The 260,164-nt window shown below is 41.2% G+C and overlaps 1 protein-coding gene across 2 annotated transcripts; it reads left to right on the top strand.

The window, feature by feature from the left end:
• The first annotated feature begins 42,060 nt into the window (after positions 1 to 42,060).
• TMEFF2 (transmembrane protein with EGF like and two follistatin like domains 2) lies at positions 42,061 to 215,876 on the top strand. Of its 2 annotated transcripts, XM_067548991.1 has the most exons (10): positions 42,061 to 42,607; positions 44,797 to 44,906; positions 51,056 to 51,185; positions 54,543 to 54,569; positions 146,270 to 146,366; positions 168,949 to 169,097; positions 170,420 to 170,479; positions 206,424 to 206,547; positions 209,447 to 209,605; positions 215,521 to 215,876. In XM_067548991.1, the coding sequence occupies exons 1-10, from the start codon at positions 42,427 to 42,429 to the stop codon at positions 215,615 to 215,617; spliced, it is 1,134 nt and encodes a 377-aa protein (XP_067405092.1). In that variant the 5' UTR covers positions 42,061 to 42,426; the 3' UTR covers positions 215,618 to 215,876. The 2 variants fall into 2 exon arrangements, with proteins under 2 accessions (XP_067405092.1, XP_067405094.1); XM_067548993.1 differs by lacking the exons at positions 206,424 to 206,547; positions 209,447 to 209,605; positions 215,521 to 215,876 and adding an exon at positions 171,273 to 171,449.
• The last annotated feature ends 44,288 nt before the right edge of the window (positions 215,877 to 260,164 follow it).

Here is a 260,164-nt window from a genome sequence, read left to right on the forward strand (position 1 = left end):
TCAATCAGAACAAACCAAATTTAAAAATATTTAAATCATCTGTGAAATGGAATTACCTTTCTCCATCCAGCTCTACGAGTCTGGTGCCCTAACCACTGGACCAGCCTTTGAGACCTGACATCTGACCCACTGCATTACTGGTGTGGGTGCTTTGGAATTTTTTTTGAATTGGACATTAGCGTTCTCTTTTCTATCTGTGAAAGATGTCACTGTTTCAGCTGCCTAGAGGAATGCAAAGCAAAGCAAAGTCTTGGCGCAGTCAATATTCCTTTCTCTTAATAAGAAAAAGTTCTTATGTTCAAGACTGAGCATGAGCAGTGGTTGATCATGTAGTTGGTACTACATCCTCATAGTAGTGCTAGTATTTAACTCATTACTTGCAAAGTCTATTGAAAGACCTTGAACAGGGCTTTTTAGATGTCTGTAGTTTCAGACCCCACCATAGTAATCTGTGACCTTGAGACTGAACTCATGCTGTGCGCTCTATTTGGTGCTACATGTTGAACATTTGGGTAGTCAGATCTTTAGCTGGTGTAAATTTGTATAGCTTTTAAGTTCTACACCAATTTACACCAGCTGAGGATCTGGCATGGAATATTTAGCTAGTGTGGAATGTGTCATTAAGGCAGCAAATTATATCCATGCCTCAAAATTTGCACTGGTTTACATCTAGGTTAATTTTAAGGTGTTGGTTTTGACCTATAAAATTCTAAAATGGTTCGGAGACATCTTGAAGGTCACCTCTCTCTTTGTCTGTTAGTTGTGATCATCTGAGGCAGTTAAGCTGACCACTTTCTGGTTTGAACAGGATTGGGCTGGGTGTTTTCAGTGAAGGGTGCTCAACACTGGAACTCAGATTTCCCCTTTGTTCTAATAGGGTGCAGACGTGTGCAATCCTCAGAGTATTCTGCAAGCCCCGTTTGTGGTCTGTCATTTTCAGATGGGTACACTGCGTAGGATGTAAATGGGTTGGGAAAGGGAGTCCTGAACTATGGTATTCTGGAAGTTCGTTGGAAATTGATTCATTAGAAGCTGAATGGATATTTTTCAATAAGTAATGTACAGGCATCTAGAGCTTGGGATAAGCTCTTTCAATAAATCAAAATAATTAAATTTTATTCATTAAATATTCATTACATACCTTAGAACTGCAATGAAATGCAAGACATCTATATTTTGGATTGCAGCAGATGTTCTGGTAATGTGCCAGAATACATATCCTGTCAATATATACATACATTTTACAATAAAAATAGGTATTTCTTAGAGCATGCCAAGTATTATACCATATTACTTTGGATTGATTAACAGCAGGTTGCACAAAATGACAAGTCAGCCTACTGATGTGCTGATATACTGTGTGGCAGAAACATCTATTAGCATGAATGGACAAAAATGTGGGTTTATATAAATTTCAAGCCAATAGCACAAAAAGCTTATGTAAGCATTAACCTCACATAGAGTATAGAGGCTATTCACATGCAGTTCAGTCCATCTGTGTCCTCCATTTAATTGGACACCAGTGATATTGTGGAGTATCAAACAGTATGATAGTTCTTGGTCACACAGATTTTTTTATAATCGATCACCAACTTTGAAGTCCAGGAGGAATTTTCCCCCACGCCCCAGAACATAGGGACACAGATTTTGGAGGGTTTTGCATTCTTCTGGTCACTCTCTGGAGCATGTCCCACCCAGAAAAGTCTCTGGGAAGAGCAGAGGCTTTGCTGGGTCTTAGTTCTTCCTGAGTTTTTGGTTTGGTCGGGTTGGTTTGTTTGTAGAAAAGTGGCATGTTGAGAAGCCTGAACAGGCTGCAGGACAATAGAAATCAAATTTTCTTCTGGTTCAGTCTGGTGACTCTGCAGTTTCTCTGGATTGAAATAGATCAGCCAGTGAATAGAGAGTTCAGAGGTTTGGGGAGGACCTTGCTACAGACATAAACCCAGTCATAAAATACAGACAATGTGTGGTAATAGGTCTTTGGAATCCTATTATGATCCTGCCTGCTAATTGAGCTTAAAGAACTAGTCTCAAATAAATGCCTGGCAATCATACAAACAGTAAAGAGGATGTTATTTGATTTTGTTCTACTTGATAAGCACCAAGCTTGCAAGGTTGTTCAAACTTGAAATTGGTGTCACTAATAGTGACCTATTTTTCCCTATGGGATCTACAGGCTCACAAGATAATTTGAGAATATGACTGAGCAATTAGCTTGTTCCATTGCCTGCTCTATTGAGCCCATTCAAACATGTACAGAGCAGTTTAATACATCTCTGTGACACCTTTTCCCATGCACAAGCAAAACCCAAGTTGAACCTGAATAACCCCGTGAAGGGTAGTTGCTACAATATGTATCTTAGACTTGCAGCTTGACAAAACCCTGGCTGGGATTATTTAGCTGAGGTTAGTCCTGCTTTGAGCCGGGGGGGGTTGGACTAGATGACCTCCTGAGGTCCCTTCCAATTCTATGATTCTAGTCTATGATTCTATGACATCTTTTACAAAATTCATGGCATCAGAATCACGAGCTGGCAGTCACTCAACTAACCTTCAAGTTAGTTACCTTAAAGTGAGGGACCAAGTTCTGCCTTTGCGCAGCTCCCCAGAAGTAACTGCAACTACATCGGGTGTCAATCAGATAATGATTTGACCCACAAAAATTTTGTTTAAAAAACTTTTTAAGTGAAAAAGTTAGTTTACCCACCTTGATCTCTTTTTTTAGAGGTTCATTTGTACTGAGGTTTGCCAGTTGCCTTCTGCCTGTTTTACCTCAGTTGCTTTCTGGCATCCTGCATGTGTGTTTCTTTCCCAGCGTGCATAACACACTGGAAATAATAATTTGTCTTGATGTTGTTCATACTGCCATTTCACACTGGGACTTGCCTGCTCTGTCAGGCAATATAGTATGCTAACCTAATCAAAAGCATGGTATTTTCTAGAATATCCTCATTGGGTGACTTTCGGAGGCACATATTGTAGTTAAGCACCTATCTCCCATTGATTTTTATGCCAAACTGCAAATTAGTGCCTTTGAAATCTCCTACTAGATATGCCATTGCCCAGCACTATAGTGATATCAGCATAGAATGTAGCCAGTTCTTTGATGGCTTTCACCACGCTAGAAAGACAACAAACAGAAAGGTGTTCATGAATATGAAATTCATGGGGCTTCCCCTTTGTCATCCCTGAACTCCCCATCACAACATCTGAGCTGCAGCATGAACAAATGGTTTTCTCTGGCACAGACATCAATGCCATTCCACTGGTTGACTCTCTGTGGATAGAAAGAGAAAATATTTAGCAACTCCAATTAGGAAGCAATACACATCACTGCTGAGTCATTTTGCCTCTGGCAATCTGGGACATTAAATCTCATATTTACTTCCAAACGAAGGTCAAAAAAGCTAACAAATAGTGGCATGATTTCCAAAGCAATTAATGGAAAGTGAACAGGTTTACACAGCATAGGGATTTCTTTGCTAGTACAGTTGAGTAAAACTACTGAGTTTAACTATACCTACCTGACAGTTTGAGGAAGAGTTATCATTGCACTAAATCACTCTTTAGACAGAGAAATTCCTCATTGTAGGCTGGGCCCGCTGTTCTTGATCTCCATTTGGCAAAACTCCCATAGACTTCAATGGGAGAATGATAAGGCTGGGTGTAGATTCTGTGTAGGAATACAGTTCTACCTTTAAAATCTCTAATTTCTCCCAGCTACGGACAGTAGATTTCATTTTTCCTGGCTGGCTCAGGGAGAACACACAAATGTCATCAATTCCGGGGGAAACAAATGTGTTTAAAATACTTTTGCTCATCTTCCTGACCACATGAACTAGCTGTAGCCAGTCAAAGAACTACCATCATCTCACGTTTTACCAGCCCATTTTAAAATTTGTCAAAGGAAAATGGGCCATTTGGCACAGCATTTATGCAATTTCTGAAGAGCAAAATAAAATCTACTACATGCTTTGATTTTACCAAAAACATTATGAACTTGAAAACAGGCAGTTTAAATGAACAACTGGATTTTCTATAACTATGTCAGTCACAACAAAAATACTGAGGCCAGCTTACATGCTCCCAAGAAAAGCACTGCAGAAGGGAGCAGGAGACGGACAATTTCTATGAAGTTTCCTTCACAAACCTTGTCCCAGGTGTTTCCATTGGGAGGAGAGGCATTTGCCTGAGCCAATAAAACAAGCAAAGTATTTGGTGACTCTAAGGCCCATGGAATCTCCCAGACACTGGGGCCCTTTACATGTTGACCCTGTGCTTCAACTTTGTTTTTAGGACTCCCTGGCCTTCCTGTCTCTTCCTTGTAGCATAGGTCCTCAGGAATCACCAAAGGGTTACAAAAAGAGCTATAAAAGGTCTCTGGGTTTTTTTTAAATGTATAAATTGTTCAATGCAAAAGCAAACTGCCATCCTTCTAAGGCACGTAATTTATGGATTTTAATTGGGCTGTACCTTGCAAAATAGTACTAAATGTTGATGCTAATATTTAGCACGTGGCTTATGTTTTAAAGCTGTACAATTTTTAATTGTAAACTATTCAAAATGGCTACCATTTACCAGGGGAAATTAGGTTCAAAGCATTACCGGAAGAGTTCTGTAGTGAAGTAGTGATCCAACAGTAGCTGTTAATATTTTGCTATACCTGATCTTAATGGATGGTAATGCATCTTATATGCCATATTCAGAGATAAATTTACAACACTAATGGGTCCATATGGCATAACAATAGACTACTGCTGAAAGAAGTTTACCTTTTTAATAAGAAAAATCACTTGTGAATTGAGATTAGGTTGAAAGGTAAATTGCTGGATGCTGCTGCCTTTGATCTAGTGATGAACTATAAACTGTCTTTAACAAAAATAATAACAACAATAAATCAAACTCTTACTTAATGAAAGTGTGATGGAGTGAGAGGGAGAGAGGAAATTAAGTAAGGCACAAAATCTACCTTACTTGTTTGAATATACATGCAGAGACAGAGATAGCTATACAAAGAATGTGTTCCTCAAAGATCCAGTACATCTCTACTGAAGTATGGAGCAGCAATAGGGTTTTAAAATCTTTTTTGAAAGGATAAAATCCATACACACACACACAGCGCACAAATGGTTTGAAAGCTGTCTCCAGTTTATTTTGATGATAGGCATCCCATAATCCTCTAGATGGCTTTACAATACATTAACATTCATAATAAAAGATATATAATCAATGTCCAAACAGATTGTCTTCCCCCTACTAAAAGTTACCGAGCAGAAATCAGTCATAATCACAAAACCACACAGCTGTCCCTCTAACCCTCCATCTTCGTCTGTTCCAAATAATTCGACCAATGGCCACTGCAGTATGTAAACGATCAAGAGCAAAGGGGGGAAACAAGTTCCAGAGCAGGAACATAGCAGTTGGTCCTTTCCTTTTTAAACCTCAGATCTAGACACCTCTCCATGTTTCACATGTACATTTTCCATGAAGCTATTGACTCAACCCTGAGGCTGAGCACAGTTAATTCTATTTATTTCTAGCTTCTGCAAAAATGTTTTTTTCTGATTAGAGCTACAGTGCCAAAGATCATTAAGTGTGCTCCAGAAAAGTTGCACAAGGCCATGATAGACCCAGGCTGAGTGGGACGATACATGATTTTAAGGGATGCTGGCTTGTTTTAAGTTCTTTAGCATAAGAAGAATGAGAAAAATGCTACTCTTCATTCGCATGCTTTTGTAAATTCAAGGATGGGGCTGTAGGAGAAATCAATGATAAATGGGGGACCCTGGTGAGCTGTGGGGAACAGATGTGTTGTGGCATGGAAGAGGAGCATAATACCGTGGAGAAGGAGAGGCATTGATAGAAGGAAAAGCAGAAAGTCTGGTGTTGTAGATAGGTAGGAAATCAGCTTCAGTGAAGGCCACTGGGCTTCCAAAGGAGGCCATGTGGAGCTCCTAGCTGGCTAACATGCAAATATCAGCTGCAGCCACAGTGAACTTTTTATGAGACAGAGCTGCAGAACCAGTCAAGAAGCTTTGGGCAGTGGTGTATCATGGGTCTCCGGCGCCCTGGAACCATACTTACACTGCCCACCTCAGCAGCGCCCCGCAGGGGGGTATGTGGGCCCGTGTCCCACTCTCCCTGACTCTCCCCCTCCCCGTCGGTGGCAGAACCCCCCAGGGGGGTAGATCTGAGGGCCCGTGTCCCACTCTCCCCCACACCCCTCTGTCGGTAGCAGTGCCCCATGGGGGGGATCTGCGGGCCCTTATCCCTCTCTCTCCCAGTCTCCCCAATCGGCAGGGGGCGGGTGTCTGTGGGCCTGTTTCCCACTCTCCCCCCACTGTGGGGGCAGCGGGGGGTTGCCCAGCAGCGGGTGGGGGCCGTGACAGGCTCAGGTCCCCATGGCTCCCTCCTGGCTGCCTGCGACAGGGGGCAGCTCCTCCAAGGAAGGCCTGGCTGGTGCCCCTCCCCAGGCCAGTGCCTGGGAGCATGTTCCCCCATTTCTCCCTCAGTACACCACTGGAATCAAAAGGGTTGTAGCTCAGTGGGAGCTTTGCATCCCTTTGATCTCTGATCCTGAGACCATACATTGGGACATAGAAGTTGAGGGTTCTGAGCATCTGAAGTTGAGTGCTCAGCACCTCTGATAACCATGCCCTAAATATTCAGAGGGCTGGACACCAGAAACTGAAGGGCCTATATGTATATTCTTTGTGATGATCCAGCCCTGAAAGTGCCGCTGTGCTGGGCAGCCTTGAACCCAGGAAGAGAAAAGGTTTAATATAGAACTAAACGTTTCCTGTGACTAATGGAGAAAACCAACCTAGGTCAATTTATGTCTGTGTGATGTTCTGCATGATGAGTCATTTCATGGTGATTGTACTTACTATTTTTTCAGCTGAAGGTTTACATACATGTGGTGAAATTTTCAATGTCACAAACAGACTGCATCTTAGAAAACAAGTTTAGATGCAAGTATTTTGAAATCTCTTGGTACTAATGGTGAGGGTGATACGATTGGGAGAGTGTATGTGAAGTGTTTTAAAATTATGCTTTTGAATGCATTTCTTTTTTTTATTACCTGCAAATCCCCTTATATTGGCAAATTGTCTGACTTTGCAATAATATGGCTGCTGCACTTTTATATAGTGTGTACATAGATATTTCTTCCAGCATATTCCCTTTATTTTTATTAAAATGGTGCAAAACTCCTTAGAGACTTTCAGGAATGAAATCAAATTTGGAAGCAGCAATATGGATGTTATCCTTGAGATTAATTGCTTCTTTCTTTAGCATCCTTAAGTACAAGGCACCCAGGAGCCTGGCATAAATAGAGCCATGTCTACAAGTTTGAAAGGAATATAACATACAACTTCTATCACTGCTAAGTATGACTTTTCCATTCCCCTTCTGAGGCACATTACTTTGTGAAAGATTAACCAGCACATCCCTGAAAACTACTATTTGCAATCTTCTTTGTGGATAGACTTCCTGTATAACAAGTGGCAAGTAGTTTGCATCTGTAGGTCAGAATTCTTGCATGCTGTTTTTCTTGTTGTTTTTATTATAGTATCACCTAAGACCCTAACCAATGTTAGAGGCCTATGATTTACATACACATAGTATGAGACAGTCTGTGTCCCAAAGAGCTTACAAGCTAAATAGACAAAATAGTTGAGAAGTGGAAGAAAGGAAGCATTATTAATCCCTTCTCACACATGAGGAACTGAGATACAAAGAGATTAAATGACTTGACTAAGATCACTCAGGACGTGTAGCAGAACAAGGATCTGAACCCACAGCTCTTGAGTTTCAGATCAATGTATTAACACCAGACCATCTTACTAACCTCTTGGTTTCGTGGTGCACTTTTTTTTTCATTCATACCTACCGTAACTTGTAACTGTGTGTGCACTCTAGCTTTTGGGTTAAGTTAGGTCAGTTAGATGACAGTCATTGCTGAAGCACAGATTTGAACTGAGATGGCAAGGATCTCCAAGGGAAAAAATGAAGGGGACCCTCTGATGGACTATTTGGGCTGGACAGGGGAGGGAGGGTTATGGAACTAGAGATAATTTCAAGGAAAGAGCCAACTGTAGAAAAATGAAGCATACTGGAATGGTGTCTTTGAAATTTCAAGTCACATTAACAGCTACTGTTGGATCTCTATTATACTGCTGTATCCTTTCAGCAATGTGTGTGATGACTATCATTTAGCAGAGAAGACATTCTGAACGATGTACAAATAAAAATGGACTCCAGTAGTAGCAAGATCAGGCATTTTATTGGCCATTATCATAGTGTTGGGGGACCTAAGCTCTCACCCATTTGAAGCTAGTTCCCAGGTCTTCACTCAGTAGGTTTTTAATAGACCATCCTTCTGCAGGGAGGTGGAGTTATAAATCATCAGCACCTTCTCTCTTGATTTTCCTTAGCTTGTTAATCAGTGTTAAAGATAGTGGATCCAATAGGAGTCTTGTTCTCAGCACCATAAGCAGCTATTGATTTTGTTGAGCAAAAGATGCTTTTCCCATTTTCAGCAGATATATAATGTTGTGCTGTGACACCTTATGTCACATGGCGCTCCACCAGCTCATCTTAATGTAGGGCATGACTCACACCATGCAATGAGACTGAAATAATATAGGGTAACATTTCTCCAGAAGCAAAAGTAAACAAAATTATTATCTTTGTCACAACCTAATCCTTTGCTACACTGAAGGATAACTGTGTCACAACCGAATTTTAACAGGCCTTTATTAGAACTAGATCCTTAAAATGTGTCATAATTCTGCCAACAGACTACTTAGTTGAAAGAAAAGAAGTTTTAAAAATAGATTTAAAACTTGGCTATTACATATGGAAAAAAAATCCCGAATGTACCTTATGTGCTTACAAGATGAGCAAAAAAATAAATGGTGGTAGGCCAAATTCTGTTCTTAGGGCCTGATCCAGCACCCATTGAAATCAATGGAGAGATTCCCATTGACTTCAATAGGTGCCAAAGCAAGCCTACATTAAGATTACTAAAGTTGCATGTGCCAAACTGTACTTTCAGTTAAGTCCATCATTTTTAAGAATATGCCCAAAATTCAGGAATGGAGAAAATTCTAAATGCAGCCTATGGGACTCATGCATACTTACAACAAGGCTGAGTTTGGTCACTTCTTCATTGGCATAAATACACACTACAACTTCACTGTATGCATGTATTATGCACGTAAGAATAATGTACAGTGAAGTCATTTGAACAATACACACCACTGCATCCCTTGACATTTTTTCCTATGTAGATAATAATCAACATAGGAAAAAAGTATATCTGTGTAACTTCATTACACAGTAGCAATAACTAAATATTAGCTTCAAAATGGTCACGTTCTTTTCCTTAACATCAATGAAAGACAGCCTGTAAATCAGATCCATGCTGTGGAAGCTTGTAACCCCGACGGTTTCACTGACTGAAACCGATGTCAGCCATGTGACTAGTTAATTTATTTTATTATTATTAATATTACTGTAGCACCTAGGGGCGCCAGCAGAGATTGAGGCTCTATTGTGCTAGATCCCATAAAACACATGGGAACAGTGAGACAGACGCTGTCCAAAGATTGTGCCATCTAAACTGATCGATAAAGATAATATTATCACCTTTTTACAGCTGAGGAGTGGAGGCCCAGATACATTAAGTCCCTTGGCCAAAGGTCACACATGAAATGTATGGAAGACCCAGGACTTTAACCCAGAACTCCCAAATCATAGTCCAGTGCCTTACCAAAAGACCAGTTATGAGGATAAGCAATTATTAAGGACATATTGCAAACATTGCTCTAGTGCCTGTAGTAAGTATGTGCCACACAATGTGCTGGTTAGAGAAACTGGCCTTGATTCTCTGTTGCCCAGTCATTTACCAGTCATTTACCAGTAATCCAAGGTGGGTTCTACCATTCTGACTTTTACAATCCAGTTGTGCTGACATAATGGCTACACAAGGTGCAGGGCAAGAAAGAATCAGAGCCTCAGTCACTATATATGGTCACAATTACTAAAGATCAATGCCACTGTCACGTGACGGGAGTCAGTCTTCACTCAGTGCACTGGCTACTGTTCCAGTACTTACTATGATTATTAAGTACACAGTCATTTTTCAGACATTTTTCCAGTTTTTTTCTCCAGACAACCGTAGATTACTCTCGAGAATCAAAAGCTTAATTAATTAAGTTGAACATTCAGACTAAGAATCCAAAATGCCACAATCGGGAGTTGTGAGGGTGGAGAATTTAAAGAAAAAGAAGTCTTGTCTTGCTCCCATTTATGCCAAAAAATGCAACATAATTGTTCTACTTTATTTGTAAATTAAAGGATGGAAGTTTTGTGGACATGATTATTTTCCCAAGGAAAATAGACATAAGAGAATATTTGTCAAGTATGAACAACTAATTCTGATGGGAAGTAAAGTCTCTAAATTGATTAAGGCATGGACATAAGATAGGAGTTATCAATAAATTGCAGGGGATTCTGTTTTAGCCAAGAGATGGAAATAATTAGCTTCAAATTATCATTGCCAGCTAGAACAAACTAGTGATTGAAAGAAACAAAAATAACCTCTTATATTGAGATGTCTTAGTAACGTTCCTCAGCTGTCTTGCTTTTGAGAAAAGGCTTCTTTGTTTGGTGTGGGCTTGCAGTTAGTGTCAGGCACTTTCACATGACAGCACTTTTAATGTTGTTTGTCTATGGTCTGCTGCTTCTGGAGCTGATATGCACCAATATTTAGTTTCAGAATTTATGTGCAACAGCCTAGAGCGAGTTCTCAAATTCAGACAGCCATTCTCCCTGCAATATTTCCATCAAAAGCCTGCTTTTCAGAGAAACAAAGAAGCACACTTTGTCTATTTCTTTGCAGTACACAGTGCCCCTTGCTAATACTACTTGTACAGAAATCAATTCAAATTTAAAAAAAAAGATGTTTAGGAAAATCATTAAACAAACAAAATTTAAGGTTATGCTTTAACTGATAACTAGATTAGAAAGGAATAGTGAATGGAAAGATAAATGGATATTTTCTTTGTATTAATGTAATTTACATTGTAATATATTCAACTGACCAAGACAAAGTTCATAGAGCTTTCAGGCTAAGTACCCTAGGAAAATCCTCAAATTTTGATATTTATGATAAATTCACAACCTTTGTAATGTACATGGCGATGGGAAATTCTACTCTAAGAGGTCTATGAATACATATAATGCCAGAACTGGGTCCTAAAGCTATAATGAGGTGCGTCTGGCATTTCAACTTTCTAAGGGCTCATATTAAATATATTAATAATAATTAAATACTTTTGCATTTCAAGAGCACCTTTCATTCCAGGATCTCAAAGCAGCTGTATCTTTTTACAACAATTTTTTTCACCTGGGGATGAATAAACCAAGTAAGAATTGACTTGAACCTTCATGCAAAATTTGAACTAAAACTTTTTGGAAGTTTGAAAGAAGTAGCTCACAATTTACAAATATATAAATATACATATTTATCTACTTTTCTCCACTGCCTGGTTTTGACCAGGAAATGGCTATACCACGATCCTGCAGAAAATTGAGAGAGAATTGTATTGTTAGATTTCTAGCCCATTCTCCAGACCAACAGCTTCCAAATTTTAGGATGTTTATCCAACCCTTTTGAAGCTGTTCCATCACTCCTTTCCACCCATACGTCTCCCCATGCATCAGAGCTTGCCTCTCTCAACTGAAGGTATCTGATTGCTTCAGCTTGATGTGAACAGAGACAGCTTGACATCATCAGTGAGTGCCCACCCAGGTGGAGTGCTCTGATCCGATCCATCCTTGAAATATTCAATTAAATTTGAGTCCCTACAAAAAGAGGCTGGTCTTTCCTCTGAAATTATTTCATCCAGCCGGGCTGCAGGGCGTGGGAATCTACATGGGAGAGCAAAGAGAAAAGGTCATTTTACATATAAAACTATGGAGGAATATCTTGGTTCAGCTGGCAGTTTAGGGATACAAATCTGAAGCTAGAAGGGGAAACCCACACTTTATTTCAACTTTAAACACCTGTGGATTATGAATCCTAGGTCAAAAAGAAATCAGATGCAGAATCTGCAGCTGGGATGGAAGAAAGAAACTGATTTTTACTTTGAAAAGCCTTATATTAAATCATGCCCCCCAAAACAAGAACAGAGGTGAGGATCTCCTGCTTGGCAAGTATGGACCTTAGGAGATCAGTACTTTTATTTTAAATAAATGCATTTGCAACTGGAGACAGAAAAGGCAAAAGAACAGTGGCTGTAATCATCTCCTCTGAGGGCTTATTTGGATTAAGAAAACTGGTCAGGTTAGCTAACATGTTTTAGCTACTCTTTACTTTATTTCTCTAATGTAGACACAGGTTGATACCTTTCATTTCTATTTGGCTGGTTGAGATCCATCCTAGAGGGATGCTGGGGTGGACATCAACTAGCTAAACTGAGGTAATATGTGTTAATTTATCTCTATGTTAGGGAATAGGTCAGGGTTACCTAACAGGTATTAGCTACCCCAGATCTAACCTCCAGTTCCTTTTCCTCGTCTCAATAAACCCTCACAGTAAAACCTTTATAAGGAGGCTTAGGAGAGGAAATCTCTGCATGGGTTCCCCTGTGGAGTTCCTCCCCAATTGTTCCATCAGGAAATGTTGCCTTCCCATTGGAAAAGGACATGGGACTGCCCCCAAACTTCCCCAGGGATCTATAGGAGGCCATGTCCGCTGTGCACCCATGCTTCTGCACTGGCTCTGGCCCCCCACAGCCCCAGATCTATGGCTGTCAGGTTTCATGGGGGCCATGCTACCAGGATGCTCTCACAATCTCTGGAGTAGAGTTCCATAGAAAAGATAATATGACTGCAGGCAGTGCAAAGGAGTCAGAAATTATCCAGATCTGGCCACCTGAGAATTTCTCCAGCACAGGGGGGGCTGGGGTGGGACTTGATAGCTGCATATAGGCTGTCTCCATGTGCTGGACAGCTCCCTGAGGCCATTACTAGCTGGCATAGTTGAGACCAGGACCCTGGCCTGGGAGATTAAAATTCCAGATTTCAAAGAATCTCATCCCTCTAAGGACGTTTGCCGGCACAATTCAGGAACCTGCATAAGTGAGTCAGAATTCATTTATGTGAGGAAAGTCTCCAGAGGATGCAGATTCACGTGACCCTAGCCTCACAGGCTTTGCATACAAGGGCATCTGTGAGGTTGGAGTGAAAATACACCTCTTCCTTCTGGCAGTAATTTCAGACTCCTTCAATTCCCTCCCACAAAGATAAGGCCCACACAAAAAAAGTATTTAATAACCAAGTGTCCCCTCATCCCCCAAAAAACTAAAGGCCTTTGGAGGACATGATCCCAATTTACTAAAACAGTATCAGTAATGAATTTAAAATCACCTTGGCATGTAAATGAAAAACCACAGTCTGCATTTCCTCTCATGGAAATCAGACAGAAATGGGATGTGGATTAAATGGAAATCTCAAGCCACTTGATTTTCCTGTGTCGTCCTTGAAATAATTATTAGTCAGTTATTCCCAGTTTGAGAGATCTTTAACACACGGTCTGGAAGGGGAGCGTGCAAATGGATATGAAGCGGGAATGAGGAAGGACTGAGGATTCGTGAACACTACTTGGAAATGTTTTGAAAGAACCTACAGCTGCACAGGGCACGTGCAACTTTAGCATGCACGTCTAGCACTCATGCAGTTGATAATCTAAACTGACATGGACTTTAGCAGCATTGCAGAGAAAATTTTCACAGAGATGGATAGTTTTCTTCATGGTATTTCTAAGATACCGAGCAAACACGTACCCCCTTCAGCATCACACATGCATGTTTGAAGTTCTCGTCTATAGGCTGTTATATGGAGAATGCCTCGCTTAACGTGTTTGTTTCCTTTTCTCCACTTTACTTTATGCACTCCTATCAACAACCCAGGGAAGTGAGATTTTTTTTTCTGACTAATTGCTTGCAGCCAGAATGCCTGCTCTGCTGTGCAGATGATTTGCAGGAATTTTTTGAAAATGACATGCACCCGTAAATCCTGAAAATGATTTCGACTCACGTTGGTTTGTGGGGGCCCATTCTTATGAATTTATAGTTTACAGGAAACGAAAGGTGCACCCTGATAGAAAATTACTGGAATAGAACATTAGTCTCATTTAACTGGAATAGGGAAAAACAGAACTTTTGCTACTGCTGCAGACTTTCTGAAAGAGTAAGAGAAAAATAACACTGCAATTCATTTTTTCCTTTTGCCCTGAATGCATGAACTGTTGTCCCTGTATGTTCAAAAGTCTGTGATTTCTCACTCTTTTCTGGGTGCACAAAGTGGGATTTTCTGGCTTTTAGTATTTTTTTAGCAGACTTGCATTTTGGAAGTCACGTATCTTTTGCTATAGGAAATCCTGCAATGGGAATCATGTAGATGGATCTTTGCACCCATCCTGGAGCCGCCAAAGAGGCTTTGATGGGTGCCCACTATGGGGTTCTCACTGCAGGTTGAGGGCTGTAACTGTTAAATCATGGCATAATTCCTTTGGAATTACTTGATAAATCCCCATTAGTATGAAAGAGTTCATGGTGGCTAATTGTATTATGATAAATACCTGAGAAAATAATCATAATTTGCCAAAACCTTCACCCCAGCCAGGCAAGGTGCCTGCAATACCATGGGAGATTTGCTTTAATTTCGGGCTGAAGTGGGAGGCAAGCTGGACTGAAGAAGGGCAAATCTAGCTTTTGGAAGCTATGATTCTTGCAGCTCTGTGTGTGGGGCTGTGGGGAATTTGCAGGACAGTTAAATTTAACCTACGTCCTTTGGGGCCACCCCGGTCTGGGTATGCTAGGTGTTCTTAGGCATAGCTAGCAGAGCAAAGATGAGTATATAATCTTCTGGCTCACTCTGGAAAAAGGCCCAGCCCTCCTGGCTTTCTCCCTCCTCCTCCTCCTCCTTACGATCACATGAGGGCAATAGTGAAGGGAAAGTCTGCTGCTCGCTCACCCCAAATGAGGAAAGAGACAAGGAAGGAGAACAGACAGAGGGGATGTGGAACAAAAAAATAAGGTCACTGTGGGAACTCCCAAGACCATCTCTGGAAAAGGCAATGGTCTGGAGTCTGGGAAGGGATGTTCTGTGCTGGACTGGAGAGAGAAGAGATAATGGAAAACACCTAGAAGGGAGGAAGTGTTGGGAGGGGCAGAAATTTTGATGGATCTTGACTCTCCGTTAGACTTAGTCCACCTTTATGTGCTCAGTGTGCATATCCTAAATATTCAGGTAATTGCACCCTCTCTTTAGATTACTGCTTCCTTTCTTCAAACCGCATTTACCATTTCACACTTGAAATATTTCCTTTTTAAAAAAAAATCCAAAAATAAAATCTTCATGCTATCTCTGCTGCATCTCTTCTGTGTCACCTCAGTAGTCTTTAGAATACTGCTGCCACTCAGCTGTGCTTCAAGGGTCTTAGAGCAAGAACATGCTATGCAACCCTCCTGATCTGCCAGGAGACACAGAAGAGATCTTAGAGTATTTATATATAGAAGCGGGTCTAGCTTCCTAGCTTCAGTTCTTTTGTATACTGTATGAAAAGACATCTTGTCTTCCAAGATATTTCAGAATAACGGTACTCTTTTTCTTGAGTCTCCAGTTAGGAGGGATAAATAAAAGAATTAATTTTATCCAGCTTTACCTTCAAAATGCTTTGTACCATCAGTATTAAGTAGCATTTTTCAAGCATGCATTCTGAATGGAAGGGGGTCTAGGATTCTGTTGAATGAGAAGTGAAGTCATCCTATACACGTTTTCTGGTATTTCAGCATCAGAAACAAACAGCATGAATCTGAGAACAAAATCTGTACAGTACCAGTATTGTCTCTTACAGCTCAGTGATGGAGTAGTCACTGCAGCTGTGGGGTCAGTATTTAGGCCTTTATTCTTCTTATGACAAATTGATAAAGGAGGGCATTCTAAAGATTGCGTTACAAGCTGACATAATGGGAAAAGAAGTTACGTTGTAGTCACTTATTTGGTTGTTAAAAGAGAAAGTTTTATACATCTTGGCTTGCTGTTTTCTTCAGACAGAGGGTAGGGGAGATGAAAGCTGACTACTGAAGTTCAAGATGCAATTTATTGGAGGCTTCTGTTTGTTAATGTCGCCATTTCTGTTGACAAGTATGTATGTCCTGAAAGTTATTTTTTATCACCTCTTCCCTCCCACAGAAATCTCAGAAAAGTCTCATGTATTATGATTATCACGTAACTTGGAGTCTCCAGGGTGCTTATGTGCCATGGGATTGTTTCACACAGTGAAATATATCTCATTGTTGCCTAAGAGATACTAGACCAGATCCTCAGATGGCATAAATTGGCATAGTTCCACTGAAGCCAATAGAATTATCCAGATAATCTGCTAAGGAACTGACTCCTAGACTACTAATCATGGGCCTGATCAAAATCTCATGTAAGTCAATGAGACAACTTCCAGCGACTTCAATGGGCTTTGGATCAGGCTCTATGTCTACAAAAACTCAGCTTGATAATGCACAATAACTTCCATAAAGATAGCTTTCTGGGCAATAAACATACTTTTCTTATCCGTACATCCACCATTTTTTTATATCTAGAAGCAAAATCGAATGGTCATTGAAGTATATTTGTTGTTAAACAACATCCCTCCTGTAGAAACAGAATAAAGTAATTTATCCGTGTCCACTGAGAGTCACTATGAACCATGGCTTTTAATGTGTGGAGTGAATAAAGGCATTAAAAACAAACTCTTTCATGTCCCACAAGCTTAGTTCTTGTGTACTTCTCATGACTGAAAAGAAGCCTTTGAATTAAATATAAAATACTTGTAAGAGCGTGTTTGATATTTGCGATCTTGCTGGTTCATTTTGCTAGCTTTTGATGTAATCCTATGTAACTTTGCCAGCCTTTTCTGTTGTGGTTTTACATGCAACTTCATGTGATCCAGCGAACGTAGAACTAATAAATGCCATCAGAACAATTTATGTATTATCAGCTCCAAAAGAGATCTCTAAATCTGAATGTTCCAAGTTGCCAATTTCATTTAATTTTCCTCTTACTTGTATCCCATCGGAAATTGGTTTACAAACTCTGTATCATTACTGAACTGTTTAAATTGCTGTTTTATAATACATATATCTAGAAGTGACAATGGAGAATTAAATAAACAATTACTGGTTCTACAAAATAAGTGCTTACCTCTGACTTGTCTATGAAATCCTTCTCCGTTGCATTCTGTTGGGCAAGCATTATGCCTACAATTACTTCAGGACACTACAAAACTCTCAGCATTCTCTTGCTTTTATGTGGGCTTTTATAAGCTTTATTTTTAAATGAATGTGTCGGATAGTGTGTAATCGTTTTAGGACATTGGTATTAGAGTAAAGCTATACATAACATTGGAAGATGCTTGTTATTTCCATATGAGTGCCCAAAAGTGCACCACGTACATCTCGCATGCACGCACAAAGTAAAAATACAGTCCCTGCTCTGGAGCTCTCACCATTCAAATTTAAATGTGGTATAAGTAGTGAAGGTGATAAACAAACATGGGGGGAAGGGACAAAGGTTAAGATAATGGAAAATTAAATGGTTACACACTAAGGTTTTGATGCTTCAGACATGAACAGTTAATAATTGGTTTGTTTTTTTTATTTGGTGGCTGACACAAAAATTTTAAAAAATTCATTACAGGTCAAACAAAATGTTCTGTCTGACCTGAAATGATTTTTTTTCCCAGTTTTTAAATTTTGTTTCTAATTGGCATTGTCCCCCTTTTGTTTCGTTTTGTGTTTTTTAATAAATTTAGCTAAATGTCAAAATGAAATATCAGTTTAAAATAAAAAATCAAAACATTTCATCTCTAAAATGTCAAAATGAAATATCTGGACTTTTTCAAGGAAAAAAATAATTTGTTTTCAATCAAAGTTATTCACCAAAATCAACCCAAATTTGTAGAGTTTTGGTCAGTCTGAAACTGCATTTTTCAGTACATAAACTGTCCAAAAACTTGTCAAATTCACATCTTTGTCATTCAGTCTTCTCCTCAGTGCCATTGTTTGATCTGAGCCCGGTCTGCAAGTCTGACACCTGAACATCCTCGCACTTTGGAGAAGTACATATTCTGATTCAAAATTTCAGTGTTGCCAGCTCACGCAATTTTATCAAGAGAATCATTATATTTATTGCTTTTTTTAAAGCTACAGCTCCGGGAATCCTGGGTTACATGACAATCAATCAGAGTTTCTTGTGAATGTGAAGAGATGGTTGGAAAAAATGACCTGAGTGTCCCCTAAAGGCTTAAAAAAAGCAGAAGGAAAATAAAAAGAATAAATTTTTGTATAGTCTCATGATGTGGTCCATCCACACGATGTGCGGATCTGTGGAGTATTACTCATGATTTTTGAACACTCGTCATTGGTAATATCAAACTTTGTGGCTGCTCTCTATAGCTACAGTGGGCTAAACCAAAATCCAAATCCACTGGATTAATTTTTACAGTGTGGATCCATCTCAACTCTTAGCACATACACTCTGCCTCTGGAGCCACCATGAAGGCTGGGGAGCTGCACTTTTCTGTCTGGAAGAAGCTCTAGGAAGGTTAAGTGATGTTCTTAGCATATGTGAGGAAGCTCCAGCTTGCACTGCTCTTGACCACATTTCAGTACTAGTCTCTGTAGAGCTCTGTATCTTTCCAGGTGTCCCCATCTCTTAGTGTGGTGAAGCACTTGAAGACAGCATATAGGGCAGTATTATAAGCGGGGAGAGCGGCTGATCTATATCAGGAATAAACAACTGATTGACAAGAAACGGGGTAGGAGACCAGGTCCTCCCTCATGTAAGCCTTGTCATGGCTAGATGAATGGAGTGGAGTATGCATGCTCATTTGTGTGTGCCCAGAACAAAACATATGCTTTAACTTCACACACAAAACAGTAATGTGTTAGCAGTGTAACAGCAGGGACCATAAGACAGTAATAATACCAACATAATAATTCCATTGTTCAGGTTGGAAAAGTCTGGTTGGCCAGTACAATGACATTTCTGTTACTATGAAAGCAGCTGGAATTATATTCATAATGTTGCATGTATTTGGGGACTTTTAAGACAAAATAAGAGATTCAAAATGTTTTATTTGTATAGCATGCAAGTTCTATATGAATGAAGAATTATATTCCACATTTAAATAGCATTTTCATATATAAATTTCATAAAGAGAGAGACAGCATCTAGAAATTAGTATCCTAACTGCTACATAACCCATAATGAGTGGTTATATGAAATTGTTCTAAAGCCCTCATCTATCTACCACTATGCAGATTGTGGGTGGGGAATGAAAATCTATGGGTAAAATTCAGCTTAGTGTAGGTCACTAGGTAGGGTTCAGAAGGAATGAACAATTCAGCCTTATCACTTCTTCTATGCCAATCAATAGACTGACATCATAACAACAGCCATTCTGTAATGCATAGAGCGACTGGTCCATGTAATTGCTCCCAAATCTTCCCAAACCACTGACCCATTGAGAGCCAGCACAGACCCTCCTACCATAGCATGTAAGGGACATAAATCCTAAATGTGCTATGTCAGGAAAGTCACTCTGAATGACTGGTTCACCTTCATGTCCTCCACCCATGTAGCCCCACAAGGGGGATAAGTAATGGAGAAGACCTTCCCTTGAGCCCCTCCTCCCCCACCCTCAGGTGGATTTCACCTTATACATAAGGTTCAGACTATAGGTATTTCATCTAATATTATGGAAGGTTTCAATTATGTTCTATGTAAGTTCTTATACCTCTCTCATCACTGTAGTATCTGAACACCTTCCAGTAATGCATTGAACAACGTGATTAATGTACTATATTCAAACAGTAAAACAAAATCTTTCCTGAGAGGCGGGGCCATGTCTTTGGATGTGTTTATATATGTGTATATGTGTTTGCAATGGGGCCCTGATCCTAACTAAGGCTTTTAGGCCCTTCTGTAATATAGATATTAAGTAATAAGAACAATTGTAAAAGTTAAATAATTCTTAGCCTTTTGGTTCATATTTTATCAAACCAAACACAATGTAGACTTCCAGGTGTGGTGGTAGTTCAGAGCTGGTGTTACAATCAATCACCAGCACCATCTCTGTCTGACTTGCTTAAAAGATTGTCTTCCAGACCTTTTCTAGAATATTCTCAGCTGTTGTTTCATTCCCCAAAGGGGCACCTGTTTTGGTGGGGTGGCAGAGCATTGGTGTTTGATGTGGAGAATACAGTCAAAATATGCCAAAGAGTAAAAACAAATCTGAAAGGACGACTATTTCTAAAACTATCGGCACCTGATGCACATGAGTTCATCAGTCCACAACACCAAGACTTCTCTGTCATTATGGAGGAAATACTATAGTTAAAAAAAACCTCCTCCTAGCAGAGGATTACTGGTTAGAATTCCTTTCCTCATGGCTGCTCTGACATGGAGCAGTAGGTATACATCAAGAAAACAACCAGAACCCTCCACACCTATCAATATGTTTCCACTGTCAGTGCCTTGCATGGTGCCTCCATTAGAGCGACACTGCCAGGCAGCTGGAGGGGAGGAGAAGGAATGGCAAAGGAAGGGAGGGGGCCTGGAGCCAGCATGGAATCAGTTTCAGTGCGGATGAATTTGACCTCCAGCACATTCCCCCAGGACTTGAAAATCTTGGGAGCCAAAGCCCTTGCCCATACTGTGGGGGCTAGAGGGGGAGGACAAACTCACCTTCTGATACATGGCCTGATTCACAGCCCATGTTTTGAATCAGAACCACAATATCCTAAAGAAATTCTACAAGTAAAACCTCCTGGAATGTTCCTTTCTTACCTGGCTCCCCCTCACACAGTTTTTTCTGTGGTTGGTTTATCTTTCTGTGGAAAGAGTTGATCTGGCCCTAGGAACTTTGTGATGGATATATATGTGCTGCTCTTGTCATATTATCTTAATTGCTGGTCCCATTTCTTAACACAGTGGGAGACTGAAACAGTACACGTGTTGGCTTCAGTGTATAGCAGCTTAATGCAATTAACAGTTTAAAATGTTTCCTGCTCCCTTGGTATAATGAATATTTAGATAACTTTTGTGATTATGGCTTTGCATACCGCCTGTAGCTCAGACTTTCAGGGATTTTTAAAAATTCCTCAATGCTAAGAAATCAGGGAAAACCAAGAGAGTCTGTAGGGTGTTGTATATTTCTGGAGGGATGCTATGTGCTGAAATAATTTTCACTTAGCATGCAGTACACAGTGTACTTTTGGTCTAATTCTTTCACATTTTCTGATCCTGTGCAGAGAGCCAACACACAAAGCCACACAGCACAGACTTTCTGAGCATAGACCATGGAACAGACCTTATAGACTCTTAGACTTTAAAGTCAGAAGGGACCATTATGATCATCTAATCTGACCTACTGCACAATGCAGGCCACAGAACCCCACCTACCCACTCCTGTAATAGACCCATAACCTATGACTGAGTTACTGAAGTCCTCAAATAATGGCTTAAAGACTTCAAGGTACGGAGAATCCACCAGCAAGTGACCCATGCCCCATGCTGCAGAGGAAGGTGAAAAAAACCCCAGGGTCTCTGCCAATCTGTCCTGGGAGAAAAATTCCTTCCCAACCCCAAATATGGCGATCATCTAAACCCTGAGCATGTGGTCAAAATTCACCAGCCAGACAACCAGAAAGAATTCTTTGTAGTAACTCATAATCCACCCCATCTAACATCCCATCACAAGCCATTAGGCATATTTACCGTTAGTAGTCAAAGATCAGTTAATTGCCAAATTAGGCTGTCCCATCATACCATCCCCTTCATAAACATATCAAGCTGAGTCTTGAAGCCAGTTAGGTTTTTTGCCCTGACTCCTGCCCTTGGAAGGCATCCCTTGATGGTTAGAAACCTTTGTCTTGTATAACGGTACTAACACCTCCCTATCTCTATTGGAAATTCCTTGCCTGATGTATCCTAGGACCGCATTGGCTTTTTTCATGGCCACATCACATTGGCAGCTCATAGTTATCCTGTGATCAAACAGTATGTTCAGGTCCTTTTCCTCCTATGTCACTTCATCTGATGCATCCCCAGTTTATAGGTCATCCAGATCTTCTTGTATGATCTTGTAAACTGGAGTAATAGAAATAGGATGAAATGTAATAGTGGAAAGTGCAAAGTTATGCATTTAGAGACTAATAACAAAAATTTTTGCTATAAACCAGTCCTTCTCTGTATTGGCAATACCTCCCAACTTTGAGTCATCTGCAAACTTTATTAACACGCTCCCACTTTTTGTGCCAAGGTCAGTAATAAAAAGGTTTAATAAGATTGGTCCCAAGACCAGTCCCTAAGGAACTCCACTAGTAACCTCACTCCAGCCTGACAGTTCACCTTTCAGTATGACCCATTGTAGTCTCCCCTTTAACCAGTTCCTTATCCAACTTTCAATTTTCATATTAATGCCCATCTTTTCCAATTCAACTAATAATTCCCCATGTGGAACCATATCAAATGCCTTACTGAAATCTAGGTAAATTAGATCCACTGCATTCCCTTTGTCTAAGAAATCTGTTATCTTCTCAAAGAAGGAAATCGGGTTGGTCTGGCACGATCTACCTTTTGTAAAACCATGTTGTATTTTGTCCCAACTACCATTAACCTCAATGTCCTTAACTACTTTCTCTTTCAAAATTTTTTTCAAGACCTTCCATACGACTGAGGTCAAACTAACAGGCCTGGACCGGATCCAAAATCAGCCATATCAGTTAGGAAAATTAATTCAATCAACTAGGAAATTAATAATATCATCCTCCAAATGGCCCATTCCAGCTGCTTGAAAAGGACCTTCTAGCTACTTCTTATGGAAACCCTATAACTGCACAGCAACCTCCTACAACCATACCTGTCTTACGAAGCCAAACTAGCTCTCGTGAGCACCCTTTGGACGAAGGGAAGGGCTCTAATGAGCAGGTGCTCTCCAGCTGAGTCACATAAAACAGCTGCTGCCAATGGCAGATGCAGGGCGCTCAAGACAACCATAGTCGGGTTTTTTTGAAGTACATTCCAGGTGTAAAGCCTGAACTTAGCAAGGGCGGTCATGGGATGTGGAACTGACAAAAAACACAGGTGCCATTAGCACGGCATATGGAAAGAAGAGAATTTTATCTGAGAAAGTGTGCTCTGAGATGGAGTTAAGCAAAATGCCACCTCTTCAGTTTGGGACGCATGTCACCATATCTAACAATTGTGCAGCGATTTGTTTAGAACATTTAGCCATTTTTCACAAAACAGCCTCTTACCTGCTTGCAAGATCGCATCAAAGAATGTACAATTCACAAGTGTGAATTAAACCATGTAAAAGTCTCTCTGAACAGGTAACTGATAGCTCTGTGTTCTGCATCTATACTACTAAACTATGTGGCTATGCCACATGGCACACACAGTCTTTTGCTGGTCATGGGCCAGATTCTCCATTGCAGCAGATGAGTTTGATGCTGATGTAAATGGAGCTATGTTGGTGTAACACAGTCGGGAATCTGTATTCATAAGTTTTTTTTCCCCAGGACCATTCTACTCCTTTAAGGTCTGCTGGACTGTCAGCATATTTTCTGTGAAGTACAGCTACTCAGATATGAATAATCATGAGTAATCATCTGATTACAACCTACTTTTTAAGAGGCAGAAGAGGGACTAATTGGGCAATATCACAGCACCATCATCATCATTGATGATCTCTGCACAATAGTACATTTGTCCATGGTTTGATTTGAAAGGGATCTGCAGTATATGTCCTCAAGATGCAATATATGTCCTTGAGATAAAATGATACAGTCATCCATTTAATAATCAATATGCAGCACAGGGAGAGAACAGAAATTAAGTGGAATTCTCCTTGTTAAATCATTGGCATTTAAGACCTCTTCTTCTTTGGAAGGAAGATGATTTTTGGAGGCACTGAGGGAGTGAAGGGTGATAAAGGGACAGTCCAGCCTGCAGGCAGAATTTATATCAATTAATAAATGCAAAACTTCTTTTTTAGAAAATCAGGAGTAAAAATATTAATGTGTCAGCATCAGCACTTGGAGCAGAATCAAGAATTTGTGTCTGTGGATCTGTGTGTGTCAGTGTGTGTGTGTGAGAGAGAGAGATGAGGAAAATCTTACTCATGGTAGCAGCACTCATGTGCTGCTTTTGCATCCCATCCCAGAAAAAGAGAGAGAGACACACACATTTGAGTGTCTGTAGCAGGGGGCGGGCTTTACAGCAGGGGTGAGATATGCAATCTGCCCACATTTGGTGCCCTCTGCTCCAGTCCTCAACATCCAGAATCAGTGTCCCTAGCCCTCTGTCTGTAGTTTTTAATACATGGTTGCCCACGCACAGAGCTTTTTCCTCCATATGATATTTTGTTTAGTGATTTGTGTGAACTTGTTAAATTCTGCAATTTTTTTCTCTAGCAAGTAAGACCCAAGACAAATACACATGCACAGTGTAACATCCTCCTTCGACTGAACGTAGATTAAAATTGCAGGACCAGAGAAAAATTGCAATGTTAAGAATATAGGTTGCTTTTGGAAATATATTGAATCTCTTGAAGACACCGTCTCTTTAAATGTTTCTCCTTTTCTGAGTAGACTTTGCAGCTAGGAGCTGTTCATCTAGTACTTCCCTGAGTGATAGCACACTTAGAATTAGTTGGAAGGAAGCAGTTAAGGAGAGAAGCTTTCTGGTCAGAACAGGCCTCTGAAATAAGACATGAGAAAATAAAATTGCCAGATGCTATAAAAGCTGGAGAAAAGGGAGACTGAAGCTGATCACCAGGGATCCTAGAAATCCGTTTGCCACAGAAAAATGCAAAATTTGCATTTTCACAGAGAATCTTTGTTTTTACATTTTATGGAAAAAAAAATATATATTAACTAAATTTTACTGAAAGTACCAGTGTCACTTATTCAAAGCACGCAACCTCCCCCTCTTGTGGTTGATTTTTGAGTGCACTTTAAATTTACAGTGCAACCCCGTTTATCCGAACTAATTGAGACCAGGGCCAGATCGGATAATCAAAAACTGGGATAAGCAGGAGAATTGGCAAAGAGTTTTCTATCCCTTATTTTAGGATGGGGGAGAGCTCGGGCTGTCAGCCCCAGCCGCCTAGGGAAACTGAAGTTCAGTGTTTTGTTTTAATCGCATAAAAATGTGGATTTTTATGGGTTTTCTTTATCAGAGAATTTTGGGGGTTTTATCATGGAAAACTAGGATCCCCACTGAACATCCAAAAGAGGAACAGTTCAGCCAGTGCCCCCCTAGCCTTGGCAAATGTGCATGCATAACATATATATTGTGTATATGCCCCATCTGATGTAAAACTGGTATAAAGCTATCATAGCCAGCTTTTATGTCAACTTCCCTGGAACCCCAGCATGGGGCACATTTGAGACATTCCTAGGGGCTGGGGAGTTGACATGACTGGAGCACTCTGGATCCTGCTAATCCCTAATTGGACATAGTTTAGAATAGTCCTGCTATCTGCTCCACAAACATCTCACACTTCTGTAGGTGTATGATGCTGGCAGACCAGGTGCCAGCTCTTGCCAAGGTTTTAGGCCTCAACCAAGCACTGACAAATTCATTGCTGGAAACCAGTCTGTTTCACTCTTGTATTAGAGTGGGTAAAATGGGTATTGGATTGATAACCATGTGTTTAGTGTTTAAATTTTATGAAATGCTTGTAAATTGCTGCATGCATTCATCTTACTTACAATATCTTTATCACATGCTAGGAGGTTCTTGCTTTATAACTGTACAAAATGTTTGCTCTGAAGCTGTGAACCTAATCAGCAGGTCCTGCCCATCAAGAAGGGCTATCAAAATGAAATGACCCACTGCGGATTATCACAATACAAAGACTTTAATTGCCCTCTCACACCACAATGAGACTACATGCAAAAGGGCTCATTCTGATGAAAGAAGGAAATAAAAATAGCAGTCAAGAAAATTTTTAATCTCTTTTGCTTTTTTGGGCTTTCACAGGGCTGGAGCTATGAAACAGAAGTAGAGATCCCCAGGGTCAACTTCGATTAGCCCTAAAAGACATTCAGAGCTCACAGACTACTGCACACTGTGTCACCTTTTAAAATAATAGACTGGTATGGTGAGTCCTTGGTGCCAAAGGAGTGAAGCCTCTGCCAGAACAGGAGGGCCCGGCCACACGACTTGCTACTGGATCTTATTACATATTTTACATCATTACATTTTTCTCTAAAGTTGTCACAATGCATCTTTACAAAATTCTTAAGTGTGTATGTACATTGAATATGTATATAATGTTATATATTATATGTACATAATCTAAGGCTGACCATTTACATGTCACATTTTGGGGTTACATTACTTTCTCTGTACAATTTAAAGTCTGCTTGTGGCTTTTCCTTCACTTGCCCACAAACCCATTGTGATTTCATTAATAGCCCACAGTTTGCAGTGTACTTACGGTAAACTAGCAGACCAGATTAGCTCAGTTTAGTTTTTCAAGCAATGTAGAGATGATCTCACTGAAATTCCATGCAACTTCTGTTGTTCTGTACTGTTCAGATTGATGGGACAATGATCGTAATGATTCTGAGAGCTACTAAGATTACTTTTTGGCAGTATGACCCAGGATGATTTTCTTCACATAAAATATCTTTTAGTATGTTAATATTAAATACCCTCGCTAATCTACACTTTGCCAAGATGTCACACTTTCTTGATTCTCAGCAAAGATCAAATAACTGAGATGTAGTGATTTCCTCTATATTACTATGGATTCATTATTTGTATAAAATATGACCTAGTCCATGATGAAGAATGATCATTACAATTTTCCTAAACAATATACTATATATATCTTCATCACATTTTTTTCTGTTTCTTCACTTACTTTCTAATTAACAAAATTTCGAAAACGGGTATCTCTAGGGTGAATTAGAGAGAGTCTGGTGTAACTACAGTGGAAAACCTTAACCGTCCCATTCACTTAATGCTGATGTATCTAATCTGCATGCTTCATCCCTATATATAGGATAGCTGTAATTTGTTTTAGTCTATGAATTTTCCAGAAATTGTACTTCTCATCTGTTTTGAGGATCTTTAATACACACATTTAAAAAAAAAAAAAGTAATAGCATGCCTGATCATGCAACAATTCCTCATGCATGTACTTTTATTGATACCAGTCTGAGTGGGCCCACTGTAGCCAGCAGTATTATTCAAATAAGGAAGAGTTGCAAGATCGGGTGTATATTGTGCAGTCGAATAACAGTTTTGTGAGATATGAAGATGTTTTCCAAAATGTTAAAGCAAGTCCAGTGCCACTCACCAAAGCAAAATAAAATTCCACAATAGTGGGCACAAGTTTGTCTTAAATGGCATGTAGAGTCCTAAGAATATAGAATTACCATTGTTTTTAAGAAAGTTCCTTTTTAATAATCAAATAATAAATAATTAATAATAATCAAAGCAGTGATGAATTAATTAAGGAAGGACATGAAGATAAAATAAGGGAACTATTAAGTTTTTAAGGACCTCCATTTTGTGATGGCTAAGCAACCCTAGACATAACTGCCATGATCCCAAATGGCAATTGCAGAATAGTTCAAAAGGCTCCCCAATATCCGTTGTCAAATTCTGCAGCATGTGAAAGTAAGTGGGAAAGGACAGTTCAGGAAATGTGAATGTGTTTGGAAAGGAGGTGCAAAGAGCTGAAGGAGTAGACCATTACACCAGGGATAGAGAGACCAATGCAAAACTCTCAGCAACAGTTAAGCAGAGAATATACAAGAAGCCTTATGGCTTGACATAAAAATAGAGTCACAAGAGAATGTTTCACTGTTGCATTGTCGTCCTCCTCCTCCTTTTGTTTGTTTCTGCCCACAGAATGTGTCTCATCATATGTGTAGACTGTAAGGGCAGAAACTGAACTTTCAGTGTATGTGTGAGCCCTAAGACTGGTCCATATTTTTGACAATTTTTTATTTTTGGCTAAATTTTTCAGTTTTCAAAATCATTTAAAACTGAAAAGTTTCAGAATATTTTTTTAACAAAAAAAAAAGTCCACTTTCAGGTGTTTAGTCTCCCCTCTATTCTTCTTTTAGCTACTGGAAATGGGGGGTTGGGAGGATTAAGTTGTGGCTTGCCTGCACATAAAAGTTACACTTGTGATGCTACCCTCATAGTGTGGATAATAAGGGGAATAAGTTATACACACTTTTATGCCATTATAACTGTGTCTGCAATAGGGGTGGTACCAGTATACATCTATTTAAAAAAAATCACTACTTCTAACCAGCATAGTTATACTGCTACCAAATTTGTGTGTAGACCAGCCATTAGAGAACGTAAGGGGGAAAAAAACTCCTTTGTCTCACTATTTTTTGGAGAAAAAAGTTAGTGACGGCAACTTTGGGAAGGAGGGGGGAGACTTACTTGCGCTTAACTTGTTTCTACTGCAAAAGCATAAAGAAAATTTTTTAAAATAGTGTTACTTTGTCACTTTTAAATTTTTTTCTAAAACTTTCCCTTATTTCCTCCGCCCCCTTTCTCCAAGGGAAAAAGGGACTAAGTAAAGTTAGAGAGAGGAGAAAAAACTAAACAAACCCTGACAATTCAAAATGAAAGAAGGGGGGCATTTCAGAAAACCAGGAAAATGAAATTGAAAATGAAACTCCTAGTTTTCTCTCCAAACTTCCTGTGGTGGTGGGGGGGAGGAGGGAAGGGAGAGGAGGGAGAGATCACCAGCAGTTTGATCAGCTACGTTGTACAGTGTCTACCACAATGGAGCCCTGATTATAAAAGAGAGGAATCAATCCGACTTGTGTTGGAGGGGAGGCACAAGGGATTGTCCAATGGTATTTAATGAGAGAAAGCATTGTTGTTGGTCTCTTAGGCAAATCCTGCTCACCATATTCAATTGATGTCAAAGTTACTTACGTGAATGAGGTGAGAAGACTACGGCATATTAGACAAAAGCCTAAATCAGGCTGTTTTGATAAGATCCATTATGACCCAAACCAATCCAAAGATATGAACCATTTATAACTAAAAATAGATTAGGATAATCTCCAAATCATTTCTTTGATGGTCACTCATTCCCTCTCCTACAAAAAATTACCTAGGTCCAAATGCTCTAGCAAATTGGTGCAATGGCAGTGCATTTACCAATGTAACTAAAGGACAATATTGCTGTTACCCAATATTACTCTCTTTCATAGATTGAAAAGCCTTGAATTTCTGATTGTTTTCCTTCATTTGCTAAAACTGCTGTGCTAACCACTAGTATAAGGACATATGACATTAAAGAACTTTTTATGCAATGGTAGTATCCAATCCAGATTGTTTTAGTTTATGATTATTTCAGTTCATGTAGAGCTTAGAAGGTGCTAATCACCTTTCTATCTTCCAAATAATGTTTCGTGTCAGCACACACCCTTAACAGACCTCTTATATTTGATTGTGCACAGTTTGAAAGCTTTATGTCTCCGTATCAAAGAACATTTCAGGCAGTAAGCTATTAAGGCAGCCATCATTTAAATTAAAAAAAAATGCTTTGGGTTAAGTGTAGTTAAGAGATGCTGTTCTCAAAACAAATGCTGGAATTTCCTGTTTTATGAAGCTGCAGTACCAATCCACAACTGAAGTGCAGTGTAAACATGAAACGACACTGGTGTTAATAAATTTGATTCACAACCAATTCCTACAATGTGTAATTAGCTCACCACATGTTTGGGTCAGACAAGCACTCAGAACTGGATATCTGGTGAGAAAAGTCTTCCTTGTAAGATTTCTGGTACTGTGTGAGAATAGTCTTGCTTGTAGGATTGCTGGTATCACTTTTGCCTTAGCTACGGCCACATACATTCCTTTGGTATTACATGCCTTGAGACAATAAGATTGTATGTACTTCTCTAATCACCCTGTAGAAACCCTGAGATTATGAGCATTTCTCTTTCCTCCCTTTATAATGGGAGGAGCAGATACACAACTCTACTTCTATAACTGCCTTTATCAGTCAAGACTGAGAGAAAAAGGTATCATTAGTCTAATGATGAGTGTGTGAGAGTTTAGCAATTACATTTTCTCACTGCTTTGCTCTCAGAATGTGCCAGGTGCCTATAGGGAAAGAGCCTATGAAAATAAGAGTTACATTTTCTCTCTAGTCTAATGGGTATGTATTCTTACACAGAGAGAGTTCCCTTGGTTAATTATCTAGTCATCAGTCACTTCAGCATTGCCTGTTATAAAACCAAGAGCCAGAAAGAAGTATAATAAATATAGACCGGGTTGCTGACCAAGAAAATATGGCACAGTTAGGAGACACAGGCCACAAGACATGCTATATTTTTAAAAAATTGGTATTTTTGATGCCTCTCCAGCAGCAAATTTAATTTAAAATAAAATTTTCAAGCAAAATTTCCAGTGAATCTCTATCACCATCTGTGAGTCAAAATAAATGCTGGAATGATCCTCTCTCATGCCTGAGAAGTGACTAACGCTGGAAGAATTTGATTGCTTTTACTATTGTTATCTTTCCTCAATTCACAGAATTTGGGACTGGGAAATAAATCACTGCCCAAATTGATGCTAAGATTTTTGCCTTTATGTTTTTGGCATGGCAGTAAGGACTGTATTTTAGTCAAATACAACCAAAAAATGCAGCATGCCATTATCTATTTGGCTAATATTCCACCGTAAAACATTTCAATCAGCATCAGATTTACTCAGTACAAACCCAAGGGGACACACTCATATGTTTGAAAAAATCAACTCTAAACAGAGACAGCTATAATGTTAGTTTTTAAGAAAATGTAAATTATTAACTACATAACCCTGCTGGAACTAGTAATACCCCTTCACACACAGAAACAGACAAGCTGCTGAAGTTTTCTCTGAGCTATTTCCATTCTGCTAAAAGTCCTTTCTCCCTTAGAGAATTATAAGGGAATTTCCAACATGCTTCACTGAAAGCATTTGCATTTTCTCCTTGACTTATCAGAGATCTCCTATCTAGGAGCTTTGACATTTCCAAGAGAGTCTGGATAGAGAATGTCCCTTTCTCTACTGATTTTTTTCCCCTCTCTCTTTGGGGGAAGGGAATCACTGCTCCAAAATGTATAGGACTGGATTCTCCATCTTGCTGAAGCACCATAGTGGAGAGGGAGGAGTTAAGAGCTCTGTGTAAAGAGCTACACTTCAAGAAGCCATTCGCAGAATACAACAAGAGATTGTATTGGTCCTACAAAACCCAGGAATTATGCTACATATTCTTGAGCACCATCTACTGGCACTTAATCTTCTAACTACCCTACCTATAGATAAATATCTCTCACTTAGATGCTGCAAGGATTTGGTTGCAGATCCTGCACTGGCATAAATTGAAGCTGTTGAGAACCAGCTTTAATTTATACCATCTGCATAAGGTCCCATAGAGACCTTACACCAGTAGAGATCAGGTATAGTGGAGCTCCATTCTGTTGTGCCCCGGCCCCCACCTGCCTACACTCTTATCCTGGGGGTGGTAGTGGCTGGTCTAGAAGATCATATAGCAGATAGATCCCTTGTGTAGTGGCCAATTTAAGTCCACTTTGCACCACTTGAGCTATGCAAAGTGGACTTAATAGATGAAGAATTGGGCCCATAGATCTAGGATACTGGGCATTTGTCCCACTGCACTGAGCAAACTTCTAATGTACATAGGTAAAGCTGCTATTTGCCATAGTGGTGCTTACATCTTCTTGAAACAAAAGTACATCACAGTTTACAGCAATTTACTCTATCTACACTAGGGGCTTGCACAGATAAAGCTATGCCAATGGCTGGCCAAAACAGGATAAATCTCCAGTATAGATAGACCCTTACCATTTATACTCATGGGAGTAATCCAGTTCAGCAATAAATATTGTCCTGATCCCGACCCTGCTCCCACATAGTAATAGATTGTGTGGAAAAAAGCACAGACATGGATATGGTAAAGATATAGCAAGGGCTGAGAAAAGTGTAAGTAGGCCATTTTGACTCTGTGCAGTAGGCTATGGCCATATCCTGTCTCTCTCTCTGTAGCAATAGAGGTCTGGCCCATCCCACTGACCTAGTTCCACTGCTGGAGATGGGGGAGGGGCAGTATCTAGGCCCTCTAAACAAAATCTGCATCCCCTGCATGGAATTCTGTGTCCTCCCAGTGCAGGGAGAAAACGTTGAGACAGAGAGTGATCAGATAGCATAGCAATGGGTGTCATCATAAGAACCTAGGTAGACTGTTAGGTTGGGGAAGGAGTGGGCCCAGTGTATCCGCAAAGACACAGTCCTGCTGGTCAATCTTCCTCAACAGAGGGAAACACATTGGTTGTGCTGGCTGAGAGGGGAATGATTCCTTCCTCATTAGCTTCTACAGGGATTCCCCAGCACCTGGCCTACCCACTCACTATTTTCTAGGATTTGGCCCTATGGATATCGATAGGTGTGAAAAAGTTGCTTTATTTTCAGATGTTGGGCAATTGGTGACCAGGATAGTGATGTATGGCTTATGCCCGGGCATATTTACTTGCACTCATGGATCTGTGGACAATTTTTGTGTATTGTAATCTTTAGAAAACATGAGCATTAATTTTTAGATAGGCACTCTAACTTTAATTGCTCTTTCTTTAAATGGAAATTATTACTCCCCCGCACCTTTTTTTGGTAGTGATTCAAGTTCTGGGCTTATCTGAATGTAGTTACTTTGTAAGTTAAATAAATGTTTTGTGGATTTTTTTCCCTCAAAGTTACCGTTTGGCTCACGTGTTTAGGGTGGTGAAGTTTTTTCTTTTGCATTTTTTAAAATACTGTTTTCAGTTTGCATGCCTTCAAATCACTCCTAAATAACAGTTACTGTTGCCTGACTGATCATAAAAAATATTCTTCCTATCACATACAAATGATGACATTTTGAATCAGAAATTAATTACATGCTTAAGGAGTGAAATGTTTTTCTGTTTTTACCAGTGCTTTTCTGGAGGTTTTTTCTTTTCATTTTGAAGGGAAGCCAAATATGTACATAGAGTCGGAGTAAAATCAATAGTTTCCAGCACAGATAAAAAATTAGCCAGGCTTAATAAAATGTATTTATGACTTGCTATTGCCGCTGTATGTTAAAAGGAAAACATGTATTAGTCTGTTTTCCTTTGAACATCACCTCTATGTTTCTGTACTTTGAAATAAGCCCATTGCATACAATGTTGGTATTGACAAAACATCCTGTTTCAATTCCTCTGATAAAAATTCAGAATAATTAGTTTGCCAGAACTATAGCTCTCCTAAACCTCTTTCTTCTGTGAGGTCCAAATTGGTTTTACAATACCTAAACTTTATATTTGTGTGCGTGTGTTTGTGTGGGTGGTTGTACATATATAAATATTCTAGGGATATTGCCATCTGATCCCTGCAAGCATCCTTATCAAGAATTTTAGCACCTCTTTGAGCAAAGACCAGAGATTTTTCTGGATTTAATTAATCTTCATAACTGATAAATTAGCAATAACAATCACAGTTAGCTTAGTGGCCCTTTCATTTTATAAATGGATCCAGGCAGAAGAGAGAGATTGGTCCATATCGCAAATGTTTGACTAAAGTGAAGCAACTATGTATTTTGGCATGAATAGATTTAAGCTGAACTGAAATGTGCATTTGTAAATGCCTTGCCTTCGCCCCAGTGCCAACGGCTAACACCATGCCCTTTATCCCAGTTAAACTCACATATGGCAGGTGCCAGTGTCTTTGTGGCTGTGCAATGGTGCCTGCATACACCCTGACTGCTGCAGGAAGGATCTCCATGTCCCCAAGGCATGTGTCAACACAGAAGGACATTTTGGGGATGGATGGATCAGAGTTAAGGGAATAGGTCAGAAGAGGGATTCTGGATTTGCTCTTACACAGATTCAGTAGCCCCATTACTCAGTGCAATTGGTGTTGAGTGGCTGTGGCTGCTATTCTAACCCACAGGCTGGGATATCTTTTGTTTGTTTATTTTCAATAAATGGTATTTACTTTCACCCATTCCATCCTTCCATCTGTTCTTTGCTCTAAGTGCTGCATTAAACAAATGAAATACTCTGCCTACCCAGTTCACAGGCCAGGTGAAACAAATGTGTCCTAAAAGTTAGCAAAATCAGATTATTTCAGACCAGAGGCAGAAAGGCAATTCAGCGCCCAATGGCCATTACAGTGAACACCCCCTCTCTGTTATATTGAGGAGACTCTAGCATCAGCTCACTTTGCTGATGGAAGTTGTGGCAGTGTCTCAGAGGAAGAGAGGCACACTTTCAGGTAGGCTAGTTCCAGGCCATTTAGAGCTTTATAGGTTAAAAGCAACACCTCTAAAATCTATCTAGAAATTCTCAAGTGTTAGCCAATACGTATATGTTAGGCATATAATAACATAGTTACATATATATATATATATATATATAAAATAGGCATGTTATAACATAGTATATGCCATGTTTAATAGGTAACAGGTTCAACGTACTAGTATAATATACATTTACATATATATATATAAAATACATAATACATTATGTTAACAAATTCACAACAGTTTTATTTATATATATATATATATATATATATATATATATATATATATGTTGGGAATTTATGTTAACTTAATGTACTATGCCTTTCCCACAATTCGGTTCACCCATGTCAAGTATCACACATTTTGCAAAGCTGAAGTCAGCTTTGGCATTAGAAAATAGGAAACTTGTCAAAGACAAAAATACATTAATGTTCTGCCCCCGTATAAGCTGAGGAGATACCTTCAAAGAGCAGTATCTGGAATGCTAGTATCCAAAACAAAGATAAGGAAGGTACAGAGCAACAAATTAAGCAACTGAGACAAAGTGGTGGGTTGGATTTTGGTCAAGTATAGGAAGTTTTGTAATGTGTAAAATCATACCATAAATTCTGCTAGCTGAAATTCATATATTTGAAACACACATGCTGTGTAAGGTGAATATGCTGTGAGAATTTGCTTCCCTGAAGGAGGGTATGTATTTCTCTTGTTTGTATTGTACTGCTTTCTCTTTGGACAATAAATTTGGTTAAGTTCAGTTATTTGGTCTCCTGAACATTATTAAGAATTAACTGTGAGTCAAACAATCAGCTACACTGTTGAGTCATTACAGGTGTAGATCCTGGAGCAAGGTGATCTCCCAGAGTCTTTGTACTCTCCCTCAGTTTTTTCTTGCAGTGTGCCCTGCAGGTTATAAACCTGGACTATTTCAGATCAAGGGGGGAATGAGTTCCAAAACTATGGAGCTATCTGTTATGGACCAGCATCTAGGTGGTCTGGCCCAGTAGTCAGAGCAGGAGTTAGGTCTGGTGGACGAAGCAAGCATCCAGGTTGAGAAACAAATCTAAGGGTCAGCACCAGAGTCAATTGCCAATTACCAGAACCAGGGTTTAAGCCAGAGTCAGAACGAGGAATTGAAGTCGAGGGTCAGAGCTGAGGTCGGATACTAAATGCCAGAGCCAAGGGTCTAGCCAGAGCAAGGGTCAGACGTTTGAGGCCGGGGCTGGAGCCGGGACTTGTAACTGATGATTGGAGGCAAGGTGTAAGGGGCAGAACTGGAGTAGAGACAAGGATCAAACATGGAGCAGGAGCATGGTAGGAAGAGGAGCGAAGGCAGGGGTGAGGCTGGAGCAGAGCAGGAATTGGGGATAAGGTTGGGTGCAGGAGGCAGCTCAAGCAGGGGCCAGTGGAGCCACAACAGGAAATCATCTTGTTGCTTGAATGAACTTTTTGTGCCTCCTTCTGGCTTAAATAGGACCAATGGGTGGAGCCAGGCGATTCTCCAGTCAGGGTTCCTGTGGGTGGTGCCTTGGCTGAGGACACAGTTCTACTAGCTCATCAGCCCACCAGGTTTCAGCAGACATTGTGTCAAGGCCAGGATACAGCAATTGTCTGGGGACTCCTAGACCTAGGTTCAAGACTTGGGACATTGCACTCTCATGGAAAATGACCTATCAGCTAACATCATGCTCTTACATGAATGGGTCTCCAGCTTAGGCACCTCTGCTGACCACAACTATGGAATTTTGTCACAAGGGGAGAAGGATGGCCTTTCAGGTAAGTAAGTCCCAGGCCATTTAAGGTTTCACAAGTCAAAAACCTTAAATTCTACCTGGTAGTTCATAGGAAACTCTATCTGAATAGTGGGGGCTGGCCTTGGTTCAGTGTGTGGAGGTTGAATTTCTCCTCCCTATTTCCCTCCCACAGAGAACCCAAATCCAAAGGGCTTTGGCTGATGGAATGAATTTTTCCCCCGCACCAGTGAAAATACCATTGACTGTGTCTGTTCTTTTGAGGGAATGTTTTGATTTCATGATAGAGGACAAAGAGTTCTAAAAATCCCAATAAAATAACAATAATAATAATAATTAATCATCAAAGGTAAGTACCAAATAAATCTATATTCAATATACTATACAATAATATTCTTACATTTCTTCTTGTGTTGCAAGAAAACGCCGAGAAAGGGAGCCAAAGCAGGAGGGGCGGGGTAGAATTCTACAGGAAATTAGGGAAAGATGACACACAGAACATAGTGTATCAGACAGAAGACACACCATGCAGAGCCAGGAAATTGACATCATAACAGCAATGACATCATTCTATAACTATCTGCAGAGCTGTCCTACCTGCAGCAATATAGTGCCATATACACATCACCAATCTGTAATTACCTGTCAGTCAAACAACTCTAAAAATAAAAGCCAAATGTCATCAAATTTGGAAAGTTTTCCTTTGTATATATAATTCTTTTAAGAGCTTCCATGTTACTTAATCCATTGTACTATTTTCTGTCCTGGGAGGAGAAAGTGATTTCCAGTGTTATTGTATGAGACATTTTGCTACCAGTAAGGCTTGTAGAAACTAAGTTTCTTGTGAATCAATCAAAAAAATGAGAACTTTTGAGTTGGTTAACCTTTGTAGGCAGAATTATGAATTTCTACCTGTCCTGAAGAAGTTTCCCTGCTCTTCAGGAATGAATGGCATTGAATAACATTGAGCTCCTATGAAAAAAAGATGCCCTACCCTGCCAGAAGGTAAAATTTTAAAACTCCAGAACTGTACTACATAAACTGTTAGCATCCGTACATTTTAGTCCACTTATGTATAACCAAAAACTAAAATGTCAATATTTGCAGAAGTTGGCCCAATAAAAGATATTACCCCACCCACCTTGTCTCTCTAATACCTTGGGACCAACATGGCCACAACACTTCATACTATAATATTCATCCTCACTTTTATTGCCTTATTTGTGATTGTTCCTATCATCAATTTCATATAGCCCAACCAGTGCTATATACTGTACCAGTACATACTATAACATTTTGCACTTAGGTTTGCGCTGTTTCCTAGCATCTGCCATAAAACTCAGTGAAATGAAAAGTAAATCAGAAAACTGTTTTTTGCCAGTGATGCTATGGAATGCTACAGTCAAAAAATCAAAGGCTGACACAATCTGCTGAGAAGGATGTCACATGCCAGAAAATGCTGAGCCTTCTCATGTTTATATAAAAAAAAAATTCATTTTTTTGTGCTCTTTCCCACTTCATGTTCTGAAACAGTTAATTACATGAAAAATTCTTTTAATTTATTTTAGTAACTGACAATGAAATATGCTTGGATTACTCACTACTTGAAATGAAGATTAAAATGTGTGTGATTTTGGTGGGGGGGAGGGGGAACATGCAGATGAATGTAACCTATTCATTGGATTAAAGCCCAAAGGAGCCTCTTTGAGCATGAAAAATCCATGTGATGTCCAAGTGTGCTATATTTTGCATTCAGATCTGTAAGTTAACTGAAAGCACTATAAATCTGTGAAATCAGATATAGACGAACAGTACCCTGTTGACTATGCATCAGAGTAGGCCCATGTGTACGGCATATTCCAGCAAGGATATGACATATATTGTGCTCATAAAATGTGCTCTAACACATCTGATAGGAGCATGGGAATTACAAAAGTGCAGGGCTAAAACCACTGGCTTTTTTGATTAAATTGTTCAAACCTGGGTTTTCTGTTCAAACTTGGGAATGCTGGATATGATTTGTGGTGGATGGCAATACCACAAGAGAACAAGCTACTGCTAGTGCTCCAAAGTGATAATTTATATCCGCATGATTTTATCCTGTGGTTAAAAATCAAGCTCTCTCTTTTTGTTGTACGGAAGTTAATATTTTAAACCATATTAAAAAGAGAAGCTAGAGAGAGAATAACACCACACAATTGTGGGTGCACTATCACCCACACTAAGATAGGTTCTCAGATCCAGCACAACTGTGCTCAGTGTAGGACTGGGGCAAGGAGTGGAGGATAAAAGATGGTTTTAGATCACTTGTGTTCCCTTCCTGCTGGGACTGGCCAGTGTCTATTCTATTTTATTCTATTCTACCTAGTTTCTTACACTGCACTCCTCACTGTAGTAGTAGAAATAATACCACCTACGTCATATTTAAGGAGGGAAGGCTGTACAGCCAATTGGTGGGTTGCAGCTAGGTACTATATGAGAAAATTATTGTACCTGTACATCTATAATTCATAAGAAATTCCTAAAGAGGAAAAAGAGAAAAAGACCTGTAAGCTCCTCAATGCATGGACTGTGTTTTTTCCATGTTCTACAACTGCAGTGACTGATAAACAATAAATACCAGAGGGAAAAACAAAGGAAGGGGGTGAAGGGGAAATGAAATGGAAAAAGAGAGAAGGAATAAAGAAATAAATAAGAGACAGAGAGAGAGAAAAAACAAGGGATTAAAAGAGAAAGGAAAAGCAACAAGAGATGCAGGGCCAGATTCTGACTCTAAGTCAAGTAGCTCCATTGAAGTTAAAGCATATGATCCCATCTGCTTTTCAACTCAACCACGTTAAAAATCACAACTGCCTTGTCTAAATCAGACTTTTAAATGTTAGAATGGGTGAGCTAATGTGTCCTAACCAGCACATCTTTTATCCTAGTCAGGACAATTGGACTCAGGTTGGATAGACAATGACAGTGCGACCGCAGGTGGGTTGGGAGCAAGAGAAGCAGAGGGCCAGTGTGGAGGAGTCCCTTCTCCCCAGGAATGGAATTTCCTTCCCTGTGGATAAACAGGGTTGAGAATCTGCAACCCCAGCCTTTTCTGCAGCCCCTAATTCCTTCTCCCTATGGGGAAGATTAGGAGGAAATTCCATGCTTTGAGTCTCTTGGAGCTCTCTGGCCCCCTCCACAGGTGTTCCCCTGTGAGAGTATTATATGTCATCTAAACAAATAACTTGAATTATTATTATTTAACAGGAACAGACCCTTTAAGCCATGGATTCATCAAATACACAGGCCAAGATGTTTTTTAAAAATAGGGACCTAAACTCCTTCCTTAAGTGCTGAAGTGCAGATTGTCAAAAGTGCTGGGCATGTAGTAGGTCTCATTAAAGTCAATGGGAGCTTCTGGGTACTTGGGATTCTTGAAAATCAGGCCAGTTATTTAGCTACTAAAGGCACCCGCTTTCGAAAATCTTGGCCATGGGCTTTGGTGGCTGGTTAAATTAAGGTTCAGGCTGAATGATGCAGCTCTGACCCTGCTTCGGAAGAGTGCAGAAATCATTCCACCTCTCCCCTCTTCAGAGGTGCCGGCTAGCTAAGGAGAAAACTTACGTGAATAATCTTTATTCATTTACTTCTTCAACAACGCAATATTCAGCGACTGATGTTCTCCTGCCACATGGTGGTGCTTGCCAGTTTCAGACTTTCTCCCCTTTGGTGGTATTGTTACTGCCCGTCCGTGTTTAAACGAAGCAACATAAAATCCCCAGCATTTGTACGTAAGGTGACATTTCTTGCAGTGTTTAATAATTTAGGGTGTGGGAGGGGGGAATGATGGATGTAACTGTAGTTGCTGACTCTTTAAGACCATTAACTCCGCTGGAGTTTCACTGTACAGCAAGGGGACTGTAAAGAAGGAATTTATGATTAGTGTGCATTTACTTAGCCTGAGAATTCGCTTTAAACCGTTAAAAGGTTGCAGGACGCGATGAGCTTTTATTTTGTGAGACTGGCGCTGAAGAGCAGCGAGGTCCTGTTTCATCACGGTAATTGTTGCATAAACACTTTGTAATGGCTTTCCTTTTATTTAGCTTAATGCATGGTTTATTTTCATAAGCCTGATTAGTTGACAGAGCGGCCCTTCTGCAGAGAGAAAACAAGCTTGTCCGGGACCGAGTTTCTAAATCTTTATCCACGTTCACAACATATTTATTTTATTACTTCTGTGAAAAGGGCTGCAGCAGAGAGCACGTGAAGCCCTTTGATTTCTTGTCCTCTGCGTTACTGGATGACAATTCTAGCTAATGGCTCTTCCTTTTCCTTAACGGATTCAGCTGCTGCGTCTAGAAAACGATTCTTTGATGCCGTCTGGGTAAATCGATCTGTGTTTTTATGGAGCCTTCTTCCCTGAACGAGGAGCGAGAGGCCACAGCCCAGCCCGTGAACAGCTGCACTTTCACTGTTGGGGGCGGGGATGCCTGTGAGCCTAGGCTCTTTACCTGGGAGGTTTAGGGGAAGACAGGTCTCTCGTCACGCCTATCCACCAGAGACCAGCTGCGCTTCCTTGGAGGGACCTTGCCTGCTGTGCGCTCACAGCTGGCAGGAGCCGGGCAAGAGCACGGCTGGGAAGGGTGGAGAGGCGAGGTTTCATTTTAAACCATCCTTGTCTGTCGCTCGGGTGCAGAGCCCTGGGCCCTGACCTCCCCTTTGCGGGGCTAGGAGCAGGCGCTGAGCGCGGCGCTACCCAAACACACGGGTCGGTTCTACGTGCAGCTCTCCACGGGCGCTGCACCGAGCCAGCAGAGTGCGGCGGGGTGTCGGTAACTCCCGCGTGGGATGCGGACGCCCTGGGGGGCGAGAGGAAGGCGAGTCCCCCGCGTCCCGCTCTGGCTCTCAGTGAGGAGATACGGCTGCGAAGGGCGCAAGGCGGATGCTGCCAGCCCTGCTGGGCAGACAGAGGCTCCTGCGGAGTTTCACAGTCTCCCAGCCAAGCGCTAGTTTGAGGCCACCAGAGCCCTGTGTATGCCCCCGTGAGCGAGCGGTTTTCCTCCGTCTGCTGCGCCGGGATGCTGCTGTAGCTACACCAGTCAGGATCTGCGGCTGCTGCCTTCTGGGCAGGGCTGGGGGAAATGTCTCCTTGTCCTTTGATCGCCTCGTCTTCACCCTTTTCACCGCGGTGGCTGTTTGGCCGCTTTAAATCCGTCCTGCCCCCTACACCCACCCACGGGGGAACAGAACAGATCAGCTTTTGGGGCAGTGGCTAAGAACTTCAGCCGAGGTCGGGCTGCCCCGTCTGCGTGCAGCGGCCGGGCCATCATCACGCGTGTGCATGGGCGCGTGCAATGCGCACACGCGAGTAAGCCCGCCATGCCTGGGTGGCTGCTACTGCAGCCGCGAGCACGCGTGTGTGAGACTGTGCGGGTAGGGCCCGTGCCTGCCTTCTCCGCGGCGGGGCGCCCAGGATGGAGCCCCCGGCGGGTCCCGTCGGAGACGCTCAGGGAAGCGTGCAAGGCGCGCCCAGGAGTCCGGAGAGCTGCTGCTCCAGCCCCGGGCGGCGTATCGCTCGCCTTGCCCACCCCGCCCCTGGTGGGCGGCTCCGGCTGGGACCCCCGATCCACAGCGGCGGCCGGGGGCTGTCCGCACAGCCCGTCCCCCGCGCCGAGCCTCCCCGTCCGGTCCGGAGCCGCCGCCGCCGCCGCAGCATCCTTCTGCCGCCGCCCACCTCCTCCCCGCCGCCAGCCCCGCCCTGTCGGGGGACCTGCATCCCGCTCCTCCAATCAGCGGCCGGGCTGCCTTCGCCACGTGACCCCGGCGGGCTGAGGGACCTGCTGCTGCTAGTTCCCCCGCGCCAGAGGGATGCGGGCGGCAGAGCGCGCGAGCAGGCGGCGGCCGCTGGGCTGCGGAGCGCCTTGACTCCCTCCCCGCCCCGAGCCCTATGGCAGCTGCCGCCGCCTCCTCCCTCCTCCCGCCCGGCCGTGCCCGCCGTCGCCGCCGCGCCTCGGGCTGAGCCCGGCCGCCGGATAACCGCCGGCTGACGCCGCTGCTACGGTGAAACTCTCAGGATCGTCATGCCGGGACGTGGCTGCCTCTTGCTGACCAGCTGCTGGCCGGCGCCCCCGGGATGCTAAGCAGCCCCGGCTCCCTTCTGTCCCCCCCGCCGCCCCGAGACCGTTCCGATTCGGGGAGCCCCGGGCTGCGGCTGCTGCAGCTGCAGAGTTGAGTTAAGAAGTCATGGTGCTTGGGGACGCCTCCCCCCCTCGGCAATGCAGCGGCGGCAGCTGGACACTTGGCGATTGCTGCTGCTGGCTGCTGCTACCGGTGATGTTACTCGTCATAGCCCGACCGGTGAAACTTGCAGCTTTCCCTACCTCCTTAAGTGACTGCCAAACGCCTACCGGCTGGAATTGCTCTGGTAAGCTGCAAACCAGATCCCCCCTCCCCTCCACTTTCCTCTGGGTCCTTTCCCAAAAGAGGGCTCGTCCTAAAACCTCCGAACCTGCAGATCGCGGCGCGGACTGCGAATGACAGAGCACTTCGCCCGTCTAAATGTGTGTGTGCGTTGGCCAAGGAGCGACTGGAGCGCAGGGCAGAAAGTGCATGGATGTTGCAAGTACTTCCCCACCCTGTGCTCTAATAGCACCTGCTTGAGGTTTCCTGCCAGCGGTGCAGTCCACAGAGTTTGCAGGCTGGACACAATATCATTTTGTGATCCCGCAAACGGGTCAATGCCATTTAACAATAAAAACGTATTAGACGTGAGAGCAGTGAGCGAGAGAGGAACAATTTTAGGCGAGAGAATGCAATAAATCACGTTGTGGCTGGCTGAGAAATGCTGATTCCTTGCAGAAAGTGCAAAAGTCAGTGCTAGGTCGCCTTTCCAAGTAACAGCAACTCCTGATAATCTTCAGGGCTAATCCTGTTGGGAGAAGTCCCTTTTTTTTTTTTTTTGGTCGCTGCTTCCAGGCATTTCGATTTTGAAGGCATGGGATTTTGTTTGCTTTTCTGTCTTTCTTATATTGTATTCACTTTGAAAACCCTATAGTTTCTGGAGAGAACTTAGCAGAGGAAACGTTTACAGTTGACATACTGGGCACTCACAGGACTAAAGGGCAGAGTGGCTAGCCGCAAGTGATCAAGAAGTAACGCCTCTTTCCTCGATTTCTTCTGCGGGCTGCTATTAAACAGGCTTTTCCTCTTTATCTGGTCAATTTTAGCCGCGCTGGAAGGTGCTTTCCAGGCACAGTGCGGGTAAAATGTATTAATTGAATAAGGAAGAGGCTGGATACCGGAGTTCTTGCCTTCTTAGGTCAGCTGGGAGCTGGCTTTGTGTCTGATCAGCATAGTCCTTAATACAATAATAATAGTGCATTGCATGGAGTGTGTTTTCCGTTTGTGCAGTGTTTTCAATATAACCACTGTTTGTCAGCGCCTGTGGGTGTGGGTTTTTGTTTCTAGCTGATCCTTCAGTCCTTCTTCTTGAAGCACTCTTTTATATAGAGAGAGGGAGAGAGATCTCCAGATCCATTAGGATGCTTCTGATGAAGCAAAATCGCTTGATCTCCTTCAGTGACAAAGTGATGTATGTTTAAATATGTCTGTGTGTGTGGGGGGGGGGGGGTGGTGTTGCAGGTTGGGAGATAAGTGCTGTGTATAGGTTAAAGTCAAATGCTTATGTAAAAAAAACCCCTGAAGGCTCAAAATAAGGTTATCCCATTTATTTATGATCCTTAAAGTCACTGACTTTACAGTGAGTATAATATTTGGGTCACCCGGCTATGCCTCTGCTATTTCAGGTGTTTCTGAAATTAGAGTTTATAATAGGATTCTGAGAAAATAGCAACCTTCAAGGTAATATATGTATCATATATAATAGGTTGGCAAAAAGCAATTTTCACTCTTTTCATTTTTAATAGTTGGTGATATGGTTAGAAGCACTAGAACCTTAAGAAAATCAATGGGATTAAATCTTAATGGATTTGGAGTGTAATATAGCTGTTTTGTTTAATGCCTCACTCACTACATACACTGTCAGAGTGGGATGGCAACTAGCGAAATCTGAAATTCATGCTGGCATTCATGAGCTAAATTTTCAGCCAGATCTGTTTGTCTGTGAAACTGAAGGGAAAGAGCTAGGTTCACTCAGAAGCTTGTGAAGAACCTGGCACCCCTTCTGCTAACGTAGAGTTGGTGATCAATCTTCATTGGAATCAGACAGACAATCACAGAAAACACACAGCCTGTTTATCTTTATTATTGGGGCTTTGTTACGGCATTGTGTGGAGAAATTCCAATTCAGACTTTAGACTCAAAGATCTGCTATTGCATAGGAATATGTTGAAACAACCAAAGAACATATAATACACCAGTTACTTGATAACTTTTGAGGCATTGGAGTCTGCTTAATAGAAAAAAGAGGGTGGAGGTGTGGAGAGTAAGGACAAAAAGTGTGGATGAAAAGTGAAAACAGGGAAGGACAGAATATCCAGACTGTATTATTTCATCAAGAAGATTATGATGCTGTGTGTGTTTAAAAAAACAATCACCCTGTATTGTATATCTTGCCAGACTGAAGCTGACAGTATTTTTCTGTTTACATTTGAGGTTATGATGACAGAGAAAATGATCTCTTTCTCTGTGATACCAATACCTGTAAATTTGATGGGGAGTGTTTAAGAATTGGAGACAGTGTGACTTGCGTCTGTCAGTTCAAGGTAAGAAAATTGCTATTTCATTCTTTAATTCACTAATGAGAATACAAATCAGGGATCTCCCTTTACAATCTATCACTTGGCAATTTATTTCTCTACATGCAGTGAAGTTAGAGGGAAAACCTGGCAGGAGAGCCAACTGATGTCAAAATGACATAAGTTTCTCTGGGAAAATGCAGATGCTGTCGTTATAAATGTCCCTTTGGGGTTTGCAGTTTCAGATTGTACATGTGTGATTTGGTGCTGTGCCCTTTTAACAAGGATTTTAAATCCTTTCCAAATTCACTAATGATACTGCTTTATACACTCAGTGTTCTGATCTAGTTAGAGAAATGGATCTGTAATGTGCTTATACAGTACAGTGGCAATGCTTCTGGTTGTTTATCAGATTAAAAAAAAATAAAAACCTCAGTGTTCCAAAATCACAAACTTTCATTAGGTGTTAGGTAGTGTTAGTTTTATTGTTGATTTTTCTTCCCCTCTCCCCCCACTTTCTCTCCTCCTTCTCCATTCAGATAAGTCTAAACCTCAGGCATCCTTAATGTCCACACAGTTTAATCATAAAGTATTCCTTCTAGTGTGTCTTAGCTAACCCAGAAAACAGCTATGCTTTGCGTAAATATCCAGATAAAAATTTTACAAATTACTGAGTTTTGAACATATGGCATATGCTTTATATACACCTATGCCACTGTGGCTTCTTGCATTTTAATAAACTTTAGAAAATTGTAGAAGTTTGAATATCTATTTATATAGTTATAATAGAACAGTCCAAATAGTGCAGTGTTCAGTATTGTGCTCCTCTGTAACGACTGATTAATTTATTATTGAGCATTGATAGACTATTTACTCTGAAGCATGACCAGTATAATTTATATTACCAGAGCCAAAAATATTGTATCTGAGGGGGAAAAAGCCAAAATTCATAATGCCTTAATTTTAAAAAATAATTGTTTTACTAAAATTATTTTATTTAACATTAAATTTTTCCATTGACAGAGATAATATATATGGACCCTATACAATTTATTCAGTTTACATATGGTCAAACATTTCAGATTTAAAAATAAATGTTAAAGTAGAGAGTTGAGTGATGCAATATTAACATTTGTAACATGCTTAGTTAGGCGTTTTCTTTCCGAAGGAAACCCTATAATGCAATCAACATTTGTGACTTGCACCATTGCCTAGTGCTGATACCTGTGCTATGCCCCTGACATTTCAATCATACAATGTCCACAGAGAACACTATGTTCTTGTGTTTGGTCACAGTTTGGCTCTGGCAGTTGGTTTAAAGCAATGGACCGATTGCACGGGAGGAGCAAACCAAGATTTTGCTATTGGCAGGGGACACAATGGAGGCTATGTTTTACGAAGGAAGCATGCCAATCTCCGGTGACTTAGAATAAAAGAAACCTTAGGAAAACTCAGCATTCTCTTGGATTTGGGAGATCAATTATATCTATACTGATGTTGGAAAATGAGAAGGGGGGTAGTTGAAATGTACGGGCTTGCTAGATTTCATCATCTGGGTAATGTTTATAACCTTAAATGAGATCAAAATAAAGTGACCAGGTGACTGCAGTCAGTGGGACTTTGGATCTGGCCCCATATGAATTCCAAATTCCGAATTCTTTCTTTTGACTTTGGCCATTCATGGAGCTACATCTTTGAATATGAACTCGTAATGCAAACGACCTAAGGTTGATGCTATACAGACAATGCAAATGCTTGTGCTGCTGGTGCTGTTGGTTTTCCAGAGTCAAAGTAATCCTTGTACTTCTGAAAATCCCTTATTTTAATAGAGTTAAAGCAGGCAGGAACTTGGCCCATCATGTAGCATCGGTAGGCAGTTTGGTACGCAGGAAAGGTGGTATGCCACTGTAGCAGAAAATGAATTCTAATACAGTATCAGGAATTGACTGAGAAACTCATAAAGTATCGTGTGTATCATGTGTAGGTATATGGAATACAGTCACAAAGCAATATTCACAAAGCTCGTGTTAGGGGGTTTGCTCAGTCAGATCTCAGGCTCCCTTTCCATCCACACTTCTCTATGGTGACAGTGAGCAAATCAACAGAGGAGAGCTCATCAGTTTAATTATTTTTTATGTTTTCTGTGGTACTTGCTAGGGGCTTTGACTGCAGTTGGAAAGCAAAGGTGTGGGTTGCCTCTACACTATTTAAAATTTCTGACCACCCCTTTGTCTGTTTTTTATAATACTTGTTCAGATAGTGTCCGGCCAAACTGGTTTAAAAAAAAAAAAAAAAACCCCAAAAAACGTATGTTGCTTGAAAGGTAAATTAAAACCAGACTGATTTGGATAATATGAGTGGGCTCCTGCCCCTAGGTAGAAGATAAATGGCCAGGCATTTTCCCCAATTGACTCATTTTTGCTTTTTTAACACTGCAAAAATGTAGACCACCCATTGATTTCACCTGCTGTGGGACTTGTATTTCACCAGAGAGTACCCCCTCCACATCTGTTTCAATAAGAACAGAAGTTCACTTCTTCTTGCGTTAGAGCACAACCCTATGCGTTCATTGGGTATTAATGTATCAGGCCATTACTCATTTCCAGCTCATTGTTAGCTGAAGATAATAACCTCAAGGATTTAGAATTAACCAACATTTCTTTTTGTAACATCATAATATCTGCATATTAGAAAGGCCTTTATCTGACTGCCCCTGAATGCACTAGTCCCTATTTTTTCCCTCTGTGATATCATGAAAATGTCTGAATAGGTACTTAGATATTTCAGTTGATGCTGAGTTTTTCCTCTACATTTAGGCTCTAATCTTGAACACGAACACACACACACACACACACACACACACACACACACACACACACACACACACACTCTCTGTCTGAATAGGTACTTAGATTCAGTTGATGCTGAGTTTTTCTCTACATTTAGGCTCTAATCCCATTTGCTTCAATGAGGCTACTTACATGAGTTAGTTACTCATGTGTTTAAGTGTTTTCAGGATCGGGGCCTTATTTACAGAGTTGTGAGTTGTATATTATTGAAATGCATCTTCATATTACTTTACTTGCTCAAAATATGTGAAGTGTGGTGACAGTATTTATCACGTCATGCTTAGGAGAGTAGGAAGTAATCAGTTTTGTAGTGCTAACTTGAGCAGGAGTTACACAAGTATGTCAACTTCCCTGGAAAATAAACCTTCTGTGCTAAATAAACCTTATAAACTCCCATAACCCAATATGTTTCCATGTCTATGATCACAGGCATATGAGGTTCCAAATGTTATGAAAGGTAGTCATTGGCCAGTGCATGGCTGTATTAGGGCATGCTTATTTTCTTCCTTGCTTGGGTTAAGCAAATATATGTTAAAAATACACATGTGAGAGGAAGAATTCCACAATATGGAACTTTGCCACTGCAGCTAATGGGAGTTTTCACATGAGTTTTAGTGAGTGCCAGATCAGGGCTTACGTCACAGGTTGAAAATCATTTTGAGGCCTAGGACTTAGTGTACTGAGTCCTGAGCCAATGCCCAGGATGTACTGCTGAATTGAGGAAACAGTGACAATCAAAATCCAATATCCCACCAACCTCTAGGACCAGAAAGAAATATTTTATACCAATGGACAGTTGTGAATGTCAGTTTTCCATTGGTATAAAACAGAAGAATCAGCTCTGGCAGATCATGAAATATCAGATTATTAAAATCACAATATTCTGATAAGCATGTGTTTTTTTTCTTCCCCACTTTAGCTCTGATATGATGTTTATCAGAGTCTTCAACACTACAGGAGCTCAGAACCATATTTAGTATCCTCTGAAAGCTTCACATACCCATGTTCACTGTTGCTGGGCAGCAGCTTTAATTTTTTATCTTTTTGTCAATGTAACAATTTTGTATAGATAATGACATAAAGAATAGATAATAGATGCATACTGCAATGAATACATTTTGCAAAGGAAAGGATGTCACCTGTATGCAGTGAGACATGGCTTGTTGAGTGTGTTACACAAAGCGGAGTTCCACCAGTGAGCCTGATTCTCGGTTGGAAAAGGTCAAGAGCCCTGGGTGAGGTGAAAGAGAGAGAAAGATTGTGAAAGCAGAACAGGGCTGCATCCACCACAGAATGCAATAGTTTCTCAAATACCTTGTGTACTTCTATATGTACAGAACTTTGGGTGAAATCCTGTCCCTGTTCTAGTCAATGGGAGTTTTGCCGTTGACTTCAGTGGTCCACGATTTCACTTGACCTTTTCCTTCATTACACCAAACTTGGCTCACTTTACGCACATGAATAGCCACATCAGAGGTAACGGGGTTACCCGCATACGTAAGAAGAGCAGGATTTGGTCCTTATTGTTTTGAAGCTGGTTGGCATAAAAATTATGGGTCTTATCCTGCTCTCACTGAAATTAATGGAAAATTTGCAACTACCTTTAATGGAAGCAGGATTCAACTCTGCATTTCTACTTGTAATGGTGAATGTTCTGATATTCTGGGTCAACTTCTGCACATCTTGTTCACATAAATAGTCACTATCGTGTCAATGGAACTATACATGTAAGGCAAGTAAGACTTGGTCCTTCATGCTTAAAAAAAGATCCAATTGATTGTGTTAATTGTCTTGGTAAACTATTCCAAATTGCCCTACTACCCTGTTCAAATCATTGCTTAGCCTCTGGGTGAAATCTGTCACTTCTATCTTTGATGTAAGTCAGATTTACAATGTAGTCTTCAGAATGGCAAACAGGCACCTTTTAATTAATCATTTAAAATCTTTGAATTGATAAGCTGTGGGCTAGGAGAAGAAAGTATTTGTTGGTATGTTTAGGGAAAAGAGGGTGGCATAACAAGCCTGAGAGTTTTAAGAAAATATCATACATAGGGAAAATGTCACTCATCTTGAACCAACCAAAATGTCACTCTGACCAAGTGTGAATAATTTCCTGGCTATATCCCTGTGTGGAGGCCTACAATTAATTCAGCTCACACAACAGTATGTGTTAATCATTTCTGTAGCCATTTGTATCTAGGCAGATTTCAAATTCATATTGACATAATTTCAGTTTCATACTGTATATCATGTGCATTAGCACAACATAAGACACTTCATGGCATAAGACAGCTAAATTGATACTGTGACTTCTTTTTAATTTTGATGTGGTTTTTAAACAGAAGTGATCATTTGTAAACAATAATCGTGATCATTACTTTTGTTATAATTAAACAATGAGGCATATCAGGAGTATAGTAATCATGAGATAATCACATCCCTGGCATAATTATCAGGTACAGGGCACATCCAAGTATCTCTAATACCTCAGAGTGTGATTATCTTATGATAACTACACCCTGTAGGTTGCCTAATTTCCATTATAAAATGGAATTATTTTTATTAAAATGAACAAGTGGGGAAAAAAATCATCCTTTTTGTGATGGAGGAAGATAAAATTGATAGTTAGCAATTCTGAGTAGAAATTTCAGCTGAATTGATAGTGTGTACATTCAATCTCTCTGTTCTTTAGAATTGTTGGCTCTACATGCCTTGTAGTTCTGGCGCAGAAGTGTTCACCATGAAATGGAGAGCTGTGAATGCTAGAAAATACTATAACAAGAGCTTGTTAAAAATTTGAAAATTTCAACACTTTTAATGAAAAAAGGGATGAATCTTTGGTGGCAATTTTCACAAAAAATTCCATCCTGTTTTCCAATCAGCTTTAATTATGACAGAGAGAGAACCGATGCCTATTATCCTCCAATGGAAGCGGGAATGCATGCATTCCCATACCAGATTAGACCAGTAGTACATCTTGTCTAGTATTCTGTCCCTGAATAGCCAGTACAAATTATTTTAAAAGTATATGAAAGCCCATAGTGGGCAGTTATGGAATAACTAGCCCATATGGGAAGCTTCTTCCTAACCCCTGACAGATAGAGGTCAGACTGTGCCCTGAAGCATGACCATATATATCCCTTCAATTTTTCTCCTATAGTCCTAATAATAACTATAGATTAGAAAAGAATGGGCAAGAATCAGGCACTTTCTAAGCTCCTGTTGTTTTCATGGTTTTTATTTTTTGATTGTGGGAGGGTACGACTTTGCACGGTACCATTTTGTGTTTATTACTAATTACATTCTTTCTTTTTCCATATTTATTAGTGTAACAATGACTATGTGCCGGTGTGTGGCTCCAATGGTGATACCTATCAGAACGAATGCTACTTGAGACAGGCTGCCTGCAAGCAGCAGAGTGAAATACTTGTCGTGTCAGAAGGATCATGTGCAACTGGTATGTATAATGCTCTCTTTGTAGACTATATCGAGAACTTGGTTTGAAACCAGATAAAATAGCTTGCTTATCATGATAAGGACTCTTTGGGTTCCTGGCATATTAACTCCAAATGAATAATTTACAGTATAGATCTTAAACAGCTACTGTCATCCATTCCTTTTTTTAAATAAAAGATTCTTGACATTATTTTGAGGAGCAGGACATAGAATACCATTTCTGTTTTAATATTTATCTTGCATTCCATCATGTGGTGTGCATTTTATACATTATATATATTTAGTGTGAATACAAGTAACTGGAAATAGAGATTAAATAGGTAGACATATGATAAACAGAAATCTAGAACACTTTTTTTTTGTGTCAGTGGCACTATGTAATCCGGAGAGGATAGCATATGAGTGTTATTGCATCTGGTAACCTTTTCATAGACTTTTTCTCATATATTTAGGACTAGATCCCCAGCTGGTATAAATTGGCATAGCTCCACTGACTGCCATGGAGTTATACCAGTTTATACCGGCTAAGGTTTTGGCCCTTAAACTTTAAGTTAAATTAATGAGACTGTGCAATGGTCTTCTCTGTACTTCATGGAAGAATTCATTGGCGAATGTGTATTATTTCTCAAGGCACCTTTCCTTAAATCTTGGCACTGTGATATTTGTAGCTCTCCTTTATGTAAGGTGAATGAGCACAATCTCATGAAACCTGACTTGCTCTGTGCCAGCATTCTCAATGTTTTCATTTTGGTGTTCTGTACTCATTAGAGGTGGGCAGTGAAGTTAACTTGAAAAGAAGAGAAGGAGCAAGCCTTTGCTCCTTGGGGAATTCTTTAAACATAAAGTGGAATTTTTCAGGTTCGGATAGAAGAGTCAATAAAAAGTGCATTAGAAAAACTTTGTGCACTGCAGTAATCTGTGTTTCTTGCACATAAGAGAAAATGAATTTTCTTCTTGTAAACTATGCTTCATCTGAGACTGTTATCTAAGACTTTTCAAGGGAAAAAGCACATGCTGTAATGTTCTTTGTCTACAAATTGGTATTAGCTGGAGTTCAGGCAGGCAAAGTCTATTTTGGCAGAAGAATTTCTTTAACTTACTGAACTCTTTAGGACAGATATTGAGCTTTTTTCATAAAAAGGTTTAATAGAATAATTCTGCTTCCTTGCGGCATCATTTCTTAATCTCTCCCATTATTTATAGTAGTCACTTTGGAGATGTCCTCTCTGATGCTAGAGGTGCTCAGGCAGAAAAGAAAACAGAGATTCCTGACGTTTTGGACATTCTGTCTCTTTCCCTCCTCACAAAGACAAGGCTTTTTACCAGTTATGCACCTGACCCAAAGCCCACTGAAGTCAATGAGAATTTTTCTATTGACCATGAGGGGCTTTAGATTGGGGCTTATCTGAGAGTACTCTTTGCTTTTCTCTGACCTGCTGGGGAATTATTGGATCTCTCTATGGATGTAGGCAGAGAGAGCAGAAAGGGGGACTCTTGTGATCAATAGTTCTATCATGCTGAGAGGAGAAAGCTAAACCAGCTGAAGTTTGGACTCCCCTGAGAGGCTGGTGTAGGAGGGAGCAGGGCAATCCCATGCTACAGTATGGAGAGTATGTCACTGAGAAAATCTGGTGAGAACGGGAGGATGGTGAAAAAGAAACCCCATAAGGATTTCTAGGTGAAATCTGGATATGAGTGTGTGGAAGGAGAAAGGAAAAACATGAAGTTTCTTTTCTCCAAGCAGCCGGAAAAGGCATGGAGTATATAAAGGGGAGAAAGGCCAGTGTTCATCTCTTTCCAGCCCCCGGGCAGGGGAGTTGGTGTGAAGCTTCTGCTTTCCAAAGACCAGTAGTGGTGGGAGACTGAAGAGACCTTCCTCTCACCTACCAGCTGACCTGGAGAGGGTGTGTAGTGGGGAGTAGGTTGGAGAGTCAGATTAGGAATATGGGTGTTGCAAAGGAAGCCAGTTAGGAGAGCACCATCGTATTTTATTCCCTTTTCCAACCACTCATTTCCCCTGCCGTTTATGATCATGCTGTGAAAAAGCCCACAGTTTCAAGTTTTGGCCAGGTAGAAAAACAACACAACTGAGTAATGCGGCTTATCTAATCATTTAGCTAGCTGCAAGATTTAATTGGCAACTCACTGCTGTTGCCAAAAAAAAAAAAAAAGGTGTCATGGTTTTGTTAATCTGAAGATATTTTTTATCTGAATAATGATGGAGTTTACAAAATGACTTAGATTAACAAGATCTGATCGTAAATAAATTGGATTTCAATTCTTGATATACAGACAGAATCACAATCTTGCCTTTGGAAGCTCTCCATTTGCCTTTCTAACTGCCTTTGACACTCAGCAGTGGTTGCAAGATGAGCTCTCCAGTAAAGAGAAGCTGTAGATAATGTAACTTTATCTTTTGCTTTCATCAATGCCTTTATTATATTAAACTGTTGAAAATGAACACAGAATTTAGATTTTCTTTTAGCCATACCCTTCTCCATTTGTGTGCATTTTTACATATTGATTTGTTAAGCATGCTTCTTAATGAAGTTCTTTGCATGACAATTTCATGTTGCTGCTCTTCCTAAAATTAGAAACCTGAACAGTCCATCTAAATGTATTCAAGTTAAGTTGGAGGATTTAAAGACAAAGCACGTGGTTCAGTAAGCAAATAACCATTATGAGAGTTTGTAATTCTGACCTTTTCCTTAAAGGGTTAAACTAATTATTTCAACTGACAGTGTTACTCTGAAAATGTGTGGGGGAGAGGAAGGAAAGATTAGCAATTTTTACAAAAGAGGATTTGCTTGCTAGGTATTCATTATAAATATTTCCTTTCTTTACTACATAGGCATTCAGTTTATGGTAGGAATACTGACTCAGTGTTTGTTGTCAAATATTTCTGGTATTCTTGCATCTGTAAAGCTCTTTGATTGTTATGACTGGGTGTGACATTCATTTATATATGTTCCAACACTGAATGAAAGTTGTTTTTCTTTTTTAAATATGGTGTGCGGGGGGGGGGGGGGGGGGGCGAAATGAAATTGCACGGTAAAGTAACTTTGCAGCACAAAGCTCTTGAAGGTGGTCAACAAATGACACAGAGGCTTAGGAAAACGTTACTGTACTTCTGTGCTTAGGCTATTTCTGTCTTTTATGGAGACTTTAAAAAAGAAAATTCAGGCATCGGAAAGATGGCTTGAGTGAAACACATACAGATTAAATCTCTGTAATTTACCAATGGATGACATCAAACATAAGATACATCATGATACATTTAACTGAGCAATGTTGCCTTACATATTCATAGGTCATATCGTCGCATGTGAATCTAAATTTCATTCTGTTCTCTCTTCAGATGCAGGCTCTGGATCTGGGGATGGAGGTAAGAATCCTCTTTCATATTACTGTGCCTGTCTAGACACACAAGGTCTTTCCCCATTTCATAGTGTAAGTGGATGTGCTTTGCAGTTTTATTGTAACACTATGTATTGTCTTTCATTTAGGTTTTTCTGAAGTGACATTTTGCATTTTAGTCAAGCTGGAACCTCATAAAGTCATGCCGTTTTCTAGGGAAATTCAGAAATGGTATTACTTCAGTACAACTTATAAATAATACAAAATCCTCTATCTCCATCCACTGTTTCTAGGGCACTCATTTGTTTTATATTTAAAATAATATTTCTCCTGTTTTTAAAATGTGAACCAAACCCTTGTGTCTCCAGTCTTTTCACTGGAGGATTCAAACCAAATTGCAGTACTAGAGAGTATTTTTGTAGATGTTATGAAGAAGAAATGTTTGTTCCTTGGTAGGAAAATGTTGTGGTTTTAAGCGAAAATACAACAAAATTCCAGAGCCCCAACAGGCACAATGTCAAAAATTTTAGGCCTTTAATTTAGGTTTTGTTTAAAGAAATGTGTGTGGCGATTTGTTAATTAAACATTTTGAGTTAGGTCATAGATCTTGTACACAGATCTCCTGAGCAAGAGGCAGTGCATATCTGCACAAGGGGCTCTGGGAGGCATTGTGCCTAAGGGGGTGTCTGTGCTGCAATCAGAGGTGTGACTGCAACACATGGAGACATGCCCAATCTAGCTTTGATCTAACTAGCTCAAATAACAATAGCAGTGAAGCCAGTGCAACATGGGAAGTTACACGGGTTGTACAAGCCCACCCAGAACCCTGGGTATGTACTTGAGCAACTAGCCCAAGCTGTCATGGCTTCACTGCTGCTATTCTTTGAACGAGCCTGGGTGTGCGGCAGTTGCACTTTGGCGCGCAGTGTAGACATTAATGCAGAGAGAAAGACAATGCCTCCCAAGCACCCTGGCTGTGGTAGGGCAGGGGAGTACGTTTTCTGAGTGCAGGACCATTACTTGACCAGATTGTGACTAGTCATAACACAGCCTCATTGGTTAGTGCATGGAGAATGGGGCCATGACTTGGTCTGTTCCCCGCCTACTTGCTCCTTAGGGGAGCATCGGGTACAAAGCACCTGTATTCCTTCCCCACTGCCACCCACCTCAGCACCCAGAACAAATTTCTGAATATCTAATGTGACCGTGCAAGGACAGAAAACATGGCTCCCCTCTAGTCCCCTGCATGGTTACATCAGGGCTAGTCCTAACTTCTCCCTAAAACAGTCCCCTATGGTGTTGGAAACTTTACAGTATTGTGCTAGTACAGGGACTCTAACAGGGTGGCTTGTCCCTTTAAAGGCTGGAGGCCTGGGATCAGCCAACCATGATTATTGAAGGAGCTGTGCTGTGTTGTGTTAACAGCCTTGATGGGGCCTGATGGAGGACAGCTGATTCCCTACAAAGGGCAGCAGGAAGCTGTGGCAGAGAATGAGGAAAGGCTCTTATAGGGAAGATTTTGGGACCTGGGGAGGTTGCCTCAGTGAGGAACACTGGGAGTAGCCTTTTAAGGCAGGAGGAAGACCCTGGTATGAGGGGTGTTTGCAAGTCAGAACCTGAAAGCTGAGCTCCAGCCTGGAAGTGGTGATTGTACTGGGACCCAGCTCTGAGAAGGAGGGCTGGGGATTTCTTATCTAAGAGAAAAGACACCAAGTGGGAGGGGGGCCTGGAGGGCCAGAATGTGTAATGACTAAATCAGTTGGCCACCAAGAGGGGAATGTTTTTTACCTTTGGATGGATGGTATGTAGTTCTTAAGGGGCCCTGAAGAGAGGGAAACAGAGGCAGGGTGCTGCAAAGTGACCTCTGGACATGAAGGGGTGCTCTGGAGGCAGCTTCCCCATTACAGAAACCCTCCACATTCATAAATGATGTGGATCACAACTTAACAGTGAGATTGTCTCATGGACCAACCAGGCTGCATTCATGACTGCAGGGATGTTATGTGCAAGAGTATTTGATGGGATTTTAGGTAATTTATCAGGGGGCTAATAAGGAGCTCAGCTAACACCATAGGACCAGCCTATGTGGATCACCAGTCTAATTTCACTGTCCATTCCATGTGAAATACAAAACAAATAAGACGTCACCTAAGGCAAAAAGTAAGCTAGAGGTTCCTCCACTGATTTCAACAGGGCCAGGGTTTCAGCCTAGATAATTGTAATAATAATACTTTGCACTTACAGGTTTTGATTCTCTTCCCACACCAGTTTTATAGTGCAACTACATTAACTTCAGTGATCTTACACTGGTGTAAATCAGGGATAAGTGAGGTGGAATCAGACTCATATGCTTCTTTTCATCCAGAGGTGCATATGTAAAACATTCAAACCCTACACACAGTAGTTAAGCCTAACCATGCCGTTCCATGTTATTGCTTCATACAGTCTGAAATGTATTTGTAACTACAGAAAGCCAACTGAGCCATGGACATTAAGTGGCTGGTTTAACTTATAGTGAATTAATTTTTTTCTCAGCCATTGATTGCCGTATCACAAGAAAATCAGCACTTTTTTCTTGTAGTCTAAGTTCTCTTCTTCCATTGCCCAACTTCTCAAGGAAAAAAAAAATCTGAATTTTAAAATTTTAATTTAATTTCACTTTCAATCAGCTAAAGTTTTTATTTAAAAATATAGGTAAGTAATGATATTTATCTATGAATGTTCATGGTTTTAGAAAGTGACTACCGATTTTTAGGTGCCTCTGTTTTTTCATAGTCAGCTTGAGGCACCTTATAAAGGGGCCTGAGTTTCAGATATCAGGTTATCAGCATTTTCTAGAAATCAGGCCTTTTTTAAGGTGTCTCAGAGTGGGCACCCAAAAGAACCTGAAACTCTCAAAATCATTAGTCACGTCTGAAAATGTTGCCGATATATTTCTGTCTTGGCAGTATCTTTTTACAATTGGCTACAGAATGTGGATGAAGTCTTCAAAAGGGCATAAAAAATAACAGTAATCACAAAACCTAGTTAAGCTTAAAGAAGGATTTCTGATTCATACGTGTATTCAGCAAATGGTTTGTAAGTGATTTTCAGATGAAAATTCAAATAAAATTCATGTTGTATAAACCAAAGAAAACAGATAAGATTTGAAGATTGTTTTTAAAAAATATAGAGGGAATAAACATGGCCATGCTCCTGAGGTAGTAAATTCCGACTCAAAGAGCAGAAAAATCAAAAGCATAACTTCAAACAATTTGAGTTAAAAAGCAGATATTGACAAAAAACAAGTAGAACAGGACTTGAGGGTCTGGGTAGGCAGATAGTAGGGAAATAGATCTGTGAAGTAGACGGGATCAAGTTGGAGCATCCATTTAAAGTTCTACAAAGTTGCCTTTGTATAATAAAAGATTTAATAGACAGCTAATGAAGCTCCCAGAGTACAGAAGTATATTAATGTGCTGTGAGAAGCCATACCTAGGTCAAGTAAACTGTTTCACTGCATCGTTCTTTACTAGGCAGGGTCCTGTCATAAAGGCTGTAACAAGTTCTAGATTTCATTAGAGCAGAACTTGTGAAATATCCACTCAACAGTGATGAGTGGGAAGTTTTCCTTAGCAAGTGTGAGGAGTCTAGTCATCAACGTCTGCATAATACGAGCTCTCTTTATTTTACTTGAACGTTTTTTTTTTCTCTTATAGTTTTGAAAATAACCTTCCAAATGTAAACTGATGCAGTTAATTGTCTTCCCAAGTCTGTGGACTAGGAGCTCCAGTGACTTGCCAGCTGCTCTATAGACTTGCCAATCAGCATCAGAGTGCAATTAACAAAGGATGCACTGCTGCTACTCTAAGGCTGTAGGCAACAGCAGATCTGTCAAGATTTGTTAGTATTGTGCCGTTGCTGCCTGTGACTTGGGCAAAAGCTGTGAGCAGCAAGAGAGGCAGGTTCTGATGATATTCTGAAGATGTTTATGGGGAGATTGAATTTTTTAAAAAGTGCTGGAGACTGAAAAGAGTGGTGGCGATATCTCCCTCATATGGTAGCCAGCAGTGGGCTGACTAGATAGAAAGTGTCTGCTCCCTTCTAGCAAATGGGGAATGGGGAGCCACAAACTTACCTGACACCTTCTACCCAAAGGCTAATACAAAAGATGGAGCCGCCACACTGGGGCCAGGGAAAAGAGCTTAATGGAAATCTCAGCACCCACTCCCTCTCTTCTGAGCAACAGGAGGTGGCAGGGCAGAGTGTTTCTTACTAGGACTTTGCTGCTTGCGTTCCCCAACCCCTTCATATCTACCGCCGGTTCCTAAGTTCAGTCCAGATGTTAGGATATCTGGTAAGTTTTCCAACCCCTGCATTAATATGCAATACAGACACAAGGCTAGACTCAACTGTAGGAGGCACAATCACACATCATTCCTAAGATGTTACTGCCTGGTTAACAGGAGGTTGCACTCTCCTTCCCACTTCTGAGAGTGGAGAGGAACCAACGTAGTTGCAACACACCCAAGGCAGCACAGAAAAAGAGAAGCACTGGGTCCCCCACAGAAGTCCCTCCACTAGAACTCTAAAGGTGGGCTTCTGTTTGTGGGGTTTTTACTTTTTGTTTTCCCCTGAGTGGAAGATGGAATCAGTGAGCTCCCCACTGCCTAGTCCTTTAATGACATTCATAGATTTCCCATTTGGAAGTTAGGGCTGCTTCATGCAACATTAACATTGCTCAAGTCCTCTCCTGACTCACTGCTAGTGTGAACGTGAGGGGTGGCAGCTCCTGCCAATGCCATGTCCCAGGAGGCATGGAGAGAAAAAGATGGGCATAGACACAAGGCCTCTGCCAGTATTCTGAGAGCCAGGTGATTCTTATGCCATTTGAGGTGTAGGGCACCAAGTCCCGGACCATTCATGGGTTGGGGAATCTGATGAAATGATGAACACACCACATGATGAAACTCCGTTTCCTGCCCTTATGGGAAAAGCTCCCTAAAAGGAAACATAAAAGTATAGAATCAAAAAGCCACCTCTAAATTATGATCATGGAATAGGGTATGGAATTATTTTCCTTTAAAATAAAAATGCTGTACTGCAGAAGGTGCAGTGCCAATCAAATGCAGGGGTCTAATCAATAAAAAAATAACAAAAAAAAATCTTGCTTTGATGTGAAAAACTTCATATGCAGAATTCTGACGATGAATAATTTAAAGAGATCCCACTCACTTTCAATCTACATTATTCTTTAGATGACTAACGCTTTTTAGAACCTAAAGTAATCCCATTCCTTTGTCTTGAACTGCTTCATAATGAAGTCTTGCTTGTTTCCTTCCTTCCTTAAAACAGCAACAAACTCATGAGGCAATGTTCTTATTACTGTCCTTAATATACTTGGAACAGTCTCTACTTGGTTACTTATTTCACTGAAATTTATTTTTCCTTGCCTTACCTGTATTTATAGTTCTCACTGTTGTTTTGCTTTCCTTCATAATGCGATAGATGTATTAGGGATAACTAGCTAGCTAGGAACTTGTATGCCCCTCATGACTGCAGTATCTGAGCGTCTACATAGAACTAATTTCAGGGCCCAGTTCAATTTCTGTCAAAGTCCTATTGACTTCAGTGGGTGTTAGATAGGACCCTTTGATCCACAACTCTCATCCTAGCATGACTTTATGTTCATTATGGTTTAGGATAAAGCCGAATGAAGAAACCAAGTCACATAGCTGATCAATATCCCCATTATTTGTGTTCCAGTAGCATCTAAAGGCTCTAACAGAACTGAGGGCTCCATTCTATTATGAAGCATATAGATGCAATCCCTGCCCCATACAGATGCGACTGACAAAGGCTAGAAGGAGAAACAGACACAGAGAGGTGAAGTGACTTGCCTAAAATCATACAACAGCTCAATAGCTGAGCTGGGAATAAAACCCAGGTCTCCTGAATCCCAGTCCAGTGCCATATCAGTTGAACCCTGCTGGCTCTCAATAGGCCATGGGATTGTTCAAATGCAACTGATCAAATAATTGGACCTACATATCATTCTTCTGCTAGTTACTACTTTGTCACTCTAAGACACCCCATTATGATTAATCATGAGTGCACTCTCTCTCTCTCCTCTGTCATGTAGTTAGTTAGTTTATTTTTCTTGCTTGCTTCCTTGGGCCCCTATTCTGCAAACTGAAGTCTTTGGGACTCTTTGTGGGCAGAGGATCCACTCACACAAATCCAGCTGCAGAACTGGGGTCCTGACCTCCTTTTCCCACAGGTTTTGGAGGTCTGTATGTTATAAACCTGTTCAGAAGAGCAGGTAATCCCTATGCACGAACCCAGGCTTCTTTTCTCAAGCAAAATAGAGAATGAGATTAACCCTTTAAAGCCTGCATATCTGACTTATTTTAAGGCCAGTTTTCATGCAGCAAGTTATGGTAACAAGCAGTTACACTTAGCCACACGTATCATCTTTTTTTCCCAAAAGCGGAACAGTTACTTTGACCTGATTACATTTGTACTTGTCGGTGTGCTATTTTGGTATGAATAACTGTTAAACACTCTACCAATTTTTTCCCCACTCTGCTTTATTGCAAGGTAGATTGATAGGCAGGGCTATGCAGAACATAATGAATATTGTTGTAAACACCTTCCTCACAGTATAACTTGAGCCACAATACTCTGTAAGAGCTTGAGTGTACATTGACTTGCATGAAGCAGTGTATAAATGTGATACTAACACATACACATAATATATATGTGAAAGTAATGTGAGTGGTCTGATTTAAACTACAAAAGCAAGGGAATTCAAATTTAAGACTGAAACACCCTCCTTTTGTGCTCGGGTATTGCAGATAATATGGCACACTGTTGTGTGGCCTGAGAATGTTTGCTGATTTTGCATGTTATATTAAACTGCAGTGCATCAAACAGGGAGTTTTGTGGTCTAATTTCATGCGACATATATTTTTAGGGCAATATCATAAAGGTAAGAAAAAGGTAGCGCATGTAATTCAAGAGTGAAACTCTGTATTTGAATCCAAAGTGATGTGATTGGGAATGTTTAAATCTAAAGTGCCCAATCTGTATGGTCAACTGCATGTTTACATTGTCTAATACTTTTTTTTTTTTTTTTTTTTTTTTTTTTGCTGTGTTAACCTCTTTGTAATATATGTGTCAGATCTTGGGGTATAATTTTCAAAGGCATTAAAGTCCCCATTTTCAGAAGTGACTTGGGCACTTAAGACCATAAGGGCTTGTCTACAGGAACAATTAGACCACAACAAGCTGGGGAGTGAATCTACCCCACACTAGCCTGCCGTGGTCTAGCTGTCTGCATGCACACTGCTGATGTGCAGTTACCAGTTTGTTAGAGCGCTTTGAGCTGGATCAGAGGCTGCATACAGATAGTTAAAGCAGAGCAGGCTAGTGTGGGATAGATTCACGTCCCAGTTTGTGGAAGTCTAAGTGATTTACAGTGAGATTAAGAGCTTGTCTACAGGAACAATGGGATTTCAGCTCCTAAATGCCTAAATTGCTTCTGAAAATGAGATTGAGGTTCCTAAATCATTGAGACGCTTTAGTAAATTTTAACCTTGAATCTCTCCTGCTTTCCCCTCCCCTCCATGTCATGGTCCAAAACTCTAACACGTCCTAACTCTCTCCTTGACTTAAATGTGTAAAACCCATTCTATTTGAACTTGGGAAAGTGCCAATCACATAGTCTTTGGACACTGGAAAATATTCTTTAAAATATACAATATGTTTCCCTAATTGCTGACCAGTCTCAGCAGTGAAAGATTATCATTGCCCCTTTTTAGCCACTCATGCAAAAGCCTGGGAAAAGAAATAGACCACTCACAGTGCTCTGACCTTTAACACATTTTTGCAGATTAGAGGTGGAAGTGAATTTCAGAAGTGAGGGCCATCCAGGGAGAATATCCTGCCCTATCACTCAGTCACATACGTTTATGGATAGCTATCTTAAGTGGTTGAACCGCCAGGAACAATGGCATGCAAAGAAAGCATGTAAGGAAGTTACTCTCTTACATCAAAAGAATATGACCTCCTGCGGTGTACATAGTGCTCATTTCAAATGGCCTATTTTTAGTTTAAAAATCAGAAATTCTTCTCCACACCAAAATCGAGATGAAAGTCAAAAATATGTTTTTAATGATGTGGTGTATGCAAAAACCATAAACCACTCTAAACCATCAAACGTCAAACAAATCCTAAGATAGTCCAGCAAACAAATCAGAGAAAGAGCATCCTAGCTCATACAACATACATAGTGGTGTGCCATTATAAACAGAGTGGGGTAGAAATACAGTGAGCCAAATTTGGCTGTTTAATCTACATTTACACCAATGTATGTCTCTCAACTACAGTATAGTTATAGCACAGGAGAATCTAGCCCATAATTTTGGCTACCTGCATCCTTCCTAAAGGAGTGAAACTGCTTCTCTAAAGCTTTAAAATGGGTACTTCACACTGAAGTACCACAGGAGGCCCTGATTCAGGAAACCACTCAAACATATGTATAACTTCAAACATGTGCTTAAGACCCATTAATTTTGTGGCCTTAAGTGCTATCCTTAAGAGAGATGATGCTTTCCTGAACTGGGGCCTGAGGAAATCTGCAGGTGACCAAATGTTGCTTAGTTTCCTGTATGCCTCCTGCTTATACATTTTGCAATTTAATAATGTAAGTACTTGATTGAGTATGCCCCTTCCTGGAGTTATTTGCTGGCGTGCTGTATGATTGGTTAAAAGTTCCAATGAGATCTAAAAGCACAAATAAGATGAAAACATCTCTCAAAGTTCACATGCTATTTCAGATTTAACTCTTGCACTAGTTTCAGGCAGATTCTTTAATGTTAGTTTAATATAGTCTGTTTTTTGAATATTTAAATTCCCTTTTGTCTTAGAGGCTTTTTTTCCTTACAGTGAATTTGGAAATAAAGCAACCAAGGACCTAATCCTACTGGCTTTGGAGTCAATGGGAAATGTCATATTCAAGAAAAGTAGAATTGGATCCCAAATATTTAACAGACTATAGATTGACTGGCTTTGTTTCAGAACACATGCAGAGAATTTTTAATGCATGTACTGTGGATCTGAGATACCACAACAGTTCGCATAGCTGTCCAGATACACTAAAAATTGTAGGCTGAAGTGTTGCTAGGACTCACAATTTTATCATGAGTCTTGTGATGTTGGTCTTAAAGCCCTGAGTTCTGAGTCATGTTATCACGAGTCTCACTTAAAACAAAAACAAAAAAACAAAACAAAACAAAACAAAAAAAGTTTCTAGGCCTGATAGTTGGGAGTGGGAGCTAGAAAATGCACCCAAAAGGCTCAACCACCAGAAGGCAAATAAAAGAGCCCAAAATTCTCATGTGAAAATGTCATGACTCTTTGATTGTTGAATGCTTGGGGTTGGCAGTCCTGACGTTGTTGAATCTAGGTATGGTATACAGTAGGTAATAACAGTATAAATGCAGGCTATGTACTGTAGATTATACATCCAAGAGAATGAGATGGCTCTTGCATACAAATTTCTGTTGTATAGAATCTGGAGAAGTAGTTACTGTGCTGGTGTACTTGCATCTTACAAAGAAACAAAATATTTTTTCCCAGCTTAAATTTTTGCCAAAACTTATGTACACGGATGACAGAAGGAATACCGACATGCATAGAAGATGAAAAAGCGTCACTAACATTTAAACCCACTTTAAGGCTGCTATCCACTTCTGGCCTCTGTGAGAACAGCCTTCAGCTACTATAATTTAGACAGTCCTGGGTCCTGTCTACCCTGTGTTGTAGCGCTGCTTGGAATCCACTGATGGTGCCCTCAGCCCCACCCCCTGTAACATCCTACCAGTGCTTTCAAGGGGGTCCTCAAATGTACCCTTAAAGCTGTCTTTGCAGTGTCTATGGTAGGGGAATCCTCCCTTGACCATAACTGGACTTTAAGGGCCTCTTACACCAGTCTTCCCTCTTACCTGGTTTCAAGGTGCCAGAGTAGGGGGGAGGATCTTGCTTAAAGTGCTTTTGAAGTTGAAAAGCACTTTGGTAGTGCTTTTACATTAGATTTTATTAGATATTACTGCCAGTTCCAGAGTAAGATAAGTTAAATTATGCATGTGATGGGGCGGAGGGCTAGGGAGAGTCTCAGAGATGGTTATGGATATATTCTGTAACTTGTTCAACTCACGCGCATGTCCCACTAGTATTAGTCAGAGAGAGATGCACATCAATATTATAATAGGGTCCTTAATAAAGAATCAGGACATTCTCTGCTCTCCTCAAGTACCTCAAATTTTCATCAAAATAGGAGTGAACCTGTTTTATGACTTATGGGGCTCAAGGCCCGACGAGCCTATGTTTGTAATGCATGTAGACAAATAGTAGCAAAGTAAATTGATGGGCTTAAGTTTATTTAGATTAGTGGCCTTTTGAAAAATAAATTGTCTTGTGTGCACAATTTTCAAATCTGTTTACGTATAATTAGCTGTTTGGCTAAAACTAGGTGATGTCACTTGTAATCCATGCAAAGGTGAAGATATGATAAAATAGACTCTTCTATAATCTCTTCTGTGAGCCTTGTCGCACTGACATTGAGCATATTAAGAACATACAGCATTTCAGTGTGTAATATAAAATCAAATATAATAGCATAAAATAGCTTTATTATACTGATTCAAATAGTGGAAGTCCTATTTCCTCCTTCATATATCCTTTGGCTCCTTATCACTACAGTTTAGAGCTATACCTTTGTAGCAGGCTCTGCTGTTTTGCTGGGTGGGTATCCCCACAATGGCATTTTTACCCATGTTTGCCATTGATTTCCTCACACTGGATTTTTCTCCCTGGAGACAACTAATTTGAGCGGCTTGAAATCTAAAAACCTACTGCTGTAAGCTTTGGTTTCTAATTCCACAGCTCAGCTGACAGCACTGAGAAGTCACTTTCAAAAGCAGAAAATCTAACACCCTACAACAGACTTTGTTCAGCCATCATGCTGGCTCCCAATTTTATTTACCACTCCAAAGCCTACAGGCTTCACATGTTACTGTCGGGGAAAAATCTGTTACCAACATGTAAGCTTCTCTAAAATTAAGCTGTGTTTATTGCTGCGCCAGTGCATTTAAACCGTGGCCAGAAAGGAACTTCTTCTTTCATGCTTAGTCATGGATGCATGCTTAAAGAGATCTGTAAAAGATTTGCTAAAATAGTAGGGGAAAGTTAGTTGTTTCTCTTTGGCTGTCTCAGGACTTGTTCCTGCAATGTGCTGAGCTCTTATGCACTGATTCAATAATCAATCCCTTTCCAGCAAAGACTTTGAGATTCAAGCACATGCTCAACTTGAAGCACGTACGTAAATGCTCTGTTAAATTGGAACAGTTTAGTTAGTGGAAGCTGATGGCATTCAGCACCTTATCCTTGCCCCAGCCCCCATTATGCCTTGTACAAGGGCTAGACTCACAAAAATAGGCCTTAAAATTCCCATGGCCAGCTCAGGGAGGCTTCCCCTGGGACAGGTGCTGCAGGAAACAGCTGTAGGCTTGTTTTCCAAGGACCCTTTTGTAAGCCCCAATGTAGAGGGCATGCTGGGGGATGGAGCAGGGCTGTAGTAAGCAGCACTGTGAAGATTATCGGTCCTGCTGCAGCCCATAGGGTTGCCTGAATGGAAGCTGCTGTAATGTGCTCAGGCAATCCAGGCCTGGCTGAGTTATACTGTAGGCCTCTCCAGCCCCTGGAGCACCTCAAAGGTATCTTAAAACCTCTATAGTCACCTCCTAGGCAGCAAGTTCTGTGCTGTAACACTCAGCCGGCTCACAGAATCTCACGCTACGTCCTTTGGGCCTGATTCTGTCGGATGCTGTGCACCTTCAAGTCTTGACTTATGTGTTTTCCAGTATTTTTCTATGGGAGTTGAAGGCACTCAGCACCTTACAGGATTGGGTCCTTAGAATCCTGAAATTGTTTTCCATGCCAAATCCTGACATTGCTTCTTTCTTTTGAGTGGCAGTGCATGTTTCTTTTCTTCCTTGTCCGTGCAGCAGCAGCAATTCATAAATTCACAGATTTTTAAGGCCAGAAGAGACCACTGTGATCATCTAGTCCAGGGGTGGGGAACCTTTTTTCTGTCAAGGGCCTGATGGTGGCCCTGGCGGCGGGGGGGAATTTGGCGGCGGCGCGGTTTCACGGCGGCGGCGGGGTTCCGTGGGGGGCGGGGGGCAGTGCCCGCCGCCGAAGTCCCCCCGCCGCAGAAAAGGGGCAAACGGTGGCAGGGTTTCGGCGGCGGGCACTGCCCCCCCCACGAAACCCCGCCGCCGCCGTGAAACCACGCCCCTGCCGAATTCCCCCCCGCCGCCAGGGCCAGACCTAATGATTTCGCGGGCCTTATACGGCCCGTGGGCCAGACGTTCCCCACCCCTGATCTAGTCTGTATAACACTGGCCATAAACTTCCCCAAAACAATTCCTATAGTATATCTTTTTAGAAAAATACCCCACTGGATTTAAAAATTGCCGGTGATGTAGAATCCACCATGACCTTTGGCAAACTGCTCCAATGGGTTAAGCCCTCTCACTTTAAAAATTCACGCTTTATCTCTACTCTGAATTTGTCTAGCTTCAGCTTCCAGCCACTGGATCAGGTTACGTCTTTCTCTGAAGCCAGCAATATTTTAGGAATAATGTTCTTTTGCTAAGTATTGGGGTTTTTGCCAGCAGGGGGAGCTCACAACTTGCTTCTGTTGTGGGTCCTGGAAAAATGTTTGAGACTATTATTTTTTTTTGTTTGTTTTTCTTTGATTTTTGTTATCAAATATTTAAAATCCAGAGAGTATGCGCCACCATATTATGATAGTAAGGTTCAGGTCAAATTTGATGGCTTAAACCACAATACTTGAGTGCTCCTTTAAATTTAAGGGCACCACATGCCCAAACAACTATCTCTAGGCAGCAGCAATAACGTTCTTTTCAAAATGGAAGCATTTTATACATAGAAAAGCTTTACTAACTAGCAAAGTAAATCCATGTCTGGATCGCTTAATGTTACTTATGGCTAATGGCTGAAAGACAGCGGGATATTGTAGAGGTTCTTTGCAGCACTGCTAGCAATCCCAATAGCTGCTATTTTCAGGAGGTTTTTAGCTGGATGATAAATAAATAAATAGCTCTCAGGTTATTATATGGAAAATGTTGGCCGAAATGCATATATTTATCTGCAACATGTGAAAAGCAACCCCTTCTGCCATTTTTGAATTCATAAAAGTATTTTTTAATGAAGTGTTGTGAGGCTGGGTTGTGGTTTTGTGCTGCTTTTCACCTGGGAGTTTTTCAGGTGAGAACCACTGTTTGCGAATCTCTGACCTATGCCTTCAGATGTTTTTTAGATTGTCTTTGTGCTTGCCCAATCTCTCTCTCCCTAAGGTTTCAGTTAGCTCCTTCCCTTCTCCTGGAGAGCAGGACTAATAGAGAGACTCCCATTGACTACACTGTGCACTGGAGGAGGCGTATTGAGGAGGCTAAGCTTGCTCCCACTGGGTTCAATGGGCGTAAGAATGGTCTCCATATAGTTACAGTTGTAATATCCATTTAATACCAGTAGTGGGGCGAACTTATTACACTGGAGTTGGGGCTGGGAAAACATATAATGTGTTTGGAGGTTTTTTTTTATTTGTTTGTTTGTTTTAACTTAGAAGAATGTTGTAGTTATCTAGAAACAAGTGTAAGAAACTAAGGATGTCCAGAGGTAAGAGAAAAATTAAAAGAAACCCAAATATTTGATAGGATGGAAACTCTACTTGTTCCCTTGTGATGACACCATCTTTTCTCTTTTGTTCCTTTCCTACTTCGTTAAAAGTAGGAATTTTGTTGGGGTTTGTCTTGTTTTTAATTAAATTTAAAAAAAAAAGACTTAAATTTGGAAAATGACTGTACCGCCCTAAATTGTGAGGGCTTCTAGAACTCTGCTGCTGCTTAGGTCTGTGCTTTTCTGAAGCTTGCAGAAGGCACTGGATTCATACAGCTTGCAGTATTGGAAATGTGCAGCAGCATACGTCTGTGGGGGGGCCACGGCACCCAGCTCACATCTTCTCTTTTCATATAGGTGCTGTGATTTCATGATTAGGGCCTAGGAGGCTTGTATACACTAACTGGATGTTTAACAACACTTGTATAATTGGTGTCTCGTTATCATTTGGAGGGCTGTCGGATCCCCTAGGCTGGGGAAGTGTAAGTCGCTGTGTGCAGGCATTCTGAATTAGAGGTAGGTGAACAGCTCTGAGAGCTTAGGGCATTAGGACTATAGGAGTTGCCAGAACCAGGGAAAGCTGCAGTCCAGCAGCTTATACAGTCCTCTGCTGGTGGTAGTGATGGCTGCTGCCCCCCACTATTCACTGGTACACATGGTAGCATACTGTAAATCCCAAAGCACCTTAGTCTCGCATTTCACAGTTTGCAAGAAAGACACTTTATAATTGGATTTACAAAAATCATTAAAGTTCCAGGAATCCTCTGTTTCTTCCCCATGAAAAAAAATGGGGATCAAAGTGCCATCACCATGTAGCAAGACACCACATCTGGTGTATGTGTGAACGTTTCACAAAGCTACACGACTGACGCTCAGGCTTTTTGCTATGAGTAGCAGTAGAATGGCTTACACCACAACGGAGTTTCACTTAACTCTAGGAACATGTTTTGGATATTGCTGAACAATGAAGCTGGGGAGTTAAAGAATAAACTGGAGAACAAAAAAACAGAGCAGGTAGGGAAGGAAAAAAAAATTCCCACCTTCCTGTTAGCTCAACCTCCTGGGCTGTGGTTGGCTTGAAAAGATTTGGTGCCTGAGGATGGCATGCTGCCGAACAATTCTAAAAATACATTGGAGGAAGTCCTTGTGTAACAGAATTTCTCTTCCTTTAAGGTAATCTGTTACACAAGGCTGCTGTAATTTGGCTTTCAGCAGTAATGACTAGTTATGCCAAAAATGGATAATAAATAAAGTCTAGACAAATGGAGTGTGTTACCAGAGGCAGCCAGCAGATGCTTTGTGTAAACCTCAGTCTATTGCTAGTCAGATTAATTTTCAGTATGCTTTTAATTTGCAACGCCTTTAAACAAATACATTTAAAATAAAAATCCTTTGCCAATTTGGGCTTCTTCAAAGCGTGTAACAAATAACATTGGATTCCCCTCCGTTCTAAAGAAGGGTGAAACTTGTGCCTCTTAAGAGCCCCTGTTGTGATCCCTGAATCACCATGTAGTTTACACACATTGAAGAGCATCTCTGGAGTACTCCATAGTTAATCCTCTTCAATTATCATAGTACAGCAGATAATGTCAATTGAGGGAGAAGAGAATGGGGATAAAATGCAGATAGACCTAAGGGAATGGAAATAGAGTTCTCCCTGGATTCTCTATTGAGAATATGGTTATAATTTGATTTAAAAGAAAGCCCCTTCTTTTTATAACAGGCAGGGATGCTGTGAAATGTGGATCCTAATATCATCTACTTAGAATGCATGCGGTATACGAAGAGCTGCACCATTGCTTTTATACTTGGAATAGTAATAGAATCTTAAAAATCAAGCTTTTCCTTTCAAGTAAAGCAAAATATCCTCGCTGATGAAAGAACAGAAAGGTCAGCAAAGCTTGTCCTTGACTGAAAAACAGCCCAACTGATACTTCTGTGAAACCTGAATGGTAAGCTAAGCTGGCCTTGATTTGTGGGAGACGTGATTGAGCTTTTCACTCATTACAGCTGCCGACGAGCAATTCTCTTAAACTAGATAGTCTTCGACTTAGCTTAATTGAGGAACAGACCTTGCTAATGAATTTTTATGAGTTTATTGGCCCTGGCATTTTTCACTGTAATGCAGTCAGTATATTATATTAAAAATGTATATCACAACAGAAGCAGTTTTGTAAAACAAGCTTTAATGCAGCATCTGCTTATTTGAGCCTTGGGGATGTGAGACAAAAGCAAACTGCTTACTGTTTGAGAAATCAGCACAACCATGTACGTTGCTGTGGTGTTAGAAGTCAGAGAAATGCCAGCGACTACGTGTAGATCAAATCGTTGTGTTGGTAATTAGAAGACAATAAGGCTACATGAAATTGAACCGAGATGTATTAAAATCAGGCAGTAATTCTCCTTTATGCTGATTGGAAGCTAGCCATGTCGGTAGGTATCCGGAATCCATTATTGTTTACCACTTATAAAAAGGTCCATTTAAATAGCTGTGTGTCACCTAGGATTACTTAACCTTTTGTAGATGTGAACATTAAAAGAGGGCCTGGTATATATATTGTGTACCATATTATGCATAAATATGTACATGTTATTTATATGGGAACAAGGAATTGCCTTAGTGAATCAGACCTGGAATCCATTTAGTCCAGAACCATAGCACTAACAATAGCCAGTACCAGCTGCTTCAGAAAAAGGAGCAATAAACCCCACAGCTACAGAATGACCTACCTAAATGGGAAGTCTTTTCTTAAACCCTGTCAGTTACTGCATGGCTTATGCCCTAAGCATGAATGTTCATACCTTTCCCCCCCCCGTCTTCTCTAATATAACTGTGGATGTCCTCATTATACATATACATGTAATAAATGTATACATAATCATTTCTGAGTACTACTAGACTCTTGGCTTACTCAATATCCTGTGTCAATGAGTTCCACAGGCTGCATTAGGTATTTAAAAAAAAATCCTTTCACCAGTTATCAGCATGTTTCCTTTCATTTCATTGAATACCCTCTTGTTCTAATACTATGAAAGAGGGCAAATAGGATGCTTGATTTGCCTTCACTGTACCATTCTTAAATTTGTGTACCTTTATCATGGCTCTTCTTTTTTAGTTTAATTTAATTTAGAAATGAGTCAGGTCTCTTTATTCTCACCTCTTGTGGAAGTTGTCCCGCGCCTCTGATCACTTTCATTGCCAGAATCAGAACCTTGTCTTGCCGCTATATCCTTTCTGAGTTAATGAACACAGTGTTCCAGGTGAGAAGGTACAGCTGTTTCATTTAACGGTTTATAATATTTACAGTATTGTTTCCTATCCTACTTCTTATGCATCCTAAAACTTTTTGGTTTTGGAGCACTGCTGCACATTGAGGAACTTTATCAGAGACCTTTTGTAAGGCCAAATAAGATACATCAGCTGGTTCTCCTTCATCTGCTATGTTTTTTAACGTGCTCAAAGAATTTGAATAAAGATAAGCTCAGTGTTTACACATGTTCATTAAAAATGAACCAATCAGCCTGAATTTACATAAGTCAGATCTTAGCCTGGGGTGGAATTTTTCTGGAAAGTTTGAGATAAATTGGGCAAGTTTTGGGGACATAAGATGCATTATAAATTCTGGTTGGTTTACTTCTGGAACTTCTTTCAACTTTTATTTATTTATTTTGGTACTTCTTATCTCCAGAATGGCTTAACTGGTGACTAGTATCGTGTGGAGTAAGCAAGAGTTATTTCCCAATTAACAGCTTCCTCTCTGTTCTTTGCATGGCCCTGACACGGCCTTTTATAAAATCCATTTTGTCTAGATATAGAAAGCCATGATGAGGGAGCAGCAGGCAGGGAGCTACATGGGTGGGGAATAGATAGGTCCAGTGAGGAACAGGAGAGCGCTAGCTGTGCGAGGATCCAGTCCACAATGGAGCAGGGTCCATCTTTGTGCAGCTTGGAACACATTGATTTTGTCACGAAGCAATTTTTTGTGTAATGGAAACAAAAAGAGAAATTCTCAAGCTTAACTGTTCCTTAGCTGGCGTTTGGGTGGAGCAGATTACAGCCGATTACAGCGGTTCCCAAACTCTACCACATTGCCTACCACTGACATAAAATGCCACCACCCGAAGTACCACCACCTGTAGGGGTGGGGGGAAGGGGCAGGGGCGGGAGGGGGAGCGGCTGCCATGCTGCTTGAGGGCGGGGCTGGTGCTGGAGCGGCTCCTGGCCAGCCGCTCTGTGTCCGGGAGAAGGGGGCAGAATGGCTGGGCCGCTGCGCTGCTTGAGGGCAGGGCTAGCGCTGGAGCAGCTCCTGGCCAGCCCTCCAGCAGCAGGTGGATGTGTACTATTGGGAGGTGGCCTGTGTACCACTGGTGGTACACATACCACAGTCTGGGAATCGCTGACCTATTACAAGAATGTGGGTTTTGTCACCCTCAAGGAGTATGGGTCTGGGGTTCCGTGGAGAGGCTTCCTGAAGCTGCCAGGGTTAGGGGAATTTGGTGCTGGTGAGGTGGCACTTTCCTCCCTTGCCCAGAGACACACTTTCTATTTTGGCATGGGACATCTCTGTACAGAGGGCCTCTCCCTTCCACTGATTTTATTCTGGACTCCCTCTTCCCTTCTCTGAAGTGGATAGCAGAGCTACTTATGGGCAAGACAGCAGGAGACACTTGTGTGACTGACAGTCATCAGCCCTTCCCTGGACGTGCAAGTTCATGTTTCTCACTGATACACCACTCTGGGATCACAAAGACTCTGGGCCACACCCGAACTACAGCACTGAGGGTATGTCTACACTGCGGGCTCCACAGCGATTGATGAAGCAGGATCGACTGAGCGGGTCGTGAGGACCTGCTCAATCGATGGGAGATGGGTTCTCTGGTCAACACCAGCAGTCCACCTCTCTGAAAGGGGTAAGGCTGTGTCGACGGGACGGTGTCTCCCATCAATGCAGCTTGTATATCTCCCATCGACCACCGCCACCAGCGTAGATCAGCCCTCAGTGTTGCGTCTTTTCCCCTAAGATGACTCCTCTGAGTTTTATTCATAAGGGTAGTGCTAGTGTTTGCAGGATATGTTGATCCTCCTAACGTGATGTTTAAAAATAAAGAAACGTCACACATGACCTTTGCTCCAGCGCAGCCTAGAAGAACACAAATGCTTGACTTAATGACAACTGGGAGACAAACTGTCACACATGTACTAAGACAGTTATCCAATCCTTCCATACACACCACCTGCACCTCAGTATAACCATGGGCTTGATTCTGAAGTCCTTATTCAGGCAAAACTTTCACTTCATCTGATCTGAACTCAATCTATCCTGGAGTTTCTCTGCTGATTTCAGCCTGTAAGGTCCTGTGTAGCTCTGACAGCACATGCACATTTTATTTACAATAAGACGCAGTTGGAAACTCGGACTATATATTTTCACACTGCAGCAAAGATCGGTTTAAAAAAAAATCTACTGCTCACCTTTAAAGGTCATGGACAAACCAATAAAAGGGAAGAAATACTGAGTTTGCTGTTCTGAGACAGCAGTATTTTTAGGGCTAAAATGTGCCTAGACATGGTCCAACTGTGCTTGGAGACTGGGGCAGATGCACTTCTTAAGTGTCGGTACAGAAAGCAGACTAGCTCGGCAGGCACTGCAGGGAGCTTGGTGAGGCGTAGTTCTTACTATAGCATTAGAAACGGGCTCTCCTGCTGGATAGCTGCCTGGGTAGAGATCAAACACTCTCCCCACCCACCCCCCATCCCAGCCCCTAGTGCAGCAGGCAGCCCTTTGCACTCCCCAGCACAGTTAGCTAAATTGTTGCTATATCCTGAACAGTTGAGGCAGGAAGGAGGGTTCTCCCTCTCCCTGCTGATACCACACATTTCAGAAGCAGTAATAAGTTTTATGGCCATAGTAGTATAAGAAACTATCTTCCTTTTGCTTTGAATATCTTCATTAAATCATCAGACAATCAATATGAATCATGCTGAAATTAAATGGAATTGCCATCCTGCTTATTTGAATGGACATACAGGAAAGCTAGTTTAAAAATAACACTTGGACTCTCCTCAGGCCTGGTTGGTGTGTAAGATGGCTGACTTCATTATCTATGGCTGTGAGTAAAATTTCCTATGTTTGTATTTTCACCAAATGGCCTATTCATGTTTTAATTAGTTGTTTGTTTACTTAAATGTGGCTAGATAAGTTGTCACCACTTAGATTAATCTGTCTATCCAATCACCTTAGTATTTTTAGGCACTCGATGATTTTGCTAACCATTTAGCATACCTATAAAACGTGGAGTCCGGTAAGGAAAAGGTTCACCTAGATGAAGGTGACACCCAGAGATCACAAACTGGGGTGTCTAATTTTTGGTACTCAGGTAAGTGGTTTGAATTTCAGAAGTACTAAGCACCAGCAACTCTTATTGATCAATGGGATCTGTGGAAGCTCAGCACCTCTGAAAATCAGACTGCTCAGTTAGAGGCTTTAAAATGGACCTGGATGCCTAAAGCTAGACAACAAGGTCTGTGAAATTTTGGCTATAATGTCTTACAAAAAATGTTAAACGAGAGACATTCAGGGCCAGCTTGCATTCTCCCACTTCATTCAGCCTTAAAATGCACAGGTTATGAATGAAAGGGGAAAATAGCATTGTGCTGCTTGTTCAGTGCTGTTTAAATGGCTGAACTTCTTCTAGCTTAGTCATTTCTGCTGCTCTCACACTTCTGAATGTCTGACTTAAACTGGCTTCTTACTTTACATGTAAAGAACTGGATTGTGGCACTTAGTCACAAGCCCACAGCAGAGGTAATGCAAAGCTGCACTGATGCAGGAGCAACATGGTAGAGATTGTGCCTGCCTGCACTGGAATATCCATCCACTCTACTTCCTGTGCATGTGGCAAGTGCCATTACACTGGTGCAGAATACTCCCCCACCCTACCATCCCGCTGTGCAGTCTGGTGTGGATGTGACAGAGAGCAAGGCCCATGGCTACTTTGGTTCCAGGAGATCTGGAATGAGCAAGTACTTATGCTCTACATTCATGAGTCATTTGCCAAATGGGGGAGGAGTTATCAAATGATTGGCCTATTTATACTAAAATCTGTAAAAAGCAATTCCATTCTGGAGGTGAACTCTAAGCATGGCCTACAAAAACATGTATTATTAACACAGATAATCACAAACGTACGCTAAAATTCACAGGAAGAGGCTCTGATGACTCAAAAGCCAAGAAAATCATTGATAGTCATGCAGAGATAGGAATTCAGAAGGGATTCCAACGTGTAGAGAAGAAATACTACTTCAGGAAGTAATAAATGAAATTAATTGGTTCTTGGTGTAGAACATATACAGGGGGAAGAAAGACTATATGTATGTATGTATTACTTAAATAATTGGAATGAATTAAAGTTTCCTGATCTGTGGAAACCATGCAAACAGTGCCAAAAGTGGCCTTGAGCTGGTGATATACAAACGGAGGCTGGAGTGGTTTGGATTAATCTTATCCCAGAACTGAGGACAAAGTGGAATAGATCTGGTTGAGTTTTGATTCTTCTGCTTCTACTGATGACTAAATTAAAATATGACAGTTTATAAACAACTTCTTCCAAACAGGTAAACTTCTGTCTGTTTGGTTTTTAAGGTGTTTTCTTGGTTACTATGAAATAAATAGTGTCAGAGTTAGAATGCTACTGTTACGTTACTCTTTGTGACATTTTAAATGGTAGCTTCCATTAGATGTAATCTTCTGTTCTTTTGGGTAGTATTTTTGTGCATTACTAAATAGTAACTGTGCTTCAACATGAGTGGCTTGCATGTTAAGGATTGATTATCCATCTGTGTGTTGTTCCTGGTTCTTCAATGAGTTCTGTGTAAGTCCACTGGAAGTTTATTGTAGGAGAGGGGTCATTGTTTATTAACTGCTTTTGGATCCTTCAGAATGAAAGACGCCACAAAAGTGTATGTTTATTATTTTAACTATGGGTTTGAAATAAGGGCTAACTCCTCTGCATATTTTAAATCGGGGATATTTGCTACAAAATGTAACTATTTGCCCTATAGGAAATTCTGTTACATTCCTTCAACTGGTCTCTCTTGGTTTCTGCTGGAGGACCAATAGCTCTGGAAATCTGTACACTAACAGATCCCTTGTAGTGCTGCCAAACTTAGGTACCAACTGAAACTGGTCACAAATTTTCAACAGGAATTTCCACTAGAGCGCAGAATTGATTCTGTGACTCACACATTTCACAGAACTTAGTTATACTCTGTATAATTATTCCAAGGAGTTACCCTTCCAAAATGAGAAGAAAAAGCATGTAATTACAACTACAATATTAAAGTACTTAATGTCTGTCTAACATCTGGGCACCAAGTCAAAAGTTGTATTTCCAAGCACCATCCACTTTTTAAGCAAAATTGAGCTAGGCCTTGCAGCTTCCGTAAGGAAGATCTTTAATATTTGGGCACCACTGTTACAGATCCAATAATAACACATATGTCCTTAGGTACCAAAAAGAAATGAGCCTTAAAAAAAGGCTGAGGGACATGTGTAATACAGAACTGTTTCTGTTTTCAACTCTCTTCCAGCTATTCTTTTTCCATCTTCTTTCTATTTAACTTTTTCTTTCTGTTTATTTTAAACATACTTGCTTAGTTTGAATCCTGTACGCTTGGATGTGAAGTGCATATAAAAAACTGGCTCTTGGGACTGGTAATGGGATATAGAGCCATAGTGTGAGTCAGCATTATCACCATCTGATATGAAATGACTTTGGATGCAGCCTTGCCTGTTCTTTATGAAAATGTGTCACATCACAAAACTACCACAGCTCACATTAGCCAGCACTTTTGCTGGCTCTCCCAGCAGAGGGACCAAGAGCTGAAGAGGCACAGGGACTGAATTTCTCTTTCACCTAAAGATTGTCTCTCCAAGGGCCTGATCCAGCATCCATTGATATCAAAGGAAGGACTCCCATTGTCTTCAGTGGCCATTGTCTTAGTCCTTAAATTGGGGAGGAAAATTGGCAGGGCTGGGAGGCGTCGGCAAATCTGTGCTTCTGGTGCCGTCTGTTCTGTGGATAAACACTGGTCTACAGGCCCCACGGTTTTCAATCAAACACCTTTCATGAGTATTAAATTCTCTGCGAAATAATTAGTCTTTAAGTGCATTGAGATTCCAAACACCTGCTCTGTATTCATTAAGGAAAAATGGAGAGCTGAGAGAAGGTCAGAGGCATATGTATTAAAGACGGCTGAGAGAGGGAGACTTGAAATCTTGAAAAAAATAGAATTTTTTCAGGAGAAGGTGCCCAAAACCTAAACTAGAATTTAGATGAAAATTTTTGAATTTGTGTAATATTTTGAGAAAAAGGTCCAAATTTAGTTCAAAGACTCTCTTCAGCTGTGTTTAGATGCTCTGTGCTTAATAGCTGCCATTTTGGTTTTTACTTCAAAACTTGTCTGCAGATTGCTCGCTCTGGATATCCTCCAGTAATACACTTGTTCATAAGAACGGAGGAGGAGTGCGGGGAGAAGGGAGGTATGACATTATTCATACGTATGGTAGTAAATATCACTTTCAATTCCTTATTACACTTATGTGACATGACATGCTCATATGATTCAAATGTGCTATTTTTGTGGCACACATAGTAAATGTGAAGTTCTGACTGGTGTTAGTTAGAGCAGTGTCAGATTTCCTGCAAATGTGTCATGCAATTTTATTTTGGGAATGAAAGGTCTTGCATGAGAGCCCTGTATTTCCAGCAGATTTATTCCATTTATCTAGGGTGAGATGTCCCTATCAGTCACACACCGCCCCCTTTTTTGTTTGATTCCTTGCTTACATGACATTTGATTTCATCACAGAACAAGCAGAGAACGTAGAATAAGCAGATAACATAGATTATTCTTGAAGCTGTCAAATAATTTGCAGTATAAGGGAGAGTCCATTTCTTAAATATAATGCACCAGATCCTCACCTGATGTCAACTGAAGTCACTGGAACTGTGCTGATGTACATCAGATCAGGATATGACCTCATAAGAGTCAGATTTGGACCATGGCTTCTCCTGCTATGAAGTAGCCTCTCGAAAAGCCCCATCCTGCTCCCACTGAAATTTGTGCCAGAACTCTCACTGACCTCAACAGGGCAGGATTGGGCTCTTCTGTATTATGAATGTGATTTTCAGTGCCAGAGTATGATAAATACCGCAAGCTGGGCACAAAAAGTTATCTTAAAGGGACTTGATTTTCAGAACAGCGCTGCTGAGCTCTCTGAAAACCAGGCTCCTTTAAGTCATTAAAAGCTGGGCCACTAAAATTACTTCACTTGAAAATGTGGGCCATGGTTTTCACTCTCATCATCATAATGAACTGATTAATACTAACTAACAACACCCATGAATACAGTGTATATTTCTATTCTTGATTAATCAGGTCTGACAGACCTAAATACAAAACAGTATTGTTGCCAAACAAAACAAAACAAAATTAGAAGGCTATGTAAGGCCAGTTCAATGAGAATTGGAAAGGGAGACTTTTAAAATTGACTTCTAAAGTGTCCCAATCCTTTAACACCTTTATCTTATATTCAGAGCTTTAAAAGAAAATTACTCATATTTTACCTCTCCTGATTTCTGGGAACCATTTTATTGTAAAGATAGTTAATCTAATTAAGGGTGGATTGCAATGACTGCTTCATGAAATACAGGCTTTGATTAGTTGTTTTCTATTTGTTGTGCTAAAAAGAGAAAATGCAAACAGTAAGGTAGAGCCTCTAATTCATTTAGACCACGCTGAGCTGAGTACCGTTTGTGTTTACAGAACATTTGTTTCCAAAATCAGTAAAAATGGAGTTCAGTTTTAACACATTTGAATGTATATTCAAACTCTCTGTAGTAAGTGGCCAGATTATCTCCGCAATGACATTTCTATGGTGAAAATCAGATTAGAAATCTGAGGTCAGGATTTTGTCCATTGTATTGGGTGGAAGAGAAATATCTGTCTTTACTAGCATTGAATTTTCAAAATATGAACTAGCTTATTTGTGCTTAATATATTGGGTAATATAAGGCTGCCTTAAACATGGCATATTCCTTATGCTGCTATGTAACAAACATACATTTTGGGCCTGCTTTTCCATTGCCTTTTACCTGAGGTAGTCCATTTAGGACCCAATCCTTCAATTGATAGCATGCAGGCAAAAGTCAGTGGGATTCTTTGTGCAGGAATGCTCATGCATAATCAGCCCCAGGGTCAGGGGCATATTCCTGTGAGAAGTGAGAGCAATGTAGGTGTAAAAATGTTACCATTCTGTTTTGGTAGCGTTTTACACTCACACATACTTATTTTGCAGTGGTGCAACCGACTACACGAGGCGCAAGGCAGCAGAGAATCTGTCCCACAATGTACACAGTAATGAAAGTAAACTTGTAATCATACTTAACAAGCTATATTGGAACCGCAAGGCAATACACATACTGAACATATCTACTCTGTTCAAGATATTATATTTGTAACAATGGCACTGATGTTAATCTGGCATTACCGTTTTTATCAGTAATTAAGTCTGTTATGGCATACATATTTATGCTGGAAAAGGCATTGGGACATAGTCTGAACATCAGTGAGGATTTTGAGTAACTCTATTAAAGCCAATGGAGTTACGCCACATAAGACAGTGGGGTGAAAGATCAGAATCTGGCTCAGAGGAAGAGGCTGACAATCTGTTTGGACACCCCAGAAACTGACGCACTTAAACTGGTTTTGAGTTTGTATTTTTACTAGGGTGGAACGAGAGATCTGGGGTTAGTGCACCACACAGTGATAAACATCCATGTGACACAAAGCCCCTAGTTAGTATTTATTGCCAGTTTGGATGAGAAAACAATTCTCTAACTGTGTTAGAAACAAATGTTTTGAAGACACCATTCTGCCATGTAGCTGAATTATAACCACAGAAGATAGTGATTTCTCTCACTTCAAGAAATAAATTGAACCCACCACTATTATTATTCCCCATATAAGGAAGAAATGTATAACTGGGTATGTGTGGGAGGAGGCCGATGGTACAGAGGGCTTTATCTGTCCAGTAAAGACCAGAAATGCATTAAGGTTATCCCAGTCCTTGTGGGAGTAATAAATGACTAGAATATCGTGTCACTCTTTAATTAGGGCTAGTTTGCAAGGGATCAGTGGAACTCTTATCCAATTATGTCAAGGGGGAAAACATACTGATTTATGGGGCCGAATCCTATTAAGCAAATAGGCTTTTCACACCTGTGGGATAGCTCCTATATTATTATTAAATGTTTATAATATGGTAGGCTCAAAGGCCCCAATCCATGTGCTGGATGTTGTACAAATGGAGATAGAGACAATCTCTGCTGAGAGTAGCATAGACCCTTGGATAAAAGCATCCTTATTGGGAAATGCCACCTTCAAAGCCTTATTTAACTCTGCCCCCTACTTTCATCCTCCTTTGTCCGGTTTGTGTCACCCATGTTCTCTGCTCCACCAGTATCCTTGCCTGCCCCTCTGTCAGCTTCTTGACAGCACAATAGCTTCTGTACCTTCTTCCACATGATCTCCTGTGTATAGTACGGCCTCTCTCAATTCATCCTGTCCACATTTGTTTATCTTAAAGATCCACCTTTGCCATGGTGGTTGCAGTCACTAAAGTTGATATGTATATGAAATGCCTATTATTGTTCCCCTTCCCCTGGCCTCTTTCCAGCTGTCTGTCCTGACACTCTGAGCTGCTTGGAGCAAGGACCATACTTCCTGATCATTTGGAATGTGTCTCCCACTATCCTAAATAAGCGCTACATAATAATAATAATAAGGGCAGCTTCTGTTGTGAGGTGTTCATGGCTGCATGATTTGAAAAATCTGCTTCTGTGTTTGCATTTCATTGCATGTCTACTTCATATAAATTCACTAGGGCATTTTTGAAATTAGACACTGGTCCTTTATCTTTATTAATATGATGACTACTTGTTGACTAAATGCATGGAAATGTGCTTCCTATGAACTCTTGCAACAAATGAGTCATGGAACAAACTCTGGTTCCTTCAGAAGTCAGAAGCTACTAAGGAGCCCATAATCAAGGTTCTCCTAATGTTGTTTTAAAAAGACCTTTTGTTGTAGTAGCATCTTCCTGAATGCCTTCAGACTTCATTACCCCATTAGAAAACATATCTTAGCTGATAACTTTCTGGCACATTCAAAAACTTGCAGTAATACTGATACTGAAACACCTCCAAAACCTGCTCTTTCATTAAAGGTGACTTGCACCATGAAGGAAATACATAAATAAAGAAACTATCATTAAAGTGCCACATTATCTTGTTCTAAAGTTAGAGTATCTTGAAACTAAATACACAGCATTATCACTAGCACTTTTACTGAGGAATTTTTCTGATTTCATTAGCATAGGCTTAAAACTTTTTTTAACTAGTGAATTTCAAGGCTACATTTTGTATTTGTCTGTTATTCATTTAATTCAAACTAGGAGAAATCTCATACCTGTGTCATAGGCTGGTTCTAAGTGATATAAGATCATCTTTGTTGTAACAAAAATTTAGTAATTACAAAATGGTCAAGCCAGAAGAAAATGGTAAGAAAAATCAATGGATCAAATCTGCAGGTGGAGTGAGCATGTGCAATTTTGACGTGAAAGGAGTGGTGCCAATTTGTGCCATTTTATGTCAAAAGGTGAATTGGAATACAGATTAGAAGATGAACAGAAGAAATATATAAATGTGGGATTAGCAGGGGAAATCCTGTCTTGTTTTTTCTGTCTTTTCATTTGGGAAAACTACTATAACTCCAGATAAAGCTCTTCTAACAATGACAACATTGAGGCAAATGTACTGTTTCTTGAGTAAAAGTTTATTTTATCTACATCTGTGTGTCGGGTTACACTATCCTGTAAAGTTGGATAGCTGTGCCAAACCAATTATAGATGCCCTACCATAATGGAGCTTTGAGGGGCTCCAGCTAGTACAGTACAGAATGCTTAGCATGATACTACACAAAAACAGTGAATGATGGGTTATCATAGTTGATGGTGAAGTGGTTTCCTGAAGAGGGAGAATTGGAGGTCTTTTTATGCATCCTTTAGGAGGCCACTCCGGGTTAGTGGGTGGTACAGAAGAAGGTGAGAAGTTGAGACACAGTGAAGGAGAGACAGGGATTGGTTCAGAGTGACAAATGGAAGATCAGAGGGGTTGAAAGCAGGGTGTATTAGGGAGTCATGTTATGAAGTGCCTTGATGGAGAAACGTAGGCTGAGATTTTCACAAGTGACATGTCTTTACATGCTTCAGTTTTTTGGAGCCTAATTTGAGTCCCCTTGAATTTGTATACTCCAAATTAAAACCATAGTTAGAGGGCCAAAACAGTGTCATTGTGGCTAAACAACAAAGTAAAAGAAGCCATTAGAGGCAAAAAGGCATCCTTTAAAAAGTGGAAGTTAAATCCTATTGAGAAAAATAGAAAAGGAGCATAAACTCTGGCAAGTGAAGTGTAAAACTATAATTAGGAAGGTCAAAAAAGAATTTGAAGAACAGCTAGTCAAAGACTCAAAAAGTAATCCAAAATTTTTCTTAAGTACATCAGAAGCAGGAAGCCTGCCAAACAACCAGTGGGGCCACTGGATGATCAAGATGCTAACGGAGCACTCAAGTTAAATAAGGCCACTGCACAGAAACTAAATGAATTCTTTGCATCGGTCTTCATGGCTGAGGAGGTGAGGCAGATTCCCAAACCTGAGCCATTCTTTTTAGGTGAAAAACCTGAGGAACTCTCCCAGATTGAGGTGTCATTAGAGGAGGCTTTGGAACAAATTGATAAATTAAACAGTGATAAGTCACCAGGACCAGATGGTATTCATCTAAAAGTTCTGAAGGAACTCGTATGTGAAATTGCAGAAAAACTAACTGTGGTATGTAACCTATCATTTAAATCAGCTTCTGTATCAAATGACTAAAGGATAACTAATGTGATGCTAATTATTAAAAAAGGCTTCAGAGGCGATCTGGGCAGTTACAGGCTGATAAGTCTAACTTCAGTCTCAGGCAAATTGGTTGAAACTATAGGAAAGAACAGAATTATCAGACACATAGACTGGTTTTTGTAAAGGGAAATCATGCCTCACTAATCTACTAGAATTCTTTGAGGAGTCAACAAGCATGTGGACAAGAGAGATCCAGTGGATACAGTGTACTTAGATTTTCAGAAAGCCTTTGACAAGGTCCCTCACCAAAGGCTCTTAAGCAAAGTAAGCGGTAATGGGATAAGATGGAAGGTCCTCTTCCAGATCGATAACCAGTTAAAAGATAGGAAACAAAGGCATGAATAAATGGTCAGTTTTCAGAATGGATAGATGTAAATAGTGGTGTCCTCCAAAGATCTGTGCTGGGACCCAGTACTGTTCAACATATTATAAATGATATGGAAAAAAGGGTAAACAGTGAAGTGGCAAAGTTTGCAGATGATACAAAACTACTCAAGATAGTTAAGTCCAAAGCAGACTGCGAAGAGTTACAAATGGATCTCACAAAACAGGGTGACTGGACAAAAAAATGGCAGATGAAATTCAGTGTTGATAAATGTAAAGTAATTCACATTGGAAAACCTAATCCCAACTATACATATAAAATGATAGAGTCTAAATTAGCTGTTACCATTCAAGAAAGAGATCTCAGAGTTATTGTGGATAGTTCTCTGAAAACATCCGCTCAATGTGTAGCTGCAGTCAAAAAAATTGGAATAATTAGGAAAGAGAGAAAATATTGTATTGCCTCTTTATAAATCCATGGTATGCCCACATCTTGAACACCACATGCAGATCTGGTCACACATCTAAAAATATATATATATATATTGGAATTGGGATGGAAAGGGGCAACAAAAATGATTAGGGGTATGGAAAAGCTTCCACATGAGGAGATATTAATAAGACTTTAACTTTTCAGTTTGGAAAAGAGACTACTAAAGTGGGGATATGATAGAGGTCTATACAATCATGGCTGATGTGGAGAAAGTAAATAAGGAAGTGTTATTTACTTCTCATAACACAAGAACTAGGAGGTCACCAAATGAAACTAATAGGCAGCAGGTTTAAAACGAACAGAAGGAAGTATTTCTTCACACAACTCCCAGTCAAGCTGTGGAACTCTTTGCTAGAGGATGTTGTGAAGGCCAAGACCATAACAGGGTTCAAAAAAGAACTAGATAAGTACATGGAGGATAGGTCCATCAATGGCTATTAGCCAGGATGGGCAGGGATGCAAAACCATGCTCTGAAGTGTTCCTATCTTCTGTTTGCCAGAAGCTGGGAGTGGGCGACAGGATGAATCACTTGATGATTACCTGTTCTATTCATTCCCTCTGAAACATCTGGCATTGGCCACTGTTGGAAGACAAGATACCGAGCTAGATGGACCATTGGTCTGACCCATATGGTCATTCTTATGTTCTTATGACTTGATTTTCTGACAGCAGGTGCTCAGCACTTTCTGAAATTTAAGCCCCTTTAAGGCATTTCAAGTTCGGCACTGAAAAACTGAAAGCTCCAAAATCATTGTTGGCTATTGGAAAATCTTGGTCTCAACCTTTCTGTGGCAAAAGAAAGGCAGAGCAGAGCAATAGCGATTAAGGAAGAAGTTTTGGTGTGATCAGAATAGCAAAGAAGATAGATCACTTTGGCAGCAGCATAAGATGTGGACAAGGAATGATGTTATTCTGGAAGGGCTACATTACATCCAGAACTTTTCTTTTGAGGGTTTAAAAAAAATGTCAAGATTTTTATTTTAGTAACAAATCAGGTAATTCAAATTAAAAAGCTGCACAATTGCCTAACTTCTGACACTAATTACAGTCACCTCTTTACAGGCCATTCGCTGTAAATGCAGAAATGCCACAAGTTTAGCATTTAGAAGCATTCAGTAACCGTCTGTGTCAGAACTTCTCATTCCTACTTCATACACAGAATTCTTTGAAGGTTGGGAGACACTAACCGTTGTGTGCGTCCCAAACTTTTCTCCACACAAAGAATTCTGTACTGGGCCTTTTAGAAGGAATTGCAACACACACACAAGAAATCCTACCCATGTATAGCACTGAAAAATCTCATGGATAACAGGTGGATGTTTGAGTGCTTCTGGTATTTAATGGGCCTTGTGTAATTTGCTGCCTTGTTAGTCAGTCAATGACTTTCTGTATGCTTTCAGAAAAATTAAAACTTTATGGATGTTAGGCATGGTATGTAATTTTTTTGGTTCTTTTGATTGTGTACACCTTAGAAATGGTCAAAGGGTATCTAGATGCCATTATGTGGACTTAGCTTCCTGACATATTGGTCAAGCTGAATGTAAGAATGGCAAGCTCACATTCATCAGGCTGAGGTTCAGAAGCAGTGTGGGGAGACAGGTTTACTTAATACTAATGATGTGATGCACACAGTTTGTATCAAAACTGACACGGCAAGGACACTGCTGGGAGTAAGAATGAAGTCAACTTGAAGCTGTGCTTCTGGCATTATCTGGCAAGCTTGCAATATGCAACATCAAAAAATGTAATTACATCCTGTTCACAGAGGTCTCATGAAAAATGTATTCAGTTAGATATTTATTCTGTTGCTAAGCCAAACTCTGACATTCGTCTTTATGATGAAATGTGATATACACATGGGAATATACCCATATATGTATCTCTGTTTATTGTAATGTACTGTGGCAGGGTGCGCCTGTCCTGCCCTGTGGATCCTGCGCTTCAGCGGCTGTGCCAGTGGTGCGGCGGGGAGGGGAGTGCAGGGGGAGGGGGGGACCCGGTCCCGCCCTCTTCCCCGGGCCCCCGACCCAGGGACCCTGCAAGGAGTGGTCTCACCCTGCTTAGTCCTGGAGACCTACTACCTTCCCTGGGCCGCCTGTCCGTGGCCCCCCGGCCTGTAGACTGCTCCCTCGTACCGGCGTGAAGGGTTGTGGTGTCTTCCCCGGCTGGAGCCTCTCTGTCTCGGTATGGTAGCGGCCGTGGATGATAGTCCCAAGCCCTGCAGCTATAGTGGCAGCAGGGCAGGGCAGGGCAGGGCAGCTCCTCTCCGCTCCGCTCCGCTTTGCTTCGCTTCACTTCACTCCTCTTCGCTCTGCTTTGCTTGCTTTGTTTTGCTTTGCTCTGCCTCCTCTCCTCTGGCTGTTAACTCCCTTTCAGCCTACCTGGCCTGCCTGAAATGGAGGCTTTTAACTGCCGGGGCAGCTTCTTTGATAGGCTCCAGGTGGCCTAATTGGCCCAACTGTCTTCAATTAGCCCCAGCTGGGTTACCCAGGGAAGAGGGCTTTATGGAGCCTGGGGCTAATATACATGCCTTCCAGTACCCTTTCATAGCCCTGCGGTCTGGCCCTGTCACACATCCTCCCCCTGCTCAAGCCCCCAGGTTTGGGCAACTTGGGACGTCAGACAGTGGACCCGGGACAGACCATCAGCATTCCCGTGGCGACGTCCTGCCCTGTGCTGTATGGTGAACCGGAAAGGTTGGAGGGACAAGAACCACCGGGTCACCCGCGCATTTTTCTCCCTGTTCCGCTGCATCCACTGGAGGGGCGCGTGATCGGTCACCAGCGTAAAGTGGCGTCCCAGCAGGTAGTAACGGAGTGCCTCCATAGCCCACTTGACGGCGAGGCACTCCCTCTCCACTACTGCATACCTCTGCTCCCTTGGGAGGAGCTTCCTACTGAGGTACATAATGGGATGTTCTTCGTCACCTACCATCTGCGACAGGACCGCCCCCAGCCCCACTTCTGAGGCGTCGGTCTGCAGAATAAATTCCTTTGTAAAGTCAGGAGCAAGGAGTACGGGGTTATTGCAGAGGGCCGTCCGTAAGTCTGCGAAGGCTTCCTCTGCCCCTGCGGTCCATCGTACCATGTCCGGGCCCCGGGCCTTGATAAGGTCCGTCAGGGGGCTGGCTCTGGAGGCGAAATGGGGGATGAACCGTCGGTAGTACCCTACCACCCCTAAAAATGCTCGGACCTGCTTCTTTCGGTTGGGCCGAGGCCAATCCTGGATGGCTTCCAGTTTGTTGAGCTGGGGTCTTACTGTGCCCCGCCCTACGATGTATCCGAGGTATCTAGCCTCGGCTAGACCAATGGCACACTTGGCGGGATTTGCGGTGAGGCCAGCCCGCCTCAAAGTGTGCAGTACCCCTTCCACCTTCCTCAGATGTGTCTCCCAATCTGGGGTATGAATGACTATGTCGTCCAGATACGCAGCGGCATAGTCAGCATGAGGGCGTAACAGCTTGTCCATTAGGCGCTGGAAGGTGGCTGGGGCCCCATGTAATCCGAAGGGAAGGACCGTATACTGGAACAATCCATCTGGTGTTGAAAATGCCGTCTTTTCCTTTGCCTCTGTAGCTAGTGGGATTTGCCAGTATCCCTTGGTCAGATCTAGGGTAGTCAGAAATCGGGCCTTGCCCACTTGGTCCACAAGCTCATCTATACGAGGCATGGGGTATGCGTCGAACCGAGATACCTCGTTTAGCCGGCGGAAGTCGTTGCAGAATCTCGTAGTGCCGTCTGGCTTCGGTACTAGCACAATTGGGCTACACCACTGACTATGGGACTCTTCTATGACCCCCATCTCCAACATCTTTTTGACCTCAGCCTTAATCTCCTTTCTTTTGGCCTCGGGTACTCGATAGGGTCTCATCGTAACCCTCGCCCCAGGGCTGGTGACGATGTGGTGAAAGACCTCCGTTGTTCGGCCTGGGCTAGTCGTGAAGACATCTTGGTTCCGGGCTACCATCTCTGCTGCCTCGGCCTTTTGGTTTGGCGTTAGATCAGGGGATATCTTCACTTGTTCAGGCGCGCTTACCTCCTGGGTGAAGGTCATACATGCTTCTCGGGCCCTCCATGGTTTTAATAAGTTAATGTGGTAGATCTGCTCTTGCTTCCGGCGCCCTGGTTGCCGTACTTTATAGTTGGTCTCTCCCACAGGCTCGACCACCTCATAGGGCCCCTGCCACTGGGCCAACAGTTTGCTCTCAGCGGTAGGTACGAGGATCATCACCTGGTCTCCTGGCTGGAATCGTCGAACCATGGCGTGGCGATTATAGTGGACCTGTTGGGCCCTCTGGGCTTTCTCTAAATGTTCCCGCACAATGGGGGTCACTCGGGCTATCCGATCCCTCATCTGGAGTACATGATCAATAACATTCCTTCCCGGGGTGGGCTCCTCCTCCCAGGTTTCTCTGGCTATGTCCAAGATGCCCCGGGGGTGACGCCCGTACAGTAGTTCAAAGGGGGAGAACCCCGTGGAGGCCTGGGGAACCTCACGAATGGCGAACATAAGGTACGGCAACAGGGTATCCCAGTCCTTGCCATCTCGGCTCACCACCTTCTTGATCATGGCCTTGAGAGTCCTATTAAACCTCTCCACCAGACCATCCGTCTGGGGGTGATAGACGGAGGTCCGTAGGGCCCGCACCCGTAGGAGAGTGCACAAGTCCTTCATTAGCTTCGACATAAATGGGGTCCCTTGATCCGTTAGTATCTCTTTGGGCAGCCCCACCCGGGCGAAAATCTTCACTAACTCTGTTGCGATCGCTTTAGAAGTGGTATTCCGCAAGGGAACGGCTTCTGGATACCTGGTAGCATAATCGAGGACAACGAGTATGTGTTGGTGCCCCCTGGCTGTTTTCTCCAAGGGCCCCACTAGGTCCATAGCAATACGCTCAAATGGGATTTCAATGATGGGTAGGGGCACTAAAGGGGCCCGCAAATGAGGCTGGGGGCTGTGTAATTGGCATTCGGGGCAGGTGGCGCAATAGCGCCGAACTTCCTCGTGTATACCTGGCCAAAAGAACCTCCTCAGGATTCGGGCCAGGGTCTTTTCTACACCCAAGTGCCCCCCAAAGAGGTGGCTGTGGGCTAAGCTCAGCACGGCATTTTGATGCTTCCGCGGCACCAGGAGCTGTAACACCCGCTCCCCGCTTATCTCCGTGGCCCTATACAGCAGGTCCCCCTTTACCAGAAAGTATGGCCCCGGGCCTCGAGCTCTTCCCTCCACTGGGACTCCATCGATCTCGGCCACTTCTGTCCTGGCGTTGACATATCTTGGGTCACCGGCCTGGTCTCGACCGAAGTTCTCTCGCACTGTTCCTAGTTGTCCCAGCTCCAAGGGACCGGTTTCTACCCCAGCTTCCGGTTCTGTGCGACTCGGCTCAGTGTCCGCTTCAGGGCCTTCTTCGCTCTGGGCTGTTTCTCTAGCTGTCGCCCGGGTCTGTCTGCCTACCATGGCGGGCTTTAGCCCCTGGGCCAGGATTCTTGTGCCCAAAGCCTTAGCCGCCCTCCTTTCGGCCCGGGTCTTTCGGCCCTTCCCTGGGGCTAGAAATAGATCCTGGGCGATCTCAGAGAACATCGGGGGGTGGTCCTCACAGGGGAGGGCCCGCCCGGGGGTTTCAGGTTCCTCCCCTCCCCCGGGCCCCTCTGGGGGAAGGAGGGTCCCAAAGCCCGGAAAGTCTCTTCCTATAAGAACTGGGTATGGGAGCCTAGGGACCACTCCTGCTGTCACTCTGGTGACACCCCCTGAACTTCAATGTTCACTGGGATGGTGGGGTAGTAGCTTACGGACCCATGGACACATGTCACCCCCGTGCGTTTAGCTTGTGCTAATTGGCTGTGCTTCACCAATCTTCCCGAGATGAGCGTAATGGCACTCCCAGAATCCACCAGTGCCAGGGTCTTGACTCCGTTCAGCTTCACCGGCCTCGTGTATCTGTGGGGGTTAGGGCAACCCCTACGAGGTGGATTAGGCTACAGGAGTCCGGCCAGGTTCCCAGGTTGCACTGCATGGGTTCTTCGGTGTTGGGACATTGGGCAGCTATGTGTCCCCACTCCCCACACGCATAGCAGCGGTAGGGGGCTCTAGACACCCCTTTGTTCTTTGGGCTAGGGGGTCTAGCTCTGTCCTCCTTGCCCGCATCACCCCGTCCCTTGGTGGCCTCCGGTGGGCCCTCAGTCCCCTTCGCTTTCCACCTGGTCCCTGCCGGGTTCTCGGGCGTCCGGACCCCCAGAACTGGGGCGGGTCGTCTGACCCGGGGCAAGTCCCCTCCGACTGGCCGGGTGAGACCCCTGGCCGTTACCTGCCTCTCTACTAGTGCAACCAAGTCGTCATAAGATGAGGGGTCATTCTGCCCTACCCAAGCGCGGAGGTCGGCCGGCAACCCCCTCATATACCGGTCGATAACCAGGATCTCCAGGACCTTCTCCGGCCGGTGGACCTCTGGTTGCAGCCACTTCTGGGCGAGGTGGACGAGGTCAAATAGTTGCGACCGCGGAGCCTTGCCCTCCTGGAATCTCCAGTCGTGGTACCTCTGGGCCCGCACGGCTGTCGTTACCCCCGACCGAGCCAGGATTTCTGCTTTTAACTGGGCATAGTCCGCCGCCGCCGCCGCGGGTAGGTCATAATAGGCCTTCTGGGCTTCTCCACTCAGGAAGGGGGCGAGAATACCAGCCCACTGAGCCTGGGGCCAAGCCTCACGTGCGGCGACCCGCTCAAAAGTAAGGAGGTACGCCTCCAAATCGTCCTCCCCAGTCATCTTCTGCAGATAGCCGGTGGCACGTAGTGTTCGCGCCCCATCCGGCCCTGTGGTTTGAGAAGCCAGGGTCCTCAGCTGGGCCACTACTTCTCGCAAAAGGGCCCGGTCCTGGTTGGCCTGGCTGATCAACAACTGATTAGTCTCTTGCTGAAGCCGCAGTGATTCTTGCTGGGTGGCCATCTGGGCCCGGGTGGCCTCCTGCTGGGCCGCCGTGGCTTGTATGAGTGCCTTTACCACGTCGTCCATTGTGGTGAGGAGGGGAAGAAAGGAAAAGTCCCCCACCCTCCTGGGGTTTTTTTTTTTTTTTTCCTCTCTCCTTCTCCCTCTCTCTAGCCGCTGCGCATGCTGAATCCCACTCCTGACACCAGTGTGGCAGGGTGCGCCTGTCCTGCCCTGTGGATCCTGCGCTTCAGCGGCTGTGCCAGTGGTGCGGCGGGGAGGGGAGTGCAGGGGGAGGGGGGACCCGGTCCCGCCCTCTTCCCCGGGCCCCCGACCCAGGGACCCTGTAAGGAGTGGTCTCACCCTGCTTAGTCCTGGAGACCTACTACCTTCCCTGGGCCGCCTGTCCGTGGCCCCCCGGCCTGTAGACTGCTCCCTCGTACCGGCGTGAAGGGTTGTGGTGTCTTCCCCGGCTGGAGCCTCTCTGTCTCGGTATGGTAGCGGCCGTGGATGATAGTCCCAAGCCCTGCAGCTATAGTGGCGGCAGGGCAGGGCAGGGCAGGGCAGCTCCTCTCCGCTCCGCTCCGCTTTGCTTCGCTTCACTTCACTCCTCTTCGCTCTGCTTTGCTTGCTTTGTTTTGCTTTGCTCTGCCTCCTCTCCTCTGGCTGTTAACTCCCTTTCAGCCTACCTGGCCTGCCTGAAATGGAGGCTTTTAACTGCCGGGGCAGCTTCTTTGATAGGCTCCAGGTGGCCTAATTGGCCCAACTGTCTTCAATTAGCCCCAGCTGGGTTACCCAGGGAAGAGGGCTTTATGGAGCCTGGGGCTAATATACATGCCTTCCAGTACCCTTTCATAGCCCTGCGGTCTGGCCCTGTCACAGTACACACACAGAAAAATGTGTAGGTCTGTGTGTGTATATACAAAATATTATTTCATTGACATAGCAAGGTGGTGACTAGACTTTGTTGTGGGGAAGATACATTTTTATGATAATTTGCTTGTCTGATATGCTATCTAATCTAAGAAATTACCATGTTGGTTTGTTACATAAACACTATTTGAAGACTTCTTCAGCATCTGGGGATGTCTACTATTTCCGGGGATTTATCCTACTTCCGACGATTAAATCCCTGCTTCATTAAAGTCAGTAGCAAAACCCCCGTTGCCTTCATTGGGACCAGGACTTCTCCCTCAGTGTTTTCCTTTCCTTCCTGACTCAAAATGCGCTTACTGATAAATACTTTTACTCTTCAACTTCCTGGATAGGGTCAAAGGCTTCACTCTGCTTTTCCAAATGGAGGAGCAAAATGCAGGGGATCCAGATTGTGGAGGCTGCAGGAGAGGGAGGATTGGCTATGTGACTCTCTGAGCGGGGTGCTTTGCAGCTGAGGCTGGGAAGGCCAGGAAAGAAGTCATGCTCTGTGGCATTCTCTCCCTTCTCCCCCACCCCCATCCAACAAGGATTGTAGAACAGGTAAAATCAGTTTCCCTACGGCTTGGTGAAGCTACTCCACCTGAGGGAGTTTGGGGGACAGCAGCAGTTCTGGCATCATGTAAGCACAACTCCAGGAGCAGTCAGGGAAACCTGGTGAGGCACAAGGCCTCTGTAGATATTGATTCAGTGGATAGCCAAAGAACAGCAGTTATGAGGAAGCAGAACCCCCTTTGCCTGAGGGAATGGTTAGATGGAGATTCACGGACTTCTGAGCCCCCTGTGTGGGAATAATTTGGCCCATAGTTACTGATTACAGTTTCTATTACTGTAGCATTGAGAGGTCCCAATCAAGAATATAGGCATTGTACATACGTATGATAGTCCTTGAACCATTTTACACCTCAATAGCTGACATGCCCAAGCTCACTCTGGAAGACCGTCAACTTGGGCATGTCAGTTATTTATGGGAACTGAAACCAGATCTCCTGAGACCCAATCCAGTGCCCTTACCTGCCTTTCCATCTTTTCTTCCTTTCCTGTATTTAAAAGAGATTCTGTCCTTGGAAAGCAAAGCCGATCAGAAAAATAAGCTCGTAGTATGGGAATGAAAAAAGGTCATTTGTCCTCTTTCATCACTTTGTTGCCAAAGTTCTAATTACTTCTGTGGCTTTCAGTCAGTGGCTGTCTAAGGTTATTCCACACACCTTACCTTTTTGGTTTAAGATGCATTTAAAATATTTTTTCCTTTAATTAAAAAAAAATGCTTGCAGCCAGTTCTAGATCTTCTGCACCTATTTTTGAAATCTGTGCATGTTGTTTGAATTCTAATAAAACCAAGCATTTTTAAACGTTCTAATGTCTTAAGATTGCTATATAGATATGAGATGCTAGCATCCTTGATCCCAAAGCACACTAAATGCTCTTCCCAAATTTAAGATGACTTACAAACTTCACTTGAACACCCACCAATTCAGCACGATTGCTTATAATATTGCCAAACGCAAACATTCACAAACCAGAGTCAGGACCCAGAATCATGCAGTTGTTTTGCAATAATACAGTTGAGGTTCTTTTTATATGCCTTTTTGGTTTCTGAGCCGTTAGGGTAAAACTCGCTTAATTATTTCAAGCTTTCTTTTGCAATCATGAAGGCTAGAAACTTACTTTAAACAAAATGAAATCTGAGATCCTCATGAAATCTTGAAATCTTTCAGCATTTGGGGATTTCACAAAACCATCAAACATCACAAGACTCTGGATAAAAATTGCAAAAACTGGTGACACCACATTGGGGGTAGGATGTGAAGAAGGCTATTGTATCCAGCTGGCATAGCAGGGGACAAGGAGGCACTGTAATTACCCACTCTGTAATTTGGCCAGCGTGCTGGGATTATCACCCCCATTGTGAAGAACTGTGACAATGTCACCTTGGTTTGTTTTTACACAATAAAATCTGAGTCTTCCTGCTCCCTATACATGGCCCAAGTCACGGGTGACTCTGGTTCTTTTGTGGGCGGCTTGTTCTAGTTCTCCCAGGTCAGCAGATCTTGGGAAAGGGCTGCTTCAGGCTCTGCTGCCAGGCTATCTCCCTGCCCTAAAGAGTTTACAATCTAATTAAGCCAAATCCCAGTAAAAATTAAAAAGCATTTTAAATAAGGCCACTCTTGGGTTATAATGTTCCCTGACGCTCCCTTTCCACAAAGCAGGGTATGGGAACCAGGAGTACACCAATTTCGCTTCGTCAGACTTTAGCCCTTTCTCTCCGTTGTTGACACTGTTTATTTTACATCCAGTTGTGTGTGTGTTTTCCTTTATTGTTGTGAGGAGTATCAGATCCTTTGCTCTCCTTGTGATTCAGTTCTTACGATGTGTCAGCTGTATTTAATTATTTATTTGGAATTAAATAACAATAAAAAGTCCATACAAAAAGCTCCAGGCTCCCTCACAGTTAATTTGACTTGCAAATATGGCCATTCAGAAAGAGGCTTAAAAAAGAAATACATGTAACTAACTCAACAAGCCAATAAATCAAAGCAGCAGAACTGCCCACTTACCCTCACTCTCCAGGACCATACACTCAACTTCCCCCTTACACCCCCAAGCTGTCAAACATTGGGTGGAAGATCATAAAGTATGGCCGTTCTTATGTTCTTATTATGCCTACGTAATCCAGTATTTTTAAAAATGCATATTTAATCATAACAAATCAGCCTTAATTTTGACCCTCTAAATTGTTGTTTTCAAACGCTTTATTTTTGCTATCCTTTTTTTTTTGTTTTGGTATCTAAAATATTTCCCACTTAATTGTATAACTTAAAAGCATTTATTAATAGCAGTATTTATGGGTGAGCTGTGTGTGTGTGACCTTTCATTTGAAGCTAATCAATATGGGGAAGTCCAAGATTTCATGTTGTCTTGTAGAAAGGTTGCCTCTGTGATATGCCTCGGGGTACAACCTGTACTGTGGAATTGCTGCCCTCTCTTAACTCTCTAGCTCAGGGTCTCTCTCACACTGCTCGGCTAGAGACAAGCCAGCCATTGGCTTTGGCATGCAAAGACACACCCAAAATTACATAAAGGCTCTCACAGCCACTCGTGAACTATGTACAGGGAGACACCCGCAAAATCCCCCAGCCCCAGCTTTGCACCCCAGAAATGTGCATTTTACACTGCTCAAAGACACCCTGGATCAGAGTAAGCTCATTAATTAGTTCATCAGACCATCAAAGAGTATGAGTATGTACCAACCTTTGTAACCTGAGTAGTTCCCCAAACTTCAATCAAAAACACATTGCCTTAGATAGAACATTAGAATAAGTTTATTAACTTCAGAAAGATAGATTTTAAGTGATTATAAGTGATATAATCATAGAACTTCAGAATTGGTTACAAAAGGAAATAAAAGATAAACACCACAAGCTATTTCCTAGACTTTATCAAGCTAAGTCAACTTTGAAGCAGTAAGGTTTCTCTTACCCAAAAACCTACAGCAGTCTGTGCAAACTGGAAAGCTTTTCCAGGTAGGACCACTCCCCCCAGTTCAAATGTTTCTTTGTCTTCCAAACGATCTTGTTGCCTTCAGTGTAGGTGGGGGTGGAGAAGTGAAGTAGTGATGTCTTTGTCCCTTCTTTATACTCCCCTCCTTGCATTCAGGAATACCAACCCGCCTCAGCTGGATGCAGGCATTCAGACTATGTCTATATAAGAGACCTTACAGCAGCACAGCTGTACCGCTGCAGCTGCGCCACTGTAAGGTCTCCCTTGTAGCCTCTCTATGCCACCACCAATGAGCAGTGGTAGCTATGTCAGTGGGAGAGTGTCCTCCGCTGACATAGTGCTGTCCACACTGGTGCTTCTTTCAGTAAAACTTGTGGGGGGTGTTTTTTCGCATCCCAACCAACAAAAGTATTACCAACAAAAGTGCTAGTGAAGACAAAGCCCATATCTGTGGTGTATGTGAGATTTGCAGTGTGTCTCAGGTGAACTGCAAATCTTTTGCTCACACCTTTTATGTATGTACATGAGGCTTGACATGCAAGGCTTTTGTTCACTGTCCTTTGTTACCTCTGAGGGGTTGGTCTGTGGGCATTCCCCAGACTCACAACATGTTTCAGTAACAAACATGTAGCAAAATTGCCTAACTTCATATACAATGATGATACACACATTTTAGCGGGACGGTGATGCCCAACAGAGTATAATTTGTCCAATGATCTCTCACAAGGCATATTTTGCACAAGATTTATCATAATTTTGTAAAAGTAATACAGTAATAGTGCAGGCTGTCACAGGGTGGTGAGTAGCTCTATTGCCCTGGAAAATGTCTACAGGATATGTCTACACTGCAGTCAAAAAACACCTGAGGCTAGTCCACGTCAGATGACTCAGGCTCCCAGGGTTATAGAACAGCGGTGCAGACATTTGGGCCAGGGCTCTGGGACCCTCCCTCCTCATAGGGTCCCAGAGCACGGACCCCACTGCATTGCGAACATCTACACTGCAGTTTTATAGCCCCTCAGCCTGAGCCCCCCGAGCCTGAATCAGCTGCCACAGGTGGTATATTTTAGTGAAGACTATATTTATTCGCTTGGTTCCTCCCTTGCTCTACCCTAGGAGAAGCTTAGGAGGCCACTGTTCCTTACCTGTTATCTCCCTTGCTCCACGGGAGCAGTAATCTCTGTCAGCTTTCTATAAGGCACAGTCTACTTCACCCATTTACTCGCTCACCTATGCCAGTGTGCACATCAGGGAGATGGATCCAAGGTCTTGCCCTTTCCTCATCTAACCATACAGGGGGAAAGTAGTGGAAAGAGAACAGAGCCCGTTCTCTCAAGCATAGAGCTGTAATCTGGATAAAGGAACAAAGGGAAGGAGGAGGGAACTTTATGCCCTCTTACTCCCCTTCATTTTATGGTGGGGCAAGTTATAATCTTGCCCTAAGTGTCATTAATGTGTCAATATATAATTGTTGCTCCTCCTGAAAGTTGATTTATTGTTGGAGGGAAAAAATCTATTTTGGGTAAGGTAGTTTTGTTGTAATGGAAATATTCATTTTGTTATATCGGATAGGAATAATTGGCCTGATTCACCACTGTATTTCTCCAGTTTTACTCTTTTCATTGTAATCTCATCAGATATAATACAAAACACTCTGTTTATACACATCACAGTGGGGACCTGGTCTATGACTAGGTTCCTGAACATTGTGGTAATACTAATAAGTAATAGTAGTAGTAATAACCTACCACATCACTGCCGCATCTTCATAATACAGTACATTCTATGAATCCTGCAAAAGAACATTCATTTTGATCACTGCTAGCTTTTAAGACACAAGGCTATGAATCAGTTAGGCGTACAGTGATCTGTATATCTAGCAGTGCTCTTCTAATAGTGGCTGAGACTGGATACAGTAAACCTGGCAGCCCTGAGGGTACAGTTCAATCCTAAGCATGCCATCTGCTGGCTGCCTTAAACAGTAATCTGTATAGTAAAGAGGAAAGTGTAGAGGTGAAATTCACCAAATGAAAGACTTAAAGAACTGTAAGAAAGTTGTCTTGTTCTACTTATAAAAGCACCATTTTCCAGAATTTTTTAACAAGACATGGTCTTTGAATTATTTGACTAGCAAAATGCATGTAAGTTTGTTGAGCAAAGTTTAAAAAGAAAAAAAAAAAGCAAATTTAAAATCAGCATGGTAAATTGCACTTGCAACACTGCACAAATAGATTTGGTGTGTCTGCATAAATAGCAAATCAGCACTTCAGTAATAACTATGGTATGATACAGGCAACTAGACCAGTGTAAATATGACTGACTAGGGATATGTTTGAATGTAATTAGGTAAATATACCAACTCACAAGCCTAAATTAGGTAATTAACTACTAGTAATTACTTGTAAATGTTAAATTACTCTTAGAAATCGTTATTTGATGTCTTAATGCTTTGTTCACTTAAGACATACTATTTGTTAAGATTGTGTTCAAATAAGCATGAGTTTGGAAGCCTCTAACAGGATACCAAGAAGGCAAATGATTGTGGTCATTGGAATCCTTCAGCGCTTGCTCTCCTGGGGGACTAATTGTGTCTGCTCTTGATTTATGCCAGAATTAGGTCGATCTTGCTTTCTTCAATTTGGTCTGATCGGTTTGGTCTGATTTCAGGCTTACTTTTGGGTCCGCCACGTCAGGAAAGTCTAGCTACTCAGGAATAATCAATCACATCCCCTCTGGGGTGCTGAATATACCTTTATAGGAACAGAAAGGACTTTCTCCTGTATGTGTCAGGTATTGTTCCCAGTATCCCTTAAGGGCCTAATCCGGAGATCATTAAAATCAATGGAAGGGCTGCTGCTGATTTAAATGGCGGGGGGGAGATGGAGGAGGGGGAGCCTTAGGTATACAATATTGGCAAAGCTATAAAGGCTTAGCTACTTTGGGAGCACTGCTTACATTAAGTTTATAACAGTAAATTCAGTGGTTCCAGTTCTCTCTATTTTTATCATGCGTCTTGAGATATTTGGGGTGTTTCTTAAAGAACAACACCTGGAGGCATGTGATTAGGGGAGGATCTCTGCTTTTATCTTAAAGGTAATTTTCTAGCCCTCCAAGTTACTTGAGAGAAGCTTGAAAATGTGACCCAGTAATGATATTTAGCTCTTCTATGGTGTTTTTCATCAATATATCTCAAAGCACTCTACATTAGCCCCATTTTACAGAGAGGAAAGTAAGGTACAAGTGCAGCCTAAAAGCTCAGAAACCAGAAGGCAAATAATAAATTTGGAATTTGTTTTATCTTTTAAAAACAACTCACGATTTTAAAGCAATTCATGATTTTTGAATACTTAAGCTTGGCAGCACCGTGTTGTACATTTTACTTTCAAGTCCCTCTTCCTCTTTCCTATGTCTTCTCACTCCTCTGAAAATCTAATAAAATTAACATGCTTTGTACTAGGGTTCACCCAAGGTAACTGCAAAGAATGAAAACCTGTAAACCAAAGCCATTCAGACTGGTCTGAAATTTTTCAGGACTAGTTTATGGAAATGCTGATTTAAGGATTCAATCCAATGCCCACTAAAGTCAACTGAAGTCTTCCTATTGGTGGATCTGGTTCTAAATGCAGCTGTTCTAATTGCTTTGAATCTTCACCTTGAAAGAATACTTATACTGAACATTTTCTGAAATTCCTTGAAATATTAGTTCCTTGATAGTTCCTTGATTAGTTGTCCCAGCATTATACCAGTAATGAAGTAGCTGTTATCAGTACCCCTAAAAATACTTTCTATGAGAGACAGTATAGAGCAGATGAAGAAGAAAGAGGGATGAAACCGAAAAGACAAAATAACAAAAGACACGTGTCATGCATAAGCCCAGTACATGAGATGTTGTCTAAGTGTTGCCATTCTAGTGGAGCACTTACATAAAAAATATTTGAAGAAAAAATTTACATGGCAGAAAACTGTATGAATGGAAACGTTATCATTTCTCATGATAACTTTTGGTGCCATGGAGATTATGATCAGACTCTAGTTTAAAAGGTTTGCAGACTTTTAACAGATCACAAGGAACATCATGCTTTGGGATTTAACTTTTATTCATTCAGTTCATTGAGTACTGATACGCACATAGCTCCATTTGTTACAGGCTGGTAGTAGCCTGAGGTTATGAACAACGGGTCTCCAGACAATATAGAGAAGGTTGGCCTTACATAGTTCCAACCCAACCATCAAGTAATACTTACTTAGATCTGAGTTATATATTATACTTCGAACAAAGACATGTAGGGCTTTTGTCAGCCTCTGCTTTTTGGTTTATAAAAGACACTTCAAAAGAATGTTCTTGTTTTTTTTTATTCCTATAGACATACTTTAGAACTATTCAAGGTGTCTTTTTAATACAGAAATACAATAGATGGTGTATGTATATATAATAATACAATATCTGTCAAATCTTTGAATTTTAAAACTTGCAAAAGGTCTGATTGTCCCTCCCTGCCCCCATGAACTTTAGTCCATTGGAGTTGAGCTGAAACCAGCAAACCCACTCTATTCTGAACTCGTGAAGCTATTGAATCAAGCATACTTCTAATTCTAACAGGAATTTGAGTTAAAAGTGTGAAACATTTGTCTGTCCTCTGAAGTAACTAATCCTTCATGGATTGCAGTATTCTGGGGGAGCAGTAAGAGGCAGTATTTCAGGTCATCAGGTCCTAGCCCACTGAAGGTTTTGGAGACAAGGGTGGGATTTGCCATTTGGATCCAGAACTGGTTTAGAAACAAGTATGGTGTGGAGACCATCAGTGTAATTTGTTCTCCTCTATCTATTCCAGTCATGATAGGCTGCTGCATTTAGAACCAGCTGAAGCTTCAATGTCAGCCCAAAGTAGAGAGGACTGCAGTGGTCAATCCTCATAGTAACAAGTCATGGATCCCTGGGGCCAGGTCTTTATCTGTGAGGCATGAGCACAATCCTCTTGCCACCTGGAGAAGGAAACAGACATTTCTGACCACTACCACAGCCTCAACATTCATGTGTAGGGTTGAAGAGAGTGTGACTTCCAAACTGTGCACTTCCTCGACAGTCACCGACCAAGTAATTTAACTTCTGTAGGTTCTATTGGATCTTAGCAATGCCCTACCCACATGACTCTTCCTATTTTATTGCGTTAAGTAGGAGCTAGCTATTTTTTGTCTATCTTCTTATTTCTTCTAGACAATTGGAGTTGTTGGGTATACGTACTGTCAACTTCAGATAAAAATGAGATATGTTTGTAAGTATATGTCTTTTGTATATTCTTAGGACTTGATCCCGTAATATCCTATAATATCTGATTCCTTATGAAAAATTCTGTGGAATTTAATTAAATCAATAACATTCCATAGAAATTACTGTAAAGATTCATAGAATTTAGTTAAAAAGCAGTAATTTTTCTGCAGGTGTTTTTTAATTAGCATATAGGATGTTTCAAAAAACCTTTTAAAATCCTTACTTTTCAACAAAGGCTATTGGTTGACTGTAGAAATTGAAAAGGAAAAGGGAAAAGACTGTGTCCTTTGGGATTTCCCAGGTGAAGGCTCTCAGTCAGGAGGAGCAGCTGTTTGCATAACCCTCTAAATCTTGTCTGAGAGGAACCAGCTGAATACAGTTCCACAACCCTCCTGATATTTCACCCAGATGGGTTAACAGCACTTGCTGCAGGACTCAGTAGAAGGCAGCTGGTAGTTCCAAGCGAATCACTATGCATGTTGTACTGTTGTCTGTGGCTATGAAGAAGGCAACCCATCAATGTGATCACAGCTGTCCCTGATCTATATCCAAGTCTGAAACTTGATTGGGAAGGTTCCAGGATATTGGCAAAAGTCTTCTGCTACAGGAGGTGCCCTTCTCAATGACCTTGCCCAGAGAGGCAAAACTTGAAACCAGGCAATAGCTCACAAAATCAGTGGGGTCCGTCCACATATTTGGAGTCAGCCATGCTGTTCCCTTGCCTCCATCAGTTATGAGGGGAAAGGGATCTGACTCGTATAGTGGCAGGAATAGCTTTTAATGCTATCATAGCTTGTTCCTGATAGGTCCAATGCTAGATAAGCAGTGTGAAGCGAGTGCTTCAATGGGTTCTGTAGCAGCTGTTCATAAAAGACACTTCTGGATTTTGTTGACTTTTTTCAGTGAACAAACTGACAATGTTTAATGACCTTTATGGCACTGAGATTGCTCTCCATTAATGCAGTTTGTAACTATACTTCCTGCTAGGGCCAGCATCTGGCTATAGACAATATGTTTTCATTTGTGCTAAGTATTATATTTTTAATAATGCAACTTCTTTATATACATATCAACTCATATTAAAAATCTGCACTAAAGGTTATTACAGTTATAAGTTAATATGATGAAATAGCACTCCAAGTGCAATTATTCACAATAAAAATGATCATAGAAATGAAGAAAATGCACATTGAAAATTGATTACAAGTCTGGTAAAAGCAATATTGCTCATACTGCTATTTATATAGTGCTCAATTTCTTTGCATTTCTGCTTACATTGAAATCAATGACCTTGTCCACTCTGGATTTTTATTATTACATTTATTAACATATATTGTATTTATATGAATTGTAATATCCAGAGACATCCAAAACGGGCTAGTCTTTGCGAATGTGAATCAGTTTATTTATAACCTCAGTTGAAGTAGATCAACATCCAGGCCAACCTTGTCTCTCTCCCTTTATTAAGAGAGTAGAATCACTTTCATCCAATAATATTTACGTTGATAGAATAAAAATCATATAGTGTCATGGATCTCATATCATTGGATTATTTGCTATGCCACTAATGTCTTCAACAGTGCAGCAGGCTAACCCTTTGAAATCACTCAATACCTTTATTAAATAGTAACATTTAATTTTTGAGTGCTTTTATAAAATCCACAATAGTTGATGAAAGCAGATTAAAGGACCATGAAATTAGTGCAGCTTACATCTCTTTATGGTTTTTGTGCAGTACTATTGTTGATCTCTAGATCTGATTCCAAACCCTGACAAAATAGGCCAAAGTTTTTCATCTTAGATTTCTAAATAAAAATGCTTTTAAATTACCTTGTTTTCACTAAATGAACAACAAATCTACCATATGTATAATATTTGTGTATGAAATGACTGGCCTAACTTTTTCTCTAAGCAGTAACAAAAATGAATAACTCTTCTATAAAGTGACTACAACCTAAATTGAAATTTCAAAGAAACTCTGATTATTTGGGGCAGGGGGTGGGGTGGTAAGAGGAGACATTCCCCAGTGGCAGGTAATCCCATGACTATCTAATGAAAGTGCTTTTCCTCAGAAGCAGTGGGTGCTGGCCACTGCTGGAAACAGACTGGAAGGCTCAGTGATCTGATCCAGCATGGCAATTCCTATGTGACTACATATTCCTCAGTCCAGAGTTAAAGACGATGCCTTCCTGACTGTGAGTCTGATAAGATCCATGTTTATAGATCCAGTCAGATGAGTATGTTACAGGATTATTCAATTATTTTATGGTAACACCCATAATGAACTAGGTACCTTCTGAACAGGAAAGAAGAGACAGTTCCTCCCTAAGGAGCTCACGTTCTCAAGACAGATGGACAGATAAGTGTTAGCAGTTGGGAAGGGATGTAAACCTAGAGTTTTCAAAAAAATACTTGGCCACATCTTAGTCAAATAGGGTTATGTTGTTACTTTTTTTCCCCTCTCATGCCAGTGTAAGTCAAATGGATTTCCCATAGGCAACACATCAGAAGTAGTTCTTCAGGAGGGACATAAGTGAGGAGAGAGTACTGGCCTTACAGATGAGCTTAGGAAGGGAGTGTCATGCAAATGGGCAATGTGGAAGAAAGAGTGGAGACACTTAGCTTAGAGTCTTGCAAAAGGGTGGATAAAGTTGGCATCATTGGTGGAGAGGAGGGCGTGACAGCAAAATGAGAGAAGGGCATATGAGGAGGAGGGGCAGAATTATTTAAGTGCATAGAAGGTTGTGACAAGAAGTTTGAATTTGTTGTGACAGTAGAGGAAGAGCAAGTGGAGAGATTCAAAGAGGGTGACATGGTCAAAAGAGTGGCCAAGGAAGATGATTTTCCTGGCAGCACTCTGTATTTGGGGGCGGGGCAGAGACAATGTGTGTGTTTGGGAGGCCAGCAGGAGTAGGTTGCAATAGTCAATGGAAAATGATGAAATGCTGAATGAGATGAATATATCATAGCATTGTTGTGGAAGAAGTGACAGGATTTGGAAATTTCCTAGCAAAAAGGGGCAAGGGAGAGGGGAGAAGTCAGAACTCCAAGGAGTATAGGAATTCCTACTGAGGCTCCGATCAGTTGTGCACTTGGGGAAGCTGTTTCATTATTCCTGAGACAAGAAGTGTGTTTGGGACTTGGTCCCTGTTCCATAATACAATTCCTAGCCTGAAGGATGGACTCTCTAGGTGGGGACAGGCAGATCTTCACTTTCCCTCCCCTGGCTTACGTGAAAGCTGGATAGACATTTTGGCATACTCTTCTCACTTTACGTGTGTGTGTGTATATATTGCATGCACTAGCACTTCACCACTTTAAAATGACTGCTATAAGTGGAGTTTGGGCACATGAGAATGAAATGAATTCAAGCAGGGAGAATTTCTAAAGAGTATGTCAATGGGTAAAAAAAAATAAAAATTGTTTACCGTGAGGATTAAAACTGTGCTGCCAAAATCACTGAAGTGTATGGATCATTTGCTGTCATGCCAGAACTAAAATAAAATAAAACCATTGTTTTTTCAGATGAGATTTTGAGCAAAACAATCTGTAGTTCCTAGAAAGCTCAGATAAGCAGTATTGCCAGAAACAGGCAAGAGGCATTAATTAGGCATTTTTTTCTTCCCTATTTTCTGTCTAGATGTGAAGGTAGTTCTTGTATTGATACTGTAATTTCTTTTTTTGTTGTATCCTCTTCTTTATTCTCCCAATGGTTCAGTCAAACAATATTCAGCTAGATTATAATTCTTGCAAAGGGAGAAAAAAAGCTGGTACATTAAGCTGCTGACATTCTTTAGTATCCTACTGCTAGATCTGCAGCGTTGAGAAGGGCAAGTGAATGCTAAAGAAGACTGAATCTGAGCCATACTTCAGACAATCGTGCAGTTTGTGTATAGGAAGACATTTGTGTTCCCTTTGTGGTCCACCAAGGGTACCCACTTTAGGCTCCCAGCCATCATCTCTCTTGGGCAGCAACCCATGTCTCACTCCCTCCTGACTGTGGGTTTTAAGGCTATACAGTTCCCTAGATTACACTGTGATATCCCCTGCAAGCCAGACTGTCTAAACAGGCCAGCATCTGCACTTTACTTTCTCTCTGAAGGCAATGACTGGTATATTGCCCACAGTTATGTTACCACACAGCTCTTTCCAAGCAAGTACATTTATTCTGCAGATAAAAACATTAGAGAGAAAACATATTAAAAAAAGTTCCTGTATGCATTCTCGCAGCTTATCAGAGATCACCTATTAGTTTTATGGGGCCCTAGTAAGTCAAATCCTCCCAATCCTTCTACAAGGATTGCCCCTCCCTCTTGGACAGAAGGTCTTGTCCATTTGCTGTATCAAAAAGGATGCCCAGAGTCAGTTTAAACTCAGGCTGTTTATCCAACAGCTCTTTCTTTGTCTGTTGGCCTCTGGAGAGTCCAGAATGAACTAGTACATGCGAGTCTCCCCAGGAGGTGGTATCTTTGGAAGCGACGAGGGTTACAACCTGGCTGATTGCCTTAATCACCACCCACTGTTTTTAGTTCCTGGAGGAGCTGTGGTAGCCCTCCCCCATGGAGTAGACCACAATCATACATAAACCATTCATTTAAAACAATGGACCCTATCTGTCACATCTTCCCCCTAAAGAGATTACATACAATTCCAGCCCACAATACATAAACATAATACAATAAGGTCTTTCAAGGATATTGCAGATAATTGCCCTGTGTGTCACACTCTGAACTTGGCCTGGAGCTATGGTCTTGGAACTAAATGTTCCTTAACTGAAATGTGGAAATCCCAGCTGCCTAGCCCTGAGTTGCATTTAATCTCAAAGTGTAAACTAGTATAATATTGAGATGGGCCCACATCTGATACCCCTGAGTTTTCAGGCACAGGAGAAAGTGTGTAGATTGTGAACCCAGATCCAGAATGAAATGTTACATCTGGGTCTTTCCTTTATAATGGCCCAACATTCAAACATCCCTTAGATTTAGGCTATTCAGAATCTTGAATGAATTGTTAAATTCATGCCCTTTTCTAGTATTATTTATATCTTAAGAGGTTAAATCATTTTTCATCTTCATTGTCTGATTTGCCTATGTATACAGAGCTCCTACTGACACCAGTGTACCAGTCAAAGTATAAAGGGCAGAATTGGGTCACATATATTTACAATTTCATAAAAATCTGACTCCAACTAAATATTAGATTATACCTTCTGTATTTTAAAATACACAAAAAAGAATGAGCACATTATAATACTTTGTGTGTGTGTGTGTGTGTGTGTGTGTGTGTGTGTGTGTGTGTGAGAGAGAGAGAGAGAGAGAGAGAAAACATTCAGTTTTTGGCAACTGAGTCCTCAAAATGTTCTAAAACAGTTAGGTTTTGGCAACCAAAAAATCCATATTTTTTGTTTAACCAAAAACTTCTAAATTACATTTTTCAGATATTTCCCATTCATAAACCATTTGAAATCAAAATTTCAACCAGCTCTACCTACTAGTGCAAGTCAGATAGGCAATCTGTGCTTCAGGTTTCTTACATTATTCTTTGAGGGTCACATTTTCAGCCTTGGCCTCTAGGGAATCTTTCTTCACTGGGAGTCTTCTTAACTCAAATTACTTCTCTCAGGTTAGCCTAGTTTGAATGAGAGCGGTCACTCTGCAAAGTTATCCTTCATGTTGCTGTGTTCACTCCACACTGGTGCCACACTTACTCTTGTGTGGCACTAAGCCTTCTGGAAGCACATCCCCTGTTCTTTGTACTTCAGTAAGCAGATCAGCTGTATGAATTCTTTCCTAGTGAACTGTGGGAGAACTTGTCTATCTTTTCTGAGCACAGGGGAGGGGAATTGTTGGAAGGCACTGAAGGATTAGTGGCATTCAAGTGGAGCTAGCCTGTGGCTAGCAAAGTGATTGTATTGGCAGCTGAGTTGTTCTAACTCAGGCTTTAGCATTTATCCCTGATGTACCAGCTAATTCCGGTTAAAAGCACCATCACACTTGAATTTTTCTGTGTAGATGGAACTCAGTCTAGAGACAACGCTCTAGTAATAGGTCACATGACTTTGCTGTGAAGACAAGCCCTAACTTTGTGGTCACTTTAATGTGCCTGAAAATACACCAGCTATTTATACACACAGCTGGGTGCCTGAATACCTGGTTTTGGGCAAGTAAATGACGTCTTGCATGTAAAATGGGTGTAAAAAGACTTCGCTTGCTAGGAGGAAAAGTGGTGCTAGATTATACATGCTCTGTACTTCCTTTTTATTTTTATTTGGTCTTACCTTACTGGGCCTGTGTTGCAGTCATGGTGATACCAGGGGTTTGGTCCATCCTCCCATAAAAGTATGCACTTCTTTCTGTTGTCAGCAAGAATTTACATTCATGAACCATTTCTGATTAATATTAACATCATGTTTTAGACTCCTGGTTTAGATTACAGAAGAGACCTTTGAATGTATCTCGACTGCATTGTCTGCATACTTAAGTACCTCCACACATTTCAGAACCATAAGCAAATCAAAAAAGAGGAAGGCACCCAGCCAAGGCTCAAAGACCAAGAAATGACCTCTGAAAAGACTGCATGAAACAGACATGACACCAGGCAATACACATGAAATGAAATAAACCCTGAATGAATCCTTTTAATCAAATAAGGATTAGAGTAGTAAGACCCAAATATAGCTTCTTTTTTTTTTAAACTGGGAAGAATGAGCTCCCAATCATAATCTTTTGACACATATTCACAAATGTATGCTTATTTGCAATTAGCATGGGAGAAAAGGGCAGGTGTACAGTTTCACCTGTAAGCAATTAAACAAGTGACAAGTCAAAGAAAAAGAGCTATCTGCCAGTAACCTGAATGCATTAGTTCACTGTCAAGGTTTGAAAGTTGTTGCAAACCTCATGTGGAATAGAATTTCAAAGTCACATTTATTTCTCTCTGTAGTAGCAAGTTTTGCATGAGACACAGAAAAGAATGATAGTCTGAAAATGACTGGATTATATTAAGAGTTTTAAAAATATAAGTAAAGTTATTCAGTGTTATTGTAGCCATGTTGGTTCCAGGATATTAGAGAGACAAGGTGAGTGAGGTAAGATCTTTTTATTGGACCAACTTCTTAAGTTATTGTGAAGCTTGTTCCAAGTGGTTTGGAAGTGAGTATTTTACAGTCTATTTAATTTGTCCAATAACTAATCCAAGATGGATACAAAGGGCCAAAGCCTCAGCAGGTGTATACTGGTGTAACTCCACTGACATTGGTTGATGTCTTTCACTGATGGCAATGGAGTTGAGAAGCTGGCCCAAAATGTCTGGGATTGTCATATATTGCATTAGATTACTTCATAGATTTTTTTAAAGCTAGAAGGGACCATTATGTTCATGCTGCCTGACTACCTGCAGCATGCAGACATAACCCAGAACTTTAAAAAAAGTTGATCGTAATATCTCATGTATTTAAGTATATTAACTTTGAACTTAGGCACATGATATAGTGTGGTAAACTGCTTTTTGTACACTAAATAATAAGGGTCTTATCCAAAGTCTGTTCAAATCAATGTAAAGATTCTTGTGGACTTCAAGGGGCTCTAGATCAGGCCCTATGTTTATAAGGCTTGTCTGAACACAATTTGTATCTTCAAGTAGCAAAGAGTATTCACTTCATTCACTAGTAATTTCTAATATATTAATCCATAAGATGGTTGTATAAAGAATTTAGGCTCTTAATAAGACATTGTAAATGTGCATTGTGTTTCCTTTCCTTTTAAAGGGAATTTGAGTACTGTTTGATACCCAAGTTAAATTGTGTCATTGGCAATGATTTGCTTTTTTAAAAAAAAAACTAACTAAACACAAAAATCCATATTTCAGAGCAGATCAAAAGAGGTGGTTTACTCTGTAGAATGATGATTGGATAAGATAAATGCAAGGAAAGAAGTGCTTGGCAGGTAAAACAATAAAAGATTTTGCACAATTTATTTGTCAGGCTTTTGCAGAAAGGAATCTAGGACCGAATAAAGATAAAGGGTCAGATCCTAAATGTAAATTGGCATAGTTGCATTGAAGTCAATATAATTATGCTGATTTACTCAGCAGCAGAGTAACTATAGAAAAAAAATTCCAAGTCTGAGCATATAAAGATTGGTGCAAAGAGCATACCGGATATATTATTTTAATGACTATGGTAAACTCTAGAAATCCATGAAGGACCTTCCTAATAGCGATGTTTGGTTTCCAAGAGGTTGCTCATTGATGAGCTATAGATACATCTGCACCTACTATATGGTTCACGAAATCTTTGTTTCTTTGAGCTGAAAATAATATACTCTCTTGTAAGTGTCCGTTACATCTTAACTAATCAATGTATTCATACATTATCTTCCTAAAATTATACTGCAGACCAAAACTACTATCTTGTAGAAAATTACATGATCCAAAATCAATACACTTAACAACCCAGGAAAAATATACAAAATTCTGTGAATTTTATACTATATATTATACATTAAAGAGCAGTAGTGATTTTATTTCTGTCATCTCCATGAAAAAAAATTTGTACATGATGTTGGCTTTTCAGGATATTTTCCTCTAATCTAGTATTCAACTAATGATCTAGGATGGTGTTAAAGGTCATTAGTTAGCTTGAGACCTTCAGACAGAGCATCATTAAATTATGATCATTAAGGATCCCATGGTACTTTCCCCCCACCCCCAAAATAGCATTGTCAATCTTGGAGTCTTGGCCAAATTCCAACTTGTGTAATTGCGTTCTGCCTAACTATAATTCAACTTCTAATTTCAATTGGATGAGGTATTCTTCATATCCTACCCTGAAGTTTTGAGTATTGTTGCTATTTGCTATATTTCAACCCAGAAGTGGTGCATTTCAGCATTTTTGTGAAGTGCCTTGTAATTTTTCTGGAATCCAGAAAGATGACATATGCTATAAATTTAAGTGTTTATCCGTGCAGAAACTGAGATGATTTGAAATCAAAACTTTACATCATCCACAGTCTTGGTCTCATTTTTGAAAGGTGTCAAGCACCTGCAACACCCAATTACATTGATTAGGATTTGCAGATGTTTGGAACCCCTGGAAATGAGGCCACATGTTTATTTAATGTAGCCCTATTCTAAAAAGAAATCTGAGCAAGAATGCAGGTCTTCAGAAGCAAAGGGACTAACATAATCTAACTAAGAATCAATAGCAGGTCTTTCAGGGAGATTGATATGGTGGGTCACACACAGAATTAGTTATGCAGTGCTGAGAATGCCAATTACCAATGCCGTATTCTGTGTGTGACCCACCGTATCAATCTCCCTCAAAGGCTTACTATTGATCCATAGTTAGATTATGTTAGTCCACAGTATAAAGTATGAAATTAAAATGTGTCATCCTGGCAGACTGCTGATTCATCTGAAATAAAACTTCATAATCAATCAAAGGAAGACTTCGTTTTGTTTATGTTGGAATCTGTTAGGGGAAGTTTGAGTGGATTGTGGTCTAAATGCAATGGTGACTGTTTTCCAAGCAAACCCAATTTTTTTTTTTTTTGGAAAGAGTAGCTCAATCCATACATCAAAGAATGTGCACTTCAAAGTGGTTTATCTGTGTAGATAAGGCTATGTGATACAGGAATTAGGAAAGGAATAAAGCTGGAATTAGTACTAAATCCATAGTAATATTCTGCTGTGAGGTACCTCGACCTGTAGTTCTTTTCAAGTCATACTGTGTGCACTGCAAGTCTGTATGTGCTTGTAATAAAATATTAAGAAAAGTTTCAAGTAGCTGAAGTAAAAGTTCAAGTATTTATTGTTCTCCAAGTGATATTATCTATAGCGAGAGTCAAAAATTGCCCATTTCTCAGATGAGTAAAGATGATTCAAAGGTAAAATTTCCTCAGCACCTACGCTTTGATCCAAAGCTGAAGTTGATTGAAAGACTCCCATGAACTTTTAAAGTCTGGGGAGTGGGAAAGTTGAACTGCTCCATAGTGTCATATCTGAATTCTCTCCAGTTAGGATTTTTTTATTTTAAATATGTCTTTTTTTATTTCAAAAAGATTCTCAGACTTTTAATTTAACCATATAGTTTACCTGCTTTTTACCTTGATTCCATGTTCCCTCTTTATGTAAACATACTCTGTTTTGCATTTAATGGATAAGTTCTGACTTCAGAAGACTTAGATGGAGCCCAGATGGAGATCACACATCTCCAAATAAGCAAATCTTCTTTCTAAGAGGTGTTAGTGTACAAAGAGTTGTCTAAGGCTTTCATAGTTGATATCTTCAGAATATATTCATGGCTACTGTATAGTCCTCTCCTTATTCTTCTATTTCTGATTATCTTTTAGGAACCCAAATCCTGCCTCCCTTTCCTCTTGGCTAGGATTTTAGCCTCTTGGTTATCTACTGGAATCCTTTTTTATTATTATAATGAAGTAAACAATTGAACTTCAGAGTGGTCATCATGAAGTTGACGGTCCTAAAAAATATTGATCCAGATCACTGGATCTCTCCAAATTATGTTTGACCCAGGCACAGGGGAATGTTGGCTGTATACTTATCCTGGAGCCAAGGGGGGGAGGGGTGTCCATGGTCCTAAGTGTAACTTAGACCAGCCTAAAGGCAATTCCAAATTGCACTGCCAAGAACAGTCCCTCAGGTACTGTACCAGTGCCAGGGATTTCTGAAGTACCATATATTTCAGTCATACTCTAGCCTTTCTTTGCCACACCCCTGGCCTGCAAAGCAGAGTATGTGGCCCATATGTCCCCTTTGTTCTTATAGTGGAAAATCTTACTTGACTCCTAGAATAGAGAATAAAATCTCTACTGGGTACTCTCCGGCAAACAGTCCGGGGCACTGGATTTTTGCGGGGTATGTTGTTATCCGCCATCCTGCCTGCTCAAAAAAAATGGAATAGACAAGGAGAAGCAGCTCTCAGCAGAGAGGGGAAAAAAACCGTCAGCAGCTTAAAACAAAAAACACAGACTGTGGCCTGGCTATAAATTTGATTTCAGATCATATTCAAATATATATGTATTGCAAGTCAGATTTTATTCAGACTGAAACCCCTTTAATTAATGAGATGACTTTCCTACTCTACAAATTGCTAAAAAATAGCTCATAAAAACTATTTGTTCTCTTATGGTCATAACTTTCTTGAACCACAGAAGACTCAATCATAAATAAAGTTATTTTTAAAAATATTGTAATTAACTTTTGCTCTTAGCCCTCTTACTAGCCACTTGTATTCAAGGGAGAGGACTGAGTATTCCAAACTGCTTATCCTAGCAGCTCTGCAACAATAGACTGAATGTATTTGCTATAAATAATCTGTAAATTGCTGGCATTGCACTGGATTACTGTAAGGATGAGAATGTCTATAATAGCTTACATTGATGTTACATTGGTAATATGGTAGTTATAAAAGATGAAGTTGTGTTGTGTTTTTTGTGCTTTAAAACAGATTAAGAAAGACATTCAAGGAGCTGAGTATCTGTCCAAATTCCTAGTATAGCTAACAGAGCTTCCACCAAAGCTGATAATGGAGTCCCTGACATTATTTGTCCTTTGGAGAATCCATTATCCATGCATTCTAACTACATGGCCCAGACTTTCTGGCCTTCATGACAACCAGGGGCTTTTCCTAGGAAGTGTCCAATCACACCTATGCAGCTAAAGATGCACTAGACCTTAGACAACATTCCACTCTCTTAGGCAGACCACTACCTCCTCAAATTGAGCCTTAGAGGGATCCCTTTTTACCTGTTCAGTGAAACAACTGAATTATTTCATCCCCAGAAGTTCTTGCTCCCACAAATATTTCAGGATGCCATGAAGATCCTCTCCCCAAAGAGACCAGGTGGTTCAGTAGTTAAACTGCTAGCCTGGAACTCAAGAGACTTGGGTCCAGTTCCCTGCTGTGCCGCAGATGTCCTGTGTAGGCTGTGTTGACACTACCCTTACGTCGGTATCACGTATGTTGCTTCTGAGTGTGAATAAATCACCTCTCTGAGCGACATAAGTTACACTGACCTAAGCACCGGTGTGAACAGCACTATGTCACCAGGAGAGCCTCTCCTGCCACCAGAGCTACCGCTGCATGTTTGGGTGGATGAATTATGTCAACGGGAGAGCTCTTTCCTGTCAGCTAAGAGTGGCTACACTAGAGATGTTACAGCAGTACAGCTACATCAGTACAGCCGTGCTGCTGTAAGCTCTCTAGTGTAGACAGAGCCTAAGTCTCTCTGTGCCTCAGTTCCCATCCCTAAAATAGGGATAATAGCAGAGGTGTGTGCATAAATGTATTAACAACCTGGATTCAGATACTACAGTAATAGGGGGCAATAGAAGTACTGGGAAAATAGCAACCCAGAGGACAAAGGCATTAATAAACCAGCAAGCCACTGTGAGTGACTGCTGATTTCTATATCCTCCCCTCACATCACCATGATTCTCCAATGAATTCTGGAAGAGGAATCAAGGAGGCAGAAGACTGTAGTGTTTATCATGGACAATGCTTTTAGCTAGTCCAGGAACTGCTCAAGATATATGGTGCATCCATAAAGGAACCCAAAAGAACTTTCCACTTATCTCCAATTTCATTAGCCAAGTCAATCAGCAGAAGTGTTCCAGACAGTAAGCAGGCTCAAATGCCCAGAATACTGACAGGCACCCAATCCCAAGCTCTGCCTGCTGCAAAAAACATCCTGGAAAAAAAATCCATCCTAGTCCGCAGACCATCACAACAAATCAGACATCACCACAACGAAGAGCACAAGCCAGCACATTTGCATGAATGGGTTTTGAACTAATCACCCAAACGGGCATTCCTTAGAGCAGTGGTTCTCCAACTTTTTGTCCTGCTGACCCCATTCACGCAGCAAGCCTCTGAGTATGACCTCCTCACCCCTGTAGGTGCCTGCTCCTGGCCCCTGTGGGCTCCCCCTTCACCCCTGCACTGTGCCCTCTTCTCCCCTAACCCCTACAACCTCCTCCTGCGCCTACCTGGGGAAACAGACCTGCATGCACGGAGTGGCTGGTGCTGCTGTTTGCTCCCACCTCGAAAGCCGCTCCTCCATGCACCCCTAGCGGGCTGTGAGGTGGGGAGTGAGGAGCAATGTCTGGGCTCCCTGCATCCAGGTCACTTTCCCCACTAAGGGGAGGGCAGGGAGCAGCAGCTCCTGATGCTCGCCTCACAGCACTGCCCAGTGGGGAAAGTGACCTGGATACAGGGAGCCCTGGCATTGCTTCTCATTCCCCCCTCCCCTGGGCACATTGGGGAGGTGAACAGTATCTGTATATCACTGCTCATTCCCTCCAGCCCTGTTCCTTCACCGGGTGGAAGCAGGGAAGCTCACAGCCCCATGCCTGGCTGGGGTCGGGGCTCACAGCTCATGACCCCCACATAACCACATCACAACCCCGTTTCACAACCAATGCCTTGGAGCCTTCAGGGCTTCTGTCTCACCGCCTGGAAAACTGCCCCTTGTTCCCGTGGTAAGTAAAGTTTAGGGAGGATCACCTGTCCCCACAGACCTAATGATAGCTCAAGTCATCAAGGTCTCCTCCAAAGGAGGCAAGCTGCCAGCTACACTAAAGAACGCCATTGCTTAAGATGCTGATACCTAGCATCAAGTAGTGCACAGTTTCCAACCTCTTTATGACAAGGTCATTAATAAAATGGTGCCATCCAAGCTCCAGCAGCACCTGGTTTCAGTGGTCAGAGACCATCAGGTTTCAGACCAGGACACAGCCTTCTTGACACTGATGTTTGGTGTTCTGGCCTTCAACAAGACGTTCATTTATATGTAGATATTGCTAGCTCCCTCTTTGGCTTTTGACAGTACTGATCGCCTGGGACTGATAACATGCATACAAGAGTATGGGGTGGTGGGGGAGCAGCACTCATCTGGATCTACTCATTCTTATTAGATGCAGTTCAGGTAGCCATGATGGGTACTCAGATCTTGAGAAATCCTACAAGTCTCAAGGCTCTTTCATCCTATTTAACACCTATATGAGACTGGAGAGAGAGACCCATTATATTAAGCTCTTACATAACGATCATGTGATCTGGCACACACTCGTGTACCACCACCTATAGGCAGCTGCACTAAAACACGTATCTCTTCCTTTCTCTGAGTCTTCCAGGCAAATGCTGAACCTGGTGGTGAGTGGAGAGACTCAACATTTTAAAATGTCAGCCTGACATTTGACAGTCCAAGTCCTTCTAAACAATAGTTTAATTGCTTAAAATCTGAGCAAATGAGCTGCCAGATCCAATAACATAACCTCAGAATACCAGGGGTGCATATGTGTGTGGCAGGATATTAGTAATAGCTTGAAAGATTAAACTATCTCTTCACTCTTTGAGCCTGCACAATTCAAGCAGGGTATAGAAAATGTAAATTATAAGTACAGCTAAGAGGATTTGAAGAAATAAACCTGCAACTAATATTTAGTGCTGAATATCTGAACTGTAGATGGTGATTAGTGGCTCACTACATCATCCTCTCCAAAGAAGAGGAAATACTACCATTAAAGTTTGTGCTGAATCATTTAAAGAAGAGGCTATACTACCCTGATTCCCTGTTCAAGATTCAGATATTGATACACTATAGCTGAAAGAAAGCTGTTGGACTTAAAGGATGATTGCAACTAGTGAGATTCATGTAGCTAATAGAGAAAGGGAGAATATTAAGGGTTGGCCTTTTACTCAATATGCACCCATGGTGAAATATTGCATAGGCTATGAAGAATGTCTACCAAAATTATAGTTATCACCTGTAGTATATTTGTATCACTTGTATAGTTTGAGCCTGTTGCTCAAAAAACAAATTAAGCATTTAATATTATCAAAGGTATTTCAAGACTAAATCACTGAACTGCCATCAAGTCCTTGAATTCTCCTGCCAAAATAGTAGAGATAGGATGTGGATACTACAGGAAATTGAGTGTTTCTTTAAAGGACTCCTATGATTTTCTTATGTATTAATGATACCCTTGATATCATCAGAAGTTCAGCATGGCTTGGCAATTTAGATCTTATAAATGTATATTGGTAGTCATAAGAAATATCTCCTGAGAAAAGAAAGTATTTAGGAGCTGGCAAGGATTTTTGCAGTATATTGTAATGTCTTTCAGACTTCTTAATACCCCCAACTGATTTTATTTTTATTTTATTTTATTTTAAAGAATTGCGAACCTAATATTGGAGACCCCTTCATAGAGCTAATCCATCCTTTTCCTTGATCAACTTTTGGACAAACAAAGAGCAGAAATGATTCAGAAAAGTATTTCCACAGGTGCTTAAGATCATAACTGTTCAAGAAAATGCTTAAGCACATGCTGAACTTTTAAAGGAAAATTGTTTTCCTAAATAGAAATACTTTCCTGAATTGAGGCCTTAGTTTGAATGGGGACCCATCCAGTTCTCCTTCTGTAAGCAATGCCTCTTTGATTCATGGCTTTAAGGGAAGACAGCAAAATAATTATTGAAAATGAGTACCAAGAGGAAAAGCCATTGAAGGGCCAACTAGCTTTAATTACAAAACAAACTAATGTACATGGTTCTTTACAAAACACAGACTAAGGCAAATTCCTTGCCCCAAATACACACACACAAACACAAACACACAGACCAGTGTGCCATTCAGCAAAGTTGAAACGCTCTAATACTGAGAAAAGTCCATTACTCTGTTTGTGCTTCAGTTAGTATTTGAAAGAAGTGAAAGAAACTTCCAGTTCAAGTTCAGTGTGAGAAAAACAAATGGCAAATGTGATCTGTAAAGATTAAAGCTAGGATCAAATATCTGTCCATTTGGACTCCTGCTTGTAGGTGTCTTTTGAACAAGACAGTAATAGAATGATATTAAGTAAGGAAGCAAATGAATATTTCTTACTAATTCTAATTTATGGGAGCCTGGGAAAGAAATTTAAGTTTTATTAAGGTTTTTAATTATTTCATTTTAAATATATGTAATTTTATGCTTGGACTGTCCATTCAGGATATTTTTTGGACAAAGTTAACTTCAGAAATTGTCACTGTCATTTTTAAGCCCTAATAACTTTGGGGGGTTGAATAGAAGTTAAGCTCCAAGGAACAGCTGATTTTCACATTGACAATAAGCCAGATATTTTCAAGAGATACTTAGAAGGTTGGTTGGGCCTAGGAGTTTTTGGAGTTCTTTCTCTAACAGTTAAGAATGATTGGTATATTTTTAAGCTATTTGCATTTGTCTGAATCTTAAAAAAAAAAACAAAAAAAAACACACCTTCAACATTCCTATTTGAAAGTAGTCTTAATTTTGAATCCCAGAAAAGACTCATGGGGAGTGTTTGGCTGTTTTCTGATGCTGTGTGTACATGCGCAAACACTGATTATTTTCCACATTGCTGGAAATCCTGTTATTTGTGCCTTCGATATAATTCTTGTTTTCTTTGACTTTTTGTTTGAATAGTCCAAACCAAACCAGAGCTACACAACACTGGATGACAGGAATTTTCCTCACCAATAAGTATACACTACACATCCACAAAATAAAATGCATTTCTACTTCAGAGTAGAAACATTATATATTCTGAGGAGCTTTATATGTTCTAATAAAACCTTAAGAAGCATACAGAATATTGGTTAATAAAGTGATGTGATGTCAAATCTTTGACAAAAAATAAGATGGGGCATTTCAGTCATTCAGACAAGGCTAAATATAAAATTATACAATCGTCTGCTCATCGACAACTTTTGTATCCCTTTTATTTGCTTCTTATGTACTTTTTAAAAAAACTGGGCTTGCCATAGTTGTTTTAGTTTGTTTGTTTGTTGGTTGGTGAGTTATTTTCCAAAAGTATTATCTACCACAAAGGCACCATTCAGTATAATGGTCACATTGAATGAAAACTCAGAGGCAGTACAGAGTTTGGGAGACAGCCATTTTATTATATCTATTGCTACATGTGGTTGCTATAATGCAGAAGAACCAGAGATTCTATGAAGTGCACTAGGGAATTCTCATTGCTATTGATTTTACATAGAAGGCATTCTGATACTACAGTGATGGGCAGCAATATAAAACCCTTGGATACACATATGATGATTATAACCTACTGCTGTGTTCTGTGTGACACCTTCATTTACGCCTGATATGCCCTTTGAAAGTTCCTACTTAAATGCTTCTTCATGGAAGTAGGGTTGATTGTACGTTGTCATAAGACACATCAGAGCAGGTAGAGGGGCTAAGCAGGAATGTAGGCAGGTCATGAGTATCAAGCTTGTGGCTGGTAGCAGTAGCAAGCAGTCATATGGCCTCTTTGTTACTTAATGAAGTTGGTTACTGGTTTTTCATCATAGGAGCACATACTGTACTTCAGAAAGAAATAGCCTTGTTTGCCTCCTATATATGTTGCCAATATTTGCTGTATTATTTCTACCAACTGCATCTAAGGAAGTGGGCTGAAGCCCACGAAAGCTTATGCCTGCTGAAATTAAATTTGTTAGTCTTTAAAGTGCTACAGAACTCTCGTTGTTTCAGCTGTCCGTGAGACCCCAGTAGATTCAACAGCACTTTAGGGACTATACTTTGATCCAAGGCATCATTGCCTAGGTTGGGATTTGCAACTTAGATCAGTCAGCACTAGGTGTTTGAAAAGAACAATTAAACCATTGAACATCTGCTCACAGAGGAACCAGTCGCAAGCACCATCATGCTTTAGCTGCAAGGAAGCTCTGGGCCACTTGTCAAATGTGCTGCTACTTCAATTATGGGCTGTGAGACTAAGGGTGTTAAACAATTAACATAGGGCCAGGAGATGACTCGGAAGATGGGTAAATACAGTCTGGATGATCTGACAGGTAAGAAACCTCAGATTTTTGTTAGCACTGAATATGGTTGTACTTGTCTGTGCTATATTATCAGAGCACAGTAGTTCATTGCAAGCGTAGCAGCTGGAACAGGACCATGAAATTGGCAAAGTCTTGCTAGTTTTAAAATGCAGATTAATAACTGATTGTCAAAGCAATGACAGCTTTCTAATCCTGTAATAGACCTGTCTAGAGCTAATGAGACTCCGGGGCCATGGTACCTGCTCTTTTCAACTTCCTGCAGTAACTCTCTGTTTAACTACCTGTGTTGCTTAGGCAATAGGGAGAGAAACATCTGAACTTGTTAACAAAGTGACTAACTTCCATGTATTGCATTAATTACATACTGAAAAGAGCATCTGGTGGAACTGTGCAGAGGCCTTCATGTTTCACTGTAAACCTCTGTGATACCTGCTGCTGCATTGCTGCCCCCCAGTCCCTTTCTGACACTTTCCTAGATTTATACATATAAATACTTAATTTAGCATGTTTCATTGTTACTGATGTCCTGACAGTATTGTCTGAGGCTGAAGGAAGGAGTCAATTATACTACAAAGCAAGACCCCATGCAATCTTCTTACAGCTATCGTTATCTTGGAATGGGGCAGTCAGGCCAGGTTCAGACAACCGGGAATTCCTGTATTGTCCATATTTGAGACATCCCAGTGGATGATCTGTGGCTCTTGAGCGTGGCCTGCGGGGGCTTTCAAACAAAGGAGAAACATGTAGAAGAGAAGAAACAAAGCTGTTAAGTTATTTTAGTTATTGTCTATGTTCTTTTATGACTATGATAGAAGTGTTATCAGTTTATACAGCAGAGAATGGGGACTCAGGAGACCAAGATTCTAGTCCAGACTTTCTCACAGACTCTCTGCCTCATTTTCCCATTTTTTAAAAATAGACCTAGTAATAGCCACTGTTATGAAGCATTTTAAGATCTTCAGAGGGAAGACTCTGGCCTGGTCTACACTGGCCGTGGACTTCGGCAGCAGTCAACAGGAGAAACGCAAGCTACCTACAGTAACTTGCGTAACTTCCATCGACTTCCTAACGTCTACTTACCGTGGCATCTCCACTGCGCTGCACCGATGGGAAATGCCCTCCCGTCGACACAGTGGTACGCTACTTGCCGGGGTGGATTTACGGAGTCAACTTCCAGGTTCGATAGAGCGAGTCTTTACTGCCACTCAGTCAAACCCGCAAAATCGATCCTGCACTGCCACCTGTGCCACCGGCTGTGTAGACACAGCCTCTTTGCCCAAAAGGCATGGGTTGGGACTATTTAGCCTGATCTTTAGAGCTGAAATGTAGCATGCTGAGCAAGCACAACTCACTTTGCAGGACCAGACGCATTAGGCCCTACACCTTGTCATTTATTACTATATATTTACAGAGATCAAGACTTAACAGAAGGCTTCCCTCCCCTTTTTGTAGTTTCTTTTTTTTATTCATCAACTATGTGGTGGAAGATACTCTGAAAGTCCCTCCCTCTGCTTAAACCAATCAGAATGCAGCTATCATTATTTTGCCCTTAATAAACACCTATGGGCCATTTCATTAAATAAAGCACTATGCAAACTCCCACTAAAAGCATATCTGCAAAACATACAATGGATGTGAAATTAGGCATGCACTGTGGGGTGGACCTAAGTGCTTTTGTGACTGCTATTAAATAAACAGTCATGCTTGTGAAAATTTGCATAAACCCAACCATGCATGCTAGGCAAAATAAAAGCCTATATTTATGCCTTACCCCAACACCCCATTTACGTGCTCTTCATTTAAATTAATAATGGAGAACTGATATGCAAAAATATAAGAAAAAGAAATGCAAATAATGTATTACAAAGAAGATACTTCTATTTTTTTAACATATTCACATGTTAATTCCAGGAGGAAATTATTTGGACAGGTAGAGAGTAAAGTTTACTCCTCTGGGATATTCCTGCTTTATCTGGAAGTTAAATGGTGCATAAAAGTTCCTGAAAGACAGAAAATCCTTAAGAGATGTAAAAGGAAGCTCTCTGAACTTAAAATAAGGATAATCCAATGCAGGCATCCCCAAAAACATTTGCTATTGTTATCCAAAATCAGTGATATGGATTAATCCTCCTGATGTGCTTCTTACAGTTGTATGCCTGGAACCTGATTCCAGAAACCTTTCTCTGTAATTCAAGTATTGTTTACAGTATACCAGGAACAGTATGCGGTCCAGTGTTGTGGTCTGCTTTGCAATAGGCTGTATTCAACTGCAGTTGATCAACTCTCTTAATCTCTGCATGTAAATAGTCTCTTTTAAACCTTCCGTTTGCACACTTCAGCCGAGTCCACCTCTCAAAGAGGATAAACGCTCTTTAGAGAAAAAGTCTGTTTTTAAAACCCTGTGAACAGAATTCAAAACAGAATTAGAGTGGGCACAAGCAGTAAATTATGGCAGCCCTAGAGCACTTGTAACTTGCAGAGGGCTGATTTATGTGTGTTTATATAACTGTGTATTCTTCTATTCATCGTAGGGTTACGGAGGTGACAAGTTATGTACCCTTTACGTACTTCACAATGTGCAAATAATATTGCAGTCTAAGATAATTACCATTGTCGTCTTTTTTCAGATGTAATCTCCCCAAACAGTGAGAGGATTTTTTTGAAAACTCAGTACAAAATAATTTCCATGAAAACAATAGTTAGTGAAACATGAACGTTATACAATCTAACTTTGAAAATAAAGCACCTTCACAAAAAATATACCCACACGTATCCTTTTCTAATTTACATTTTTCCACTTTCTTCCAAGTGATCATGATTCACACTCAGGACCAGACCTTCAGCTGGTGTAAATCAGATATAGGGACCCAACTTGCATCAACTGAGGATCTGTCTCTAAGCAAAAAGGAAGCTCCTCTTCCCTTCATGTCAATTGCGTACAACAAACAAAATTACATTTCTCATGGATAATAAAAAACTGAGTGATATGGAAATAGCAAGACAAGAATTCGGCTATTCTGACTATGTGTCTAGAGAGAAGCTTTCATGTAATCTTTGGCTGAAATAAAACTACTGACGTCCAGATGTGTGATAGAAGGTCTCAGACCTTTTATTACATTTTGAATAACATTATTTCATTAATTAGATATTGATGAAAAGACTCTAGGGTCACTGAGCCTGAGGGAAGCATAGGGATAGTTATTATATCTTGTAGGTCACACTCTACAATCCTGACTCAAGTTCAGTAGTACTTAGGTAAATAGTCCCATTTAAATCAATGGAACTACTTGCTTAAACAACACTCAGAATTACTCCAGACTGCAGAATCTGGCCTATAAACAGCACTTGCTTTTTGACCAAATTCCACTTTGCTTGGGGTTGTTCTGGTGAAGTCATAGAGTTATTCTTGTTTTACACTGGTGCAGTTGGGGGCAGAATTTAGCCCCGTGCCTTTTTAAAGCCTTACTTATGTTGTGTTTGGGAGGGAGGTACATCACACACTCTGTAGAAAATCCTTAGATAGATGGATTATGTCAGCTGTCTGCTGATTTCTCGCCATTGCTGCTTGGCCACTCTCTCCTTTTGTGCAGGTATGTTTTTGGTAGTGGATGCGTGTAGGTTTGGAATCATACCACTTTATTGCATTTACCCTCCATAGGACCTGACATGTCCTTCTCTGTGTGATTTCTTCTCAGTTCATCTCTATTTTCCACTGAAATCCTGCTCTCATCCAGCTGTCCATGAGGTTTTACTTTATCACATAGTGTTCAGATGATTTTCCTGATGTTCAGCTAGAATTTGAATCACTGGACTGTCTTGATTCTTATTCATTTATTGTAACTGTTCAACAACACACTAAGGGCCTGATCTTATTCCATTCAAGGCAGTAGAAAGACTCCCACTGACTTGCATAGGATCTAGATCAGACCCAGCATCCATGTCAGGTAAATTTATTACCAGGCATTTTTCATTAGAATGAAAACAGACTATTTTTATGTCATTCTTCATGACTTTTCAGAAGGAAAAATTGCATCTTGAACACAGATTGCATTTTTGAGATTTATTCAACTGACTGTTTCCTAAACACAGCTTCTCCACACACACACTTTGCCATAATAGAGTTAAAAAGGTTGAGTCATCTTAAAAGGCCAATTTAATGCTAAATAAAGAAAAATCTTCATGTACTCACAGAACATCTTAAATTGCCCTCTACATCATTAAGGCCTTTATAAAATGCTAAATTGCCTTTTTTTTTTTTCCTGGAGCTCTACTTTTCTGTATTAACAGCTAATTGCAACAGTGACCAAGCATTCACGTGGCATACGCATACTTATCAGATGTGACAGATGGCTATGTCTGGACCTCTTATTCATCATTTACTATTTCCTTTCTGGGAGTCTATGTTATCACTGTTCAAATAAACTGTAACTCTGCCTTCAAGGCCCAACAGCTCTAAAAGAAAGGAGAACAAACAAGCCCTAATATACCCGTTCAGCTCTGGAAGGTGAGCAATATCTGAAAACACCAGAGGCTGGGAAGCTTTTGGAACAAACAGGGAGTTTGGCTTCACTATAAAAGGACCGTTCATTAATAAAAGGGGACCCAGGAACAGATTCTGTGCTGTGCCTCAGGAAGGTGAAGCACAAGAAAGCAGAGCTGAAGGGGAAGTGGAACAAGAGTCCCTTTAAGTCACCTTTTGTAGCATCCAGATTCTGGACTGCTGCAGCTGGTGTGACTCCTGACATAATTTAAGCAGCCAGGGTCTGTTCTAATTTATGGTAGGCTCCCTAGGGCTGCCAGTAGGCTGCTCCACAGTCCAAAAATCTCCATAGTGGGGCAGGCCATGGAGGTACCAATTTACCCCTCTGCTGCACCTGCCCCTGGCACATCCTCTATGCTGTGGCTTGTGCGGGGGATAGTATAGGTTTTGTTATGATGAGCCTATCCTGCTTCTATGACACAGATCTCCTTCAGCCCCATGTGGTGCCTTTATAACCCTTACATGCCACCAGAATAGTAAACAGGGCCAGAATTAGCCCACAGGTGTTCATTTGGTTTGGTTTAGTTTTGTTTTGGAAGAACACCAAAAGACACAGTAATTATAATCAACAAAGTCAAACATGGACTGCTAAAGTCTGGATTTCTCCTATCAGAAGAATCTCATTATCAGCCTTTAACCTTTGGGAATGAAGTTGCTTACCCATATTAAAGTGACTTTTTGCGGCCTGAGTCCTAGACGAGATATGTTTTTTAAATGATATTCTTTCATTTTTCTCTCTCTCTCAGATAAATAGTATCTTGCTGTAATGCAACTAGACATTGGTAGATTGGGGCAAGCTTTTGTTTCTGTTTGTTTGTTGTCTAAAGAATGAGGGAATTTTTTCATCTGGGGGAGGAAAAGAAAACACGGTTTCACTGGTTCATCATATCAGAAGAAGAGGTTCAGGTGGGACTATACTCTTGTCCAAAAAGTTCCAAGTAGCAAGTGAGTTTAGAGGAGCCATAGTATGGTAACCAACTGTTATACCAGTTATTTGTGGAAACATTAATCCTCTGGAAGAACAGACTACCACCACACATCATATGCACAATTGCTATAAAATATTTTAAAATAGTAACCCGTATCCTGAAGTTTTTTCTACGTTTCTGCTCAGGAAAATTCCCCTTGATTTCAATGGCAGTTTGTATGCATAGGGATAGGGAATAATGATTAAAGATTTCAGAATATGGCCAACAGATAGGAAGGAATTGGGTGAAAATAAATTAAAGCTATGTTTTCAGCCCAGAATGAGGCATAGAAATGAGTTCCCTTTTTCTCCTGGGCTCTAGAAAACAATTGTACAGCATTTCCCTAGGTTGCCCTGCTTTCGTCTTCATTCTTTTCTGGAGCTATGTACAAATTACATCCATCTCACTGAGCAATCCTCTCTATCGATATTATGGCCTCATTTCTCACTTCCTTACCTATATGCCTCAAGCACATTCTTTTCTTGACATATATTCACACTATAGATTAGGCTCCTGAGAAATTGCTTACCCTTCCCTTCTTTGCTTTTCTGCGCAGAGGACAGAAATGTCCAGGAGTCCCCTCACAATGTAGGTTTCTCTGCCTTTGTTCTAAAACAAAACAACAAACAAACAAAAACTCATATTGAGATATTGACCCAAGATTCACTCGTGATTTATGGCATATGGTGAAATTTCATATCCTGAGGGGCAAGTTTATTCTCTTCATTGTTCATTAAAAACAAATTTAGTTTGTGCCTTTTCTCTGTTTAATAATTTGATACTTTCCAGGATTGCCTGCTGGTTAACTTTCCAATATTTTTTTAAAAAAATGACTGTTGTACATGCAGCATCATAAGAGATCAAATAAAATTTCGATGTTAAAAGAGTAGGGGAATAATTATTAATGATCAAAAGGAGAGAAACCAAAATATCAGTGTTTGTAGAAATCTAATGTTTTCCTTCTCATCGATTAGATTGTTTGGTACCAATAGCTATTGTAGTGAACCCTCACATAGTGAAAATACTTTATAACCATTCCTGTCTAGCACGACGTTACTGAGAAATACCATTTTCTAATTTGTTTCTGTCATTTTGAAACAAGATGTACAATACATGGAGTCAGCTGATTTAGCACAGAGCTCTTTTCAATCAACCCTCATCATTTTACAAGTGGGGTTTATATTGTCCACTTGAGTGTAGTGACACAGTGGGTGAGAAAATAGAGAATTAATCTTCCATCGCATTCCCTTCTGTAGAGAAACTTTCTAATTAAACAGCAGAAAATTGCTTCAAAACGGGGGGGGGACCCTCTTCATTCACTGTCTTTCATGGCACTGTCATGGCAAAGTTAATTGCAAAAAATAATTTATTCATAAAAGGCTTTCAGTTGTATCTCATGTGTTCAGTGGCTTCAATACTGAAGAATACATATTTCCCCTAATAAGTAAGTGTAATAGGAAAACAAAACATGTCCTACATTCATTACTTTGTTTCTGATTTGTATTTTCTATCCTAAGGTACTTTTTCTTCAAATCTATTTCTGTCTCCAGTGTTCAGAAAATCCCTTCATAATTGCCTTTCTTAAAAGATCTTCCTTCCTAACTATGCCAGTTGTGTTTATTGAGATTTTTTCCAGTTAATATTCCCGTCTCTTAGCTGCTAGGAGCATAGATAAAACAATGCAGAATGAAAATCCTTTGTTTAAAATATTTTGTTTAAAAATGACAATTCTGAACATATTATTCTATTTAGAAAACAAAACCTAAGTGCAAGGCATCATGGGTAATGATATGGAAATTATCACAGACTCATGAAAAGCAAGGACTCCGATGACTGTATCAATCAATGACTGATATAATCATTACTTTGAGTTTTGCAACTGAAGAAGAGGACTTGCAGATATAAAGTCAATCAAATATTCAAAGATAACATTTTATAGTGTCTGGAATAAAGAATGTTTTCTACAACTTTTGTTTAAATCCTTGTGTTAAGCTGTTTGGGCTTAAATAAGGTCAATGTGTTGGTTTCATGCTTTTCATATTAGCTCTGACTTTCATTTTGGCAGGTCTTTCCTTTCTCTGTTTGTGCAGCATGACATAGTAGTGCCAAGTTTGTAATGTCAACTCTTTGCAGCTCTTTTTATGCTTTTATCTACAGAAAACTGCCTCCTGCTTAAATGTAGAGACAGCTCAGGGAAAAACAGTCTCTGAAATTTTGGGGAAAATCATCATCGTGTTTTCTTTGCTTATCTTATGCTTACTTGTTCTTCCCTTGTTAGCTGGGTTGTGCTGATGCTTGCTATTAGGTTCTTAAAATGGTGTGTACAGTGTTGTGTTGGAGGAATATGCAAGAAGTCATTCGTAGAAATTCTATGTCAGGTAGTGAAGTGGGGGTACTTGTTTCTGTACCTAGGAAATATTACTGCATGGGATGCACTTGGTAGGTGCTGTAGCCTTTTGCTTCTAGAGATGATGTGATGGTTTCATATGTCCATATCTGTGCACATAACAAATCCAAACTGTAATTTAGCCTGAATGTCAGTTTCTACTCAAGAGACCAAGGTCTTCAATAGTAGGGTTGTTGCAGAGCATGTTGGTTGGAGTAACAGTGGTGGAGGTCAGGAATGTGAGGCATTGTGTGCAGACGTGGCTGCAAAGCATCAAAGATCTTAATCCTCCGTAACTGAATTCAATAGGAGCAGTCCTGGGCCTAAAAATTGAGTCAGACCACAGCTGCTATTCATTCATTTTTTATTCAATCATAAAATACTTTAAAAAATAAATTGCAAACTACAATGGTTTGTTCTGATGGCAGAGGAGGCTATCTGAAATTCCACCCAGATGCCCACCTACTTGGTTATGCTTGTTAGATTTCTTATTTCAGGTTAGGAGATAGACTTTTTTCTGAGAGAATTGTGTTCATAATCCATAAAGATACAGAATAACAATCCTTTTACTGTTTCATAGCCAGCGCTTGCCATTCATTCTGTTTTGTAAATGCTGGTTTCATGAGGAGACTGGTAGTCGACTGAAATAAAGCAAGGACATTTTATCTGTAGATATTCGAGACAGTCATGTTTTCTTGTCTTGATTCATTTTGTGTAATGAACTTTAAGAAAAACCATTCAGTTTTGGAATAGAAAAAAATGAGCCTTTGTTATACATTATCAAAGTTAATGAATTCCTTTTATGAAAGGCAGAAAATAGCGGTGTTACTAAATATAACTAATGTATCCAGAGTTTGGAAAGCATAATGCTAAATGTCCATGGTACATTCTCCATCCCCTTGGGCAGTATCTTATGATCAATTTTTCTACTCTGCCCTGACCTAATTATTGCTGTTGCTAATGAAAGGAAATAGAGAAAAACATGTCATAGTAGATTAATAAGCCATCCAGAAAATTATATTAGCGTGATCAATCCTTAATGATTATAGTTTCTCATAATATTAGATCACCTGAAAAGGTGTTTGTTGGACAGGAGGGGAAGAAATAAGTTGACTTCATCAAGCAATTAACCTTTCCATACTTTCTCATTTGATTTTATAGAGGCCCACCTATCGCAACTTCTATTCAAGCAGATTTTTACAAAAATGTTATTACTGTTATTACAGTTAGCAGAGCCAGTTTATTTCATCATTACAATAATTGAATATTTGAGGCATTGGCTTCATTGTTAACTGGCTGCTGGTCAGTTATGTGATGCTTTTCACAAGTTTCCCATGTGTAAGCTAGCAGTCTTGAATTAGTAGGTAATAAGTGGCTGAAAAGCTCAATTAGATTCTTAAGTGAATTTGCTAAAGCTTCCAACTAGCATTTTCCACTTTAGTTTTCCAGTCATGCTATGCCTTCAATCTGCAAACTATTGTCCCTATAGCATCTGTTTTTTGTCCATATTTCTCAATACCATGGCATATTCAAAGCATGTTTATTTTGATTAAAAGTATTTGACTTAGAGCATGTCCAGTACATTTTTTTAAAACTGCATATGTGGGTATCTTCAACCACCAGAATGACTCTTTTTTTGCAGAGGGAAGGGGAGGAGAGTTTCACCCTAAATGAGCGAATCAGTCTCCCCTTTTATTTAACTACACTTCTACAATGGTAATGCAACCAGATATCTTTCGGGGGGGGGGGGGGGGGAAGGAAGGAATTTAAACAAAATTAATCAGTAGGAACATATTTACAGTGCATAAAAACATGTGAACACAGATTCATGGCCATGCTACAACTGCTTTGTGGCAGTCTGCCTGTACAAAGCTTCTATAAACCTGGCAGACGGGCAATAGAGGAGTCTGTCTGCATAGGGGAAACTTCAAAGGGCATAGGATCACTACAGTTGCTCCTCCACCTCCTTCCTTCTGGTCTCCAATAAAGTAAAGAATACTCCAAAAAGGGAACAATGAGCAGAAGTTGAAATTACCCCATTCAGGCTTTTCAGTGTTATGCCAGAGATCAGACTGACAGCTGGCAACCCTAAATTGAGGGGAGTAAAAGAAGGTTTAAAGCCTCCTTTGATCCTCCCCCCCATCCCACCAACGCCCCAGTCCTACCAATTACAGCTTAACTAGACCAGAGAATATGGGCCATCGGATTCCCTTTTACAAGTTAGTCCGAATGACCTCACAGGTGATCAAACTGAGTGAACTCATAATGGTCATTTATTACTAATGAGTTAAATGAAGTCTGACACATTGCCTTGTGTATCAAAAATGTATACTCTTGCACTGAGGTTGGGATAGAAGTGGGAGGAAGACCCGTTGAAAGTCTCTGATTAAGGATAAAAGGGGTAAAAACACAAGGAGTGGTCATGGTAGGTGTCTACTATAGACCATCTAACCCGGAAAAAGGTGTGGATGAGGCTTTTTTTATAAACAACTAACAAAATCATCCAAAGCACAGGACTTGGTGGTGATGGGGGACTCCAGCTTCTCAGACATATGTTGGGAAAATAATAGAGCAGGGCAGATTATCCAGCAAGCTCTTGGGATGCATTGGAGACAAACTTTTATTAAAGAAGGTGGAGAAAGCGATGAGGGGAAGAGGCTATTCTAGACTTGATCTCACAAATAGGGAGGCACTGGTTGAGAATTTGAAGGTGGAAGGCAGTTTGGGTGAAAGTGATCATGAAATGAATAGAGTTCATGATTCCAAAGCTTGGTCTACACTGACCAGCAAATTCGGCAGCAGTCAACGGGAGTTACGCAAGCTACGTGGAATAGCTTGAGTAACTCCTGTTGACTTCGTAACTTCAATTTTGCATGCCATCTCCGCTACGCTGCACCAACAGGAAATGCGTACCCATCGACGCAGCGCTACGCGTTTTTGGAGGTGGTTTTATTAGATCGACTTCCAGATCAATTGAACTGCCAATCAATGGAACCGGAAAAATCGATCGGACGGTGGCGAATTTGCTGCCATCAGTGTAGACATAGCCTAAAGAATGGTAGGAGGGAAAATTGCAGAATAAAGACAGTGCACTTCAAGGAGGCCGACTTTGGCAAACTTGGAGAATTGGACGGTAAGATCCCATGGGAAGCAAGAGGAAAAAAAGAGTTCAGGAGAGTTGGCAGTTTTTTAAAGAGAAATTATTAAAAGTACAAAAGCAAACTATCCCAATGCATATGAAATATAGGAAGTATAGTAAGAGACCACCTCGGCTTGATCAGGAGATCTTTAATGACCTGAAACTCAAGAGAGTCTTACAAAAAGTGGAAACTAGGTCAAATTATGAAGGATGAATATTAAAAAAAACCCAAAAACATATAGGACAGAATTAGAAAGGCCAAGGCATAAAATGAGATTAAAGTAGCTACGGACATAGAGGATAACAAGAAAACATTTTCAAATATATTAGAAGCAAAAGGAAGACCAAGAACAGGGTAGGCCCATTACTCACTGAGGAGAGAAGACAATAGCAGAAAATGCAGGAATAACCAAAGAATTAAATGCCTTTCTTATTTCATTTTTCACCAAAAAAGTTACCAGTGATGACTACATAGTGATCAGTGTAAATGGGGTAGGATGTGAAGCTAAAATAGGAAAGGAACAAGTTAGGAATTACTTAGACAAGTTAGATATCTTCAAGTTGACAGGGCCTGATGAAATACATCCTAAAATATTTAAGGAACTGGCTGAAGAAATCTTTGAGCCATTAGCAATTATCTTTGAAAACTCGTGGAGGACGGGAGAGATCCCAAGGGACTGGAAAAGGGCAAATATAGTACATATCTATAAAAAGGGGACTAAGGACAACTGAATGTGTTATACACCCAGTCAGCTTAAATTTGGTACCCAGAAAGATAATGTAACAAATAATCAATTTGTAAGCACTTAGAAAAGAAAAAAGGTGATAAGTAACGGTTAATGTGGATTTGTCAAGATCAAATCATATCAAACCAACCTAATATTCTTCTTTGACAGGATAACAAGCCTTGTGGATGTGGGAAGCGGTAGATGTGATATATCACAACTTTAGTAAGGTTTTTGCTACTGTCTCACTTGACCTTCTCATAAACAAACTAGAGAAACAAACCTACTATAAGGTGGGTGCACAACGAATCGGAAAAGGACTCAGAGAGTAATTAGCAATGATTCACAATCAAGCTAGAAGGGCATAGTGAGTGGGGTCCTGCAGGGATCTATCCTGGGTCTAATTTTCTTCAATATCATCATAAACGACATGGATAATGACAGAGAGAATACTTATAAAGTTTGCAGATGATACCACGCTGGGAGGAGTTGCAAGCATTTTGGAGTATAGGATTACAATTCAAAATCATCTTGACAAACTGGAGAAATGGTCTGAAATGAATCAGAAGAACTTCAGTAAGAACAAATGCAAAGCACTATATTTAGGAAGGAATAATTAATTGCACAAATACAAAATGGGAAATGATAGCCAGGGAAGAACTGCAGAAAAGGATCTGGGAGTTATAGTGGATCACAAACTAAATGAGGCAACAATGTGATACTGTTGCAAAAAATGCATTATGAGCTGTATTAGCAAGAGTGTTGTAAGCAAACACGAGAAGTAATTCTTCCACTCTACGCAGCCCTGGTAAGGCCTCAAATGGAGTATTGTGTCCCATTCTGAGCACCACACTATGGGAAAGATTGGACAAATTGGAGAAAGTCCAGAGGAGAGAAACAAAAATGACTAAAGATCTAGAATATATGACCTAGGTGGAAAGCCTGAAAAAACTGGATTTGTTTCGTCTGGAGAAGAGAAGATTGAGGGTGGACATAACAATCTTTAAGTATGTGAAAGATTATTATAAAGAAGAGGGTGATAAATTGTTCTCCTTTTCCACTGAGGACAGGAAAAAAAGTAATGGGCTTAAATTTCAGCAAGGAAGATTTTGTGTAGTTAACCTCTGGAACAAATTACCTACGGAGGTTGTGGAATTTTTTTAAGAACAGGTTAACTTTTGGGATGGTCTAGATAATAATCAGTCCTGCCCTAGTGCACAGCACTGAACTAGATGACCTATCGAAGTCCCTTCCATTCCTACATTTTTATAATTCTGTGTTCTTGCTGGGCTTCTAATTTTCTACATACACAATATATTTTTAAAATGCAACTAAATGTTAAAAAACTACCATGTCATATAGCTCCCTATGTATCACAAACACACCTGTAAAATTACACACCGAGGACTAATGTCAGCCTCGGTGGAAGTGGATTCAACTCAGTTGTTCCTACCAGGGCTGGATTCACAATCCAGAGCAATATTCACTCCATTCATATTGATGGTAGGGATTTCAGGTTTTTTCAATGAGTTGTTGTTTAAGTCTTTAGAGGTTAGTGATTCCTGACAGAAAATTGAAATCCCCAAGTTATCCAGCGAGTCGGAACAGTTTGGCCCCTGCAGTACAAGCTTTCCCACTAGAGTTCTTCTTATGGGGCTCTGGGCCAGAGCACGGTGAAGTGGGTGGGCCTGGGCTCACCTACCAACCCTCCTTGTTGAAAAAGGCATGAAAACCCTCATTTCTGGACTCTCCCTGAGGGCATGAAGGAAAGGGTAAAGATCTTTGGAAACCCCCAGCTGGGACTGGACACCCACAGGGGTCAGTAGATGAACCCCATATGTTTCTTAGAACCCTATCCCAGTGGAGAAAGATTCAACTGTTTGATGCCCTGTCAGGTCAACCCCCATCACAGATAGACTGCCATAGGGCATGATGTGGCCCAAGGAAAAGATTAGAGTCATGGCGAGCAGAGGCTAAACCCCTAACCAGTGACCACTGCCTATCACGCTGCTGTCATTGGTGCCAGTCTTAATGTATGTGTTCACATCATAAAAATCATTATTATGGATGCATAAGCTGTGAATGTGTAATGTCTGCAATGATGAGCGCAATGAACAGTTAATGGTGCATTCATAGTGCATGGTCTAGTCCTCTAATTAAAATGGATATGTATGGATGATTGGAAAGAAATATGGAACCAATAGTTACTGACTGATTTTGTTTGTCTCATGACTCAGGATGAAAGACGTTCTCAAGCAACTGGATACTACAGTATACATAGGTATATTGTTATGGAAGGGGGCTATGCTATAAAATATGGGATCTCTTTTGTGCTTATCCCAAATATATTCTAATGTAGGGCCTGAAAACTTTACCAGGCACCCACTAGCTAGGGGACTAAACTTACTTGCAGAGATCGACATGAAAGGTACCCTAGTGAGAAACTGCCTTAGCCTCAAATCCCAACAGCTGGGATTCTTGCCAGGCTGCTGTTCATCGCTCTGCACAGGGATCTATCTTTCCTAACAGTATTTGGCTAATTCTGTAGGTGTCAGGTAAATTTGAATCTGCTCACCCCCACTCCTCTGCTCCTATTGGTTGAAGGAACCTACACCCTCATTCTTCCCCCTGACTCCCCGTGCTCTTGACTGTTGAGCAGTGTGGTCAGACTCTGTCCCCCTCTCCTGGTTTCCTGGCTACTGTGGTACTCTACCCGTCCTCAATCTCTTAAGAAGTTTTTTGTTGACCTTGTGTTGTCTACACTGGGGATTTTTCACACCCCTGAGAGATGTAGCTATGCCACCGTAAGTTGGGGTAAACCAGACCTCAATTGTGACTACAGAAAGCCCTTTTAGGTACATCTTTTAACTCTGAACTTTAAGGAGTCTTAAAATGGGTGTAAGTTATTTTACACTGCCAGAGTGATAGGCCATGTCTATACATACAGTACTGCCGCAACAGCTGCGCCGCTGCAGTGCGTCTGGTGAAGACGCTCTATGCTGATGGGACAGCATAAAAAAACTCACCTTCACGAGCAGCAGAAGCTATGTCAGAGGGAGAAGCTCTCGGACTGACATAGCTCTGTGAACACAACCACTTATATCAGTGTAACTTATATTGCTCAGGAGGATGGTTTAAATTATGCTGACATAGGCTGTTGTGTAGACATAGCCTTAGTGTACATTAGAATCAGTCCAATACAACCTAGTCTTAGGATTTAAAAGCAGTCATTTCCTAAGTGAATCATTGTGTAATCAAGACTAGTAGCAGCCTCTTAAAATTGGTTAATATCCAGATTTAGGTTTCTTGAATGGTTTAAATGGAGTAGCATATTATCTTCTCTGTAGACCGCCTAAAAGATAGATTTGATGGCTGTGAGCAAAGATATGAAATTGCTGTAGGCTTCCTCTCTTATAGCCTGCCACCTATTTGATTTATATGATAAGTGATCTCAGATGACCCTCCAAGGCACTGAACCATTAGAGAGTTATGTTGCACAGTGATAAGAAATCTTCAGAGATACCTAAATCTTCTTTTACCACTGGGAGTTTCATCTTTTCTGGAATACAGAACATTTTTATGTGTGATGTTGCTATCTTGCCAGCCATACTAATATTCAAAAGGATACACAGATTTAAATCAAGAGCACACTGATAAAGACCTTAAAACTGAAGTATTGGCCAAGTGCATGTTAGACAGCTCTTTCAGTTTTTTGTTTTTTTTTGCGTTCTATTTCTTGAAAGTGGAACAGCCAGAAGGGTTCAAATTCAAGTTCTCTGTTAATCTTCTGACCAAGCAAGAAGCTGGCCAACCTGCACTCTACTGTCTGAAAGCCACTTCAACCAACAAGGGACTTTCATATTTCAGCGTTTGTGCATTCATGGATTGTGTCCTTTCTTAGTTATCATGTGCATTAAGTTCAGGGTTGGTTTAGTGGTGTGAGTTGTTGTCTTCTAGGAACAAGTGAAAGTGCCACTCTTTTTGCTTTGGATCATAAGTGGGATATGTGTTTTTAGCCTGAGGTCAGTAAGGGTATATCCACTTAACTACTGGTATTTTTTTCAGGAGAAAGTAGATCCTGTTTATCTGGGTACCTGTTGTTGCGTCCATGTCTAATGCAGCATTTGTTTAAAAATAATCTGCCATAAATGTGAGTTTCACAGTGTAAATAGATGCAAGGATAATCTCCTACATAGATTTCATCTACTCTATGTCAGGTATAGGACATCAAATACCAGACCCTTACTGTAGGCAGTATTGTATTTAGCCTCTGCATTAGAGTATAAAGGAAAGAGGGTGTGCAGCTGCCTACCTCTACTAAGACTGCTGGGCATATCAAAATGTACAAGATCAGGGGAGTGTCACAACAAAAGCTATTCTAATTTACAGCCTACCAGCCTACCAGCATTGCATTAATGTTTACAACTACTGCATTTTTTCATTGAAAATTCTCCTGTAAGGAAGAGATTTCTCTTTAAAATAAAATTAATGCAAGAGAGAGATGAATAGTCCCCCCATGCTACTTGACTTTTTGCTCAGAGATATTTTATGAGAGGCAGCTCTTGGCAAATTTAAATGAACCTCCTCTTCCTTATGCTGGCAAAATTCTGTCAATTCTGGTCCTCTTACACTCACATAAATCTGTAAAGTTGGCATCCCAGATGCACAAGGCAACAATAAAATTGTGCACGGGGACAGCACCAGGGTGCTATAATCACTGCTGGTTTGTCTCAGCATTCAGAAAGCCTCTAATAGGGTTTTTTTCTATGAGCTATTTCTTTTGAAACACCATTACCTATATTTGCTAGGAGAAACTGGTCTTGGCTGATTATATTTTAATTTTTAGAAAATACACTTTAAATAGAGTTGGTGGGGGCTGAGAAATGCGCAACAGAAACTAGCAAATAGTGTTAGAATAAATTTTGTAGCACTACATTTGACTGCTTTCATTTAAGAATTAAAGCCATTCTCTACAGGCTATTCCTGTACAAAAAGAGAATGACCTCTGTATGTTTGTATAGTCTCACAGTCTGACTTCTGACCCATATGTTCATATAGGGCCACAAAACATCCCCACCGTGAGACAACAAATAAGAAGGTAGTATCAAGCAGTAGCAGGAGAGGAGCAATTCTGTGGCTGCAAAGCCACTCCCACTCCCCCGGGCATATGGCAGTGGGGAATGACATCAGAAGGACAGTTGGCAACACTGTAAATTTAATCTGAATGACATCAAACAGGACAATTCCTGCCCGAGGCCTCACTGTCCTTGCATTCCCGGATTGCTCTGTGTAGGTTTTTGCAGCCCCAGAGGTGTGGTGGGGGGTCTACATGGCCTAGGGAGACAGAGAAGTATTTGTATCATCTCCTGTCCCTTTTCTGCAGCTCTCTGGGATCTGACTTGGCCATGACTGCAGAGTCCCTCTGTGACCCTTAACATGCCTGCCTGACCCATCCTAGGACTGGGCAATCCTCCATGGATCCTTAATACACTGACAGGCTCCCATGCTGCTCAGCATTACAATTTGGCACGCACTGTACATTTGAAAACCTTTGGTGGTATTCTGCTCAGTTACATCAGCCCATCTCCATTGACATCAGCAGGAGTCCTTCAGTTGGCTTCAAAGGGCTCTGGCTCAAGTCCTGAATTTGCCACAAATGCCACAATTTGTCCTGCTAAATTGTTTTGTAATGTAATTATCAATTTTGTTGGTGCATGTGTGTGGGAGAGAGAGAGAATAAATTTGTATCTGAGAGAGATTAAACAACAGGATAGAAGAACAAGACATGTCAGACTTATTACTGATACAGAGACCATTTTTTCATTTTGTTCATAATGTTGTTTTGAGCCGTTGCCAGGCTTGTGAGAGGAAAGCCACTCTGGAACCCACCCATTGTTTCACACCCATTCATTGTTCGTACTTTGCAGCTTTTGACTGAGCTAGTGCTTTCAGGGAAAAGACTTATTGATTAGAATGAAGTCATTGTCAGCATCTGGGCTTCTATTTGTCTGCTCTGTGAGGTGTTTTTATTCACTTTGTAGAAAGTGTTTGTAGTATTTTACCCTTACTTGGCAAATTCCACTGGCCTCTCTCCACTTATTCCTCAGAGCACACTTACTTTGTCCTCTGCCCTTTTAACCCACTCAAGTCTGTCATGATAATGCTCAAGCATATGGTGGGATCACTAAGACTGATCTTAAACTTTTTGTGCTCCTCCTTTCTCCCTCTTCCCCCCCCCCCCCCATCTCAAAAGATTTTAGCAAAATCAACTTAATTATGGAAAGGTCCTTTTCACAGATATTGTCCCTTTTGTGGATCACTTTTGGTTTTGCCACATCATGCTGCTTGCAGCATTTTCTTTAAGAGTTCAGTATGAGGATTAACTTCTATTCCCTTCTTTTGGTCAATATAAATCAATACGTTTTTTTTTTAAATCAACATTCTTGTGTTTGATAGTTGCTCTATACATGTGCACAATTGGTAATGTAATTTGTTGTTGTATAATGCAGTAGATTTATGTGTGTATTTTCATATTATAAAGAGATGTGTGGAATGAACATTGAAGTAGGAGCCAGGGAATCCTTAGTTCTAAACCTGATTCTGACCCTAAAGTGGGGGTGGGCAAACTACAGCCCACGGGCCGCATACAGCCTATCTCAGCCTTTCATCAGGCCCTCCAGCTGGGTCTGGCCAGAACATGGCAGCCACTCCCCCCTCCCAGCCCCATCCCTCCCACCATGTGGACCCAGCAGCGCCCTGGCCAGAGCACAGCAGCCGCTCCCCCTTCTCAGCCCCACTTTTTCCCACCAAGTGGGGCCAGCAGCATCCTGACTGGAGCCGCTCCCAGCCCCAAGCTACGCCACGTGGCGTCTGCTCCCCTCACGCAGCCCCGCCCCTTCCCCCTACCCCTCTGTATGGCCTGCCCCACAATTTCTATATCCAAATGTGGCCCTCAGGCCAAAACGTTTGCCTACCCCAGCCCTAGAGCAAGTCACTTAGAAACAGTTTATCAAAGGTGACCTTTAATCCAAGTTCAGACTAAAAATAATGTGCACATTTTAATAGTGTGGGGGGGGTGGTAATTAATCATTGTAACAATTTATCAATGGTTGTGGGGAATTCTACCTCAGTGACAATTTTTAAATCGGAATTGGCTATTTTTCTAAAAGATATGATCTAGTTTAAGCATAGTTATTGGACCTGAAGCAGGAATTAACACAGACTCGTGTTATGTAGGAGATCACAATGGTCCCTTCTGGTCTTAAAATCTATTAATCTAATTTTGATTGCCTCAGTGTTTGGATGTTCAATTTTACATACCAACGGCATCATTTTCAGAGGTGTTGAGCACTCACAGTTCTTCAACAGCTATGTAGAGTTGATCCTCAGATCAGTTTGCTTATAATGATACTGACTTCCTTCATAAAGCACTTTGAGATCCACTGATGAAAAGTGCTATAGGTGGTGGTGTTATTATTAAGGTAGTTAGGTTTAGTCACTCAAATTAGGAAATTGTGGCCCGGGTATCTGAAATTGATGGCTACAAAAAGAGACCCCAAAAGTAGAGGCCACTTCTGAAAATTCAAATTTCTGCTTCAGATATCTCTGTCTTTTTTAAATGAGGATAAAATGCTCGCCTAAGTGCCTCACAGTGTCTGTACACCTCTTGGAAGAGGAGTCATGCTATCTAAGTACCAATTAATATTCAGAATCAGATTAGCCTGGAACATATACATTTGAGTATAAAATCCCATGTATATTGTGGTCACTCTTATTACAGGTGCGCTAGAGACTGGGGTAAACACAGGGAGCCCTTTCCCTTCCAACACACCTGTGCAAGGGGTACTCATAATTTGACTACAGTTTAGATAGACAGTGCAAGAAAGAGCGAGGGTGTTGCCTTCCATGCGAGCAGCCACAGAGGGATGATATCTGAATGAGGTGATGGCAGAGCCAAGTCTCCAGGCCTCTTTAAGGGCCTGATCCAAAGTCCATTGATGATAAGGCTCCCAGTGACTTCAGAGGGATTTGGATCAGGCCCTTGATGTGCAGCAAGAGCTTCTCTTCACCACCCTGCTCTCTACATCCCTGGAGGTACTATTCCTCATGCAGGCATAATGGCTCCAGGCCCTGCTACTCAAGGATTGCTCCCTCTCTAGTGTGCCATTGCTCCTGAGGAGGCATAATTTGGCCCATATTGCATTTTTAATATCACGCCAGTAGCAGTCACTGAAGTCCTTTAGTAGTTCTCAGAGCTGCTATATCCAGAATGAATAATGGTTACTCTCCCCCGTGGTGACCTCTTCCCCCACTTTCTGAATGGTATTATGTTAGTTATAAGTATTCTCTTGCCAATAAATGCTTCTTTGAGTCACAGCAAGGATTTCTAATGAGAAAATAAGAGGAGTTAGGAAACATAAATACAACTTGAAAACAACAGCTTGGAAGTGTTTTAGCCTTTATATGTACTGTAAACAGCTTTTATCATTCAAGTCTATCTGAGTGTTGCAGGTAGAATTTGGCATAGAGACTAGACAAGAAGAAAGACAAAGTCTGGGTTTGAGGATTTGACTTAAAACAACGGACCTTCTCCCCATTCTTCTAAAGAGAACTTTGACATTCAATAGAAGGTAGCTTATTCAAGTCTGGTATGCAAGTATTAATTATGTGGTAATTTATGCACATTACCAAGATGTTAGTTTGTTCCTCAGAACTGTTGTAGTTCAAAGTTATTCCGCTTAGTTCAGTCCTCTGTAAAAAGCAATGCTCAACTTTATCACACAAACACAAAGTTGAAAAGCAAAGTCTTCTAAAATTTGGGGCACTTTAAGAATACCTTTCAGGTTCTGTGCGTGAGTCAGTCTGACAGAAGGACAGACATCACTATGGGTGCTGCATTTTCAATCCTATGTACTGGCTGGATTTATTGGTCAACATTTTCTTCATATGAAGAAATGTAAACACATGGGTAATACTGCTCACATACCAAATTCTGCCAACCCAGTAGAGAATGGTTGTGGCCGAGAAGGCTGTCGTTGAGACTGGTGGCTGATTGGCTGGAATCCAGTAGCAGCAGGGTAAAGGAGTTTGGCCCCGCTTTGAAAAAGCCAGTCAGCCTGAGACTGAAGTTAGCCTGGATGCCTGGCTTAGCTGGAAGCCTGGAAATCTTGAAAGATTTGTTCCAGTCCTGAAAGTGACTTCATTTAGCTTAGGAGCTTAGCTAAGGCACAGACCTGTTCGAGCCTTGAAAACCTCTTGTAGTCCCCTAACAGCAAGTGGTATGGGAATCTTTGTAATCTGAGCCCTGGTCTACACTTATCTGGAGATTTGGCAGCAGTCGATGGGAGTTACGCAAGCTACGCAGAGTAGCTTGTGTAACCCCCGTCGACTGCTGTGCTTCCCTTCTGCACACCGTCTTCACTGCACTGCGCCGACAGGATCTGTGTTCCCGTCAATGCAGCGCTATGTCACTTGACCACTTGAGGGGGCGGTTTACTAATATCAACTTCCTGATCGATTGAGCGGGTCTACATTTAAAGGAAGTGTATTTTCAATTCTCCAAGTCTTTTTCTGCTGCCTACTCCTTCACAGTAGCGGAGTTTACAACCCACAGTTCATGCTGAACAAAAGTTCAGTGACTTGCTGTGGGTCTATACCAGCAGCAAATTACTACAACCTCCACCTCCCCAGTGCCAGCTCTGCTCCACTGGCTAGCTAGCGCACCAGTGGGTGAAACCAAGGTTCCACACACTCTCAGTCCATCTACTCATAGCAGACAAAGAGCACCCACTTAACCATGTGCATCCAGTCCCAAGGCCCAGGCAGCCTAAACATAGCATAAGGTTGGAGGGGGGAGCCAGGGAGAGAGGATGGTCTACAAAGTGCATAGGCTGAAGGACAGTTCTGCCAACTGCCTTTTCCTTACTTTGATATTTGTTTCGCTCTTTCTTCTTAATCTTGCTTACTGTGTGGCAATACTTAACATGATAGTTCCAATTCCACTTAAAGGAATTAGCTTTCCACGATTCAGAATTCCATGACACAGGAGCAAATTGTTTTAAAAAAAAAAAAAAAAAAAAAGCATTGTATTACCTAACCACCATGTGATTTCAGTAATCACAAAAGGGTAATGAGGTTCCCAATCCAAGACAGACAAGGTAATTTCTCCTGGTTTATTTTGTATTAAATTAACTTCATTATTTTGGATTTAACAAACTAAAATTAAGGTTATTAAAGACATAGTAATCCAAGTTGGATTTCATAATACGAGTTGGAGCACAACCATGATAACGCAAAGCACCTATATGCCAAGTATTTTTATACTGTGATAGTATTTCATAATGTGTATTTGTTGCGTTTATGCCACGTAGTTTAAAATATTCTTGAGACACCATTTAATAATTTTCATTACCCTGAATAAGCCTATGAAAACCAGAACAACTCTTTGGAGGTTGTCTTACTGCTTTCAAAGTCATACATATAGAGTATATTTTAACAGCTGTGGAGCTATGTAGTTGGGGGGATGTGACCACTGAATTGTCTCTCTCTTTCATGTCTCCCACCCTACCTCTTCTCCTCTAACATTGACTGCCTTGTGCACCATCCATCAGAGGAGGAAGTTTGCTCCCTCTATCATTTAACCAATATGTGGCCCCTTGCATCTCAAGTCAAGATTTTCTGCTTCCCACTCCAGTGTTAACAATTTCATTATGGCTGCTGCTATAAAGGGATGGATGGAAATAAGAGGTATAGATAAAAGCATATTTGATTACCTGCCAATCTACCTGTTGGAAGAGCACTTAACAAGAGTTATCTAGCAGTTCAAGCATTGCTATTTAGTATCTGTTTCGTTATATATCAGACCTGCCACAGCATTAAATCCCTGATGGGATATAATGTGGAGGCAGGTTGGAAATTTAAAGTCACAGTGTCATTTCCCATGTGCGCAGGTGCCTGAAAGAGGTATTCAGAGACTGAAAGAATTGGAAGTTTTTACCCACAATTGAGATTTGGGAAGAAAGTAGAAGTTTCCACCAATGGGTTGAGTTCTTTTCCATTATTCTGGGAGCCAGACAGGCACAGAGTCAGACAAATATGCTGAAGATGTGGATGCTTACAGAGTGGTTTCCTTAGCAACAAAAACAATGAGAAATTTTTCCAAATTTGGTTTCTCCCTTGTGAGATGTTCAAGCAATCCAGATCCTGTTGATAAGACTGACCTGAGTGCAGCGAGGCTGCCAGAAGAGGGCCAAATGCTTAAAATAGGGCCTGTTGTAGTTGCCACAATCCATTGACCGTCTAAATTATGTTTGGTGCATCTCTAGCTAAGAATCCCATTGCTCAGGAAATTGAGGTTATCTCTGAAGTGACTTTCAGTTAGTGTTAGAGACATGTTAGCATGTTTCCTGTGTGACAGTAACTTGCATTCTGGAAGTTGCTAATCACGCTAACACAAAAAGGAACTTGCTCTTTAGCAGTTCTGCATTGCATTAATAATAAGAGACTGGCTTTGGCTGTTAAATCTCCCCTGAGACAAGTGCCCTGCCGCATTGCTCTCCTGTGGTCCCTTGGAATTGTTCAATTGTATTAAACCTGTAAAGTTGCTAATAAGGTAGGAACTGTATGTGTTATGGCAGAGCGAAGAGCCCTTTTATTTTTAGCAGGAGCAATTCACTTTTAAGAGACAAGATAGCCTTTTTCCAGTGCAGTGGTAAACTTTTTTTTTTAATGTCTAATTCATTTTCCTCTGTAAGGACATTTTTAGTTGAGTACGAAGGCAAAGTGCAACCTCGCTAGTGCAGCAAAGATAAAAAGCAGTCACCTTAGAAAATGAACTTCTACCAGTCCTGAAGCTAAATAGCAGAAGAAAATATAGAGAAAATAACTCTTTCTAAGATGTCTGCTTTTATCAAGGCACCCATCTGCACAGCAGGAAAGAGAGAGTGAGAGAAAACTCATCTTAAATGTGAACAATAGATCTAGGCAAAACTTTTCAGCCAAAACTGGAAAAATGCAGATTCAGTAACACCAAAACATTTTGCAAATTCAACTAATTTTCACCAAATTATTCATGTCGAAACTCCCCCTATTAAAAATGTTTAATTTTGACATTTTCAAAACAAAACATTCAATTTTCTTCATTTTGAAATATCCTAAAACATTTAAACATAAAAAATATTTAAAGTTTAAGTGAAAACTTTTGTTTTGGGCCAAATAAAAAAAAAAATTGTTTTCAGTGAGGTTCAGAATAATGTTTTTTTTTTTTAATTACCAGTCAACTGCAAAGTTCATGATTTGTACAGCTCTAGTTAAGAACAGTCATTTCTGTAGACATTGAAAGCAGAAAAATGAGAAAAGGCTAAGTCATTGCCATTTAATCAGGACTGTGTAAGGTTGGGTGCTCAAAGTCTCAGTGGTGGCTTAGTAAATTGACTCTGGAATGCCGAATACAGGGCTTATTTGACAAAAAGGGCTCCCTGTTCATTTCTTACAGAAATTAAGAGCTGTGGTATACTTATATGCAGATGTTCCCCTCTAAAACAGCTACCTTTGTTCAAAATATTAAACCTTTCAATGACAAGAATTGTTTTAAAAATGACTTAAATAGCCATTCTAGTCTTTGCTTGAGACAGTGCAAAAAGTCCCTGGCCAAATGTGAAGGATAAGTAAGGCCACACCTTATTAATTATAGTGAAATACAATTAAAGTGATTTTTGGAGCAACAGAATAGAAAAACAAAAGATGTTTTGCTGGAAGTATAGATTCTCTCCCTCCAAAACGGGGGAAATGGCATGTTTACAAATGCTCAATTATGAGATAGATGATGCTTGGCTCTTATACAGTGCCTTACACCTGGAGATCCCAAAGTGCTTTACAAATATTTATTCATCACTACTCACAGCATACCTGCAAAGTATAGTTATCCCCATTTTACAGCTAGAGAACCTGTGGTGCACTGAGATTGTGATTGGTCCGAGAGAGAGCTAGGAGTTGAGCCCCTATCTCCTGAACCCCAGCCTACTGCCTTAGCCACAAGACATCCACTGCCAAGACTGGCGGCCAAAAACTGCCCTTTCCAAGAAATAGGTTACCATTAAAAATCAAAAGTGGTTAAATCAGCTAAATAATTCTCCACAACTTTTAGACTGGAAAACATCAAAACAACACCCTGGACCTTTCTTCCAACTATGACAACTCATTGGAGCAGAAATCCAGAGCTTGTTTGGTTGGCTTTCTTTTGTTTTTGTTTTGTTTGTTTGTTTGTTTTCAGCTTTCCTTGGTTGCTTAAAACTGAAGTTTTGTGTATGTAAAGATAAATAAACTGATGACAATTCTACGAACAGGATAAAAACCCAATTGATGTAATATTAATTTGTTCTTTTTACATCCCAAAGGTCACTTCTAGGTGAAGATTTCCATTTTAATATAATTTAGTTTCAGGAAGTGATCTGATGGGAAATTCCTTTTGAGTAGTCAGATCTAAAAAATATGAATGGTTGGGCTGGCATTATTAAGCCTACAGGAAAAACGTATGAGACTCTCTCCATCAGGTACTTCTTTGGTTACTATCACTGAAGTATCTGAGAGCTTCACAACCTTTAATGTATTCATCTTCACAACACCACTGAAAGTTTAAAAAAAATGCTATTACCCCATTTTAGAAGATAAGGTACTGAGGCAAAGACAAGTAATAGGCCTAAATTTTCATAAGTGGCGAGTGATTTTCTGTGCCTCTGTTTTTGGGTTCTCAACTTGAGACACTTAAAAGAACTTGATTTTTTTTTCCCAAGCCCCTTCTAAAAATTAGGTTTTTAAGGTGTCTCAAGTTGGGCACCCAAAAATCACTACCCCTTTTGAAAATTCAGACTTCAATGACTTGGTCACAAAGGGAGTTTGTGACAGAGCAGAAGTCTGCAAAATCCCAGGCTAGCACCTAGGTCTAGGACCCTAACCACCTCCTCTCTTGTGGGTTAGAACACTTAACTCCTAAAAACTGATTTGCAATAAGTTGGGGTCTTTCATCGTTTTGTGCTGCACCACTTCAGGAGGAAAAACAAACCAGTTTGGTGCCAGCCAAACAAACTTAAAACATTTCTGTTATTACCAAATCATTCCAGCAACTTTCAGAATGTGATGCATGGAGCTGGGTACAAAATGTTTTTCCTGTCCCATGAAAACTTTTGAGATTTTGGAAATTTTTCACATCCTGAATTGGGACAAAAAAGCCAAAATTGTGAAAAATTTCATGAACCAAATATCTGAGGGAGGAAAAGAACTGGTACGGGTCAATCAAATCATTCCATTTCTTAAAATAATTCTAAGTCATTTCTAAAAATTTTGTTTCAACTGAGCATTTTGTAAAATTTTACTCTAATTATCTTAAAATTTTAAACAAAAAGTCCATGTCAACCAGAAGACATATCTTTCATTCACAAACAGGATCTTTTAACAATTTAGAAACTTTTCTTTTCAAAATGTTTTTTGGGTCGAGACATTTGTTGAAACTAACTTTCCCATGAAAAGTTCTGGTTTTGACAAATTAGTATTTTCGACGGCGGAGGGGAGATAGAAGCTTTTCTGGAAAATTCCTGACCAGCTCTAGTGATTCTTCCCATCCATCTCAGTGGTTCTACTTACATGCTAAAAACTATCCAGGTGCTTCTGTGCTTTGCTGGATTGGACCCTAAATCTCTATTCTCCAATAAATCTGCACCACAATTCTGAAACTGAATGAATTAATAGTAAAAGGAAGACTTTAAAAGTGGGTAGCAAAGAATTTCTATGCAGATAATGACATCAATCAAAGTTGTTACTTTAAGTCTGGTGTGAGATAATTATCTGTAACCATAAGAATATATATCTATGTATTATGTCTTACTAGAAAGCATCTGTCCACACCTCTTAGTGTGTACAAAGTTTTATAAAAACTCATACAAGATTATGTTGGATCATTTCACAAACTCCTGCCCCTAGACTTCTAGCATAATTCTCCCTCTCATCCAACACACACACACACAAAAGATAAAACGATTTTTCAGTCCACTTGTACCCCTCTCAACTTACCCATTCGTATTCTCCCCTCAGTTTCTTCGCGTAATTTATGGGGCATTAAGGGCTGAATCCAAAGCCCACTGTAATATTTTCAAATTGAATTTCAATGGGACTTAGACTCCTATGTCACCTAGGCACTTTTGGAAATTTTACCTTATATCCCTATGTCCACTTCTGTGCTGAAAGGGGGCCCATGATAAAATTCTGCCAGCAAAATGAAAGAATGGGTGGATTGATTTCTCTGCTTCTGGTGCCATTCATTCCCCTCTCTGGAGAGTGTTAAATCATCCCAGCCAGACATGACTAGTCCTCAGGGTTCATAACAATACTTCTGAAGAGCAAAATCTTTTGCGTTTGGAATAGACCAGATAGCACCATAATCAGTTTCCAAATATTTCTTGGGGAAGCATACCCCTGGGTCCCTCACAAGATCTTCACCTGCATGGACTGCAAAGGACACAAGCAGATCACTGTGCTATGCTATCAATCGACTCCAAATATTTTTCGTGGACTAAAGCAGCGCAGCTTAATATGAGTTTGTTTGTTCAGTTCTGCTGCCTCCTTCCTTATTATTATTTTGAGAAAAAATTATTGCTTAAATGGGAAAGCGCATTGATTTCCCCAGTTCCTCTCTTCTCTCAACAAGCACATGTATCTCTGGTCTATGGCATTTATCCCAGGTAAGAGGGAAAATGTTTGTGGTGGTCTCTGTTTGAAACACTGGCTGTTGACCAAGCACCGCCATCTTGACCACTGTGTTAAATTATCAGAAGTGATTATAGAAATTTAGCTTTTTTATAGATGAGAATCATTTTGCTGTTGTTTTGTGTTTACTAATGGACATTCTTCTGCTTTGTATCAAACAGTCAATGAAGGCTCAGGAGAAACCAATCAAAAAGAGACGTCCACTTGTGACATTTGCCAGTTTGGGGCAGAGTGTGATGAAGATGCAGAGGATGTTTGGTATAGTAATTTTACACATTTTTTCTTTAATTAATATCCTATTATTTAAAGGTGTCATAGCTTAGAGACCCACCAAGTGAGAGAATATTAAAAAATAAAGTACACCCTTTCTCTCATCCCCCACGCAAAGTTCATTCGTTGTACACGTCAATAAAGGCATTGCAACATATGCTTTGCTGGATTGAGAGCACTTATTTGGAAGGGCAAAGGTGATACAGTAGGAAGACTGTCTCTAAGATGAGAGCGTAAAACAAACGGAAAGGAACAGATTAAGAAAAGAGTAGGGAGGAAATAATACTGAAAAAGGTTATTAGACATGGTGTTAGTCAGCTGACCCCATCCAAACCAGTATTCTATGCACTACCAGTCAGGCATGAAATTATGAACATTTCTCCTCTTCAGTGAGGAAGGTTATGGATGTGGTGAGCTAGCAGAAAGCACATGATCAATTTGTGCTCATTTTGATCTGGTCTTGCCAAGCTTTCAATGGCCTATGATTTTATGCTTAAAAAAAAGAAAAAATTGGCTCTGAATCCAGTTATCAAGAGAGATTGTGCTGCTGAAAAATAGAAGCAAGATTCTTCATGATTATATGTCTGTGACATTGGAATGAGACTGAGTTAAAAGAAATTGCTTAATTTTGACTTTGTCTAAGAGAATTACACAGATCTTCTGTTTCCCAGTAGGATCTTCACCCAATTATTCAGAAGTGCTTTGGTTATGCCTGTGTCAAAATAAAACCTTGTTAAAATTAATATATCAGAAGTCACAGTCCAGTGGCTACGTTTTCATAATTAGGTGAGCTTTTAAGATGGAGTAGAGGGAAAGGGAGGGATAGGGAGTAAAACTGGCTACCAGGATAATGTTATTAACCATGATAAGCACTAACGTTTTTGTTTGTTTTTTGAGGAAACATAACAGATAAAATAGCCTAATCTAACATACCCCAATACTAAACACAGTACAACTGTAAACTTTCCTGATGTCTAATTTTTTTCCTTTGAAACATCTTACCTATGAAGAGCAGTGTAGCAACTTTAGGAAGCAAAGTGCTCAGTCTTTATCGATAGAGCATCTTTCTGCAGGAGAATACACTTTGGGGTGCAGGAGGCAGGGAAGGACACTTACTAGGAAGGATGTTACTAATCAACCTGTTTAGAGGCAATAAACCAGATTTTGAAGGAGAAGTAAAAACGACCATGCTAAGCCTGCTAAAAGGTCATTTTGAAGTCAACAATTCATGTGCTGCAACAGAGCTCTGTTTTCCCATTCCTGCCCCCTGATTTGTTTTGGATAAACATCTTTGTAAGAAATAAGTCTTCTGGGTGTAGGCCTATTTTATAATTATATTTCTGAAATGGAAGCAGGCTATGTATGGAGATCTTAGATCTCTTTCAAATACACTGGAACTGAATTTCAGAATTTGGCATAAACCAAAGTCAATCACTGTCCTTCATACACATACACACAGATTTAGTGTATACAAAAAATGCTCTAGATTAGGTGAATAACACACATTGGTTTATTATTTGAGCAATATTTTTGTTCCTCTAGTTTCAGAAACAAACTGTTTCTTTAATTATCTTATTTGACTGATTAGCTTTGTAGAGTCCAAATTAGGTCAACAGTTACTAGCAGCATTGGGAACTATTGTTATGAGGTAATTAGCCTAGAACTTTCAGTTTGTCCTATCAATGAGAAACTGTTCCGAAGCCCTGAGTTGGTGCTTGATTCACTCTAAATAAGAGGGAAGCAGGCTGGTAGTACAAACTAATCATAGGGAGACGGGATATGAAGCTGGCTGCTTGCCTAACACTTCTAGGGTGTCAGAGTAGATCAGAGAAGAGAGCACAGGTGTGATAGCAGATGTGGTTCGGATGCTAATGATTTAAAGGAACAATTAACATTATTCTGCATTGCTACCGTCTGGCTTTTTAAAGTCCCTTGTTCCTGTTTTAACTCTTTTTTTTTTTTTTTTTTTGTCATTCATTGCCAAGTGCCACTCAGCTAAATAGGGCTGTGTGTGGTCACTATTTTTTTTTTAATTGTTTGACTTATATGACATTTTATTTATTAATGGCCAGTCTCCTGGGATTCTTTTGGGAGGCATATTGCCCTGTAATAGATTATTTAAACTGGTAAATTATGTGTGGCTATTTTCTGGAAAATTTGAAGAAAAGAGAGGAAAGAAAGTATTGTGATAAACAGATAGCATTCTGAAGCATGGGAAAGTGCACATACATTATTAGTCCATTTTACATTCTAAAATTGTGAGAGATCTGGCATTCCACTAGTGAACATCTTTACTGTGTTAAAAACAAAGAATATTCCGTTTAAAGTCTTTAATGTCTTGCTTCTTTTAATCTGTGAAATCTTATCACTAAGAGGATCGTGTATTACTGGCATTGTTCCCACTTTTAATGCACTTTGCACCAGTGGGCTTCATGAATATTTAAAGTGGGGCAGTGGCTATGCTCTTTAGCACTAGATTGCAATCTATTGGTAAATCAGACATGGTGTTGCTTACTTTGGGTTTTATTTTTGAGCTTGCTAAGGAGTAATTGACTTTTCGAGACTGGGCTACTCATTGTAACGCCTGAGAAAGAAAATGAAAATGGAGAATGAAACATAAGGTTCTGAACAGAGTAAAATATTTTTAAGATAGTCCAAAAAGCATTTGATGACACTATTAAATTTTTAGCCAGTGTATAAATAGAACATATTAAATGGAGTGCCCCTTGATCTGGTAAAGTAGCTTAGTGTCAGTGTACAACCATGTCAAAGACCCACATCCAAGTCTTAATCTCTTGCTTTATAGACCATTGAAAAAGTAGGCATTCTTCCTACACTATGCTAGTCATGGTGTGGAAAGATACCAGGCAAATATACATAAAGTCTGGGATATGTTCATTTAAGTAGAGTGATGTACCTAATAGAAATAACCTTTTGAAATCTGCAGAATTACCATAGCAGAAGAGATGAGGAAAGTACTGGAGTATTTTCTTAAATCAGGATTAAAATCTGAAGTAGTGAATCAAAGTCAAAATGATGTATCAGGGTTAAATACCCCCCCTTTCTTTTGCATTTCAATATCAAAGAGCAGTGAGCATGAGTATTGCAAAGTGCATAGACTGTGCAGAATAAGACACAGATTATAAACTGAATTAAAGACTTGCACAGATGTATGAAGTATACAACAGAAAATAAACTCCACTCCCCCAAAACATACACACTTTCCTAAAGGTATTAAAATAGGAACTCTTTATCTCATATTCCATTTCTAATCACTAATATACATTGTGTAAATTCTGCTATAGTGCAAATGAACAAACCAGCTAGCAAAAGACACATATCAATGTGTTTAAACTGCATTCTCATTCAAATAAACTGCATTATAGATGATAGTTATTTGTACAAATCACGCAGCTGTCACCCTTAAAATCAATAGCACTCAATAAATCAATATGTATCTTTATTATGTAAAGAAGGATAACATAAAGGAAACTAATGTCTGATTTTGCCAGCTTCCCAATTAGGTCAGTCAGCACTGGATCCTTTCCCCCTTCAATCAGTTGCTCTCAACCAAAGCATCTAAAAACAAGATGAACTATTGAATTTCGTATAAGGCACTAAAAGGTAGTTTGAAAGGCCAGATACATTACAGAAGTATTGGCCGCTTGATGTTCAGCAGTGTGTGTAATAACTATGTGTGATCTACTTGCTTCTGAATCCATTACAACCAGCTACTTTCGCATCTGCAAAATAGTACTGTGAGGTTACAGTGCTTCATGTTGCTTTTTCTTGCTCCTCAGAGAGAAATTGGGTATCCATTCACTGTCAGATATACTTGCAAAATGGTGTTAAGTAAGAGAGAGTAAGCACAATGTAGAAACATCACTTCTGCAAAATTCTGTGATGGTCTGCTGCTTGGCCACAAAAGGCACAGCTACACTGCAATCTGAGGTGGGATTGCAGCTCGTGTGGACATGCTCATGCTCGCTTTAATCTAGCTGGCATGGCTCAGAATAGCAATGAGGATGCAGCAGCATGGTCTTCAGTGTGCGCGGTACAAGCCAGCCCAGAACCTTGGGCATGTAACTTCTTGAACATTGGGAGCTTGGTGCAACATCTGGCAAAATTGTTTTGCTTTACACTTTCTACAGTTTTAGTAAAGAACAATTATTTGATTCTCGGTTCCAGTAAAATTCTTAAAACCATGTAGGTGATTTTGGATCCTAAGTCTCATTGCTCCTAAGTTCCTAAGTTTCTTTTGAAAATGGGACTTAGGCTTTAACTTAGGTATTTTTGAGAATTTTACCCTTCCTGTCCAGTAAGTTAGCATGAGCCTTTAGAGTAATGTATTTTTCCTTTAGAAGCTTGCATTTGTTTGCACAAACTTCTGCCCTTACAGAGTCAAAGGATTTATTTTCCTAATAACATTCTTAAAAAAAATAATAATAACGAACCTGGTTTTAACAGAAGCCAAGACTGTCTGGAATTACTCATTCTTCATGTTGTTTTATTGTCAATATACTTTAGAATGTCCTGGTAAATAATTTAGCCTACCCTCAAAGAAACTGAAAGTATTTTTCTATTGAGGAAGTCTCTTATGTAGACAATATTTCATGATTTTCAGCATTCCTGAATAAATCATAAACTACATTTTGTTCTGTGTGTACCATTCACTGAAGTCTGTTCTGGGACTCTGTATTTGATACATAAATCTCTTATCCAAAAGGTAGATTCTGTAACATTTGGTGCAGTGGCACAAAATGACATAAAATTATAGCAAGAGCTCAACATATGTCCTTGCATACAACCCAGAACAATAACATTAGATAGTAAAGCTAAAAGATTTGTTATGTGCACTTGATTTTTCAGCTGCTGGTGCCATCTCTGCTGTCACCCTCACAGGGTGATATTCTGGCCCCATTGAAGTGAATGAGGGAGTTTTGCCACTGACTTCATTGAGGCCAGAATTCTGACACGCCACTGTAAATGTGGAGTAACTTCACGATAGCTAAGGTAGAGTTAGACTGGTGTTAATGAGAGCAGGATTTGGCAGAGTGTAAATCCAGAATAATTTCACGGACTACTACAGTGGAACTACTGGGAATTTGTAATGGTGAAATTGAGAGTAGAATTTGGCTCACTGACTGCTTGGATTATTTCCAGGTAAATACCATTTTTTGAATAGCTAAAACTGGCTTATGAGCATTCAGAGTTTTTTGTTTATTTTTCTTGTCATGATACTTCCCTGCCCGACTCAAAATGGCTAAAGTCTTCCTTTGCTTCCAACTGGGGACTCAAACCCAACTGCTGCCCCTTATTCTGCAAATGTGATCTAAACAGGAGAAATGAAAGAACAGAAGAATGTTTGTTTGTGAAAGGTGGCAGAGAAAGGGAGTGGGGGGGTATATTAAGTTAATATGGAGGAGGAGAAGGAAAAGATTGAGGTTCAATAGACTCTAAGGAGGAAAAAAAATATGGGTGGCAGGTGTATGTGGAGGACAAGTAGGGAACAGGACACTGAAAAAACAGGGAAGGAGAATGTGAGGAGGCAGGAGTCTAGGAGAGGAGGCAAGAGAATGACTGACTGGCGAGGAGTATTGAAAGGGACAGATGACAGCTCTTCCATCTCAAGGACTAGGAAAAAGGTATATGGGTCTCCTGCCCAGTAGCCAGCAAAGAGGCCTTTTGTTTTGTGTGAGTGCACTTTGTGTGTATTGAAGGTTGATATTTCACATCCAAAGTGTGCTGGCTGAGAGAGACATTAATGATAGAAGAGACAGCTGGAGAGTGTCTAAGGGAGCAGTTCTGCTGGCGTTTAGATCTTGGTATTGGACCGCATCAAAATGGCAGCTGAGCTATGCTCATTATAATGGTGTGTACATGCGGTCCAAGGCATTGTGCAAGGAAATGGGCATACTTCTCTGTGCCCCAATTCAATTTCCATGCACAAATGGGTAAGTAGTCTATGTGAGAACAAGAATCCATTTCCATTCTCCTGTTAAACTGGGCACATAATGCACATTTTCTTTCTCCTCTATTAAAGATTTGTATCAAACAATGATGAGCTTTTTGATCCTAGGTAGCAAAATATCTACCAACAACCAAATGGTTCACTGCAAACCTTTATTAACATTTTAAAAAAATTGTCCTGGCAGTCTGTTTTGTACTCCGAATGTACCATAGGGCATTGAAAAGACCATGCTCGACATCTGCCTTTTTGTGCAATATAAACAAAAAGATCCATTTTGGCTTTGTAAGGGCAGAGCTCTGTGCTGATTGTACAAAGCTGAAGCCACCACTTTGTTATGTAACTCCATGTCTAGGAGAAACTTGCCTCACAAGATTGTGAAAGTGCACATAAAGGATAATATGATAACGCACATCAAATATTAATGAGCATTGACACATAATCTTCTGTGTGCTTCAGGGCATTACAGCATGAAAGAGCAAGCACAGGGACCTTGGATAGTAATGCATTTTTGCACCTATTTTCCCTTTCTTATTTTTTAAAAAAATCTCTCCCCACCCCACATGCCCTACATTTAGCCAGAGTCATGCTCTAGCAGTAAACTGACTGGTGCCTTGATGACGGCCTATTTAGTTGCAATAAAAAGCCGATTGGCCTAATGTGCAATCAAGAAAGGAGTGACATTTATTGCTTCAGTTTTATGATGCTGTGAACTGAACAGGATTTGGAGCCTTATAGTGCCTTCAGGGGGGCAGGAGATCACCAGCAATAAATCATATTTATACCTTTTCCAATTTCCTACTAGCATTTTAGCAATAAATAGATTGTGTTGTTATTGAGTTTTATGTAAGTATATTTAAGAAAACAGAAATGCAGCTTTGTCGTTCAGAAATACATGTGTTGGCTACATAGAGCAGCTGAGAATAAATGTCTGTAAAAAGCTGGGAAAGCACTGTCCCATTTTCCATCAAACATCCCAGCACCATGCTCCATCTCCCTTATCCTGTTTTATGTTAAACTCTTAACTTAAAATTGCACCCATGGTGGAAGGTTGCAGGTTCATTCATGCTTCCATGAGGGAACATTAAGGTCACAGTTTCATCCACAGAACTCTGCCATTTTTTTAAAAAAGTGCATTAAATATAAGTGTTGCAAGAAATGAATATGGACAATAGAATATGGTTGACCTCTACTATTTGCAAACCACTACAACTGTGGAATAATGTGTCCCCTCCTTAAACAGGACAGAAGCACAATTACTGCCAACCTTCCTCCAGAGAGGTCATTTTACCCACATGTAAATGTTAGACAATCCTTGTTTCCTTCTCAGGTGTAGACTTGCTCGTAGAGCAAGTGCATTCTTTCCTAGAACTTGCGATCTCTTCCTTCCCATGCTGCCCACTAGAGGGTGTGTAGTTACTGCAGACACAGAAATACCACAGGGTAAGTGCAAAGCCCTGAGGAATGTAAAGATAATCCTGTTAAAATTTCATTAAATAGCTAGACTGGAATTTAGACTGATCCTGAGTCAGATCAAGAACACTCTATTTTCAAACTGGGTCTGAATAGGGACTTGGAATGGTTATCTCATTACAAAAAGTAATTGTCACTGTTCACACATTCTCACCTTCTAATCAATGGTTGTGAATAGGCCTCATCTACTCTAACTGAATGGAGTTTGCTAACACCTACCCTCCCCATTGTAGTTCCTTACCCTTGGATGTATATATATATACCCCCATCTGATTTCTGTTTCTTGCATCTGACGAAGTGGGTCGCAGCCCACGAAAGCTTATGCCTGCAGAAATTAAATTTGTTAGTCTTTAAAGTGCTACAGGACTCTCGTTTTTACTTTATTGTACCTCACCCATGTGGAAAGTGGGGAATCAGCCACCTTTCAGCACAACCTTCCTTACTTCCTAAGATCCCGGATGGCTCTCCTCATAGTTGGGATTTGCTCTGGGCCTGGGGGGTGGGAACTCAATGGGCTGGAAGTTGGAAGCAGATGGCCCAGAGTTGGTTGGGGAGGGGCACATCATTCCCCATTGCACCTCACTCCGCACTGCACTCTGAGGGGATTATCATGAAACAGTAAGAAACAAGGTGAGTTAGGTAATGTGTTATTTTCTGAGTTTACACAGAGGTCTTCTTCGGGTCTCCATGTAAACTCAAAAGCTTATCTGTCTTACCTACATCCAATAGCTAGTAAAGATATTACCTCACCCACCTTGTCTCTCTGATATCCTGGGACCAACACACCTATGACAACATTGCACAGGAAAAAGTAATAGAGCTGGGGCCTGTTCTGCCGTGTTCCTGAATCCCCCTTTGAGGGGTGTGCCCGGGGCACCCAGAGAGGGAAGGTAGACTGGGACACAGAGTCAGTGCAGATGGTCCTGGCCTCTTGCAGAACCCTTTGGAACTGTGAGGAACACATTTTGAAGACGTACCCCACAGATTAATGTATGGGGAGCCCCCACAGTCATGAAACAAATGCAAGAACATCCTTGCAGAGATTTCCTTCCACTTACCCCTTTTCCCAGGTTTTATGGGAAGGGGCAAACTGGCCTCCCTGCAGGTCATTCAGACCTCAATTCCCACTGAGTGCCCTAATGTTCTTCTCCTTGATGGATTGGCAAAGTGATTACATGAAACAACAAAACCAACGGTTACCTTTGACTCCCACCTTTCCAGTGTCACAGCACTCAGTGAGCAAATCTAACCTTTTGAATCAGGCAACCATTTCCAGGCCTACATGCAAGGCGCTTCATAAAATTAGTACTTTTTGTCTTAAACCTATTGTGTGTTGCAAATTAACATGAACCACGGAGGCTAATTGCAATAGTTCATATTACTTCATTGGTTTCAAAATATAATGAGCGAACAATTTTAGCAGTCTGAGGCACACAGCATAAAAGATCCATGCCATGAAGAACAGTCTTGAATGTTTATGCAGAGAGAATGTTGCAGGTGTTTTGGTTTAACACAGGCTGCAGCGATGTGAAGGACACATGATGTGTAGGCAAAATGTACCAAAGCATTTTTTTATTCTCTGTGCTTCATGCACTACATACCTGCTGATACCTGAATTTAGGATGTGCATGTCATTTGACTGGTCTTATTCCTACCAAATTAGTATAAGGGTTTTGGATTTCTTTGCCATTCTTTTCAAAAACCTATCGTGAGCTGTGTAGCTATCTGGCTTCTCCATACATACTGTACGTACCCAGTTCAGCACAGGCTGTCTTATACAACTTTGTCAGTTCACTTTAAAGTGGAACAATATTTTAAAAAATAAAACAAGACATTCACTTTGCCCCTACGGTGTTAAATACAATCCAGTATACCGTTGAGGGCACCAGAGACATGTATAAATTAGATGAAGGTTGTATTATAATTGGTACTTTGAATTGTATAAGGGAAGCAAAGGCGAAGATTTAATGCGAGGGTTTTTGTTTTGTTTGAAGATTATTAAAAACGATCCAAAACGAATGAAATCAGAATTAGGGATCAGCTTTCAGTGTCTTGCATAGTGGATTATATATGCTGTTCTCATTAGCTGTCCAAACTAGAGCCCAGTCCTGCAAAAACATCGGTATGTGGGGTCATATCCCCAGCTGGTATAAGTCAGTGTAGCTCCATTAATGAAGCTAGCTTGCGATTTAAATGTAATTATTCACACAAGTAAAGTTTACCTGTCTGTGCAAAATCAGGCCACAAACAGTTTTTTAAATAATCTGTGCAAGGCTGCCATAATAAATGCATTTTTTAACATCTGTACATTTTTCTTTAATGTTGCCAAGTGATTTCCTGCTATTAAAAAGCAGAAGCATGGCAGCTGTACAATTATTATTCCAGCTCTTGGCTCTATCCTACAGCAGTACTTCTCTGTTACATTGCATTTGGTATGCAAGGCAGGGCAGCAATAAATATATTCAGTGTTTTAATGCATTTTAGCTTGACATATGTCCAGTAAACAGCATTTTGGTCTATTGCGGTCAAAAAAATCACTTGATTATTCAGTGCTTCTTTCTGTTATGATGCTTTGGGGTCCTTCAAATCATTTTCATTATGTACTATATAATAATAAAAATCTCTGTGCAGTGCCCTGATAATGCCTTGCATGGTGTGTGTGATTTCTAATTGTTTGAACAACAGCATGCTGTTGAAATGCCATGCAGAAACATAGCTGCACCCTTAGGGAATCAAGCTTTTCTCCTTTTCGTCTTAGTGAAGACAAACATTTGAACAGTGGAAATAGGTAAAACATCATGGGAAGCCACTGCAAAAATCAGATGTTCTAGGCTGCCTAACACAGATATGAGCCTCTAAAAAGGACAAAAAGAAAATAAATAAATAAAAATAAAGAGGCATCTGAAATGAGTCATTTTGTTGCTTTTTACTCATGATTTTGCAGAAAAGGAGAAAGCTCCACAGACCCCTGGAAACAAATTTCAAATGCTATTTTTATGCTGGCATTATAATATATATTTGATATTGTTTTGCAATCGCTCTAATGTTTTTCATAAGCCTGGAAAATAAAGCAAAGTTTGTTCCTTTGGATATGGCGCATCTATATTTTTAAGTTACATAGCTTAAAAAGATACAGTGGGATTTCAGTCTGGTTTTTTGCATAGGCAAATCTTGGAGTATTGCTTGAAAATAGTGCAAAAAATAGTGAAAGTCACCTGAGTATATAAGATGACAGGCAATATTGTCTAGTTTCTGGAGCAACATTTATGAGTCAGATTCTTCGTTTGTATTATTTATGGCTTATTTCATGACTTTTGGCAAATCACCAAAAGCCTGTATTGACTTCTATGGCCGCTTTGGATCAGACCATAAATGCCTGTGTCCCACAGTTTCTCTCTCTAAAATGGGTATAACAATTAATAATACAGACCTCTCCAGGACATACTGAGGCTTAGTTAATTAACTGTTCATTAAGTACTCTGAGATCTATTGATGATAGCTGTATAAATATTGAGGCTGTTCAGTAATGGAGAACACCAAATGCTTAGGGTGCCAGTAGCGTGCCAGGTGTACCTTGACTTGGAGGCAGGTACTGTAGGTGGTTCAGCAGGTAGGCCTTGAAGGTGCTAGTCCTGGTGTATCCTAATAAGCACTCAGACACATGGCTAAGTCAAAGATTTTTACGAGGTCTGGCAGGAAAAGGGAAGGGTTGCAAATGCCCTCAGTACCGTGGCTTAAGCAATTTACATTTCAAAGTGAGCAATAACAGTACCTGTTTGGGCTCCTGAGGGCAGGCCAACTGATAGTCAGTGCTCTTCTGGCCTTGTGCCTGGGGTGTCCTGTCCAGTTCGGTCTCCGTTCAAGGAAATAGGAGCTTGTAGGTTTCTAAGCCAGGCTCAGTTAGTGTGTCTCATTTGGGGCTCCTCTTCACTGTGGCTCCCTGCCCCATTGCTGTGGATTCCCCCATAAGTCCCACTAAGACTTGCACCCTGCTGTAACATTTGGCAGTCGCAGCCTGTCCCACACACAGCTCTGCCTATGGTTCCTGAGGAATCTTTTCTGCAGCTCCTGGCTCTCCATGTGGCCCCTGCACCCAGATTTTCTGAAGCTCCTGACTTGCCATGTAGCTGCTGCTTCCTCAACAGAGCCTAGCCACTTCCTGGTTCAGTCCTTTCCCCTTACCTACCCAACAGGAAGGGGAGGATGCAGTGGAGAGGGCACTGATGGGAGTTGTAGTCCCATGCTTAGTGGATCCATCATAGCTGCTTGGTAAGTGTTGCTCTTTGGACAAATCCTGGAGCTGGTGCAGATGTAAATCCCAATAAGCAACATAAATCAGCCGTAGACTAGGCCAGCCCATCGTGAGAATGGCTGCTATTGGGTGGATTAAAAGAGGGTAGAGGAGGGCACCCAGGGGCATTCACAAGGGGGCAAGCAGGAGCACGGGCCACCCCAATAATCTCAGGTGGCACACAACTCCTCTGGCTCTGAGGCCATGGGGGTTGTGGGGGAGAGCAAGCTCTTGCTGGGGCCAGGGGGCATAGGATGTGCCCCTCCAAAAGGGGTCAAATTTAAATTCCTGTGTACTTCTCTGAGGGCACCTGTACCTGTTCCATTGTCAGGAGGTGTAGAACTACTTGTGTAAATGAGCATCCTTACCTGTATCCTGACATCGACATGTGCCACTATAAAATGAGCAATTGACTTGCAATGTATAATATTAACCGGGGCTATATTAAGCAAGCCATCATCCTGACTTACTGAAGAATGCAAACTCTTTTGGGCTAGGAAACAGATGTTAGTTTTAATGGCGATTGTATTTCAATGTTCCTGCCAGTGGAGTTAACAAAGACACTCTATGTACCAAAAAGAAAAGCCTTGCAGGAATCAAAATGAAATAGAAGGCATTTTGCATTAATCACTGGCGTCTTTATGCCAGAATATACTGCTATGGTAGTTTTAGATATAAATTATATGCCACAATCAAAGGGCTATCTTTTGTATGGAAATGCCAGCATTCAAATCAGAAAAATGAGTGTCTGGCCAATGTGTTTCACTTAAAGCACTGTAAAATAAATTTTGCCCCACTACTGGAAAAATTGAGGTTTTGCAGTTCTATGAAAAATAAAGCAATTTATAATTGTTTTGGGGATGGTTTTTTTGCAATGTTTCCTGCATAGTGGAAGAAAATTTGTCACAGGCAAAACTTTATGTAAAACTTTGTTTTGCCTGTGAAGACTTAGGGGGAAAAAAGGTGTTATCTGCATGGAATATCTTTTGCCTGGAGAAAATATATGAAAATTTTAGATTTATTCCAGGATGGAACATTACTATTTTCACTGTAAAATATTGTGTTCACAGATAGAGATGGCAAGATTTTACCCTTCCCTAAATTAGCACATGCAATCAAATATCATAGCTTTTGCTTGCAAAAATAACAACACATTTATATTTACATATTTAGTTATGTGCCTTGATTCTTGATGGACAGCAATTTCTCTTTGTGGCAGATTTATTGCATAATCAGCTAGGCACGGACATTAGCAATTTTCATTAAGTACCATTTTCAGGTATCTGAAACAGAAATTTCTATTACATTACTTTAGTTCCAAAAGCAAGTGTCCAATGATCAGTATAGTCTAAATATAAATCTTCAATAAACAGAGGTAGCACCAACATGCTCTCAGATTACCGAACTATAGAAAGGCTAATTAAAGTGTGTTGAATAGTGAAGTGTTGTCACTGTGCGCTCACGCTGAATAAAATATTCTAGAATTTACTCTATTTTAACAGTATTCTCCTCTTTATCCTGCATCCTCCTCATCAAAGCTGCATAAGGAGCCTTCTTCCTGCCACACAGAGAAAATGTCCTGCAAATTTTTATTATTCCTCAATAATACATTTTTGAAAGCAAAGTCGAAACCTTTGCCTTAAGAGTGCAGTTCCTTACCAAAGGTGTAAGGCACAGTTCACTTTTTATCATCCATGTGTCACTCTGATGATTATGTTATATTCCCATGCAGTAATTAAAAATAGAGAAGTCTCCTGTTCCTTCTGGACAAAAAATGCCCTCTGTTTATTCATACACTGTCTTAAATTATATTTCCACCCCCAAAACAATGAGAGTTCTGTAGCACTTTAAAGACTAACACATTTAATTTCAGCAGGCATAAGCTTTCGTGAGCTTCAGCTCACTTCGTCAGATGCAGTTGGTAGAAATGATACAGCAAATAGGTAACATATATAGGAGGCAACATATACATATCCAAGGGCATAGATAACAATGGGGTAAGTGAATAAAAGCTGGTTACTTGAGGCCTAATGACAACCATTGAGTAGGAATGAGAATGGGTGATCAGAGCAAATTACTTCTTGTAATGAGATAGCCATTCCAAATCCCTGTTTAAATCCAGTTTGAATGTTTCAAGTTTGTAGATAATTTCTAACTCGGCAGTTTCTCTTTGAAGTCTGTTTTTGAAGTTTTTTTGGAGAAGTACAGCAATTTTCAGGTCAGCGACAGAGTGCCCTGGGAGCTTGAAGTGTTCTCCCACTGGTTTATGAATGTTATTATTTTTTTATGTCTGATTTGTGTCCGTTTATCCTTTTGTGTAGTGACAGTTCAGTTTGGTCAATGTACATGGCAGAGGGGCATTGCTGGCACATGATGGCATATATAACATTAGTGGATGTGCAGGTGAATGAGCCCCTTATGGTGTGATTGATGTGGTTAGGACCAGTGATGCTTTCCACCCCAGTGGCTTTCAGTGACAGTCCTCCATGGCCACTGATCCTTTCCATTGTGGCTTTTTCCCTGTACTCTATACAGGCAAGGACCTTCCCAGTGCCCAGTAAATAATAATGTTTAATGAAGAGGGCTGTATCTATAAAAATTTGAAAGGGGAAGTCAGGGGCCATTGCCAGTGTACTAGCCTTTCATTTCTTGGTGGGGTGTCAAATTTCATAGGCAGAAAATGAGTTTGGCAGTGGCATCCTAAATTCATCCATATCCAGTAGCTGCCACTATGCAATCTGATACAATTATTAGTGTTTACCCCAGAGAGACTCAGGCATGGCATTGCAAGCTTGCAGCTCAAGAAGCAAGCTGTGTAAGTACAGCTGCATAGGTAAGCTTGCATTGAGACTTATCAGTTTCATGCCTGCCTCAGCTAATACTAGTCTCCCGCATGCAATCCAATGGGCTTCTCCCTATATTACCCAACATCTCTTGCAACCATGGACTTCCTCTTATATTAGCTTTGGGCTGACTTTGTGTCCTCATAATGTGCTGATTGCAACATGAAAATTCTGGGCTGTTTAAAGGGCTTAGTCCAAAATCTCCCTGACTGGATTCCCGATCTGGTCAGAAATCCCTTCAGCTTGACAGTTCTGTTAGTTTTTTGCTTTAGCGATCACCAAATTAAACCTCTCAACTAAAGTAAAATAATGAAATGAAATGCTGGTGTCAAGCTACAGCCAGATATAAACATAGGAAGAGAAATAAAATAAGCCTTTTAAAAAGGTAGAATTCATCGGAAAACATGGCACTGACCCAGAAAATTAGACAGGAACAAAGTATGCCTTGTTTAAAAATAGTTTACAGTGTCAGCTGTAAGTGATGTATGAGACCATCACCTGAAATGATGTATGAGACCATCACTTGAAAAGTGTCGTGGATCCATATAGACTGAGTTGAGGATTTCTTATTTCCTCACCTGAGCCACAGAATATCGGCTGCCATCTTGGAATTGTACCTTTCCCACAGCTGCTTTTAAAGCTGTTTTTCTTACTGCAGAAGGCATATTTAAACATTGCACTTGTCCTTAATGTATGCTCTTGGGTAGAGCTTCATCCTGTGAGCCCTAGGAGATCTCACTGACCTTCTCATTGGTTCTTGAGCCTGAGGAAAGCACAGTCAGCCTTTATATTACCAAGCTTTCTTCAACGCGATACTTAGTATTACAGAAATGAGATAGATTTTTTGATATAACTATAATTGGAAGTCATAAGGCATGATGATAAAATGGTCAAATGATCAAATTACTTAAAATTAGAGACATGCTGAAGTGCCTCAGGAACTGGGAAACTGCTGTATTGGCATGGTCTGCAGTCAGACACACAGCCACTCAGTCACTTCTTACACAGCAGTACGCATACCACTCAGCCTCTAACAGAAGGAGTGGGGGGGAACCTTGAGAATCCCACTGAAAGGTCTTGAGATGGATACAGCCACCACTGAAATGGATTGGATCGATTTGATTTTCAATCGAGAGAGAACCAAAAGTTGACCAGTTTGGAGCCTGAAAAATCAGGTGTTACAGGTCAAGTGAGAGAGGAGAAGCATTTGGATAGGATGTTAAATATGGACATGGTAGAATTAATGCAAGTGGAAAAGGGCCACAGCCCAAGACTCCTTATATGTAGGAGACCTTGACCGTCACACAGTAGTTCAAGTCCTGAAGTTCATACTTAGATCATTCTCAGACAAAATTCACATTGACTTCATTAGGAGTTTTGTCCGAGCAAGGACTTCAGGATTCTCTTAATATTTTTTAATAGAGCAGGGTCCCATTTAGCAAGTATGTTGCACCAGGAAGCTAAAGCATCTTCGTCTATGGCCCCCAGGACCCGTCTCTTAATCTGCCCCGAATATGCAAATTGCCATTAATTTTTTTTGTTTTTAATACTACTGAGCCACATTAAATATAAACTCGCGATGTAATGTGAGTGGGTATACATAGATAAGATATCTGTACTGGAACAAATGTCCTTTTCTTCTGTATTTCAGAATTCTCCTGAAGTATTCTTGACTGTTTGGGTTTGGTCCCAGTGAAATAGTTGAGTGTTTATCTGTTTCTCTGGTTAAAAATGTGTAGCTGAATGTTAACATTTACACAGTAAAATGAACACCATAAATTAAAGAGGATCTACTGTTGATTTCAATGAGATTTAGGAATCTAGGCACTTTTGAAAATCCCACGAGGCATCTATCTGCATCTTTGGGTCCCTAAATGCCTTAAAAAACCTGGTCCCTATATCCCTAGGTCATTTATAAAAATGGAGCATTGGCTTCTCAGTCACTTGGGCATTTTTGGAAATGTTGTATGTAGTCAGCTAGTCCTTCTCTATAGCATATCTGTTTTTTAAAAATCATTTTCTCATTAATTTGATTTTCTCTGGACTCAAAGTCCTAATGTATATCAACCTAAATTCCATTTTTATAGTAAAATTTGGAGAATTTAAGCTCTTCCTGAATTTTTATTGCCACGGGACGCATATGGCTCATTGTGTACCATCTGAAATGCAAATAGTGGAGCTGCGTGGAAAAAATCCAGATTACTTCAGCAGTAAATACTTCCTAGAGTGAGTTAGAATTTACTAAAGTGAGCTAGACCTTCCTGAGACTTTTTTTTTTTTACTGGGGAAGTAAATATTTTAGTGGAGTAAAATGTTCTTGTTATACTGTTATACTGACCGATTTTTTCCTTTTATATGTACAAGTAAAAAAGTGCTGTTGGGATTAGGTACACAAAAAGAGTCTCCACTTACTGACACTGGTTTAACTCCTGATTTACACTGGTGTGGGAGGGAAATCATGACCTGTGTATATAACTTCATGCAATATTTTCTTGAGTTATTTTATATAGAATATTTCATCAGGAAAAGTAAAATGTAAATAAATAGTGGATTTTAGATTAATTATGTTGCTCACTTAAAAATAGTGAATGTTATAGTTAAGGTTACAAATTCATTTCCTTTAGAACCCTCTGTTTTCGAAGATTTCCACACATTGTGAACAATTTAAGAAAAGTTTTAAGAAAAGAAAATTAAGGAATTTTGCCCTTATTTGGGTAATGGTAGTCTGAAAAGAAAATCTCTGTTGAGACCATTGTCTCAAGCCACAAACCAAGGAGAGAAATGAGGAGCAGCTTAGTCATTGCTCTATTACTTCAACTTCAGTTTGTGCAACAGATCATATGTAGTATGTACTCCTTAGAACCTCCACATTCACCGTGTGTGTTCTACAAATTGCTGAAGTACTCACCCACCACTCTGTCTGTCTGTGTTCATCCTTCCTCCACCAAAGCTGTCACATTGGGCACCCCCCCACACACACACACTCTCAGTAATCTGGCAAGTGGTCCACCTCTCTGTTGTGAGTGTGAGATGGGTTGACTTGGAATGATGTTTAAAAGTCAATGAATGAGAGTGCCAGTAAATTGTGACAGCATTGTCATGACCTTAACTTTGCAAGACGAGAGCTGTGAGGTCATCACTATGGGATTTAGGCACTGCTGGTAGGCAGGAGATAAAGAATCAGCAGCATCACTTTACATCAAATGTCAGAAGCAGCAGGATCAAAAGAGCAGAAGAGCTACAGCAGCTGCAGGGTTAGACCTCTGGCATGGTCCACAAGCTGAAGCTCACTGTTGTTACTGTAAGTATTACTGAAGCTGATCAGTGCATCAGACTAGAGGACTATTAGCAATGCCTTTTCTGCTGCTGATAGGTGTCATGACATCAGTGATGCTCATGAGACAGGAGAAGCAAAGGAAACAAAGCAGCAGTCCTGTGCTTGTGATGCTGCTGCTCTGTCTTCTGCACAGTGAAGGTGGGGCAGAATAATGAAGTGAAGGGGGCCTCCTCCTGGCTGCTGTGGCTGAGTGGTGACTCAGCTCTGATTCCTCCTGAACCCCCTCCATATTAATATCTCAGGGGCTCCATGTCCAGATATTTGTCTGGATGCAGAGTTGACATGTCAAATGAACCTGAGCCATTCTTTTTAAGTGACAAATCTGAGGAACTATCTCAGACTGAAGTGTCATTAGAGGAGATTTTGGAACAAATTGGTAAATTAAACAGTATTAGGTCACCAGGACCAGATGGTATCCACCCAAGAGTTCTGCAGAAACTCAGATATGAAATTGCAGAATTACTAACTGTGATATGTAACATATCATTTAAATCAGCTTCTGTACCAGATGACTGGAGGATAGCAATGTGATGCCAATTTTTAAAAAAAGCTCCAGAGGCGATCCCAGCAATTACAGGCTGGTAAGCCTAACTTCAGTACCAGGCAAATTGGTTGAAACTATCATAAAGAACAGAATTATTAGACACATTGATGAATATGATTTATTGGGGAAGAGTCAACATGGTTTGTAAAGGGAAATCATGCCTCATCAATAAACTAGAATTCTTTGAGGGGGTCAACAAGCATGTGAACAAAGGAAATCCAGTGGATATAGTGTACTTAGATTTTCAGAAAGATTAGACCTTTCAGACAAGATCCCTCACCAAAGGCTCTTAAGCAAAATAAAAGGTCATGGGATAAGAGGGAAGATCCTCTCCTGGATCAATAACTGGTTAAAAGATAGGAAACAAAGATAGGAATAAATGGTCAGTTTTCAGAATGGAAAGAGGTGATCCCCAGAGATCTGTACTGGGACCAGTAAAAAAGATCTGGAAAAAGGGGTAAACAGTGAGGTGGAAAAATTTGCAGATGATACAAAACTACACAAGATAGTTAAATCCAAAGTAGACTGCAAAGAGTTACAAAGGGATCTCACAAAACTGGGTGACTGGACAACAAAATGGCAGATGAAATTCAGTGTTGATAAATGCAAAGTAATGCACATTGGGAAACATAATCCCAACTATACGTATAAAATGATGGGGTCGAAATTAGCCATTACCACTCAAGAAAGATCTTGTAGTCACTGTGGATAGTTCTCTGAAAACATCCACTCTCAATGTGCAGCAGCAGTCAAAAAAGCTAACAATGTTGGGAATCATTAGAAAAGGGATAGATAATAAGACAGAAAATATCGTATTGCCCACATCTTGAATACTGCATGCAGATCTGGTCACCCCATCTCAAAAAAGGTATATTGGAATTGGAAAAAGTACAGAAAAGGGTGACTAAAATGGTTAGGGGTATGGAAAAGCTTCCATCTGAGGAGAAATTAATTAGACTTGGACTTTTCAGCTTGGAAAAGAGACAGCTAAGGGGAGATATGATTGAGGTCTATAAAATCATGACTGGTGTGGAGAAAGTAAATAAGGAAGTGTTATTTACTCCTTCTCATAACTCAAAAACTAGGGGTCATCAAATGAAATTAATAGGCAGCAGGTTTAAAACAAACAAAAGGAAGTATTTCTTCACACAATTCCCAGTCAACCTCTGGAACTCCTTGCCAGACGATGTTGTGAAGGCCAAGACTATAATGGGGTTCAAAAAGAACTAGATAAGTTCATGGAGGATAGGTCCATCAATGGCTATTAGCCAGATGGGCAAGGATTACTGTTTCCCAGAGGCTGGAAATGGCCAACGGGATGGATCACTTGATGATTACCTGTTCTGTTCATTCCCTTTGAAGCACCTGGCATTGGCGACTGTTGGAAGACAGCAGGATATTAGGCTAGATGGATGATTGGTCTGACCTGTTATGGCCGTTCTTATGACTTCCTCCTTTCAAATTCAGCAATTGCACTCTGTCTGTGGATAAATTGCACCTCGCTGTCTGTCTCTGACAATCGTTTCCTTGAGTGCCATTCTTACCGTTCAAGTCTAGTTAATTAGACCTAATTTGGTGGCGACAGCCCACTAAGATCCTCAGACAGAACTGCCTGGGTTGGAAGGTGACCAATGTTGGGGAAACCTGGCTGCAACTGTGAGCTAGCCCCCATATGTCTGGCTACAGTCTCTTGATTAAGGTACCTTATTTGAAGAACTGCCCATTTCCTTTCCAAATGTGCAACTACCTCTGTTACTAATGTGCTTGACAGTCTTCATTTTGATCTCAGTTCTGCAACTCTTCAATGCCCAGAACTCCTACTGAAGTCAGATCAGAAGAGAACTCTGATTATTCTCAGGAAGCTGTGTCTCCCTTCTAACATGGTTTACTAATCATAAATGTGAGGCTTATTAGAATCTCAAGCAGTGGAAAAGAAGGCAATTCTTATGCTATAAAAATGAAGGGATTAAAGAAGGCAGTAGCCAAGTAAAGTGTGGTCTCAATAAACAGACAAAGACAGTAGGCCTCTGTCACCACAGAGCAACAGAGCTGCTTCTAATGAGGCTGTTCCTCATGGTCTCCTAGTAATCGGTGTATGCCTTAGAACTTTAAATACTAGGAAAACGGCAGACAGTAGGTGTTTTGATTGGCTCAGAGGCAGGACACTCTGCCACTCAGAAATGTCAAGACGCTGACCCTCCTGAACCACATGGCTGGTTCAGCTAATCAGGGACAAAATCATGTGACAAAACCAAACCAAGCTTCAAAAATGTGTCACAAGAGCTGCTCTGACATGTTTCCTGAGACTGACTGTAGCTAGTGAAAAAAGATTTTGGATACATTTTTCAGAAGTGCCTAAGTAACTGAGGGCTGGTCTACTCGACAGACTTATATCGGTATAATTATGTTGCTCAAGGGTGTGAAAATCCACACCCCAGAATGACAGTTATACCGACCTAGCCCCCCATGTAGACAGCACTATGTCAACAGGAGAGCTTCTCCCGCTGCATAGCTACTGCCTCTCGGGGAGGTGGATTAACTATGCTGACAGGAGCACTTTCTCGCTTAGAGCTGCATCCATACAGCTGTGCCAGTGCAGCGTTTTAAGTGTAGACTTAGTCTCTTAAATGCCATTTTCAGAAGTGACTTCGCCACTATCGGAGCCTTAGTGTCACTGAGAGCCAGTGAGACTTCCGCCCCTCAGTCGCTTTTGAAAATGTAATGCCTTGTGTACAGTTTCAGCTCTGACATTTGAAGTCAGAGCGACAAGGTGGGTGAGGTAATATCTTTTATCAGACCAACTTCTACTGGTGAAAGACGAGCTTTCATGTTACCCAGAGCTCTTCTTCAGGTTTAAGAAAAGTACTTCAGAATGTCACAGCTAAATACAAGATAGAACAGATTGTTTAGCGTAAGCAGTTAACACACATTGTAAAAGTGGCCAGTTAACACCTCTCCACTCATAGGACAAATGGGGGGAGTGGCTAGTGAGTTACAGATTGTTGTAATGAACTGTAAATCCAGTGTTTTTATTAAGACCATGATTTTTAGCGTCTAGCAAAGTTATGAATGTAAGTGCTCAGACTCATCTTTTGAAGGTGTTATGCAGGTTTCATTTAAGGATGAGGACTGAGAGGTCGGATATGGAGTGATCATTTTGTGAAAAGTGTTCATCCACAGGTGATATTTGTCATCTGTAATTTTTCTCTGTGAGTACACAGTGATTGTCTGGTTTTGCCCACATAGTTGTTGTTGGAGTACTAAGTGCAGTGGATGAGGTATGCAACATGTTGTGATAGGCATGTGTGGGAGCCATGGATCTTGAAAGGTGTGCTGTGGGGTTGTTGATCATTGCAGCAGTGGACATAGGTATGTCTGCAGGTTTTGCATCTGTTGTTATGGCAGGGTCTGATACTGCTTTGAGTTGGTGGGTCCTGGTCTGTACGTCCTGAAAGAGTTAAAATAGCATCCATCAGTGATCATTCTAACACTGAATTGTCTATCAGCCACGTGACATTCATATTCAGGAGGTACCAGCATGATGCTTTTGTAAATGAGAAAAAAATATATCTGGTTTTGGGAATGATTTCACTTCTGATTGGTTATTTACTTATTTTCTGGCTTTAGGATGAGGGAAGCCGTTGCATAATTTTTATGTCAATATACCTTCAATTACATCAAAGCTACCTACAGTCTGGGATATATATAGATATAAATATATAATAATAAAGTGAAATAAATGTGTATATATACAACGTTCTGTGTTATGGGTCAGATCCTCAGCCAGTCATAGTTCCATAGATTTCACTGGAGCCATGACAGCTGGGGATTGGTCTGCGTGTAATATATTTTACAATAGTGCATGCTTTAATTTACTTTTACATGTCCAATTGTTCTCCTTTTCATTTTTCTTTTGCTTTTTTTCTCTCACTTTTTTTCCAGGAATTTCATTCCAGTCCAAAACCTCAAACAGCCCTTTGCCAGAATTTTCCGGTTTCAGTCCATCCATTTTATTGTACAGCCACAGAAACATTTCAAGCCCTTTTTACTTTTGTGCTTTATTTAGGATGTCATGAGAAAGCTTTCTTACATTAGCCCATTTTAATCTTTTCAGGTGTGTGTGCAACATTGACTGTTCTCAAACCAACTTCAATCCTCTTTGTGCTTCCGATGGAAAATCTTATGATAATGCATGTCAAATCAAAGAAGCATCATGCCAGAAACAGGAGAAAATTGAAGTCATGTCTTTGGGTCGATGTCAAGGTAATGTTCAGAGCAAAATTCATTTCAAATAATGTTTTCAATTTTTGTGCAGAAATAAGAACTAGGGGGTTGCTTGTTATTAGGCACTTCTTATATTTTCAATAGACTTTTCTAATTTACAGTGCAGGATGCAGTCTGGTAGTGTGCGCGGGTGGGAGGGGGGATTTTCTTGATTACGGGTTTTGAAATACTGGCCCATATCCTGACCTGTAGCTGAACTCTGGTTGGTGCATCTCTTGAGGGAAGTGTGCAAAGGTGGCCTTAAGCAACTTTTGCAACCTTCCTGCCCCTGCTCCCAACATCCAGTTCTGGGGCCCTTCAACCCTAGGACGGTCCCCAGTACAAATTTGGACAGCATTAAGCCTGCTGTGTACAGCTCATATCTGTAGTCCCAAGATACAGTTCCAGCAGCAAAACATCATTGTGGCAAAAGGAACAGCCCAGTCACGCCTCTTCCCCCAGGCACACCCTCTGGTCTGGAGATTGGAAGAGAGGTGGCACAGGATCAGCACAAAACAGCCTTAGAGGACCAGAGGATCTGGCCCAGTATCTGTAGTGGTGCATATGTGAGCACCATTGTTTGTTGTGTGATCTGCACTGGATCTTTATGAGACCAAAGTCACATAGCCCAGACTAATGAATATGGTAACTCTCCTCTTCACAGAAGAAAGGCATATTTACTTTCAGGAAATAACTCAGTGGTTCTTATTCGCCTGGCTGCATTCAAGATTTAGGATTAGGATTCAGAAGCATGTGGCACTATTTCATGTGTGTGCCAGCATAACCGCTGAGTTGATTTTCAAAAAGCCTGTTTTGAGCTGAATGTAAAAATGAGGGAAATGTGGCTTTAAATAGTTTCTGTAAATAAAATGGCCATTGAGTCTCAGGATCTTAATGGCTTTTTTCCCCTCAGCTTCTGACCTATAAATCCTAAACACTTCTATTTACAGAGCCCTATTACACCCACACATTAAACATATTCTATTTATATTCCTATAAAATATTTCTTTAAGGTGAACCCTCCTTTCCTGTTCACCATTTTCAGGTCAGATTATTAACATGTCCTGATTATTTAAAACAAGGAAGAAATCACACCTTACATTGTTAGACAAATGTTACTCCTGGAATGGCAGATCTGTGTCTCAGAATGGGGTGAATCACTCTGCAGGCCTTGATCCTGCAATTGATACCTTGAAGTCAGGGGAGCTCTGCATAGGTGCAGGGATCTACTTGCTCACACACTGTGATGTACAGAACTGGCCTTTGTTTTACAACAGTAGCGACAAACATCAAAGCAACATGCTGTATTTCTTTTAACACAGATAACACAACGACTACCACAAAGTCTGAAGATGGACATTATGCAAGAACAGATTATGCAGGTAAGATTCCTATTATAACATCAGTAATATGAGAAGCACAACTGGCAAAATCTGTGGGAAAAAAACCCTTTTCCCCTATGTTTGCAAAAATGTGGGTGTTGTAATCTTTCATTTTTCTTGTTTATTTGCTATGGAAAAAATATTTAGTGGGGGTGGGTTTTAAGTTGGAAACTGCCTTTCTTTTTATTAAATGTCCCATCATCACTCATGTACAGACACTCTAGGAGAAAAAATGCCTGTTTTGACAGTGAGAATAGTGAACATTGCCCAATGCCTGCCCAAACAGCATGCATTGATGGACATCAGTACAACTTCCACACTCGACCACATTTTTGTGAGAACAACTGGATGTAATTAAGTGAAAATCAAGTTTTGTATAGCTCCTCCCTAGAACAGAATAACTGCTACGTCATCAGGCGATGCTATAAGAGACACTATGTCTGTGTTTGAATGTAAAGTTAATAAGGTATTTGTAATAGTTTTTAAAAAATGATAAATGGCTTTAATTTATTTAGACACGCCTGTAAAATTTAATGGCTACATAGCCTGATATAACATTTTAAATTAAAAACATGTAAATGTTATGTAGGGTTTATCGAATTTTGTTTTGGGTGAACATCTTTCTTTTTCAAATCTTCTTACTAGGAGGATTAATTTATGAGTAGCTTTTGTGCAAATATTCACAGCTTGACTTTAGAACTGTTAATAGAAGCATTTGGAGTGTTCCTGTTAAAAATGTGGCAAGCAATGTATAATTGCTTAAGCTTGTGTTGCTTTTGTATTGTGAAAATAGATCTTTACAAGGGAGAACTGTTGAGCTAAAAAGCTCTGAATGCCAGGTTTACCCCACCGATATGCTGCACAGTGAAGATGAAATGCAGTTTATCTCCTGGAGTGTTATAATTTCTCTTAGTAAAATTTTTTAAAACTTTTTATGCATTGAAAGTTATAATAAAACATTAACATACTTCATCGTATATTACTTATTCATGATCAGATTAGTAGCCAGAACCTGGCTACAAATTGTGGCTTTCTGGCTGGGGCACGCTCCTCCTCTGCATGTGCTAAAAAGGTTGACAACATTTCTAACAATCCACCTTCTTTTAGGTGCTTCTCTTCTGTATGTATTTGGTATAAAAGCTTTTCCATCATAAGGACAGTCTATGTGTTACTACACCAGAATTCTACAATAAGAGGATAGGTCACATTTTTCCAGTTGGCTGCAATATAAAGTCTAACTGCTAACAATAAAAAATAAATTAATTTGTCATTTGTTAGAAATGTAGATATTTTACTGGTTCCTTAAGTAAGCAGGTTGGGGGATCTCTAGGAAGCTGGCGTTTTGTCATAAGATGAATCTCTTCAATAATTTTCTTCCAAAACCATCTAATTCCTGGACACAACCAGCAGATATGCATGTATGTTCCCCTTTCCCCTCAACTCCTCCAACACAGAACCTCCCTAGCAACAAAAAATATGGTGGATCTTAACTGGAATCAAATACCAGCTGTACAGTATTTCATATAAAAATTTCTTTGAGTAATGCAAACTGAAGATATGTATCCCATTGTCCATGCAGAGACACACTCATTAGTTCAGTTTCTTTATCCAGATTCCTCTCATATCTTTTCAGCTTCATTGTTTTCTTATCAACATCTTTTTCAGTCAAAATTGTATATTTCTTAGAAATTAAACCTTTTGTTTCAGCTTGCTCCTGGAACTCCTCAAATGTGGTTAAAGGTCTAGATAGAGCTTCCTTTATCCAGATTTCACAATAAAATATGTGACTTGTAAATATTGAAAATATGGGATCTTTATGTTGTTTACATTTCTGCGTATCTCTTGGTATGATTTCAAATCTGGATCCAGGAACAGCTGTCAGAATGGAATAATGTCAGCTTTTACTCACAATGAATAGTCACTTTGATATTTCCTAGAGGTAAATTCCTGATTATTAATTAAAGTAGCAAAGAGAAAGGGCCTTGGTGCAGGAATTGAGAAAATTGGTCCAAGCTAATTAGAATGTATGTTAGAATGTTCATTAGTTAATCCAATTGGTAATATAGGGTGAGGCATTCTTGGTGGTTATTCTATGTGGACAGTAAATCACACATTTAGAAAATGTTTATTCCATTCCCATTTTAAAAATGATGTATTAAGATTTAAAAAAATACAGGGCCAGTTTATGGCACAGTGAGCTAGAGGAGGACAGGTTAGTAACCGTAGAATCTAAACAGCATTAAGAAAGGACACAATGTGTTCACTTTGGTAGAGAGGGAGCAGAAATGCATCACACTCTATATCTTCTCCATTATCAAGGAGACTTTCCAAGAAGATCTGAGAGAGAGAGGTGTGATAAAAGTAAAACTTTTCAGAGCCATTCCTAAAAGCTTTGATTGATCCAAGCATTTCTCTCTGAATTGGCCATCCGTTTTCTTAAGACACCGGCAGGGCTGAGGTTGCATCTTGTGACAGGTGGGGGAGACAGCAGAGCTGGGCTAAAATAATTTATTTTAAATGAGAAATAAGGACAAGCAATACTGTTGTATTAAATCCTCTATCTTCCTTGCTTGAGACCTCAAGAGATCAATGGAAGCTCTCAGGTCAAAATTAAGACCTGCAGCTCCTTTTCAAATGCTTTGCTAACCTATCCCAATCTGCTGGCCTCTGGTGATTTAGCTTTAGGATGGCAGTGAACTACTTGACCTGGTGACTGAACAAAAGAAACCTATTTACATAAAGCCCAACTCACCTGTAACAGTAAAAGAAAGAGCTGGAGGACAGAGAGGTTGTGGATTAAGAAGAGGGAGGAAATAATAGTGATAGCAAGGGAGAGGGCCGTTCAGGAGGATGTATGGTTGTGGGTGTAGGTCGTGGAAAAGAGGATACCTGGGAATCAGAAGTGGGAAGGAGAAAACGGCTAGATATTGGTCAGGGAAGTCATAATAATTTCCCTCTGGGGAGTATAGAAATGGGATAGTAATCCTGAGAAGAGAATCAATAGCAACAACTAGTTGCTGGAGTTAGAGGACAGGTTAGAGATGATGAAGAAGGTGACGCTGAATTGTTTTGCAGGAGGCAGAGTTGACGCAAAAAATGAACAAAATGGGTATTAGAGAAGGTCAAGAACTGCAGAGAATTTTGTGGGGATACTAGCGTGAATGTTACAGAAAGTGGAAGTGACTGGGGTTTGTAGAGAGGAGTGAGGTCCAAGGAGAAAAGAAGATCAGTAAAAAACAGTCATTTTCTGCACAGGCAAATCTTTTGTAGTATGCCAGAGAAGACGAAGTAATGTCATGGAGCTGCAGCTTCTACATTGTTCCAGCTCCCCAGAAGACATGCACTGAATCTTCGTCCCTAGGTTTGTGGAAACAGAGGGGATGTCCTGGGTCATAACTCGGTAATGTTTATTTAGCTATGTAAGGTATTCTAATTCATAACTAATTCCTGGTGATTTCTTTTATGGTTGGAGCTAGATAATGGGTGTATGGGTTCTAGAAGAGGACCTGCCTGTTAGGGTAGGTCCTCCACCAGTGTACTTTGGTGTAGTTCCATTGACTTCAATGGAGCTACATCAATTTATACCAGCTGAGGATCTAACCTCTTTTGCATTCTTAAATCAATTCTTGTTTAATGTCGGATCTCTACGTATGGTAACTGAGTTTTGCTTAGCATGTAGTTCGAAATATGATAAGCTCATGCAGAACAACCCATTTGCCTCCAGATTTATACAATGTTCATGGAGTAACTTCTATGGAAAACTTTAAATTAAACTTAAAGGAATCATTTTAGAAAAATATCTAAAGCCCTTGGTAAATTATTAGTCAAGATGGAATAAACTGAAATAAAACTGAGGTTCATTGGAAGTTCAGGCTTCAGTTTTAGAAACACTTGCAAGACTCTATGCTCTATGCATGTCTCATGCTCTTGAAAATGCATTGATGTTTGAAAACATGTAATGATTATTTTAGGGATATTGCATATGTTGTCTGGTATAGTGGGTGTTATTGTACTTCCTCAGAAGGGGAATGCCATATTCCTCATTGTGCTGATCTTTATGTGAAGAAATGGTGCTGCCTTCATCATCCAGCATCTCTGAAATAACACCTCCAGATTAATGACTCCAGGACTTTCAACAGAAGTCCCTTTACTATGATGCCTAGTATTATTGGGTACCTCTGAGGCCTTGTCTACACTACAGATGCATTGCTGAGATAGCTATACCAGCAGAGCCGCCCTAGTACAGACACAGTGTATGCCAAAAGGAGTTTTTCTGCCAGTGTTGGAACAACGCATTAGTTATATAATTCCTGAAGTATTTAAAAATATAGCTTCTAAGTTCTAGGTGGTGCAGTTGGTATTTCTTTGAAATTCTGTTTTGTAGATAAGGATGGCCTGCTATTTGTGCGCATTGGTTGTTTGGGTTTTTTTGGTTAGCTTATCCTAGTACCGCTTTAGACTCTATCAAGAACTTTTTATAACATCTAATTTTTATTTCTTAACACTCCACTGTTTATAACAACTTCTTAGAAGCTGAGCATTAGTAATGTTTCCTGTACTGGTGTTCTCCTTTTTCATTGGACAAAAACAATTCTTTTTTCCAACCCACCTGTGACCATTGTGAAGACTATCACAATATGATAACTGGGCCATTTTCAATGTTGTGGTTCATTAGAATCATTAATGATTACATTGATATCATGTAGTTTTTGCTACGTTTTTGCAAACCAGGCATTCCTGTCTTCTTTAAGGAATGAGCAAGTGAGACATACAGTAGAACTTTGCACGTCCACTATACAGAAGAGAGAAATCTTTCCTCATCTGCAGCTTTAGAAAAAAGTTAGGAAAGTTGAATCCTTGCACATGCAGATCTCTATGGATTTCTATTTGCATAGGATATGAGTAAGAGGTGGCCACACACTAAATGAATACATTATTTAGCAAGTTTTGATGTTTTTCCCTCATATAACTTAAATAATAAAAATACATAAAATATTTGGACACCTACACAGCTGATTGAATGCTGTTCAGCAAATTGTTTGATATATGTACATTTTCCCTGGTATTCAACTACCTGTAATTGTAGTATAAAGGTTCTGTAAACTCCATATGACTTAAAAGTCAACAACTCTTAAACTTTTATTTAAATGTCGGTTACATTTGCAAGAATATGATTCCATTCAATATATATCAGGTTTCTGCATAGTGGAAACAAAGGCAATGGAAGCTCTCTATGGAAGAAAAATATTTTACAACTTTTGCAGCCTAATGTAAGCCTAATGTAGGCTTTCACCCTAGCCAGACAGGTTTTTTTTCCCCTCCTCAAATTATGCCTGTAATATGAGGGACCCAATCAGTAATTGTTATGCCTGGGGAAGCTTGAAGACCAGGGGACCCAGCCTTCTCTCCCCCAGCCTCTGGGGGGAGCTGAAAATTTGGCCAGGCTGTCCCTCTATCATGATTAAAGATAAGATTTTGTCACACAGGTCACGGATTCCGTAACTGTCAGAGACCTTCATGACATTTTCTTCCACTTCAGCCCTGACCCCGGGATGTCGGGGGGAGCTGTCAGCCACCGAAGCGGGAGCTAAGGCACTCTTGGCCACTGTTGGTGGCAGGGGCCCTGCAGCTCTGAGCCATTGGCTGGTCCTGGAGCTCTGAGCCTCCAGGGGTGGTGGGGGCCCCACAGCTGTCAGCCACCACAATGGGCAGTGGGGCCTGGAGCTCTCATTCCCCTTCATCCCCCCTCCTATGTTCAGCCCCCTCTGTTATTTTTAGTAAAAGTCACGGACAGGTCACAGATTTCCGTGAATTTTTGTTTATTGCCTGTGACCTGTTCGTGACTTTTACTAAAAATAACCATGACAAAATCATAACCTTTATCATGGTTAAGGAGCTGAGAGGCCAAGTTTGAGTGGCGCTGTGACCCCCTGCACCACCACTCACTCAAATTTGGCCTGGCTGTCCCTCCATCAGGACAGTGAGTTAGCAAGGTCAAATTTGATTAGCACTGTGCACCTATTTTGCCCCTTCACCTTTTGCAGTTCTTCCTATGCCCATGAGCACTGGGCACCTCCAACCCACGAGGAGAAGTAAATCGGGGGGCACTGGGAACTGCCAGTCCCCAGGAGGGTGGGAGGATTGGATCCAGGCTATTCGTGCTTTCTAAGGAAATGGAGACACAGAAGCAGAAAGGGGTCTACGTCTCCCAGAACTGGCTGGCCCCTGATGGGGATGTCTCTTTAGCCTGACCATCTTGCTGGGTGTGGGGTAGGAAAAATGTAAGGCTGGATGCAGAGGGGAGACCTTGGAGTTAAGTATGGGGGCAGCATAAAAGGAATACGCGTGGAGCTGTGTTCAGGGGCGAGAATGCACTTCTGAGTGCAGAGGCAGCATTAAGGGTTCAGGACTGGGTATGGGGACAGTGAGGAGGGGGGAGTGTATGGGGCTGGGCGCCAGGGGAGAGTATAGGGGTGGGAGTTTAGGGCTGGGTTCAGGGGGAGGCAGGATTGACCTCTGGGCCCTCTCCTTAGGAAAATTCTGGTTGCGCCCTTGTTTGAAGATTCCATGTCACATCCATCCCAGTGTCTGTTGCATTCTCTGACCATTCAAACATGTAGCTGGTTATATATAACCTGAGCCTAAAGAATATGCACTCAACATATATATGCAGGAGACCAGAACTGTGTTCAGTGCAAATGTAAGAAATAACTTTGCATGGGGGAGGAGCTTCAAATCTGTTTTTTTCTGGCCCAAGCCACTGATCCTGACACAGGCCCTTCTAAAGTAGGAAAATGAGACAACGAGCCAGGGTGTAGATCTTTTTGAAATTTGAACCGTATCAAGAAGAATGAGCATTCACTTTGTAACCAAGGACTTTGACAGCTATGCACAACCATCCGTGAAATATAGTTACCCACCAAGAAGACTGAGTAGGAGCTACCTGTAACAGCTGGAAAGCAAATCTGTAGACAGATGTTATCTTTATCACACAGAGAGACAGAAGAACAAGCAAATGAATAAGACAGCAGAGCAAGGAGAAGAGTAGCTTTAAGATTGTAATGCAGCTAAAGTGGCAATAGTGTGAGCATGTTGCAGCAAGAGTCAATGGAAAATGTGTTTCCCGTGTGATGGAATAGAGACTCAGAGATAGCAAGTGCAGAAAGGGTCACAAGCCAATATGACGGAAAGACCAGTTCATAGACTGGATTGTACATTTGAGCTGGGAGGCAAGGATTTTTCGTGACACAATGGTGAGTCGTCTGTCTTGAAGTAGACCAAATAAAACTGAGGATGGTAGCCCAATTCACAGTCATTCTAGTTTATCAAGTTTATTTATATTATCATTTATTTGTACTACAGTAGCACCTAGAAACCAAGTTGAGATCAGGGAACCACTGCACATACGCATAGTAAGAGAGCATCCATACCCCAAAGAAGTTCAATCAAAATAGATAAAACAGACAAAGGAAGTATTGTTATCTTTGTGTTACAAATTGGGAACTGAAGCATAGCGAGATACTTGCCTGACGCAAGAAATCTGCGGCAGAGTTGAAAGCTAAATCAAGGTCTGATGAGTCCCAGTCTGGCACTTTAACCACTAGCCCAGCCCTCTTCTCTTAAATAAAATGGTCACACTGGGTCAGCCCAGTGGTCCATCTAGCCTAGTATCCTGTCTCTGACAGTGGCCACTGCCAGAAACTTAAGAGGGAATGAACAGAACAGGGCAATCTGTCAAGTGATCCATCTTCTGGCATCCAGTCCCAACTTCTGGCAGTCAGAGGTATAGGGACACCCAAAACATGAGGTTGCATCCTTGACCATCTTAGTTAATAGCCATTGGTGGACCTATCCTCCATGAATGTATCTAATTCCTTTTTGAACTCTGTTATAATTTTGGCCTTCAAAACATCACCTGGCAACAAGTTCCACACGTTGAGTGTGCATTATGTGAAGAAGTACTTCCTTATGTTTGTTTTAAACTTGCTGCCTACTAATTTCATTGGGTGACCCCTGGTTCTTGTGTTATGTGAAGGGGTAAATAACACTTTCTCTACTCCGTTCATGATTTTATACACCTCAATCATATTCTCCGCTTAGTTGTCTCTTTTCTAAGATGAAGAGTCCCGGTATTTTTAATCTCTCTGCCCTTTTTTGTAATTTTTCCAATTCTGATGTGTCTTTTTTGAGCTAGGGCAACCACAACTACATGCAGAATTCAAGGTGTGGGTGCAAGATTGCCAATGAGGGGTGGGGGGACAGAAGCGGCAATTGCCCAGGGGCCCGGCAATTTTTAGAGGGCCTGGGGCCATGGGCAGCAGGTGAAGCATTCCCTCAGGGAGGCTAGATCCCCATCCTGCCTCTTCTGTCCATGTCCCTGCCCACAGTCCATCCTTGCTCCACCTCAAGACCTGCCCCTGCTCCAACTCAGGTGCCGGTCCCTGCCTGGCCTGCTTGCCGCCGCATTCCTTGCCCCTCCCCTCAAGGCTCCCCTCTTCTCTTCCACATCCACCTTTCCCCTTTTGGTCTCCCCGCTGCTGCATCCCTCCTCCCTGCTTAGCCTCCCTGCCATTACTCATCACGTGCATCCCTTCTCTCCTCCCCTGTTTGCCCCCCATCACTGCTCACCATGCCCCTTCTTCCCCCTTCCCACTCAGGCCGTCCCCCCTCCCCCAGCTGTCACTTGACGCCTGGGGGAAAGGGTGTGGAAGAGAAGAGGGGGGACTGAATGGGGTTGAGAAAAGGATGCAGCAGCAAACGAGCCAAGCAGGGGAGGGGATGGGGCCTGAGGTGGAGTGGGGGTAGAGTGTGAGCGGGGCCATGGGCGGAAAGAGATGCGATCGGGACCTAGCCTCTCTGAGGGGAAGTTTTACCCGCCATCCATGATCATAAACCTCAGCCACCCCTTTCTAAGGGGATGGGGGCCATTGATGGTTCTGCCCTGAAGCCAAGAATTGCTGTCAGCGGGCCTGTGTGAGTGTACGATGGATTTACATAGTGACATTATGACATTTTCAATCTTATTATCTATCCCTTTCCTATTGGTTCCTAGCATTCTTTGACTGCCGCTGCACATTGAATGGATGTTTTCAGAGAACTAACCACAGTGACTCCAAGATCTCTTTCTTGAGCAGTAACAGCTAATTTCGACCCCATCATTTTGTATGTATATTTGGGATTATGCTTTCCAATGTGCATTACTTTGCTTTTATCAACATTGAATTTTATCTGCCATTTTGTTACCCAGTCATGAGCGATTCCTTTGTAACTCTTCGCAGTCAGCTTTGGACTGACTATCTTGAGTAATTTTGTATTGTCTGCATTCCTTGTCACCTCATTGTTTAACCTTTTTTCCAGATTATGATTGTTGAACAACACAGGTTCCAGTACAGATCCTTGAGGGTCCGCACTATTTTTCGTTCTCCACTCTGAAAACTGGCCATTTATCCTATCCTTTGTTTCCTGTCTTGTAACTAGTTACTGTTCCGTGAGAGGATCTTCCCTCTTATTCCACAACTCCTTACTTTGCTGAAGAGCCTTTGATGAGGGACCTTGACAAAGGCTTTCTGAAAGTCCAAGTACACTTTATCCACCGAATCACTCTTGTCCATGTTTGCTGACTTCTTCAAAGAATTCTAATAGATTGGTGAGGCATAATTTTCCTTTACAAAAGCCATGTTGACCCTTCACCAACATATCGTGTTCATCTATGTGTTTGATAATTCAGTCCTTTACTATAATTTCTACCAATTTGCCTGGTACAGAAGCTGATTTAAGCAACAGATTACATACCAAAGTTAATAGTTCTTCAATTTCATAGCTGAGTTCCTTCAGAACTCTTGGATGAATACCATCTGGTCCTGGTGACTTATTAATTTATCTATCTGTTCCAAAATCGCCTTTTTGGACATCTCAATCTGGGACAGTTCCTCAGGTTTGTCACCTAAAAAGAATGGCTAGGTGTGGGACTCCCCATCACATCCTCTGCAGTGAAGACCAAAGCAAAGAATTCATTTAGCTTCTCTGCAAGGCCTTGTCTTTCTTGAGTGCTCCTTTAGCACCTCGATCATTCAGTGGCCCCATTGGTTTGGCAGGCTTCCTGCTTCTGGTGTACGTACGAAAAATAACAGCACATTTTTTTTTGTCACTTACTAGTTGCTCTTCAAATTCTTTTTTGGCCTGCCTAATTATATTTTTACACTTGACTTGCCAGAGTTTATGTTCCTTTCTATTTTTCTCTGTAGGATTTAACTTCCAATTTTAAAAGATGACTTTTTGTCTCTAACCACCTCTTTTACTCTGATGTTTAGCCCTGGTGGTATTTTCTAATGGCTTAGGTATCTTAACTAATTTTATAAAAATCATTTTAAAAACCTGTCATCATTTTTCATATCTCCATAACTGAAGAGGTGTGGGGGCTCTTAAAAAAGAGCACTACTATTTTAATGCTACCTCCCAGCAAGAAGTCCCTCAATGAAGGACCCATTACGACAGGGGTTCCCAATCTTTTTACTCAGTGTGACCCCATTTAAACACTGAAAAATTTTGACAACCCCAGCAGACACGTCAGGGCATTGCAATGCTTTGGGTATTTATATTTTTCATTTAAAACATTTAAAATCATTTTAACGTTTTTTTTAAATAAAAAATACAACATTGAATACAAAGCTATTAAATCCATTTATCTGACATTTATTACTTTTGCATTAACTGTGGATTATATTTACTGTACGGTCATACAGTTAAACAACCCTAGATTTCACGGTTGCTAAATTGAGACTTAAAGTGTGGGAAGGGGGCACTCTGCAGAGATTCTGGGTAATGTGGCTACATATAGGTATCCAGCTATAGACTGCTGTAATGTAGGCTGTTCCCCAGTGCTGTCTCAGTTCTGCCATGGGTGGATCTGGCTCCCAGATCAGCCCAGACACCGGACGATACGAAATGAATAAAGCCACCTTACCTCTTTTGCTCTGGGCTGCAAGTTTTGGTGTGCTGCACCTCTTTAGTGCTTTGCGGTAATTGTCCTCATTCATTTCACTTACGCCCCATCCACAACATTGTGACCACACCCTCTCCTCAGGCAGCCCCACAGCCAGCACTGTGATACCCCCTCGCTCTTCTGCCCCTGGCAGCCCCACAGCATTGTGTCACCCCCCCACCCTGCTCTCCTGCCCCAGGCAGCCCCACATGAGCACTGTGACACCCCCATCTCTCCTCCCTCCCTCCCCCTGCACTGTGCCTCCCTCCTGCCTCAGCCCCCAGCAGCACCTTCCCCCATTCCAGGACCACCGCTCTGAGTCATGCACTGCTGGGTGTCGCAATGCACCCAGGACTCACCGTGGCGGGGAGGGCGTGCGGGTGGGGAGGACACAAAGCGAAAGAGAAGTGGGGCTGCCTGCCCGTGACCCAGCCGTGCAGGCGCTGCTGGCCCAAGCGGGCCAGAGCCCCACCCCACACTGCCCACTGCTCCTAGCTGGGAGCTATCGAGTATCTTTGCAATCTCATTTTTTATTGTTACGACCCCAAATGGGGTCGCGACCCCAAGGTTGGGAACCACTGCATTACGAGATATTAGTAACATCTAATGGGACCAAGTTCCCATTGTATTCAGTGGAAGTCGGATCAGGTCCTAAAATGGATGGATAGATAAAAAGTTTCTGTAATATGATACTGCTTCAGAGAAGACATCACATCTCCCAGCATGGGGCTTTAACCATCAAGCTAAAATTTTCCCAACTAGAAAAAATCCTATCTATATGGTCGTGGTTTTGGTTTGTTTGTTTGTTTGTTTTTGTTTATCACACTATAGAATTTAATAGAGAAAGCTATTCCTGCTACAGAATTCTATAGAATGGTGCAGAAAAACCATAGAAAGATTGTCATTTTCCATTAGACTATTGTCAGTCACAAGTATTCCAGAATCATGAGTCTGCCCCCTAAATCATGAGATTAAAAACTATGAGAATTTTTTAAAATAAATTGTGTGTGTTTATTTGCCTTCTTGTTTTTTAAATTTAGGGTGCACTCAGTTAATATTTTCCGGCTTTTTCCATAACTACGAGGGCTAGATACCTTTATAAATATTAAAGCTGATATTCTGATGTAATTGATGTATTGATTGATTGATTGATCATTGATTGATGATTGATTCTGATGTAACTGATGAATCTGGGACCTTCAGTTTTAAGAAAAACACAAAATATCCTGATTCTCATAATAAAATTGCAAGAGTTGGCAGCATTGATTAAATTATATAGACTTCTTTTAGGATGATTTTTATAGAACATTATATAACTCTCTAGTACTCTATAAGATGTGACCCTAGTAAGTTCTACATGATTCTTTTCATAAGGAGAAGGTGGGGAGGGAGGGGAAGGAGCTAAATAGATACAGAGAAATGCAAGCCCCACGCACAAAGTCCCATGCCAGGAGAAATGCAGTGTCACACTTCTTGTGGCCATGTCACATATTTCAGCAATATTTAGTCCCGCATTATTTCCTGAAGGGTCTGTAAGACTGAAGACAGACTCATGGAGATTTTAATAAAGAATGCCATAGGGAGAAAGCAATATTGCTCATTTAATCCATCAACCGTGAAAGGATAGCTCATTTTTATGTGTTCTCCTGTAAATCTGAATTGCCTAATGACAAGCTTATATGTGGTCAAATGTGGTTGTCTGGTTTGTTTGTTCGATTTTAATGGGAGATACGGTTCTTCTTCTTTGCTTAGTGTTGCCCATTTTTGCACTCATAGATCCTAAAGTTGTTAGAATTAAAACGGAAATTGACTTGTGATTATTAAATGAATTTCTAGACATCTCTTTCCCACAGACTTCTGTAGTTCAAGGAAAGTAGTAATTTCCAATAGGATGTGCTTTTAAAGCTCAGTCCTTAATTTCCTTATTAATGAATTTGGACCGTAAGTTTCATAGAGTTGGTTTATGCCTCATTTCCATAATGAACGAATTCAGTTATGTAGTGAATGAACATTAAAATGAAAGCTGTTTGGTTTGTCCACAAGCACGTAGCCTGAAAACACAATATGTCTAGGCTAATAATTTGATCTGTAGGAAATAAATAAACAGCAAATGCAAGCACCAGCTTGTAGCACCAATATTGGCATGAGTAGTGTAATAAATACAAGGTTGGACCAGGCTATTATAGTGTCACCAGCTTGCCTGAAATATTTAAATCCTGGAAATGAATTAAGGTGTCAAACGTCTTTGAGATTTCTGCAAGGAAATATTGCAATACAAGTATTTTTCCCTTTGGGGTTTGCATTAGAGCTGTGCAAGATTCATAAAGCTTGCTACAACTCTGGCTCACAGTTTTTCCACTTCCTTTCTACCACTGTTAGTTGTTTTTTTCCCTATAATATCATGTAGCCAGTCATCTGTAACATTATGTTATGTTAGTGGTTAAGGATAAACACAGAAACTGTATTTGCAATACAGATGAGGGTTGTATACAGAACAGCTAGCTAGCCTGAGATCACGTAAGTATTCCTGCAAATGTCTCCATTTATGCCCCAGTTCATAAATGCATCATGCATCATTTACATTTGTTTCTGCTTATCTGAAATGCAGAAATCCCTGTTCTTAAACAAATTAGAGGCCATTAATGCTAATTCCTTTTTCCCCCTCTAGACGTCTTCAGGGTAAGTATAAGTGCTATGCTCAAGAGAATAGAATAAACTCAAATCGGGATTGTGTTTGCAGAAAAGTAGACTTTCCCTTCTTGGACATAAAAATTAGACTCATAGGGTTAAATTAAGCTTGCCTTGACATAACTTGTAACCTTTTAAATTGTTAAACTTGTTCTTTGTTTTTAACAAGAGATTCTTTTTAAATATGACATTGGTTGAAGAGGGATGCTAAGAGATAGTGAATGCAGGAAAGACTGCTCAAATACGTTTGTTTTATTTGCTAGTCATGCTATTTGTAGTGCTCTAGGTAAGGTTATGCCCTTGCATTTGCTTTCTAAACCTTTGTTTTCAGAGGTTTATGAAAATGTACAAGCAGAAACATGGCATACAAAGGTTACAAGATTTCTGTACAAGAGTGGAATTTTCAAGATATGTAGTAACACTTAGCCACATGAAGTATTGGGGTTTGGTCCTGGTAAAAAGATCTATGGCTTTCACATCAAAGTTGTTTTATATACAATTAAGTCACACAGATACATATAATCAACAAGGTATCTTCACCACCTCCTAGACAGATCATACTTTAAAACTATTTCACCCTTTTTGTAAGTTAAATCAACAGCTGCTTACGCCTTAAATTAATAGCATTATTTGTTAATTCCATTTGAAAGCACGGGAAGAATCCTTCTATGGACTCAAGAGACTTTCACAGGCCTACACCTTTGTTTATCACAGACAGACACAAACCTGTTACGAGTTACACTGAAGCTTTTAATTTTTTCCCCTTGGTATCCAGAACAAATCTGCCTTCCAATTCCCTTGAAAGAAAGAGGAAACAAAAAATTCTGTAGCAGAATTGCAGAAAGTATGCATATATATTTTTATCATAAAATATTTATTCCTTAATCTTAATAGTAATAAACAAATGGCATTGGAGCCGGCATTAAAGATAACTCTTTCTGGTGCTTGACATTCATGTTTGATGATTGGGTTTGATTTTATTTTCATCTATGCATGGCATTGGGATGTAATTGCATTTCATTTGCCATTATATATAAAAATTTGGATACATACCAGATTCACCTTTTTTTCCAATCATGGAAACACTGACTGGAACAGCTGTATATCTCTGGTGTACAGTATCATCTTTCCCCCCTGTATCCAAAGAAAACTATCCATAACCTAGGCTCTGTTTCAACTTTCTTAAACCTGGTTCTAGAAAAATATGCTATGCTTGGAAGCCAGGATTGGGATTTCACAATGCTAGTTCCATCTGTCCCTTTTGTAGACTTTAGAATTTCTAGTGAGTTAGTGGCATTCTTCTTCTTAGCACTCTGCCGGGGTGGCAGCATAATATAGAAGCACTACAGCTCCCAGCAGCATGGAACACTAATTTGAATTAAGTTAATTGATGCTGTAGACAGCCACGATAAACTTTACTGTATATCAGTGCCATTCTAGGAAGCCCACCTGCTAAAAGTATGCCACTAGAGACTCCGCTATCCCACCAAGGATCTCAGGATCTCTAAATGAACAAGATCGAGCCCAAGGAAGTGTATGTGTAGGAGGAAGAGGTTTATTTGTGTAATTTTCAGTGGGCGTTAAGTATTTGGTTTAGTGACAGAGAGGCTATTTCTTGCTTACTGTAACACTTTTCACCATAGGCAAAAACTCAGATAAATGCTATGAGTCACATCCTCAACTGGTGTAAATCAGCACAACTTTACTGATTTCACTTTCCACCAGCTCAGGAATAGGCCCCATATTTTTTTGATCTTCCTATAACCAAGTTAAAAAAATATACATTTTCACTGATTGTGTCAACAATGCAGCTTGTTCCCTCCCCACTCACACACACGCACTATCCCACTTACACACACGCACTATTCCAAAAGAAATAAGGAAATCCTAGTGGCAAAAGCATGTGACTTCCAAGGATGGAAAATATCAATAGATATTAATGAATAGAGCCCTGAAAAATCAACTAGAATTTATCAAGGCAAGAGGACTGAGATTTTATTAGCAGCTCTTCATCATTTTCTTTAAATTGCTTCCAAATGAGAGTTGATTTCATAGCTTCCCCCCACAAATGCACTCTTTTACTTTAAAAGGTCCATCCAGATACTTACAAGCATTCCCCTGTACACATAGAAATCAGACCATTAGATATTGTGACAAACAGGTGCAGGTGCTGGCCCTAGACCAAATAGCACTCCAGGTGAGCAGCATCTTTGGTGGTCCCCCTGCCCCATTTGTTAAACTTTTGAATATCTTTTTTTTATTGCATTTGTAGTCCATTTCATGACTTTGATGCGTAATTTGCAGGCATGATTTATCCCTGTCATATAGGAAAATAAATTTGCACACTAGGATCTGTAAATTTGTATTTATTCATCCCATATACAAGCAAATAAAAAAATGTATTTCCTTTAAGCTTATAGAAACTATTTTCCTTTTTGGTCACTAACAACAAAAACAGCACCCCAGGCGGTTGCCTGAGCCTAACTCTGGCCCCAAACAGGTGCATGACAAAGACTCTTTTAAGAAATGATTCAGAAGCCACATTCTCCTGTTTTATAAAATGACTTCTAAGACCTGCAGTCTGGCATGTTAACACATGTCCTCACGAGTGTCACAGTTAGTGTTAAATTATCATACTCTAAATATAATAGGTGTAATCTAAATATGTAGTTACATAATCAGCGTCAGTACATTTCCTAATTATATCAACAGTGGATTGGAATGCACTATTCTGCACAGTGCTATTATGACAAGCATTATCCATTTTTGACAGCATTACATAATAGTAAAATATATTTCAGGCTGATTAAAAAAAACCCCAACTACTACTATTCCCCAGGGCTTTTTAATCTCCCTCTTTTACATTATCTGAGGTATAAAGCTGTGTGTATTACATATCAAGAACACCCCTTCCAAAGGGTATTTCATTTGCAATTTTATTTAATAATGGAAGCGTACTTTTATCTAGCTAAGATGGGAAAGGATTAAATAAAAATCATTTTAAAATCAAGTAACATAAACCTAGCCTGCATCTGAGTTCTGAAAATGAAATAGCCAGAGAAGGACATTTATTAGTCTATAATATTTAAACTGATAAACTATTAGCATTTTGTCAGGCAGAATGTATCCTAAGCACTTCTCCTTTGCAGATTGCTTCAGCATGAACTGTAACTGTTTTAGACACATCTGGCACTGCAGATCTTTTTCCCCCTTATGTATTTCAGTGATTTAAAGGGCCGAGGCCAGGCAGATGGATGTCAGCTGTGTGGTTTAAAATATTGTTCATAAAAGTGAATAAGGCTTTTAAGAACTAGTGGATGAAATCCTGTCCCCATTGAAGTCAGTGGAAGCTTTGCCATTGATTTCAGTGGGGCCAGGATTTCACCCTAATGCTTTTATTTCAGTTTTTATTCTTGTTAAATTCCCCATTTCCAGAAATTGTTCTTTGCCCCTCCCTGTTAGTTTCCCCCACTTAATATATTTATAATGTCGTTATGAAGGAGAAATAAGTAAGGTAAAATGGTGATCCTTTTATTTTACACAAATATCATCATTACATTTCATATATGTGGCATTTAAATAAAGCAGTACTGTATAAATAATATATAAATAGTAGGTGTATGCTCAACTAATAAAACATTTCTATAGCCCTTTCTAAGTGTCCAAATGGGCTTTGCAAACAGTAACAAATGGCAGCCTATCTGATGTAGAGAAATATTCTCATCATCCCATTTTTACGGAATGGGAAAGTGAGGAGGAAGAAGCTGCTTTCTGGCTTCTTTGAAGTCACTGAATTATACAAGTAGAGGGAGGCTCAGACTATCAGTTCTCTGGAAAGGACTTGCTGTTGGATGAAGACCATAACAAACCTTTCAAAAAGAAATGAGGGCTGGTTGTTCAGAAGGTGCATTTGAGATAGCCTACAACTGACTTAGATTGGAAAGCAAAGTCCAGAATGGATCAATGGAAATGTCAGTTAAAGGATTGTGACAGGATCAGACCAGATGGCTACCGGAGAGTGCGAGAACACTGATATATCAGCCCCAAGATCCGCAAGTCCCTTTCCCCCAGTAGCTGAGCAGGGGTTACTCCAGGTTACCTGAAGCCAATCAAGGCACCTCCTAAGACTTGTTAAAAGCCTCCCTTCCAAAGAAAGGGTGTGGCTGGAGTTGTGAGAGTGCGGTGAGCTACCAGAGAGTGTTTGAGCAGGCTAGACGCTGTCAAGAGCCAGGAAGGTTTAGGAGAAGGAGGAGAACGCTAGCAGGAGAGGACCTTGCAAGTACAAAGACTGGGGGAGGCAAAAACCCTTCCTGAAGAAGGCAAAGGACCTTTCCCAGGCTTGGAATCCTAAGGAAAGAGACCTTGCCAGAAGGGAAAGATTGAACTGGACATTTGGTTTGGCACTACCACACCCAGTGGGGCTGTCAGAGATCAAGAACCTTCCCTGGCAAGGAGGCCAGGAAGGGCCCCTGTCCGAGCAGGGTCTGGACATTAAGTCAAGGGACATGGGGAAGTAACCCAGGAAAGCTAGCAGCTTTTTTGAAGCCACAGCGTGAGGTTGCTGCTTGTAGGGTCCCCATGTTGGGGCCCGGAGTCAAGAGCAGGTCCAGGCCCCCCACCCCCACCGGCCATTCACAGGAGGGGCAAGAGCCCCAACAAAGAGGCAAGGCCCTATTAGAACCAGAGACAGGACTGGGAGCCAGCAGGAAGCAGCCATCTTACAGAGGCTGTATTACCCTCACCCACCACTAGACGGTGGAAGAAACTCTAAAGCAGGGCTGGGGAACCTTTTTTCTGCGAAGGGCCTGATGGTGGTACGCGGAAGACGGCTGAGTGTCCGCCGCCGAAAAGGGGCAAACGGCAGCAGGGTTCCCCCGCTGAATTCCCCGCCGCCGCCGAATTCCCGCCGAATTCCCCCCCACCGCCAGGGCCGGACAAAATGATTTCGCTGGCCTTATACGGCCCGCGGGCCGGACGTTCCCCACCCCTGCTCTAAAGGGTGAATCAGTTCCCTGACCTACCGCTAAAAGGAAGTGCTGGACCCACTGAGGTAGAGAAAGAGCTTTGTCACAGGATGTTAAAGTCCTGGCAAAACATACTGCCATCATATATGGGAAAGGTGAAGACTGCCTATCAAGGGTCACTGCTTCAGTGTTATGCAATCCTTGAATCAGGCTGTGTTTCGCTTCTGATGATGACAGAGCCAACTAATGTTCTGTAACATTGGTTGTTCACCTCCCTTTGTCTCTAGGTGTGTTGCCACGTGTGTGATATGGCCTGTTGCATGTTTCTTCCCTTTAGCCTTTTAATAATATTAAAAAGCTTAAAGTTTTATTGTAAACTTCCCCTCTGAAGCCAAACGCTCCCAGCAAGGTATATAGGTGATATTTAAAGACTGCCATCCCACATCATACACAGTTTTAATAGTAGAGATCATAAAGGTGGGGTACTTTTGGTGTGTATTATGTGAAATCTTACTGCATTTTTTTGCTTTGGTGGCATTTTACCTTGTTTTAGCATTATCTCTTTGTATTTAAAGTTGGAAACCACAGTAAGTGACCCTTAATTGGATACTGAGATATGGCTTTTCAGCTTCTGTCATAAGAGATGAAACCTATTGCTCTCATTGTTGTGAGCTGCAGTTGGAATGTCTAAACTGCATCCACTGCACTAAACATTTACCTCCTGAACAAACACAAAAGGAAAATCTAATAAGAAAAGCAGGGAGATACTAAAGGTAAAGTTGTAGCCCCATGGGCCCTATTATCATCACCCTTTTTATAATGCAGCATGCAGGGGAAACAGGTGCATAAAAATAGAGGGTAGCATAGGATTCTTCCCTTGAAAAGTGCAGATACTTCCCTGTGCTCAGGGGTGGAGGTCACAGCTCTGCAGCATGCCTATAAAATGCTTTCCTCCCCCTCCCACCCATATAACACAGTAGCAAAAAACATGGCTGAAATTGACAGCTGTTAGACACCTTCCTGTCTGGACAATCACAGGAGAGTCAGGGACAAGTATTGCAGAGTGAGATAACAGTGGATGAGAAGGGAATGTGCAGGGCTGGTGACCCAAGCAAAGCAACGCAGAATGACTGGTACCGCCCCCATAGCAGCAGGAATAGAAAACAGAAAGTTCTTTCCATTCAAAGCAGCACTGTTACATGGCATTGGCAAACCAGCCTCTTTTCCCATTTGTTGTCCAACCTGCGGCCATTTCTTGATAAGCACTTACTGACTTACTGTGAGAACTGTCTCCTGTGTGTTTATTCACACCACTAGCTCACCCTCATGGTGGTGCAGCTTGCTCAGGCTTTCATTCCTGCTTAATACCCAACACACTGACGCTGAGACTTGTTAGATGCTACATCACATCCTGTCTCCATCAACTGGCTGTGGAATCAGGGCACACTTTCACTACAGTTACATTTTCCCTCACAGTAGCCTGAACTTCCTTCATCTCTCCTCTACTGGGAGGCATAATGCATGTGCAGAGTAGCACACTTTAAAGCCATTGCCCACTCCTGGCACCATCCGTGAAGGCATGTGTTGTATAGGGTCACATATCACACAATTTTTTTCCCATTTGGTGATGCCTCTTTACTTTTGGCCACAGCCACATTCTTGGAGTTGTACAGAAGCTGGACATCACTAGTGTCCTGTGCTACCCATTCCCCACATTGTATGATTTAATGTAAGTTGTGCAATTTTTCACATTCCCCACATTGTATGACTTAATGTAAGTTGTGCCTTTTGTTGTGATTTGGGGATGATCAAGTTGATCATATCTAGATATGTTTGCTTGTGTCTTTGACTTTCACAAATACCTTCTCTTTTGTTTTCTTTTTCCCTCTTTCTTTCTGTTACCCCAAAATCCAGCCTGTTCTCTCTTGAATCCCCTTTGTCCATTCTCTGAGGAAACAAATTTTATAAATACAGATGTTACCTGGAAAAATGTATTTGAAAGTGTGTCACTCACTTGCTTGACTGCACACGAGCAACACGAAAAAGGTTGTTTTAAGTAATCAGAACTAAAAATAAGGTTAAGTTCAGTATTGGGTCTGTAAAGCTATCAGGCTGTCAGAAGGATTGAAGGAAAAGTCTCATAACCAAAATGGCAACTGTACCTCTCTTTACATTTCTATCATGTATTTTAGCTAACCTTTTTATTTCTTTGTTACCAGTCAAAACTATTTGACATTTTTGCCATTCATATTTGTTTCCAGTTGTAAATTTTTGTGTGAAGTGTTCAGCCAAATACTAAATGCATGAAAAACCATGCTGGCAGTCCTAAAATAACTCTAAGACCTTTTAAAAATGCTGCTTTATGCCATCCGTGAACCTCCACTATAAAACAATCTGTTTACAACTGGGTTCACTGTTGAGAGTTAGGGGGACAGCGTAGTATAATTGGATTAAGGTGTATTTCTATAGCCTTCCCTATTTATAGTAGCTTCTCAGAATGAAACTCATGTTTTGTTTCATTGATCCTCTTCCCAGTCATCCCTGCAGCAGCAGCAGCTCACATAGTCTAAGGAGATGGATCCAGAACTGAATAAAAATGTACAGGAATCCTCTTATCAAATATATATGGGAGTATAGACAGATACAGACAGATGATATGTACATCTCTCCTCCACCACCCCCACCCCCCCGGCCCGGAAAAAAAACACCTTTGTTAGCTTACAGTTAGAGGTGCTCAGATACATTTCTTCTCAACATAGTCATTAAAAATCAGAGCAATCAGCAGCTGGACCAACATTAACATCCATGCCAGCCTTAACAGAGTGTCACTGAAGGAATAATTTGGGGACAGTTGGGTGGCGTGTGTGTGTAACTGAGTGCACAGTTTGGCCTTCAGAACCTTTACTGCTGCTGCTGTATCAGGAGAAAAGAACTCGGATTGACTTTCAGATCCCTGGCTCAGTTTGTAGGGTGTGCCATTAGGAAAAATCATCGCTTTAGTTGTATAGTCAGCACCGTTGGCATAGAAATCACTGAAAGGCAGTAAACAAAGACACTACAATGCTCTTCTTACTAGTAGTCACTTTTCAGAGAGGAACTTGCACTTTAAGTATTGATCATAGTTCATGGGTTTTCTGTTATCGTTTCCTTTGATTCTGTGCTCGTCATTCATCCCATGGGTATGTGGGCATTTCCTAAGCCACTTTTCTTTCCCAGGTCTTTCAGCTCCATATATACTCTTCAAAGCAGTACACAAATCACATGCACTATTTTAGGTCTCAACCCTTTTTAATGTGAAAGATATCACAGTCATGAAGCTAGGCAGAAATCTCATAGCCATTAAGAACACTTGCGTCTTTTTGCCATCATTCTTTCAACCCAGCAAAGAAAGGGATATTTTATGTGTGGGTCATGTATCTCCTCACAGCCAGAATTCTTTTATTCCTTAGGACGACAAAAGGTGCAACCCCTTTTTTCCCCTGAGAGAAAGAAACTTGAGAAATATTATTAATCATGCAAACTGTCTCCTGTAGCAGTGCCAGCAAAATAATCTTCCTTACTGCACGCATCAATATTCTTGACACCTGTCTTAAAACTTAGGTCATGCATATCCATCTGCCATGAGAAAAGTGTCAATGTGCAAACACCTCTTTGCTATTTTTAGGGTCATATCAAAAGTATTCATCAACTTTCTGTCACCTCATCCAATTTGTCACATTTCATGCTTTCTACCAACATCCTCAGTGGTCACCTTTTTCTTTTCTTTTCTTTTTAAACAAGTCTCTTTAGGAAATGAATGGAAGATGTTTGAGACTTCATCAGACACAGACAAAAGTAGTGTTTGCAATCCCTGTCAGAGGATAACAACTTTTAGGCTCACTCTCTCTGCAAAAACCTCCCTATTCTTAATTCTAGGAAGTGCATGTCATCTTCACCCGAATAGTAAGCTTAGAGGTGGGTTTTCTTTATCATCTTGATGTCCATTCATGGAATAACAGCCAGATTCTCAGCAGATTTAAATCGGTATAGTTCTATTCCACTCAGTGATGCGAAGGTGATCTATACCAGATGTTGATCTGGCCCATAGATTTCTGGTTAACTAAGAGTGTACCACCTTCAATGATACCGGCATTCCCAGACCTTAAAATGATCATGAATCTCCATCTCATCATCTCACTACAGTGTATGATAGTACAGATGTGGCTGAAAACAAAGCCCAAGTTATATATTTATTATCAATTTATAATGACCGTACAGGAATGATTTTGAATCTTATATCATTCAGTAGAAAACAAAACATATTATACCTGCTCCACTACTACTGGAAGATATCCCAAATCCTTCCCAACATGTAGCTGGATGTCAAGCATTAAGCATGGATGGGAAAAAGGCAGCTCTTTTCTGATGCACATGTAGAAATTTTGCATATAGCTTACACAGTGAAATTGAGACACTTCCCAGCGCTATTGGATTTTAGATGTTAACGTACCCAGGTTTAAACTCTGCCCACATACCAGCTGTCTGATCCTTATCCTTCTTTGAATAAGAAGAAAAATAGATAAAATCCATTCCGTTTTCATAGTGTTGTGCAGAATTTTAGGTAGACAGGGATTTGCAATTCCAGAGCCCCAAATAACTCTTTGACCAAGTACCTACTCTTATTTTCAAGTGGAAGATCTGTGACGAAAATCAATACTACCCTCATAGTTATTATAATGAATCTGACCCATAGCCTTTCTTAGGATGGCCACAAGCTTTCATCATGTGTCTAAGGTTTATTTATAAATATTGATTTATATTACAGATTACCTCTAACCATTTCCTATAAAATACTCAGGTCTTGCAGTTTTGCTCTCCATGCTCTGCTTGGTATCAAAGGTACAGTAATAAATCAAAAAGACGTGCCTACTGCCACCATTGATAGCCACAGCATCCAAGTTATAATAATGAGTTGTTTTGTTTTCATTTTAAGGAGGATCTTGCTTGGAAAGCATTACTTTCATTTAAACATTACTTTGGAAGTCAGAGCAGATTCTGTTTACTCAAAAAGGAAAAAAGTGAAACCTTCATATGCAAATGTATGGCATTTCAAAATGTCATATAGCTGCATCTACATATAAATAAGCTGCTTTCTGAATTCTGCTGCAGCAAGGCTGTTTTGATATAGAAATTGGATAATGGTATACAAAGTAAAACCAGTGGGATACCATTGGGTCAGGCTTTGGGAATGTTATTTCCTTAACATCACTGAACTAGTTAGCTAATTTTGCTATCATTTTGCACAGCTAGCCATGGAGGCCAGAATAGAAGCATGGTATATAACTGGTACTTGTTTGTTTAGTAAGTGTAATGAAAGCAAATATATTAGAAAAGAAATACATGTACAATCTTCTCCTTACTCCACTGGTGGTTCCATTGACTTCATGAGACGCAGCATGAGTAAGATTATCTTCAGAAACTGCCTCAAGAATCAGCTCTCACTCCATTGCTATGGAAGTCATTGTAAGGTACCGAACTTAGTGGAAATAAGGTAATCAGACATCTTATTGGAGACATCACGGTTTGGATCCCAGAGTATCAGTATTGAAACTAGAGGATGGCAGATAGTTTGGTTTCAAATATAATTGTTCCAGCTAACCCACCACAGCCACCTCCAACAATCCTATTGCCTCCTTCCATCACTGTCATGCAGTAATGTCATGCATGGATTTGGCCCTATAAAGGAGTTTTGTTCTTCCCTCTCCCCTACCCTTTTTTGTGTTGTGGGGTTGGGTTTGTTTCTCTGTTCAGTTTTTGTTCCTTATTTCTTGGTTTTTGAGAATAAACTGTCTTGTTTTAATGGTTGATGCATGGTTAGTAAGTTTGGTGGTCTCAGTTCAGATCCCAGTGTGCACATTTCAAAAGTCACCATCGTTACCAGCAGCTTTAACCAACAGGCCAAGAAGGGAATGGGCATGGAAGCTTAATTACCCTTTCAACAGAGAGGGGAACACTTCATTCTAGGGTGGAGACATTTATTCGCCTATTATCCATGCTGTACTTGTTCTATGGCTAAATATAAGACTTCTCACGTCTCCATTTCCAGTAGAGGACTTTGGCATACAGGCTAACCCTCTGGCATGCTTCAGATTTCTAAACTGCCACCAACATTTTGAAAATATTGAATTGAAATAAAAATAATAATATTGTCCCATACATTAAAGGTTCAGTCATGAGCTGCCTCAGGCACCTGACTAGGGGAATAAAGGGACATAAGGCACCACTCCAGTCTGTGCATGGGAGCAGTGATGCTGTGGGGGTGTTTTTTATCTCTGCTGCTGCCTGATTGCATACTTCCGGTTCCAAATGAGGTGTGTGGTTGACGGGTCAGTTCGTAACTGGTGTTCATAACTCTGAGGTTCTACTGTATAAGAAAAGAATCCCTGCCCCAAATTTGCTTACAAGCAAAGTATAAACAGAATACAATGGACAAACAAATGGAGGATAGGACAGCCAGGAGGGATAACAATAATAGTTTTTTGGCTGGACCAGCATCATTGTTGCTTATAGAAATGGATTGACATGTTAACTGGAATTTTGTCAAGCAAGCCTCAACCTATTCAGCTGTTTCACCAGTGCTGTTTATAAATGTATGTACATTTTAAAAACTCAGAAATCTTTTTAGAATATTTTTTTCAAATATGCTGATATGCTTTGATTGTTTTTGCTTGTGTGAACCTCTGGGGATTATTAGTGTGCCTTTATTCATATCTTTCTACTATTAATTATGGCAGCAGACTGAATAATTATAATATACTGCTGCAAGAGGCAAAGATCTTACTATTTTTTCCAGTGTATTAGAAACCATCATCATAAACATAAAAAGTACTGAGTTATTTTTAAAGCAGAAAGTGGATGTTATCCTCAGCCCGAGAAACTCATTTGCATGACAACATTTAAAATGAATAAGTGACTGAGTCGAGCAAGTGTCTTTTGTGCCTGAGAAAAGATGTGAATGCAGTTTAATTCAGATGGATCCATTTTTTTCCCTCTTGGTAAAATTAGTAATATCAGAATGGTGTTGGTTACACTGTTTTCAGTGAGCTGCATATGGAAGGACTTGATAGGCCAAAATGCATGCCTAGTGTGAATGAACGGAAGCCATGGAGTTATTTTAGGGTGGGTTTACCCCCATGTTGTAACATGCTGTTGCGGGGAGGTTTTCAAAGGCACAGATGGCATTTTGGTGCCTAACTCTCACTGACTATCAAGGGGAGTGGGCTTACAGAGCGCGCTGCCGAAACCAGCCTACACCGCGCCGCCGAAAAGGGGAAGATTTCCTGGACTTGTTGGCAGAGGGTATCGCATGGCCGCGCAAGGGTGCCACGGCGAAATATAATTGAGAAACACTGTCTTAAACATACATATTAAGGAATACAGACCCAATATCTGTAAATGGATGTCATTTATTTAACATTTTCCAAGAAATTCCTTCAGTGGAAACAAGGTCACTAAGATCAGCCATCTATTATTACAGCATAGATTAATTTCCACTTTAATGGTCCTATATAAACCTTTTTGTGACTAGTTGAATGCTTATAACTAGTTTTATGGGTTACAATGATTTCTTCTGATCATGTCCTTATTTTATTCTGTTAATGGACAGAAGATAGAGACAGGCCTAGTTAATGGCATTTTTCTTCCTTTTTTTTTAACTTGATCTTTTGTTTGTGGAGTTCAGTCACTCACATTTCATTCTAAGACCATTTCTGAGATCAAGAGTTATTACAAGGCTTTTTGTCATTGGGAGGCTTAGAAGAAGTCTAATATGTGGAAGCAGTTGCCTCTTTTTTTCCACCTTGGAGAAGCTAAAATTATTAACAAGCAATTTTTTCCCAAGAAAGAAGGAACCAAGAAGAGGGGGACAAAGAGGCATTACGATCTTAAACATAACCAAAAAAAAGTTCAGTTTCAATTGTTTGTCATTCCTTTGACTCACTATCCCAGGAGGGGTTCAGAGAAGGATTATGCAGTTGGAATCATATAGCCTGCTACCCCTTGTACACCAGCTCTTCCACATAGACTGGGGCAGAAGGAAAGCATCGTCTCATGTCTTCCCAGCCACTTTGACTTGATATCCATCCATGGGGGGGAGCAGCCCCACCTCTTCCCCTGTTGCAATGAAGAGCTCCTTGCTTTCCCCACACCCTGTACAAAGCTCAGAGACAATCTAGCCCCATGAATTCTAGCATAATGAAAATGGCATATGCAGTTAGTCCTCAGTGTGAAGTAAATTGTAATAAATCAAGTACACGATTATTAATGGGTGTGGCACTGGGGTGGCACAGTATGGTTTCCTTGTTCAGTGGCAACTTAGTGGATTGAATTATGATACAATTATTCCTGAAAATATCAATATCTTATGTATGTTCATATATTCCCATTAATGTCTGAGATGATAGAGGAAAATGGCAGAGTCTTCCATTTCTGTTGCTTTGGAAGCTCTCCACTACAACCATCAATCTGTTACCTACATTCCAAATACTAAGAGCTCTTTTTCAAAGGTCTCAAATAATTCCAGGCAGAAGTTTCTCTGAAACAATATTAAAATGAGATTTTGTTTTCTTTCAATTTATTTGTAATTGTGTGACCACTGATAATTCGCGAGTGAAGAGTTATTGTGTCCTGGGGTGCTTCAGAAGTCAGGAAGGAATTTTTTCCTCATCACAGCATTGCACTGACAGTTGCCATATGGGATTAAAGAGTTTACTCTCCTCTGAAACATCAATTTTTGGTCTATATTTCTATCTTAAGTGGCCCCTGATTGCCCTGATCACCTCACAATCTTTCATGTATTTATCCTCACTACATCCCTGTTTGGCAAAGTAGTGCTATTATCTCCATTTCACAGTTGGGGAATTGAGGCACAGAGAGACTAAAATCTAGAGCCTCAGGTATTTAGGCACCTAACTCCCATTGATTTAAATAGGAGTTGGGCACCTAAATATCTTTGAGGATCTGGCAAAGTTACACAAGGAGTTTGTGCTGGTGCTGGGAACTTAACCCATGGTTCCTTAGTCTTAGGTTAGTGTTCTAACATTGGATAGTCCTTCCTCCCAGAGGTTTTTGGCCCCCTCTGGTGATTAGATTGTGGTTTTACCAGACAAGTTGTCTGCTACATCCTCTGAAAAATTCTAAGAGAAATGATTGGGCAGATTTAGCTAACTGGAAATGCAACATGTGGGTGAAAAATGTGGGAATGTTTTCAGTCTTTAGGCTATAATATTTTTTTTGAGGCGATGTGCCACTTTTTTTCACATTGTGTACATAATAAATGCAAATAGAAAAATAGGTGTGAGGCATCCTTAGAGAAGTTCATAGTAACAGGAAATTCTGTGACTTCACATGGGACTGAAGTCATGAGAGTGGGTAGGAGGGTTCTTTCTTAACGCACAGTCTCCATGAGCCTATTGAATTGGCGAAATAAAACACTTGGTACTTGTCTTTGGTCTCCACAACTACTTCCGAAGCTATACTTGAAAATATTTTCCTGGGCATATAAAGTTTAGAAGATTATTTGATTCTTTAGAGAGTAAATTAGATGTATTGTCTGTAAAATGTCTGATCAGTAGAGAAAAATAAAATTTGTTGAAAACAGTATTAATAAAATCCATGAAAAATTAATATCTGTGGACAGAGCACCAAGACATTTGTCATTGGACTAATTAAAGTATTTTTGCCTAGGAAATTTGATTGTCTATAACATTTTATGAAAGATTTATGAAATATGTTCTGGATTTTCCTAATAGTGTTGTGGGGAAGAAACTGTATGATTTTGATGCAAAAGCTGTACATATTAGTACTGATTGCAAAACACACGGACTGTCCCTTCAGAAGTCTAAATTATTCTGTCTCCAATAAGGGCCTTCTACAAATGTTTTCTGCAAAATCTATTATCCATACAATGATTGTGACTTTCTTATCACCTGTTCATCTTGAAAGGGTATAAGTAGAGCTGGCCAAAAGTCAGAACTTTCATTTTGCAGGAAAAGTTTGTCATTTTAATATTTGTTTTCATTCCAAATGGGAGAGGCAGGGAGGAGAGGATAACAACAAATATATATAAAATACCCCATGAAATACACATTTTAAAAAATCCATTCTCAATATAGTGTTTTGGGAGTAAAATTAAAATTTCATTTCAAATGTAAATTGTTTCAAAATTTATTTTGTTTTATGGAATATTTTTGCATTTTTTATTATTTTACATTATAAGTCAATAGTAATAGTAGTGTGTATTATGACATCAAGATATGACATACATCAAAATATTCTACTGTTTTATTTTTATATTATTTTATTTTCAAAATCATTGAGTAGTTGCTACTTATTACATATTGAAACATTTTACTTTATTTTCTAAATCAAAGTGTCTCCTGTTTGTGTTGTAATGAAACAGATTGACTCTTTGACATTTTCAGTAAGAAAATAAGTTAAGCACTCCATGACAAATTAGACAAAGCAGCTCTTTTCTGAATCATAGAAAAATAATTCCAAGTTAACACAAGGATATTGAAAACAGCTGATCCTCTTATTAGTACACTGAGTGCTATATTCTTTTCATGTTGAAAGTGTCAGCTGTCAATCTGTTTCATTCCAACACAAACAGGAGACTGTTTCAACAAGAAAAGAAGATAAGATATTTCAGTCTGTACTAAGGAGCAGCTGTCCTTACTGATTTTAGAAGTAAAACAATGGAATAGAATACGTTAACTATTATATTATGCCATTATGATAATATGTCATTTTATGACCTGTCAATAGTGGTGCATAATATGGCATGATTTGACATGGTATCTGACACATTATATTATGCACTGCTAGTACTGACATGTCATGAAAATAGTCAAAATAATACCAGAATTGTGCAAGTGAAAAAACCTAACAAAATAAATATTGAAATGAAAATTTCATTTTGAAACAAAATTTTGAATTTTTCCAAAATGAATTTTTTTAAGCCAAAAAAATGTTGGAAGCCAAAAATTTTGTTTCATGGGAAATTTCATCAAAATCAATACATCATAATTAAAATGGTGGTTTTGTTGAAATGACATTCCGATGGAAAACTGTTTTGAAGAAAATTTTTCAACCAGCTCTACTACTAAGATACATCTGGGGCGGGAGAGAATGTGATACTTCTTTTCAAAATAAAAAATTGAGATATACTCCCAGATGTGTCAAGAATCACACATGCTCAGAGAAAGAAACTATTGATTCTACAACCTGAATTTTCATCTTTGGGCTTTCTATTTGATTTCCATCTAAACTTGGTCTTAGCAGATATCAGAAAAAGTATGGATTCCATTATTCTGATTAAAATAAAGCTTTCCTTACCACATAGTTGTCTAATAACGATACATAAAAGGTTTGGTATTTGAAGATAAGCTATCAAACTTAATGTTATTGCAATTTGATTAACTTTGAATTCATCTGTAGTATTGCTCTATGCCAGAAAAAGAAATATGACTTTAAATTTAAGCTTTGCTCTCTGTAGATGTGAGATTGGTGCTGAAGATGAGCTCCTCAATTTAGTGATATTATAATCTGATTAGTTTAGATATAATATATGCCTGCAGTATCTGCTTTTTGAATAATCACAAATTATGCTAGGGGAAAACCCCATTATTTCTTCTCCTATGATGCCTGAAGACCTGTTTTGCTCAGTTATAACCCCCCGGGCATCATAAAGTCTTTTTTATCTCATCAATGGTCTAAATGTTAAAGAAAATGGTTTTGTTTTATGGGTCTTGTTTCGGTAATTATTATTGAATGATGAACAGTGAATGAACCACACATGATAAATGTTAGTCTCATTGCTTAATGCACCTCTGGAAGGTGCTCTGATAGAATCATACTATGGTAATGAGTATTAGAACCTAGGCAGACTAGAAATATTAAAACAAATAAAAGCATATTGCAATGTTTTGAGGCTTCTTTTTAATTGCATTGATTTTTGTAGCTCATGGATTCAGAATGAAACAGCTTTTAGTGAATACTTTATTTTTGGATTTGGATCTCCTTGAGTCTGTAAAAATGAATCTTCTTATTTGTGCAGTGAAAAAAAAATTTACAATACATGGAGAAGGTCTAAGGTTTCCATGTAGGAGAAATATTCTGGGTGAGAAACAAAATGCTCCTATATTGCACAATTGTTAGAGAATTTGTTAAATTGTATGAACTCTGCTTTCATCCTGACTGTGATGCTCTTCTGTCTTTTGAATAACTTAAACAGAAGATCATACTAGAAATGAGGTTTTCTACCACTGTGTAGCTTTATGCTTGATAAGATAAAGAAAGGAAATCTTAGGAGCTCAATATCTAACTGCTTTAGAGAAGACTCTAATCAACAAGAGGGACTGTGGATGATTCATTTCTAAATTTCATGGTTTCCTCCTATCTGGATTAAAAGATAAAGCATTATATAGAGCATTAATAAATCCTGGGATGTTCCATTTCAGATCCAGTGAAACACTCTCCATCACAGTCTTACACTTTATGGATTTACAACTTATTGGTCCCAGGTTATATTTTGCAGTGTGCTAGGGGCTAGATGCACTTCTTGACAGAGTGGAGAAATGTTCTGTTTTCCACCAACATGACCACAGAAGGAGGGAAAAAATCATTCCTTCTCCTACATGGAAGGTGGTTCAGAGATATGCCTTTATCCACTTTCACCCCAGCCAGCACTGTTAAATCTGCCCCAAAGGTAATGCTGGCTAAATTCCTCTCAGCTCTTTGAAGTCCACCTCCTCTCCTGGTCCACAGGATATCCTGACATGGTAGTGCTACCAACAAATCAGAGAGGCGCAGAGATCCTGGAGCAGTGAGATAGCTTGAGGCACAGGGTCACCAACAGACAATTCTAGGACATCTGCAAATTTCCCAATATCCACAAGGCTTGGAGAGAGAAAAAAAAAAAAAAAAAGCCCTGCTCTCTGCTTTTTTTGCAGGGATGCAAACCTCACTCCTGCAGTGGGCAATTGGAAAGAAATTCAATAGCCTTGTTAGCAGTGACTGAATCTCCAAGTATAAACAATGGATGTTAGCAATGGATGCAGCTGACCTGTGCTGAAAATGTTGCAACCTCAAGTTTAGACAGGACCCAACCATGTCTAGCACTACAACAGCTGACACCTCTTTCTACTAACAGGAGCATTCCTTCACGTCACCAGGCTCAGGAGGGAATCTTGTGGAGTTTTTCTCCCATGAGGCCCACTGTGGCTGTGTTTTCCCCCAAGATGGAGCAGTCTGGCCCATGCAAAGGAACTATGCACCATGATACCTTGAATCCCACACTAACTATCACCACCAGTAACCTTTCCACAGATAAAACAGCTACATTGCGATGGTACGCCGGAAGAGCTCAGTTAGGGACCTAGATCAGTGGTTCCAACCTGTGGCCAAAAGTGACCCGCAGGGGCTTTCAAAGTGGCCTGCAGCTCATCCCCTGCTGGCTGCAGAAGGGAGCCACTGCCTAAAGCCCCAGGTGGAGTGTGTTTCGTGGGGCTAAAAGAGCAGTGCAGGCTCCTTGCTGCAGTCAAGGGGACGGGCAATCAACACTCCCCTCTTTCTGGCTGTAGCAGGGAACATGGCAAAATGCTCCACCTAGGTCCCTAGGTGTTGAGGGCCCTGCTGGAGCCAGAGGGAGGGGAGCGCTGATCTTCCATTCCGTTGGCTGCAGATGGGAGCCATAGCCTATGGACCCAGGTAGAGCGCACAGGGCTACAGGACGTGTGCGGTTTCCCTGCTGCAGCCAAGGGGACGGGAGATCACCGAGGAGGCAGCCTTCTTGCTGAACTCCTTCCATTTGGCTGCAGCTGGTGAGGGGGTGCCTGATAGCAGAGACTGGTGGCCCTTCAGGGTTGTATACATGATATCTGTGGCCCTCAAGCCAAAAAGGTTGGGAACCACGGACCTAGATAGAAAGACTTTTGTTAAAATATGGATGTATGTTGTGGGGAACAGTGGATAGCAAAAAATGGGACAATATGTAGCAGCCACTCCCCACTGTATCCTCACACGGAAACTGCCCATAACCTACACAGACAGGTAGCCTAATGCTGCTTATTTCAGTATGAGTTACCTCTCTATGGTTCTCTTCGCCACTGGCTGGAGTATGGTACACAGCAATGAGTAAATGCACGGCTGGGCAGAGAAGAGCCTTTGAAAGCTGCTGGCATGGCAGGTACGGCACTGTTATCCCAACTCCTGCAAGGTTGGTGTAAAACCCCCAGGCTTCATGGGGTTGGCAGGCCATGTCTCTAGCCATTCCTCCACTGCCGCAAATTGCTTGCTCAAGCAAGAGAAAGTATGGTTCTTTCTGCAAGCTCAGCCTAGGGCACTTTTTGTTGCACTGTTTTTTCATCCCCTCCTCCTGATGGCTTTTCCTGGTGAAAGGGAGAATTTAGCCCTATATTCTCATTTTGTCCTTGCAAAATCCTAAATATGAAAGCAGAGTTGGCATGTTCTAGAACAATGGTTTTTGACCTTTTTCCATTTGCAGACCCCAAAGAATTTCAAATGGAGATGCAGGCGCCTTCAGAAATCTTAGACTTAGTCAGCGGACCACAGGTTGCAAACCACTGTTCTGTGATAACGACAATCTTTTGCAGACCCCTTAGACATAGTCTCTGGGTTCATAGGGCCAGGAGTCCAGAGACTACAGGTTGAAAAAAATCACTGTTCTAGAAATATCTATAGTTTGGCCACTCATCGAGGTTTTCTGGGATTGTGGTTTGCTTTTATCTCTTTTTAAGATAAGGAAGAATACCCACCTTGATTAGTGCAAGTTGTGACCATACAGAATTCTCTTTGGACAGTAGTGATGGGGGAAAAAATGCAGTATGAAAAATTGAATCTTGGATCTGCTATACATGTTTTTCCCAAAGGCAAGATAATACTTAAGCATACCTAATGCTAGCAAGGCTGAGCTACAGAGCTGAACATAAATTATCATTGTTTTATTAAATCCAAGGAAAATGCAAATCCTTCGTTATTGCGTAAATTTATTTCTGTCAATGTCCCATTATTAGATATCTATTGATATTTCTTTCCATTATTCACTTGTTTTTTCTGGATAGTATTAGTGTTGTTGTTGTTTTAAAAATATTTCTGGCATACTATAATATTATTATCATAAATGAGAATGTATAACAATGTAAAATATCAAAACAAAATAAAATCAGCCTTACCCCCTGTTTTGTTAGGACCAGGATGTGCAATTAAGAGCATAATCTCCTCACAGAGTACACACACTTACAGGTAGGCAGGAAATGATTTTCCTATCCAGTGAATTTTTTTGAGATTTTGACATTGTTTCCAATCGCAAATCAGGACAAAAAGTTAAAATCTTGAAGATTTTTTGTGAACAAAAAGCTTGAGAAAAAAATGTGGATTGGATCACACAAAACATTTTGTTCTGATAATTTCAAAATAGTTCATTTCAATTTTGACCTCTTAATTTGTTTTTACTGTAAATTAACAAATTTGGAAGTAAAAAATTATTTCAGACTGAACAAATGGAACTTTTTTGTTTAAAAAATGTCAAAATGAGACACTCTGTAAGTACTAAATTGGACATTTAAACAATTAAGAGTTTTTTCCCAAAATGGGAAATTATTGAAAATGATCTTCCTGAAAAGTGTTTCATTTTTCACGAATCGGCATTTTCTGACGAAAAATATTTCATCAAAAAATTCCCAGCCAGCTCTCTAAAAGCTGTGCCATCCATCATTTTAGACGCTTCAGTTTGCTGACCCCCCAGTGCACCCAGCCTGCTGTGTAAACCTGGGCAGGTGGGTATTGGACTGGCTTTTCCATGCACCTTAGTCTGATTTCTCCCTTTCCCTCCTAGCCTTTTGGCATACATCTACACTGCAATAAGAGACCTGCAGCAGCAAGTCTTAGGGCCTGGGCCTCAGGCTCCTGGGGCTCACACCACAGGGCTAAAAATAGCAGTGTAGATAGTCAGGCTCAGGGTGGAGCTTGGGCTCTGAATGGGGGAGAGATGGTTACACTGTAGCGCAAGTCCAGGTCAGTTGAGCCAGGCTCTGAGATGCTGCTGGGAAATTTGGGGCGGGAGGAGGATGGGCAGTGTAGACATAGCCCTTGTTGCTAGAACAGAAGAGACCTTGGGCTCTTCTGTGTGTAGACACTGCCTTTGCGTCTGGGCCTTGAATAGGGGGGCACTGAGGAAGAATGCTCTCCCTCTTCACACCCATGCTAGGGCCAGACAAGCTGACATTCTACACATTAAAAAATAAAAGTACAGATATGTCTATGTGGAAAGAAGTCGGTGAAGTATGCTCCGAAATCCCTAACCCAGATAGACAGCTTTGAATGTATTTATAAAGTGTAATTAACAACTTGATATTCTATCAAAGGTGAGTAAGTATATTGCAGATGGTGCTTAGGCATCTAAACACATTATGTAAATGTTAAACATAGACCCATTTAATCATAAATTAATATTTGGAGCTTTCAATTTACTGACTACATTGGGGTAAACATTTTCTTAGATTCACATGTTCAGTGCCCGTCTAATGCTTGTGGAATTATATATGTGCACACTGCAAGAGACTATATAATAATGGTAGGTTTTTCAATCAAGGATATCAAAGCACTTTATGAGTATTAAAGAATTTATCTTCCCAAGCCCCACTACAGAATTTTTACATATGTGGAATCTGAAGCACAGAGTTATTAAGCAACATGCCCAGTATCACACAGAAAGTCTGTGATAGAATCGGCAATAGAAACCCAGAATTTTTGAGTCCTAGACCTGTGCTTTAGCTGCAAAAACCATCCTTTATCTAAGTGTATCCCACTGAACATACAATAGTATATTATATATCGATGTCCAGACTCAGCCTAACCCTGCATGATTCTGAGAAGAGGGTATTTAAAGGATAACAGATATTATTAGACATTTCTCATGGGATATTTTGTGATCAATATTTTTTAAAAATAGTAAGATTAGGTATTCTGGCAACACAGCGCAAAAACCTAATAGGAATTAGATATGCAAAAGAATCACAAAATAGCTTATAAAGCGCTGCATCCACGTTAGGTGATTCCTGTGGAAGCATAGATTTTTTTGGGTTGCAAAATCATTTGAGTACTTCTCTTTCTTTTACAACGACATGAGAGTCTTTAACATCTTGCTCTTTTGAATTTATCCTATATTGTACTTTGAGCCCTTAATGCCATGTTTCGTCTCACCTCTCCTTATAACGTGCTTCCAGGTTGATGTTCTTTTCACTTTTGTTCACAGAGAATGCAAATAAATTGGAAGAAAGTGCAAGGGGGATCTACATTCCTTGTCCAGAACACTACAATGGCTTCTGCATGCATGGGAAATGCGAGCACTCTACGAATATGTTGGAACCATCTTGCAGGTAACTGAAGAGGCAGAGTTACTAATATGTGTAATCTAGCTGCACTATGGAAAATAGTTATTAGCCAAAATCCCGTATACGGTGAAGCACATTAGACCTAAATGATGCAGCAGAAGTGCACTGAATTATGCTGCCATGTTAATTGATTATAAAAATATGAAATAACCTTAAGAATTTTTTTAAGATGCACCACAAGTGCAAGCGTTACCCAACGGGTGCTTTTCCTTGGCTTGTGGCCCCGAAATCTAGTCTTCCCTGATATTTCCACAATGGGAAAAAAAACCTTAAAAATTAAAGAACTGGAAGAAAGACAACTTCAGAAAGAGGTTGGGCAGAGAAGAGGAGTGATGGTTGAAGCATCTCCCAGGCTTCGCTTCAGCACTGAATGTTTCATTGAGGTGACTAGGATTTCACTTCAGCAGTTCATACTTCCTCCAAGTGAATCTGGTGCGGGCAAGGGGATGAAGTGCACATTTGCTGCAACTGTTGTTTTGAGCTGGTGTTCATGCATGCAAGACTGGGATAGCGTAGAGTGGAGATCAGCTCCGTGGAAGTTCTGCATGGAGGGCACCTCCTCCTGCAAACCACTCCCATATCCAGTGCTTCATTTTGCTCTTGGCTGCCCCTGCTTCTCCATTTTTCCATCCAGCCAAAGAGTATCCTCTCCTGCAGCTGCTTCTAAGGTTTGGATGAGGTTCGGGGAGCGCTTAGAAGCAGTTGCCTGCCTCCCCTTGCCCTAGCCTGGCGTATGAAGCTCAGTGAGCACCACCACCATCTCTAAGAGAAGGTCCAGGCAAACGCTCCAAGTCTCTTATAGTTGCTACTGCCATTGACCCAGAAGGTTTCCCTTGTGATGCCTCCCTTCTCCCACTGCCATCTCCTCCCTGTCCTTTTAAGGGAAGCAGCACAGGAGCGGCCAGGGAACAACTAAACTGCCCTTTATGGGAAGTCAGACAGGGAAGAAGGTAGCGGGACAGGAAAATAGCGAGGAGAGGAGAAGCAGACTGTTTGTTTGTGTGGAGGTGTGCAGAATAAACAGGGATTTTAGTGGCAATTGGGCAAATTACGTGTTCATTTGCGGGGACACCTAATCACATTAGACATGGGATCCTTCTTATTGTACATCACTTCTCCTTCAGTGGATAATCTGCATAAGAGTCCAGAGCTAGCTGGCATGTGCCCCAGAAAGGAAAAAGTACCAAACATGGGTTACTTTTGGCATTCTCGTCCCAAAGCACAGGGAGTTCTAGCATCAATGGGAATTACACAAGTGTGAGCTTTGAGGATCTCCGGGAAGGTCTCAGTACCATCTACTCTCACTGAGATCAATAGGAGTTGAGGGCACTTAGGCCCTCTCAGGAGACACTCAACATCTGTCAGGATTTGGCCCTATAGCCCCTGTAACAAGTGTATCCCTAAGACTTTCTTGCACATTAGCAAATTATAACATGTTGGCCTGAATCCTTTGCCACACTGTGACCGCTTTGCATTGCTATGGCACAAAGAAGACCTAGGCCCAGCAGGCCTGGCCCCCAAGGATCTCTCCTGCATAGGGATGTCCTAGGACAAGAGCCACCACAGTTGCTCCTCCCACCTCTTGTTGCCATAAGGGGGGTGATGCTGTAAGAAAGAGAGCATGGTTGGGGTTCCCCTGAACCCCCATGATCCCAGGCTGCACAACGTCTTGGCAGCATCAGAAACTGGTACAGGTGACAGCTGCCTTTAGGAAGCTCTGTGCCTGGGGACCGCCCCGGTGCAGAGCAGTGCCAGGATTCAGGTAGCACAAAGGCCAATACTCAGAACTGAAACCAGACAAATCCAGCTTGGACGGAAGACACACATTTTTAACAGAGAGAGGGTGATTATCAATGGAATGAACTACCAAGGGAAGTGGCAGATTCTCCATCTCTCAAAGTCTTCACCTCCAGACTGGATGCCTTTCGGGAAGATGTGCTTTAGCCAAACACAAATGATTGGGCTCTGTCCAGGGGTAACTGGGTGAAATGTAATGGCCTGTGGTATACAGGAGGTCAGACGAGATACCTTAATAGTCCCCTCTGTCCATAAACTATGAATCTATTGGCTATTCCCACTGTGAAGAAAGGGTTGAGGAGCTAAGAAGACGGCTCAGTCTTGGGGCTAGGGCTGTAATAGCAGCTGTAAAGCAACCAGACTTGGTGGTACAGGGATGCCTGTTTTCCCCCCCTCCCTGGCTCCTAAGGAATGGTCCTGGTGCATGGCTCAAATATTCAGGCTCTGTGGGGTGTGTAGGATCTTGCCTTGTTTAGAAAGTATGGAGAAAGCAATAGCCAGAGAGTAAAAGAAACTATCCTATAGGCAACCCAGTGTCCTCAAAAACAAATAGTTTCCCGAAAAAACATGTTGATGAAACACTGTTAATTGAACCACTGCATGGCTTACCTGTGAATCCAAGGATAGAGCAAGAGTTCCTGCACGGTCCCCCCCCCCCCCCCCCCCCCCCCCCCCCTTTTCAGCACTGTCATTTATTTCTCCTACCCTCTGTCTGTCTTGTAGACTGGAAGCTCTTTGGGGCAGGGGGACCGTCCCTTGCTGTGTGTGTGTTTATAGTGGTTAGCACAATAGGGTCCCGATGTAGGGTGGGGTCTCTAGGTGCTGGCCTAATCCAAATAGTCCTCACCACATTTTGGACATCCGAGTATCTATGTATCTCATTTTCCTAGATTCTCAGTGTTTGTGAGATAAAAGCGGTCCTCGCGTAATGGAAAACATCCTCTGCATCCACTTTTTAAAAAATAAATAAATACCACGGTGTCTGCCAAGCAGTACGTTTATACACAAAGCCTCCCTCTCAGGCTGGCCCTCTGCTACAAGGGGCAGAGCAGTTTCAGAGTAACAGGATAAACCTCTTTTGTTGCAGGTGTGATGCAGGCTATACTGGGCAACACTGTGAAAAAAAGGACTACAGCGTTTTATATGTGGTTCCAGGGCCAGTACGGTTTCAGTATGTCTTAATAGCAGCTGTGATTGGAACCATCCAGATTGCTATCATCTGTGTTGTAGTCCTCTGCATTACAAGGTCAGTATCTATCTGTTTTCGCAATAGAAGAAAAGGGGCTTTGTTTATACCCACTTGACTCTCCGATTACACAGACTAGTACATTTGCACTTGGATAACAAATCCCACTTAATTCAAGAAGTAAGGGAAAGAATTGTTTCATCCCAGTCCTGATTTATTTATCATGACTTGTATTTTCAGTTCCAATTTAATCAGACTTAGGCCACACCAGCACATACAGCAAATGAAGTTTCATATTCTGTATTCAGATGCTTGGACAAATATTGTTCATATAAATAAAGGGTATATAAATGAGGCAACTGGATCAGTAGTTACTAAATAAAGCTAATACTATCTGTGTATGTATTTCTAAATAACCCATCACTGTAGCTCCAATCCAGCAAAGCACTGAAGCATGTACAGGCCAACTGAACTCATTTTAATCAAGGGGACAGCACATGTGCTTAAAGTTTCGCCTGTGCTTTAGTGTTTTGCGGGATGGGGGGCTAGATAAATATCTGGATGTTATGCTGCATTTTTGTAAAGAAAGAGGAAGCGGTTATTAGTATGGAAACTGTGGCCCAATGTAGTTCAGAATTAAAGTGTGAAGTGTAATTCTTCTTCTCATGCCCACAAGTGCTACTGTAGTTCCTCACTGACCCAATTTCATTGCCTCTAGAAGAGTTCAGAGTGAACTCTGGCTGCTGAGTTTCTCCAGGCTTTTGTCAAAATCACAAGGTGAAACTCATTCAGCCCTCCTACAGCTCCACCGATAAAACAGACTGAAAAGGAATTTATTTCTAAACAAAAGACAAGAAAATAAAACACAGGTATCATACCTCTATAGAAAATAAAAGTTCTAATATAGCTCAGTATCAATGTTGCACTGTCTGGTTAGAGGACAAGTGTAGCATTTGCTCCTGGAAAAGACAAAAAATTATCAATAAATCCTTCCCTGGCCTAAACACGTAAAGCAAAAGCATCTGCTGAAGCTCTGAGCTGCTTTCTGGACAAGCTGAGTCCATCAAGTCTACTACCCTTAACAGCAAATGCCAGAAAAGGCAATGGATTATATTAAAGTGGGTTTCAGGGAACATGGAGATAATTCAGACCAAAAATACAGTGTACATAAAAAAGGAGATGGAAAAATAACTGATAAATAGGAAAATGCACCACATCATTTTCTTTTAGTGACTATTTTTTTCCGCTTCAGGCAATCTAGCAAGGTAAAGCTTGTGAGCAGAGGAAAAGATATGAATCCTTCCTACCTAAAAGATTTACATTAAGATCTATGGTACTGCAATGTAGATAACATATCCCACTCATAATTTAAAATGTGTTAGCTCTTCCCCATAGGTTCTAATCTGCTTAATTTTTTTTTATTTTATTTTTTACCTTTTTCCATAATGCATGTGATTATTGCAATACAGCCTCCCAACCTCACATAACAATTTGGGCTACATTTCAAAATCAGACACATGATTTGCACAAGTATGGTTTAGAGACCGTGAGTGTATTGGGTTGAACTCCAGGACATCCCAATCCATGAACTTTTCAAAACAGTAAAGACAATAAAAAGATGACTAAAACTCCGTATGTGGGAGAAGTCAAACTTGAACCAATTAAACTGCCTTATGGCCAAATTCTCTGCTGGTGACTTTGATTTAAGTTTCATCTGTTTGTGCAAGCAGAGCATTTGGACTTCCATGTCTAAAACTTGCACTTGTATGCCATTAACCAATATTATTATTACTAATCATGTATTTGTTACTATTATTAAAATCATGCATATAGCACTGCAAATGCCTGTGGTGCTTTCCAAAGCTGAGCATTTCTGAGAGGTGCTCAGAGCCTTCAGTTCCCACTGAAGTTAGGAATCACAATAGTGCTCAGCATTGTTCAGGACTGAGCCCAGAGTGAGACCTGGTCTCTGTACCAAAGACCTTTCAACTTGAGAGACAAGACAGGACAGAGACAGAACAGTGTAGATGAAGGCAGGACTTGGAAATATAAAGTTATGCTCAGTATTGTCATGTCTCTCAGCATTTTTCTTTAGTGCTTTGTAATACTTAATTATGACAGTTTATTTGTGCAAGTAAATAACTTGATTAAAAATGAATGGATTGTGTGCTTTGCCACCTAGGATTACACTATGACATTCTCAAGCCATCCTGCGAGCCTCAGCTGGCTAGAAGACAGGAAGCCAGTGTTCTAGTTCCTAGTTTACATTGTTTTAACTGATATGTTCATAAATAAACATGGATCTCACTTGAGAGCATCACAAAGCTCTGTTTACTTCAGGTAGCTGAAGGAGTCAAGGACCAAGTGGCTCAAATTCAGCTCAACACTGAGTCTATAGAACCTTACATAAGGCACAGACTCTTCAGAAGACACCCAAGGACATTTCATCTAAGATGACCACATGTAGCATACACTTAGATCCCATATTGTACCACGTTTTGCTAATTTTAGCAATCATAGTAGTAGTAGTAGTACCTCAAATGCCTTGGTACTGGTACCTTTCTTAAAATAACTTTGTTCCTATTAGCTGGTAGTCATCTGAAGTAGAGGTTTCCCTTTGCATTATAAAAACATGATGTGTGTATGTTTTCAGTCGAGAGATTTGTTTAGTAATAGTAAGCCTGTGTTTAAACTCAGTCCCATTGACTTTGGACCCCATGGCTACACAGTCAATATGTCAGTCCATTGCAGAGCAACCATTCTGGAGCCCACTGCTTCCAGCTGGGCCATCGCTTCCATTTCACTGCCTGAATCTGACCTTTCTGATGAAAGATGGGTTTGGATCCACTGGGTAACGCTCTTTTGTCCAGTGCTAGTGTCTCACCACTGCCAGTCATCTCATCATCTGGCTGCCAGCCCTCACTGAATCGGTCCCTTTGCTCCCAGTCCCAAATGCACCCGCAGGCTATTTTTTCGCTGTTAGAACTTCTCAGGACCTCTGATTCCTCCCTTTTCTTGCTTCAGTCACAGCAGGTCCAGGTTAACTTCTAGCAATACAGGTGCTGTGCCATACATTTGGTGGCTGCACAGACCAAACCTACATCTCTGAATTGCCCCTGGAAATATTCCAACTCTGCATTGTTACTTGTTAGTTATGGGATAAGGACCCAAGTTTCAAATGTGGAGGCCTGAAGGTACATAAATCTATAGTTAGCCACCTAAATACCTCTTCAGGTGTTGGTGCTTAGGTGCTTGAAATGGGTGAGGCACCCAGATTTGAAAACAGGACCCGAATACCTTTGCTTTTCTTGTTTAAAGGAATTCTGAAATCTGTGCCACCTGCACAGTCATCTAGGGTGCTGTCATCCAGCCAATCTGTGCTTTCACACACTTGATCTCTCAGCTAATGGCATTCTTTCAGCTCAACTCCCATTTTGACTTTAGACTTGGGTAAGGAGGTTATGCTAGGCTTTTTTTGGGGGGAGAGGGGTGTTTGGTTTGTTGTTTTTTGGGTAACAATCTCCAATTTTGTAGAGTGGAGTGGTCAAAAGTAAAACGTCCATATTCATTTTTTCTGACTGGTCAAGCATCTTTGATACCCCTGACCATGACATTTTATTGCTTCATCTGCAGCTTCGAGCTGCACCATGATTTAGTGTTTCTTTTCTTTCTTGCTTGAGAGCTTCCAGAAATCATGCCTGTGGAACACTGCAAGGTCCTATTTTACCATCTCTCTTGTTCAACGTGCATGAGAAACTACTCGTGGACACTCTGGGCTATGAGGCTGTCAGTGAACAGATGACATATAGTTCTATGACTCAGTCCTAGGTTAGCTAACGGTGGTGCCCTAGTTCATACAAAAGGTTTGCCAAGCTGTTCAGGAACATGCAGCAAAGGCTGAGTGTATAATGAAATCACAGTCCAGGCAAAGTCTGGACGGTTTCATAATGAGAGATTTGCCCTGTCCGTCTTAGCACCCCGGGAATATGGACTTATATTTCCAGTTCTGCTGATAGCAGCCTGCCTTCCTTCTGTGAAAAGAGCTGGTCAAAATTATGAGCATGATCATGCAGTCTTTACAGTGAGAGCAGTCCCATTTAACAGTGAGAGAAGTCAGGGCCACCGCTTCAGCTGGCCTAAAGCCATTGGCCTCCATGGAGCTCACCGATTGGCATCGGCGGAGAATCTGACTCACACCATATCAAACATTTATATCATCATATTTGATACGTTTGGAAACTATTTAAAAATTGCTCTGCCAGTGCTGTTTTGTCCACAGAGATATAGCCTTTCATTGGCAGTGCCACAGTCAGACATTGTTTCTGTTCAATAAAAAGAAAAAAAAAATTATTTCATACATAGCAACACATGCGTCTTGATTTTCAGCTGGTACTAACATTCTGTAGCTGTGTTTGCTACAGAGATGAAAGGCAAACATTATAAATCAGTATATTTGAAAATGTAGGAAAACATCCATAAATATTTATAATAAATTTAAATTGGTATTCTAGTATTGTTTAAAAGCGCAATTAAAACTGAGATTAATCGCAACTATTTTTTTAATCTCACGATTAATCGCGATTAATTTTTTTCAATCATTTGACACTTTAGTTATAATAGAGATCATAATCTGGCCCAAGCCTGCATAAAGCAGGCAAGCAAGGAAATAGAGTTCAGTTGGACTAAAAAAAGAGTGGCTTATAATGTAGAAGAAATTGCGAGTACTGTTGGAGAAATGCTAGTTGCATTCAGCATGCAGAAAAAGAATGAACCCAGGGTTCTGGAGGGAAACTTTGTTTCTCTCTCTCTGCCCTCACCCTGTTTAAGAATTTTTATTTCCAGTTGTCTTTTGCAACTCATTATTTTTCTATTAATACCCAAAATAAACAGGGAATGTATGTTTTAAGAGGATATTTTAACAAGGCATTGGTCAGCCCCTGCTATAGTTAAACTTGCCTGACAGTTTCCATTATACCTGCCTATTCTGTTGCTTATAACGATTGGAAATCTTCACTCTTGGGACTGAAAGTTCCCATGCTTGATATCTGCCTGAAGGCTGCTGTGTGAGAGCGAGAGAGAGACACTGGGAATATTTTATAATCTTCCGATTAGTGAAAAATTCCTTTCAAGAGCCTTTCAGCCAAAACAGCTTGTTGTTAAAAATTGAAATGTGGCATGAAAATAGCCCTCGCTGAATGTACAGCCTTATTATGGGGTAAAATGGTTTGGCTTTTGCTGTTGTTCAAATGAAAATTAGATTCTGAGCATGCACAATGGAGTTTCTTTCTTGAATAAGCTCTACAGTTATATGCAGCCAAGGAATGCTGTGTTGGGCAGACATCCATAGCTAAGTTAGTTGCTCACTAATGATATAAGCACCATATTTTCCACAGAAACCAATAACAGCTGTGGGTGCTAAGGCCCTCTAAAAATCAGGCCAGAGAATATTACTCCTCTGATCTGTCCAAGTTCACTTTCTAAATGTTTCAGGGAATTATGGGGTGTAGTATATGAGTATAGGATCTTTCCTACTCTTGCTCCTCCTCCTGCTTCCTGAAAATAATTAAAAATAATTGCAAGAAGGCAGCATTAAAGCTGTACATGCAACCTTAACTTTGGCAGTATCTGTCTTAATCGTGCAGCCTTTAGTTTCCTCTTAATGTAGTTTTTTGTACAGAGGCTCGAGTTTTTTTCAAAGGAACTCAGGGAACCAGAATATCCTTTACATGGCCCAATTGCGCTCTCTGCCACATCGCCACAGCTTTTTCACTAGGAGGGTGGTGAAGCACTGGAATGAGTTACCTAGGGAGGTGGTAGAATCTCCATCCTTAGAGGTTTTTAAGGCCTACTTGACAAAGCCCTGGCTGGGATGATTTAGTTGGGAGTTGGTCCTGCTTTGACCAGGGGGTTAGACTAGATGACCTCTTGAGGTCCCTTCCAACCCTAATCTTCTATGATTCTCTCTTTTCTTTCAGAAAATGTCCCAGGAGCAACAGAATCCACAGACAGAAGCAAAACACAGGGCACTACAGTTCAGACAACACAACAAGAGCATCGACCAGGTTAATTTAAAGAGTGCATGTTTCCACAATGGCAAAACTAACTGCAGAGAGCTTGGACTACAAAATACAGTATTATAGACAAAAGATTAAAACAAGATCTACACATGTTGCCTTGCATTTGTGGTAATCTACACCAATGAAAACATGTACTACAGCTATCTTGGATTATGTATGGATATATTTGAAATAGTATACATTGTCTTGATGTTTTTCTGTAATGTAAATAAACTATTTATATCACACAATATAGTTTTTTCTTTTTCATGTATTTGTTATATATAATAAATACTCAGTGATGAGAAAAAATTGGCCTTCTTAAATTTGCTGTATCTTATAGTTGTGTATAGTCTCAAGCTATTATAAATGACAACTAACAAATATTTTTTCATATTCCAGTTCTAGTGGCACAGTATTAACCTCTGCTGGACTCACTGGGTAGAGTTTTGAGTAATTCTAAGATCAAGGAAAATTCTGATTATGGCAAAGATGAAGAATAGCTTATTCTATTCTGAGTAGGCATAAAATATTTCAGATCTTGGAGTCAAAATACACTTCATCAGCTTTATTCCCCATCTCCTCCAGCGTTACTCCCCCAAAGCATAGGAGTCTTTGCCTTCAAAATTAAATAATAACTGAAGGGGAAATGGAAATTCTTTATAACTGTTAAAGGAGGGCGGGGAGGATAATGTTTCTATTTGGAAAGGAATAAAGTAATTGTCAAGGTGAACCTAAAGCATACACATTGATATTGCATGCAGCACTCTTCAGTTCTTGGTCACAGAGGTGAGTGAAAAATTGCTTCTTTTTGATGAGTGAAAATTATTAGCTGAAAAAAGTTAATAACATAATCATAGCTGAATGCCAGAGCTGTTTGTTCTTCATGAACATGTTGATATAATGTATTTTTCTTCAAGGAGAAGGTGAACACCACTAACAAAATATCTCATGAATAACTTTATGGATGATCCCACTCCATTATGTGTAATGGAACTCAGAGTATGATTATACCTCAGAAAATAGGGAAATGCATTTGGTTGCACATCCACATGATGGACAAGATATTAAGTTATTCCCATGGCAGCTTGAGAATCTTTGAGACTTAACTCTTTCATAAACCAAGACTCTTCTGCTTTTGTTTTACAACGTGGGGAATTTTACAAATGGTGAAGACAAAATGTTTATATTTAAAGCTCAGAGTCTGATAACCTTACTCATGTTCACTAGCATTTTACTCCATAAGTCCCATTGATCACTGGCGTACAGTACTGTTCACTAGAAGTAAGGATATGAGAATCAGACCCTAAAGAAATTGCAAATCATTATAGTACTCCCCTCCAAATGAACTTTGCCTTGGCCTCAAAGAAGACACCCACGATAAGGATTAAGAACTGTTTCTTAACAAAGGGCATAGTGAATCATATTCAGCATTGCTGTGAACTCCACTTATTTACATGTGGTTCCCTAGTCTCACCATTATTAGTAGCACTAAGGGTATTAAGGTGCATGCCTACAGTTTCTTATTATCTACTTTAGTGGGACTCCTCACATTAACAAACACCATACCTGCTAGTAATTGATTTTCAGGGACAGGCCATTAGAGTGGATTATTTCTATGGCTTCTTAGGCATAGCCACGACTTATCATTACTTTTCTATTGTTTTTCCTAAGCCTTTAAATTAAGTTCATCATGGGTTGGGCACAGAGCCTTTGGTTGTGTCTAGTTTTTTAAAAAGTTAATAAAGCAGGTTGGCAACAGGTAGCTACAGTTGCCTGGGCTCTGTTTACAGAAGGGTGTGTGATGACTACTGTGGTCTCAGTTATTTCCACAGTCAGTGGGGTAGATTATGAAGTAAGTTTTTTTCCAGGCAAATGACTGCCAGTTTCCTCTGTTGCTGAGCTGCTGTGCACTGAGAAACCATCGGCCTCAAAAGGTTGTGGGGTTAAAGTTTTGGCAATTGCTTGCTGATGACTGATCTTCCATTTCTGTGGCTGTCAGAGATTATTTTCCAATTAACCAAACTGCCTGAGAATGAATTGCAGGACAATTGTGTTCCTGCCACTGGTAGTATTTCTGGTGCTTCTCTTCTCAAAAATGGGAAAATAAATCCAGCAAAAAGTACATTTGCCTTTGCCCCAATCACAGCCATTATTCCAGCAGACTAGCCCTTCCACTTGAAGGATCAACAGCAGACAATATAACATGTGTGCCTTGCAGTCACTAGCTGTAGGAGCATCTAAACCATGATTATCAGAATTTAATTGGAAAATCTTGGCAGCCGCAGCAGATCACTGAAGGGACCTTTCAAAAGTTCCCTTAATTAAACCAGTGTACTTGTGGAGTTAAGTAGGGTTATAACACCCTTCCTAAGCGTTGTCCGACAGCTAGCTACACATCGATGGCAATGAACACTTCAGAAGAGCCTAATATCCATTATGTTAGTGATAAATGCAAGCAACCGACTGAATCTGGAGTGCAGCGACCCCTTTAAGTTTGTAGTGTTCCTAGCGTGGGGGGGGAGGGGAGGAGAGAGGGTTGGTTTTTGTCCATTTTAAAAACATAGATCTGGACCAGAGTTCAAATGTCAACCCTTGAGCCTGGCAACAACAACAAAAGTCTGGGAACATTTAGATCTGGTGTACGGATGGCTGGCCATGGCTAAAGCACACACAAAACATATTAGAGTACCCACAGAGGTGTAGACCTAGCACTATAGCTAAATAGCAATTGATATAGCTATGTAATATACGCATGCTATAAATGTACCTGATGCCTACTATTGTCAAACATGTCTGCCTAACGTTAGGCACCTAAATACTGATTTTCAGAGGTGCTGAGGCCCTGCATGGACTCAGCATCTCTGAAAACAAGGCCCCTTACTTAGGACCCTAAATATAGACTTGTGGGGTGGGGGAGCCAGGGCCCCCATGTGGGGGGGGGGGGGCAAAGGGTATAGTTTACCGGGGCCTTGGGGAAGGGGGCCTGGCCCAGGCTGCCTCCCCCGCACCTTCCCCATGGGTCTGTGTGTTGGAGGAGGCCAGTGTTACAAGTTTGTACTGGGCCCAAAAAATTATGCTTGGGCCCCGGGGAGGGAGGGGCCAATACAAAACGAGCAGTTAGGTGCCTACCTCCCACTGAAAGTCAAAGTGGCCTTTGAACAGTTCCCTAGCGGTAAGACGTGCAAGTCTGAAAATATTGGCCTGATTTCTCTTTTTTTCACTTGTTCCCACTGCAGCTCAAGTAAGCTGATGGAGGTTGTGCCCCAAACATAGCCGGTACCTGTATCGAGCTCAGTGGCTTTTTATTTTTCCTGAGATGCTTAAAAATTGAGCTTATTATCTGAATACTCTGATCAGGGAGATGGGAGTTTTTCCATGCAGCTTTAATTTAACAAGATTAGATGAGGTGGTGCTGGCATTTGGTGTGTTTTGTGCCATGCACTTGAGTGATGCTCCATCCTGAGCTGGGAGCAATGTAAATGAGTTTTTTAGGGTTTTTTTGCAGCTTGCCCACTGCCCCCGCCAGCTAACTCTAGACAAGTTACGAATGCAAATGTGTACTGCGCTCATTGCTTACATTTACATTAAATACTGCATGTGGCATTTTTGTTCACCGGACAATGTTTCACATAGCTGTGATGCATCACTAAATGAGGGTGGCTAACAGCACATATTTGTTATGCAGAAAGCATGGCAGGACATGGCACCATATAAAGCAGTTTGTCAGAAAGAGCAGCTCCACTCGCATTGTAATCATTATAGAGAAGAAGGATGTTTTTTTTTTTAAAGTTAACGCACTGGTGGAGATCTCAAGGGTTCACGTTCTAGTCCTGCCACTGGTTTCCCTGCTGACTTTGGGCAAGTGACTCAATTTCCCATCTGTAAAATGGGTCTTTTTCATGCCATTTGTCTGGGCTATTTAGATTAATAGCTATTTGGAACAGAGGCTGTCTCTTACTATGTGGTTTAGCACAATAGGGCCCTGCTCTTGGCTGAAGCCTCTACTTGCTAGTGCAATACAAATAATAAAGATAATGCTACATACACGTTACGCAGGAATCAGGACAAGCCGAATTGTATAAGACTGTTGGGTGCACGAGCAACGCCACCCTCCTTATAATGCCTTTCTTGGCAGCCAAATCCGGCTATCACAGAAGCAAGTCACATGGGGTTTGATGTAAATGGGCCTGGGAGCCAAGCTATCCACGAGCAGTATGATGGCAAAGTGCAGTACCAAAATAGAAGTTCAGCTAGCCAACGGTGAGGAAAGACAAACTGAGTATTAGGGTGACTGGCGATAGATGGCTCAAAGCTGCTAAGCAGAGTAGACTCTTCAGAAGTATTGTTTAGGTTGGAAAAGCCTGATAGCAAGATGAAAAATGCTGTTCTTAGAAGTGCAGGTTAAGAAAGAAATAGGGGAAGCGCAAATGTTCAGCCCCTTCCACTGCTTAAAATTAAGCAAACTACGTCAAGTGCTTGTGCATTATATCACTGTAAAAAGAAGTGGAATTTATCATTAATCTATGGCTAGGGTTAAAATCTTGCTAGCAGTTAGTGATACTTTTTTCCCCCACAAGAAATGCTTACTGTGCACCTTTACCATGAAGATGTTTATTGCTTTTTAAATAAGAGGTGCGTGACTGCTCACTTGCACCCAGTTAGAGTAATACACAATTGACATAAACCTATGTATAATTAAAGTCATCTGCGTGTAGGAGGGAGGAGCAAGAGCATCTGCTTTTATCCATTATTAGCTCTCCAAGACTGATACTTCTATTACATCAAATAAAAACATGCTGTAGCAGCAGAGTGTTTTGTAATATATTTTCCTTGCTTCTATGGGAACCCTGTTATATATATGTCTATATCTGGGTAGTGCAAGCTCAGTTTTGATGCAGCTTACCAGAAACCAGGTTGGAGTGGTTCATAGCAAAGGTCCAGAGCATAATACCGTATACCATCCCTAGCTGAACCTCTGGATCAGGGACTGGGCAAGAGGGGAGGGGAAGATAGCGCTGCTTCCTGTTTTCCAGAAGCTGCTCTGAAAATTTCATCTTCAAAGAATTCTCCAAAGTGTCTTTGAGAACAAAATGATTAAAGGCTATCTTTTCTCTCATCCTACATCAGACACATCTCTACACCCTCATTTTTCATCCCTGCTTATACATGCAGCTTTAGATTAGGCGTTATAATCACAGAATTAAACGTGAAGTTCATTACCGCACATCAAAGTGAACTCCTCACATTGGCCTTTCATTTATTTGTGGGTTTGGTTTCCCACCACCACCACACACGCACACCCAGGCGCTGGTTCTTAGGAAAGGATCCATTTACCATGTGTTCGTAAGATAACTGAAAGCAGGAAGGACCTGATTTTCAGAGGTATTGATCATTCCAGCAGGAGTCAGTAGGAACTAGGCACCAAATATGACTTTCTGCACCTTTAAAAATCTGGCCAACAACAGTTAATTTTGCTATTTAGCTGATCAATGTGAAGGGCTGCACCAAACTTCTAGGGACCGTTCAAGCATTCTCTGTTTAACACAGAGACTGATATTTCATTATGTGCCCCATCATGTAAATGATATTCATTATGGTGTATGTACTATTAAATTATGACTTGCAGACTCATTTCACTGAAACGCCTTTAAGGCCATTCAAAGGTAGGACTTGCAAGGACAGGCTTACCTTTTCAATTTGATGAGCTGTGAGTCTTAAAGCTGCAAACCTGACATTTTGAAATTAAGCGTTTATTGTGTTAGGTGTGTTTAATTTATTTTAGAATCAGTTTAATTAACAGGTTTGTCACAGCTGGAGGGCTGTTGAAAACAAAAATCCATTTGACAACTATTTTTTTAAATGGATTTTTACAATACCGAATGGGAGCCACAAAGCAGTAAAATATGCTGCAGTCTCACACAGAAGCAGGCAGGTCTGCATAATAATAAAAAGTATGTGAGGAATCTGTTTTATAATGCTCATTCGATGGCATTAACCATAGCAGGTAAATAAAAAGGAAGTAAAAAGGATCATCTTAGGAAACCCGTTGGTATTCTGATGCTCAAACCCCAAAAAAGGACTTGGTGTTAGCCTTTACTTCTTGTTTTTTTCCTGCCCAATATGGCTTAGTTTTGACCTTTTCTGGGTGGTAGGTGAAGGCATTAAGTACTTATGCAAATGACAAGTCAGAAACCCCAAGAGAGGAAGGAAAAAAAAACTGCATTTCATTAAAACAAATGACCAGACCCAACAAGTACAGAAGCAATTCTAGCTAAGGCCACACTATGCCTCATTTTGCTCAGGTCAAAACACTTTAACCTTTCACCACCTAAATATGAAACAAGAACGATTAAAAGGTGAAAAATGTTAGCAAAATGTAGTAACACCTCATAAAACCACTGTGAGAGGAGCTTTAAAAGAGGCTTGCTTTACATCGGGTCAGTCGTAAATGAAGTGTAATTATTCAGTATGAATTCCTGCTTCTAAATGCAAATGGACATGATGGAACATTACCTTCTGCTGTGGAACAGGGGCAACTTTTATGGCAAGACGCTTTCAACAGAATATGCAAGAGCTGAGAGGTGAGCAACAGCAATTTAATGTGACCTGAATTCAAGGCTCTAGCCAGGGCTCTCTGCATGTTTTACATTTTCAAATAAAAAGGCCATTTGTTTAATGGTTAATAAAAATGGTTAGTGTTCACAGGACACAGATTCTGTGTCTGACAGATGCAAAATGTGCTAGATGGAGATTCTACATGACACCACAGAAGATTAAACCCATTTTTGTTGCTTACTTCTCTAGCCTGTGTTTGCAAATTCATTCTTAATATAGTTACATTTGTTTTCCAAAGCATGCTGTAGGTTCATTTTTCACCGTGCCATATGTGCTAGCTGGACTCTAGCTTGTATTAAAGACTGAATTAACCGCTTTGGAAAGAGGGTTGGTCTAATGGTCCTGTAAATGCAGCTGGGGAAATGCAAACTAGAGCTTAGCGAATGGCAGTCATCTGAGTCCTTGCAAAAATAGGGACAGGTTTATTGCTTTCAGTTGTTCCAGATCAGCCAGTGTAGCAGAGAGATGCCTGTGCATTGCTGGCAATGATGATATTGTGAGATGTTCTCTAATCTTATCCAGCATCGTTTTTACTTTTCACGTTACAATTACACTGCAAGAAAGGGTGGATTTGTTTTCCTTAATGCAGTACTAAAATTTGAGCTATAGGTGGCAGTAGTCACAAATGGGTGGTGCAAACCCACTGCTATACTGCCTATTTGCTCACCTTTGGTCCAGTGTTCTGCAATTAGATGCAAAACAGATCGTGCCGCGCTGTCCTACTTCTGCTGTGTTGCTACAAGAAATCAGCCAAGTACTCGTGCCTAGGTTGAGCAAAAGTGCTGGGGGGGAGAGGAGGAGCGAGCTGATGCTAGTTATATTCTAAACATTTTTAACCAATTTGATACCATCAGGTTGTGCATATAGACCCTCAGCCTAGATCACAGATGTCAAGGGGAGTTTTACCATTGACGTCAAAGGGTCATAGCTATGAATGTGACTGTGTGAGCGTATCATCATTATCCCTTCGCCTTCCTACCTTCTCCATCAGAGTCTTTGGTCCACTCATTTGCTGAAGCTTGGTTTTTATTCCCTTGTAAGCTCTCGGAGGCCGGGACCATCTCTTCCTATCTGTGTGTACAAGACATGGCACAATGGGGCCTCGCTCCCGTCTGGGGCCTGTGGGCGCACACAATGCAAAAAATAAATAACAGAAATTCTGCAGATAGAAAGGTTAATTTTAAATGACATGTGATAGTTTAGTGCCAGGCAGGTTAGCTGGCCAGAGCTATAACATTCTGAGTATTTGCCTGGCTTGGCATGTGACTTCAGATTCCTTTCTTCACATATAGATTGTCAGCATGTTGGGCTTTTCCACCTTACTCATGGAAAATGCACAGTGTTAGCATCTTAGCCTGAGCTCTATAATCTAGCCATGAAGGAAAAATCTAGGGTTTTTCCTGTTTTTTTATACTATGTTTTGTAGTGGATTACAAGTCTAACTGCTTGCTAAGGCATAAACTCTGCTAGAAGACACACCCAGGAATAGCGAACGCTTGCTGAAGTGATTGCCATAGTGCAGCACCACAATTCTATACTTAGTCACATTACTAATGCTGTTTAGTTGGCCTGCAGGAGTGAGTGAGTGATACTCTCTCAGCTATGTCGGTTGCCACTATGTGAGCAAGGGCCCCTCAAGGCCTAACTCTCAGTAAAAGCCCAAAATAACAATGGGCCAGTTTACCTGAAGAACCACCTACTGCGGTATGAAATGGGAAATGGGTGAGCGTAGCAATGAAGTGCTGATCCTACCACATCTATGGATCTGGAGATGCCTTTTGCCTCTGTAGCTGTAGGATTAGAGGGCCTCACCACTGAAAACTCTGCAACGCCCTTCAAACCCCACCTTCCCCAAGCCCACCCCATCTGAGGTGATGTTCCCCAGGAAAAACTCTAAGACTCACCTCCTATCATTTCCTAGCTCCTCAGGCAGATGAACCCATTGACTTCAAAGAGATTGCTTGCACCAGAAAGGATTTCGGATTAAATTTGGTGTCGGGTTGGCAGTGGGGCTTGTTCCATTGGAAATCTTTTGCTCTCTGAATATTTCCCATAGTTCTGACACTTCTGAGGCAGGCATGAAGACATCTTTGGTTTTTACTCTGTTTTCTGAGTTGGGTTATATGCTGTTATTTGGTTGGCTTGGGCCTTGTTTCCATTTCTCACTGGGATTTATCAGGGGAATGGGCAGACATATTGTGCTTGTCGTAAATTTAGTCATTTAGTTTATTAAATGGTGCTGAAGCTGCCCCAAGGTCTGTGGGCATGTGGTGCCATCAGATAGAAATTGTTATTCTTATGGTTATTATTAGTAATAGTCATTGTTATAGCTATACATCTAGCATCCAGATGCCTTTCCATCTTCTAAACCCTGCAATGCCAACACAAATCTATTATGCAGATAGATGATTCCAGCTACTGCCTTCTATAGTATGTAAGCAGAACATTTGCACAGAGATATTAAAAAAAAATTAAAAGATGAATGAAAGAGAGGGTCATAGTTCAATAACAATGAATTGAGTAGTGCATAAAAAGACAACAGATTAGAGAAAGTAACATTTTAGTTTAAGTGTTCCATCATTATTAATTCATTTGGTGTTCATTATGATAATACCAATCATTTGAAATTCATTTGGTGTTTATGTGGATGTCATCTCTACTTCTATAGGAATTCCAATGTAATTCAGCATTAATGTGGCTATTAAAAATTGTCATCTTCGTTACTCCACCGACATAAAATAGGCTTGCTTTTCTTTTTCTTTTAAATCAACTGCCAGTGTTTATTTTGCTTTTATCTTTATTAAGGCTTTAAAATGTAATGTTTCTGGTTTAAAATTCTCCTTATGCTGCATTAGCACTGTCATCTTTGACAGCATCAAAAATATGCAAATAAAGGATTTTTAATGGTGATTTTTCATTTTGTTACTGTCATCTGACTGAAAAACAACTAAAGATGTTTCAGCTTATCACTTACAACAGTGGTTATTGAGCTGATATTTATGTTCAGAGCAGATGACACAGAAACAAATATGTATGAAATACCATCTGTACTATGTTGATTTCTTTCTTATGGGCACAATAGATTTTTTTCCAACTCTTTTACAGGAGCAAAATTACATTGGGAAGAAAAAAATGCCATTTTCCTAGGAATGGGAGAACATGCTTTGCTAGATTTATTTAACATTGTGGATTCAAAATTCAGCCATGGGCTGACATGTTTTAGTTTGTATTCTATGATAATGGGAGCTAGTAGCAACCCCTAACACTATTCAAGATTTTTGCAACCTTTACCTTGAGAAACTCTCACACCTTTGTTGGTTGCGGCTGCACTTTGACATTGAGCAAGGGGAATGCCTTCAGGCTACAAAGCTGCCTTTTCTTTGTCCTAAGAAAGTCTAGTAACTTTTTCTGAGATAGAAACTGTTTTAAAAATTGCCATTTCGCTTCTCTTACTTTCATAGCAAAAATGTTGATAGCTTGCTAAATAATATATGGACATGCTAAGGCCCAGCTGATACCCCTACCAAAGCAGAAGCAGCAACAGTACCCGCTGGACCAGAAACACCTGTAATGAGAGAATGGAGGGTGAAGAAAGCTGGCATGGGCTCAGCACACGGCCCCGGTGGCCCATCCACACCCACTCACACACAACACATGGGAGAGGCACTTTCCAACTCCTGAGGATGGGGAAGCAGAGAGAAAGCCAAAATCACTCTGGGCTCCCCCCCACCGCCATGACCATCCCAGGATTTAGTACTTGTACCCAGAAGTCTAGCTGCCCTCTGATGTAACATCCTTCTCTTGGTCCCAGCTAAGCGTTAGTTCTGTAGTTCAAGTAGTAGCTGCAATGATGACTGATGGGGTTGTTACAGTTGCACATACCAGGATTTGTTTTTACCATATTACTTTCTTTTTTCATTAGAAAATTCTATGCAAAAATAAACCTACATTAAAAGAACATGATTTAAGTTATAAAGTCAAGCACCTGAAAGTTAGGAAATACAGCTTTACACTTGCCCAGGGACCCTTAACCTGTTTCCTTCTGTTTATGCATTATAGAACAGTCTTTAATTACACAGTCACATATGATTATTTCCACAGGTCGCCTGCCTCATGCAGTGCACAGGATGAGTGCACCTAGGGGCTGAATTAAGGTTGCATGGACACCTGGAAATCTGGCATTGCCTATCTTGCAGGTGCTTCACTCTGCAACCTAAAGAACATTCCTTTCACAGCTTCTTTTAAATGTACTGTATTTAAAATACAGATGAACTGAGATGCATGTGTTAAGGATTCCATTCTGTTTCAGCAGACAAAATGAATGACTAAATGTGACCTGGGTCTCAGTCATGTGCCTGCACTCCAGTTGCATAGCGTCCCTTTCAGACCATACTCACCTTCACCCAGCTCCTTAGCTACATAACGGCATTGGTCTGGTTGTCAGGCATACCTGCAGCTGCCACTGACTTCAAAGGAAGATGCTGGTGTTCAGTACTGTGCCAGCATGGTGCTCTTCAAACAAAGAAGGCACAGCAACTGGGTGTAAAGCAGACAAAAGGTGAGGAATGCTATGCAGGTGGAATTCATTTCAAGGAGGCAATACAAATATTCTTTCAAAGCTCTCAGAGCACTGCTAAGTGTGACTATTATAAGCCTCACTTTACTAATGGGGAAATTTAGACATGATGATTTTAAATAACTTGACCAAAGCCATGCAGTGAGCCAGTGGAAGTGCAGGGACTAATATAACCCAAATCCCCGGACCGCTGATTCTGAAGGCTAAGTACTAGTGGTGTCTAATGTGCATCCTCCAGGAGGGCAGAAACAGACGCTCAATTTGTTCTCAGCACTCGTCTTTCATTTTAAAAAGTAGGTCTCTAGCTGTTCAGGTTGCACAGAAAAACCATCAAAGCATAAAGGAAGTATAGCCACTACAGAAACGTCTGCCTCAGTTTCCAGAGAGCCTGAAGGTGTGACCTGCCCCATTCATTTAAATTGGTACTACCGCAGAGCCAATGGTGATACCAAAAATGTCAACACTATTAATTATGTCACTGCTTGTTAAAGCACATAAGAAAGGAGAAGATGGTTCATATTATGAAGATCTGCAATGGCATGCCCCAAAGTGGTGGGGAGGCAGGCATGGAAGATGCACTCAGGAAGACAACATATGGTGGGGTTGCAGAAGAGGCATGATGGGTTTCACTTTTGAAAGCTGAGCTCCTCCGTCAAGAAATATTGATCTCAGCCACTTCTGACTCTGCTGTGCTAGCACAACACAGCCTTTGTTATACACCCAGCAGAGCTACTGCCACATTATGGCACCCCCCACTGGTGTTCTTCCACAGCCCCAAAACAGGAGTCCCTCCAAAACTGGCTAAAAATAATAAAGGAAAAAGGTGATAAACGTTTTTTAAACAAGAGACAGTCAACCCCCAAAATACGACACGCTTCTAAATAAATTGCATGAAACACACTTGCAGCCGAAATGAAAAAAGTGAGGGCTCTGAGACAGCAGATGGTGATGTAAGGGCTCACTTTGGGGTCAGAGGGCATGTGTGAAGAAAAAGGACCCCTGGTGACATGGGGACTACCTCAACTGACCCTGTGTTCTCATGCTGCCGGACATGGGGCTGGGCCACTGCTGGCCTTGCTCCTTGAAATACAGAGGGTGGCCCTACTGCACTAGAGAGAGCACAGCCTGTGGTCTCCTCCACAAGCCTCCTCACATGTCACATGTTTAAGCTATTGCTCAGGAAGGCTAGGTGAGACAAGCGCCTTCCACCGTGGGTCAGCCAACACTGAACCGGGCCAGAGCCTCCTGTCACACAGGTTGGCATAACGGCTCTGATTTCAATGGCCTGATTTACAGGGGAGAATAGGAAGCCCCTTCATAGAAGCATTTTCCACTTAATTAAAATCCTGGGAAGAATATGAATACTACAGGTTAGAGGAACCTGGCAGTTTTTACTAGCCTGTCATTTCTTAAGGATTCCTATTAAGTCATAAACGTGGCAAAGATTAAAGAGTTTATTAATGTTATTAGAGCCGAGATAAAATGCCATGCCTGGCAGGGTCTCTCCTCTCCCCATTTAATGAAAACATTTTCATCATGCTCTGAATCTATTATACCAAATCTTCATTTCAGAAGTTCTATGATGATTTCCTTTTAATTAGAAGAGCTGTACCGACGACCTGAAAGTAATATAGTTAAAATGCCCTACTGAGCCTTTCCCCCTGCCCCACCCCCCAGCAGGTAAATGGTCTTCCAGTTGTATTTGTGGAGAGCAAAAGAGAGTGAATGAGTGGTGTAGTGACAGTCGGGAAATGTTATAATGCATGTAGGTTTTTTTCAGGATGATGTGCTCCCTTCACAGAGCTGTGCATCTTAGGCCTTGCTGCCATATTCATGATGTTCTTTCTTTACTTCTTCCACATCCCATCAACTCTCCCTCCTTTCTCCCGCCCGTATCCACCCAGTGGAAAGACTCAATTGACTTCAATGTGTTTTGGATCAGGCCATATGTGGAGCCTGATTGGAGACCCTTTTCTGAAGTGCATAAGGGTGCACAGGCAGCCCTGCTCCACCAGCAGACTCCCCAGTACAGCTCTGACATGAAACTCAAGTGCCATAGAGGGCTTTGCTCTGGTCCTCTGCATGTCACATGAATTTCACCCAGAGCAAATAAACAATGTCATCCCTCTGCCAAGAGTAGAAGCTGTTGGGCCCTTGCAGGTCAGCTTTCCATTAGAAGAGACATCAGTGATGTGGCATCCAGTCTTAGTGTAACTTCTTTTATTTATACTTTACACCAGTTCTGGAACAGAGGTGGTCACAATCAACATGCAGGCAAGCCTCTCCGTCAGGAATCTCAGCTCAAACACCAATGCTCAGTTCTGCAGAAGTAACTCTGCCTCAAGGTATGACTGTTTAGAGAGCAACAGGCAGAACACTAAGTGTCGCACCACTTAGAATCATAGAATCATAGAATATTAGAGTTGGAAGGGACCTCAGGAGGTCATCTAGTCCAACCCCCTGCTCAAAGCAGGACTAGCCTCAGCTAAATCATCCCAGCCAGGGCTTTGTCAAGCCACAGCTTAAAAACCTCTAAAGATGGAGATTCCACCACCTCCCTAGGTAACCCATTCCAGTGCTTCACCACCCTCCTAGTGAAAAACTTTTTCCTAATATCCAACCTAGACCTTCCCCATTGCAACTTGGGACCATTGCTCCTTGTTCTGTCATCTGCCACCACTGAGAACAGCCTAGCTCCATCCTCCTGGAACCCCCTTTCGGGTAGTTAAAGGCTGCTATCAAATCCCCCCTCATTCTTCTCTTCTGCAGACTAAACAAACCTAATTCCCTCAGCCTCTCCTCATAAGTCCTGTGCTCCAGCCCCCTAATCATTTTTGCTGTCCTCTGCTGGACTCTCTCCAACTTGTACACATCCTTTTTGTAGTGGGGGGCCCAAAACTGGACACAATACTCAACATAGCTGCCACCAAAGAAATTGCACCAGGAAACCAACAACATATCTACCAAGACCAAAAACTTGCTCACCTGCTAATAAAAAGATCTTGCAGGATTATGTGTAACAGTGCCTCTGAGGAACCCTGCCACAACAATAAAAAACAAATTAAGACCTAATTGAGGTGGGGGAAACATCATTAAAAGACAAGTTCAGGGTTTTTTGTTTTTAAATAGGTCTGTGGTGTCCTCAAGCGCTGACAATCATTTAAAAAATAAAGATATAAAACAAGAATCCAACTATATTCTTGATGTAATACCATTGACTTCAGTGTGCTTACACCAAGAGTGAGTATGACCCACGTGGTTCAGGGCTCCAGTAGCTCAAAGCAGCACATTGTTGTTTCAATTGCCAGAAAAGATGGGAAAGTGATCACATTTAGACAGCAACAACTGAGCTACAATTTTTTTAAAAACTTGAATTGCCTCGTCCAGCTCTAGACCTTATAATTACATTTGAAATGCAAGCAGCTTGGAAGTGTGCTTTTTAAAAAAAAATGTTTCTAGTAACCTGATTTAATTTGTTAATTTATTCTGTAATTCGACTTACTGTTAATTTATTTTGGTAAGTAAGACATCGTCACTTTAAATACTAACTAATTCAGATTTTTAGAATGTTTCTGATAGACCATGTCTGTGAGACCTACCGGAGCCTGTTTTTGTATTGTACAGAAGCAGTTAAACATCTATTACCATTAAACAATGTAACACCATACAGTCTGCAAATTAATCTAAACCCCTTCCCAAAGATTATACTTTGCAAATGTACCTTTAAAAGCTGAATAGTAGATATAAAGTCGTCACTTGTTACCTAGCAATAGCCATACCATCACTTATGGTTTATTTTAAACACAAACGTAAAACCAATAATGAATATAGCCACTTCCTGGCTTCCCATTCCTGGAAATGTCGTTTGCCTTTGGTTAATGGTTTCATCCTTCTTTAATTTTTTTGTCCAATTTTAGAAATATTAAAAGAACGACAATGTAAAAACCTCTGGCCAATAAACTAATTTTCAGAAACAATCAAAAGATTGATGTCCTGTTATGACACTGATGGGAATTCAAATGCAAGGTGATCATCATGAATGCATATTCAGGCTGAAGCGAAATTAATGCTACCTCAGCATTTCATGCAGCAGACTTAAAAAATGCATACCTACTTTGTTGCAATAAAGACTAGATTAGCCGGAGAAAATAAGATTATATTAGAAATGCCTGGAGGGCTTCCTGAGGCTGTTCTAAAACCCAAGAAAGGCCCTACAGCCAAAACATGTCATCTCTCATCGCTTCCTATTGCTAGACTGTATTGTAACAAATAACCGTTATGATTTTGCATACGTTTCTGTGTCTGTACATTTGCATTACTGTACCCCCTCTAACACTCTGATTGCTAAGAAGCTATTTGGAGCTATGCGCCTGTCTGTGCTTTGCCAATTGTATTTGCTGGCCAGCTACTTTCTGCTTCCAAAAATATGGCAAGCAAATATGCTAACAGAAATTCATTAACCTAGCTTTGACTGACAGTTTACAGAAGAGACCACAGCAGCATTCCTGTACTTCATATCCACTAGGCCATATCTGTAGGCACACAACTCATTCATAAAAGATGGTGACAGAGTTAGCAATCAAGAAGAATTAGAACATCAGCCAGTATAGAGGCTGAACATGAGGGACACTCAATACTGCCAGCAACCTTGATTCGATGTCTGGCAATGATGGTTGGCTTGGCAAACACAATGGCAATGAGATAAACTGAAATACCAGGCAACAAGATTGTTCTTTAAAGTAATTATTCTACTGGGAACCAAGAGACAAAATGAAAAGGGTTTTCAGGGATAAGATGTGGACACACGTGGGGAAAACAAGGTTACTTACCAGTAACTGCAGTTCTTAGAGATTTGTTGCTCATGTCCATTCAACCTATAGGTGTGTGCACGCCTCCGTGCATGGCTACTGGAACTTTTTTCCTCTTAGCAGATCCCATAGGGATCCAACACTCCCTGGAACCCTGCGCACATGCCGCGGTATATGAGGCGCTGCCAGCCCTATGCCCCCTCAGTCCCTTCTTTCTGCCAACTCCAACAGCGGGGACAGGGGGTGGATTGTGGAATGGACATGAGCAACACATCTAGAAGAATAGCAATTACTGGTAAGTAACCTTGTTTTCTTCTTCGAGTGCTTGCTCATGTCCATTCCAGTATAGGTATCTAAAAAGCAATACCTTGGGGGTCGGAGTTACTGATGAGCTGCCCTCAACAGCACTCTGCCAAATCCAGCGTCCTCTCTCACCTACTGGACAATGGCGTAGTGGGACATGAAGGTATGCACCGACGACCAAATGGTGGCTTTGCAGATGTCCTGCAGGGGCACTCTTTCCAGGAAGGCTGTAGATGAGGCTTGAGCTCTGGTTGAGTGCGCTATGATGGTTCCCGGAAGTGGCACCTTCGCTTGCTCATAGCAGAACTTGATGCAGGACGTAATCCACAAGGAGATGCGCTGCATGGAGACAGGTGAGCCTTTCATCCGGTCAGACACTGCGACGAAGAGCTGCGTTGATTTCTGGAACGGCTTTGTAAGCTCGATGTAGAAGGCCAGGGCTTGTCTCATGTCCAGCAAATGCCATCTCCTCTCCTCCTCCGAACCGTGCGGTTTGGGAAAAAACCGGGGAGAAAAATATCTTCATTATAATGAAATTGGGAAACCATCTTGGGCAGGAAGGCTGGATGAGGCCTCAGCTGTACCTTATCCTTATAGAATACTGTATAAAGGGGCTCCGAGGTCAAGGCCCTAATCTCGGAGACCCTCCTTGCAGAGGTAATGGCCACCAGGAAGGCTACCTTCCATGAAAGCATGAGCAGGGGGCATGAAGCCATGGGTTCAAAGTGGACCCCGTGAGTCGCGAAAGGACCAGGTTGAGATCCCAGGGAGGCACCGGGTCATGGACCTGCAGATACAGCCTCTCTACCCCATTGAGGAACTTGACCGACAACAGGTGGGAGAACAGCGCTCTTCTCTCTAGCGGCTGATGGAAGGCCGAAATAGCCGCTAGGTGAACCTTCAACAAGGCCACTGCCAGACCCTGAAGCTTTAGCTGGAGCAGGTACTCCAGGATTACCTGTATAAACAAGAGGCTAGGCGGGATACCCCGGGACTCCGCCCAACAGGTAAACGGTTGCCACTTGGCCTGATACACAACCTGCATAGAAGGCTTCTTGCTGCCAAGCAGGACTTGTTGGACCTGCACCGAGCAGGCTCTCTCACCTTCCATCAGCCACAGAGCCTCCATGCCGTAAGGTGTAGGGAGTCCAGGTGCAGGTGCAAAAGGTGACCGTAGGCCCAGGAAAGGAGGTCATGCCGTCTTGAGAGTTCCAGAAGTGGGGCAATCAAGAGGTCCAGCAGTATGCTGAACCAGTGCTGTCTCGGCCAGGCTGGAGCGATCAGTATAACGTCCGCTCTGTCCATCTTGATCTTTAGCAGGACCCTGAGCAGGAGCGAAATGGGTGGGAACGTGTACATGAGGCTCTCTGACCAGCCCATGAGGAAAGCGTTGGAAATCGACCTGGTCTCTTGACCCTGGAGAGAGCAGAACTGTGGGCACTTCTTGTTCCAGGCCGACGCAAACAGGTCCACCTGAGGAGAACCCCACTTCTGGAAGATCATAGACACCACCTCTGAGTGTAGCGACCAGTTGTGGTGGGGTAGAAATGACCTGCTGAGGCGATCCGCCTCGTCAGTCCTCACGCCCGGGCAAAGTCCCAGAGGTGAATAGCTTCTCTGCAGAGGGCTGAGGAGCGCCCTCCTCCCTGCCTGTTTATGTAGAACATGACTGTGGTGTTGTCTGTCAGCACCTGTACCACCCTGCCCATCAGGAATCGGAGGAACACTCTGCACGCTAGGCGAATGGCCCGCAGCTCTTTCACATTCATGTGCAGTCACCTCTCCTCTCTCGACCAAATCACAAGTGCCAAGGCTGGCACTGACATGGGCCCCCCCATCCTATGTCCGAGGAGTCTGAAATTAGGGTAATCGAACGGAACGCCCTTCAGCACTGCCTGGGGTGTCCTCCACCAGTCTAGGGAGGCTAGGATGGCAGGGGAACTGTGACCACCCGGTCCAGTGGGTGTCTGCTTGGAACATATACCAAGGCCAGCCATGCCTGAAGCGGTCTGAGTCTCAGACGAGCAAGTCTCACCATGTAGGTGCAGGCTGCCATGTGACCCAACAGCTGCAGGCAATGCCTGTCTGTTGTCATGGGGCATCGGTGCAGCTGGGAGATGATGGAGACTATCGCATCGAGGCGTGGCTGGGACAGGAAGGCTCTGGCCTGGGAAGCGTCCAGGGTAGCCCAATGAACTCTATGTGTTGCACTGGGGTTAATATGGATTTCTGTTCATTTATCAATAGGCCCAGCCTGTACCACATGGAGCAAGTGAGGACCACACTGTTCTGCACTTGGGATCCAGACCTGCCCCTGATTAGCCAATCGTCCAGGAATGGGAAAATGTGTACACCTTTTCGTGTCAGGTGGGCAGCCACTACCACTATAAACTTGGTAAACACCCTCGGGGACGAAGATAGGCCAAAGGGTAAGGCTGTGAACGGGTAGTGGGAGCCAGCCACCATGAAGTGAAGGACGCGCCTGTTGCTGGGGAGGATAGATATGTGGAAATATGCGTCCTTGAGATCGAGGGCAGCATACCCGTCTTCTGGATTCGGGAAGGGATTATAGAAGCTAGGGAAACCATGCAAAATTTGAGTCTCTTGATATATTTGTTTAGACGATGCAGGTCTAATATGGGCCTTAGACCCTCTTTCACTTTGGGAATGAGGAAGTACCTCGAATAGAACCCGTTTCCAGTCCTGCCCTGAGGGACCTTTTCCACCGCTCCCAGGCTGAGGAGGCTGAGGAGGGAGGTCCCCCTTCTTGGCCAGCAAGGTGAGCACTGCTCACCTGTATGACAGGGGGAGCTCCCCCACCCCCCAAGGACTCGGCTCAGCCAGAGCCGACGTCCGGGCCGAGGATGTCCCAGAACACAAGGTAAAACTCCACAGTCAGCCCGTCCATGCCCAGGGATTTATTAGTGGGCATGAGATGGAGGGCTTCCAAGAGCTCGGTCAGAGTGAGAGGGAGTCACCTGGGGAGATCGCTCCCGAGGGCCCCAGTGGCATTCAAACTGCTGACTTCCCAGCTCACTGTCCCTACCACTGCACCATGTGGCTGTGCTAGCAAAGCCTTAGGAATAGGGCGGGATGGGGTGTGTGACTGGTCAAGAAGCACTGGCCCTGGCTCTGGCTGCTGAGGTGCTCACACACCTGCCGGGGCCACCCCTCCTGCAGTGCCTGCTCCCTCCTGCCTGGCTACTGCATCTATTCTGTGTGAGCAGCAGATGGTAAGTGACCTTGATCGCGTGTCTGCAACAGCTCCCCCTCCCAGCCAGGCCACGGGTCCGACTCCGAGGCTTCAACCCCAGGCAGCAGGTGAGTCCCGACACCCTCCCAGGAGAGCCAGGGAAGATGAGTGAGTGGGTGCAGTGGTGACAAAAGCCCCACCGCCGCCAGCTGACTGGGGGAGCCATGCAGGAGGACGCCACTGGACCCGACCCCTGGCAGAATTGGAGTGGGTGGGGGCAAAAGCGGCAAGCCTCACCACTACCACTGCCAACTGGCTGGAGAAACCATGCAGGGGAGCGGGGAGGGACACCCAACCCCTGGCTCCCCCTGGGGCCTTGGGAGCAGAGTGGGGGCAGGGCCTTGGGGGGCAGCGTAGGGCATCCCCCAGGAAAACCAAAAGTCCAGGACCTGTGGTTTGCGGGTTTTTGTATCCATGGAGTAGAGGCACCACAGGTGGCATGTCCCCTTTGCCATAAGCTGAAAAAGCACCGCTTCACTAAACACACATGCAGGATAAGGATCCAGGTTTTTTTTTTAAAAAACACCTATTTGTTGTGCTCATTGCAGGAGGTCAGAATTCCTGTAATTCAACAGTAGTTTTGTGCTCTGCAGAGATGACTATGTTCTACTATTGACACTCTATCCAGCATACTGATCATGGCAGGCATTTATGTTGCAGATATTTACAATTCAATAAAAAGCTTTTTAACGGGGGGGGGGGAGCAGGAGAAAACGAGAGAGCCTCCCAGAGCAGTGGGAGATAGAGGGTTAAATGATATATTTCAAAATCTTGCAGTCAGAAACTACAGGTTACTTACCAAGACACACAGTCTCTAACACCAAAAGGGACCATTGTGATCATCTAGCCTAATTTCCTGCACTCACAGGCTACAGAACCTCCCTCACCCATCCACTCCCGTAATAGACCCATGGCCTCTGACTGAGTTACTGAAGTCCTCAAAGCATCATCTGAAGACCTCAGGTTACAGAGAATCCACCATTTACTCTAGTTTAAACCTGCAAGTTACCTGTGCCCCATCCTGCAGTGGAAGGAGAAAAACCTCGGCCAGTTTGACCTTCCCAACCCCGAATACGGTGATCACTTACACCCTAAGCATGGGCAAGCCCCACCAGCCAGACACCTGGGAAATTATTCACTGTAGTAACTCAGAGCCCTCCCCCTGTACTGCCCCATCTCTGGTTGGTGGAGATATTGGCTACTAGCAGTCACCAATGGGCCACATGCCATTGTGGGCACTCTCATCATACCAATGGCTCCAGAAACTTATCCAGCTCAGTCTTGAAAGCAGTTAGGCTTTTTGGCCCCACTGCTCCACTTGGGAGGCAATTCCAAAATGTCACTCTGCTAGTTAGTTCACATCACACAACTTCCATGAATAAACGGGCATGACTGACAGGCTTCATTTAAAGAGGCCCAGGGCTAATGGTGCATCTAGAATACATCTCTCCTTGCCTGTTGAGTAAGTACTTCTTCTGCATCAAGTTGGAGGTCATTAGCTAGGCAAGATGTGGGGGGAAAAGTGCATGCTGCCACCCGCAGTGTTGCTTTCAGTAGCTAAACCAGAGACCAGTTTTTGTGTTGATCATTTTTTGAGCAACACAAGTGAAAATATGCACCAGTAAGAAAGAAAGAAAGACCACTCTGGAATGCTAGACTGTAGTAGAGAACATGCAAGAATCCCAAATCTAGGACTGACCTTTGCACTTTCAGCCCACAAGGGTGGTGGGCACACGATAGTAGGCCTGATTTTTCTACTCTATGACATTAGCCTTTTGCTGCTGTAAATCCATTGATATTGATGTATAATTTGGGCCACTGTTTCTATGAGTCTGTCCATGTGACAGCTGAAACCATTGTCAGCAACAATTGTATTTTAACAAGGGTGTGAGTAGCACTGTTCTTATATGCTTTGCCTAAGCAGCATGGTCGGGGGCTGTTTTCTGAGATCCAACTCCTATCCCTATGATAGCAATGTTATAGCCGCAGCATCCCAGACAGACATTCGATGCTGGCACCATTCTAGTAAGAGGGAAAGAAGATGGTGGGCTGGTACAAACTGAGCTAAGTGATGGGGAGGCCAGAGATGACGTTTGGTTGCTAAGTAATAGGGTTGATATAACATACCTAGACTTCAGTAAGGGATCTGACTTAGTACTACACAACATTTTGATTAAAAACATAGAATGATCTAAAATTAATATGGCACACATTAAATGGATTCAAATCTGACTAACTGATAGGTCCGAAAATGTAATTGTAAATGGGGACTCGACATCAAATGGGTGTGTTTCTAGTGGGATCCCACAGGGATCACTTCTTGACCCTATGTTATTAAACAGTTTTATTTATAAGCTGGAAGAAAACATGAAATCATCACTGATAAAGTTTGCAGCATACATAAAAATTGGGGGTAAATAATGAAGAGGACATGTTACTGATACAAAACTATGTGGATCGCTTGGTTAGCTAGGCTTAAGCAAACAATATGTATTCTGTAACAGCTAAATGTAAATGTATTCATCTAGGACCAAAGAATGTAGGCCATCCAGATTGTAGGCCGTACATACAGGATGGGGGACTCTATACTGGGAAGCAATAACTCAAAAAAGATTGGGAGGTTGTGGTGGATAGCCAGCTCAACACAAGTTCCCAATGCTGTGGCCTAAAAGGCCAATGCAATCCTTGGTTGCATAAACGGGAATCTCAAGTCGGAGTAGAGAGGTTATTTTACCTCTATCTTTGGCACTGGTGCGACTGCTGCTTGAATACTGTGTCCAGTTCTGGTGTCCTCAGTTCAAGAAGGATGGTGATAAACTGAAGAAGGCTCAGAGAAGAGCCACAAGAGTGATTAAAGGATTAGAAAATATGCCAAATAGTGATAGACCTACGGAGTTCAATTGATTCATCTTAACAAAGAGAGGCTTAAGTGGTGATTTGATTACAGTCTGTAAGTACCTACCTGGGAAACAAATATTTGAAATGGGCTTTTCAGTGTACTGTAGGTATCACATGATTTAGTGGCTGGACATTGAACCTAGACAAATTCAGATCGCACACATGCCCTTGGAAGGGGTCCAGTCTGGGAACCAGCGGCAGCTCTCACAGTAGATTGGCACAAAGACACTGTAGGACAGGGATGAATTCCTCCTGGGTGAGCAAGCAGGCATCTCTCCAATCAGTACAGAAGACAACAGCTGTAGAATTGAGAAAATGATTGCTACACGAGGAAATGTTCTCTACTATTCTAGTGGAAAAGCTTTGTGTTGCCTCGGAAAAGCAAATAAACCCTTTTAGTGTAGTTCTAACTAAGACTAAACTGTATATTACAAAGGAGAATTAGGAAAGAGGAGCCCCTGCACACAGAGCAAAATGTAAAACAGGGAAAACCAATGTAAAAAGCTCTATAAAAGTTTTAATGGATTTTTCAGATGTGCAATGGCATTTTAATGTGATGTCTTAAATGATCTTTCTTTTTAGCTTTTAGACAGACTATTAATCTGAGGGGCTCTTTCTGCCTGCAGAGGAATAACATTTCAAAGCATAGTCAACGATCAGATTCTTTCTGGTGGGCAAATGCTAGACTGCTGTTACACAAGCTAGGATAAAAAATGCCAGGGCTATCAGTTCTCATGCTTCAAGGCATGAGCTGATCGCCAGCTGGGATCAGGAAGAAATTTCCCCCAATGTTATAATGTTGCCAAGTTATGTGCATTATTGAGGAGATGTGTGGGTTACATATTCGTCTGAAGCCATGTATATTGGCTGCTTTTGGAGACAGTGGCTGGCAGACTAGACAAGCTGTGTGACCTTGCCTTTGTTCTTAGAAATGAGAAACAAGCAAGACAGATATGTCTGTTCAAATCCCCTTTTCAACTCTCATACCCATTCTAGCCTCCAAATGAAATGAAGGACAGTGTCTGTTGTGAAAAATAAAGCATGTGGGGCCGCCAATTACCTCAATCACTCTTTTACTTTGCAGAGAGAGGAATAACTAAGGAAAGCATGAAAATCCCCTACTGCATGGTCTGGATGGCCCAGTCTCTAAGACTGATCCTACACCGCAAAGGTCAGTGGGAGCTTTGTCATTGACTTCAAAGGGATCGGCATCAGGGGAGGATTTTACGTGAAGAAGTGAACAGCCGACGCAAAATAAAGTGCATGCATTCCACTGAGCTTTTGAAAAAAATGCTGAGGGAATCTTACTGAAAAGATGGCACCACTCGTATGTTTTTCTAAACCAGGAAACTATTTTCAGAAGTTGATTCCAATCTGTATGTTTTCAACATATTAAAACGACTCAAAATGTATGTTTAAAAATCCTTGGCCTATTGCTGACCTTTTCGAATCCCTGGAAAAGACATTTCTTCTTACTGATGCAGATGTAGGAAATTCTAACTGAAAGCCAGAAAAATAGATAAGCAGACTAATCCTCTAGCCTATCAGACTCTTTGCTCCTGAGGACTATAATTTGAGTCCTTGCATTGCAGTCTTGGTCAGCAGTTTGTTCTTTTTTTTTTTTTTTTTTTTTTTTTTTAATCTCAACCAGGCTGGCATTTACTTCTCCAGGGATGGGGAGGAAAATGTTCCCATTTTCCTAAAGGCTGAAAAATTTTGCTGCAGTTTGTTGGCTGACAGCAGCGGCGTAGGAAGCCAGCCCCTGACTGTTGCTGCTTTTGCAAAAGACCTTTCAGAAGTCAATGGAAAAGACCTTCAAGGAATTGCAAACATTTTGGGGTGTTTATTTGTGGGGGGAGAGTTTTTTAAACTACATAAACTGCCCTCTTCCCCCAAATCCTAATTCTCTCTAGCACTTTGTGATGCTCCTCCACCAGGAATAGTAATATATTTTAGGGAAATGCCTGACTATATTAGTTAATAAGGGCAAACAGTTTCAAATGCAGTTGCATTGTACATGCAAAATATATTGCTTTTGATGCCTTTGGAGACTCCAGTCTGGTTAAAATAAATTAAAAAGAAAATTAAAAAGAAAAGAACTAAGTTTCTCCAGAATGCTGTAATATCACTTTCAGCTGACTTTGGTTTGTTTGTTCCAGAAATACTCAGTAAAAACCGAGCGGAAAAATGAAATTTCAGTAAATCATCAGTGGATGAAAGACAAGTGTAGCTGCACAGATGCATTAAAAGAAGCAATGGCTACAAATAATGGCGCTTATCCTACTTGCAAAACCCTACGTAGGGGTCCAATTAAACCAGTGGGTCTCTCTGTGGGTGCAGGTCCAGGAAGGCCTGCAGTACAAAGAGCAGCTTTTAGGATGGTAGCCTGGATAGCTATCAACTAAGAGAAAGCCCACGCATCTTAGGAAAAAGTAACAATCACCACAAAATGTATTACACTATTAGCCCCAAATATTTACTAAAAGTAATCAAGTGTTTGGAGTCGTTACTTAGCATGGTATAGTGCTTTATTTTATAAAGGCAGTTTTGGACCAAGGCTTTGAAATGCTGACAAAACATTTGGTGAACTAGAATATATATGGCAGATCCAAGAGATCCCTCTCTGTACCCTCATGCCAGCTACTAATAAGTGGTTTTTGGGTCATAAGACTTTCCATTGATCTAGCTTAAGAGGGGACTGTGGGAAGAACACAATGAAAGACAACACAACGGGTTCCTGTAACAGGTAGCTGGCCCTGTAAATTAAATGGGACCCAGCTCTCCTGTCCTAGGGAGCCCTCCTGCAGCAGATGCACTTTGAAGTTGTGGCCCAGGCTGGCGCGCAGGCCTTGAAGCGTAGGGATAGGGGTGACTTTCAGAGCCTGAGCAGAAGCTCCAAAGTGCTGTCTAAACATCCATTTTTAGAGCGCTAGCGCAAGTCCTGCTGCCCCAAGTCTGTCGACCCAAGATGGGTGGCTCGCTGCTATGGGCTGTGCAGACATACTCTCCGGGGCCTGTTCCAGTTCCCAGATAAGAACAGCCAGGCTCAAAAGACGACGGGGCAAGCTGTTGGCTTCCAGGAGCCTGCATTCTGTCTCCAACAAGCTGCAAGCTGCTTGTGCCTGGAGCTCAAAACACGAACCACTCAAAAAGCTCTTCTCTGGAGAAGAAGGTCTGTGCAGGGGAGGGTCGATTGTCAGGTGGTGCCTCAGGACAGACCGGATGACACAGAGAGAGGCTCTGTGGAGGAGTCTGGTTTTTCCCCAGCTCCCAGGAAGGGTAAGCCAGAGGCACAGAGTGGCAAGAGTGCAGGCTAGTTTACTGTTGATAAGAACCGTTTTGTCTTAAATGCTTTTGTTCTAGTAAATCACACTTTGCTTTGAGAAGGCTGTTTGATTACTGGATATCATTGTCATCGCTCCGGGAGGGAAGAGAATCACTGGGTCTGGACATAAGTCACACTGCTGAGGTAATCACGACTGATCACAAGGGACTGGAGCTCAGGGCCCCAGTTTGCAAGCAGGAGAATCCACTCCAGTAAAGTGATGGCTCAAGGCCTGAGGCAGGGGTGAGGAAGGATAAGAGGTCCAGTTAGCCCAGGAACTGTGACAACATCCTTTGCATGCATCTCTTCTCTCCTTAACAAGTGCAGCATTCTTCTCAGATGCTACCACATAAGAACGGCCATACTGGGTCAGACCAATGGTCCATCTAGCCCAGCATCCTGTCTTCCGACAGTGGCCAATGCCAGGTGCTTCAGAGGCAATGAACAGAACAGGTAATCACCACGTAATCCATCCCATCACCCATTCCCAGCGTCTGGCAAACAGCAACTAAAGTAATATCACACACATTCTCAAAAACGCCCCTTGCCTGCCTGTTGTTTCAAAACCCAGCTTAATACTGCCCTCCTTGTGGTGAAAAATCTACCATGGGCTTGTTCCTCCAGTCCTAATCAATCCTGGCTTTTGCTCCAAGTTGCCTTTTGTCTCATGGCCCCAGTTCTGGGCTATGCTCAAACTGCACTCAGGGCAGTTCAAAAGAGGGAAAGGGCAAAGGTAGCTTTATACCACCTGATCCTGGGGCAGCCAAAGACTGAGCAGGACCCTACCATTAATTTGTACAACCTCAGAACTGCTCTAACTTTTATGCTCATCTGTTTATGGCTCCAAAAGGCCATTCCAGCAGTCATAGGCCCATAGGCATCAAAGGCCCCCTTTCACTCAGTTCACACTCCCTCTATCAGGACACAGAGGAAGGTGGGCTGGCAAGTGCTATTATCGCTCTTTCCATTCAGGGATTCCTCCATGCTGGTCCAAAGCAATAGCTGTGGGGATGAAGATCTGGTTCTTTCTAATTGTCCCTTCTTTCTAATTGTCCCTACTACTTGTGTTCATCTAGCACCTGTCCCACTATGTTATCTGGCTATTGCTGGTGAGAGAACCTTCTCTTCTGCAGCGCCTGCCCCCTGGAATGGTCGTCTTGCTGCTCCCAGCTTAATAAACTCTCCATCTCATTTCAGATCTCAGACACAAACACATCTTTCAACCTACATCCATGACTCTTAATTGCTCTTTTCCTTTCCTAGAGTCTCTGCATAACTGTATCAATTAGCTCTGTAACTTGATTTAGAATAGAGTCATCGGGAATGTTTCTGTACACATTAGCAGTGTACCATATTGTATTGTTTAATCAGCATACGTCGTTATTTTAATAAGGGAGACAAACAACAAAGAAAGAAAACCTGCTAAATTCTAAATGGCCTCAAAAACCGCATAAGAAAAACACCAGTACTGAAGTGTTTTTGACCCTCTTGTATCAAAAATAGACAGATGGTGAAAGAACCTCTTCACTTTGTCCTTAACTCACCTACATATCAAATGAATGGAGGACTTGAGCAGCTTTGTGTGCATTCAAGAGCAGAGATGAGAATAATAAAGGTAATTTTTTTAATGGACACATGATATATTCATATATCCAACTGCCTAGGTGCCCTGAATTATCTTTCCAGAGGCTCACAAACTAACCCATATCAATAAAAATATCCTCACCCACCCAATACGTATTATAACCCACTGTTACACAACAACAGCTGGGTACAACACTCTCCAAGACACAACCTTCCAGTGCATCTTGTAGCCTTCATCTACTTGGTTAGTGAATTCTTCAAGGCAAAGCTTTCTACATCTTGCAAAGTGCCAAGCACATTGGCAGTCTTTCATTGATAAACCATGCTGATCATAATATTAAATAATAACAAAGCCACACAGCACAGAGATTGTGTCTCTTGCCATTGTTTCCTTCAGAAAAACATCACTGTATACAAAAATCATAGGCCCTGTCATGACAGCCAAGAACGTGGGTAACCACAGCCTCTGCAGCCCACAGATATATGAATTTGTACCAAGATCTCTGCAGATTGGCTCACAAAAGTGGCAGTTTAAGACTTAATAGGATTTAACATTTTGCTGCGTCCAAATGCTTTTTTTCTCTAGACCAAACCAAATGAGAGATGAAACCATCTGATGTTTTCGTGTGAAAAGGTACCATATAAAAATTATCCCTTTTATTCATTGATTTAGTATTCATTTCTGAAAGGACAGAAGTGACAGTGAGGAACTGATTCATTCAAACAAACAGCACAGACAACCGCCCCTGAGATGCTCTCCTCTGGGGACCTGGGCTCCATTCTTGGGTACAAGTGACAGTTCAGGGTTTATGATGCTGTATGAATTTGCTCAGCACTATTCCTTCATTCTGACCCCTCATTGGTACTAATCAGGAGTAACTCGATTTATACAGGATTATACCAGTGTAAGACTAGGGTCACTGAGAAAAGTATCAAGTCCACAGACGTCATTGGAGATTTTTACACATCTTCTCAAACCACAAACCAGCATCACTGACATTTTCTGTTCAGCTGAGCCCCTAGAGCCTGTCACTGTTGCATCCCCAGCACAGATGGTTCATATCAGGAAATATATGAATGGGTAAGACTTTGGGTGAGATTCTCCCCTCTGCTCCAGCCCCTATGCACCAGGAGATGAGGAGAATCCCCCTGGGGCAATGGAATGTCATAAATGGCCCAAAGCAGGCCACCCTGCAAGTTCTTGGAACAGGGCTAAAGCGTACACAACTATCACCATTCAAGCTCCCAGGGCCACCTAAATTATGCTGGTGGCCATTTTGGCTCCCACAGCAGCCAAGAATTTGAAGGGCACAAAGGTGACCTGAACTAAAGCTACCTTTGGCTCCCCCTCCCTGGGCTGTGCTTTCCATGCTGTGTCTCTAGGAGGCACAGCGGAGAATCTCACCCTTGAACTGCAAGCTTTCTCGGCACTTGTCCACACTTGGCCAGTTAGGCTACCTCCTCACCTTCTTAGGCACAGAAGACACTAACAGTGCAAAGCACAGCATTGCTATACAATACACATTGCCCTTAAAGGGGGTTCTAAATATGAATGACCTGATGTTTAACAGCAGGATAAGTTCATTATCAGAGACAAAGAGTTTAGGCTATGGATCCCTGGTATGATAGATCCAGGCATTTCACCGCTATGAGCTAGCAGAGCAAGCACCAATAAAAATGCAGTCACTAACGAGCTTCTTGTCCACACTCTTGGGCCCTGATCCTTGGCTGATCTTTTCTGTTGCTCCACTAATGCAAAGTGGCTCCATCCATGGGAAGACCACTCCAGTTGAAGGGGATTCTCTGGTAGCAAAGAGTTGGTATTTTGTCTCCTGTCCTATACAAAGTGTGGACAGGGAAAAAGGGGCATGACAGGGGGCTTCCTTGCAACTCCATTATTCCTACTTTGTGTAACAGCCCCTTTGAGGCCATTGGCAGCTGGCGTAAATGAGTATAGCCTGAGGCTGCTCTAATTTATGTAGGGAATTGGCTCAGGATGTAATGGTGTCCCCAGCTTCAGCTCCATTTTACAATGATATAGAAATGAAGACTGTGATGGAAGCAACCAGACTGAGAAAAGGGCTTCATGGTTTAAAACAGACAAGATGAATGAATCATGAATTCTCTGGAAAAGGAGAGATAAGGAAGGGAAATTGATGATATCTTCAAATGGAAGTAAGATGGAAGTGTGATATGACAATAGCATGTGAGTCATAAACAAGGCCTTAAAGGATAAAAGGTGAGATGTCATTATTCAGAAATTAGGTAATAGATTAAAGAAACTGCCACAGATAAACATCAGTAAAATCATTTTTGAAAGGGAATCGAGTTTTTGCAAGAGGAAAAGTTTCACGAGAAGATACATGTCAATGGCATTCTGTTGTAATAACTGAGGCCTTGCAGGTCTACTTTAATTTGAGCCTGACTGGTGGGAAGTGGGTAAAGGTTCATGAATTGTCACAACCTCCTTTTATAGAAAATCATTTCAGAAAAGTTTTAAAAGGAGGCAGAAAGACTGAATTAATTTAAACAAAGAGATTCTATTAGTACCACTCCAGGTCTATGTTAAGATTCTGACTGATAAATAAGAGTAGAAAGAAATAAGAAATCAACCAAAACTTGTGCTTTGGAAATTAGGCCTAATTGGTGAACAAAATAATGAGAGGATGGAATATTCCAGATATCACCCCATAAAGGGTGCCCTTAAAATGAGGGTTAGTGGAATAAAAAGGAAGGAAGGACTACTTTCACAACTACTACACCCATTGTTAAGGAATTTTTCATCATGACACCTGACCATCACTTCTACACGAGTGAAGACCTCAGCCTGATTCAGGTGAGATCCTGCTTTGTCTCTCCCCTCCCTCTTGTGTCCCTTTTTATCCCCCTACTATCTTCCCTCACTTTTATCACTCTCTCTCTCAGCTTTTCATCCGATCCTGAAATTTACTGCACCACAAGGCACCAGCACAACAAGAAGAGACAGCTCATCCAGCATCTGCTCAGCCTGAGAAGGACCAGAGAAGGAGGGGGACCTGACCACACCAACCAGATGATGTCCCTGACCAGGGCTCGATAGCCAGAGTCCATAGCAACAACTGTCATGGACAACCTGCCAGCCAAATGCATCCATCCATGACTGACCAGCTGCTCTGTATTCTGAAAATATCAACAAAAGTCATATTTCCCCCGTCTTTACTATCCTGTCTCTTCTCTCCCTCTGTATGTCTGTTTTGTCAAAAGGAGAAATGTGACTATCATTCCCAACTCAAAATGAAACAACAGAATTAATCTTTTCTTCCTTACCAGAAAGAATTGTTTGACAGAATAAGGAACTTTAACCAATATTCACCCTCACTGAAATGGAATGATTAAGTCTGTTTTGCATAATCACTCAATTTCAGTTTCAATGTTTTTGCCTTGCTTTAATGCTTCTCCTTTTGTGTCTTTCAATCAATACATTTCTAATCTTTGGCATGAATTTCCTACTGCATTTGCTATGCTACTAAGCAGGCTGATGTCTCTATATACCAAATCTTGTTTAAAGCCAGGCTGCAACCCTCATTACCCCCATTACAGGAGGGGGCTTGAGTTAAAAGTTTGTACTGAGCCTGAAAAAATTATGCTTGGGCCCTGGGGGAAGGCAAGCTGTTCCCATTATCGATAGTGGGCACCAAACCCGAGAGATGCTGCAGTCCCATGCGCCAGGTTGCAACACCACATACTCCAATTTGGCCCAGACACCCCTCTGTCATTTTGGGTCTCCTCTCAAACGGCGGACACAGGGCAAACTGCCCCTTTTCCCACACAATCCCACCTCCTGGCCTTTGACAAGCTGAGCCAAAGAGCTGTCAAATGAACTAAGTAATCAATCTAAAGAACCCTTGGTTCTTTAAACTTCTTTCAACGACTTGTAACAAAATGACTTGTAGGTACAAAAATTTCAGAGGGACATGTGATTTTCTAGTGATGGTGCCCCTTTAACAAAGTATATGTCTGCACTATCAAAAAATCCTAAGGCTAGAAAAAAAATAGGTCACAGAAGAACTCCCTGAGCCATGCTGTGTGTGCACTATTCACTGTTGCCAACAAACGGTAGAATATAAAATTCTCCATTAATGCAGGCTATTCATGGTGGATGCCATGGGATCTGGGGACCACACTACATCTGGCGCTGTGCAGACTGGGATAGGCACATGTTCCATTGATTTATACTCCGTGTCTGAGAGATTTTTATGACATTACTCAAACCAGCAATATGCAGGTGTGCAATCAGGATGAGAGAGAAGCTTAGACAGCAGGACAGGGGAGACTGGATGGTTCAGCGGGCTAGGGGATACAGGATCTTACACATATAGGTCACCATTTCAAATCTACTGAGTTTGGTGGTAGTGACAAGGTCATTACTATCAAATGGTTGTGTGGCGACTTATGTGAAATGACACACTGGTCTCACTCCAGAGTATAGTGGCTGGGTTTCCTCATTGCAAAACTCTCCTTGTGACCGGAACCTATTGACACTCTTGTTGGCCATTGCAGCGGAGAGTCTAAGGGTGAAATGAACCTAGAGGCTGATCTGCCCTCTCTGCCACAGACTGTCCCTGCTGGATTGCACACAGACAGCCCAATGCTGTAGATAAGCAGAAGACTTCATTCTCCAGAGCTTTCATGCCAGCATTTTTCACAGACACTAAAACCACTTCAAAAAACAGCCTGGGTTGATGCTGCAGATTGAACATCTGTTGGAAACTGAGCTCCATCTAGTTCACTTGTAACACAGTCAATGCAGCAGATGATTCCATAAAGACAACATAAGGGCCCAGGGCCTATGGGGCACTGAGGTAGTTCTGCACTGCTGTGACCAACTAATGAAAGATTCCCCCGGTGGCACAGAGCCTCCCTAACAGCCACCATGCCACCCCTTTCCCATCCACCAGAGCAGGAGTTATAGTCAGGACTCTTTTGCATGCCAGCAACCCAGAGTTGCTGGAGAAGGCCCTGGAAGCTACAGGCAGCCAGCCTGGCTACTCCAGTTGCGCCTGGGGACCACTTCAATCGCTCACTAGACCAGGCTCAAGGACTTTGAGACACCTTTGCACAAGCACACCCTTCTGAACTGTGCCAAGAGTTCCTCAGCTGCAGCCCAGGGCCTCGGACAATTGGCCTTTGGATTTACAATAGCGGCCACACTGGAGGAGGCTGGCACTGTGATCAGCAAAGCAATGCATGAGCTGCTGAGGAGCACAAGTAAATGAAACACAGTATTGAGCATCATGGGTTCAATTAGGCAGCCAAAGCATGCAAGTAACTCCCACTGGATCGGGTCCCGCTTAAAAATTGGGTTCATTCTGTATAAGGTTATCAACTGAATAAGGTCTCAACACACAGAGCCGAGAGCAGATTGCTCATAAATTAATAGTCCTAAACTCCTCTGTATTCACTGAGAAAATAAAATAATTTGCATTTTGAAATGTCAGCAGTGTCCTCTCTAGATGACTCTATGCTTATTCGGTAGCATTGAACGAAAGTATTTGACAGCTCTACAGTGCTAAATAAAATCATATTAAAATAATATTGTAGAGCTGTTCGGTACCTAATCTCGTTTGTTTTAATCCTGAGAATGTCTCTGGAAAATATACAGCTTTCTCTTTTGTAAGAAACGTAAGTCAAGAAATATTTTCAATAGATGAAGCAGAACTGGGGTTATTGTGGGCAGCAATGGTCTGGTATAGAGCGGTAACATTTTTTTCTTCACGCTGAGTGCGAGGACGGGCAGGACACCAGTGAGATGGGATGCTCGAAAGAAGAGAGCATAGAATTGTCTCAAGTATCAGCATGTCTGAAGATTCTCCTCAGCACGTTTTTCGGATACATCTTCAGATGTAAAACTGGAGCGGCATGCAGTGTCTAGTTTTTCCTGTGTGAAACTTTTCAGCAAAAGAGAAGACTTTAGATGCGTGATCTGCTTTCAGAATTCCAGTGGATAATAATGCTCAGTAAGAAAAAGAAACTCAGGGTATGTCCACACTGCAATTAAACACCAACAGCTGGCCTGGGCTCTTGGCGCTCAGGCTGTGGGGCTGTAAATTTGCAGTGTAGACATTCAGGCTTGGGCTAAGGCCCGGACTCTGGGACCTCCCCGCAAGGGGTCCTGGAGCCTGATATCAGTGTAGATAAACCTTCAAGAAACAAAGGAAAGGCTAGAAACAATGGCATTCTCTATATGGCTTTATGAGGGTACCTTTCATCAGGTACCTAGGGAAGACAAAGGGCCATTTTCTTAATGGATCTTTGCCAATTTACACCAGCTGATGATCTGGCCCCAAATTGGTCTGCCTATTTGCTTAATACGTGTTGTTTTCTATTTCTTTTCGGTATCTTTTAAGTAAATATTATAACCCAGTATTTTCATGACGGACATTCTGCTGGGCTCTTAAGAAAAGAAAAATAAAGACAGCCATAGAGTTAGATATTTTAGTTCCTCGAATTATAACGAATGAATGATATGCGTGTTTGCTCAGATTTGAAGCAAGATAAACAATCAGTTCAAATAACAATTACTGCATTCGTTTGACAAAGAAATACGATCATTTCCACTATCATTATGTATTGCCATGACCTGACACTTGAAATTCAACTTCCACATTTACATGACAATGCCTTCAGGCTAGCATTGTTATTAGACCTACAGACATAGTAATTTTTGGTCCACATCATCCCCTCCCATGTTAAAAGGCACAGGAGGGAGGTTCTGGGGGGAAAAATCACTCACAGAGACCCTCCACAGTATCCCATGGGGGCTCAAAAGGATTTAAGGCCCACCCCAAATGTGGTGGATCTCTAGGAGACCTGGAGCATCAGTATGGACACTCTACACCAGCTCTGGCCTTCATTGGGTCCCCTTGCTTTCTGGCTACACAGCTTCAGTGAAACTGCACTAACGAGGCCTGCCTGCTGGCTACAGAAGCACAAAAAGTTCTTGATCAAACTTAGCCTGTTCTACACCTCCTTGTATTTATACAGCTAGGGTACACAATGCTACACTGCTAACCTCCACCCACCCCGAAGATCATATTGTTATGCTTCATCCCATGAAATCTCACTGGGCTTCATACTTTCAGTTTAACACATCATCAGGTGTGGAGACTCAGGGACCACAGGGGAACTAGAGTACGAGAGAGAATTATTTCAAGCTGCATCCCTTACTGGCCAATTATTGCAAATCATGACTATTAGGACTTTGCTACTTACACATCAACCACATTTTCCTCCATTTAAGGTTTAGAAGCCTATCATTCCAGATTTGGCATAGAACTGGCAAAAACGAAGTTCTGCCATAGATACCTATATTGAGATACTTCTAATCTAGCATCTCATTCTGGTTGTAAAATAAATCAAAGACCATATATCTGTTTCAACCACTGTAAAAAATGAGAGCGAGAGCAAGAGAAACACACCCATAGTTGCTACTGCTAAAATCTAAAACTTCTGGAGATGTGTGTTCGGTTCCTGACTCTGTTACATCCTTCCTAAATAACCCTGGACAAGTCATTTAGGGTAAAGTTCTCAAATGATTTAGGAACCTATGCCCCATTTTCAAAAGTGAGGATTTGAGGATTTGGACCCAAGTCTCTTTTTAAAAATGGGGCTTCAGAGTTTAAATCACTTAGGTGCTTTAGAAAAATGTGATTATTAACCTTCCTGTACCACAGCTCCCCATCTGCAAAATGTAGATACAAATATTTCTTTTCTCCCACTCTAGGTTGCAAGCGTCTCAGGGCAGCTACTGTCCCTTACTTTACGTTTATACAGGGCCTAATACTAATCTCAGATGGGGGCCTTTATGCATTAAAATCATACAAAAAGTAACAATGTCTGGAATTTTGAAATTCAATAAGGATTTGGTCCCTAACTCCTTTAGGTACCTTTGAAAATTTCAGTCAATAATAATAGATTGCAGGCAAACACTCAACCAAGAACGAAAAATCCCATTGTTAGATAAAGGAATGGGTAAATTCTTTTGGCAGGGGATCATGCCTCCTTTTGTGTTTGGAAAGCACCTTGGAAAGGCACTACTGGAAACAAAGTAATAATAAATAATAACAACAATTTTATGTTAGGGGGATGCTATAAGAAAACAGAGTGGTACTTTATTGCAGCATGAAGGAGTGCTAATATGAAAGGTTAAGAAATTCCCTATAGCTGGGAACTGTTTTTCTTCATTCCAAGTTTTTTGTTTTTCTAAGCATGCTTGTTCAGTCAATCAAATCTTATATTTAGCACCCTGCTTCCCACCAAAGGCAACCTTATGTACCTGTGAAATCCATGGCTTTTTAGGCTCCTGATTCCAAGGGGAAACTCTCATCAATCCAGTTTTTGTTGTGTTGTTTGTTTGTTTTTAATCAAAGGGTGGGAAGGGGAGAAGATCATGAGCTTTGGCTTCACTGAAATTCCAAACTGCATTCACCTGATTTCAACAAGAGTTTGTGCTCTAAATCCTTTTCCCTTCCCTCTCACCCAAAATCACTTTAACACATTTTTCTTTTGTGATTTCAGTGCACTCACACTGATGATGGGTTAAAAAAGTCAAGGAAAAATAAAAAGCAAAGAGTACAGCAAAACCACAGAGCCCAGCTGTTCTATGATGGCCTGTTTAACTATTTCTTACCTGGCTATAGAGCTTGGCCCCAAAAACTTCTCTTGATCACTTGCTTGAAAAAGTGCTCCAGGATACGTATTAAGAATCTGTTTTCCTTTCATCCCTTTCATGCCATCCTCTCCCATCATCTCTGTTAAGCAGAAATGGTAACTCAGGTTGACACCATTCCTACAAGAAATGTGGAGCTATTGAATTATCTAAGGACAATCCTAAATACCAGCTTTTAAAGGATAACTGATCCACTAAAAGCAAGAATTGTTTTAGACACGCCATGTCACATTCATAACGCTTCATTTTGCATTGCATTGTGTTATGTCTTGCAACGTTATTTTAACAAATGTAAAGTAGCATTACACAACATGACAGGTGCCTCAGAAACTAAAGGAAAGCCACTATCCAGATCCAGTATCCATTATATCTCACCCAATATAAAGGATACAAGAGAAATAAATAGTAAGATATTTTGCAGGATATGCAGACTAAAAGATGCCAGAGTCTTCCCTGATTACCTCATGAAAATGTGTCTCTTACATTTTCTCTCTCTTCTTTAACAGTTAAATATTTTATGTGGTTAAATCCTCGCTTCAATAGTGTTTTCTTTTATATCTGGTAACAAGATTAGATGAATCGCTTTGCTTAGTCTTTTTATTAGTACCGACAACCCTAAGGAATGTACCGAACCAGGACTGCTTCCCTAGCATACTACTTTTAAAGAAAATAATTTCCCTGTCAAACAATTAAAAAAATGAATTGCAATTAATCACGAGATGAAAAAAAATAGTCACAATTAATCGCAGTTTTAATCGGACCGTTAAACACTAATAGAATACCAATGTAAATGTATTATACATGTTTTGAGATTTTTTTTCTACACTTTCCGATGTATTGATTTTGGTTACAACACAAAACACAAAGTATGCTGTGCTCACATTATATTATTTTTATTACAAATATTTGCACTGTAAAAAAGATAAACAAAAATAGTGGCTTTCAATTCACCTTATACAAGTGCTGTCATTCAATCTCTATTGTAAAAGAGCAACTTACAAATGTAGATTTTTTTAACATCACTGCACTCAAAAACAAAACAATATAAAACTTTAGAGTCTACAAGTCAAAGCATATGAATGTTTAGCATATCTGGCATGTAAATTGCTTGCAGCACTGACTACAACAGGGCCATGCGAACGCCTGTTTTCACTTTCTCACTTAAGAAGTGGGCAGCACTAGTGCCCTGTGATGGGGCCTCTCTCCCATACTGGCACTTAAGGGGTTAAAAGCAGCCCTAGAGAGGCTGCATGGGAGGCAGCCAATAGGAGAAAAGCTGGGAGGAACAGCCAATCAAAGGCTAGCAGGCCTATATTAAAGGAGCTGCAGGGTAGACCAGAGCAGTCTCTGCCTGGAGCTGTGGAGAGGGAAGGCTATGTCTCTTGTGAACTGAGAGGCCAACAGTACCTGAGACAGAGTTACTGTTGGGAGTGGGTAGTAGTAGGCCCTGAGGGTGGGCAAGGAAGGTGCTAGGGCTGGAGGAAGTGACTCAGGGAGACAATAGCTAGGAGAGGAATTTGAGACACAGCAGGAGGCTGAGATCCACAGGATCCCTGGATTGAGACCCAGACTAATGGCGGGGTCCAGGTCCTTCCTCCCCCCGCACTCACCACTGGGGAAACAATAGAATAAGTTTCTGCAGGTCCCACTGAGGAAGTGGCAAATGAGATGCTGCAGTAGCCACTAGGGGAAGTGGTTGGCCTCCTGTGGAGCCAAACCTTCCCCGGACGGGGGGAACATGGATTGTGACTTGGCTGGAGGGCCGAGTCATGAAGAAGACATTGTGGATCCTAACAGCTATAGGAAGGGCCACAGGTGAACTGGGAGGAAGAGTGATGATGTGCAGACCAGGGATGTGGGTGTTGGCTTGAAGCTAAACCCCAGGAGGCGCCAGTCCGGCGTTGAGTAGTGTGAATTCATCACACTCCCAAAAATGTAAACAAACTTGTCTGTCTGGCCATTGGCTGAACAAGAAGTAGGAGTGAGTGGACTTGTATGAGGTGAATTGAAAAATGTTTCTTTTTTACAGTGCAAATATTTGTAATAAATAATATAAAGTAAGCACTTTACACTTAGTATTGTGTTGTAACTGGAATCAATATATTTGAAAATATTGAAAAAACATCCAAAAATATTTATAATTTAAAGTGGCATTCTATTGTTTAACAGTATAATTAAAACTGCAATTAATCACAACTTTTTTATTTAGTTAATTTGTTACACATTAATCACATGCATTAACTGCAATTATTTGACAGCCCTAGTAAAAAAAACTTCTGTCTGGTCAAATAGACTTCAGATCAAGTAGCATCCCAGATGATATCACTATAGCATTCTGCAAAAGTTGTCTATCATGGTAGATCACCTTCCTTGCTCATTCCAGATATAAATCCCAGTTAGACATGGTCTGAAAAAATGGTATTTTCCTTGAAAATAGTCCGGCTTCTCCCCTCCCCACCCCGGGAAAATAAAAGGTTTTGTTGCATTCAACATTTTCCACCGAAGTTTCTACTTTTTGTTTAATTTCAAGTCAGTTTTTTTGTTTTAGTTTCAAAATCCAAACCATTTTTGGTGTAGAGAACATTTTGGAGAGGGGGAGTGGTTCTCCATTTCTTTCCCTCCCCCCACTTTTCCAGGAGCACCTAAAAATAATAAACAAAATACAAAAATGTTGTAGGTTTTGAATAACAAAATTAAACAAATGTTTCCTATTCAAAACTAAGTGAAAACTTTACTTTCCTCAAAAAAAATTGGAATGTTTTAAAGGAAATGAAAATTGTTAGCAAACATTTTTATTTTACTTCAAACAGGCTTTTTTTCTGATCAGAAAAGTCTTTGCCCAATTCTAGGGAACCCCTGAACCCACACAGAAACCAACTGACTTCCTCTGGGCACAGGGATCCAATTGCACTGAATTCATTGCAGATCAAGCCCAGAGCAGGGTCTCCATTCCAAAAGAGAAGTTAGGATTCCCATGAAGTGTCATGATCCATGCTGCCCTAACTAGGATTTTTTCATTTTCTTTTAGTGCTGCCCTATATCTTCATTATACAAATATTTAATGGGTTTGCTTACCCTACATAGTACTCTGTATACTTGCTGGATGAATAGAATAATTGGCAAGTTAGGTCTGACTAGCCATATGTCATTCAATTTGTATCCACTGCTGCCCTCAACTTGCTTTTGTCCAAGCTGCTAAATATGCTATCTGGGAGGCCCAAATATCCTTCTCTTTTTAATTGAAGGAAAATATTTCTCTCTCATGGAAATTTCATTAATCTTTAAATGAAAACTGAGTTATATTATTGTGCTCTTCAAATGTGTGAGAACAATACACACCAGGCATTTCCAGGGTATGTGGCTTATTTTTTATTTGGCTACAACTCTTCACAGAATTATTGCTATTTGGCACACAACAAAAGGAAATCTCCTGTGCACAATAGGATTCAGTCTGGCTGATAAAGTGGACGTGTATTTCTTCTCTGAATATTAATATCTACTGGATACCATTCTCACCAGAGAATGAAATTGCAGCTTCACGTTCTTTTAAGGTCATACTGCTCATCTCAGATACTTCTATCCTTTTTTTTTTTTTTTTTTTTTTTTTTTTTTTGATTCCCAAGTTTTCAATAGTCCCTCAGTATATTCTACAGATTTAGCTTTTAAAATATTTTTTATATTATTGTTACTCCTTTTCCCCTGAGCAGTTAGCCACATTTGGGAGCTTGGGGGTTGTTTCCATTAGGAGGAGAAATTGATGATGGAGTCAGGCATTTCTTTGAGGCAATCCTGTTTATCTACAAAGAATGTACAAAGTCCTGTTTCCCTGAACACAGGAGGAATCAAACACCAGGAGCCAGTCTTTTTGCTCATCGTCCCAAGCCCCTTTCCAGCCAGTGCTCTGCCCAAAAGCTCTCTCAGCTTTTCTCAATCATTCTCTCAGTGCATCTCTGGCGGTGTCATGGCTTCCTTACTGCCCTCTCAGTGTGCATCTCTGGCATTTCTGTTGTTTGTCTCACACACACAAATGCACATGTGCAATCCTATCAATCCCCCTACCACTGCATTTATTATCAGACCTCCAGGGAATCGTTGGACCACAAAGACCAGTCACTGCCCCACCTGGCATGTGGCCTAATCTTTGGATGGTGGTTTTCTATTGTTCCAGCTATCACTAAATAAAGGGGCATTTAAATGTTCCCTCATTTAGCCTGACTAGAAGGTAGCTGACATGCCCAAGAGCTTCAATGAGATGGTGTGATTACCCAACCCCCAGCATAACAGTACTAACACAGATTTACAACCTGAATATGGGACGAGTTTAGCGCATCAGAATATATACCAGCTGTAGAAAGTTTAATTTAGTTCTATGACACTTCTAGATTATCAGTCTCCCAAACCTTAAACAGAGGGAAATCTAGTTGATGGACAAGTAGCAAAGTGCTGACAGTCTTGATTTGTAAACATTGGCCAATAAGGAACACAGATTTACAACCATTGCATTGGGACCCTCACTGAGCTCAGGGCATGACTAGATTATAGCATAAGCATATAAAGTCACATTTAGGACTCCACCTCATCAAGTCAGACAATCTCATCAGAATCTCAGCTTTTATTTTTTAATAAGTGGTTCTAACCCTCACGGTTGCAGAGAAGCTTGAAAATATGACCTTTGTGTAAATGATATAATGATGTCTGCGTGAGTCTGCAAAGAGTCTGAAACAATAGCTATGAGAGGTGTGAATGCACCCAGGCCCCTAAGTGGGGTCTTACTCCCAGCTAGCAATAGTGATGGCCCTGACAATAGCACCCCAACAGGACAGGAAGAGAAGAGTGCAGTGGGCCTTACCCAAGCAGCAGGGCTAAGTATTGGGGTAGGGAGAAAGGACCCATGCTGCCACCTCTGCTGCTCTTGAGGGGAACAGAACACCAAATTCCATTCCTGAGGACAGAAAGGGACATTGCCCGTGCCTCTCAAGGATGGAAACCCGCCCGTCACACCAAGTCCGGGGCAATGCTGCAGGGGCGGCACCAGGGGGGAACCTGTGTAAGGGGGTGCTTAACACCCCCGATTGTCTTAATTCATCCCTTAATCAGGGTCCATTTTTTGTAGCAGCTGGTCTCACCAGGCCCTACAGCGGAAGGTTTTGTCTAAGCGTTAACACTGTTTAGGTGTTCTGAGTGGAGGCTTTGCTGTGAACTTCTGGTCTGAAATAACTCTTTGAAAGGAAGGTACAGTGCTTACTACATACATGGGGAGTACTGGCTTCTTTTTCTGATTCTGCCACAGACATCTGGGTGTAATCCTGGCCTCACTGAAGTCAGTGGAGGTTTTGCCCAGCCATTTCAATGGGGCCATGATTTTACCCTCTGTGTGACACTTGACTTCTCAGTGCAATTCACTTTACCTCTCTGTGCCTCTGTTTACTCATCTCTAAAATGAGTGTACTGACAGCAAAGAGTATTGGGAGGCTTAATGAATGAATATCTGTAAAACTCAATGAAAAGCCTTGGATATAAGGCATCACAGATGAGTAAAATATTATTAATAATTAAGATTATTCATAAAGATAGACCAGAGCTGCAAATATTGGCACACCCAGAGCTTGTGAGTGTTCAGAATTAGGGCTTTTGCTCACACCCATTTCTGATGATTTGTCGTCGTTATTAATAAACCCCACAACTTTTATGCACATGCGTTAACCTCCTTTCTATCCGCTCTATATCAAAGACTGCAAGGAGCTGGGGCGGGCTAATGGCTGAGAGAGATTCCTGGGGCCAGCATGGATTTTGCATCAGATAGCCATTGTACTAGTGCAGGATGCAGGGTGAGGTATATGCTCACTATTGTAATTTTCCTGGGCCTGCTTCAAAACCAAGGAAATTGGTTAAAAATATCAGCTCTGACCTAGTGACCAAATGTAGGGGTAGGGCTGCATATACTATAGTATCCCCATCCTCACTGGGTTCCCCATCTCCTCTTCTTACACCTCCCCACGCAGGGTGGCCAACTGACATCCCCTTCAAATCCATCCCATTCCCATACACACATCCCCTTTCGCCCATTCTGAACCCAACCCTTATAGTTTAGATCTCTTCAAGTTCCTCCTCTCCCTCTTTCCAACCCAACCTCCTGCTCAGAGATCCCTTCCCACCCAAATCTCTCACGACTCCTTCCCAAAACACTAGATGTTGAACCCCCTTCAGCTCAAAAACTCCCACCCCAAGCCAAATAGCACCCTCCCCTTTCCTGCCCAAAGCTCAGCACCTACAAACAGCTGTTCCCAAGGCTCTGAACCCCCCTCCACTTTAGGCTGCCCCTTTACCCTGTACAAAACCCTTCTGCTCCCACCTGATCCTCTAAGATCCACTCCCTCTGGCACACAACAATCCATCTTCTGGTTCATGGGTCTTCCCTCTTCCAGCTGAACCCCCAACCTGCCCACACAGATACCCTCCTCCCAGGCTCAGACTCCTACCTCCTGCTGGAGCAAGAGAAGCAGGTGCAGAGGCAGCAGGAAGTACAAGGGCAGTACAAGGAGCCCTATAGCCCGTCCTTGTGAGGCTGTGACCTGGATTAACCCTGCACACGCTGGGAGACCCTGTTAAGTGCATCCCTCAGTTGCCTGCGGTGGAGCAGTAGCTCCCTAGAGCCTCCAGGGCTGGAGAAGCTCTAGCCCACGAGGCAACAGAAGGGTACTGCACCCAGCAATGCAGTAGCCAGCAGTGCTATAGCACCCAGATAGCCTGATTCCACTCTACTGCACCTATTCTAACCACAGTAACTCGTTTGAGTTCAAGGGCACTACGGCTGGTGGAATGGAGTGGAGACTCAGGTCCACACACTATACGGTGGAAGACAGCTACAGCATGGTTAGCGGGACTCAGCCTGACCAGCACCTAGTGACCCATTGGCCCTTGTGAGCTACAGTCTGGAACCTTCACCAGTGAGCAAGAACCAACAGAACCTTATCAACCTTTAAAAGGTGTGTGGGAATCACCATCAGGGCATTTTGCCTGCAGCATCAGCCCCTCATGCTGGCATTTCCCTTGCCCTCCCGATTGTGGAGCAATAACAAAACAAACTCTCCCTGACCTACTTTCATTCTTGCTTTGCATCCTTCTTCTCCTCACTGAAGGTCTGCTACACACAGCTCAGATGTGCTTTTCTCTCTCTCTCTCATTTCATCGCTCCTGCGCATTCCTGAGGCAGCCGTGTGCTTCATTCCCCTAGTGAAACTGTCTCTGCAAAGTCAGCTACCTGTTCTTCTTGCAGATACAGAGACAAATGTATTCAACATTACTGGTGCTGTTTATCTGGTCATGCTCTCTGCTGCTGCTGGAGCATATTGGTGATCGATGCCCCTTTCCCCTCACCTTTACCATTCTATGTGGGGTTTTGGTCTCTGAGTCTTTAGCACAGAGCTCTTACCAGGAAGAAACAGCAAGTGTTTTTTTAACCACTATTATCTTTTTAAAGTGTAATTATTAATATGTATCACTCAAGAGGAGGCTTTATTTATTGGATCCCATAAGATATGGTGAGATCTAAAGCCACTTAATTTATTGGCACCTAAAACTGTCACTCCACCCCAAATAGAATCAGCAATGATGACAGTTCCCTGAGGAGCCCTCCAGCTCAATTTCCTGCCATTCTCCAAATACGGGTACTTTGATCTTACGGGAGGTAACGGTCAAACTCCTACTGACTTCAAGAGGAACAGAGTTAGGTCCATGCTGAGAAAATCCCACCCAATGTCATCGTTATTATTGAATATTAAATTGCAGTAGCATCCAGAACCCGCAATGAAGATTGGGTCCCAAGTGTGCTAATCACTGGGCAATCCCTGCCACAAATGCTTAGTGTTTTTAAAAGCAAGTGACATCCAAAGTGCAAGGGTAAGACAGGAATAGAGGAATCCAATCAAATGTAGACACTGTTTGGGTACTGTAATGTTTTAAATGCTGTTGAGACTGTTGGATTATTTCCATTATTTGAGAATATTTAAGGTGTTTTTCAGGCTAGACACTCCATTTTCAATAAGGCTTACATAGCCGGGGCCTAATTTTGACTGTGATGTGTCTCAGCATATGCCACAAAACATGCAGACGAAATGGAAACACAGAGCAGAAGTTTACTATCCTGATTCTGACTCTTTTTGAAACCTGTTGAGAGGCCACTTCTCAGGCCCATAGTCACAGAGAAAACTGCTGGGGTGACACCTACGAGTCCACAGGTGTGATCTGCACCCATATGCTTTGCTTGTCTTGATTATGGCAATTACACACCTCCACTCACACATATTATTGCTGTTTCTAGCAGGACCAATCTGCTTAGGGAGTCTGCCAGAGGCACTCTCCACTGCGAATATGTGCACACTGTGATGTTAAATTTAAAATGTGCCCATCTGGAGGCCACTTCTGCAGTGATCCAGAGTTTGTCCTGCTGAGTTGAAGTAAAATCCCTTTCTACCTGTAATAACAAACAATT

Source organism: Emydura macquarii, unplaced genomic scaffold (assembly GCF_026122565.2).
Source record: "Emydura macquarii macquarii isolate MOO-44397 ecotype Brisbane River unplaced genomic scaffold, CSIRO-AGI_Emac_v2 contig_1253, whole genome shotgun sequence".
NCBI lineage: Eukaryota > Metazoa > Chordata > Testudines > Chelidae > Emydura > Emydura macquarii.

Excerpts from the sequence above, each read along its gene's own strand:
- TMEFF2 (XM_067548991.1), top strand. The coding sequence starts at position 42,427 with ATGGTGCTTGGGGACGCCTCCCCCCCTCGGCAATGCAGCGGCGGCAGC. Across the intron at positions 146,367-168,948 it reads GAAGATGCAGAGGATGTTTG|GTGTGTGTGCAACATTGACT; the intron begins GTATAGTAATTT and ends TAATCTTTTCAG. Across the intron at positions 206,548-209,446 it reads ATGTTGGAACCATCTTGCAG|GTGTGATGCAGGCTATACTG; the intron begins GTAACTGAAGAG and ends CTTTTGTTGCAG.